The 280,414-nt window shown below is 49.5% G+C and overlaps 7 protein-coding genes and 4 long non-coding RNA genes across 29 annotated transcripts in view; 8 read left to right on the forward strand and 3 right to left on the reverse strand.

The window, feature by feature from the left end:
* Positions 1 to 22,309: 22,309 nt before the first annotated feature.
* On the forward strand, positions 22,310 to 26,770 carry LOC311442390. Its single transcript, XR_014696606.1, has 3 exons — positions 22,310 to 22,464; positions 22,754 to 23,116; positions 23,949 to 26,770. It is a non-coding gene; the product is annotated as an uncharacterized lncRNA (long non-coding RNA).
* A 7,005-nt stretch (positions 26,771 to 33,775) lies between these two features.
* RYBP (RING1 and YY1 binding protein) lies at positions 33,776 to 78,836 on the forward strand. Of its 2 annotated transcripts, none has more exons than XM_084531544.1 (5): positions 33,776 to 34,129; positions 37,224 to 37,349; positions 70,681 to 70,857; positions 70,978 to 71,076; positions 74,798 to 78,836. In XM_084531544.1, the coding sequence occupies exons 1-5, from the start codon at positions 34,011 to 34,013 to the stop codon at positions 75,048 to 75,050; spliced, it is 774 nt and encodes a 257-aa protein (XP_084387670.1). In that variant the 5' UTR covers positions 33,776 to 34,010; the 3' UTR covers positions 75,051 to 78,836. The 2 variants fall into 2 exon arrangements, with proteins under 2 accessions (XP_084387670.1, XP_084387671.1); XM_084531545.1 differs by lacking the exon at positions 33,776 to 34,129 and adding an exon at positions 35,953 to 36,177.
* A 12,534-nt stretch (positions 78,837 to 91,370) lies between these two features.
* On the forward strand, positions 91,371 to 94,757 carry LOC311442374. The gene is made up of 2 exons (XR_014696589.1): positions 91,371 to 91,693; positions 93,045 to 94,757. It is a non-coding gene; the product is annotated as an uncharacterized lncRNA (long non-coding RNA).
* A 2,945-nt stretch (positions 94,758 to 97,702) lies between these two features.
* On the forward strand, positions 97,703 to 184,727 carry LOC311441906 (uncharacterized protein). Of its 9 annotated transcripts, XM_084530537.1 has the most exons (6): positions 111,698 to 111,869; positions 112,638 to 112,774; positions 116,187 to 116,281; positions 173,386 to 173,656; positions 176,599 to 176,723; positions 176,936 to 180,521. In XM_084530537.1, exons 1-6 carry the CDS (start codon positions 111,797 to 111,799, stop codon positions 177,030 to 177,032), a joined length of 798 nt encoding a protein of 265 aa, XP_084386663.1. In that variant the 5' UTR covers positions 111,698 to 111,796; the 3' UTR covers positions 177,033 to 180,521. The 9 variants fall into 9 exon arrangements, 5 of the variants coding, with proteins under 5 accessions (XP_084386663.1, XP_084386667.1, XP_084386665.1 ...); XM_084530541.1 differs by lacking the exons at positions 176,599 to 176,723; positions 176,936 to 180,521 and adding an exon at positions 184,606 to 184,727; XM_084530539.1 differs by lacking the exon at positions 176,599 to 176,723.
* On the reverse strand, positions 109,549 to 111,759 carry LOC311441908. The gene is made up of 3 exons (XR_014696329.1): positions 111,672 to 111,759; positions 111,092 to 111,215; positions 109,549 to 110,888 (listed from the first exon to the last, which is right to left on the reverse strand). It is a non-coding gene; the product is annotated as an uncharacterized lncRNA (long non-coding RNA).
* Positions 184,728 to 186,477: 1,750 nt separating the features above from the next.
* Positions 186,478 to 192,956, forward strand: PROK2 (prokineticin 2). Its single transcript, XM_084530542.1, has 3 exons — positions 186,478 to 186,641; positions 189,886 to 190,011; positions 192,037 to 192,956. Exons 1-3 carry the CDS (start codon positions 186,546 to 186,548, stop codon positions 192,160 to 192,162), a joined length of 348 nt encoding a protein of 115 aa, XP_084386668.1. The 5' UTR covers positions 186,478 to 186,545; the 3' UTR covers positions 192,163 to 192,956.
* Positions 192,957 to 195,475: 2,519 nt separating this feature from the next.
* LOC311441969 (uncharacterized protein) lies at positions 195,476 to 204,211 on the forward strand. The gene is made up of 4 exons (XM_084530658.1): positions 195,476 to 195,825; positions 200,855 to 200,992; positions 201,267 to 201,316; positions 201,424 to 204,211. The coding sequence occupies exons 1-4, from the start codon at positions 195,767 to 195,769 to the stop codon at positions 201,522 to 201,524; spliced, it is 348 nt and encodes a 115-aa protein (XP_084386784.1). The 5' UTR covers positions 195,476 to 195,766; the 3' UTR covers positions 201,525 to 204,211.
* Positions 202,912 to 205,234, reverse strand: GPR27 (G protein-coupled receptor 27). The gene has a single exon (XM_084530657.1). It carries the CDS (start codon positions 205,110 to 205,112, stop codon positions 203,970 to 203,972), a length of 1,143 nt encoding a protein of 380 aa, XP_084386783.1. The 5' UTR covers positions 205,113 to 205,234; the 3' UTR covers positions 202,912 to 203,969.
* An 11,085-nt stretch (positions 205,235 to 216,319) lies between these two features.
* Positions 216,320 to 237,242, forward strand: EIF4E3 (eukaryotic translation initiation factor 4E family member 3). 4 transcript variants are annotated; one of them, XM_084531547.1, is made up of 8 exons: positions 221,908 to 222,022; positions 224,242 to 224,500; positions 226,600 to 226,672; positions 228,540 to 228,634; positions 230,600 to 230,660; positions 233,747 to 233,813; positions 235,177 to 235,332; positions 235,855 to 237,242. In XM_084531547.1, exons 2-8 carry the CDS (start codon positions 224,454 to 224,456, stop codon positions 235,899 to 235,901), a joined length of 546 nt encoding a protein of 181 aa, XP_084387673.1. In that variant the 5' UTR covers positions 221,908 to 222,022; positions 224,242 to 224,453; the 3' UTR covers positions 235,902 to 237,242. The 4 variants fall into 4 exon arrangements, with proteins under 4 accessions (XP_084387674.1, XP_084387672.1, XP_084387675.1 ...); XM_084531548.1 differs by lacking the exons at positions 221,908 to 222,022; positions 224,242 to 224,500 and adding an exon at positions 216,320 to 216,486; XM_084531546.1 differs by lacking the exons at positions 221,908 to 222,022; positions 224,242 to 224,500 and adding an exon at positions 218,777 to 218,937.
* Positions 237,243 to 260,306: 23,064 nt separating this feature from the next.
* LOC311441983 lies at positions 260,307 to 261,566 on the reverse strand. The gene is made up of 2 exons (XR_014696378.1): positions 261,523 to 261,566; positions 260,307 to 260,489 (listed from the first exon to the last, which is right to left on the reverse strand). It is a non-coding gene; the product is annotated as an uncharacterized lncRNA (long non-coding RNA).
* Positions 261,567 to 261,731: 165 nt separating this feature from the next.
* Positions 261,732 to 280,414, forward strand: part of FOXP1 (forkhead box P1) — a 364,335-nt gene continuing 345,652 nt past the window's right edge. For 2 of the 7 annotated variants that reach the window (XM_084530722.1, XM_084530721.1), the window contains exon 1: positions 261,732 to 262,037. The gene's annotated coding sequence lies outside the window, so the exon portion shown is untranslated. Of the gene's footprint in view, positions 262,038 to 264,641; positions 264,734 to 280,414 lie in introns of all 7 variants that reach the window. The other 5 variants (XM_084530713.1, XM_084530712.1, XM_084530716.1 and 2 more) reach the window with 4 other exon arrangements.

The raw sequence follows: 280,414 nt of genomic DNA on the forward strand, positions 1-280,414 counted from the left end.
CTGTGGAAAGGCTCTCCAAGCCACCAGCCCCTATTTGCTCTCCACCCCAGCCCCGAAGTAGCCCCCGGCAGGCTGAGGTTGGCGGGGGCGTCCCCAGCCCGCCGCCAAGTCAGAAGGGGAGTTTCGCTCTGCGTAAGCTGCTGCTGGCAGCAAGTTCTCCTTCTCTTCTGCTGTTGCTTTTCTCCATCGCTACGGCAATTAATTAAGAACAGTTGTGCTGAACCCCATTGATTAATTTGGCACTTGGAAACTTAATGAGGTGTGAACCTGCAGACTGCCGCACCGGCACTGCTGACGTGGTGATTTATAGCGACCGATGCCATCGGCACAGGCCCTGCCTCGCCGTGGTTCCTCCCCACGACCCGTCCCAACAGGGGACCTCGGTGCTGCGGCTCTGTTCTGCTGCCCCTGACGAGGAACGTGCAGCTGGTGCCATTCCTCGAGAGCAGCACCGTGAAGAGCCCACGCGTTTCGCTGTGCGGGCCCAGCGCTGCCCCGTTATGCCCCAGGTGGTGCCAGTGCTTCCCCAGAGCTCTGTATCCTAACAAAAAGGCAGCTCAGAGCTTTGGGAACAGCCTCGTTGGTGAGGTGTGATGAGAAATAGAAGGAAACGCTCCCAGGCAGCCAACAAACACGAAAATGTAAACCAAGAGCTACGTCCTTGCTGCCCAAAAAAGGGTGTTTTGTGGGAAAAGCAGCCCGATTGTGCAGCTTCCATGCAGGCTTTGGTTCAAAAGTCTGTCACCTGTTGCTGTAGCGGCTCTGGGCATCCCTGTAAATGTGGTTTGGTCCTGCCCTGGCCTGGGGCAGGGGCTGGGGGCCACCGGTGGGAGCTGCAGGCAGGGGAGCACCGGGTCCTGGCGTGGAGGCGGCCGCGCAGCTGCTCAGAGCTTAGCAGAGGGCAGTAAATCAGCCCCGTTAGCGCCGAGTGCTTTAAATCAGCTTAATTGAGTTCGTGCAGCTTGCGGGGAGATGGCACTACTTTATTTTTTTGGCCCAATCGATGGAAAGGGAAAAAAAAAAAAAAGACTGAAACAAGAAACATCAGGAATTAAGCTGCACCAGAATAAACCCGTCCTTAAATATTCTTTAAAAATGGAACGAATGGGTTAAATGGATAAATGAAGAAGTCTAAAAAGCACGGTTTTGGTACAGCTGGGAGCATGGATGTGTTGTTACACAAGCACTTGGCAGCAGGGCTGGCCAGCTCTGTTCCCCTCAGTGCTGGCAGCAGTGAGGCGAAGCCCCTTCATGCCCAAGCCCCCCGGTACTGGAGACACACCAGTGGCACCAGTGCTCCCAGAGGGGCCACACCATGGGCAGGGCCTGCGAGTGCCAGCAGCCCGGCTCCGCAGGCAGCGGATGAAGGATTACGGTGATCAATTTGGTGAGAAGGGAGATTTTTCTCCATCTGTCCACCCTCAAGGCTCTATTTCCTCATAAACCATTCCCCGAGACATCAAGAAAATTGAAGCTGTTCAGAAATGGAAAAGATAGTTAGCCCAAAATGAATGAATATCCGATACACTGCCTGGCTTTCAGGAAACATAACGGGAGCAGGCAGCTGAACCAATGGCTCTCCTGCAGCATGCTGATTTTCTAACACAGAAAAGCACTTCTGCAGCCCGGTGTTCCCACCAGCAGCGCTCACCTTGCATCGCACCGCCCAGAGAAAATCCCTGCAGGGGGCTGTGTCCCCCTCCCCAGGCAGCCCTCAGCCTCCTCCTCACCCTGCACAGCCGGTGGATGCTCCAGAGCCCCAGGAAAGGGGCAGTCCGTGATTTTATTTCTGCCTAAAATCGTGTTCCTGCCAGGAAAGCTTTCCCCACGTGTCCTGTGCGGGCAGCCCCGCAGCATCCAGTGCTGTCTCCCACCAAAGTCTGGGCTGTGGCGGGGAGGCCAGAGCTGCACCCCACAACAATTGGGGTCCTTGTAGGATAGAGGCCAGTGAGCTCAGCCCAAGGGGATGAGAACCTCCTGTCCTACAAGTATACCCAGCCGTGAGCTGTAGGTGATGCAGGAAGGTCACAGTACAAGGGACAAGAAGACAAGGAGGTGGTGGTGGCCACAGCTCCTCACCTGGTAGGTGACCCCGTTGTCCTCTGGGCATCACGGGCACCGTCCCCGCCAGCTCCAACCCACGGCAAGTAGCAGGAGCCCACCTGTCAAAGAGTATTATTTAGTCAAATAATACTCAAATAGCTCTCGGGAGCTTTTTGTTGTTGTTTCCTCTAGTTTGGTTCAAAATGTTGTTGAGTGTGAGAAAACAGGAAGCGCTGTTGATAATGCTGCGTTTTTTTTCCTTTTCACAGACACCCTTTGAACTCCCTTTACTCTGCCTCCCCTCCAGTTACATTTACACACCCTATAAATAACCTTCCACTGCTTTGAAATGCTTTTATTAAGGTTAAAAAGTGGGTTTTGTGTAGTTGTTGTTTTTTTTTTCCAAATCCACTGTTATTTTCTACATTATCTGCAGACAACCTCCAGAGCAATTATTATAACTGGCTTTAGGATTTAACCTGTTTCACTCTGTACACCGCACGGGAAGGAGCACGGTGCACAAAGCCACTGGGAGCCCACAAAGGTGATGGCTGGTGTGATGCCTTCCTCCAGCCCGTGTCCCCCTGGCAGCCTCCCCTGGGCCAGCGCCCCTGTGCCAGGCAGGACAAGGGCACAACCTGTCCTACTGGAGTGGGTGTTTCTGGCGTTGAGCTGTTTTTTTAGGCCTTTTTTTTTTTTTTTTAAGGCAGGAACCCTGTTGGCACTCCTGATTTCCTCTGTCTTCACATTGTGCTACCCGTGTTTGCTTTCCTATGGCAGAGGATCAGGCAGTCAGGCTTTGGGACAGCACCCTCACGGTGTCTGTTGGACTGCATTTCTCTTTCCTCAGTTTTTTGTTATCAGACACCACTGAGACTGCGTTTAAAGAAGTGCCTGGAAAAAGTTTTGCCGTGTCCCTGGGAGCTGAGCCACTGGAAACCCAGCCAGGCCCATTAGCGCAGTGCTTAACGATGGCAGATGAAGCTTTCTGGAAGCTTAATGAACCAGGAGGTAAGATCACTCCCACCAGCCTTGCAGCCTAAAGAGGGATTTATCTCTGCCTCTTGTTATCTCATTGAATGATGAAAACCTTGCTCGCCGTCATCTATCTTCAGCCTCCCGTAACAAGACGCTGACTGCAGCCCCCGTGGCGCATCTGGTGGCACCTCGTGTCCTGATGGACGTCCCTTGTAGGCACCTGCCACAGCTTCTGGGAGGTGTGGTGTCACCCTGGGATAAAATGTGGCCGCTCTGCTGGTATCGAGGTGCCAGGCTCTCTGCTTCAACCTTTCACATCTGACTTTTAGTGGAAGATGAAGGTTTGGTGTCAGGACGTTCCTCACAAAGCAGCTGAGCCATTTATCACCTCCATTGACCAGTCTTGTCACCAGCGTGCGCCTGGCAATGCATTCACAGTGGCTGGAGCAATGCAAACCTTTGGCCTTCAGATAAAAAACAACCAACAGCTAATTTATTTTGAGGAAAAGAAATGGCCAAGTGATCGTGCTGGCTTGCAGGTTGCATCGTGTGGTGTTTCAGAATTTGGCTTCACTGGCAAAAATGTGTTTGTTTTGTGGTGTTTTTTTTTTTTTTTTTTTTTTTTTTTGGGGGGGGGGGGGGGGGGCAGGGGGGGAATTTATAAAGAAGCCACTCTTTTCTTTTCACTGATCACCAAGGAGGTAGCCAGATGCTTCTCAGTGATCCAGAGGACCAAAGGAGTTTTCACTCCTCTCCTGCACTCAACTACTGATTGCAGGAGCATAAATAGGCCATGGCAATGTGATGTGAGAGAGCTCTGCTTCTCCAGGGATTTGCTGGAGGCATTTCCTCCTGAGTCTGTGGATGAGGAGTAATGTTTGTAAAGAAGTTTCTTTGCATTACTTCTGACAATAACTTTTTTTTTTTTTCTCAGCTTCCTCCCCTCACCCCCAAATATCTCCATTTCTTTTCTCACTGGCTCCAGCCCTTTCCCTGTGAAACTCATAACTTACCATGTTGACATCAAAGTGGAAGGAGGAGGAATTTAAAACTCATGAGAAGGGGAAAATAATATATATATATTTTTTAATAATTGAATTACTTCTCTCTACAAGCCTTTTCCTTTGCTTTGTTAAGATCTACAGATGTACGGAAAAAAAAAAAAAAAAAAAAAAAAAGAGAGAAACAAACTCAACATATAGTATGAGGCTAGATAGTTAAGTCTTTCTCACAATTTTAAGTAGAATAAAATACTCTCATAGTGGATGGATGTTCCTTAATGCATTGAGATACATTCCTTCACATCTGGTTTAACTATTTTGAGGTGGACACTTCTGGTAAGGTGAATGAAAAAAAAAGATTTGGGGGAAAATGTCATGCATGCCTAAGAATAAACCCAATACTCTTGGAATATTTACAAATGCGTTGTGGTATTACTGGTGATGGTGCATTTTGCAGAAACTGAGTGAAGGAGGAATTGTTTTGACCAGCCTGTTGTGAGCCTGGCAGGTCATTTTCTATTCTGTGTGTGGCTTTCGCAGGAGAGTGCAAGCGATGAAGGGCATTAGCTAAATAAGAGATGATTTAGTGGTGATGGCACTGTTGGTCTGCGTATCCCACAGCTGCTAAATTTCAATATAAACTCCATAACTCTGGATGCAGAAAGAAGCGAACATGCACAAGAGACTGTTTCTGAATATATTTTTCCCCCTCTCGCCAATAAAAGGCGCACATAATGGCATATTTTTCAAAGTGCAAAGCACTTTACATTGCAAATAGTTGCATTAAATTTACATTTCATGGGTGAGCGGCTGGAGCTGCCTCTTGCCACATCCTCGCCGGTGACAGTGCCGCAGTTGTACATGATCTACCGCCCGGCTGGGCCCGGGCTAACTGGGCTGGTGGCTGGGGGCAGAGCCCTGCCAGGGCAGCACAGAGCCTGCCGCAGGTACCGGCTGCTTCCTCTGGAAAGGTCAACGCGCTCGCCGGCCCTGTTTTCTCCAGAGATAATCCATGCACTGCAAACGCTGTGCTGACAGTTATGGCCACCAAGGAAAAGTCATTTTCTGCCTCTCCTCCTTGGGACCTGCAGGAGGGAACGTGACCATGGGAGCGGCTGCCTCCTGCTCTGGACAGCCTTTTGGTTCGGGTTGGTAGAAGTAATTTTAATTAGCTCCTTTGGGAGCTCACATGTTGGCACCACCTTGGCACCCCACCAGCCATGGACAGCCTTTCTGTCCATCTCCAAAAAGCAGAAAGAGGTAAAATTGCAGTGAGCACAGCAAAAAGAGCCGTGAGGGGAAGGGCCAGCTGGCACGCTGCAGGGCGGGTGGCAGCGGCAGCCCAGCGCTCCTTCCCTGCCTCTTGCCGTGATAAGAGCATTTTTTTTCCTTCTCTTATCTGCAACAGCCTTGATGACTTTTCTGGTCAGTCCCTATCGCGACCTTTCCGCTCCGCACATTGTTTTATTTCTTGTCTCAAGGTCCATTGTTTGTCGTTTATCTGTGTTGGTTTTGGCACCTGTTAGCCCGGGGAATGTGCCTGAGTCACTCTTTACCTGGTGGGGATTGCTCCTCGTTAGTTGCTGTGCTGCCGTTTCCCCCCCCCGGCAGCCTCCGAGCCCTGCCCTGTGTGAGAGGCCAGCCTGAGTCTCAGCTGCCTGCTGGAAAATGGAGGTGACATGAGCAGCAGCCCTGAGGCCTGAAGGGCTCAGGGGGGGCAGAGAGATGCCTGCACATCTGCCAGGTTCCTCACCCTGAGATCAGCATTATCAGGGACACCCCTACATAAGAACAGCATTATTCCCTGTGGCATTTATCCTACTGCCACCCCCTGCGCTCACACTCATGGACCAGGCCCTGTCACAGCAGCAGCTGCTGGTGCCAAGACGTGGCTGCAGCCCTGCACACGCCTTTTGCTATTTGCCCTTTCGCACGTGTTTGCAGGCTCCTGGGAGGAGAGATCTCCCGGTTTATGGCTCTTTCTCTCCTCACTGTGCTGTGTGCTGGCTGCTGTGCTCCTGTTCCCCGTGAGCAGCGATGCAGTGGCACCGAGCCATGCCACATCTCGGGGCCTGCCTCCTGCTCTCCGTACCGTGCTTTCCAGAGTGATCCCTCTCTGAAAAACCTCAAATAGCTCCTTCCTAAACTAGTCCAGCACATAAAGCATTTAACTGTTGTGCAATTTCCTGGCGAGCCAGCGGGTCCCCTAATAAACGTGCCAGCGCTGCTCAGGCATCCTCAGGCATCCTCGTGCATTCCCGTAAGCCAGCAGGGAAGGCTCTCGCTGCCTTCACCCCCGGGCAGGGATTTGTGGCACCCAGAGCCCCCAGACCCGTCCCAGGTGGGGCTGGATGACTTCAGCCTCCACCACCCTGAGACAACCAGCTTTTCTCCTCCTTGGAGCCGTTTGCCCACAAGCCTGGTGCTGGTTTGTGGCCTGAAATCAGAACCAAAACCAGCTGGGGACTGAGCTGAACCTTGGGCAGAGCTGATGTGATAAAGCCCACTGGTGCTGTAACCCAGCACCCTGGTTTTGGGGCCAGACTCGGGTACCCAGACGTCTGGCAGATGCACAGATCCTGGCAATTTCTGCATCTCCGCCCCTGCTGCTTTTCCTCCCCTGCCTTCTGCAGCGCCGTCACCTCGGAAAGAAGCAGCACAGAGCCTGGGTTAGCAGGCAGCAGGTACGGCCTGATTTCCTATTTTTTCCCTGTCCCTCACACGTTCCCCTGCTATATTTTTGGGCAGCACTTACTGTGGGATGACCAATAAAAAAGAAAAGAAATAGGGTTTAAGAGCATGTTCCTTCCAGGTGCCGGTGGCGAGGAACACCTTTTGGGGCAGTTCCTTCTGAGGGGAGCAAAAGGGGGGCCCTGTGGCCACAGGTGGGGTCAGGACACTGAGGGAAAACAGCTCCAGGTTCCCTGCGAGAAGCACGAGCCCTGCTGCTGTCCCGTGGGTCGCCCGCCCAATGTGCCGGCCAGCTGATGGAGGCGGCCCGGCCCCGCCGCGTTTGAACCGGGAGGGAGGCAGGGCCGGGATTAAGCTTCAAAGGCTTCGGACCAGTTGCCAAGAATTTCAAAGTGGCAATGCAAGGCTGAAGCGATCCAGATTCGGGCTGTGTGTTAAGGCTTGACGCCGTGTGTTTGGAGCTGTCAGGGCTTCACTGCTGCGGTGGGGAGGCTGGAGCAGGCCTCCGGCCGCTCGGTCGGCTCTCTGGGAAGGGGACAGGGCTGGGGACATTAGCGGGCAGGAGGGGGCTCACAGGGCGTGCTGTGGGGTGGCACCAGGATCCCACAGCCTCTGTGTCCCCCGGTAAATGAGGAGCAAAGGACACGACCTATGTGCATGGGGCCCCGAGCAAAGTCTGCCGAGGCTGAGGGTTTCTGCCGGCTCCTGGACCTTGGACCCTGCCCGCCAGCACACAGCCGGGCACGGTGGGGAGGCACTGTGCCCCATGTGTAACGGGGGGAGCCCGCGGGGTTCTCCCATCCACAGCACCTGGTGTTGTGTCTGTTGTTGTTTATCACTATTGCTTTTTTTTTTGTACTGAAACACTTAATTATGTTAATATGTTTTTATTGGTCAGGCCAGATACAAGTACATGGAGAATCATTGTTTGCATTTCTGAAGGAGAACTGCTCACAGGCCTTTCACAGCCTCTGAAAAGGCATCTTGAATCTGACCAAGACACGCGGTTGTGGCAGGATGGTTTTTGTGTAGTGTAACCTGTACCAAGCCAAGGAAGGAGCATGGCCATTATGCTCCTTTCACAGAACATGCAATGGAAGGATTTTGTTCCCCTGGGACTTCTGGTAATGAACATTTGCTTAGCAGGGGACAGCACTTTGGGATTTGGCAGTTCTTATGCTTAACGCACCAGAAGGTAAAATCTGTTGGCAGACCTTCCCCCAGAAGTGCTCTCAAACCCCAGCTTAATTTATTTCTGCTGGGCACTGAGGTGCATCTCTCAGTCCCATCCATGCTAGTGGGACTTGCATGGGCTCTTCCAGGGAAGTCCGTGCAGAGGAACGTGCCCAGGTACCTGCCCAAATCCTCTGCTGAATCATATCGTTATGTGGCCATAATACCAGCTGGGCTTTTATTCACTGTTTGTGCGAGATCTGCATGCATTTTGTTGCTTTAAATCTGTGTCTTCTCTTCCCAGGCCTGAAAATCAATTCCTTTAGCTTGCCTGTCCTAGAGCCATTTGCTACAAACAGCTTTCAGTGTTGAAGGTTTTGCTGGGACACTCTATCTCATGAAGAAATCAATTGCTTTTTTGTCTGAAATCAGAAGACAACTAGTTAGCCGTACTTCCTTATTTTTGTTTAAGTGGCCATCACATCCTAATTATAGCTTCTCTTTTTTTTTAACTACTGTACTCAATTTACAGTCTAATTGCCCTTACCTTGTTTGTTTAATGAAGCCTGTATAATGATTCCTGTGATCTTCATGAAACATTACACTGGGATTTTATTTTTTACTTTACAAACTGTGTTTTTGTATTAATGTTTTATAACCTCAAGTTTCTAATCATAAAGTCATAAGGAGTTTAATTGATTTGAAACTAGCCATGCCCTGAAGTGTGTACATGTCAGATTGATTCAAATTGATCCAATGTGTTTAAATAAAGCTTGTGCCAAGAGCACGTAGCACCTTATGCTACCAGATACTTGCCCAAAGCCCTCTGGTAACTTAATTATGCTGCCATCTTGGTATAATAAATTATTGACTAGAACACATTTTTCTGTGTGTTTGCTGTACTTTGAGAAGCCAGAGGAATTCCCCAGGTTCCCCAGGACAGCGCAGGCACGGCTGTGCCAGGCTGTGCAGAGCCATTTGGTGCTGCCACCGAGGCTCTGGCCCCCGTTCCCTGTAGGGCACAGCAAGTGCCTGGCTGCACCTGTGGGTTTTCTCACTTTCAGGTTTGCTCTGGCACTCTGTGAAGCTCCTTTTACCACTTAAATAAAAGAATCCGAGGTCGGAGAAGGTGCAGGGCCAGGCCGCAGTGCTGGTGGTTGGTTTCAAACAGAGGGGTCAGCCTGGACGCCCCCGCTTCCGATCCTGCCTGCTGTGGCCTATGTTTTTGTCTTTGAAGAGCTCAGTATTATTGATGGATTTCTATTTATTCCATAGTTGCATTAGATTTCAATAAAATAGTTACACATGTTATTACAGGCAGATGAGTAGGGACAAAACTGCTGAATAGGCTAAAATGCAGCAAAGTTGATCACAGTGACTACTACCGTGCCCACTAAAAATAATGAAGTCGTTATGGTCAGCAGTTTTTTCCTTCAGGATCAGCTCCTGCTTCCCACAGCAGCTCTGACCCTACCGGCTGCATCCTCTGTCCCCTCTGTGGGATGCCACCGGGGTCTGCCCTGCACCAGGGGACTGCAGTGGGGACTGCTCAGGGGCACGATGCTCGGCTCAGATGCTTCACCACGCTCCTCCTGCGGGCCGAAAAACTCCCTGAGATGGAGAAAACATATATCTGGTGATGGACTGATAGAAAAAGCAGGGCAAGTTTTTATTTTTAACCATCTTGGGATTCTTTTTTTAAATAAATTTGTGCCCAACAAATGGCTGACCTGTGATACAAGTTAATGTGAAGAAATTTAAAAAAAATCAGGTGAATGTTGAGGCACGGTAAATATTCCCTTCCCTCTGAGCCCTCGTGGCACAAGGAGCTGAGTGACTTCTCTCCCTCCTGATTGCGGAGGTGAGAGGTTCTGACTTGCAGCCCTCTCTCTGCCCCAGGTAAAAAGCTTGATCCCTGCTGCTCCTGCTGCAGTGAGTGACACGGTGAATCATGCAGGAAAGCATCCTCGGAGTCGCGGGCCTTCGTGATTTGCTTGAGTCAGCAGGACGGGGCTGACAGCAGGGGTGTAGTAAAACACCAGAATGTTATCATTTAAGCACCCGATTTCTAGGGTTCAAGGTAAATTTCCTGTGCTGCTTCAGGTTGGGTTTTGCATGCTCTTTCCTATGTAAACTACACTAATTAAATGAGCAGACCTTCGTCTTCAGAGGCGTGACGGGTGAATTCAAAGAATGCATGAACCAGACCGATGTTGGCTTTCTTAGATCTAAATTTGCAGTCCCCTGAGAGCACGGAGGAGCTGGGTGCCTGCACACACCAAGCGTGGCTGAGGGGCTGCAGAGGCTCTGCTCGAGCATCACCTCTGTGCTGCTGCAGGCACAGCCATGGCTTGCTTGGCTGAAACCTCCCTGAACGCAGCGAGACCAGAGCAGCGAACGTAATTCTGGCTTCAGACAGCGCCCCTTCCATCTGTTTCCCATCAGCAGACCATGACTGATGATCCACGGGGGGCTGCACCAGCGTCCTCTGTCCCACGGGGAAGCCCTGTGATTGATGTCGGTGAGAGCTGCAGCCACGTCGGGGCAGGGACCGGCAGTTTGCTGCTCTCCAGGGAGCTCCTGGGGGTGCTCAGGTGCCGGGGGCCATGCAGGACAGCCCCCACACCACGCAAGGACCGGCAGCAGCCCGGCACCCTGCTCTGCACGAGGCTGAGCATCGCTTGGCGAGCGACGTCTGAGCGGCTCCTCCTGTGCAAGGATCCACGGGGTGCTGCACATCTGGAGGGAAGGTGTGGATGAGCTCATTTCATCTAGATTCCCATCTTCGTTTTGGAGAACACATGGAGTGCCGGAGCAAATTGCTCCACTCTGCTGAAGGTGTTTAAGGCCGTCGTAAGGAAAGATGCAGCAGTGCTGTGCATCTTGTTGGTTTGTTTTTTTTCTTTTTTTTTTTTTCCTTGCAGTGCGTTTTGCGCTGCTTGGGAACATTGCTTTTATAAATGCCTGCCACTTCTTTAACAGCAGAGATCCCCATAAGCCCTGCCTTAGCTCATCCTCTCTGCAGGCCGAGCAGAGAGGTTGTGCATCGACCCCGGGCAGAATTCCCCACAGAGCACTAGCGCTTGTACTGCCCGCGCCTAGGTAGCCCTCTGTTTTCACTGTGTAAATCACACATCCCCGCACTGACTTGCTAGTAAAATACTGGAGCTCTGGAAATAATGTGCATTGCTCTCAGGAGGATATTTTTTATCAATTGGCTCATAAAAGTTCACCAAGGAATTATGCCAGTACAGATATATCTCTAACGTCCTTCCACCGATGGTAGCGTCTCTTTGCTATAGGAGGAATTGAATTTTAATTTGTTCCCTTTCACTCGCACAGTTTTATTTTCCAGGTGTGTATGTGGTGCTTACAGAGAAGAACGAGCCTGCAGGGATTTCGGTTCCGTGCATCTCTGCTCTTCATGTCTCCGTGCTGTTGGCCGACAGCGAATCCCACAGACACTGCGTGTCCGTGCCCAGCCCGCTCCGTTTGCAGCCTCCTTCATTCTCCGCGCCTCGCCGCCACTGCTGAGCCCCGGGGAAGGGACGGGATCCCCGGGGGGCTGCGGGGAGCCGCAGGAAGAGGGGCAGCGAGCGTCCTGCACCCTGCTGCCAGCTCTAGCGCTGCGGTTCCTGGTGCCGGGCTGGGCGTGTGCTTAAGCCACGACCTCAGTGTTTGCAGCTGATGGAGCTGATTCACTCTGTAAACTCAGCGCTCCCTCCTTGCCCACACTGCGGGCAGAGCGCTCGGAGGCTTCAAGCAGGCACGGCCACGCTCGCTCCTGCGGGCTCTGCAGCTAAATCGTGCAGCTGGCAGGGCCAGGCAGAGGTTAGGAGCGACGGCAGAGCGAGGACAGGATGATTTATCCCGCGGCGCTGCCGGGCAGGGGGACAGCTTTATCTCCGCGAAGCCCCGCAGCTGGCTGATGGAGCACAGCTCTCCCTCGCTTGATAAGCAGGCGGGCGGCGTGTATAATTCTTGCGGAGGCTTCCTCCTAGCCTAAACAGAGAGCCTGCAAACTTTATGCGCCTGGAAGATAAAAGGTAATGAGACTCCATACATTTCCTGGCCGCCTCTCCTCACCGACCTTTCAATTGCTTCCCAAATGCCCTCTTGTAACCTCTCCATTAGGAATAGATTGGAGGTCTTAATTCTGCTCTCAGCGCAGGCAGCGCCCTGGGAAGAGCCCTGCAGAGCCCTGAGCTTCCCCCCCCTGCACAGCCCTGTCCTTCCCCCCCTGCACAGCCCTGCCCTTCCCCTCCTGCCCCCATTGGGGTTTGCATCCTGGCCAGGCTGGGACCCAGAGCAGCTCTGGCACCGTGGTGCACGCAGGTGGGAAGCAGCAGGAGTTTGTATTCCATGCAGATGGAGGAATATGGAAGAAGCAGGAGTGCATTGGAAACAGACCCTTGTATTCCTGAGGTCAGGCTATTACATTTTATTTATCATTTTAAAATAATGTGTGTGCTGCCCTTTGAAACCTGCTGAAATCCAGCCATGCCCGTGCCCTCCTTAACGTGCAGGAAAGAACAACTGTTCTTTGTTAAACAAAGATGCCAGCAGCTTTTATTTTTGTGGTTCAAAGCTGCCTAAATCTATTTTAAGTTTCCTGATTGTTTTAAACCAGCTGCTGCTGCTCGGCACCTCCACCTTTCATTTCTCTCTGGCTCTGCGTTTGAGCCTGTGACCAGGACCACGTTGCTGTCATGTCTGGGACTGATCCTGAGATCCTGAGTCACGTCCTGGCTTCTGCCTATTTCTCGACCAGAACTTTGTGATTCCTACTCTGTCTTTCTGTAGGTAAATAGGCTGAGCTAAGCTAAATAAAAGGGTGAATGGCTACCCACTTTTCGTGCCTTGTAGTTGTTATGGAGCGTGTGATGTGCAAGCAGCAGCCAGGAGGAGACCCAAACCTTCCTTGGAGCTGCAGAAACCAGAAACCAGATCTGTGTGCACCGAGCCCGTGCCCTGCGAGCCCTCTGCCCACTTCCCTGATGCTCCAGGCAGCCACACGTGGTGCTGGACGGGACGGGATGCCTGCTGCAGGGTGGCTGCTGCCTCCTGGGGCAAGCACAGGAGGAGGCGTGCTGCCCGTGCTGCTCACACTGCTTCTGCTCGCTCCGCCAGCTCCTCCCAGGGCATTGCAATGCAGCGAGCCAAGTGCCACAACATCACCAAATTGCTATTGATTTCCTAGCAGGGTGTCTGAGTCGCAGGCAGGAGAGCTGCTCTTTAGCCTGGCTGCGTGCTGCGAAGAGGAGAAAGGCAGCAAAGTGCCACCTGAAGACGCCGGGTGCCCGGCTGACCCCGCGTACACCAAAGGGCAAGCAGAGCGGGCACGCTGCCTGGCTTTTCTACAGGTCTGTGCCCACGGGTCCTGGCACAAAGGTAGGCGAGGAGAGCATGCAAGGCAGGCGTGCTACCCCATCCAGAGGGATTGAGCCATGCCCGAGGGGCGTCCTGCCCAGCCCAGCCCGTGGCTCTGGGTTTCTGTCGCCGCCGTGCCGGGGCTGTGCCGCACCAGGGCAGCGCCTGTTGCTATAACTACAGCCCTCGTAAATCCAGCCCGCGCTGCTGCACGCGCCTCTCCCAGGCAGCTCTCCCAGCGTGGCAGGGCGCAGAAGGGTTTATTTGGTTTAATATTTATGATATCAATTATGGCGGAGTTGCGTCTCGAAACCAAGCGCCGGGAGGTTTGCTCCTGCGCTGTGGAGACCTCAGGGAGAGCCTGGCTGTGGGCGGCTCAGGGGGGCCCACGCAGCCACCCCGCCAACATCCCCCCTGTGAGCTGCCAGCAACGGGCAGGTTCACTCCCCATCAGCACCAGCAGGGACACCGAAGGATGCTCCTGCACCTCAAGAGCCCTTTGCATGGCAGCAGGCTTCAGCTCTGCTGCAGAGGTGCTGCCTCAGTTTCCCCTTCGTCTCTCCAGCAATATCTTGCCCTTCCCCACAGTGCAAACCCAGCTCCCCGCGGTGTCCCCGTGGGTTGGGGGAGAGCTGGGCCAGGCCAGGTCGTGGTGGTTCGAAGCCTGTCTGAGCTACTTGATGTCAGCTCCTGCTCCTGGCTCTGGCGGGGCTGTGGTGTTTTCTTTAGGAGACCCGAGGTTTCCGAGGCTAAATTCAGCCTGGGAGTTGGCCGGCTGCACAGCCCGAGGAAATCTGCCTCCTCTCACCATACGGTGGGGAGCTGAGATGGGTGATGGCTTGGTGAACTCAGCCGTGCCTAACTCTAAATAATCAGCAGCCCCTTTAGCTTTGTTCCTGCGTAAGCCTTTAAGTGACTCCTTTGGAAAAAGCTCTGCTCGCCCAAAACATGGAGCCTGTGAACGTCTGAGAGTCTTCCAAGGGTAGCATCAAACGCAGGCAGCCAGCAAACCGGGCTGCAGCACGAGTCAGAGGCTGCTGGCTCTGGTGGAGGGGCAGGGAAGGCACAGAGGGCATCAGCAGCTCCAGGTCCCCCTCCCCTTTGCGCAGTGCCCTCGTACATCTTCAGCTGCACCCTGACCTGTGCCATAAAGCTGCGCTCAGGATTCATTGCAGGTGTCTGGGGCACGTCTCGTGGTGGAGTTTGGGACACAAATCTTCCCACTGAGGGGGCAGCAGGGTGGCCGTGCCCTCCTGCGGGCACCGGGGATGCGGCTGGGTGTGGGTGGCATTAAAGTGAAGGCAATTTGTGCAATTTATGGCAATGAGCAGCTCCCAGATGTGAGATGGGTTCGGTGGTGATGTGATGTGACATGCTGCAAGCGGGGAGAGCGCAGCGGGGTTATCTGGGGAGCAGCAGCCCCCTCCAAACTCACCAGCTGCAGGGTCCGTGTTTTAATTGCCTAATGGACACGTTGCTGGGGAGAGCAAGTGAATTACCTTCTCTCCTCCCTTCTAAAGCATGGATGACGATCTCTCCCCCATTTTAAGAAGGGAAACATCCCCACCAGAAGCTCCTGGGCGGTGTGACACACGGTGCCCATGCTGGAGGGGGAGAAGGAGCATCCCTGTCTTCAGCATCTCCCCAGCTCCGGTGAGGAGGTGTGTGCCAGCGGTGCCGTGATGCGGGGATGTGCCGGGGAGATAAAACAGTCATTTAGTGAGCCACCAGGACTGGAGGCTAACCGGTGTTAAATGGAGCAGCTGTTGGCTCCTATTTTACTCCAGCAGCTTATCAGAGATCATCTCCTCAATCACAGGCACTTAAAAAATCTCTGACAATCAATTCATATTCTGCTCTGCGCCGGGGAGAGAAGAACTACTAATAAAAGACCTCCCCTGATTGCTTCTGTAATTTCCTTTGTACAAGATAAGTTTAGGTCCCAGTTCGTAAAGTACAACACGTAGGACATTAAGTTGTTGTTTTATTCAGAAAAATGCTGCCAGCCCATAAAGGATTCAATTTTGTGATTCATTAAACCTTTATTCCACGTCCCTATATCACACCCTCTGAATGTATAATCCCAGACAGACTCGGTTGGTGGAGAGATAATCCTATTTTTAGCTTGGAAAAACATCCACAAGACAGCAAGGAAAACTTTGGGAGCAGAGCGGGGAAGCAACCCAGGAGCGTGAAACTCCTCCGGCAGCACGGGGTTAGCAGGAGAATGCAGCTCCAGCAGCGAGCAGGTAGCAGCCGAGAGAGGCTCCCCCCATGCTCAGGGTGAGGTTTTTCGGATGTGCTGGCTCACATTTTGCTCTGCCTGCTGATTGCAGGTGATGGACAGGCAGATATGTTTGGGGCAGATGTTTAGGGCCGCGTTCAGGCAGGCAGTGACACAGCTCAGTAGGTGCACACCTCCCCTCCCTGCCTCTTCTCCTCTCCCACACGATGCTCGTTTGGAGACCGAAGGGATGAGCAGGGCAGCAGTGTCTGCCTGGGAGCCTGTCCCTACAGCACCCCTGCCCCAGGAAGGCTCCACCAGCCCCAAACCAGCCCCAAAAACCCCCGGTTATGGGGGCAGGTTTGGGTTCTTGCTCAGGGAGGTGAAATTTGGGTGCGTGGCTGTGAGCAGCACCAGCCTCTGGTCTGGGAGCTGCCGGGCTTTGGGGCTCCTTCTGCTGGGACAGGGGTGCGATCCCTCAATCGTGGGTGCACGGGGGGTGCCCAGCTCTGCCCCCCCGGCCGACCCTCTCAACAACCCCCCCCAGGGTCCCCGTGTGCCCGTTTCTGCCGTGATTTCTGCCGGGAATGGAGCTGTTTGTGTCTCCTGATTGATGGCGAGCATAAAACCCTCCTGCTGAGCCCAGCGCGCTTTATGGCTCCGTAATTCATCCCCCGGGGGAGGCGGCTGCCCTGCACCCTGGCCCTGATGCTGGCTGCGCTGACGGACGGCCTGAAGGCCACCAAAGGCCACCAAGGGCCACCGCGTGCCCCCAGCCGTGCCCCCGGGGGGGTTGGCTCAGGCTGCTCTGCCCGCAGCCCTGCTGTGCACCGCGACAGGGTGTACGTGGATATAGGCACTCGTACGCAGCCGTACATACACACAGACCCCAAAAGATAACCCGAGGAGCCTGCTGAAGGCAGGGACTTGAGGACAAGGGGCAAAATCTGTGCTCTGGTTGCTCCACTGGAGCGCGGAGAGTGTTTTTTTGGAGGATTTTTTTGGCTCGAGATATCAAACCGTGTGCCCCCAGAGGGAGGACAGGGCAGCAGAGGCTCTGTGCCCATCTGAGGAGCCTCTCCCCAGCACCCCCGCTCGAGGCTGGGGGCTCCAAACCCCCCCCGATTAGCTGGGAATTGGCTCCTGGGCACACCAGGAGCAGCAGCACGTGGGCATCCGCAGCCAGCTCGGGGCAACAGGTACCGCAGCGAGCCCCGTGCTGCCAGCTCGTGCCTGACCTTTATCTGCCCGAGGAAGGAGAGCGATAACTCACCGGCTGCGCTGCCACCAGTGACTTAATTGGTCTCATCTCCCGAACGAAGATAAAGGTCGATTCGTAGCTGAGTTCAGCCAATATGTTCTCCATATGGACAAGAAATGCTGCTTTTGTGTTACCCATGTGCTGAAGCAGGGCTTTTTTTTTTTTTTTTTTTATCCACGGGGTTTTAAACTTCAATGTAGCTAAGCACCAGTCATTAAAAAATAGCTCCGGCTCCGAGAAGAAGTTATGGTATTTATAGGCAGTTAAAAGAACTCGCTGCTTCCCATTTAATGCTCCGGTTCAGCAAATCACTTAAGTGCCCGGCTGGCTCGCGGCTCGCGATGAATCCTCCCCGTGCGTGCTCCCCTTTGATATCGGCAGGACCTGCACCGGCTCCGAGGAGGGGAAGAGCAATATTTATAGGCTCGAGCCAGGCGCTGGGTGCTGGGCCGAATCAAGGCCGTTTTATTAGCGCGGAGATCGGGGCTGTTACATCAAAGCGAGCGCTATTTATACGGGGCCGCATTCCTCTGCTGAGGACGAGACAACTGCGGGGAGCGATCAAAGGGTTGGGAGCGAGGTCCCAGGCTCTCCTTGCAGATGGAGGGGGCCGGCACCCGGTGTCCTCGCGGGCAGCTTATCGGCTGTCCCTGCTCGCCAGCCAATATTGACATTAAGCGCCATGCTTAAGGGCACCTCGTGTTTAAACAGCGCCGTTCAACAGAACAGATCGCTAATCCTGTTATCGACGCGCAGTGGCCGGGAGATCCCCGGGAGATCCCCGTGTCCTGGGGAGGCTCCCAGCCCCCGGGAGCGGCCTCGTGTCCCCGCTGCCTCTGGGCGAAGGCACTATCTCACTCTGTGCATCATTAGCAGTGGCTCTGCTAATTACCTGTCCCACAGCAGTGCCCTGTGGGCAGCACTGCTGCGCTCGGGAGCAGTTTTTAGGTGTCTGTGGGGGAGTCGGGTCGCCAGCCCTCTGCAGCCGGGCAGACACAAAGGAGTGTTTCCACTGGCAGCGAGCTCACAGCAGGCTCCGGCTTTCAGCAAACACTTCCATGCCTGAATAATCTCAGCTGATCTCCTCAATCCCCCCTCAGGATGGCCAGCCGGGCTGTGCCCCCATCCTGGCTCCCGAGAGCTCCTGCTTCGCGGTCTGGCCATGCATCCTTGGTAGGGCAGGGACAGGGGGCTCTGTGGCATCGTGGCACCCAGGAGCAGTGTGTCCCCATCCCCACATCCCCATCCCCACGTCCCCATCCTCCCCAGAGACCCCAGGCAGGGCTCGTGGCTCCCCGCTGCCCTCCCGGTGCCACCGACGGCAGCCGTGACCCCCAAAGGCTTGGGAATATCTCCAGTTCCTGAATTCGCTCCCCTTCAAACACCAGATGCCAAAAAAAAAAAAAAAAAAAAAAAAAAAAAAAGAGAGAGAGAGAGAGAATGAAGAAAGAAAAAAAAGTACCTAGATCCAAGATGTTTTGATTTTGCAGCGCTGGTTTTACTCCACCAGCCTGCTGTCTTTTCCTCAGATCCTGCAATCATTTGTGTTTGATGTGGTGAGGGCCGCCCTTCCCCGAACCAGCTGGGTGGCTGGGGGCTGAGGGAGGAGGTTTTTGGAGAAACCAGGCAAAATCCAAAGGTCCAAGGATCCTCCCTGCCCTGCTGCTCTGCTCCTGCGCTGCTCCCCGGGGACTGGGCACTGCAGGGGGCAGCAGGGGATGGGGGGGGACAGCCTTTTTTTGGGGGGAACAGCCTTTTTGGGCTGCGGGAAGGGGCTGCCTGCAGCCAGGGCCACCCCCCCCTTCAGCCATTTGCTAAGGCTTGGAGCACAGGCCCCTTGAAATTAGTTACCAAAACTCTTTGACTTCAGCAAAAGCGGGATTTCTTTCGTCCAGGTTCCGAGCAGGGAAGGGATTTCAGCTGGGGGAGGCTGGGCTGGATGAAGCTTTTGTGCACGGGCTTCGAACATCTTTCAGCTTCGCTTTAGCTTTACCTGTGCTGAACCAGGAAATAAATAATGGATGTGGGAAGGACGGTAATGTGTTGTGGCACCGAAACCCTGGAGAGGGCTGAATAATAAATAAAAGCCTTTCTCCTTTTATCAGTGTCCTTGCTGACTGAGTACCACGCTGGGCAGCCAGAAGAAACGAGTTTGGGTGGACGGGGAGGAGAGGACACGAGGAGCCCCCGGGGCTGGGGCAGGACAGGCCCTGACCCCTCAAAGCAGCCTCCCTCCTCCCAAACCCCACTGCCCAGCCCCATTTCGGGGCCTGCCCAACGAGCACGGGGACTTAACCCAGGGCAGGTGTTTGTGCAAAGGCCGTGCCCTGCTTTGCCTGGCTCAGTGCACGTGCTCATGGAGCTGGGGGGGTCCTCTGAGCCGCGCCGAGCCTGACCAGGGATCCTGGCAGGGGGATGGGGAGGGAAGGGGGCTCCGGACCCCAGGAGGAGGATTTGTGAATGAAGACCCCCAACCTAGATCCGTTTCCATGAAGGCAGGACCTCAGAGCTGCTGCCTAGGGGGTGGCTGCTCCCTGTAAAGCCCTGACCCCCGCCGGGCAGCTCGGGGAGGCCGAACACCAGAAGCACATTTGGAGCGGGTGTCCGTGAGACCTGCCGAAACCCACATCGCTTCCCAACGTCTCCGCGGCCGCCGGAGCTAATCGATGCCGTTTGTTTGCCTTGGGGGCAGAGGGTATCGATCTCCTTTGTCTCTCTGCCTCCTTGCGCGATGCCAGGTGTCTGAAACCCGTCCAAGTTGTGCCGGCGCCAGGCCGCGCGGCAGCTGAGCCATCACCTGGGTCAGCCGGGAGCTGCTGGAAACGCACAATGAGCTCCCGGCCGGGAGCCACAAAACAGCCAGACAAAACCCCCGGGCAGCTGCTGAGCAGCTCGGGCAGGCACGGCAGGAACAATGCCAGCGTGGGGGGAGCGTGTCCGTGCGTCCGTCCGTGCGTCCGTCCGTCCGCACGAGCGCTCGGTCACGCCGGCGGCACCGGGAACAAAAAGCTCCGGGGGTGGCAGGGATCTGCCGGGGGTGCAGGAATTTTGTGAGATGCTAGGGGGGGACTAAAGGAGGGATGGGGATGGGAGCAGCGAGAGAGAGCTAAGAACTGGGATCCTAAAATGATAATTGTTCTGCTGCTGTAGTTCTTTTGCTTTCTGGCCCTTGGGGATACACGTGGAGGGGGCTTCTCTGGGCAGTGCTGAGCAGTAGGAATGGATCCCCAAAATGATGGTGACAATCATGTGACTGACAGAGTTGCAGGTTTAGTGCGGGTTGATTATTGTGGTTTCCCAATCAGTTAATGCTGTTTCTGGAGCCCTTTCAGTGCCAGCAGCGTTGGTAAAAGCCAGCTTGCCTGGGTGCATGCTGCTTCCTCTGCCCAGGGAGCGAGGGCTGGTGGTCACTGATGCCACCGAGTCCTGGGCTGGATGTGACCAGGAGGGCTCAGCCCACGTAACCACAGCTGGATTTTCCCTCCTCGAGCACAGGAAGGACTCAACAGCATCTCAAAGCACCCAGCCCTTGGGTGCTTTGCAAACTGGCAGAGGCAGCTGTGAAGCACTCAGAAGCCCAGCCTCGACCAGGCTGGATTCAGCAGGAGCTGCTCACACACCTCCAGGAGCAGAAACGAGCGCCGGGGTAGCAGAGCGAGTTATTCTCGCAGCACCGAAACCACCAGGGGTGCCCCACTTGAGGCTGCGGAGGCAGGCTGAGCGCCTCCCTGATGCACAGCAGAACCCTGCATAGGAAGCCAGGAGCATTTATCAAGCACCTGGAGCACACGCCTCTGTGGGGCTGATGTGAACCAGCTGTGGGTGTTGATGCTGCTGCCCTTGCCCGAGGAGCAGGGTTCTCATTTCCCCTGTGAGGCATTACCTTTGGACTGGGGCTGCTGGGCTCTGGCCTGTGCCGCTCAGGCTGTGGTGCAACGGGGATTTTGCAACGAGTCGGTGCCGAACTGTGAGTAAATGGACAAAGAAAGCTCAGTGCAGGCCAGTTCCTGAGCCACTGCGAGCAGAGAGCATCTCCCTGCAGGCATTACACCGGGCTGACCCCGTCAGTCCGGGGAGTGAGGGAGATCCCGCACCAGGAGGGAATTTTCCCTGCAGCAGCCAAGCTGCTTGGGCTCATTGCTGTACCCAGCCCTGCGCCTTGCTCACTGCTTTTCATTTTCCTGTGGGAAACAGCACAAAAGGCCCTCCTCCTGCGTCAGGTGGCACTGGGGAGCTCACGATTTCCCCGTGCAGCTGGCAGCGTCTCGGTGCCGCCTGCCATCCCAACCCCCCTGGGTACCCAGGCGATGCGCAGCCCTGGGGAGAAGCCTCTGCAGGTGCCTCCGTACCGAGCTGATCTCTGCTGCCTCTGCCTCGTCTCCCCAGCACCTCTGCTGTAGGAGGAGCACGGGGACGAGCAGCACGGGACCAGCAGCAGCCCCGGGCTCACCCCACAGCCTGGCATCCCGCTGCCCGCTGGGCACGGGCGGCCCCGCTGCTTCGTGGTGCTGGCCTCCTGCCTCCAAATCTGCGGGGAGCCGCGGCCGCTCTCTAGGTGCGATTTAAAATCCCGTGCACACGCTGTTGCCATTCACCAGGAGGTATTTTGACAGGGCTCTGTGATGCACTAATTAGAAACAGTCACTTAAAATCCACATCTGAAACGCGTTGTGGGATTGAGGTTCAAGGAGTGCAGGTTTGCTGCAGACACTGGATTCCTAAAGAACAATTTCCCACACCTAAATAATGATGTTTTCCATCATGTTACATCCATTAGCTGGAGCTTGGCAGTTGCATCCATCATAATATGCTATTTCGGGGAAATAAATGAGCGTATTTTTCTCTCTGAGAACCAAGGCAAAAATACCCAGCTGCTGAAATATTGAGCAGGTTTATACAGAGAGACCGAGCGCAGATCATTGCTCTAATACGTGGATTCAGACATTAACATACAGCATAGACTGGTTTGCTTTCTTACAATCCCGTAACCTAAGAACTAACATTTTCATAGTTGCTACTTATTAAGTTTGCTTTTCAACTCTGCAATTAGCCTCCGAGCGACGTTATTAAATGATATCATGGCTCCGCCAGAACCGGCCCGGCTGTATTTATAGTTGCTCTCAATAGCCTTTTCAGCCTCCTTGTCCTGGGAGGGTGTCTGCTTTCCCTGTGCTTTTTAAAAGCATTTCAATTTAATTTCCCAGGTTCTCGGCAGCGTGCTCGCCTGTCCCCGCTTTGGTTTCCGGACCCGGGGCTCCGCGGGTGCACCCAGTGTCGGGGTTACATCGGGTGGGATGTGCTGCTCTGATGGCCATAGTGGAGGAGGATGAGCAAGGCAGAGGTTTTTTGTCTGTCTTGAATGGTCATTGTGAAGATTAACAAGTAGATTGTGGTGCTTGCAGCACACCAGGTAAATCCTGCATCGTGTCAGCCTGCGGGGGCTCACCCAGCACCTCCAAAGTCGGTGGGACTTGAAGGGAGTCTGCTGGTGAGGTTTTAGCACCCTCTGGAAGGAGGAGCTGGCCCAGCTGGGGCTGATTTAAAGCTGGCCTGCTCTGTGGCCATAAGGCTGCTGGTGTGAAGCTGATCCTTGCCTGGGAAGGGGGAAGAGAGAGGTAGCAGCAGCTATGGGATGCTCCCTGCATCCCCAAAGGCAGCTGGAGCCCCAGTGGGCCCCCATAAAGGTGCAGCAGCTTCCTTGGTGTGCCCAGGCTGTGCTTCAGGTGGGTGGCATTGGATGATAACGAACAATTAAATAGACCACCCCATCCATGCTCTGGCCATGGGATTTGCCAGCTTATTTCCCTGATCATGGGTGAGGAAAAAACACCCCCCTGGTGATGCTGTAGGGAGAGTGTGGGGCTGTAGCTCTGTGGCTGGGATCCGGGTGCTGCTGGATGGACACAGGCGTGCTGGGGGGCTGCAGAGCCGTGGGGTGGTCGATACACATTTTGCCAGCAGTGGAGTCCTGGAAAAAGTGCCAGCTGAAGATTTTTGGGGCTGTTATCACAGGATATTTAAGAAGGCTGATCCTCAACATGGGAAGCACCCAAACCCCAGCTACCGAGCGCTGCCACCACCCAGTGCTGGGCTCAGGGGCTTCGATGCAGTGAGTATGAGAGCAACCGGTGCTGCAGGGACAGGGAATGAGTGGAGGAGAGCTTCACACACCAGAGCTGACCCCATCCACCCGCACGTGTGCCGATGTGGGGCTGCTGCTGGTGCTGGGCAGTGCCAGCTGGGGCTGCTGCCGCCAGCCCTGCTGCTGCTGTTGGCTCCGAAAGCAGCAGAATTGGCCTTCAGCCAGCTGCTGCGAAGTCGCACGAAGCCCCTCTGATGGATTACACCTCTCACAACTCCTAGCGCGAGGAGCAGGTACAATTAGCAGGCTGTGCGCGGGATCTTCTCTGCAATTTTTTCCTTGACATCATCAGCAATTACCCGCAATAAACACGCTGCTGCCGGCCGCGGGCTTGTCAATCACCTGGCAGCGTCATAAATCCTCTGCCACGAGCCTCGCTGCCAGGCGGGGAGAGGAGAGCTGTCAGAAGGGTGCCTGACACCCGTGGGGCTTGGTGTGTGCCCCCTCTGGGCTTTGGGGATGGGGCTGGGGGCTGGAAATGACTGCAGGGCTGCTCCACGTGCCCCAACCCTGGTGCTGCTCCCCAGAAGAGCCATCCCCAATTACCTTGTGCGAGCCTGGCAGTTCCCCCCACTGGAGAGATACAGGGTTATTAAGCAAATATGATTAATGAATTAAAGAACCTCTGGCATGCTGCAATGAGGCTCGCCGGGCGCCGGGAGGATTCGGCGGCTTGCACTTCGGGAACTGTGTCAGGTTTCTGCAGTAATACGATTAACGTGCTGTGCGATGGGCTAACCCCTGCCCGCAGCATCCCTCCGGGCTGCTCCCCGGGGGACACAGGGATGAAGCTGTCCCTTTGTGGTGGATGAGCTCCAGAGCACAGTGAGATGTAATGCTGAGCTGGGAGCCAGGGTAAGGGGCTGATGCTGTGGGCAGAGGGTCAGTAAAAGGGATGTAATGCGGGTGTGTGCTGAGCCTGGGCTGCCCAGGCTCGCTGGCAGGAGGGATGGGGAGGTTTTGGAGTGCCCTGCTCCCTGCCCATGGGTCAGATTGGGAGCAGCTGTGGGCAGACGGATGGAGGGGGGCAGTTTTTCACTGTGGTCCCTCTTGGTTTGGTTTTAGTCTCTTAATTACCGAGCGATCGCAAGGAATCGGCGTGCACAGGGGGACTGCCTACGGAGGGATTAATCTCCGGCAGACCTCTTTACAATCCTGTTGCCACACCAATTCCCCACACTTACAGAACCCGACCACGGTGTGAAAATTGATATTTATGCTGAGGAGCGTCAAGGCATCGCCCGTGCACCGTTCCCTGACTTCTCTCCTCTGGGGTTTGAACTCTGCCTCTGCAGCGAGGAGTGCTGCTGCGTCTCCGAGCCCTAAAAATGAAATAAGTGCCCAGCTGAGCCAAATGCGATGAACACAACTCCCCGAGATCCTGTGGATATCAGCCTCCAGCTTAAAGCGAAGGAGCCTGAGTGCTGGCAGTCCTGGTCCTGCAAACTTGTGGAGCCGAATGGAAGCAGCGGCAGAACGGGCAGGTTTTGTGATAGGGATTAGAAGCCTGCTGCTGGGCATGGCTTAAATTCATTCCTGCCTGCCTGTGGCCTCCCTCCGTCCTGCTGGCTAAGTGGGGTCAGCCGCAGCGTGCTGCTGACGGATTTCCAGGACAGGCAAAAATACCGGGGGGCACTGCTCAGGTGCAGGCACTTCTCGTCCTGCAGAGAAGGAAGCCAAGGCGCTCCCAGGGAGCAGGAGCGAGGGATGCTGACAATCTCAGCGGCTCTGTTCTGGCCGGTAATGGATCTGTTAACGTCTTCCCTGCAACGAGGAGAGACAGGTTTATTTCTGTGCCTCTCAGGAGACAGGCTGGAGCTATTATGAGAGTTATTAAGCTATTATACGCAGGTATTAAGGCTGAAAGAAGTCAGGTGTTATGAGGGCGTATGGAAGAGAAACCTCAGAGGTGCACAGGAGGCAGGCAGAAGAGGGGAAATGATGGTGAGACACCCGTGTGTGCGACCAACCAACGCTGGAGAAGGTAAACCAGAAGTCACCTTCAAGCTCCTGACAAGGTGTTCAAACTTTCCTTCTGCCCTACGGCAGAACCGTACCGATTCCTGCAGGGAGGTGAGCAAGAGAGCTTGGGCTGAGGATGTTTTGCTCACCACATCTTGGCTCTTGTTTTGGACTTCTGCAAAAGTTGTGTCGTAGCTAACAAAGCTCGTGTTTTTGGTGTTGGTGGGAGCAAGCGTGCAGTGTCTGCATCCAAATTAAAATGTCCAGCTGGAGGAAGGAAGCTGAGCAAGGAGGAAGGATGCTAGGTAGAGCTGGTACATGGAGAGGATGCCTCAAAACCCAGTGTGGGCAGCATCTTGGATCCACTCGGCGTGTAAAAGCTCTGAGAGCAGCGGGATACAGCAGCTGGATCTCTTTACGGACATCTGAACATCCACCACAGGGAGCAGAGCCAGCGCCGTGACACACGAGCGCAAAACGCTCGTCGGAGAGGACAAATGGAATGCGAAAAACCAACAGAAACTCCCAAAGTGGGTCAAATTCCTTGATACTTCTAACAATAGATGCAGGACGGGAAGGGCAGGGTCCAGCTGGTTGCACGCCTTCCTGCGCCTCCCCACGCCTGGGCTCGGTCGGGGCAAAATTTGGGGGGGCAGCAGAAGGCTCGGTGGGCAGAGGCTCCGGGTGCCTCCCCTGCCCTGCCTGCCGTGCCTTCAGCTTCACACCTGAGCGAGAAGAGCTGGGTTATCAAACGTGCAGACCTGCCTCACGCCACCCCTTGGGTATTTAGGGCCGTGGGGTCTCTGGGGCAGGATGCTCTGATGCTGCTTTTATGCCGTGCGTGCTGCAACAGGGCTCCGTAATGGGCTTGTGGTTCCCACCAGCACTGCAAGCACGGGGCGAGGGATGGAGAAAAACCCAGCAGCATCGGGGCAGCATTAGCTCACGTGTTGTGCCTCTCACTGAACATACGTGGGCTGGGTAGCCAAAAAGGACTGTGGGGAGAAACCCAAAAAATCCAGCCCCAGGAGCCTGGGGACAGGCACAGTCCTTGTCAGCGTGGCCAGAGCATGGGGCCATGAACTTGCAGTGAAACTTTCTTTTTTTTTTTTTTTTTTTTTTTTTCCCCCCTCTATTTTCAAAAAGCAGCCCCCCTCTTCCCCGCTTTAATCACTTTTAAACAATCCTGGAGGAGCAAGGTGAGGGTAAATAACTGTGGGAAGCAGGGGAATTCTTGAACTGTTAAAGGAATCAATATAAATCTCAAAGTAACCTTGCCCTGATACCTTCCTTATCACCTCTGAGGCTCTACCTGCCTTTGTCTAACAACAATTTCAGTTAATTAGATAATTAATCTAATTATCTAATTAGGTGGAATAGCTAATGGCAATTCCACCTAATTAGGCCAGTCACGGTATCTCGGCAGCAGCGGTTCTCTCTTCCTGGCCAATTCTCCACCTTCTGCCATGACTGAGGCCAGGCAGTGATGCAGCTCATCGCTCTGCCTTTGCTTTAACCAAAACCACCTGGAAACCTTTTTACCTTTTCTCTCAAAGTTCCCGTTTGCACCCAGGCTTCCCTTCCACCTGGCAAGGTGGCCACTTGGAGAGCAGACAGGGAAGCTCTCGGCATAAGATTAATTTTTAGCGAGGAGCGCAGCAACCCCTTCCTTTTGTAATTCCTCCTCCTGGTGTAAGATTAATTTTGCTTCTGAGCACAGCAACCTGTTAGGTTTGAATTGATTCTGGGGAAGCGTATTTCTCCTGGGCTGGGGGAACGTTGTAAACAGTGTTTTTTTTCCCTTTTTTTGGGCAAGTTTGGCGAACTCATGGCTTTGGTGCCAAGCGTGGCCCCTTCTCCTGGAGAGATACATGATGCTCTCCTGCTGCAGCTTTCCTAGGAGCTGCAGGGCACGAGCTGCTGTCCCTGGGCTGGTGCAGCCCCTGGGCTCCTCTCTGCAGGGTGCTGCAGCTGGTGGCACCCTCACACCACCTTTGGAGTGGTGGCCACAGCCCTGCTGCCCTCCCGGGAGCTGCGGGGGAGCCTGTGGGCTTGCAAAGCTGCCATACAGCTCTTGTGGTGATGTTTTTTTTTTTTTTTTTTTTTTTTCTCCCTTAATGCCTAAATTGGATTTAAGGCCATTTTTGTACATTCCAAAACAAATCAGCAGCTGTCTGCCAAGCAGGCAGACGTGGCCCTGAGATAACACTGCCGTGCTCGCACTTTGCACCCACAGCTCCCAGCGCCCCACCTTGCCAGCCCGAGGGCAAGGAAAGCCTGCAACACCTGAGCAGTGAAGGACAACGACTCTTCCCCCTTCGAGGCACATTTTATTGTTAACGCCACCTCCATCAGTTGCTGGAGCCCTCCAGCCATGTCCAGTACCCCTCTGTGCTGAGCTGGGGAAGGAGGCAGCTGGGGGCCAGCGCTGCGTGCCGCAGAGCCCTGGTGAGATGAGATGGGCAGGTGTGCTCTGCAGGCACGTTTCTGCTGCAGGCCACCTCTCTGTCCTGGAAAATCTTCCTTCCCATAGCAGTCCTGGGTTGGCAGCACCCAGACCTGTGACATGGCTTGGCAGAGAGAGCCCTGCTCCCGACTCCATCCTCCTGCACGACGAGCACCAGATCAACCCATGGCTCGTCATTTTGCTCTCCTTGTTTGGTTGGTTTTAATATCTATATGGATATAACAAACACCATAAAATGGCTCCTTGGGGTACTTTGATTTTTTCCTTCTGTTCAAAAAAAAAAAAGAAAGAAAAAGTTATATATTATATTTCTATATATTCTTAACCTCTTGAAGCAAAGTTGTCTCAGCGTTCTCATTGCGAGCCCCTCATATTGAGATGTTTATTACAGTGTGGTGAAAATTTACATTTAGTTGAAACTTGGCACATGCTTTTTGGCTTGAAGCAAGTTTTCTTTTGAAGGAGTTTACTCTTAAATGTTTGAGGTTGTTGATTTTTTTTTTTTTCCCCTTTCTCTTTTCCTTTTCAGAAAGCAGCACCTTTCAGAGCCGAATTCAGAAGCGGTAGGGCAGCTCGGCAGCAAGTGTGAAAGCTGCAAGTCAAACACGGGGCCGCAGCCATTCATGCTTTTTTCTGACATCTGTTGAGGGAATGAGAGGAAGGGAATTCAGCTGTACTCTAGAAGAAAAGAGAGGCTTTTTTTTTTTTTTTTTGTTCTTTTGGTGAGTCCTGTGGAGCTGCACTCCCACCAGATGCTGGTGATCCTAGTGCCAGCTGCACAGAGCACAGCATCGCTGATTCCCCGGCGCTGGACCCTTCAGAGGCCCCAGAGCGAGCCAAATTTGCTGTACCTGTAAGAAAACCGAGGGCACAACAGGCTTGTTGCTGTTCTGTGACTTGGCAGCGTGTTGAATAGCGACATCCCTGGCAGTGCCCGGCGTCGTGCTGCTGCAGTGCCGCTGAAGTGGCGGTGGTTGCTGCCCATCTGGCTGGCACTACGGCCTCCATGCAGGTGACACAGCCTGTGTTTTGCTTTATAATCTCCAGTTTTTCTTCTTTCTCAGGTGGGAAGAGCCAGCGTTTCAGTGTGAGGACACGCAGGTAGATGATGGGTTTCGTACAGATGCTACTCAGGAATAAATAAGGCTTGTACAGGCTTCCCAGCTGCAGGGGCAGACGCCTCCTGCACACAGACTCCTTTTTTTGGCCAAACTTTGCAATGTCTAAGGCCTTAGAGGAATTTTGTGTGGGCCGTGCAAAACTGCTCCTGCCTCCCAGAAGTCTCGTCTGTGCTGTGGAGGTCAGCGGGGCGCCTGCACTACAGAAGCTGTGAGTGCTGCGGGGCCAGGGGATCCCAAACCCTGCAGGAGGTAGCAAAGGGCTGCGGGGGGCTGACGGTGCCTGTGTCTGCAGGGATGCCCTTCCACATCCTGAGCGTGTATATGCTGAGCCTGTAGGCTGTGAAAATGGCTGAGGATGAAGGGAGCAGACAGCCCGGCAGCACACCTGAAGGGGCAGCCTAAACGGCCTGATGTCCCCATACCGAGGTGGGCAAACATCTCTGGGGGAGCCAGGACCTCCCTGCTGGCTGGGACAATTTCCAACCCTGGAACCAAGTGGGATTTCTTCTGAGATTCTGAAATACTGTGGAGAGGGCTCGTTTTTTTTTTTTTTTTTTTAATATATTTTTTCTTTCCCCTGCCACTTCCACTTTCTAGCAGCAGCCACAACTGGAAGTACCAAAAATCTGCAGAGTGAGCCTGCTTTCTCCGGCTCTGTCTTGAAAACCCAGGAAGTTTGAAGAGGTCTGATAATCACCCTGGTTCCTTATCAGCTTTCCCCCACCCAGGGGTCTCCCAGCACCCAGCCGGAGGTGGCTGTGTGGCTCTGCTGGCATCACTGGCACTCAGCTGGCACGCTGGCTGCCGCAGCAGCGCTCACTGCAATGGGAAAAAACGTTAGTGCTTTTGGTCCAGCCTTTGTGCTGGATTTTCTATTTTTGCTCTCCCATTGAGTTTCCACAACAGAGCTGTGCACGTGCTGTGAAGACACCAAACTATTCTCATGATTTTACATCAGAGATATGACAATTTCATGACAATATTTATGATACCTTGCTGGTATACCTGAAATCAAGGAAGAATTGGGCTCTGTTTGTAGTGGGGCTTTTCAGCCCCTTCCATACTTTATTTAGGTGGCTGAATTCCAAGGGTGACTGGTTATTTTCCCCTCCTCTTTCTCCCCTCATGTCATCCTGTTTTATTTTTTGTTTGGTCTGTCTGTTTGTATTTTACTAGTGAGCACTTTTTGGCCCAGCGCTCCCACTGCTATGCAGATGCTGCGCAGGTCTATTTATCATTTCCCACTCGCCGTGTTTCAGAAGTCTGTTCAGCAGCGCCGTGTCTTTCCTTGTTGCAGGCTTCAATGCTCTACAAACTGCGTGGAGCGAGGATATCAAGGTACTTTTTCTTGGCTGCCAGCATCTAACATGAAGGGGGAGGCAGATTTGGAGACGTTGCTTGTTTCTATGGATGATAATCAATAAGGCCCATTAGGGAGACAACTACATACATCACTAAACTTTGACCTCTGCTCTCCAGAGCAGTCCCAAGATGCCTATTCATATGCTGGTGACATCCAGATTGCGCTATTGCAAAAGCCTCTTTGCTCGGGAAGGGATTACAGATTTAAATTGCACAGCCCTCGCTATCTGTACAATACAGCGTGCAGGATGCTTAGCTGGTGCCTCTGCTTTTTGTTGGCTTTCCTTTCCCTCGGCTGAGTTCTGCATTTAACACTGTTGCACACACAGCTTTTTATGCCTCCCCACCTTTTCAGGCTGTTTTCTGCTCCTGCCTGTCTGGCATTTTAAGGGTTTGCAGACCCTGGGATTCTTGGCACCGGCTCTCGCTTGCATATTGCTCCTCATCTTTCAGATCCTTTTTCTACTAAGTTGCTCTTCGGCAGGCTGTTTCTGATAGAAAGTTTTTGGCTTGCTGTTTGAAGTTCCTGATAGTCGGCATTTGATCACTTGCTAATTCAGTTCTAAAACTATTTTCCAAAGAACCCATGAAAGACCATCTATAAATAGATTATATTAAAGGAGAACTTTAAAAAAGACCCTTATTTTGCTGAACAGAGGAAGTTTTAAGTTTTCTGGGATGGCAAAAAAAAAAAAAAAAAAAAACACGTTCCAAATTTAGAGGCAAATTGGAAATCCCTGGGTGTTTGAGAAATCCATTTCCAGAGGCAAAAGCTGGATGAAGAGCTCCCCTCCTTCTGTATCTCTCCCTTGTGAGAGCAGCGGCTGAGGAGGGAGGTGCAGGACCCGATCCCACGGGGATCCCGGGGGCAGGAGGGACCGGGGCAGCGGCTCTGCTGTGCGATTCCTCCTGCAAGCGATCAAGGTCCATATTGACATCGCCTGCCTTTGCTCCTCCCATGGCAAGGCTGTTTCTGTTCCTTGCTCCTCCGAAGGTTAGAAACAGATGTCTGATTTCCAGCCTACATGGCCGGCGTAGCTCAGCTGCGCTCTTGGTTCTCGCCTGTTAGCTCTTCTATTGCCCCAGCGTGCTGCCTCCTTTCCCAGCGTATTTTGAGAGGGTAGCCATACCCCCTCTCAGCCTTTGTTTCTCCAGGCTGAGCATGTTGAACTGGTAGAGACTTCTATAAAACAGGCTTCCCACTACTCTGACCAGCCTAGAAGCTCTCCCCTGTGCTTGCTCCAGCCCATGTGCAAGATTTTGTCAAGAATTGCCTGGAGAATGGCAACTCCAGCAAGATCTTGCCTGCGCACTGCACAGTGCCATTAAATGCTTCCCTGTCTCTGTTTGTTGGGAGCTCTGATATCTGCTGATATCTGATGTTCCCCTTTCCAGGAGCTCAGTCACACCAGTGGTTCTCCTTGCCTCATCCCTTGCCTACTGTGCCATGCCTGTGCTCCCAGCTCGGCTAAAAATACCCCATCTGACAGCGTACCAGAGTCTTTACTGAAGTCTGGAAAATGGCATGCTGTGTGGGAACTCTCTCTCTTATCATTTGCTTTTCTCCCACAATTATCAGTGAAGTCTCTCAGCGTCTCTGTATTAATCCAGCTTCCTCGGTGTGTTTTGCAGGAGCACGCATCAAGCTCAGTGGTGCACCGGGGCCATCCATCAGCGAGTTCTGTGTTTACACAACTCCTAGCACAACGCTTTCCCCAAAAGCTTGCGAACTCAGCCCGGGCCGCATTTTTAAAGGTCCTGTCAAGTGCTAAGTGAGATTTCCAAGAGTAGTTTCCTCCTGACTTCTTGCTGGCGTCGGCACCTGCGAGCCAGTGGCAGCTAACGCTGTGCTTTGAAAGCGGAGGAGGGTGCGGTTAGCTGGCCACCAGCGCCTCTGGCTAACGCGTGCTCTCCGGTTTGGTGTTTTGTTTTGTGGTGAAGACTTCCAGGCTTCTGAGCGCAGTCCTGCTTCCCTTGCCAAGGATGCTCTTACTGCACAGCAAACATTACTCTAGTTTGCGTGGGGGCCACCGGCTTTCACACAGCCTCTTTTCATTCCTCCCCTCGGTGTCTTCTCCCCAGCTCGGAATCCCACTCAGCGGGATGTGCTGGGCACAATGAAGTGAGTGCTGCCGTTTCTCCCTCAATTGCTAATTTCCCTTTTCACCCACTTCTACTAAAAGGCGCTAATCACGCGGTGAGACGCAACTTTCCTGCCCCAGAGCATCACTTCTGAGCCTTTTAGCTCTGGCTAAACTCACAGGGACCCCCGTGTCCCGAGCCCGATTCCAATTCCTGTGTAACAAATTCCCTATTAAACCAACAGAAAGCTCATTTACAAGTGGTTAGAATTCAGCCTGTTGAGGACAGCAGTCACTTCTCAGAAGTTACGCAGCTCTGATGCAAAATCACAAAAATGCATCTTTACCACAGTGACTAACGGGGCCGAGAAGCTCGAGTTAATATTTATATTTGGCATTGAACCCTATGCACAAATACTGACTTTGGCTGGGTGTGTAGCGTCCTGCTTTGTTTTTAAACCCGTGTATATGAGTGGTCCAGGTGCGTGGAAATATCCTTGCGCTCTTGGCACTCCGGGTTTTGGAGCTCTTTCCCCTCTGCAGGGGCTGTTTGTGGGATGCTCAGTTTGGGGTGGGAGAGCTGCCAGCGTGCCCCGAGCATCTCTGGCCAGTTGCAGAGGTGCAGACTGGAGCCTTGGACCGGTGCCTGCTCTCCGAGCTGGAGCTCAGAAGCAGGAGCAGCTGCGGTGCTGCCGGGGCGAGGGAGGTGGCTCTGCGAGGGGCTGCTGCATCTTGGGTCATGCCTGGGAAGTGTCTGCAGCCAGCAGCTCTGTGCAAGACCTTTGTTTTTAAAATTCACGTGATGGGGGAAGGGGAGAGGTGGAAAGATGTGGGTTAACAGGATCCTCTTGCAGTTGGGAGAGCTCTGAAGCAAGGGGTTGAACACGGTACTGCTGAGAAAGTGGCATCTTCTGGATCCAAGGGCACGGAGTCCAAAATATTTGGCTGGAATGAATTTGGTTTTACAACTGGTGCCATGGATTTATGTGTGAGCTTAGAAATTTACTGCATTCACTTTTCAAATCAAGAGTGTTGGAGTTAATGAGAAGAAGTGCTAAATGACTTGCCCAAGGCTGCCTTGCGAGCGTGCGAGAGCCTGAACTCCATTAAAAATCGCCAGATGCTCAGCAGGGTACGCTGCCCACGTCACTGCGGTGACTTCTGAGGCAGGCAGGATAACCCACGGTGCGAGCAACCTGGTGAGAAATAAACACCCCACCAGCATAGCTACAATTTAGTTTGCTTTAATTTCCACAAATGGCTCTTCTCTTGGTGTCTGGAGGGGTTAAGAGGGAAGCGCTTCCCAAGGGATGCAGCAGCTCTGGAGCTTCAGCTGGCCCCGTCCGCAGTCACGGTGCTGCTGCAGGAACCATCCCAGCTTTGCCATCCGGCCTGTGAAGGTAGAGAGACCTAATTGCTACTTGAGGAGTGTTTAATAAACTGGGAATGATTACCTCCTGTTGGACGTACGTGATTAAATGAAGTCACACTGTCCAGAGGTTGCCAAGCTTTTACCATGTGACTGAAAACTTACTTGCTGAGGAAGGAAGGTTTCCAGGGGAATTGATAATAAAGGATGTAGTAGGTTTTTGGAACGAAAACAACTTCTGCTGTGAATACAGCAACCCTGAAATTTTTTGAGGAGATAAACTGCTTTCTAAAAATGTCCCGTAGCTCCTTTGCGTTTCCACAATAACTCGCTCTGTGCTTGCTGTGGCCATTGCTCTGTTTAACGTGGTAACAGAGGGATAGGGAGAATAGCTGCAGCCTCTTCTTGCTGTAGCAGAAATCAGGAGTCAGGCAGTGCTCAGATCTGCTTCTGAGCTGACGTTTCAGGACTTTCTGCCTTTGTGTGCTTCTTCCCAGGTTCTCCGCTGATGTTGTCCCCAAACACGTTGTTGTTGTGCCTGTAAACATCACTGCAGCGAAGTTCTGGTAGCAATTGCACAACGGGACTTTGTGCTCAGCATACCCCTGTGAATGCTGCTGAGTGACTGTTCCCACACAGATTCCTGAAGCAAACATTGCTGCTACGATCTAAAAGAGCAAAAATGTTTGGAAAACAGCAGATGCAATGGGAAAATGACACTTCCTACATGTGATAATTACACAACCTTAACTCTGCCCTTGGAGTATGTCTGCTTCTCGCCGCATTGTTTGGAAACTTGCACGGAGTACGAAAAAGTCATCTGAAGTCTTTGTCTGCACAAGCCACGGTTCAAGAAGTGAGTGGAGGTGCCAGCAAGGGTTAAGGTACCTGCGTGTGGATGTGGGGAGCTGGGCATGGTGAGAGGATTACCTGCAGCCCTTAAATACGGAGAGGTGACAGCACGATGTGGCTGCTCAGTGGGCACTGCTGGAGGGGGATAAAACCTCTGCTGGTGAACAATTCCAGCCCGCTAATGCTTTAAAGCACAGGACATGGTTATGCTTTTGTCCTGTCGTAGTAAGAGCATATCCTGTCTTAAGTCCCTTTACTTTTTGCTTTTTAAGTAGCTTTGTGTTTTTGTTTTTTTTTTTTTTTTTTTTTCTTTCTTTCTCATTTTTTCCCTGTACTCTGCCAGGGGTTAACTTTGTTCAGACCGTCTCCATCCACTCCCTATAGCCCCGCTCCTGCTCTCATCCTCCCTTCGCGGGCTGCAGGCTCCTTCCTGCCTGCGCTGTATTTCTTGTCTGGGGTGAAGTCTGCTCCTCGCTGGCAGGAGCTAACTGGGCTTTGTTGCCACTGAAAAATTGGGAGAATACAGTGGAAAAAAATGCCTGTCCTCTATGGCTTGCACTTGTGCAGCTACAAAGAGCTGAATCAACTTCTGTCTTTATTCTTTGCTCTTTGTAAGTTGAGGGAAGTGGGGAAAAACGTGCTCTGCGCCATGCCTGCTCTTGCTTGGACTGTAACAACGTGAATATTTGGAACCTGCACAAACCAGGAGCCACCCTGGGTCCTTCTTCAGCCGTTCACTCCTGGCCCTTTGGCCCCATCTCCTCTTGCACAGCTGCTGCAGGGGACACTGAGGGGTTGTGCAGTGAGGGTGACAAGGGTTTGTCCTCGACCTGCCACCCTCGGCCACCCCAGGAGCGTTTCCACAGGCCCATGGGGCAGGCATAACACAGGCCTGGGGCCGAGCTTCTGGGCAAGAGCCACTCTTTGCCTCCTCAGGAGTTTCTCAGACCTACGGCTTGTGCTTTCTGGTGAAGCACGCTTATGGATCTGCGAGGGATCGATGAGGATGTTGTTGGAAGGCTAGGGAAACGCTGTCAAAACGCCTTAAATTCAGAGCAGCCTCAGCTCGGCTTGGTGACTTGACCCAAAGGGAGAAGGGACTTGAAGGCAGCTGTTGAGGTGCTGATGAAGGCAGAGGGGGGTCTGTACCCCAGGAACACGAAGCCCTGAGGCGAGCGGTGCCCCCCTGCCCCTCAGGGCTGCCTGGGGGTGCCCTGCGGGCCCCGGCAGGAGGAGGAGGACGAGGACGAGGACGAGGAGGAGGAGGCACGCTCCGGCCTTCCTCCCCTGGCCCCTCTGCCCCTTGAATTTTGGGGAGCGGCCCCAAAACCCCTCCGGGGCCTTCCCCGTCCCTGCTGCGGGCTCTGGGGCGGGGGCGCCTCAGCCCCGAGCCCCTCAGCGGGGGACACGGGCGGGCGGGGAGCGGTCCTGGGGGCAACGAGGGAAAAGGGGAAGGGAAGGGAGACGAAGGGAATGGAAGGGCAGGGAATGGAAGGGCATGGAAGAACAGGGGTCGCCTCCAGCTCAAAGCACCGTCCATGCTTTGGGGTCCCGGCACGGGGGGGTGGTTGTGTGCACTCCCCCCCAAACCCTGAGGGGCACAGCCCCGGCTCTGCACCCCCCACAGGGTGCTCCCCACCGCCTTCTCCCCAGCCCTAGGGGTGGGACCCCGCGGCCAGGGGGGCGCCCCCCGCCCCGCTCCCCTCTCTCCGCTCCGCTCCCCCGGCGGGGCTGGCGGCGGGGCCGCCTCCATTGGCCGCGGCGCGGCAGCGAGCTCCGCCCGCCGGAGCGGCGCGGGGAGGAGGAGGAGGAGGAGGAGGAGGAGGGAGAGAGAAGGAGAGGGAGGGAGGGCGCCGGGCTGCGCTGCTAGTCTGGAGCCGAGCCTGGCAGCGGCAGGAGCGGCGGCGGCGCGGGGGTGAGGAGCAGCCCGGAGCCCGCTGGCCGCAGGCAGCCCCCGTCGCCCTCCCCTCCCTCCCTCCCTCCCTTCCACCCGCCCTCCCTCCCCCTCGCGGCTTTCTTTGTGCGCAGGGCAGGGGCGGCCCCGATCCATGGTCATGGGCGACAAGAAGAGCCCGACCAGGTGAGAGCGAGCGGCGGGGCAGCCGGGGAGGGAGGGAAGGAAGGAAGAAAGGTGGGAGGCAGGGAGAGAGAGAGAGAGAGGGGAGTCCGGGTAGGAGCCCCTAAGATGGAGGTGAGCGCGGGGAGGGGGCGGCTGGGCCGGCGGCTCGGCGCTGTAGGCCCCTGGCTGGCAGCGGTGTGCGTGCGCTCCGCCGCGGGCGGGCGGGCGGCGGCGAGGGGGCGCCTAAGATGGAGGGAGGGCGGGCGGGAGGAGAGGAGGGGGGGCCGCCGCGCCGCCCCGCCAGGTGGGCCAACTCCGCGCCGCCCCGGCCCCGCGGGGTGGCTTGCGGGCTGGGAGGGAGGCTCCTAAGATGGAGGGGAGCGTGGAAGGGCAGCGGGAGAACGAGGAGGAGGTGGTGGAGGAGAAGTGCTCGTGCCTCCCCGCTCGCCGGTGCCAGGGCTGCTGTGGTGTGAGAGCAGCCATGGCGGCGCGGCTCGCACACGCACTCCCGCCCCGCACACTCACTTCTCCCAGACAAAGGGAGATTTAACAAGGTGGAGGCGGCGGGCGGGTGCCGAACACGCCTCCCGGCCTTCAAACTCTTCGCCGCCCGCCCCTCCGAAAAAAAAAAAAAAAAAAAAAAAAAGGAGGGCGAGGGGAGGGGAGGGGAGGGGGGGGGAGATGGCCCCCGCCCCAACGCCGCTGCCCCCGCCCCGACGGCGGCGCCCCTCTGGGGCTGGGGGGCTCGGGGGGGCCCGGCCCGGCTCGGCCCGGCCCGGGCTGGCCCTCGGGGGGGGCCGGGGCACGGAGCCGCCAGCACCGCTGAGGGGCCCCGCGGGGCTCCGGAGCCCCCCGGTGATGAGGAGGGGAGCGGGGAGGGCAGGAGAAGGCGCTGGGCTGGAGGGCTGTGTAATATGGTTTCTAATGTGTGTGTTTTCCTTCTCTCCTCCTCCCCTCTCTCTCTCCTCTCTCTCTCTCTCCTCCTCCTGCTTCTTTTCTCCTCCTCCCCAAACACACACACACACGCACACACACACACACACGCGCTTTCCCTCTCCCTCCTCAAGGCCAAAAAGGCAAGCCAAACCTGCAGCCGACGAAGGCTTTTGGGATTGTAGCGTGTGCACCTTCAGGAACAGCGCCGAAGCCTTCAAATGCAGCATCTGCGATGTCCGGAAAGGCACCTCCACAAGGTAATGCCCGCCTTCAGCCGCGGCTCTCAGCCTCGCTGACTTGTTGATTTCCACCCTTTTCCCCATCCCCCTTCTTCGTGTCCCCCCCCCTGCTCCTTCCCCGAGATGTAGTCCCGGCTGTCCCCGTTGAAAATATTGGGGTTTTTAAAAATTCTCTTTCAAGCGCTTAATTAGAGCTGGAAAATGTGTTTTGTGACTGTGGCGGCGACCTGAATCTTTTTGTTGTGCCGTGCTTCTCTGTTGCTGTTGTGAGAAAGACTTCTTAAAGCTCTGCAGGCAGTCCGAAATGTTCGGGCTGTGTTTTGGGGCCGATGGTTTCCTGTGTTTTGGGGAGAGATCTACCTGTGTTTTCCCCAGGAGTAAAAAAACCAAAAATAACAGGATTAGGGAGTGAGACGGGAAACAGCTGAAACCAAGGATGCCACAAGAACAACAGCTCCCTTCCTGAGATGTTGATCTCTCTGTCTGTTGTCATCTCAAAGGAATCGGCTTTCGTGGGAATAGTGCGGATTGCTGGAAGCTTTAGCTGTCACTTCTCGCTGGTTGCCTTATGGTGAGGACCTGGGAGTCTTTGCGAGGTTGTGCAGCTGGCACACGGTGGCTAATTTAATTCCTAAAACCCCCAAATTGCACTTTTGCCGTTTAATTGGTCCAGAAAGTTGGTTCTGGAAATACCAGTTGGTGCTGAAAGAGGCACGTGGTGGTCTGCTTTTTCTCTTTTCTTCTGATTTGTTCTATGATGTTGTCTTCTGATTTGCTTTTTGTAAATGTTATATGGCCCGAATTCGAGTTCACGTAACTCTTCCGTCAAGGAAGCTGTGTGTAAGAGCTGCGTTGCAAAAAGTGTCATTTTCTTTCTTTGAAAGAAACAGTGTGTTGAGATGCCCTCATGGGCGGGCTGTTCTCGTGATTTGGGTGTCTTGACTTGATTGACAAAGGAGGTTAAAGAGTTTTTGGTTAGTTACTGTTCGCACTGTGCTTTAAGCAATGTGGAGTGCCTGCATTTTTATGGGGAGCATGCTTTAGGGCCATGGAAGCTCTCTGAGTTACAGCCATGGAGTTGTAGCACTTTGCTGTGTGTTTTGCTATGCACATTGATTACAAGTATCCCTACACATTTTACAGAATATGCCGAGGTGTTGAACTTAACTATGCTATTTAAAATTGTTTTACATCATTGAATAAGGTCCGGGCTTTCGGGACAGTGGTGTTCTGTATGCGCGTAGATCTGATTCTTCCCCGGCTTTGTTCAATCTTGTTTTGTCATGCAACTAAACCTTCAAAGCGTGCCTGATTTCTGTGGGTTTCTGTTGTCTTGGCTTCCCCATTGATTCAGGTAAAACACGTTGGTCCTGCAGTTGTCTGGTATTTAGCTGTGCTGCTGCAGCGCAGTGCAGCCTTGCAGGCAGTCGCTGAAAGTTCTCCCAGCATAATGCCGAGCATGTGCACGAGTGTTTGGAGGAGGAGAGTCGTAATGAGATGTAGGAGTCCACATGGATTGTATCTGCTATCATACCAGCTCATTTTCATTTGGCCACCATACTGACATTCATTTTGAGAGCAGAAGGCTTTTTTTTTTTTTCCTCCTTTTTTTTTTTAATGAGAAGTTTCAAAAGGTTTGTTGAGATAGTAAGATGTTTTTCTTTTAAAGGGCCCTTAAAAGGGGATAGCAATTGATTTCAGGTTAAGAACTGTAGCCTTACTTGCCAGATGTGATCCTCGTGTCTAGAACGTTGCACTTCTGCTTAGCTTTTAATAGACTCTTCTGAATGGCTTCTAATTTTAATTCATTTAATTCATCAGCTTTCTATTCATTTTTGCTGCTTTTTAAATTGCTTTTGTTTGTGGAGTTTGAGAGAAAGTATTCTAAATATTCAATGGACCATCATGTCTTCTTGCATATTGATGTGATTTGTGAATAAATCTAACCGAAAGCAGGAGGGGCTGGATGTTGAGTGAACTCGGTGCGTTGAGAAGACCTGGGAGGTCAGAGCTCTTTGTTGTGGTATTGCTCTGAGTGTTACAGGGTGAGAGGTACAAGGCAATGGCTGGGAAATTCATCAGAATTTTTTAATAAGTCACTGGTGGAAGAAAACCTAGTGAGTTATGATTGATAATTTATTACTTAAAATATGAGATGAGCTTGACCTTTAAGTTGTAATTTGACGGGTTGATGACACCTATCCCCCATTTAAAACCACCGTGCTTCATTAAGGCTGGCTTTGGTAACACTTAACAGAAACTAAAAACAACAAAAAACTAACTCAACAGAGTAGTGAAAGAAGGACTTTGTAGATGTGATGAGGCAACTGGTTTTCATCAAATTGTAGTGGGAAATAACAGTATGCTCAGTATTTTAATAAGACCTAGTATGACCCACATCCCACCCCGAAGTCAGTTATTTGCTGTAGAATTTACTTTGGAGCCCAAATATTCTCCAATTTGAGAGCTAGTAAGGCCGTTAGCTAATTCTTACTGTGCGAGTGTTTTTTCAGACTTGATACAATCTTTGTGTGGTGTGTGTGGGAGGGGTGGCTGGCAGCCGGTAGGATTTTTGCTTTCTCAGATCCAGCTATCCCCTTTCCATAGGCTCTCATAAAAGGAGCTTTAGCTACGTGCAGTAACTCTTAGGGTTGATCTACAGTGATTTTTATTTGGTATGTGCTAAATAGTTGAGCTGCATCTGAATGCTTTTTCAAGGGGTTGTTTGTAAATATTTCAGACTTAAAAAAAAAAAAAAAAAAAAGGTCAAATCCATCTCAAGAGAATTGAGAGTTTTCAGGCAAAGATCATATTAAACCTTGAATACTGAATTTATTCCATGTTGCCAGCACACTTTCCCCAACTCGATCCTTGCTTTTTTATGGTTAAACTTCATTTCTCTGTACTTAGGCAGGTATAATGAGTATGGAGCATCTTGAGTTTTCCTTAAGTTTCCCTCTCAGAGGCTAGCAGCAAAGATGCAAGCTGTGTTCAGCACAACATCCAGTTCAGTGAGATGACAATTTAATTGGCTAGCTTGGGAATGAATAATGGTAATGTGCTTGCTGGGGTTTGCAATGATTTTCTTTCCTGGAGGTTTTTTGTATTGGTGTAATGGCTCGGGGAAGTGGTGCTAGTCACTGCTTCCACTTGTGTCCTTTGGCTGTCCTGGCGGCTTGCTCTGCTAGAGCCCCGTCGGGTCCCGAACACAGAGGAAGACTCGAATTAAAACTTCTGCTGGGAATTTCGCTCCGCAAACACACGTTCCCTTCCAATATCCATTACTACTTCAAACATGGAAAGAAAGTTTACTCTGGATTTCCTGAGAATGTCGGGGCAGAATTTGGCCTTGCATTTCCTACTGGGGGGGTTGTAGGTTCCTATGTGAGACCATCTCCCTGTTTCCTTTTTTTTCCTGAGGGTATTCTTGCTCCTCTTCCCTGTTTTTTTTCTCTTCTGCTTCACATGTGTTATGTTCCTATGCACTTGTAGCTTTCTCTCTCCTCCCAGGCGTGGCTGTGCAGAATGTTTCCGTGTGCTTTAAAGCATCGTTATGAAGCAGATTATTCCCCCTTCCCTCTGATTCCTCACAGGTAGTTGTTTTCTGCAGTTTTCCATTTGGTTTAACAGGCGAGCAGTGCGAGGTGGCAGAGCTTCCATGATGGTAGGTTTTGTCTAACTTGAGGATAAGCACTTTGTTAGCTGAATTTCATGTCCTTTATAGTGAAGAAACATGCTGAAAGTAGTCACCAGAAGGTGTGAGGGCAGCAATTAGATACCTGACGTGCAAATTAAGAAGAAAAAAAGGGGACTTCTTAATAGAAAAATAATAAATTGTTTCATACGTGCCCTCTGGAAGGAATACACTTATTACTAGGAATTTCTGTTGTATTTGTTGCTAATATCTGCATACCCAACGTACGTGATATGGAGGCTGCATGGGGAGATGAGCACTCCACAATGAAATACACGTTCAAGGAGCATGCATCTGTAGTGTTTCGCTCTCCTGCCATACTTCCTTTTGAGGGGAGGCCGAGCAGAGTAATTTTAACATGAACTTTGTTTTGCGTGGAGCAGGTGCCTTGGATGCTGGTGCTTTTCCTCTTCAGTTCTTCAGAGAATCCCTTTGCACGTCTGCAGTATCTAAGCTAGCACCTTGAGGGACATCAGCTGCTGTCCATGTCACCAGCGCCAGTACTCTTGTTCTGTACCCAGGCCGGGCTGACCAGAATAGCCCCAGATAGTCCTGCTATTCCTGGAATGAGGAATCAGGCTTCCGAGCCCAGCCTCTGTAGAGCTAAGATGTGCCCTGCTTATTTGCCATCTACTAGCAGGACCCTTCTAAAAATACGTGCTGGTGTGCCGTGGTGGTGTAGATTAGAGGCAAAGTGGTTTTCATTCAGTTCTTTAAGTATCTTTCACCTGCGTTAGGCGGGGTTTTATTTTTGCAGCAGGGCTGTCCTTTCTACAAATATGGAGTATGGGACTTTTAGGAGGAGCTGTTGGAGAAGGGAAGTTGGTTCTCAGTTGGTGATCGATGAGAGCAGCGTAATCGTGCCTTGGTCACTCTGAGAGCTGGGCTTCACAACATGCATTTGCTAAACATTCAACCACGTGTAGGGAGCTCTTCAGCCCCTGGTTTTCCCAAGTCGTGTTTACCAGCACTGCCTAAAACTAACTGGCTCTTACTCTCTGAATTTGTGGATGAAGAGTACTTTCGCTAAGTTTGGCAAGCCCACTGTGGCACGGCAGCTAAGAATAGGAGCCTTCTGCAAATCTTGCATCCAATCAGCCCTTCAGAAGCAGAAAATGCCGATTGTTCCCAGCCAGACCTGAACTCCGGGGCTGTGCTTTGGCGACACACCGCTTGACTTCATGACTTATATTATCAGACCCGAAATGCATCAGCCATGAGCCATTATAAGCTGTCTGCTGGTACAGATTCATGGTGTGCTTTTCTAACCAGCATAGCCTTAGTCTGTAAGGCTTCATCTGAGCGGATGAAGCTATTCAGCTTCGGATCTGGTATTATCTGTCATCCTGGTGCAGGCAGAAAGCTGGCATAGGATCAGTCTCCTGTGCTTTGGCTGCTGGAAGGAGTACGAGTGGTGTCCTGATTTGCTCTTTGCTGGTGTTTGGGTCTGGCATTGATGATCTCATTACCACAAACGTAGTTTTTTCTCTTGGGCCTCAGCACCTCTGGGGAATTGTTCTGAGTGGGGAGGATCCTTTGCATTGATGTGGAGCGTCTCGGGATGGCTCCTGGCTCCACTTTGCAGCTTTGGGTACCTGAAATGCTGTAGGTGTGCTGGCTGCTGGGACTCGCTTCTCTGCTACCACTTTTTGGTCCTGAAGATCGTGGTCAGGCATACTGACTGCATCTATCGTGGCCCTTTGGTATCAGGGGAAGAAAAAAATGCATTTAATAGCACAGTAAAATGCTGAGTGTGGATGAGGTGTATTACAGTTCTCACGGAGGTTACACGTTCGGGTTAAGTGATCGCAGGTGGTAGGATTTAAAGCTCCGTCCCCTGCTTCCACTGAGACAGTCTAAAGGTCTAATTGATAAACCGCGGCGCTGAGTGTGTTAATCTGTCATCGATAGCACGCAGCGTGGATATTATTCATTTTCTCCTTCCTCCATGGACTGCTTTTTTTGGAGACGGGAATCTAAATCAAAGTCTGCATGCGTGCGTGGGAGGAGAGGGCACGCAACTTTCTCCTAGAGCTCAGAGCAGGCGGTGCAGACAGTGGGACGTGGGCCTCACAGGTCCTCGTGCAGGACTCGTGGGCTGAGGAATGCAGCCTGGCTTTCTCTGCCTGCCTGTCTCAAACCCACCGGGTTGTTTTCGTGCTGCTCCGGCTGCAGGATCAGCGCGTGTCCTGTGCCTTGATCCAGGTTTGTTCATCAAATAGCTGGGACCTCGTATGGCCTGGAAATAGGAACTTTTCTGCACAGCATCGCCCCGAGGAGCAGCTGCAAGGAGGGAAGTGGTGGATGCAGTTCTCTGTGGACACCCTTGGCTCACACACGGTCTGACTTACTGTGTGTGCTGCATGCTAACATCCCCCGCCAGCCCCAGTGCTGTGGGGCTGCTTTGGCTGAATTATGAGGTCTCTGAAAACAATGCCTGTGACCCGAGACCCCAGAGGGATGAAAGGTGTCAGGGAACGTGCTGTGGGCCAGATGAATTATTTTGGTTGTCTTCATCCAGGCTTCGTGCTCGGGTACCTCTGCCATAACTCCAGGCCAGTTTGCTGCTGGTTGTGAATCAGGTGTCGCTTGTGCTCTGGCTACTGCAAGGCCCCCTCTGCTTCAGGCCTGAATTACTGACACAGCTTCACTGCTGTAGCTTCTGCTCCTTTCCTCCCTGCCTCGCCAGACCTGAAAGAGCGGGGTAAAAAATAGGATTTGCAGCTTGCTCCTGCCTTCGTTTGGTGAAGGACGCAATCTCAGTGCTCTTTGTTACGTCTGCGTCTTTTTGTCTGTGTAATTCTTCCTACCAGGAAACCCACTGACCTATTTTGTGGGCTTTCAGGTGGTTCTGTAGGTTAGTGGGTTTGAATTCCACAATGTAGGTCACTTGCAAGGTGTGCTGGAGTTTCGTAACACGCAGCGCTGACCTGAAATAAGACTCACACACACTACAGATGTGGCTGCGTCTTGCAGTGGCGCTTTGCATCTCTGTGCACTCTCCTTCTTCCCAAGGCAAAAAGAGAAATTTGGGCATTTCTGCTCAAATCTTCATATCCTGAATATACATCCCTGCCGTAAGCAGATGTCCAAGATTAGATGGTATAACAGAAAAAAGGTGAAAATGCCTGTTTTGCTTATGAAAGTGCCTTTTGCAGGTTACGTCTGCTAACTACAGTGATTTTCCTGTATATCAACCACAGCTCGATTCACACTTTTTCATTATGTCTGGAGGTATGACCGAATCCTCAGTGTTGTTCTTCCCATAAGCCAGCTATTAATTAGGAACGTGTTCTTTGGAGAAGACTGCTAATTGGTACGCCAACAAATTCACTCACTGTTAAGCACTGGGAAGATTGTAATTCTGAGTGGCTCAACTAAAAGGAGAAAAAGCATCACTCCTTGCTGGCCTAGAGCGTTTCATTCGACTGCTCACTAACTTGGGATCTTCAGAGGTGGATCTTAACTCCTTAAAAGAAGCAAAACTGGTTAAAATTGGGCCTTATTTGGTAGAGTTTTGTTGTTGAAAGTGCTGCCTGTGTTTCTTGAAGTGAAGAGTAGACCCACAGTTATTGTTCTGTTAATAAGCGATACTGGAATTACGTGAAGAAAAGGGGTTGTATGGATTTGAGGTTTAGATCCTGAAACCAGGAGGCCTGATTTTGAGAAGCATGGGGTATTCTTGGGGCGCTGGCCTGTGATTGTGGAGTAGCAATCCGTGCTGCGAGCATCAGAATAGCAAGATGTGAAATTAGGTACCAGAGAAGCAGGATTCTTCTGATTTTTAGATGGATTTTAACTTTGGCTGATGCAGTTTGAACCTCCCTTGTTGAGCACATTGCTGAGAGCTGGGCTGTTCCATGTTTAAACCCAGCCTGTGCTTTTTATCAGTTGTGATACGGAGGTGCAGACTTCCAGAAGTCCAACTTAATGCTTGGACATCTCCAGGAGTCCCAGAAACTCTAGCGTGAGGATCTTATCAGACTCGGTGGAGTCCCTTTAGGGGTAAGTGAGGAATAAATATTTAGATGTGTTTTCTGAGGCAGGCTGTTCGTTGGGATTTCAGAGTTGTGATGGATTGCTTGTAGCGTGCAGAGGTGTTAAGTGAGACAAAACGTCTTGCCTGAGATAAAGCTGCCTACTTTGGATTTATATTGTTGGGCAGACAAATGCGAGACTGATTACAATCAGAAATTTTTCCTCAACTAAATTATTTTCGTGCAGGCGGAGCGATGTCTGGGTAATTCATGTGCAATTTGACATAGTCAAATCGCAGAAGTGGACCTACGATGGGGGAGGACTGGATCAGAAAGTCGATCAGGACACTGCTGGATGGGGTTTAGTGCCCGTGTCCTGTTCCTGCTGCAGAATGTGCAGCATTTCTCAAATCACAGGGGTAGTTCCTGACTGAATAGATCCCTCCTTTTCCTTTTTCCACATTATTATCAACGTAGTAGATAAGAAAGATCTGTGTGTGCTCACTTCCATTTGCAGGTGTCAGTGGGGATAACACCGCGTTAGTGTCATTTGAGGCAGTGTGCAAGGAGCTGGAACTCACCTCGTAGCAAACCAGCTGCCTAAATACCCTCAAGGCTCCCTTCTTCAATCTGCATGGCTGTATTTGCCGTTTGTGTTTTAGCTTGACCAGGTAAATTATGCCTAGAGTAGCTGTTTCATTCCTCTTCTTACAAACAAACAAAAAAACCAGCACCACCAGAAGACCTGGATTAGCATAAGGACGTAAATCATTTTTGTCCTGGTTGAACAAAGCGTACGTATGTACATTGGGGTTGCTGGAAATGTGTCTTTCTGCTGAAACATTTGGCTCTAATTGTGTGCCTTGGAGCTCTTATTCTGAAAGCGCTTCCCCTGTTTTCCCGAAGTGGTGCGAGCACTTTTTTCTCTTCCCGAGATGAGATTTCAATAAAGGAGGCAATACATTGATGGACGATGGCCCCGTGATGGAGTCAATCAGGCAGTGCAGTCATTTGTCTCCTGGGGATAGCAGGGTAGAGCACATCATTAGCATCGGCAGGAGAGGCTTTCCTCTGTGATGCTAATCCGGCGAGGGAGCTCGCTCGGTGCCTGTTCGCTGCTATTACTGAGTTATTACAGGTGCCGTATGGAGAAGGGAGGGGAAACAGGGCCATTGGCAGCGTTATCTGCAGCAGGCATGGCTGTGTGGATCAGCTGAACACAAATATTAAATGCGCTCGATGTTTCCAGTTCGGCATGGTATTAGCTAAAGGGAATCCTACAGCAGGTAAAAACTTTGTCATAGAAATTGACTTATTTTGGGGGAATTGTGTGCCTTTTGTTGTTTTTACACACCTATCCTGAAGGAACTATAGGATTGGGGGTTCTGCTTTTGTCTGAGAAGTGAAGTATCGAAGGATCCAAGGACATCTTAAAAAGTTACTGGGTTCGGTGTTTTGCCTCATTGCAGCAGGAAGAGAAAGCAGGACTCATTCACCCACTTAAGATGAGCATCTTCTGTCAGTACGAGCGGTGTTTTACGATTCAGTCAAATGTGGTGTGTGCTGCTTACACGTGAAGTTACGGTGTAAAATTGTAAACACCCCTGACATGGGGCAGCTGAGTGCCCGGAGAGCTTCACCGTGTCACTGAGGAGCTGTGGCCCGCCTAACTCCGGTAATCTGCTCCAGGGAGAAGTGATCATTGGAAAATTGTCAGCAATTTGGGCAGCTGCAACTGGAATGGACTTCTTTGGTGAATAGAGCTGGGCTCCTGAAAGCTGCTTTCCTCGGTTATTTATTTATTTCTACTATATTCCATGGCGCTTTTTCCAGTGGTTGGTTTCAGTCTTTACAAACCCTAAAATGTTTTTGGGAAAAAAAGGAGCTGTGTGGGATTTCTCCCACCCTCGGAAGTGCGAAGAAAACGTCAGAGGAGGAGCGTGGCAGACCTTCAGCGCCGAGCACAGCTGCGAGATGTGCTCTCCTAGGGGCTCCTTCCCTCAACTCCTACAAACCTCATGTGGCTTTACGGCAGGGAGTTGCTCTTTCATGCTTAATCTCCGCTCGGCGTGCTGGTAGTGAACTCCCTGCTTTTGCAGGGGATATCTCTTTGCTTGGATTCAAGGATGGCACATCTTAACTCGGAGGGAAACCACTGGAAACATGGGTGTTTGGGGTAACCGGTGTGATTTCAGGGCTGGGCGTCCTGCGTGAGTAGTGCCTCGTAGTGCCTCGGTGTCCAGAGCTGTTGAATTGCCACGTGATATAAAACAAAACCGAAATTGGCAGGAGTGGTGGCAGCAGGCATGGCTGAGCAGGGTGTTGGGGGGGCGAGGTGCTGCTCCTCTTCCCTTTAGCTCCTGGTCCCATCACAGCTAGGTGATGGCGTGCAGGTCGAGCAGGTGTAATTATAACTCCCCCCCACATACAGCTTACAGGAGGGGAAGTCAATTTTTGGAAAATGCTTCAAAATCCTGAACTGTTCTCTGAAAAACCGCACGTGGGGTCAGACTTCACAAAAGTCTCCTGTTCTCCAAGCGGCACAGAGGTGCTCATCTCAAACAAGAGCAAGTGCAGCAAGAAAGTGAATGGTGATGCAGCTGCAAATTGATTCCTGGAACGAGGTGGGCAGGCTTTGTCCACTGCTTTGCCCTCAAAAATGGTGATATCTTCGCTCCGTGACTCTGGTGAAACCTCACGGCTGCCTTGTGCACGGCACCAGGAGCTGCATAACTTCACGTGCAGGCTAGCAGAGCGAGGAGCGTGCTCAGCTGTGGGTGTAGGAATACAGTGCTCTGGGAGCAATTAAGAGTCATTAACTCCAAGTACTTGTTAGCGGATGTGACGCAAGTTAGCTGCAAGTTGCTTAACTCCTGAGGTCAAGATGAGCTCACACATCTCCGGACAGGCTGCGACACCGGGGCTCAGCCTGCGAAACCCTGAGGTTTGTTACATGATTCAGGTGCAACGGCAGCTTCACAGCACCTCTGCCAGCTGGGACCACGTGTGTGTGCGTTGGGAGGTGCAGACCCGTGGGTTCCCAGCTTGTGTCTCTTGTGTTGAAGGGCTGGGAATTGACACCGCTGTGCTGGGACTCTGTCATTCAACCAGCCTTCAAACTTCGTAATAAGCAACAGCCTGCTTACCTGCGTGAAGAGGATGATGGTTTTTTCCCTATTACAAATGAACCAACTGATACAGAAGTCAACAATGAACAGAGTGGTAGAGCACCATGTCTGCTCTGTAAATGCATAGGAGATGGCACCTTAATATTCAGTGTCTGCATTTATCACGATTTAAACATGAGGACAGTCTCACCTCCTGTGCTTGGGAGACTCATGCTTGTGCCAGATGTCAGTCATGGAAAGCAGCCCATAATAAGGTACACGTGATGTTTCTCTGCCACTTCTCAGATATTTTTTTCTAATGTGTAGGGATAACACCTCGCAGTACCTGGGTTTTGCTTCCATTTCTTTAGTTTTTCTTCCTCCTGCCTTTTTTTTTTGCACTGTAAACCAGGCACTCCAAATTCAAAGTTAGGAGATTGTACAGCTTTGTACTATGCTTGCTTGTTTCTAAAAGCCTGTCGCAAACATGAGAGGCTTTTTTTGTAACGTATGCAGCATGAGGAGCATGCTTACTTAGTCATGGGTGTGGGAATCCACAGTGCTGCTCTGAAATTAGTTTAATAACAGTTGGTGGCTTTATTTCTGAACGTGCTAGCATTTGAAACTCCATCGTGGTTCGGCAGGTAGCTGACACATGCAGAGAACATGACCTTTTGTTGTTCACATGGGGTTTTTCTGATTCATGTCCAGGGGCAGCAGCAGTGAGGGCAGCCCTTGGCTGTCAGTTGCAGGAGCTGGGTCGGGCGTCTGGGACTGACACGCTGAGAAGAATGGGAGTGAGATGACATTCAACTTAAGCAAGATCACAAAAAATAACTGCGTTTTTTCCAGGACTATTTTTTTTTTCTTCTAGAGAGTGTTTTTTAATAGATAAAAAAGAATTGAGAAATGAATTGTATTGTATAAACCCTAAATGAGGCTCTGGGGAGTAGTTCTGTTCCCGTTTGAGCAGAGAACTCCTTCAGATTTCTTGTTGCTGTCCTTGTCCTGGTAGTCTCTGAAGTTAGGGCAGAGCTGAGACTGATAAACTTTCTTTTTTAAATTTAAATGCATGTCATAGGTAGCAATCAAACCCAACCCAGCTGATTTCTTGCTACTAAGTGGAAGGAAACAAAATAAGGCGTGGTCCTGGTTCCTGATGAGTCTCATCTGTCAAAAGTTTCTTCTTTCTACTGCTAAATTCTTGGGTTTTGAACTTAGCATATAACTATAAAGACCATATTCCTTCCCCTGAGCTGTATCCCTGCCTTTGCTCATTTAGGTGGCAGGTGAGCAGTAGGTATGATGAGACGACTACCAGCAGCACGCTGCTTTTCCTTGCTTCTCCTCCCTTCATCTCCAGTAGCTCAAAGCAAAGCTCCTCCTGGAAGAATTTCTGGCTCAAGGCGGGGGGGGAAAAAAAGTTTTGTTACCAGTTCTGAACTGCTGGGGCTATTGTGTTTTTTTGAGATCCTATTCATCTCTTCACAAAAGTTTTACCAAGTACATCTTGAATCATGTGTAGCCTGAAGAATATCCCGGGGGCAGGGTGGCACAAATAGCTGTTTGCTTGGGCTGCTCTGGTGTGTGGCTTGTGTCGTGTTGAGTACATGGACAGGACTGACTTTTATTTAGTGCTGTGCTAAGAGTTGTCCCAGTCTAAAGTGGAGCATTTATCTCACTAAAACTTAGTGTGCTGTTAAGCAAGACCATGCAAATATATTTTGACTTTAGTTTGTGAAAAGGTTGTGGGTCTGTCACCTTTCAAAAACTGGGCAGGTTCACCCACTGGAGTCTTAGAAGTCAAATGAAATCCTATTGTAAGGAAAATACTTTCTGGTTAATAATTACATCAGTTAATATATAATTTTATATCTCACTAGATTTCTGGAAAAAAACAACCCACATCTTGTGTATTCAGTGGTTGTTAGCAGGGAGAGCAGAAATGTGAGCCATGTATCAACATTGTTTTTATTAAAAATAAACTTAGCTTTTCCTACTGCAGGAAAATAAATTCTTGTGCTCAAAACATGCAGCAAAAGCAATCCCATGAAAATCAATTAGAATAATAGAGTACAGCCATTGCAAAATATCATTACAATGGTTAAGTAATTATCCCACTGCATGACTTAGCAAGAGGGATAAATAATGCATGCAGAATTGTGTTGGGGCTTGCGAGGGAGCTTCGTGCTGGAGGAGTGGATGGAAAGGGCACACGGCTTCCAAGGGAGGGGGCTGCTGGGTGCAGTGGGTGCTGGTGATTGAGATCTTGTAGTGCCTGTGATGAGTAAGATGCAAAAGGGACACAATTTTCTATGTTTCTTACTGGTTTTGAGATAACCTTTAGGAGGAAGTCTTTCTTTGCTGTGTTAACGAATGAACTTGTGGTGTGTTAGAGAGAAAAGTGCATTCAAAAAAAAAAATGGAAGCAATATGTAAGTTTCATTTCAGACTAGTTTTAGCTCAGAATATGTTGAGGAGTCGTCTGGTGAGTGTGCTTTGCGGCAGCTCTCTGGCCTGGAAAGCAGGAACGAAGCAGTGCCTGCAGGAGCAGAGCAGAACCTGCGTGGTGCCGCAGCCCTGCACACCGCGGGGATGCGCAGCTGTGGAAGGAGAGCAGGGGAAGGATCAGTGGAGCCAGCAACCCGCAGGAGCCAGCTTTGCTTCTTGAAGGTAGTGAAAAGGTAGAAAGCCCTGTGATGGCACTGCGTTGGGGTGCAGATGGGCACTAAGTGGTCCAGCTCCAGCATCTGGGCGAGCAGTTGCTTTCAGCTGCTACCTTTCCTTTTCTACATTTCGCCTCGTGAAGCTGTGGGGCTGGTCAGCAGGATCACTGTCCATTTTTTCCAGCCTTATTCCAGGGCTGATGAGGGTTTTGATTTCTTTTTCTTCCTTTTGTTTGGAACTGGATACTCCAAATCTGTCAGTGGCTGTTGCGCAATCAGAGGATTGCGCTTTGGGTTGTTAAACTTCTGGAAGCAGTTTGAACCATTGCAGGTGAATTATGCTGAACAACAGTATAATTAATGGTTATATTACATAATGCAATCTGCAAGCTTATAAAAATAGCAGGTAAGGTGAAAAGAAATGTCCTCTTGAGGGAAATTGTCCTTACAGCCCCGTGCAGTTCCCGCACAGCCCAAGGCACACGGTGTATTGAAAGGGCGCCGCGTTTCTTCCTGGGGCTGTTCCGATTTCAGGGCAGGATGTGGTCCCACCTATGTGATCTGCAGCTTCTGCTGTTCCAGGAAAAGGCATGTGAACAAGACCAGCCACCGCACATGGCTTTTTGTGAAGCTGACAAAGACTTTGGTGGTATTGACGGAGGTATTGTGGCTACTCTTCAGGAAACAGAGCTACCTGGACAGATTTTTTTGCTGTTACGTTGGTTCCATCACGGTACAGTGTGGTGGCAGCTTCTTCTGCCTTTCCCCTTCCCCTCCTTGATATCTTTCACATCAGCACAGGATCAAACCAAGAATCCTGCCCACTTTTATACTTGTTGGATCTATTTGTTGCTTTTGTAATTGCAGCAGTCTTCCACTGTTGTGTAATTACAGATAATACATGAAACAAATCTTCAGGTTGAGATTGGTAAGCATTTTTGTGGTTGCGTTTTGAATAGAAATTTCAGGGAAATTGTACAATATCCTTGTGCTGTGCGTTACTAGTAAAGCTGCACCACTTGTGTTTTTGGGGAAGCCAAAATGGTTACTGAGATTTCCAAGGAAGCTGCTGTTCTGTGGTGAGCTCAGACCTGCTGGGGAAAGCTACGTATGGCAGCTGGACAGCAGAGGAGACCGTGTGCCCTGTCAGTGTCAGACTGGGGGTGTGATGCTTTCCAGTTAGCAGCATTTACTTCTGTGGCTGTCCAGGGGACGCAGATCAAAATCCTGAGTTGCTGCTGTAACTCTGGATGAGTTTGATGAACGATTAATGTAATTATTCCACTTGCTAACTTCAGTTGTCTGAACCGTACTCCAACACTTGAAAATACTTTTTTCTTCTTAAAGCAAAAAAGGGGAGACTTATGCTGGCACATAACTTGATAAAAGGTTTCTAAAAATGGCACTTAATCACATGTATTGATTGATTATTCACAAAGTGGTTCCCGTGCCTGAAAAGAGCAACTTTCTATTAAAATGTGCTACTGCTGCTAAGCACGTTTGAGACTGCCTGCCCTCCAGTTCTGCATCTACACGGATTCCCCGGGTGTTAGTTTGTTCAATATTCACTGCCACTGACCTTGGATAATTAAGAAGAAAGTCTGCTGTTCAGAGGAGATAAATGCAGCTTCTGTTTGGAACGTGGCTGATTAGCTCAGCTGGGGAAGCGTAATTTCTGCGGGCCCTGGCAGGACGGGCGCTGCCTCTGCACAACTCGGCGTCCGTCAAGGTGCTGGGGGAAGGCTCCCAGGGCTCCAAAATCTGAGCCGTGCATCGAGCCTCTTCCCTTTAGTTAACACAAGCTGCTTTAATTACCGAACCACTCGGCTGTTCTCAGGGCAAACACAAGGCTGCTGGTGTAGCTGAATCGGGTTTGAGATCGAGATCCTGCAGCGGGGTGGCTGGAGCAGATGCTGGAGCACGTGCACTTCTTCCAAAGCACCACTCCTGGGACACTCCTCAAGGTACAGGCGTGTTTGCAGAGGACTGCAGTGTCCTGAACATCTCCACGATGATCGTTTGCTCGTTCCTGTGGTATTTTGGTGGGCTTTTTTCGTAGGGTGGGATTTTTACTCGAGGTACTGCAGTGGACTTGCAGGGCGCAGTACTCCAGAGGTGGAGGTGGCTGACAAGGTTGTGTTTCAGGGGCGTTTCTGGTCTCTTCTTACTGATTTAATAAAACCATCTTAGCACTAGAAGAAACCAGGCAAACCTTAAAAGCAGCTTCAAAAGTGTAGCTGCATCCGTGCTGGGTTTTTGTAGCTGGTGTCAACCACTCTGCTGTACATTCTCTTTATGTGGGAGACAGAAACGTGGTGGTAAGTTGTGTATTCTCTTGGGTTGTCTTTTGGTTATCCGCAGTGGGACACCGTTCCTGATGGCATCTTTGGGTGCTGATGCAGTGTCAGTAGTTACCAGGAAGATTCGGGGTGGCGTGCAGTTTTTACAGACTCCTGGCTTCTGAAACCAAATCTGTAGCCTTGAAAATCTTTGGGACTTTGTAATCTTCCCTCCTGCGAGGGTATTATTTATTTGGGAAATTGCATAACACTTGTTATGCAAGCAGTCTCTTTTCAGCCACTGTGTAAAGTGTATTATGGAGACAAATGTAATAGATTTAAAAAAAAAATAAATCAGGCATCAAGTGGCACAAACTAAATCCCACAACTGAAATGTTTTAAAGAAGAGGGGCTTTAAGGAAGGTTGTGTTCTGTGTGCTACAGAAGTGAGGCAGGATGGGACGCAGCTCTATCATCCACACCTCTTCCCACAAAGAAGTTCACTTCCCAGCACGCGTCCAGTCCTGAGGAGCGGTGATGAAGTGGACGGGGCTGTGCTGCAGACAAAACCAACACAGGGCTGCTAAACGGATCCATGTTTTTTTCCTGGAATGTTTTTAGTAAACAAAAGTTCGTTAAATACGTGCCTGCCTTACTTGATGGCGTTTCATTTAAGGATTTGCTGCGTGCGGTAATTTCTGGGTCCTCATTCATGTGCCTGTGCGTGTCCTGAAACAACTCATTTTGTAGCCTGGGTACCCGATGTGCAATTCTCCTTTTCCTTTGCAAACTGCGTGGTTTTGTTTTCAAGTTTCCCTGAGAATCTGGATTACAGGCAGCAGCAGCAGCTAACTGTGGGCAGTGACTGCTGCTGGGGTTGCAGGAGGACACTCACATTGTCCCCTGTGTAGCCATTGTCCCCTCAGCGGGGCTTGTGCAAGACTTGGCTGCCTCTGAATTCACCGGGCTGTGGCTGGAGGAGGTTGGCATGTGAGGAGTGGCTCCTGAGGGACGTCTTGGCCAGTACAGGCAGCGCTCTGGAGAAGGTGGCAGCAGATAACACGTGTCGCTGCTTCCCAGCTTACCTTGGTGGCTTACCAGGTGGCTCCGGGCCACCTGCAGGCCTTACAGGTTTTATATTCAATCTGGGTTTTCCTTCAGTGTATCTGCTTAATTCAGAAAGGTTTGTTTCATGTAATATATATGAGTAGAAAGAAGACTTATTGAACAAAGGAGACTTAAAACGAAGCTGCTGTCACGGCCACTGACTCTTTTCTCCCTGCGTGTTGCTGTCTGTTGAGAGCTTTTAAACTTGCCTCCAGCACAGGAGATCCATGCCCCGTGACTTTGTTAGTGGAACCTGTCTCACAAAAGCAGCAGTGGGTGTTTGTGAAACTACCCTGGTGGATTTATTTGTTTATGAAACACTACAAAATAATTTGTCGAAGGCTCTGGTCCTCGTTTTGCAGGGGGCTCTGCACAGGCATGCTGCTGCTGCTGGTGAACAGGCCGGCTTCGTTAGACTTGACGTTTTAATGTTCTTTATATAAACTTACTTTGTCACCACACATCAGTCATTAAAATGATGGCTTTTAAGAGACAACGTCTGTCAACGCTAAAAAGCGACTTTTTTTCCCCCGAAAGCTTTTTATACACGAGAAACACCTTACCTTAATGACTTCTTTCTATTAGAGACTTCGATGGGAGTCCGTGTCTGTTTTGGTAAGATTTTTGTTATAGCTGTAGCTTCAAACACCAAGGTGACCACCAACATCTCCACGTGGAGGGACAGCATCCACGAGTCGTGTCCCCGTCCTTACAGCAGGGTCACCGTGCCAGCCTCCTCGCCAGCAGCTTTACACCAGGCTCACCACCAAGCTGACATTTTCTACTCGCCACCAAGCCCTCGCTGCTCGCTTTGCCCCACGTGATAGTTTCAGCTGTCCCTCGCTGTACAAAACGTGACGGTGAGTTTGAACTCTGGACCGTGGCGCAGGCCTGGCTGCGTGCCTGTGCCCCGCTGTGGGTGCTGACACCGGCGGGCTCTGGGGTGAAGATGTGCCAAATCCCAGCCCTGCAGCTTTTCGCTGCTGCTTTAACCCGTTACAACACCACGAGCAGCACAGGGGTTTTGTATATCCTGCAGCCGTGTTTCTGCCTAGGTGTGCTTGAGATCAGGAGAACTGGACGCCTGGATTCACACCTCGATGCAGGTCTGAGGGGAAGGGGAATGAGACCTGTACTCTGTCAAAAATCTGGTGTTCTGTGGGAGTCCACACAGAAGAGCTGTACCATTAATGTGGAAATGAAGGTATTTGGTAGCCAGGCTTCCTGCTGCAAATGTGTCTGCTTGAAAGGTTGGCCGTGGTACTCCTCCTTCAGTCCTAACCCTGCAGGAGCGCAGTCCCTTTGGAAAAAAAAAAAGGTGTTTGGAAAAAGTCCCTTTGGAAAAAAAAATGTTTTTTTTTTTTTTTAAAGCAACTTGGGAGGTGATTTTCCACCTTCTCATTAAAAGCTGTGACAATCCTTGCCCGATTTGGGCAGGCAGCAGCCCCCGGGGCTCGGAGCAGCGCGGTGCGCGGCGGGGCTGCGGGAGCGGCTGGCCGCAGGGGGAGTTTGTTGGTTTTGGATGAGGCCGCCCGCCCTGCACCGCAGCGCCCAGCGAGGAGCCCGTGCTGCTCGGCCTGCTACCGGGAGAGGGAAGAAGCTGAATAAACAGGGAAGCTGTGAAATAAACAGAAACAAAACCAAACCTAGCCCCTGCGAAGGGGAGCGCGTCCTGGAGGGAGCGAGGCAGCTGTTCCAAAGTCAGGCTTTATTCAAAGTCAGGCTAAAGTGAGGCACGTCAAAGCTTTCTGCTTTTGTTTTTGTGCCATAAAGATAACTTCCATTCATTCTTCTGCGTTACTTCTGGGGTTTCTTCTGAGGAAATTCACCTGCAAAGCGAACAGCTCTCTTTTGCAGTTGTTCCTGCAGTGTTTACTGATGGCTGCTGCAGCCTCTTCTGCTTTGTGCACCCCTGTCATAATTTCTGAGCACTGAATTGAAGCCTATGATGTTTTCTAAGTTACAGCATCTTCATGGAGTCAGTGGTGCGAACTGGGGTTTGGGGTCAGGCTGGAAATCCTCGTGTCAGGGCAGTCCTGTCCTTCAGCAAAAGCCTTGGTTTGAATTCTGTGACTTGCTGCTACTGAGAGTCACCCCGGAGATTAATAAGGGACAAGATAACGAGGAAATACCTTCTGCTTTTCTTCTAGATGGCTTGTCTCAAAATTATGCCAATCCAGTGACTTCTGCTCTTTTTAGGTCCCGCGTGGGGTTACGAACTCCCTAGGAAGCGGCTGCTGCAGTCACTCCACGCCGCTTTCTGCAGCGCATTTGAGTAAAAACACGGTTCTGTTTTTAGCTTGCTTTTACTTGGAAATCCTGATGGTAAGCAATGAGGCGCACAAGTCCAGGAAGAAATCGGAGGAGGAAGCAGTGTAAAATGGTAGCACCTCACTGACTCACTTCTGCAAATCTGTAGCGGCGAGCAGTATCTCTCATCTTGGAGATGTGCATCTCTGATGTGGTGTAATCCCGGCGTTCAGGAAGAGATCTGCTGCCGCTGTAGTCACCCTCGAGCGAGTCACTGTGTGTCACGGCTTCGTCACAGTTAGATGGAAATGAACCGAACCTCGATGAATATCCGTGGGACTGAGGTGCCTGCGTGTTGTGGTGCCGGGTGCTGGTTGTCTGACCCCAGCTGTACGAAGCTCTCGGTGCGTGTGGGCAGCGTGGGGTGTCCGGGGGTGGTGAAGGACGCGCCACGTGCTGCTCTTGGGCTCTCTGATCGTGTCGTGCTGCACAGAGGAAGCGAAACTTCAGATGTATTTTGTCTCCTTTTCTTCCATTTCCAAGGAAGATCTCCCCTGGCATCTGTATTTCGTTCACCTACAAACAGGTTTCGCTTTCCTGACGCTTTTTAGTTGGGCACACCATGAAATGTGCACCCACCTGCTCTTTGCGCCTTGCCTGGTGTTTCCTTTTGCCCCTGGTTGTGTATTCAGCCTGTAAGAGGGAACAGCAGGATTTACGGGGCTGATGCATTGCCCCACACTTGAAAAGGGCTGTGCATGGTCCATATACTGAAGGTACCAATGCTTCATCTCTTCCTGCCATAACCACGTGCCTGGCACAGGAAAAGTTTAGCAGCAACTCCTTAATACAGCGAGCACCGCTTTTTGAGCTCTCCCTACCCCAATTTCATTAGCAGAAGGTGGGCTCCGTGGTGTCAGGAGTCACTCAACCCCAGCACCCTGACTTTGAGGTCCCGAGGCAGCACGAGGTGCGTGCAGGAGCACCCAGTGCCAGCCAGGACTCGGCGACACCGACCCCAAACCCGAAACCCCAGGAGGCTGCGGGATGCTGGCGCTGCCCTTCCCCTGCTGCTCGCCCCTCGGGGGGGGGAACCCGGCATCGTCCTCCCCGGCACCACGGGAGCTTTGGGAAGCCGGCGGCCGCTGCAGATGCCACATTGCATTAGGCTGACGGTCCCACACGCGCTGCGGGTCGGGCGAGCTGCCAAACGCTCGGCCGGCGGGGGGGGGAAGCATCAGGAATCCCAATAATCCCCACGGCGAGCTCCGCGCCGCCCTTGGGCAGCCGAGGCCGAGCGAGCTGTGGAGAGATTGTGGGTATTAAGTGGGACGGGTAATGAAAGGCTATCCCGGCGTCGATGGGAGGCTCTTTAAATGGAAAAATGGCTCGAAATGATGGTGCCAGGGCTGTCGGGGTGATTTGCGGCTGGCACGGGCTCACGGTTTAAGCGGTAGTTTTCAGCGAGGCTGACCGCTTCTTTAGGATGGAGAACCAGGGGAAAAAAAAAAAAAAAAAAAAAAAGACTTTAACTGGATTTGCTTTCTTTCCCTCCTTGGGGCTCAGAAGGAGGGCAGCTCGAGGGTTTTTCTGCCTGTGCGTATACAAACACACGCAGGCTGTGCAAGCATGTGCGAGGCTGCAGCGCCTGTAGGCAGCAGGATGATAAATAACTGATAACGTGCTCAGAACGAGGAGAAAGGCAGTGTTCTAGGCTCAAAACTATCCGAGGGCTTAAATAAAAGGGATAGTTCTGCCTGGACAAGCAGTTATGATTGTTATCTGCGGATCAGAAGTTGACTTGTAGAGGACTCGGAAGCGTTTCTGTTGTTTTAATCAACTGCTCCCAGCTTCTTGTTGTGTTGGCCAGCTCGCTGCCGGCCCCATTTGGAGAGCTGATTGAGTTTCCTTATCCTGCGGGGGGTGTGTTGGATGCATGTGGGCATCAACACCGCTGCTCCGAGCGAGGAATGGGATGTTTATCTCCCTAAAGCTTTCTGGTTAGGGTGAGAAACGGAGCGGAGGTCAGCTCCTTCAGCCCAGGAGCAGTAATTGTGGAAACACGAGGTGTTGGGCTTTGCATCTCACGCAGGTGCTCCAACATCAGCTGCTGATTGCAGCTGAGCGCCTGATTCCTCTCCGGGCTCCCTCTGGCAGAAACACGTGTGCAGGGCAGGGATTGCAGCACCTCACCCCACCTGGCTGGGGCTGCAGCTGAGCTTTGGGACACCAGAAACCTGCCTGCTACATCTGCCCTGCCACCGCGTGCCGGCCAGCCCCGCGCCGATGTCCAAGGACTCTTAAAACGTCACCTAATACGAGAGGAAATCCTGCCATTGATGTTTCTTTACAAAAAGGTCTACCTCGCTGGAAAAGCTCCACGTCCCTCGTTGAGGTGAAGCCTGCGGTTTGTGATGTAGCTGAATTAAAATTTCTGCCTTGCTCAGCTGGCTCTTTTTTTTTTTTTTTTTTTTTTTTTTATTGCATCCCTGGAGATTCAGAGCCTATTGAGACTCTCCGGCATCTGTTGTAGAACAGGTAGTTTCTCATTTTGCTTCTGTGGGGATTTAGGCTGGCTGGTAAGTGAGAGAGAAGCGTTTTCCCCAAGTGTATGCTGTTCCAGTGTCGTGCCAGCGCGGTACAATCTTGTTCTGAGAAACTCGTGCATCCTTGCATTGCTACAGAGCTCTGCAACACAGCTACTGCACAGACGTTTAGTGCTTGTTTTTAAGCAAAGCTCTCACGCTTCTCTGTCGGAAGGATAGGTGTTCAGATTGTCTGCATTTCTCAGATGGTGCTGTGCAAATTTCAGCATTATGCTCCCGACAGTGACTGCAAACCACGTCCCGTAGTTCTTGCTAGTGCCCATTGCTCCCAGATTTGTAGGCTGGCTCAGTCCTGCTGCTGCTTGTCTTAGGACAGCAATTGAAAGGGTGCTGGTGACAGCAAAAAAAAAAAAATAAATCACCCTGCATCAGAGCTGGTTTACAGGATAGGCTCCCAATTTTACAATTCCAGTCCTGAAGTTTATAAATTTCCATCATTTTAGGGTTTGAGGTTTACCCTCCTTTTTCTAATAGAAATTACGGATATGTGAAATGTGTTGTCAAAACTTAAAATCTGCACCAATAATGCTGTGCAACTTGCAAGCCTCAAAATGCTGTTCAGCACTAGCTGTGCAGCAGGTGGGATTTCGGTGGGATTGAAGCGTTGTTTTTTGCAGATTCAGATTAGAGCACGTTAACTTTTCTCCTCCTTTAAAAAATATCATTAGGCATTGTATCTCTGGTATGTACTCAAATTTTGAGGTGCTTGAGGATGTTCAGAGAAAATGCTGTTAGAGCTTGTGTTACTGTCAGAGAAAAACGTGCCTTGGTACTTCTCACCTGGCAGCGTGCTTTTAAGAAGGATGCTCTTGGAAAAGTGTTTTACATACAGACTTTTGGGGATGGGAGCAACTGCAGAACTGGGTGTGTTTGTTGTGGTTTTAGGGAATAGTCCATCACATCTCAGGACTTCAGGCAGGAAATTTGACAGCTGAATCTGTGTTTGTTTATTTATTTAGGGACCTCACTTTACCAGCATTTCTCTTTTTCCTTGCAGCTTTTCAAATTTGGTCTCTTTCCTGCTGCTTTTTTTTTTTTCCCTTATCCACATCCCACGTGGGGAAGCAGCCTGCTGCGTGTAGCTTGGGGTTGGTGTGGTTTTCCTCTCAGTGGATGGGCTGTGGGAGCGGGGACGAGGAGCTGGTGACGTCCGTATGAATCCTGCAGCTGCTGCTGAAGGCAATCCCCGCCCCAGCCTGAAGAACCATCAAGGCTAACCCTGGCTTTCAATTAGCACGAAACAAGAAATGTCTCAAAGCCTCGAGGCAGATGCTCCTGGATGGGACGTGTCAAGCTAAATTAAACGATGATCCATACTTGACAATTTCCACTTCTTCTCAAGGTTTCAGTGTCAGATACTGAAATACGTATTAGCAGCGCTTACAAAACGCTTCTGTAGTACCAAGTCTGGCAGTCCTAGTTTGTGGCTTCAGGTAGAGCTGCTAAAATTGCTGTTTTCCTCAATTTCTCATTGTTTCAATCCATAATGCAATAGACGTGAGTGGTTGTTCTGGGGAACCTGCATGTTAAATTTTCATCCGACTCGTTTATACTTTGCTGCTGCCAAATGCACCTTGGTGCTAAAGTGGAAGCTCGAGACTTTGGCTTTCTGCAGGTTTATCCATAGCTTAATAAAGAGTCAAATGGGAAGAAGTATTCAAGGAATTGTTTTTGTTGTAAACCTGAGTATTTTATCACATGAATTCTGGTTGCTGCCACCTTCATGAGCTGTTTTCAAATTCTTGCTAGTGAGAGCAGCTTATTTTTGACAGGCAAGTGAAATCACTTTAGTTTTATTAGTTTTATCAGTTTTATCATCATTTTGGTGGTGGTAGGCAATAAGCTTTATGCTGGTATCAGCAAATTTTCCATAACAATTTTGTAAGTCCTTGCAAATTGTAGGTTTATAATCGATAGTTTGGTATTGCCATTTTGCAATGAAGTGTGTCTGCAGATGAACATCACCAGAAGCAACTCAGCAACAACAAATTGTGCTGTTTTGGTCTACAACCTGATGCTGGCCGGGGTTTTCGGTGGTGGATTAACAAGTACCTGAAGCTCAGTGCATCAGCACACGGCCTGGTGAGGGGGGCTGCAAACAGCGTCTCTAAATAAAGCTTGTGCAGTGCTTGCAGCGTAAGAGTAAGTGTGTTGGTGACCAAAGAAAACACGTAAGAAACACTAGTGAGTAGTCTCAAGGCCATCTTTTTGAGTTCAGCTTTGGTCTGAGCTTTACATCTGCATCCAACTTCATACAAACTCAGCTGTGGATTTTGTATATATTAGCATGGTTTTTCTTCCCTACAAATACAATAAATGAGTGGAGACAATGATTTTATTTTTTTTTTGAATGCCTTGCCATGGAGCTAGCAGCTAGTGTTGGTAAGCAAATGTTTAAGCGGAGTGAGAATTGTGAGGTTACTCTTGTTCGTCTGGAGCTTCGGGTGGTGGTGCAGTTGGGAATTGATGCTATTTTAATTGATTACATATTGCAAATCTTGCAGGAAAGATTGTGCTCTTTTTTCCTAAATTCATATTTTAAAATCTGCCATTAAAAAAAATTAATCTTAGTAGAAGAAAGCACCTGAGAAGCTGTAGTTCTGATTGTCTGTTGTCGTCTGAGGTTTCTTAAGTGGACACGAATCAGCAGTAGCTTTACAATGTTTGCCAGTGAAGCACGATCCCTTCTTCTGCACCTTGATTGAGTTAGAGATCCTTAAAATCTTTATGTGAGGAGAAGGTCTCCATTAAGACAAAAAGTGTGCTTAAAAGGTAAAATTGGGTGTTTTCCCAAACCTTACTTCATTTCTCAGTAGTCTAGGAGTGCATTCTGATCTTGGTGTTTAGGGAAACATCCTGTATTTTGTCAGGAATGAAGGAGCTTGTCATTCCCCTGCCCCATCCTGAAAAGATGTTCCCAAGGGAAGGAACTTCAAGAAATGAACGTGGCTACTTTTCCACCACAATCTGGTATCAAACAAGCCTAAGGAACAACTTGTGCTCCGCTCTTCCTCCTGGCACATGGCAGTTTGTAGTTTCGTAGCTGCAAGGAAGGAATTTTGCTCTCAGAAGTGCAGTTTTGCAGAAGACCTTGTAAGGCTGACTTGCTGCTCTTGGGACTGCAGGAGGAGCTTGTGTTTGCTGCTCCCACGTGCTCAGTGCTGTGAGCCCTGTCGCTTGTTCTAAGTATGGGAGACTTCGGAGGAAACTGAGGGGGACTCTTCTGAGGCTTTTTGCCATGGCTTATGTGAGATGTTACATGAAGGACTTTAATTCCTTGCCTGTCACTTGTATTCTTTGAGAATACCAGATCTGTCCTGTTTCAGGAGCCAGAGTGTACATGGAGGTGGGTGCAGCGGGTTCAGTAGAAGTGCTCTGCAAGAGGTATATCAGAAACCTTTAAACTTTTTTTTTTTTTTTTTTGGTGTTTGGTACCTAGAGTGTGTCCTGTGGAAAGGACCCAGCACAGCCTTGGTGTTTCATTACAGGTGTTACTGTTCCTTGGTTCTCTGTCACCAGCATTATCCTAGTCAAAATCCTGCAGTCCCAAACATGCACACCATGCACTCTTAGTCACAGTTTTTATTTTTTATTTTTCATAGGGGTGTGCAGTAGAGAAGGAAAAGGGCGCAGGGCAGCAGTGCTGGCAAGCAGAGCCCGTGAGGTTGGGTGAAGATCCAAGTTTATGATTGCTCCCTGGCTCAGTGCATTGTAACCAGAGAGTCTCTTCTGTGATTTATCACTTTCCCTTTAAAGAAGGCAGCTTTGTGCCAGTCCTGTACGCTCACAATAATGCAGAGAGTGGTGCTTCCCCGGTGAAGACTACTCCAAGAAATACCCCATCTGCCTGCTCTCGGGCTGTAACCTTGCAGCTGGTTATTCCTGGGGGCATTGCTGGGTTGGTGATGAGTGCTCCAGAAGTGGCCGAATGAAAAGCCTTGGTCTTCAGACAATGCCGGGCTGCTCTGGGAGGCTTCTACTGAAGAAAACCCACTGCACAAACACATCTGGTGCAGCCGCACGCTCCCATCCTGCACCGACCCAGCAGCTTCGGGAGGGCTCTGGGGTCTGGTGAGCACCGTGCTAGGCTCATTTTATTTAATTTAGTGCGAGGTTAATGCTGCTGCTCTGTTTCCACGTTTGGATTTGTGGTAGTGCCTGTGCAACTGATTACTTGAAATGGTATTTGCAGCTTTCTGCTTTGTCCTGCGCTGCAGTGAGCGCTCTGAGGAATTTGTGACCACTCGTGGCTTCACCACGGCAAAGCTCTGGTCAAACCGCTTCCAAAACCACCTTCTGGCCTTCATTTTAGTCTACTTTGCAATGGGATTCTATGCAATAACGCTATGATTTGTACATACGCCCAAAAAATTAGGAATAAACAGTGTTGAGACTCATGGTAACATGCAAGAATCGGGTATTCTTTCTACAGGCATCACTGAAGGAGCCTCAATAGCACAGAGTGCTAGCGGGGCTGCAGCTGGCTGCTCCCTGCAAATGCTTTCTTCAGCAATACTTGCATTTTATTTAATAACTTTTTATTATTAATTAAAAAGGGAGGTGGGGAATTGGAAAAAAAGCAGCCTTTCCCAGTAAGAGGCAGGGGAGCTAGCAGCTTTGTGAGACAGCTAAGTAATTAAGTACTGCTCGTAATTTCAAACTTCTTGAAGTTTTAAATCCAAACTACTGCAGGAAGCATTCAAACTTTGAGAAATGTCCTGATGTCTAACAACTTCTGGTAGACAACCAGACCACTGAAAATGCTGCTCCTTCGGGAATCTGCCACGCTCAAGGTTTGTTTTCAGAGCTCGTGCAAGTTATCAGGAAACTGAGGCTCCTTTATCTCTGCCTTGCTTATTCTTAACTCCTAAGAGGACGCGGTTGACAGCAGGTGGGATGGTCAAGGAGTCACTGAGCAGTTTGTTGGAGGCTGTCTGGAGGTGGCCATGCATTTTTTAATGCACATAGTGAATGCTGTGGTGAGCAATTGTTTGGGGTTTTATGAATTCATTGTTCAGCATTTTTCTAAAATGTTCAGACTGAACACTAACAGTTTTCAACACTAACAGTTTTAGGAACACTTTGGTGTGTCCTTCTGTATAAGGTCAGCAGCAAATCCTGTTCTTTCAGCTGAAAGATAATTGCCTTGCTCGTGATGCTGTGAAAAACTAAACCTGCAACCCTACAGAGGTGTTCCTTAGGTTAACTTCTGTATGTTTGAACATCTATTTTAGATAAAGTGCAAGATTAGTACATCAGTGCTAAAGGAAAATCCTGTTCTTTCGACAAAATATTGCTCAATCCCGTATTTCTTGCTGTTTGTCCTTCTAATGCTGGCTGTCTTGCGGTCTTGTATTACACAGAGAACTTCAGATAAATGCATATAGCTTCCGTAGTGCTCTGCAGTGGGGCACCCAGGACAGCTTGTCCATTCATCTGTTTTCTTGTTGCTAAAAAGGACAGTGTGGTCATCACAAATGAGCTGGAAAATATGCATATAAGAACGAGTGCTCACCGTCCTGCTTATGGCTTAATTTCTCTAAAGTTTGGGGTCTTCTGGATGTAAAATTCTTTTAAGGAGGTGATTTATTTTTCCGGTTAACGTATTCATGGGTTCGTTTCTAACCTCCCTGTACAGTGTTTCTCAGAAGTAGGCTTATGGTACTGTTGTTCTGGCACTAATGGTTTCATAAATACTCACATAAATACTTCTAGTCTTGGTTTTCCTTTGAGCAAAGACATATTCATGTGTTACTAGGATTATTAAAATAATCATGTACTTCAACTTTACACTGTACTGCATATGAAACAGATTTCCTCAAAGAAACAGAGAGCCTCTCAGAGGTCTGCTGTATCACCACTTGCATCAAAGCTGGAACAGCATGAAATTATCCAAATCCTCAGTACTCCGTGTTACATGAGGCTTTTGACTCTGAAATCCCACTTGATGCTACTTTCATTCTTGTGATAACACCGTTGCAGGAAAGTAAGAGCAATTTTAATTAGATCCACATTTCTGGGGATTGGTGGAGTCCCGCAAGGTCTGCGGGTGTTGCTGTGGGTATGGGGCAGGCTGCGATTTCCGCTCCTCCGATGCTTCTAGGAGATGAGTGGCTTGCATTTGCTCAAGCAGGATCCAAGAAATCTCAAACAGATATAGAAATTAGGGTTACAAAGAAGGAAAAAAAAAAGTGTAACTTATCCTCCTTTATCCTTCTGTAAGTTCAGGTCCATGTAAGCATTAATAGGTTGAAGGTGTGGGGTGGGATCTGTGCGTGCAGATGGCTGCATGTAAAGCAGCAGAATTGCTGACCGTGGGTGTTCTGCACTTAGTCCCAAAGCAGGTTTGTAAAGGCACGCTTCAGGATGTGGAAGAAAATGCACTGGGAGATATTTGCAGAATCTTAGAAATACTTTTTTTTTTTTATTATTATTATTTAATTTTGAGAACACAGCAGCAGATGCAGGGAGCCCTTCACGCAAGGGCTGGTGCTTACTCTGCTTGCCATGAGCCAGCCTTGCCAGTGCCACTTACTGGGACAGTCCCAGATCGGTAGGTGCAGGCACAACACTTCTGGGCAGGTCTGTTGGTTCAGATTTGGTAAGGACCTAAGTGCCAAAATCACGCTCTAAATAGAAAAACGTTTCAGCTTTCGCATGTATCAGTATTTCCTTGCTGCAAGGATCAGGAGGGTTTTGCAAATACCTGCTCCTGTGATGCAAATTGCTGTGCAACACTTCAACTAATGTGAAACAATTTGGCTGAACACACCTTTGAAAGCACGGTTTAATTTAGTTTAATTGCTCTTAGTTTGGGAGTGGGAGAAGACAATCTTTTTCACGTGATGCTGAAGAAGTGGGTAATGTTCATTTGTTTGTCACATCAGGGCTGGATCGTGACAGCTGAGTCTACCCAGGCTGTCGCTTTAATTAGGCTTTGCTTGGACAATTTTCCCTTTACTTAATGTCAGGTAGAAGGAAACTTAGCTCTTTCAGACGCTTGTGCTGAAGAACTGTTGGTTTGAGCCAATCTGGTAAATCCTTGCTTCTGGCTGGGCTCTTGATTAAACCCTGGTGTGTGTGTGTGTGTGGAGCAATAATTGGGAGAACGCATCTTGTCCTGCTCTTGGTGTTTGCAAGACGGAACAGAGCACCGGGGCTCAGCGCTTGGTGGGGATTTGTGCACCCAATGCAGCACCAAGAATGGCAGCTCTTCACATCGCTGCTTTGGGAAGCTGAGGTTTGCTGGCTGTGCTCTGTGTCAGACCTACTGAATGGCACGGTGAGATCACAGAATCACAGAATTGGCTGGGTTAGGTTGGAAGAGACCTCAAGATCTTTGAGTCCAACCTCTGACCTAACACTAACAGGCCGTCCGCTACGTTCATGAAGTGTGAGTGCCGGTTGGAAGGCTTAGAAGAGCCTGAGCTGGGGTTTGGTTTCTGTCACCTAAACGTGTTTGTGGCTTACATGAATTGTTTTAATGTTAGAGAGTAAGCTGACAGGCAGATTTGGGGTAAAAATGGTTAATGCGCATTTCTGAGGCTCTTCAGTCTTACAAAAGATTTGGAAGGGGCTTTGAGTTTCTGTTCAGGTTATTCTGCTCGAATGATACACCATTATTATTTTAATATAAGTTATTTGAGTTGAAGCATTCTCTTTGGAGAGTGCCAAAAAAAAAAAAAGTGCCAGATGGGAACAAAATTAGGGGCAGAGAGACTCAGCCACATAGTACTGCTCAAAAAAAAAAAAAGAGGAGGAAAAAAGCAGTAAAAAGGGATCCTTCTGGTTTTATGACTTCAAATTCTGTGGTATAAGCCAAAGGATGCTAAGTCATTGTAGCCCACATGGGAACGAGGCTTGTTTCTCCACTGTGTTTTTTTATTTTTATTTTTTATTGCTCATACTCTGAAAGGGAAGACGGCGAGTATCCGCGGCAAACCCTGATTGAATTCATACCCGTTCCTGTTTCTGGAAGGCAGCTCAAGCTGGAGGAGAGCTCGCAGCCTCGGGCAAGGGGTGGCAGCGAGGTGGTGAGTGCCACCTGGCTGCCACCAGCCTGCCCAGTGCCACCAGTGCCACCGGGTCGTGCCTGGGGAGCCGTGACCTGTGCTGGGGAGCCGAGGTGACATCGGTGCCAGCCTTCGCCGTGTGGTTTTGGTGGGCAGGGAGACTTGGAGCAAGGCTTGGATATCGCAGATATTTCTCTCGATTGTGGTTACTATGGTTATAGCTCGCGGTGGTGAAATGTGCTGTTGGACTTGCTTTGCTTGGCTTTTTCGTAAAGGGCTTGTAACCAGTGTGTGCTGGCTGTAGCAGGAGTGTGGGCCTGCCTCTGAGGATTTTATGACTCCAATTATTATTATTATTATTATGCCAGTTGCATAGCGGACCTGTTCTTGAGCCTTCCTGAGCTTGCTGCTAGTGTGAGTGAAATGGGGCCAAATCATGAATTGGAAAGCCACTCAGGCAGTTGCATTATTTTTAAACCAAACAAAAACAATAAAAAACCTGTTCCTCGGATCCTGAAACATGTTCACTGGCAGCTTTTTGGCTGGGTGCAGAAGACACCCCCAGTGCTGCCGGGCCCCCTCTCCTTGGGCACGCGCCTCCCACCCGCGGGGCTTTCGCTTTCACGTCTGCTCGTAGCAGCGAGCAGGGGAGAGCGTAAGGAGGAGTATGCAAATGCGTTTTTTGGAGAAGTTGTGCTAGTTGTGTCAGTGGCTGGCCAGAAAATGATAAAACTTAATAAATGGAGTGTGCTGTCAGACCCACAGATAACGAGTGGGAGGTCATGGAGGGAGGTGGCTCTGCAGGAAGCTTTTTTTTTTTTTTTTTTTTTTTTTTTTTTTTAATACGTAACCTTCCCTGGGGAAATACGGTGTGATTATTGTAGTTTTCTTTTAGTTGATAAGTTTCCACTTTAAAATTCACATCTTTATTCAAGCCATGCAGCGCTCCTGCAACGCCAAACGCATGGTGGTAGCCGTTAAGGTTAGAAATAAGGTTTGGAAATAACATCACAACCAGGCACAGCAGAAAGACTTTGAAGGTGCTCTCAGATTCTTGAATTGGGATTTCCCATGAACAGCTCAAGTTTCTGATTTAACTGGCTGTGTAAACAGCAAATAACTGTAAGTCTGGGCAGAGGAGGCAGCTTCAAGCAGTGAGGTTAATCACGTAGGGAGATAGTATCTACCCTTCCTTTGAAGGTTTCTTGATGCTTTTTTTTACTTTATTTTTTTAAGATATGGGAAATGAAGATCAGGAAACAGTGTGTGAACATCCCTTTTTTTTTTTTTTTTTTTTTTTAATAGTATTTGCTGCTGGCAAGGAAAGGTTTCACGGCTCCGCCATTCCTGGAAGAGCAGCAGGTCAACAGGTTGCTTTAGACAAGCTGCTGCAGCTTTTATTGTGCTCGCATCAATCTGAAAATCTCTTCTGTATAACCCAAACGCTTACTCTTATGTGTTTATTCACAGTCACCCAGACAGAAGTTGCTGTATACCAGGGTTTTAAATGCAAGGATGCTAAATACCTTCACTGTTCTGTAAAATATTCGGTGGAACAGGTGACTGCTTGATCTGATCTGCAGAGCTTTTCAGGATCTTCCCAGGATCATAGTTATCTAAGGCTGTAGTCCAAAATCTTCTTTGTTTCATCACTTGGAAATACATGTGGATTGTTGCATAAAATGTATTTTAGTTTCTGTAATGGGTGAAAAATACAAACACCAGTGTTGTTGAGATAGATTAGTGGCCTGATTCCAACCTGTGGACTTGATGATAACCTGTGGTAGTAAAATCAAATATCTAGGTATATACGGCTTCAGTTACGAGCCTCTTCATACTCTTGTACAGAAAAACATCAAGAGAGGTGTATTAGGAATTTGGATTTTTCTGTGACAGGAAGGTAGGACTATAGAGTCCCACTGTCTGCATTTCTCTCTAAACGCAGATGCTACATTTCAGCAATTTGCGTTTTGTATGTTTGTTTAAACACATGAAAACACTGCATAGCTCCTTAAGAAAGGCTCTGAATGTGTAGATAAAGCACGGGAGGTGGTTCTGGAGGGTACCGGTGCTTCTTGCCGGAGCAGGTTTACCAGAGCTCCTTGTCCCCAGGGGCAGCAGCCGCCAGCGCCCAGGGCGTGTGGAGCTGCCGCGGGTTTCGTGCTCGCTAACACTGAGCAGGGCCAAAGGATGACATTTTGGAGAGCCGGGTAATCAGCAGTGCAGCGCTAATGAAGTAGGTGATGATCAGACTAACAGGGTTCAGCGCTTCGGGGTGCGTGTTTCAGCAGCAGTCATGGCAGGCACTGCGGCGTGGTCACACTCGGGCCGCGCGGGCGCCTCAGCGAGGCCTGGTGGTGGTGGCGGCCGAGGCCTTGGCGCTCCCGCTGGTGGCACCAGCAGGGCTGGCATCAGGCCCCATCATTCCCCGATGTTCCTGGTGGTTGTGTGCTGCCCCTCCAGGGCTCTTGTTCACAAGGTGTTAATGTCTGACCTATGCAGGAAACCCAAGTTGTGTTTGTACCCCGTGTAACAGCTGTGGGCAGGTACGGACAACTGCCGCAATTAGCGTGCGGCTCATAATTGAGGATGGATGGAGCTGATAACCCGGCCTTCTTCCCCTCCTAAGCTGTGTGGATGGTGCAGGGGGCGTTAGATCCCTCTGGCAGGTCCATCCATCACCGGCAATCAGAGCGTTTGGAGAATAAACTGCTTTGTGATGTGCCGGGCCACGAGGGTGAGATTTCAAGTTGTTAAGCTGAGAGGAGCTGAAAGTCTGGATGAGGAATGCAGAAGAGACGAAGGCATAAATCTGAGAGACTGCATGAGCACCAGGTTCTCCTTGCATGCTAAGGCATTTTTCTGTATTAATCATAATTTGAAATGCCCTTTGAAAGACAGCTTTGCTTACCTCTTTCCCTTTTCTCTTTGACTCCAACCTCTGAGTTTTATTCTTAGGCATTACTTGGGCCGTGTACTGCCCTTGAACTCCATTATCTCCCTCAAACTGGAGCCTGCTGCTGGGGGTCCCAGCACAAGTCAGTCGCTTCCCTCGCTTTACCTTGGCCTGCCCCATGCTCTGGCAGCAAAAAGCCATGCTGGCATGTTCTCTGGCCCCTTGCTGTGTTAATCGGCCTGTTGGTAATCTCGGTGTGCTCTGCAAGTGCCTGACTCTCTTCTGGTGCTTTTCCAGTCTGAACATACAGCGTGCATAGCACTGAGCACCATTCAGGGACTTCAGACAATTGTATGAGGACAGTGTGTCGGAGGCTGGCACAGCCTTTCTGCCGATGGAGTACTGAATGCCTGTTTGTTTTCTGTGTTCTTTCCAGTGAATTTCAGTCCCAGTGTTTGGAACAAAGTCATCTCAGTTACCTTCTCTTGTTCTTTGTTACATGTGCTGTTCGCTGCGTCAGCAAACTTCGAAACTCATTTGAGAAATTAAGTTGGAAAATACTAAGGAAACCAGTGTTTTAATTTGAAAACTTATGTCTTGTTTGGTAGCAACAGTAGTACTCAACATTAAATAAGTGCGTCCATGTGGTATGTCAGTAGTGAAGTATTCTTCCCCAGTTGCTGAAATAGATGCTTTTTGTGAAGTGGTCTTTGCTGTATGAATTCTGACTACAGATCTCTTTATTGTCATTATAGAAAACCTAGGATAAACTCTCAGTTGGTGGCACAACAAGTTGCCCAGCAATATGCAACCCCACCACCACCTAAGAAGGAGAAGAAGGAAAAGGTGGAAAAACAAGACAAAGAAAAGCCTGACAAAGAGAAGGAAATTAGTCCAAGTGTTACAAAGAAGAACACTAACAAGAAGACTAAGTAAGTTTTAACGATGCTCTATTGCGTGTAGTGTGACTTCATTACTGTGCATTGATTAATTAAGTTAAAAGTTAATTTAACTAACGTCATGATCTCCCCTCTTCCCTCCAATTCTTACAGACCAAAGTCGGATATTGTGAAAGATCCTCCTAGCGAAGCGAATAGTATACAATCTGGGAATACTACAACAAAGACGAGTGACTCAAATCACACTTCAAGGTAACTTTATAGAAAAATTAAGCTCTTAATATTTGAGAATTGTATAAATAGCAGACACTGCTCTTTTTGGTGGACTGGCAGAGTACAGTCTAACTGACAGTATGACGATGCCACCAGTGGCTATGAGCCTTGTATGCATGCAGTAAGCATTCAGCCACCCTTCTGGTGAGGACAGATTCAGGCATTTGAAATGCTCATTCTATTAGCCACTCAGTTCCCGTTTTTCTGCTTAAATAATCATGTGTCAACCGGGCAGTAATGCCTCTTGGCTGTAAAATACACTGGGCAGAATTCACCAGCAATCATAGTGGTCTTTTATCAAATTCGTACCGTCATTTGGTAGCAGTAACGAAGTTTGCTTTTAAAAAAATTCCTTACCTGTAGCTAAATAATTGTAATTGTCAGGATAATCCTCTGAGTATACTGGAGTTAAGACTGGATGAGCAGATTTGTTGGAATCTTGCTATCAACAAAAGGCATGAATGGTTGGCTTTGTATTTGTCTATTTCAAATGAGCAGCTGTTTGTGGAGAGCTGTTTAGTCTACACTGATGCTCCATGCTTGTTTTCTTTAGGGTGGTGTCTTGTGCTTTTTTCATAATTCAAAAATTCAGAGTCAAAGTACAGTCCTTATGTTTTTGAACTTACAGAACTGCAAGAAGCAGAATTCAACTGGGTACTTTCCTAGTGTGGGACACGCAAGAATTGCATCCATTCTGTAATTGCATAATGTTTTATAGGGAAGCTAAGTGAACAGAAGCACAATTTTTGTTAGTTGCAACCAGTCATAAAGTATATGCAAAATATGGCTTCCACTGCTGTGTTAGCATAAAGATGGGCAAGGCATGACTGCAGAAAACTGTCTTGGAAGATTTTAAATAATAACATGAAAGCATTTAGTAATAGCGTCTGCCCTTTACAGAGTAATTCACTGGAATGTAGCGAAGGCATTGTGAGATTTGCTGTGCTTAAACTGGAAGACCGAGCTGTTTGTGGTGACTACTGCCAACTCTTCCTCAATCCCCAAAGATTTAACTGTCCATTCCTGATTCGATTATAGAAATACAGCTTCATTGCAGTGATATTTCTGTCTTGTTTTTTTCAAAACAGTACTTACTTTGAGGGTTAGGATGCAGGGGACTTGATGCACTTGACTAATGAGATAACATTAAATTGATAGATTGCATCAAATAATTGTTTTTACTCCTTAAAGGAGTCACTTTGTCTAGTGCAGAATCATCTAGTCCATCTTTTGCGGCAAGATTTTTGTCATTCCTAATTAGTCCTTAATAATAGTATCAAGACTAGCTGGAGTATTTTTAAGGGATACATCATTTCCTTCAGTTATTAAACTGTCTTTTTAAGTGCTTAGTTTAGTGGAACTTTTCTTGCAGCTCACTGCCCTCAAGAGTGCTCTCAAGAATCTTTTAAAAGAACAGGATTTTTTTTACAGAGTTCCAAGTTATCTATTCAATTATTTTTTGTGCCCAGGTTTCCTAGCTTTTTTGGGTAACTTGTATTCTAAGGGCTGCTGTTTGAACTTCTTGGTTACCATGCCTGTTTCTGAAAAAAATACCTTCTGCATCTTCCTGTGCTCTTTGATTGTTTTGAAACACATTTCTAGCTTAGCCATAAACCTTTTCAGCTGTAAAAGAGGATGTGAAGCATCGGCGTGTTTAAATCAGCAATGGCTTCTGACAAGCAATAGCAGGAATGCACGTTCAGCCCTGCAGAAAGGTGGAGGCAGTAAGGTCTGTTCCGGTATCTGGGCCGGCATTTCTTTGGCTGTTTCATAGTACAAGAGAAAACAAATGACCTAGTCAAATTACAGGAAGAACCGGGTTTCCTAGAGGAACTCAGAGTTTAAGGAGGAAAATACGTACGTGTACTACGCTTCCGGGAATGTTTACTGCTGCCTCCGCTGCCAGTGCTCTGGGGGCAGCGCTGATCTGCTGAGACACTAGCCGAAAGCTGATGGAAACCCCAAAAGTTGCTGAGCTGGCCGGCCTTTCTTGTTACCCACAAACACGGTGACATCATTTCATCTAGTCTGTGGTTATGTGTTAAGTTTGCCAGCTCTCACAAGTGCGTCCGTACAGCGCATACACGTGGGCGTATGTCTCGCTGCTGCAATTCAGTAAGCACCGGTACTGCTTTGGAAAGAGCAGTGTCTGACCCGAGGGGCAGATTCAAGTAGGAAGTTTTATCTGTAGTTGTTATTACATGGTTGCATTTTAATTGTATTTTCTGTGTATTAGAAATGCTGCTCCTCTTGTGCGTGTGATATGTTGAAACAGCCTCCTAGGTTAGACATAAAAACACTGTTTTTGGTGCAGTAAATTCTGTTTTGCTAAGGAAGTTTGCAGAAATACTGTTGTTTATTTCTGAAGCTGTGCATCCATCCTTAATACTTTCTCCTATTCTGTCCAGTTCTGGAATACCACTTGGACAGCTGCTTCTTAAGGGCTTCCCTCTTGTTAACTTAACGCTGCAAGCTAATGAGTATACATGGCAAACACAAAGTCAGCTTGATTTCCTCTGGTTTTGTTTAGGCTGCATTAGCCTAATATTCCATAGACAAAGAGAAGATAGGTTTAAAAGCTGGAGCTTGATCCCCAAGTACGCTACCCTTCCCTCCATCTCTTGAAATAAGGCAGTTCTCAGCAAGCTACTTTTCACTGAAGTATAAAGACTCTCCTTTTTAATTTCCCTACTGGGAATATTCCACTGCTTAAGTCTGACCCTTAATTAGGAGCAAAAGCTGTAAATTGCAGCAGTTGCTGCAGCTGACTTGGAATTGGTTGGTAGTTGGAGGAGTGTCCAAGAGCTTGTTGTTTCAGAGCTTTGGACCAGCCCCTGAAATGCACATGAATGTCAGCTTCCTAGAGTCTAGACCCTTATTAGCTACATTACTAATTGAATGATAGCACAGCATGCAAATTACTGAGATAATCCTGAGCTATAAATATCAGTGTGTTCTCTTCTGTTGTGTTTTTCTTTTTTTTTTCCCCCTAACCAAAAAGAGCTAGCTGCAAGAAATATCATTGCACGTTCTGGATTTTATTTTCAAAAGCCTTGTTTCCAGAGGGAATGCTTTTGAGCGATTTTATCTATAGCCTGATTGGGCATCTGATTTGTATGAGCTCAAAGCAGCTGAAAGAGAAGCCAAGTTGTCCCAGTGCCTGCGTTGTTTGCAGCTGCAGAGTTCCAATATGGGAATGAAAGAACCGTGTTCAAATGCTTTCATGTGGTTTTGTATTGCGGAGTCACAGCCTTGTCTCATAACATCAGGGCACATGATGAGATGGGGAATTTAGATAACAGAATTCTTTCATCTGCCCCTTGGGGAGGAGATCCCTAGGTCTCCCTGGCTCCTGTCTGCTTGGCTCTGTTCTAGTGTCCTCCTTTCTGGCTGAGCTGGATTAAAGATAACCGTCTATAGCACAGCACCTTTTGCTGAGCTCTACAAGACAGGTCCTCCCCTCGGGATCCAACGTGCTGCTGCAGCCCTCACAGGCTGTGCTGCTGCTGGGAGCAGAAGGTCAAACCTTTGTCCTCTGCTGAGCAGCACTTACTGCTACCTAGATGCTCTTCCCGATTGTTGCAGTCTGTGCAGGCGAGTGGAGAAGTCACCAAGTTTGTTGAATGCTGTTTTTTGTAACAAACTCTTCCTTTCTCGTTTATTTTTATCCTGTTTATAAATGTTTTCTCCTTTATTTTAGACCCAGACTGAAAAATGTGGACAGAAGTACTGCGCAGCAGCTGGCAGTCACAGTGGGAAATGTCACAGTAATTATCACAGACTTTAAAGAAAAGACTCGCTCCTCTTCCACGTCGTCTTCTACAGTGACCTCCAGTGCAGGATCAGAACAACAGAATCAGAGCAGCTCGGGCTCTGAGAGCACAGACAAGGGCTCGTCCCGTTCCTCCACGCCAAAGGGGGACATGTCGGCAGTCAATGATGAATCTTTCTGAAAATTGCACATGGAGTTGTGGAAACTATGAATCAGGGTATGAAATTCAAACACTCCACCTGCCCATGCTGTTCAGATCCTGGAGAGCCTCTTTTGTGCTTGAACACACACTTTCTTGGACATCGACCTCTTACTGATGCAACCAGGATAATTTCTGCTTGCCGTGGGCATCTGGCCACCAAGGAATTTCTCACCCTAACGATTACTCTTGACACTTTTATGTATTCCATTGTTTTATATGATTTTCCTAACAATCATTTATAATTGGATGTGCTCCTGAATCTACTTTTTTATAATATCTGCTGTGCACAATTTTCCATGAACATTACAACTTTTTGTTTTGGGATAGGGAGTGGGTGGGGAGGGAAGGGGGCTTTATTTATTGCATTCACAAACTCCATCCTCTCTCAACATATCCTTTTTAAGTTCAGTTCTTCTTCCAGTTATACTGTGTACTATCAGTTTTGATATAAATTATATATAAATATATATATAAATAAATATATATAAAGGGTTATTTGAAACCAATACATGGAAACGCTGGTGCTTGAAACACTGTGAAGTGAAAAAAAAATATTGAACAGTTAAAGATCTGGGACAGTCCCCTTCTGTGAAAGTGCTGAAACTGAAATGGAACTGGTCTTAGGTGAAAAGCGTTCCTGAAGGTTTGAACCTAGATGGGACCCATTCTCTCAATTTGTTCCTTCCCCATTTCTTCCCTAAGCAATGGCTATAAGTGTACTGGACACAGTTTTGATTTTTTTTTATAATACCTTGGGATTTGAAATCAGGAGATTGTTCCAGATAATGTGTATTTCTACTAGGGTAACTCAGCTTGACAGCTTGCAGGTTCGTGTCCAGCTGGAGCGTAAGTGTTTAGAACTAGTCTGGTGCCAGCACGCCACGGATTCACGCGTTTCAGTAACATCAGCACTGCTATGTCGTGCATAGCCAGCCCCCCAGAAGTTCGGTATCCTTAGGTTTAATGACTTTTTTCTCAGTTTTCCAGTCCTGCATCGATGACTGGGGTAACTTTAAAACTGGAGCTGTTTGCTGTGGGTTTTGCAGCGCCCAGCAGTGCGCGGCTCGCTCATCGTCCGCTCCCTCCCGCCTGTCCTGTCCGTGCTGCCGGCATCGCTGTTCTGTTTGAATTCCAGCCCTGTCCCGGGGGTGATCTCTGAGCAGCGTGTCGCCTGGTGAGGACGTTAGGCTTGTCCACACTAGGACACCCTGGGCATGCTGCTGGGGGAGCAGACATAGCGATGAGCTGCCCCGTTGGCGAGCCAGCAGCGCGTGCGACTCCTGCTGGCACCCAGTACCTCTTGGGTTGCGTTCTGAAGCTGTTCAGGCTGTAACTTCTTCTCCTGGCCTGTTAGTGTTGCTTTACAGTTTACCTTCCATGCATTATCCTGCTAAAACACTAGTCTGAAGAGGTGAAACAAACCTTTTTTTTTAAAAAAAAAAAAAAAAAAGCAAAACACCTCTTTGGCTTTTCATCTTCGTTCAGTGGCCCCAGGGTGCCCTGCAGTAATTTCAGGCACAGAGGCTGTGGCTTTATTCGACATCAAATGCATAACTTCTGGGTGTGAGGATAGAGGGCCACTTCTTGGCAACTTTGTGCCAGCTTGTTGTGTTGTGAACTATTTGCTTAGCAAGAGTGATTTCTCTTTGTGGAGGCAACGGATTTGAAATTTCCTTTAAAATCGGTGTGGTTTTGAGTAGCAGACGTAGGTTCCTTTCACACTAGCGACAGAAATCTGTGAGGTACCAATCCATTACCACCTCCGCTCGAAGGCACGTGCGGTGGCAATGCCTTTGTGGTGGCGGTTTTATTCCGGATACGTCGATATGGACACCCCAACTTAATTCTGCTTATATTCACAGTATAGGCTGTCTGTACCTTTTTAAGCATTTTTGAAGTATTTATTAAAGAACCAAAGGAAAACAGATGCTTCCTACGAGCATCAAGACAATTTATTATACATAGTTTTAAATACTATGAATTTCTCAATCCACGTTTTAACATTGGTGGGATATTGCAAAGACATTCCTTTTCCAGTTTTTACTATTCCTTTAAGGGTCTCAGGGAGGGTAAACTGGTCAGCCATATTTATTTATTTTACTGAAATGTATTGGAATAATTTTTTAAGAGAGATTTTTTGAAGATGCCCCTGAACTTGTATATTTTGCACTGCTTTATAAATGATCCATTATCGATTAGGCTTGCGTGCATTTTGGCCGTGATCCAGCAAAGCGTGTAAGCGAGTGGCAAGTCCCTTCGGCGGGGCTCTTTCTGGTGCTTAGTCAAACACGTGCTTGCATTCTTTGTTGAATCTGGGAATTTGTGCAAAAAAAAAAAAAAAAAAAGCATTGTGTGTACCAGGAAATCGCTTCTTTTTAAAGTGAATGGACCTGTAGATTAGTTGAAAAAGCTTTAACGCAGTAACCAGCTACTCATAGGCTACTGATTAAGTCAGTGAAATCTGTTTCTTTGGGTGTGCCTCCTTGATAAAGTAGCTTACTATACATAAGTGGGAAAATTTCTTTGGAACAAGTGACCTGTAATTCTGCATTTCGTAGAAATTGCTAGCTAAGCGTTGAACTTACCCGGCCTCATTCGTAGCTGTTGTGTTGTGGATTTGGAGGATAGCGTTTGCTTTTACACTTGGTTTCTGAAGTTAGCACCCCCAAGGCATGTGTCTGGAAATGGGATTCCCTTCGCACGTTGCGTCCTCTGGTTATCCTGCTGTTGTTGGGGAGCATGTTTAAAGCCAACCAAGCCAACAAAAACACTAGTATAGAGGAAGGACCAGGCTCTTGGTATTCAGTGGCACGGAAAGCAGGTAAGTAAAGCACAGTGTTACGTTCGCTAAGTTTCAACTTTTACACAGACACACACATACACCAACACAGCTTGCCTGACTTGCTCAGTTTGACATAGTTATGCAAAGGAGAAATAAAAAAAAAAAAAAAAAGGCATTTTACACAACCAGGCTATTTATTTTAATTGGAACACTTTGCTCATTTCGAATTGGACAGATCTAAAACATGGCAGTAGCTTCCGCGAGTTTATTTCCACTGAGACGTCTTCACCTGCCTTACCAAGATCATTCTCAGTCTACTTTTTTAAGCTCTACCATAAACTTAAATTATTGAAAATTTATTAATTGCTGACTATATAATAACCTTTGCTTGTATGTAACCGACTGGTTTTAAGAGCCAACATTTAGAGTATGACAATGGAGCTGAACAGTTTTTAATGCGCAAGCAGTTCTGTTCTTGTGTATGACTTGTAACCTTAATTTACTGTGTAAAGATGGTTACATTATTTCCTTAGCTTTGTTTGTTGGAGACAAATATAGAATGCTTGTTTAAGTATGTCAAAACATAATCTTATCTTGTGGATTTTTATGTTAATGTATTATACGAGCTATATTTTTCATTTGCCCAGAAAGACAGCTTGTATAACGCTTTTGAAAGTTTTTCCGCTCTGTAAAGTCTTTAGAGCTGACAGTCCTGTTAGGTTTGTTTTAATCTTCATGCTAAAGTGTCAATGGTGGTTTTGTGAACTGGTCAGAAATTCACAGGTCTTAAATGTTTTCGGGAAATTTATATTGGACACTGCTCTTTGTCTAGCAAATAAAAGATGTTAATATATTCCTGTTACTGGCATGTGCACGACTGTTATTAGAAGCCACTTTATCATTTTCCTGCTTTAAATAGAAATGTCTATTTATGAATTCTGCTTGTAGTTTTTTCACAAATAAAATAGTAAAATTTAATTAAATCTGAAAGCTCTCTTTTTTGGGAGATGCCAGCATTCAGGGCCAGCGGAGTCCTGCTGAAGCACTTTGTCTCTCTGTACGTCTTGCCCGTGAGCCGTCCCCGAGCACCCCAGTTCTGCAGACACGGTTGCACACGTGAAAAGCTTCAGGCATGTCAGTACGTCCGTGTTGTTCCCTGGGACTGCCGGTACAAGGAAAGCTCATGGTGGGTGTCTGCAGAATTTGGGTTCTCTTACCGTGAAGTAATCATTTTTCCCCTTTCTGTGGCTGCAGAAGCGCAGTGCAGATCTTAGTGAGATCCCTTGGGAGTTCCTTCTGGTGTCTTGTGCTAACAAACTCCCACGAGTAAAATTAATAGAACTTAATTGAGGGCCTAATTATATTTTTTGTGACATAAAAATGCAGGTATTTTGTAAGCATTTTTTTTCCTCTGCTAGGAAGCAAGCTGATGGAAATTGCTGTGCTCCCTTCTAGTTGGTGTTTGTTTTTTCCCCACCTGAGAGGGCAGACATTTGGTGTAACTGTGCCAGTCCAAATGTGAAGCTGAAATTCAGAAACCAAGCGATTGGTAAAATGCAAAGAAAAATATCTTAACTGCAGAGGTGTGGGTGCTGTCATTTCTCCCCCCCTCCAGCCCTGAAGGAATAAGAGACAGTTACTAAACCAAAAGCAACCTGGATATTTTTGTGTGTGCTGGGGGAGGTGTCTGTTACAACCAGAGGTCGCTTTAAAAAAAAAAAAAAAAAAAAAAAAAGCACACTATGCAAACACACTCTTAAATGCTTTTAACCTCAGCTGGAAACGAGTCAAAACGCTTGGTGCCAAGAATAAGAAGAAACAGGAAAGGTAGTGCTTGTCGTACAGACCCGAGGAGCGCTGGCTCGCCGTGCCAGGAGTGAGCGGAGAAACGGGCTGGCCGTGAGGAGCAGAGGCTCCTGGCCCCACGGGCTGGCAGCGATGGCATGGGCAAGGCTGGGGCTGAGCCATGGCTCGGGTAAGGCTGGGGATGAGCTGTGCTGGTGCCGCTGGCTTGGGTAGCACGGGTTTGGCCAGCCCATCGTGGGACGACGTCTGCGTAGAGCCGTGGAAAGGCAGCAGGCGGCTGTGGCAGCGAGGGCACCAAGTCCTTAAGGTATGTGCTGAACTTAGTGTCGTGGCCAAAGGCTTATGTCGCTACCTGTAGGGGATGTAAACTTAAATCTGAGCTTACCTCCCTTACATAAGGGAGGAAAAAAAAGTCTGGAGAGCGCTGTGGCAGCGGCGGCAGGCCGGTGCTTGCTCTCGAAGCATCTGATGAGCGGCCCGTGTCCTGCAGCAGCTTTGTTGCTCATCACTGTGGGAGTTTCCAGGGGCCGAAGTGAGAAGTTTCACCACGAAAGCTGTGGCAGAGGTGACAAATGGCTGATCCTCGCCCACTGTGTTGAGGCGTGAGGTTGGGTGGAAGTGCTGAGTGCTGTCAGGCCAGCAAAGAGCCCTAAGACGGGTTGTGCTTGGAGCCTGACTGCTGGCAAGCTCCTTGCTGTCTCACAAAGAGCTGCATCAGAAGAAATCACTCTTGGCACGGTGGAGCTACTGCCCAAATTTCCTTTTTCACATACCCACCAAAAAAAAAAACCCAAATCCTCATTATTTAATACCCACACGCCAGCTGTGAGGATGGGCTGGGGGTGCTGCTGGCAGCAGTGAGGTGCTTGGTGCTGCGGTAGGGCAGGGCAGTGAGGCCGTGCTGTGCTGCTGGCCGGGGCTGTGGTTCCTCCGTGGCTAAATTTGGGCCTTCAGGCAAGTGCCTTGGCTCGCAGAGGGCCTGCTGCCACCCCGCTGGTGTGGTTGGGTAGGTGGAAACCCGAGGCTCCAGTACTTCAAAGGGAGCAGTGTGAGACTTCGCCTGTGATTCACGAACTGGGAGGAAATAAAAAGAAGAAAAAGCTAGTATATAATTTTCATGCAAGAATCCATGTTTTGCAGACCTTTTTTTTTCTTCTTTTGTGCTGTGCTCCTTTCCCATCAACCCCTAAAAAGAAATTGCTCACACCAAAACGGTAGAATTCACATCTAATGCATGTCTTGTTTCAGGTTTTTATTAAATCTCCTTCTTTTTCTTGGCATTCAGGTAAATTCACAGAAGGTTGGGTTGACCATCTTTCACTTTTCTTTCATTTGGGTCTGCTGCTCCATTTGTGGAGGCCTGAAGTGGCCCTGCAGGGGGGACGGACACCCTCCAGCAGCTGGGGTTTCACAGCTGGGATGCCAGGGCTGGCAGACTTCCCTTGTGTGTGATCCGCAATGCTTCAAGTCTATTCGTGGATTTTGTAGCAGCAATAAGGACAGGGAAACCTCAGGTTTCTCTGCCTTTCCTTTTCTCTGTTGTTCCATTCTTCAGTACTCAGGTAGGTGAGCCCTGCTCCTTGTCTTTGCTGCTGGTTGGTGCGGTGAGGGTTTGCTGGGTTTGGTCCTGGTGGAGGGCTGCTTGGTGCTGTAAGCAGCCCTTTTCTAGCCAGGGTTGAGGCCAATGCTGATCCTGTCTGAACCTGTTTAATAGGAAGACTTTAGAAGCGTCTGCAGTGTTTTCTTTTGGCTCGTTTCTGTATCTCGGCAAAGAATAAGATGTGCTCAGCAATCACCAGTAACATCAAACAGCGACCTCAGAAATCCCAAACTCAAAGCATTTCAGGTCACTCCAGCAACTTTCCCACTCGCAAAACTCCTACAGGATAGTGTGGAAGCTTGCAATAGTGCAGAGCAATCTGTATGTAACTCTGGTCTTCATTTAATATGAAGCTAGGAACTAATCGTGTAATTCGTGTACTGCAACCCTTGCACATCTTTTCTGATGTCCTTTGTCACTCCTCAAACAGGGACTGCTGTCCCCGGAGCAGGGAGACCAGCTCCTGGCAGCATGGGAAGCACCGAGGCATGAGATGTGCTCGCCTCTGGGTGAGGAATTGAGAGATAAATACCTCTTTGTCTGCACACCAAAAAACAAGTCTCCACCATGCTGGTTTATTCTTTCCAGGACCCTGAAAATCTCACAATTTCCTTACACCTCCAATTTTTCCCCCAACTACTTCTTACAGCATTTGGAGTTGTCAAAACTGGTCCAGCTTAAGAGGATGTTCCAGCGCCCGGATCACCTCCCTTTACAGCATCATTGTGAGAAGGACTTAACCTGGCACGTAAAATACTAGGAAGTTACGGTGTGAAAATCCGCATTGTTCTGCTCTCCCTGCTTTGGCAGTCCTCCTTTCCTCCCGCCAGCAGGTGAGTCAGGGGCGGTCCAGGCGTGTAATGCTGAGAGTGCTCGCTCAAACACCGTGAAAATCTCGGTGTAACGCACGCTTGATAACAGCACATCAAAAGCTTTTAGGAAGCATTAATTGGCCATGGCCACTGGAGCTGGCCAGAGCAGAGGGAGGAGGTCCGAGGTGTCTCGTGGCTGCTGTAAGCTCCTTGAGACCACTGGGGAAAATGAGCCTGGGAGCTGAATTTGGGCAGAAAATACCTGCAAGGCAAGGAGCAGGCTGGTGTGCTGCAGGAACAGTGCACTGCTGCCCAGGTGAGAGGAACAGGAATGAACAAACTTGTGTCTGGTCATCTCCAAAATGCGGTCCTGGGGCTTGATGTGGACTCTGCAGGAGGAATTTTCAGTGTTTGTGTGTGTATTTTGGGAGAGATTAAAGCTTGGAGCGGTGCATGGAGCCACGGAGGTTTTAATTCTACCTTCCTCTGCACGCTAATAGCTAATGTATATAATCTGTTATGTGTAATCATATACATTAGTTTTCAAATGGGCTGTAGGGATGCTCTGCGTGGCAGGTTAATGGGGTGGTGGGTTTACAAGCACGACCCTCACCAGGCTGTCCCTGATGGGGGTTTCCCACATCCCACCCACCCCGTCTGTCCTTCGGGTAGGTTCAGCAGCAGGCAGGCTGCACCCCGCTCGCCACGTGCCTTGATTCCCAGGGTGGCTTATAAAATCGAGTAAGAAAGACACAGTTCTCGGTTAAATTCGTTTTTTTTCTGATCCAAAAAGGACAAAATTAATGTCACGAGGAACCCCGCGTGCTGCTGAGGGGTGGCACGTGGTGACTGGACACAGCCTGGTCAGGGCTCGATGCTGCTGCTCTTGGGGAGGGTTGATTTATTCACCCATCCTGCATGCCACACATCTGTGGGAACCCTCTGAAATCTCCACATCTCAGCACACAGTGAAAGGTTTTGGCTTTTGCCGAGGGCTAGGACCACATTCAGCCACTGCAGGCTCCGTGATGGCAGCGGGAGGGAGCCGGTGGGGTGCCAGGGCTCGGGGGCAGCCCTCTCAGTGCCCTGTGGTGGCTGCCTCCATTTCCATGCTGCTCCCACCACATTCAGCCCTTCTCCTCGGGGTTCACAGCACAGGATCAGCACTGTGGCATGGGGACAGCCCCGCTGGCCACCCTTGGTGGTCACCGTGCCAGCCCTTGCTCTGTTTTCTTGCCTCGTTTGCCCCCCAGCGCAGCACCGGCCTCAGTCCCCCTAAGGGCCCATCCACCCACTCGCCATCGTCCTGTAATGATGCCAGGCGGCGCTTCCTTCCCATGCCAAGCTATAAATCCTGCAGATTTACATGCCAAGAGGCCTCATAAATCAAAAGCGTCAGCGAAAGGCGGTGAGTTGGAACAACGGGGAGGTGCCCGGAGTTCCCCTGCCCGCGGAGCTGGGAGGGGGCCGGGGCAGGCAGGGGATGTGTGCTGCACAGCACGGGTTTGGAGCTGCTGGGGCATCATTTGTGGGCACTGCTGGCATCCAGAGAGCCCTCTCGTCCAGATCTTGGTGCCCTGAGCAGGGTACGTGGGGCTTGCCAAGCCCTCCAGCCAGCATGGAGAAGTTCCTTGCCTGAAGGGCTGCGGACGAGGGGCCTCTTTCCTCATGATTTTTGGCAAGTGACGGGCCCTGGGGGGGGCCTTGCAGCATGTCCCGAGCTGTTCTGCCCGAGCGGGAGGCAGAGCTCAGCCCAGCAGCTCTGGTGTGTGCGACCCTGCCATTAAATGGATTTAAAAAAAAAAAAATAAATACAATAAACAGTGGTGCTCTTACCTCAGGCGATCCATTAGGAGTGTGATTTAGTGCAGGGAGGGCTATAAAGGCAGTTGGTAAATCTTCTGTGCAGCACAAATAACATTCCTCTTGGGGGAAAAGGGCCCCTGATGATGGAGCAGGGAGGGGGCCCCCAGCTCTAATTGTGGCATCCAAGAGATGGTGATGTAAAATGAAAAACACAGATCCTCTAAACCTTAGGAAGGGCTTCATCCCCTTAAATTATCATCCGAAGACCTCATTCAGCGCTGCTTTGAAGGAAATCAACTGGCAGTGCTATTCACTGCGGCAGAGGGCTCAGCACTGGGCTCCGTGTGATTATGGCACCTTCTGAAGAGCTCTCTTGTGTTTCCATTGAATGCTCCTATTTTTATCCTCCTCCAGTCCCATCGGGTATTTCCAAGCGGGAGGCAGCAGAGAGAACAGAGACCTTAGCTCTGCTCCACATAACAATGTCTGCAAGAAGAAGGGGGCAAGGATCGAGATAGCTCCCAGCTATTTTTGGTGCCGCAGTGCAGCAGGGGGGCACGGGGGTCCCTGGGGGGCTGCCGTGGGTTGGGTGGGAAGTATCCGACCCCACGGGGCAGAACGTGGTGGTGGGATGGGGATGGCCAACGCTGAGGTGCGAAGAGCTTCAAGTCCTCAAGCTTAACGCCCCAAAACACCCTCGCTTCGGTTTGGGAACGTGGCCGTGCAGAGCTGGGTGCTGCAAGGCAGTTTTTGCCTCGTGCTCTTTCCTGCAGCCCTGGGTTGTGCTCTTGTGTGTGCTCACCTTCCCCACAGCTGAGCTTGGTGCTGGCACACACAGCGCGGTCCTGTGCTGGGCAGCAGCAGCCAGCTTTGCTCAAACACGAAATATAAATCAGAGATCAAGTGAGTTACTGTGCCATGCCGCTGCTTGGGCAATGGGGAGTCTTTAAATCAATCAGCCCCCAAATAAATAAAGAAGTGTGCAGCAGACATGCTGAAGTGCGTGTCTGATTCCTATCAGAGGCAGTAATTTAAGTCAGACGGCTTCTTCGCGTTACCTGGGCTGCTGGAGTCACAGGAGAGAGAAAGCAAAATTTTCTCCGAGCGTTCGCTATTGTTGCCAAAGAAACCATTTCATTTGGTTGCCACGTGTGCAGCAAACCTGGCTCCATCCGTCTGGATGCCGAGGGCCGAAGCAAAGGGCGTTGGGGAAGGAAGCCTGCAGAGCACAGCCTGGCACTGAGCACCAGGCTGGAGGAGGAGGAAGGGTTGGAGGGGCTGGGGCAGGCTCTGGAGGGCCTCATCCAGCTCCACGTCCCCACGAGCATCCCCAAAGCTGTGGGGCCACTCAGGGGGGGTGCAAGGATGCTGCTCACCCTCAGGGTGCTGCTCAGGGGAACAGCTACATGTGAATTGCTCCCAAAAAGCCCCGAAGCCGCAGCTTAAAACATCTTATTTCTTCTCCTTTCAGCCCATGCATCTGCTCGGGAGAGAAATGTTGAAAGCTTTCATCTTTCTGGGAGGCTGCTGGCTCCGGAGGGCTGCCCCAGGGCTGAGGAGCTGCTGTGGGCTCTGGGGTATCATCAGCACCGGCCGAGCACCCTGAGGTGCTTACAGGCGAGCTCACAGGGCAGGAAGCAGTCGGTGGGTGCCTGGGATGCTCTCCTGATGTCCAGCTCTGGGGACAGCCATGAATTTGGGAGCTTGTTCTCTTTTCCAGGGCAGCTGTCATTGCTCGCAGATGGGACAGGGCTCCCTGCCCAGCCTCTAAAGCTGGAGGTGTTTGGATTTCAGCAGCGCTCCGAGCTGCCCTGCCCTCGTGTACCTGGTACAAAGCCACCCGTGTGGCCCTGCAGGACTTCCCTTCACTCCATCCGAGCTGTCCGAGGTGGGGCTGGCAGTGTCCTGCCGGGCTGCCCTCAGTGTGCTGCTGACTCAGCCTCCTCTTCCCCGAGATCCCCCAGGAGCTGATGAGGCCGAACCTTGGACCGACAAAGCCAATATTTTCCCAGCACTTTGTGACAGAAGATAAAGCAACTGCAAAGCTGGGAATTCAGCCTGCGTTCCCAAAGCTTTATCCCTGGGCAGCACTGAGCACGGGGAGGTTTCCTCCCAAAGCTCCGCTGTGACCCCAGACAAATAAAGGCCCATCAGCTGCATCCAGTCAGCACCTAACCCCGTGTCCTCCCACCTTAGCAGGGTCCCTATAACCACCGGGGCTGTGGGTACAAACTGTGGGACTGGCTGCCCGGCTGTGCACCCAGGCAGGGTGCAGTGGGGCCACCCCTCAGGCCTGCAGCCCCGCTGCTCTCCTCCTGCTGCCCTGCATCCCTGCCCCGCGCCGCCGTGTAAATCCTGCCTCGCAAATCATTGACCCGAGAGGTCATAAAAGTTCCTTTACGGTCTGTCAAGACAAACTAGATTCTTTACGTGCACCCTAAGTCAGCACAGTAAAACTTTTATGATGTTTTTAATAACAAGAGCTACTGCACATGAACGGCAACTAATTTTTAAGGCCCCGGTATTTCAGCTGAGATGGGTTTTTCCCCCTCTGTGCTGGAAAAACACTTAGGTCAGTGCTTTCAGAAGTCCGTGTCTAAAGCTAACTTCTTGGCCAGAACTTCTGCAAACACCGAGCACCCTCGGAAAGCAACTTCTGAAACCAGGCTGTGCGTCTGGGAGCATCTGTGCAGACAGAGACGTTGAGCTCCGGGTTCCCCTCCCAAAAACATTCGGGGCTTGATCTGTCCTGTGATATTATGGCTTTAAGTCTTTGCAAAAGGAAATCCTCGTGCAGTTGCAAAGTTATTGTAGGGGCTCAGTGTGTGTTTAGTAAGAAGGTCAGTGCAGGTGAACAGCAAACCTTTCTGTTGCGGAATGGGGTGCAGACGGGCAGATCTCCCAGGGGCATGCTGGCCCCTGATGCTGCCAGCCCTGCTGGGGTCGGGATTTGCAAAGCAGGGAGAATTAATCTGGCTGCTCAGGGAGGTGCTGCTTCACTGGCTGGGTTGGCTCTGGGCAGGGCAGAGCCCATGGGATTTGCTGACCTGGCCAGGGGAGTTGTTTGTGCTTTGGGCACTGAAGCCACGCGAGGGCGGCCAGCACGGCCCCCCAGCCTCCAGAGCAGCAGGGGACAGGGGATGCAGCTCGGGTTTCCTTTGCAGCAGTTCCATCACCCATGGATCATCTGCTTATCTTCAGTTTGTTTGTTTTAAAAACCTTTCTGGCAGCAGGTGGGAGGGAAAGCCTCCCCTTGGGTTGTGTCGCTCCCCGTGGGCAGCCAGGGGGGAGCCCTGGGGCTTTGGGGTTTTCTGCACGGTGTCGGGAGGGTTTTTTGCTGCAGCACAATGCCAGCTGCAGCCAAATCCCATGGGCTCAGCCAGCCCCATCGTCACCAGCCCCGTGTGGTTACTGCTCCAGCTCAAATCCCCCTGGGGAGCTCCCTGCACCCTCAACAAACCCATGGGGTGTCTCAGGGATATTGGGGTGCCACACCAGCCCTGCGGCAAAGCCAGGACCCGGGGTACTGGGATGGGGGGGACCCTCCTGGTGCCAACCCCACAGTTTGCTACGAGGAGATGCATTTCTGCTCAGCCAGGTGCAGAAGGGCCCTGGGGGAGCAGCCTGGGGGCTGCAGCACGGAGCTGCCCCGGATCCGTGCAGGATTTGGCCCTGGCTCCGGTGGGAGCAGCCAGGCTGCCGGCGTGGCTCAGCGCTGCGAAAGCCAGCGAAGGCTGCGAATGCTCAGGGGAGCTGCAGGGAGGAACTGTTGCTGTCGATCTGTTAATTAAGATTAATGTGCTAGCTGATAAGGATGACTCTGCGCCAATTGCTATTATAAGCCAAGATCCTGCGAGGCAGCGAGGGGTGCGCTCCTGCTTCCTCAGCAGCGGGAGGCCCCGGCCGCTGCGCATGGGGCTCGCGGCACAAAAAGGGGCCCTTGGCAGCAGAAAGAAGGGGGCTGCAGTAAAAAAGGGGGTGCTGCAGTAAAAAAGGGGGGTGCTGAGCAGCTCTCCCTCTCATTTCAGTGCCTGCTGGCAGGGTGCTCGGGGGCTTGCTGGGGTTCTGTTGTGGCAGAACAATTTTCAGCTTTTTGGATGGTGTCAAGGCAGAGCTTTGTATCCTCCTGTCCCAAAGAGCAGAGGGGGAAAGAGGAATGTCATTTAAGATGTGTGTGTGTGTGTTCCTGCCCTCTGCCTTGTGTCTCTCAGCTGGCTGTGCCCCTGCAGGGAGGCGCCGTGGCTCAGGGTTGTTTGATACTGGCTGCTGGTGCATCCCCGAGCTCTGCCTCTGGGCTTGCCAAGGAGCTCACTCCAGTGCTCCTTACCCACTGCTCTGGCTTAACAGCCCTCCTCGCCTTGTTTTTTGTGTCTGGCACCGGCTGAAATCAGGGCTGGAAGCTTGTCCAGTCCCCAGCCACCCTGAGCCGACGCCAGCACAGTTGTTGGAGCCCCTGACCGATGTTTTTGCACAGCCTCGGTTTATCAACAGAAGGTAAAATTAGAGGAGTGCTGCCTGGGTCCCAGCTGGGTTCCTCCCAGCCCTGCCCTGGTGCTCCCCACAGAAACCCCTGGCACCAGCCCTAATGAGGAAGCACTAATTAACCTGGAGCTGCAAAATTTAAGGGGGTATAAGAAAAAGAGCTATTTTCTTTCTTTCTTTTTTTTTTTTTTGGATTTAGGAACCCGGTCTGCTCCTGGAGCCTTGCTGGAGCCGAGCGCTCCCCCCACCATCCCATAACCAGTTTCCCCATACAGGTGCTGCTGGGCAGCCCCATCCCGGGGCACCACACCACTCCCCAGCTTCAGAGCTGAGCCGAAGCCCTCCCGACCTCCGTGGCCGAAGTCATATTTAGCACAAATTCATCCCAGTCCCACATGCAGAATTAGATAACCTTATCACCGCATCCTGCACAGATCAGTAACTCTGTATGGCTGTCAGCTCCTTTCAGCCAGCCGTAATTGCCTAGCAACGTCGCGCTGTCTCTTTGGAGGCAGCCTAATTCGGTTTCTGGTCATCCATACCAGAGCCCCACGCAGGCATCTGGCAAAGCAGGGGGCAGACGGGCACGGGGAGCAGCCAGAGCAGCGGGCACCACGATGGGCAGGCAGCTCTAAGGTCCTCCTGAGCAGGCTGAGATCCTGGATAGTCTCTATGCCCACCCCTGTGCCACTGTTTATCCATTTATCCCAAGGAATAAAATGGGATTTAGGCAAGGGCAGGCATCTTTTGTCGTGCGTCCCTGCCCAAACCACAGCGAGCGATGCTGGCTGCGAAGGGATTTACCCGTATCTGCTGCTGCGTCTGGGGGAGCCGTACAGCAAGGGCCAGCAGCAGGCTTGGTGCTGGGAGCTGCCAGCGGAAAGTCTGAGTATCGCTGCATTGTGGGGCAGCCTTGGCTCAGGACGGGTTACAAAACCTTCCTTTTGGCATTTACTGACCAGGGAGCGTTTGGCTGCGGGGTCTGAACTCTGTAGAAGCCACACGTAAGAAGCAGCGAGCCTCTTTAAGATAAATTAAATGCTAATGCTGATTTAGAAAGGGTTTCTGGGAGGTAGCCCATAGCTCAGGCTGGCAATGCAGAGGTGGAAAACCGAGGCTGGGTGCAGGAACAGGGGCCAGAACTGCTGTCCTGGCCCCATCCCCGCAGGGGTGGGAAATGGGTGCCTGGTGCTGCAGGGTGCTGAGCTTCTCCTACACTGCTGAGCCCTGCCCAGCTCCCCGGGGATCGGCTGGAGCTGAGCCTGAGTGTCTTATGGTGCTGGGGGTGTTAAAATGTAAATATAGGTAATTTCATAGGTGAGGACCTTGTGCTGCCACAGAAATGCCCCCGTTTGGCTCAATGATTTCCAGCAGGGATGGGCTCATGCCGCAGACTTCTCCAGGTCTGAGACTTCCCCAGAGCTGCAGGTTTGGAGCCAGCCTCCCCCCCAACCCAGCTGTACCTGTGAATTTAAACCCAGACCCAGACGGGAAGTCTTGGGGGGGCAGTGGTGGAGGCTTTTCCTTTGGGCTCATCCCAAACTGAGACCTCCAACCCCATCAACGCAGCTGCCGCGGTTCAGTCTTGTTGCACCGGGCTCCTGCCCTGCCCCGGACCCTCACGGAGCACCCCGGGGGCATGGGGCCGGTTTGAGATCTCACCATCACAGCCTCGCCTTCAAGAATTACTACTACTATTATTTCCAAGGAAACAAGGACTCACGCTCGTATCTTTTATGTGATTTCTCACATCCTGAGGTTTTCACGTGACTTTGCTGCCTATTTTTAGCTCCTCAAATATCTCTGCCAGGATGAAAGCTTTAAAGAAAACCCACCCTCGAAACTGATGAAGCGGGCATTTGCCTTAGTGCTAAATTTGTGACTGCAGCCCCCGGTCCCTAAACAAACGTGCCCGGGGACAGAAAGCATGAAGCAAGGCTGCAGCTGACTCTTGCCTTGTTTGCTCTCACCTCCTCCAGGTCCACCTACGAGACACACACGAGCCTCCTACCCCCATTTCGCAGGTAAAGTGTTAGTCTAACAGGAACAGCAAGGCGGGGTTTCCCCCATAGCCGCTCTCTGATGGGTTTGTGGGAGGAGAAGAGCTGGAGCCCTGCTGGCCGTAGCGCTCCTGCTCTCCCTTCTGCCCCTTCGGGTACCCACGGGCTCGGCTGACGAAGCCCAGATATTTGCATCCTGCAGAAGTGCTTTCTCCCCTGTTCCACGCCATGCAGCTGGCAGGATGCTTCCCTAATCGCCTTGCTGAGCCAGGCCTGCGGGGGCCACGCTCCGGGCCAACAGTCCCCAGATCCGCCTGGCGCAAGCAGTTGTGCCCAGCTATGAGAGCGAGTGGAAAAACCCTTCCCGTTTTCACAGACTTTCACTTCTGCTTTTGCCAAATTCAGCTTTGTTAACGCTTTCTGAGCTGCCTTATCAATTCCAGCAATCGGTAACCCGATGTCGGGACAGCCTTCTGGGTGCGGAAACCTTCCCCATGCCTCTCACCGCCACCAAATGGGACAGGCAGCACTGACACCCTCCCCGCTGCCACACAGCTACACACAGCTGGCTCAGCCCTGCTGCGAATATGGCAAATTTATCCCAGATGAGTCAGGGCTAAATTTGCTCTCCTTTCACAAGCTCATCCCGCAACACGCAGCCTGTGGCTGTGGACAGCTGCCGCTGTGGGGCTTCGTCCCAAAAATCACATCCGTGCCCTGCCCCGGGGTACCCCGGTGCCAGGGGACACGGGGGCATTTTGGCAGCCAGATGGGGGCTGCAGGGATCCAGGGGAGAGGCTGGGGCTGCTGCAGCAGCAGGTGGAGGAATTTATGTGACCTCTCGGTGTCTGCTTTGCTTTTAAACAGCAGTCCCCAGGGCAGAGTGCTTCTGGCAGGCAGCTTTGTGGGCTGGGGCTGAGCATGGCAGCACCCACCTGCCTCCAGCATCTCGTTAGTGGTGCTGCTGATAAAGGTGCTCCAGGCAGTCCCTGCCGAGCCCTATCTCTGTCTTGTTGCCCTTCTGATCAGGCCATCGGGCGGGGAGAGCTGCCTTCACGTGGGGGACCTGGGGCCCCCATCCCTGGTTGGGGCCAGCCCCTCACAGGGAAAGGGCAGCCCTATTATCAGGGCCCCATGGATGGATTTACCTTTTCACCCTGAAGTTACGAAGCTGTGGAGACCCCGTGGCCCCTGGCCACGCGCTGCCCTGCCGAGGTGACGGCTAATTGAGACGTGACAGCCAGCAAAACAAACCCAGCCATGCCTCGATGGAGCTGGGTAACGGCTGGAGTCCTGTGGCTCTGGGAGGCTCTGGGGAGCCGTGTTCGATCCAGGTGAGGCCATATATCCTCTTGAGGCACCTGATCCCCAGGAAGGTGTGCTGAGGGATTGCTGTGTGACTGTCTCTGTCCCCCTGAGTACCATGCATGCAGCAGTCCCTGTGTGTGCTGCTCCCACCCCGCGGCGTGCTGTCACGGTGCCACTGGAGACAAATGAGCCCCATCGTGGCACTTGTCCTCCTGCTGTCCCCAAGGACCCCGTGCTGTGCTGGCAGCTGCTTCAGCCCCGTGAGGCGGTGGCTGAGGTGCACAGTGTGTCTCGCAGCACTTGGTCCTGTGGATGTGTCTGTGCACACGTGTGTCTGTGCAGGTGGTGTCTGCAAGAGCTCTTCACTGGGTCCTGCTCTTAAAATATGTTTCTGTGCCTTGGGAGGGTGCTGAGAGCACACCACAGCGTCCCTGCCAAGAAGAAGCCTGAAGTCGGGGTCTCTGGGGTTGGGAGATGGCATCTTCTGCAGCTGGGCCTCGAGGTCTCCTGCACCGCATCCCTTTTGCCAGGACTGTACCAGATGGGCTGGCCCAGCCTCTGCTTTGATTTTATGGTTGGAAAAGCAGAGATAAGCAGCAAAATACTATGGCAATGAGATGCACACCTGTTGTACCGTTTTAATCCTTCTACCTCCTATTTGACCCATCTTTTCTTCCTGGGGGGGAGCACAAGTGACCCATGGAGAGGAGGTCAGTGAGAAGCAGCAGAAGGCATGCCGGGGTTTGGGGTTATCTCCAGCATCCATCCAGCTGGAAACCTGCCTTGGGGTGAAATCCATGCGGTGCCCAGGTTTCACAAACCTCTGGCAGGGCCCAGGACTGATGTGTGGGACTCATTTCACCCCAGCCCTCTCCTCGTGGGTGCCCTGTCCTGGGGCTGGCAGCTCAGCAGGGTGCTGGAGACAGCCACGGAGATCTTGGTTGTGGGCTCAGCATGGCTGGGAGCTGCCTGCAGCGATGCTGGGCAAAGCGAATGCTCCCACCTCGGGGCCTGGCCCGGCATCTGGAGGATGCTGAGAACTCGGGGATGTACCCAGTCATCTGAGCCGTTTAATTCTATTACTCACAAGCTTTGAATAGCTGGTTTAAACACCCTTGACCTTCTGCTACAGAGCAGATCAAAGCAAATCTCTCTGCAGTGATACGCTTTATCTGATTCAGAAGGGAAGCATCCAATGAACTGCTTGTTTTGAAAACATTATTTTACGTTGTGCCCTATTAAATTGTTGACATGTAGCCCTCCGGCTATTTGGCATTAGTTATACTCAAAAGTTATCTGCAGCATTAATCTAATTTTGCCTTTCCTCATCTTTATTCCTTGTTCACCATATTACATTGTTTAACGAATCTGTTCAAGGCCCAAATTGCTTCAAGACGGAGCTTGATAAGCCAGTGGAGAGGCCTGCAGAGCGGCGTGGGACACGGGCTCCACGTCACCGGCTCCAGGCCGCCTGGTGGGAAAGGGAACCCTGTTTGCCTGAACTTTCCTCTTTCCTCTTATGGGCCCGGGCTTCTCCTTGTCCTGAGCTAGATGACGAGGGATCTGGGGCTTGTACCACTGATGTACATCTGAATTTTGGGGCTGGTTTTCACCTGGATGGGGTATAGTGAGTGCTGGAGCTCTGTGAGTGCCACAGGACAACTCCAGTCCTTCTAAACTTTTCAACACCCCCCCCAGGGCTGTAAGGTTTGGAGTTATTGGTGGTACTTTTCCCCTCATCTGCTCTTTTCCTGCAGTCTTTAAGTGCTGTGGACTTTCTCTACTGGTCTGAGTGTGCTGGAGATGTTTTTGGTGTGTGAGGCATGGACCCCCAGCCTGGGTTACTATTGCCTGGCTGCAATAGCTGCAGGGCTCGGTCAACAGCTGCCCTGAACCCTCCAGTCCTACCCTTCAGTGGCATTTTTTGAGATTTCTTTTGAAGAAACTGTTTCTTAAGCAAGTGCTAAATCCAAATTGGCATCTTTTTTTTTGTGTGTGAACCCATTAAACCATCGACAGGGAGAAAGAAGTGTTGGTGCCCTGCAGCCATCAAAGCACCAGAGGGGAGGGAGGGTCCTTTTCCACCACTCCTCTGAGCTGCTCCAGGCCTTTGAGGGTTTTTGTCATGTACAGAGTCATATTTGTTTTGTGCTCCTGTGTGATCCACTGCAGGATCTGGTGGACAGTTTGGAAGCAGTGAGGCTTGCTGTGCCAGAAGCTCTCATGCTCTCGCTCACTCCCTCGGTGGATGCTCTCACTCTTCGTTTGTGTTGCAATAGTGTCCAGATTGGAACCAGGTGAAAAAACGTGCTCACAAAGCTCTCGGTGAAAAAAAGGCTTGATTTAAAAAGTGTTTCATTTTGAGAAGGGGAAGAAAACCTAAACAATCAGCGTTGTTAAAATTTTCCATCACTATCTTTTTTTATGCAATGCCATTTCTTTCAGTGCGTACCAAACCCCTAGCTTTCAGCAGCAATATGGGGCTCCTGGGAAACGGTTTTCATTAGGAGAGCATGGAAAAGCCCCACAGAAATGGACCAGAGGTTTACAAAATGGAAACAACACTTCTCAAGAAGTTGTTTTTCCAAGTCTGTAGTCTTTTCTAGTGGGATTAGAGTGGATCCACTTTGCTGTTCCCTGCATGAGCAGAACATGCAGCAACGGAGTCGTCATACCCAAAGAGCCACAACCGATAGCATCTGTGCATGCAAGTCCCCGCATGACAACCCGCTGGCTCTGTCAATCCCTTCCAGAGCTTTAGACAAGAATTTGAGCAATTTTCCTAAGACTGAAATACAGATTTGTACCTTCTGTTGCTATTAAATTGTCTCATGCATAAAAAAAATGACCCGTGACAAGATAAGGAGACTCAAGTGTTTCTAAAACCTTTCTGTGAGTTGAAAAACTGAATGAAGCCACGACAAACTGAACGTATTTAACACCCTCTCATCTCCTTCTGACATGCCAGCGGTTGAAAATAGAGATGTAATTAAAAGGATTTGCAAAGCTGGTCTTACGCTACAGAGGCTTTTATATGATTTTTATAACGAACTTGGGTATTTGTAGTATTGCACCAGGAATCCAAATAAATGTTCTTGGTTTGTCTCTTTTCAGCCCCCAGTATTTTGACTTTGGCCAAACATTTTTATCTGTGCAATGCTGGCTATAAAAATGAAAGAAACAAATGAACAAATGTATAGCGAAGCTGAGCAGCCCATGAGGGAGGTGGGTCCATCTACAGTTTGTAATTCTGGACTGGGGTGGGGTGGTAATCCACCTATACTGCACAAAAACAACATCATTTACCAACATGGTCTGGATCTACAAGGGTTTATAACGCCTGAAAGCTACAGATAAGCATTTAGTAGGATTTGCTGAAGAGCTTTAAATGAGACTCTCAGCTCCTCCTGACTTTCAGAAGAACTTAAGTACTTTTTGTGAGTCTTGCTATTTTTTTTTCTGAACTTTCAGAGGTCTAAATACCTTCTGAAAATCTAACAGCCCCTCTCCTATTACCATATACACCAAAATATGATAGCCCAAAGGACGGTGGCAGGATCCCGACTAGCAAAACCAAAAGTGCTTCTTCCCACAGTGTGTCCTCTATGTGTGGGAATCACCGCCGCTAGGCTTTGAGGATGGTAACATTTCAGATGAGTCCTAAAACAATGCCTTTCATTCAGGAGAGAGAACGGCACCAACTTCCAGAAACACCAGAGCGGTGCTCAGAGTGACGGAAAGCTTTGGGCTGCTCAACACCAGGGTTCCCTGGGGAAATCCCCCTGTAAGCTTGCTCCGTGCTCTGCTGCTGGACCCTGCCAGAGATGGGACACTGGGTTACTGGGGTTACTGCTCCTCGTCTGGAGAGGACAGACATTGGGAGGTAACTTGGAACAGATTCCTGGGTGACCCTGTTTCCTCATGGGAAAGAACAGCACAAGGCTGCCTATACATCTGCTTTTTTAAAGATAAAATCCTTCCTCTGAAGTTAAGGGGAAAAAAAAATGATGCAGCAGAGACAAGGAAGAAGATCAGCTCCAAAACTAACACACAAACAAACAATTAAAAACAAATAACCCCCCAACCCAGAAGCTATAGATCATAAGGAGCTGGATCCCCTCGTGGCTATTAAACATGACGGTTCAGATGGGCTCCAGCTCCCCAGGTCTCCGTACACAGCGGAGTGCCAGAAAGCGAGGAGATGCGTGGTGGGGATGGTTCTCCACTCCTCACTCTGTCTGCGTTGAGATGATCCATTGCTCTCCTCGTGAAGTCTGGCAATTCCTCTACCTGTGGGCTTAGAGGGTTTCCTGAAGGGTTTGCTGGAGCACATCCCCATAGCAGGGAGCAGAGCGGAGATCAGGCTCTTAGCAGGCTGTGCAAGCAGCCAGCTGCAGGGCTTTTTGGGGAAAAAAAAAAAAAAAAAAGAAAAGGATTGTGGTAGAGTGGCTGGTTGATTTAGAAGTAAATCTTAGGAAGCAAGAGCAGAGTGCAGCTCCTTACATCTAGCTTTAAAACTAATTGATCGCCTTCCCCGAGCACACAGACCTGTCTTTATTTTGAGTCCGTAAGGAAAAGTTCCCTCAAAGTCACCAGAGACGAATAATCCTTCAGGAGTCACTGCTGACATGGAATTATATTTTCAGTCATTTTTCAGTTGTGTGCGTCTACATCCTGTCACATTAGTTTGCTAACACTTGCAATGTAACAATGAGACAAACAGAGCATTGTGCTGGTCCAAGCCAAACATTCATCTCTGCTTGGCACCGGTTCAACAGGCCTGTCAAAACTCCTTGCGAGCTGGCCAAAGCTCATTAACAGTGGTTGGATGCATATTTAGCATGGAAAAGAGCTTTACCAAGGGCTCTTAGTAACGTGGAGACTGAGTGGGGAGGAAAGAGTGGGGACATACTCCTTGCAAAGTATTTGTACCCAAAGTCGAAATAAAGGGGAAAATGTAAGTATCTGTGGAGGGAACATATTTCAAGGCAGTGCTTTGTGTGGAATAGAAGTGAGTTGCAAAATCCCTGGGCCCAACGCCAATCCTAAAGCTGTCTCAGAAGAGGCATCGATGTTATCACTCCTCGATGTGCACGCACGTAGGAGCTTGGTCTCCCTGGAACGGGAGCGGATCTGCTGACTCCAACTTTCCTTCCCAGACCGCCTGTGGTGGGCTGACAGAGCTTTGGCTGCAGCCATCTCCCACTCCCACTACCCGGGGTTCACCGAAGTCAACGCAAGGATCTGGTTTTTGGGTCTCGCACGAGTTCTGGTGAAACATCCTGGGGTGCTGGCTCGGCACGAGCTCAGCCCCCGGCAGCCTCCTGTACCTGTTGGGGCTGGTGAGGCACTTCACCAGGAGTGAGGTCATTACGGAGCCCAAACGTTTGTGTTGAGCTCAAGTCAAGAAAAGAACGATCAGGGTGTGAGCGACAATTTCCTGCTCGTCCAAGATATTCTTCTGGTTTTACTTTCAGCATCGTCCAGCTTCAGCACATCTTTGCAGCAGATCCTGCAGGAAGGCTGCTGACTTACAAAGACAAAATGTCTAAGGAAATTTACTTCCAAACATACATACATGAGATAGAGAGAAATCCCTTCCTATTTCATGTGCCCATTTTCATACACCAGTGTCTTAATTAGCCTGAGAGCATCTATTCCTAAATTCCTATCTCCTAAAACTCCTAGCATAATTCCAGTAAGTTCACTCTCGGACAAGGAACCATGAGAGACGAAAAGCCTATTGCAGGAGAAAAGCAGAAAAAAAGAGAAAATCTATTGATACTTAAAAAAACTTTTATTTCCTTTGCACCTAGGTGATTCTTTATGAAGGTGAATAATTAAGATGATAGAATTGAGAAGATCTTTGAAAAAAAAGATGATGAAAGAATCTATTCACGGACTAATTAACAGAATGCTAGAAGCAAATGTTAACAGTTAACTGATTGGGTATTTCAAGGTGTGGTTCATTTAAACCTAGCACCTCTGATTGCTTGCTTACTTCAACACTTGTATGCTTGCTTGCAAACAATTGCAGCATTTGCTCTGCTTGTTTTTTTCCTCCCATCTCTCTATGAGCTCTTGAATGCCCTGAGAGGAAGCCCTATAAAAGCCCTATAACTTGCATTTCTGCCCATCCAGAGATGTGCAAGTAATTCAGGGTCATCCAGGAGAGGGGTCTCTGTGTCAGGACTTTTCTGTGCCCAGGTGAGTATCTTCTGAGATCTATTTGGAAGATGCTGAGAAGTTATTGGATTGCTTGTTGTAACTGTTAATCCATTATCAATTGCTGGACTTGAGTGTTTATGATTTTAAAATGGAAACCACTTTAATATTAATACTTAAAGGTGTACAGAACTATCAGAGCTGTTTGAAGTTTGCAAAACCTAAAGAAGCTCATAAGAGTGGAGAAGGCATCCAGAGCAGGGTTTTCCTTATCTCGCTGGCCTTTGGGTGAGAGCAGTTTTCTCTGCATGCATCCCGCCTGTCCCCTGCCCTGGGGCTGGCTCCTCCACAGAGCCTTCTCCCACAGAAGATGCTGTAGCGTACAGCTGTAGGCTCCAGCACATCTGTTAAGAATCTAGTGAGTGTAGCTAACAGGATTTTTCACCTTAAATGAGGTTTCTGTAAACTAATCTGCGTGTTTTTGTTTGTGGGCCTCCAGGTGATGAGGGAAAACTTAGCTGCAAGGCTTTAATGTCTACTGCACCCTTATCCCAAGGCGCTGAGAGGCCTAATTGCGTGAGATGTTACTCTGTTAAAGCAGTGCTTAGATTTTAAGTAGATTTAGATTTGCAGTTAAAATAACAAAGCATAGAGCGTACCAAAAGGGAAGGTTCCAACCACGTTAGCCTGACTGTGTTGCATATCCTGTGTATTTTTTTATGATGTGAACCCTAATACACATTTTTTACCGAACCCCCCTGACTTTAATATTGGGTTGCTTGTAAAAACTCGTTCCATAAAACGTGAGCGAGGCGAGCCTGGCTGGCAGGGGAGCATGGCTCCAGTGGTGCTGAGGTCCCCAGCTTGCACCACAGCTGCTGGGACTCCGGCACCTCGCTTTAGGAAGCCCTGGCACCCACCAGGCTGAGGCACCGGCACCTTCCAGCATGCGGCTCTGCTGCTGCACAGACCTATGGGCAGATACTATCTTGCTCAGGGCTGCTTCCAGCCCCCTGCAGAAGCGTACCAGAGGTGACTGGGTTTGGCACCTCAGTTCCTCATCTGTCCCGTTTCACCACTCGAAAGCACTGCTGGAGCACCGGCCGGTGACATAGGTGGTACTGGTGACAGTCTGATAGTAGTGGGCATTTGCAGGACAAAGCAATGAGGTATGACAGCACAGGAGTAAAGCTTCATCTCTGGCAATAAGATTTGTACTACGGAAAGGGAATAGCAATATTTTTTTTAAGAGTTGCTATGAAACTTTAGAGTTTCTTAAAATAAATTACTTCGCACTTCAAAGAGACTGACTTAATTTTATTTTTACTTTTTTAATAATGCAATAATCAATAATAGATTAAATCTCCATTCCTTTACAAATCCTCTTGCATAGTAACAACAGAGGAAAAAATCTCTGGAGGTACATTAGGAAAAGCAATTTGAACACAAACCTGGATGGAGTGAGTTTCGTTCCAGAGGTAGCAAGAGCATCCACCTGGCCCTTTCCCTTTTACAGGCTGCATGCTTGATGAAGCCCTGCCTGAAAAACTGTAGCCTGTGAATATTACCCAGTCTTTTTTTTTTCCCTACAGTAAGTGTGAGGACACTTCAGTGCCTGTGAATTAATTTTCACAGGCCCTTTAGTCACAGAAACCAACTTAAAGGAGATCTGCTGCCAGCGTGGCATAGCCTGGGGGTGCCCATGTCCTGCAGCAGGGAGGGGACAGACCTACAGCCCTGCTGCAGCCCGTGGCCCCAGGGAACCTGGCGTGTCTTTAAAAAACGATGTGTTTCTCTCTAGTTTCTGGCCATGGCTCATTAAACAGAGAGGTGAGGTACGTGGTCAAGTGAGTTATGGCTGGGAGGTGGGGGTGAGCCTGAAGTGAGCAGAGCTGCGTGGCAGGGTGCTGGGGCTGCTGCTCTGCGCTGTAGGGTTGGTGGAACAGGGAGGGGAGCGGGGGCTTTCTGCTCCACAGGAGGCTCTTCTGGAGCAGTTATCACCGGGACATCTAATGAGCCTGCCTGCTGGGGTGGAACGTGCTATCTCTTCTGGAAGCAGAAAATTTTGCTTCTCGTGCCGTCTGACTTGCATCTCTCCTGAGCATTAAGATTAGCACAGAGAGAAGTGTTTGGGAAGGAAAATTTAAGTGCAAAACTGCTTACTTGGTAAAATGTGTTTTAAAGTGCAGGGGAAGGAGGGAGGGTGTATTTGTGGACCTTGAGCTTCTGACACACGATGATGCTAAAGTACATGTGTGATGTTTCTTCCGTTGACATCTTAAAAGTGCAAAGTCAGCACTGGCCAGGATGTAGATAAGCGTGGAGCTGATGAATGCTTGCATGGGAGAAGCTTAGCTGGAAACCATATGGGCAATAAAAAGGCTGAGAGCACCGCAGGCAGGTACTTCTGCAGCAAGTTCCCCATTAAACCGGGCTTTTCTGCTCAGCCTCAGTGCAGGGGTAGCGCAGCCTGGCCAAACCCAAAGCAGATCGGTTAAGCCTTGGCCGGCTTGGCTTCAAATTGGCATTCAGTGCTCGTGGCATCTCGCATCGATTGTGTAAGATGCACAAATGATCTGCTGTTAGCCTCTGCCTTGCAGAAACCCCGAATGCCCGCTCTGCACCGGAGCAAACGAATAATTGAGAACATCGCCGCTGCTCTCCAGGACACGTGCGCTCTCCTGGATGCAGAGGTTGACAAGTTGCATTAAGTGCAGGATGTTTTATTAATCACCAGAGTAAACTAACACATAAAACCTCCAGAGCTCGCTAGCAGGAAGGCAAGTCACTGCTGCCCCAAGGCTGGAATAATTTATGCTCTTTTCTTTTAATGTACTGCCTCTTCCTGCAACTCCGCAAGATTTAAAGCCCTTTGGAAAAGGGCGTGTGTTTGTGCATGGACTCCCAGCTCAGACAGTTGGAGCAGCTCCTCTGGGGGGTCACAGTGGTGTGTATTTGCTGAAGGAGAAGCTGACATCTGTCCCTGGGACATGCGGGTTTTGTGTAGAAGTGCAGCCAGCTCAGCACGGAGCAGGGCTGGCCGCTGGAGTCAACGAGAGCTTTGCCACTGACCTTGAAGGATCCGGGATTTCACCCCTGACTATACAGTAGCTGATCCAGCCCTTTCGTTCATCAATCTCCTGGAGGAGAGCTTCCCCATAAATCGTGTCTTGAAAGAGAAGAATGGACCTGACCTCAGCGTCCTCCCTGCGCTGGGCCTTGCGAGGCCCGGAGCCTCCTCGGTGCTGAGGGGCTCCTCGTCCTGCTGCCAGAAAGACAGGAATTTATTGGGCAGCTTTTACTGCCCGTTTTGACCAGCAGGCCTGTCCATAAGTCGAGGATCCACTTGACAAAATGAGAAAGTATTTTTAACACATTTGTACGGGGAGGTAATAGGTACAGTAGAGGGGGAGAGGCGCACTGCCTGCGGGCAGCCCCAGAGCTCCTTGTGGGCAGAGGGGACACTTTGGGGTGCTGAGCCCACCAGGCATGGGCTGTTGGGGCTGGGACAGCCGTGCCCAGCCCCTGGGACAGGGCAGCCTCTGCAGAACACCTTACGGACAGCGATCCTCAGTGCCGAGGAGATGGAGAGAGGGCCCCAGCAGCAGGGAAGGCTGCTCCCACTTTGCCGACGGCATTCTCGAGCTCTCACAACATCCTCGGAGTTGCTGGAAGTTTTTCCCCCGTTGGGAGCCCCCCGCTGACTTGTGGGCCTCTCGCTGGCAATTTGGGCAGAATCTTCTTTGTTCAAGGGCCTCCTGCTGCTCTTTTCTTTCCACATTCCCCCCACCCCCTTTCTCTTTTCTTTAAAAGCTTTATGGCGAAGCAATAAGTCGTTTCCCACCTCCGTGCCTCTCCATTCTCAGACCCCTCTCCTAAGTTAAAGGAGTTTTTTTCACCTATACGTTTAGGTCAACCCCAATAACACTGTTCTCAGCTTGTGAAATAACTGGATTGAGAACTGGACAGTAAGGGGAATCTGAAACCAGAACTTTTTTTTAACTTTATAGCAATCCGTACTGGTGGGAGTGGGCTCTGCAGCTGCCCCTCTGGCACCCACTGCAGCATGGGCACTTGCTGCTGCGTGTGATGGGCTCCAGTCCTGGTCACCCCTGTCAAGATGGAGAAAGGGGTCAGACAGAGCTACTTGAAATACATATATATAAAATAAATACAACCTTCCATGTGATATTTTGTCCGCTTCTCCATTGAGCAGCTTAGTTCCATTGGCTGGGTGAGCCCGGCAGCAGTGGGGCTCTCCTGCTCCCAGGTGCTCCAGTCCACAAGTGCCTCATTTTAGGAGCAGCTAATGGGTGAAATTAATGATGAAGCCATGGTTTTCCAAAGGGATGCTTAGTCTGAAAGGAAAAGGCAGCCCCATCAGGCTGTTCTCACCTCTGGGCTTTGCTGTCTGCCTAGGGTTTGGTGCAAAGACATTTATTTCTTAAGGCCCTGGGGGAGAGCCATGCGTGGAGGCTGCAGAGGTGCAGGGATGATGGGAGGTGGGGAAGGAGAGGCATGCTTCCTTCTTTTGCCCCATTTCAGGGCATGAAGCAGTGTGTTGCAATAACAAGGTGGCAAAAGCTGATGGGATGTCAGTGGGGCTGGTCACCATGATGATCCATGGGTCTCTGTGCTGTGGGCAGGGAAGCACCTTGCTGTAATAGAGCTCTGTGTTAATTTGGGTGGAATAGATGGGTTAGTAGAGTCAAAATATGATTGAGTCTCTGCTACAGTGCAGTGCGAAGCAGTTAACTGAGATCCAGGGTATGAAATCCTAAGAGCTTCACTTGCCTTTGTCCAGAGTAACCATTGCCATTACAAATCATTTGCTCCTTTCACTAAAGCTATAGTGAAAAGAAAATAGGCTTCAAAATTTCAGAGGTAAAGCACCTAAATTGGAGACATTAGCTGCAGAAGGTTACAGCAGCACCCTTTTGGGGCAGTCTTATTAAAATCTCACAGTGTGTTGCTTAGCCCCAAGCCATAAAAGCCTCCAAAAGCAAGAGGGAAGAGCTAAGGTAGGCAATGCAGCTTGCACCTATGTAGCAGACCAGAAGCACTGTTATTATTTTTGTCCTTGGTGAGGTCCCATTGCGGACACAGGACTGATGCTCCAGTCCCCTCCAAGCACAGCTCTGGGTGCAGTTCCATCGATGCTGATCTTTCTTCTTGAGCTAGCTCAGGCTCCTTCCCATCTGTATCCTTTAAAGGCAGTTTTCTGCATCAGTCCAAGGTGCACAGATAACCTGCTCAGCGGGAGACGTGGCCCTCCTGGGAAATCTGTGCTGGCTTCAGATAGACCTTAATTTATTTGATAAAGGCAAAAGTGTAAACAACCTAATCTCCCCTTCAGGCCTCACAAGTCCTCCTAATTATTAACATCAGAAGGAAGCTGAGTTAGGTTCCTACTCTACCAACCTTGCAAATTATATCCATTTCCAGGTGTCTCATTTTTATTATTATTATTATTTTTTTTTTATCCACTAGCACGTTTGGGTCTATTTTGGCAATCAATAACAAATCCTTGCTCTTTGCTGTGAGCTCCCAATTTGCTGGGGCTGGGAGCACCACCAATGACTTCTGATGTTTTTCGGAAGTGAGTCCTGGGACCAGGGATTTCTGGCTCACTGCTTACCGGTTTCTGTGCATCTTAGGGAAAATAAAGGATGCAAAGAAGGTATACTGAGATTTTTTTTCTAGTGTCTTTTTATTTCTCTTCTTCATACCTCCTGGGTGAAGACTACTTTTTTTTTTTTTTCTCGCCGGCCTCTTTTTATCTCAGAAGCTTTAATATTCAGAACTAAAAAAAGAAAGTAAATGGAAGAGGTAAATCTCCAAAGTCTGGACACTACAAAGCTGCTGAGTAAGACGGAGCTGTGTGCAAGTAATTGCAGGGGGATAAAGGAAGCCAGCCCTCGTAGCAGGGCACAGCTATTGGACATGTGTTTCCTCTGTCTTGTGGCACTTCATGATACTCACAGTGTTTTGGTAGTCAGCTAGAGCTGTGGGATGTATAGAAACCAGCTGTGTGCATTTAGGAAATTCAGTTATCTGGACCCACAGGCCTACATTTTTACCCCTGATATGAAAGGCTAAAGGTACACATCCTATTGTACCTATGGCCAGGCCCTTTTGTTTCTCTCTGTTTTGTCTCCCAGACTCCTAAAGTCAATGCTGGATCCACATGTCCCATAGTAGAGGCCTTTTTTAAAAGGTGCCTATGGCAAATTGGAGGTTCTTGAGCAACCCTATTGCTCAGGTAGTGATATTCTTACCCTGCTCCTGCGCAAAATACTTCCTCATACAGTACTTGCAAGGATACTTTCCCCTATCCTTCTTTTCTCCTCCCTGCCTGGGCAATTGCCTGCTCTGTTCTCCTCTTTTCTTGTGTGAACCTTCATTGCATTCCTCAGGTTCACTTTGGATTTCTTCCTAAGTAACTTTCTTTTTCTTTATTTTTAATGTCTGTTTTCATCTAAATCTAGCTCTTTATGGAAAACATGAGCAAGTTTCCGCTCTCCATCCTGCTGCAATGCAAAGCTCAGCCCCCAAAGAGAGAAGCTGACAGAAGTCCATGCTTCTCGTGGAGCACAGGGTAGAGCAGCACTCTCTGGAAGGATGAAGGTGGCTGTGCTCCTTCTGTGACTTTCTCCTGGGCATGCTGTAGCCTGGGCACCAGCTGAGCACCCTAGGGGCTTCTCGGGGCCTGGAGGTTCAGCATCTGAGTTACTGTCATCTTCCCCTCCCTGTCCCTTTTCTGCCAAACCCTGCTTCTGAATGTGGAGGAGGTTGAGGCAGGGGAGACTGAAGAGTTCACAGTTTTTAGGCAGGCTGGAAGATAGCAGTGATAGGCACCAGTGCCAAGCCTGGCTTAAGTTTAGTGACACAGCTTGGCTGGGACCAAAAGATCCCATAAAACCCAAAGGAAAGATTTCCATCAGCCTTAATGGGCTTCTGGTTTGACCTGATGTGGAAAGGCTCCCAGTGACTCCAGTGGGATCTGTGTGCTGGTTTCACACATTGATGAAGTTAATCTTTTTTTTTTCAAAACAATAAGAAATATCTCTTAAAGCATTCTTATGTCTGGGCTCAAGGCAACTTGTGGCTGGCTCCTGCTTTGGCAAAAGGGGCTCAAACTGCAGAGCTCCCTTGGGGAATGCGGGTGCTTCAGGTGATGTGAGGTACAGCCCCTTATCCTGTGCTCATCCTGGCTGGTCCCTTCAGGAGCTGCGTTTGTCCAGGGCTGCTGGAAGTGGAGCATTTCCTAATATGTAACTTATTTCAGTGCTGTTCCAGAGGCTGCTGGAATGCAGGAGACTTCCAGAGTATTTTAATAAATACAAAAATTTAAAGCAAGTGCAGACATGCTGGTTCTTGCCAACTCTCCTTCCTTTCTCATTCAGGGTGTGTGTTGCTTTTATTTCATTTTTTTTCATGAAGTACCAGCTGAAGAAAGAGCAAAGCGAGATATAACATGGGTGGAGTGGAAAACTCTCTGTCCTGCTCCTTGTTTCCAGCAAGCTCCCTGAATTGTTGGTACCACATCGTTCTGCCCCACTGCAAGTGACCGGCTGAGCTTTCCCACAAGAAGTGCATGTGGGATTAGAGAGGGGAGATTATGTGCAGAGCATGTTTGTTTCTCTGATCATCCCCAAATATAATGGCTGGGTCAATCACTTGTCAGCAATGCTGGCCATGAGGAGGATGCTCCGGGCCAGGTACCACATCTTTGTGGGCTCTCCCTCCTGGAAGAGGGATGAAGCCACAGCAACATCCCTGAGCCAGAAGCTAATCCATCCCTGCACAACCAGAAATTTATGCTCCAGAACCACAGAAATTAGCTTCCCCCTTACCTTGTCTCGAAGTTAATCCTGCCCAGAGCCGGTTCAGCACAGTCTCGCTTCCCTGGTATCTGTAGGCACGGAGACTCAGCCATTCTGACATTTCTGGCTGCGAATCCTGCCCTTAGCAAACACACTTGATGCTGATACAAGGTCTCTTGGCTGCCTGTGCTCATATCCATCTGTCGCGGTGGCACCGTGCCCGCGAGCAAGATGGTGTGCTATATTTACTGGAGCATAGGTGCCAAGCGGACCAGATGTTTTCAGCAGGAACGTGAAGCGGGGAGGCAGGGTCCCTTTTAAAAGCACTGGCTCTCTTGGCAGCACTGCGGGGCAGCAGCTCCTGGGGGCTCCTCTCCCATCCCTAAGGGCGCTTGCCAGGGGCGAGGCGATGTGGCCCCGGCCATCACAGCCCGATGCTGAGCCAGCCCTGCAGCTGGTGCCTGCAGCAAGCATCCTTGGGCTGCCACAGCCTGAGGCAGGAGGGATCCGTCCTCCTGCTGCCCTTGGGGATGGCTGTGCTGGTAGCGAGGTGAGGAGCCTGTGACGATGCTCGGGGCTGCATTTGGCAGCCGGGAGCGCAGCCCTCAGCGAGGTCTCAGGAGAGGCAGTAAATAAGATGTTATTTTCCTCTCCGTCTGAGTGATGACTTTCTGCCAGCTGTGTGTGAGCCTTGCTGCAGTGCCTGATCAGTGTCCCTTGTCCCCTTGGCTGTGCCACGTCCAGCGTGGGCGATGGCAGCACCGGGGTGGGATGAGGCATGCAGGGTGCTGGGAAGGGCTGCCCGTTCACTGGCTGCTCTTGTTTTTCAAGCAAGCATTAAAAAAAAAAAAAAAAAAAAAAGGCATCAGTATCATTTGTGAGTGTTTTGGGAACCAAGTCTTTGGTATCTGCTCTCACCAGCACAGAAAAATCAGCCCTATAGGATTACTGGCTGCTTAAATTCAGGAATCGAGAGCGTTTGAAGTTCCTCTCTATTAACAAAACCCCTGGAGTTTTTTCTTGATATCATTGTCAGGGAGATGTTGAGGTTTGAGATAGCCATCCTGTAAGTACGCTGGTTCTGCTATCAGATGGGGATCTGAATGAAATTTGTATGCCTTGAGTTTTTTCCTCGTGCTGAAAGAGTTGAATACGACAAATCCCGGGTAACTCAAAGAGCAGCTGCCTGTGGGCACTTCGTGGCAGGAATGCCACTCTGCCTGAGAAGAAATGGGATTCTTCAGGGTTACTTACTGGCAAGAGAGAAAAATACATTTAAAGAATGAGGAGAAAAAAAAAAAAAAAAAGCTAAAAGTTTAAGCAATTTTTGCAAAAATCTGTCAGTTCTATATTTATTGTTCTGATTGACTTAAAAACTGAACTGCATCTGTGTTATTCCAATTAAGCAGCTCGGTGCTTCTGTGGTGTCGTAGCGAGCATCTTGTCATGAAGTCGAACTCTGGAAAATAGTTTTTAAGCTCCTGGGACCAAAACCTGTATTTTTATTGCTGTTGGCTGCTGATGTTTGTGGAAGTTGGAGCAGTGACCTGATAATTTGCCAATCACCACGAAACATGCGCTGCTTAACTTTTGTTCTTGGTGTCCCTTGTGAAATCTGCGCTGCTTGAGATGCTTCATGAAATATAGCAAAGCTTTTTAAATTTATGGGGAGTTGTGATAGACCTGGGAAGCTGACGCTGCTGGCTGTCATACAGATGAAGCTGTCTTTTTGTTCAGTGCAGAAAGCTGAACCTCGTGCCTTTAGTGTTAGCTGGTGCCGTGACTTACGAGGACAAAGCAAATACACCGAGCCAACCTCAGAGCTTGCAGCATTTGTTTGTTTTTAAGTAGAGCTGGCCAGAAAACAAAGACTTGGTAATACTACTGTAGTGAGGGCTTGTTTTCTTACCTTAAATTTTGAAAGCTTAGGATTTATTATTATTATTATTATTTTTAATAAAAACTGTTGAGAAACAGAGACCCGTCTCCTCCAGACAGCAACCAGCCGCAGAAGCAGAGGTGCTGTGGTGGGAGAGCTGTGACCAGAGCCGGGGTGAGGGTGAGCATCTGAGCAGTGACAGGTCTTTGGGCATCTCAGCAGCTCTGCTCTGAGCCACCACTTCATGACGGCTCTGGGAAATCCTCGCCAGAGATGCTGCTAATCTGAGCTGATGCATTCCCCCCAAAATCCCCAGTTTCAAGAGATAAAGACATCACCCGCACGCATGACTCATCTTTTTTTTTTTTTTTTTTTCCCTTTTCAAATTGATCGTGGAGCCTGTGTGTACTGCTACAGAGGGAAAACACCCCAGGCAGCCAAATGGAGGGTTTTTTTGGGGGAAGGAAGGGGAAAATGTCCTCGGTGAGTGAGGAGGCTGATGGGCATTGCTGGCTGGGGGCAGGCAGACCCTGCTCGCTGCATGGGATCAAAGTGTGACTGGCAAGGGGAGAGCTTGGGCAGGTTGGGAGGGCTCAGGAAGGCTTCTGACCACCCCAAATAGATGAGGAAACCACCCCATGAGGCTCGCCCCTGCTGGGGGGAGGCTGGAGCGAGGCTAAGGGTGAGAGGGGCTCCTCCTGGCCAAACTACTGACAACCAGGTACAGCTACTCAGAGCCTTGAGGTGTATTTAACGAGATTAAAGTTCCCTGCTCGCTCTCCCTTGCTCTCTTCCAGTCCTAATTAACTCCCACTTAAGCTCCCCATTCCCAGCCATTGACCTCTGCAGGGGCTTGGGGTCCCACGGGTCGGTTCCTGTGGGGTGCCCCCATCCCGGGATGGGGTACGGCAGCACCACAGCACCTGCTCCCTTGTCTGCTGCTGCTTCCATCAGAAGGCAGCATTTTGGAGCAGAGGGAATGCACACGTATATAATATATATGTATATTTTTCCTCTCCCCACCCCTCTGTCTTCAGTTCCTCCCCTCCTTGGGGACTGGGCTCCTCGCTGTGATGAGCACACCGGCTCCTTTCCGGGTACTTTCCTCTTGTGGTACGGCTGTGGGGGAAGATCTCTGGCAGCAGAGAGATGATTTGTGCTGTCACCTTGTGCGGTGTGAGCACACGGGGTTGTGGTGTGGGCACACGGGGCCCCTGGTTATCCATCAGGGTGTGGAGCAGCTGCCAGCACCAGCGTCCCTGGAGTGGGTGGGAAAGCAGTGGTGTCCTCAGGTTGGTGGCAGATGGAGGAGATGAGGCGATGGAAGAGAAATCACTCAGCTGTCCGTGCCCCCTGCAGCCCTCCCTCCCTCCCAGCTGCTGCTCATCCTCCCTGGCTGGGACGTCCTGGGCTCTGCTGAAGGAGAAGCCACCTTCGAAGGGTATTTTTAACATCACCTTCCTAAAATGTAAGGGCTAAAATCTCCTGGCAGACAGAGCGCTATTCTTCTCTCTGATGAAGAAACTATTTCCTTGTACATCTGGTTCATATTTTTCTTTAGGTTTCTGCCAGAAACAATTCTGAAAACAAAACGCAGAGCAGAGTGAATGTATACATTCCTGAAGGATTCCTTCACCGCTCCTCTCTGACCCAAACCTACAGCCCTCCTTACCAACCTTTTTCATTTCTTTTTAATTAGTTTTCCTTTCAAAATGTGAAAACATATGGCCTGATTAGCTCTGGAACACTGCTGCCTGCATCATATAAAATGATCTACGTTTAGAAAATAATTACAGTGAATACAACAAGAAAAATATTCTGGTGCAGAAACTGTTTTTTTTTTTTTTTTTTCCTACTTGTTTAAGCCCATTATCTCTCCAGTCAGATTTGTCTGGAAATCCTTATTAATGGCTGCATTACATGATTCTTGCTGCTCTGAAATGTTGCATTTTTTCTCAGAAATCCAGGTTTTAGCCCCCAGAAGGGGAAGTGGTGCTGTTTGGAGATGTGGTTAGGCTCGGTGTGCAGCCCTGCGGCACCTTTCCTGTGCTGGTCGGTGCCGCTGCAGCGCTGTGGACGCGGTGCCAGGGCAGCATCGGGGTGTGCAGAAAGCTGAGTAGGGGGGCCAAAAACCATAAGTAAACCAAAAAAAAAAAAGCAATGGGAGAGAGGTATCCTAGTTCTGCTGTACCTAAACCACAATAATTGAGAGGGACAGGATGGGAAATGGGTGGGTTGGCACATCCAAGTGCTGCCAGCACCTGTGCATGAGATGAGCCCCACGGTGCTGTCACAACACCAAACTGCTGCCCCCGTCCCTGCTGTTGGGAAGGGAAAGCCTTTGACAGCCATTGGCCTTCCCTAATTGGGAACAGAGGCTGTGCATTAAGAAAGAAATGTGTAGTCCCAAATTATTTATGTTCCTAGCGGGAGCAGCGCGGTTGCTGCTTTGCAGTCAGCCTCTGCTCGTGTGTTTTGCCAAGGCATCCAGAAAATGTCTGAGCTCACACCACTCATCCTGCAGGCAACCCAACAGCAATGTTTGCAAACATCTTATTGAGGGGAGCTTGAGTTGTTGCTGATACAGAGAAAAAAGTCTGGGTGGGGAGTAGGATCCCCCCTTTGTCCCCCCTGAAGAGCTCTCTAATTTCTATCGGGGAAGAAATTCTGATGTCTTTAATTTCTAGCTTAGTTTCTTTGCAAAAAGAACGAGTGCAAAACGTCTGTGGGCTTTGTGAAGACGGTCTGGGCTGATCGCTTTACTGGGAGCAATCTGGTCCTGTTCTAACTCGACCTGAGGAGGGAAGGGTTGGCTCACACGTGGCTTGCAGGCAGCACGGCAGCTCCAGCTCCATCCACAGAGCTCGGCGATGCTGCGTGGTGCTGAGCCCAGCCCTGCGAGGACCGGGGACTGCTCCTGCCTCTCTGCAACTGAGAATCAACTGGTCTGGGCAGTGGGAAAAGAGCTAATTTGCTGTTTTGTGTAGTAGCTGGATCTCATTAGGCTCAGCTGGGTGGACGAGAGGTCAGGGCTCCCCTTGAGGACCTGATCTGCCATCAGCGGGGCTGCGGTTTCAGGTGGGGATGGAGGAGGGCAAGTGGTGGCGGCTGGAGTATGACCCCACCAGCATGTTTCTGGTCACTTTTTAACCCAATATAGTTGTTTATTCAAACGTGCAAGTGCAGGGAGCTGTGCTCACAGCAGGAGCAGGGCAGTCCTGGCTCGGACACGGTGTGGGGGCTGTGGGAGGGGGACGGGGCTGCCCTCTGCCACGGTGCTGAGCCAGAGCCTGCTGCCCTCCTGCAGAAGGCTGCTGCTTTCACGCTCCTCATTGCTGCTCCCTCGTCCTGCTAAAAAAAAGAAATGACTGATTGCAAAAATGGGAAAGGATTAAAATCACTAAAAACAATGCAAAGGGAAGAAAATAGATGAGCTAGCAAGGGAACGGGCTTATCACTTCTTGAGCAAACAAACAAGTGAAAGCTAATTTTCCAAGCCAGCAATTGAATGATTAATGAACCACCTCGTGATTAACCCTTCATCACAAGCTCACCTCCTCCAGATAGCTGCTCTGCACGGCTCTTGCTCTGTTTCACATTGGAATAAAGATGCAGTTTGATGGTCGTAAATCTGCAGCTCAGGTTGTATTTCAAAGGACTTTGACATAGCAGGGATATCTGGGGAAGGAAGAAAACATGTTGTAAAGATGTTCCAGATGTACGACGTACAGCTTTGTCTCAAGCACCACCCGTTTGTGTGTTTTTCCCAGCATGCCATCAAAATAACCTCTTTGACGCAGGAACAACATTTTTTAAAATATGAACTTGTCTTTTTTACTACATTTTGTTAAATGATTAATTTGCCTTATATTAACTTAAAATGAGCTCATTAAAAGATTTCTTTTTTTTTCTTTGAAAGCACTGCTCATTATACTATCATTTTAAGTAATTAAATCAGAATAAATGGCTCTGTGAAGCTATTTTAATGTAACATCTAATTATATCTGACCTAGACGCTGAACTATAATCATTAACTACATGAACTGTGTAATGTTCTGCAGACTCTTTAATAATTTATACAGGCAGGATTCAGCTGCGTGGCGTTGTAAGCTGAAGTCATTAGATACCACGCACCTGTAGTCTGCTGGGGGCTGCTGGTCAGAGGTTGCTTTTGGGGCTGTTTTTCCCCAGTGCAGCATCAGGCCCCTGGAGCTGCCAGCTCGGTTTGGCCAGGCTGGGTGGCTTCTCCTTTATTTTGCATGCAGGGATGGAGCACATGTGTCCTGGGCACGTGTGTCTTGATGTTTCCTTCTGTTGGACTCTCTAATCAAGGTAATACATTTACACCACGTGTATTTGAGCTACATTAAACTATAACTTAGACATTTTTCCATGTATGGCCGCAGCACACAGTTACAAGAAGCGTTGGCTTTTGCTGTGCTAACAGCACCATTGCTGTTTCCCTTCCACTGAGGCTCAGGCTGTGCCTCCATTTTAAACAAAATTTTCTGATCTGTTTGCATCCAGACTTCTGTTCCCTGAAAGACGCACTCATGTAAGATGTACTCCTTAAAATAAGTGTGTGGGGAAGAAAGATAGGCTTGTGGGGCTCTGAATCTCTCCCTGACCCAAGCAGAAAGAGGGGTTGGGTGCCGCGGATGGCCCACCCATGCTCCCATTATCGCCGCTGGGCTGGGTGCCTGGTGGAAGGGGACCACGAGCACCATGTTGCAGCCCATCCAAAAATTGCTGGTGCCACCTATTGGTGGAAAGCTGCCGGTTATTACATGATTAATGCATGTGGTCGTGCCCTCTGCGCCTGGTTTCCCAGCGGGCAGGTGGGTCGAGCCAGTTCTGCTGTTGGTTTTGATACTGGTTGCTGGTGGCAAACATTGCTCGTGTTCCTCGTGCTTCTCAGGTGTGATTCTCATGGCAGCGAGGTGGGTTGTGGCCGTGGCCTTGTGTGGCCCTGGGGGTGTGAGCAGAGAGCTGGGGAGGGCACACCAAGCAGCCAGGCTTGGAGAAATGGGTGCTTTTGTATGTGTCCGTGAGGCTGCTTGGCTTAGAGATGGTGGGTGTTCCTCTGCCTGTGACCATCAGGACATGGAGAGAAGGCGGTGTGTTATCATGTGGAGGTGGAGATGCTCGTGTGGGGCTCAGAGGTGGGAAATATCACCCCAAGATATCACCTGGAGAGGGATGTGGAGCCTGGGGGATTCTCCAGCCTCACAATGGAGGTGAGCAAGAGCTGGGTCCCTGCCTAGAGCCCTGCTTGCCGCTGCCTTGGTGCATGAGATCTTTAGCCAAGCCCTGACAGGCAACAGAAAGCCATGCTGGCCTCCTGCCTGGTATGCTTCAGGAGTTTTATAGCTGTCATACAGCACAGACCTATATTAGCATCAGGTTTAATACTCCCGGGAAACATCCAGCCACAGCACTGACATCATGGACTAAAGGCTCCAAAGGTTCACTTGCTTAAGTGGCTATTTGTAACAGAGTCTTTTAATAAAAGCTCATTAAAGGGGAGCTCCTGCCTGAGCCTGGTTTCTGAGACAGCTGGACCGGAGCACCGAGGGCCAGCCTCGCCAGACATTTTGGGAGTGTGGGGGAGCAAGCAGCCCCTGCAGGGACGCGTTTGGGGCTGGAGAGAAGCGTTGGTATTGTATGGGAGCTAATTCCTATTGCTGGTGTTGGAAGGGCTGGTGGGAGGGAGACCAGAAGGGCTCAGGCTCATCCCTGGTTCCTCCTCCCCACCTTAATTGCTGATTATTTTAGCCCCCAAGCAAGGGGCAGAGGGTGCAGGGTGCTCCTGAGTTAAGCTGCAGGGATGTTGGTGCTCCCCCTACACCGTGTCCCTGAGCTTGCAAGGACCAGCCCTCTGCCACCACCACGGTGCTCTTGTTCCAGGCTGAACCCGAAGCACAGACTGCACTCAGGGCTTTCTTATTTTCTGTTGCAATTTGGCTGAGCCTTTTTTTACCTTGTGCTTCAAGAATAATCTGAATTCTAGGGAAGAGGTTTTTTTTAAACGCCTGTCTCCTCTGTAATTTTTCTGTCATGCCATGGAGAGGAGCTGCTTGAAAGATTTCAGCAAAGAAATTATTCTCTACTTCAATCCTAGTTTTTTGTTGTTTTTTTAAATACCTAAAAAATTACTCTTTGATGTGAAAATTATATGCACTTAGAGATATGCTAATATGAAAATGATTGGAGAAATGTTGAGCATGGAGAACAGCTCATTTCCAGGCACTCTCCTTCCCCACCTGCATCTCAGACAACCTCGGTCTCATCCTTCCCCACGCAGGTCTTTGTCTAAAGCCACATTATTTACGTTGTACAAGTTACTCCTCTTTTAAATATGTTCAAAAGCAGATGCTTTGTGTTTGTGTTAGGGGATTTTTTCCTTTTTCCAAGTGGAGTATGCCAGTTTGGTGACTTCAGCATGTGGCTTTGCCGGACAGATGGTGCTGAGGTTCCTGCTCAGGTGATGCTTAAGGAGCAGCTGCAATTTCTGGGGGCTGCACACCCCTCCTGAAGCTCTCATCGGTCAGAGCAGAGCTAAAGCTCCTCTGTCTCTGTTTTTTGGGCACCAAGCAAGTTCAGAGTCGTCCCAAGCTCCCTCTGCTTTTCATTTTGCATGGATAAAAGCCTGCTGCTGACTGAGCTAACTCTGCTGGCCTCGGCTGCTGGTTTTGAGGGGCTGCAGCCTGGTCTGGTGCCTGTCTGCTTTCAGAGATGTTCTGCTTGTAGTTCTTCACATATGCAAAATGTGATAAGCTGGGGAGAATGGGATGATGGTAGAGCAGTAGCTGGGATCGTATCTTCATGTCTTCTTCCCTTGCTGGCTTCAAAAGCAGGATTTGGAGTCCGCAAAAGCAAGGCTGGTATCATCACAGCAAAGGAGGACTTTGTTTGCAGCAGGTGCCCTGCTGGGTGCCCGGTGTGGCAGCTGAGATAGGAAGAGCTTCGCAGGAAGCCTGAGAAGTGGGAGATGTGTTTTGCCTGTGAAGGCTCAACACGCCTCTGCTGGTGTTGCTCCCGTCCTTTAATGCCCCTGCTGCATGGGGCCCGTTCCTTGCGGCTGCTGTCCTGGCAGCCACTCAGCTCCAGCAAGTCGTGCTGGGGAGAAAACCCCCCAAAGCCAGCCCAATATATCGATTTCCCAACTGTTGTGCTGAGCGGCTCCAAATCCATTGGTCACGGTGATGAACTCAAGGCTCCCCAGAGGCCATACCCGCATTCCACCGAAACTTGCAAACCACGCCGTGTTACAGCTGCGTCGCCTTGGTGTATTATGTGGTTCCAGATCTGCTCTGAGAGACATTAAAAACCCACAGGAAATTTAAAATATCCATTTCAATAAGTGCAGTGCCTTCCCACGGGGATGGCACCTGAGAAGTGTCCCCAAAAATCAGAGCAGATGACGCAGGCAAGCAGGGTTTCCATTGAACAGGTGTTAAGGGTACATGATACAGAGCCTCGTGGGGCTGGCAGCTTCTGCTCGGAGTTGTGTTGTGTCCATCTGAGTCCAACAAAAGCTGGAATCCAGCAGCTGGGGGTGGAGCTGCTCTTCACGCCTGGTTTCTGCTGGAACCTGGCTGCAGGTTGGCTGTGTTTCTGGCACGCATCGCGGGCTCTCAGCTTGCCCCGATCCTGCAGCGTGGCTCCGATCCCCAGGCTGGAGCTTACCCTTTGCTTTGCATTAAACAAATTGTTTAATCTAAAACTCACGTGCAAATCTGAGAGCTTGGGTATAGGCGAAGCTTTTCTGCTTTCTGTCCTAAACTTAAATAACTTGGAGACATGTGGGCAGCGTTTTAGTCCTGCCAAGGGGAGGACAAACATGAAATTTTCCTCCAGCAAGGCCAGTTCTGAACAGGCTTGGTTTATTCCAGGGGGGGAATAATGCCCTAGGGTAAGGCACTGGAGAAACTGGCCCTATCTATGAAGCCTTATGGTAAATAAATCAATTGTAACAAGCTTTGACTTTCCCATAAACGTGCCAAAGTATGAAGCATGCTTGCACGGGGTTGTGTGAGTGGTTTTGAAAGCTTAGTGTTAGCTGTTGTGTGTAAGCAGTTCTGATCCTAGAACGCCTGGGTTTCACACGGGAATGAAGATATCCTGGCTCTTGGGAGACCATTAGAGGGAAGAGATTTTAAGTGTCTAAGATGTGTGTGCTGTGAGTGTATGTAAAACTGCAGGTACTTGGAGCCTGTTACCAGTGCAGCAATGAATCAAAATAAATAAATGCAAATGTCCAGGAGAACAAAAGGAACATTAAACAGGCACTGCCTTCTTTGCTGGGAAACAGCAAAGTTTCAGAGTCCATAAATAAAAACCTTCTCCTAATCTAATAAATGTTCCTGAGGTAACTGGTAGAAATACCGAAGTGGTCACTGGGTTGTAAGGGAGCATATTTCACTCGTGCCCAGCAGAAGGACCTGAAGCCTGTGCAGCCGAGTTGATTCATGGCCCTTTGTAATGTCCCGGTTATCCCCAGTCGCAGCAGGTTTTGTGCAGCAAGCACTCCACTATGTCAATGTCTTGTTAATATTTTAGGGGGAACAGAGAACAAACAGATCATAGTTCGCTGATGTTTTTTTTTCTTTCTTTCTTTTTTTTTTTTTTTTTTTTTCTGGGGAACAGGCTACTGATAACACTGGAAGCCCACACAGAAGTGACTGCTTGATGTGCTCATCAGTGGAGGAGACAAAACTTCCTTTGAACTCGAGAGCACCCAGGTGGGTCACTGCCCGCAGCGCACCGGGATGGATGCAGGCACCACCAGCTCCTGCGGGGCTGAGTTGGATATGCTGGGACAGCCTCCCAGCTGGTGTAAGCTGTGTTTTGCTGTGATCTGTGCAGAAAAATCAGAAAGGTTTGGTTTGAGCATCCCTGTTATGTCGGGCACTTCTTCTCATCTTCCTGCCTGTGACAAACACAGCCTGCGTGACTGCACTTCACAAAAAAATACATCAGAGAATCCTTGCAGTGTGTCAGGACAGGCAATAATAGCCCATTTCCTCAGGGTGTGCTGGGAGGGACTGCTCCTTTTGCAGATTGTCCCTTGCTCAGCATCCTTTCCAGTAGCGGGTAGCCTCATCTGATGCTCCTCAGCCTGGAGGCGGTGCGTGGCTGTGGGCAACGTGGGTGCTGCTCCTGGGCTTTCATCCGAAACCTGTCAGAGGCCCTGCGGGCTGGGTGCTGCTGGGGAGGAAGGGTGTGAGAGGGCTTTTGTTTGGTTTGGGTTCTCTTTATGCTGACCTGAGGGAAAGAAGGCTAAATGTGGTGCAGTCTGTGCTATCACTCATGAGGATATCCTCCCAGAAATCCGTATCTACACCCGCCCCGGTATTTTTCCAGGGCAGGATAGTTTCTGGAGTCTCCTTAGATGTGTTTCAGCTGTAGCATTTTAGAAAGCCATTGGTGACGTTGGGTTTTTCATATATACACAGACGAGAAAAGCCTCTTTACCTGAAAGAACCCAAGCGCACAAACAAAACGATGTGATTTCTGAGCAGCCCTGCTTTTCAAGGACTTAAAGTCAAATTGTGCTCCGGTGTTGGTGGTTTGTGCTCTGAGAGCTGGGCACCTGGAAAAGGCATTGGCGTGGCGACCGGCTGCGCGAGGTGTCGGTTTTGGCAGGGGGACCTGGTGCTCTGTGGGGCTCCTCAGGGCCTGCATTTTCATTTTATTTGGGGGGAAACTCAGTAAATGCCTTAAATCTGAAGACACTGTTGTGTGCGCAGCCTGTTCTAAGGGCTGCGAAGAATGGCAGGCCTGTGAGCATGAAATTTTGATCACACAACCAGAGGGTTTAGGAGCAGTGACAGCTCTGTGCTCCGTGCCTGTCTGCAGCGCAGCGTGAGCATCCCATGAATGTTTCTCACCCAGATGCAGCCCCTCTGTGCCACAAATGTTCCCCAGAGCCCTGGGGAGGAGAGGCACGGATCTGCATCGTCGGCTTGGGGAGAATGGGTGCTGACAGCCTGATTTCTGCATCCGGCCAACGGCCCCTTCTCACGCCGTGCCAAGCCTTGGCTCTCTGCTTTCTCAGCCCTTCAGCACAGAAGTGGTGACATCCAGAGAAGCTCTAATGGGGAACAGCATTTGTAGGAGATCGTCAGGGAAAAGATGAAACTCCAGGACTGAGCAGGAGTCTAATTCCCTTATTGCAAAAGGTATTTTCTGATTTAGGTGATTATCAGTAGGCCTTCACCATTTAATTAAAGGGCTTTGTGAGGCAAATGGTGCAGAGAACGTGCAGCCTGGGAGAGGAGTGGGTAAGGGATGCTTGGTGGTGTCCGTGTGGTTTTAACATCCGACTTAACATGTCTTCCTTCGTGGGAGTAAGTGAGGCAGGAAGGTGCAGTCCTGGGAGCAAACTGGGCTCTTTCTGTAGCTCCTCTGCGGTTGGGAAGGTTTGGAAGGGGAGGAGTGGGTGGGAAGCAGCATCGCCAGCCAGCTGGAGAAGCCAACGGCGGTCGTGCTGCTCCTACCGGTGCAGCGGTAAGCGCAGGCGAGGCTGTGTTGTCTTCAAATATTGATGTGTGACCTCCAGACAGTGCTTCAGAAGTGTACACTGATGCTCTTCATGTTTCATTAAAATCCCGGGGAGCTTTGTCACTGCCTTCTATAGGAAAGACGATACACCAAGATTGGTGCTTGAAGAACTTTTCAGTAGCAGCGCTACAAAACAAATGCTTGTCTGTGTATATACGTATATATATTTAAAACTCCAACTATTGCAATAATCAGTCTTGTTTTAGAGGAGGTTTCTTTGGTGATCTTATCTTTCCACATTCGAAAAACGTAACTTAGTGCAGATTAATTCTGAGTTTACTTTTCATAGTGCCTGCTATAATTTCTGTAGTTCTCCAAAGAAACTTGGCCCCTTGGATTACACGCCTTCTTAGGTATAAGTTTAATTCTTCAAACTTCTAAGATTGCTGCTAACTTTTTCTGGTAAATGGTTTTGGTCCAGATGTGAGACTGAGAAAAGGAGAGCCTACATACAGGAAGATAAACCCTCATAAGAGCTTTGTCCCAAAGCTGAACCAGATTATCTGGCTTCCATTTTCAGCCCGTGTTTGGGACCTAGGTGAATATAGTAATGCGGGTAATTAGTGTGTACTAGGCAAGGAGGATCATTTGACACTAAGCTTTTACATTAAGATTGCAGGAAGCGTGCCTGGACTCTCAGCATGAATGTGATCAGATCCATATGAGGACAGGGATATCAAATTCCCCAGCTTCCCGCAAAAATGTTGTGATTAATCATGCTGAGAGTTGCAATTAGACCAAATAAAAGCAGCATGTTAAAGGAGCAAAGAAGGAGGTGATGTGAGTGTTATTAATGAGCAGGAGTTTTTGGCTTTGTAGTGTTTTTCAGCAGCGCTTGCCTGAAATGTGTCAAACAAATAGAAGCGAGATAAATGTAGAATCAGCTGGCTGCCCGTTACCCACGAGGATTTAAAATGAGGGTTGGGGAGAGGAAGAAAGATCATAATTACCCAAAGGAAAAGGGCTAAATCCATGGAGTGAAATAGTTATTACCGTTAATTGTGGCCATCATTGCACAGATGTGGGAGGCAGTGCCATGTGAAGCTTCACATGAACACTGTACTGGAGAACTGGTTGATGGGGATGAGCATTTAAGACCAGCTAAAAAGGAGATAGGTCCATCAGGTTCCCTCTGAGCGCTTGTCCCTGGTAGTGGTATGGACCTGTGGGAGGTGAGGAGACCGGAGAACCTCCATTAATTGGAAGAACCACACTGGCAAAAAAATATCCCGTGCTGAGCTTGGCCATTATTCATCTACCCTTGGAGCTCTTCCATCAGCAGAATGATGCATTGCTGATTGTGATCTACTGTAAGCTTAATTAAGCTATCATACAACACCTTTTCTGAGGCTTGTCTGAACTTTGACGGGAACACTTAATCTGGCTTTCTCTTCCTCTTCTTCCGTTGGTTATAATCTTTGCAGTGGGTGGGTTTTACGTTGGTCCTTTGCAGTAAGTTTTTTTTATGGCTATACAGCTTTCCTTATCTGTTTTTGTGCTGTGTGCTTGAAGAGATTTATGGGCTGAAGTATTAGATGCAGAGCAGGAAAAGGGGAAATGGAGCTAAAGGTATTAAAATCCTGGAATTCAGGCACTGAAGGAATTAAGTCTTTTAAAGAAACGTGAGGAAAACCTGAACTAGAACCAGTAAGTGAAATCCCTGAGCTCTGGCCTCTGAAAAAGAACAGGCTGGGACTGCAGTTCAGGCCCTGCAGCTCATGCTGAGGAAATAAAGAGACTGACAGGGAGCTATGAGAGATCTGCGTGCTGTTTGCTGACAGCTACAGCTCTACCTGTGCTTATAGATTTGGGTTTTGAAGGGTGCAGTGATAGCTGTGGGACCCGGTGATACACACAGAGCCTGGCACGTTCCCTGGTGCTACTGGCAGTGCTGTGTCAGCAGGCCGTGCCTCTGCTCCATGGCTTTAGGCCACAAAGTCCTGTAATTGCTTCTGGCTCTGGGCACTTGCAAAGAAACAAGGCTGGTCTTTTGGGATGAGCTGTGCTCCCACCTCAGCTGCGGTTCAGGGCTGGCTCTGGGAAGCGCCTGGCCTGCTTTTACATCCCCGCTGCATCAGCTGGGTGAGCAGCTTCCTCCTGCTTCCCTGGCCTCAAGGTCAGGTTGGCTGTTCTCGGTCTAATGGGGTTTTTGTCATATTTATTAGGTGTTTGTGGATATCTTGCCAGTCAGCCTTTGAAGCTGTCCTCTCCCGTACCTCTGTCTTGTTCATTCATCTGCCCAGTTATTGGCTGTATTTGGGTATTATGTGGATCAGAATGGTGTAGTTATTAATTTAGGCTTTGGGCTTTTTCACAGGGCTTTAAAAATAAACTTGGATAGTGCAGAACACTGAAGGAAGCAAGGCCTGGGCGCGCTGGCTCGTGGCCCCTTCCCAGCCAGGCTGAGTTGACAGAAGTCTTTTAGCTACAGAGACCAAATCTGTGTGCTCATCTCCTGCCACGAATGTGGGGCTCTGAGCTGTAAAGCCTGGCCTTCAGCTCTTAGCTGAAGTAGGCCAACAGCTGTCATCCTCTTCATTTCAGTTATTCAAAGCTCTCCCAAGTCCTCACTATTTGGCGTTTTGTTGCAGCGATCCTATCCCGTGCTATCTGAGCCATTGCTGATCCTCCCATCCCCTGGCATAGCCCACGACATGCTCTGCTGGTTACCTCTGGGGCCAAGTTACCTCTCTTATCAAGTCCTGCGTGTCTGCCTATTAATGACTCTTCCTTCTGCTTAGGTGCAGCCACTTACCTGCTTAAAAGCCTCCAAAACGCTCATTTCAACCAAAACAATGTTAATCCGGAGCAGATGCCTAAGTGCATCGTAGAGAAAATTGCTCATGACTATAGACCTGTCATCGCTCCGCTCACAGGCACATTTTCGCTTGCTCATGTGGTGACCACCTGCTGCTGGTGGTAACGTGCTGAGGGCCTCACGGCCGGAGCCCAACCTCTGCCTTTGTTCCCCACCAGGGAAGATTTCTTCCCATTACTGGAGCCTTGCTTGTTTGTAGAGGCTGTACAAGCCCATCTCCAGTCTTTGTCTGAATGTTGATGTAGGCCCAAAGCACTCCTTGCTGCTGAATCACAGAATTGTCTAGGTTGGAAGAGACCTCAAGATCATCAAGTCCCACCTAATGGTGGATTAGGGTGAGGTTTTGTCAGCTCTGTGCCCAGCAATGCTCGCTGGCTGCCCTACAGCCTCATCTAAGGAGAGGCAGTCGGCAGCACCTTGGCTGGCCTGACTCCCGGCCCCGAAGGAGCTGGCAGTTCTTGTGCAGAGCTGGGGACCACACATCTCCCTTCACGTTCAGCCTCTGACACGGGCCTTCCTCGTGGGCACAGCTCCCAGGATTTCACCCGGTGTCAAGGAACAGCCTCCAAGGCAGGTGGGACAGTGCAGTGCCCAATGTAACAGCATGGAAACAGCTCTCGAAAGGTGCACGCAGTCCTCCAGGGCTGGGAACAGATGAGACGTTGAGAGCTGCTTTTTACAAAAGGAGTTAGCTTTTTTGTTCTCGTAAGTCAAGGGAAAGGCCCTGAGTTTTTAATCAATATATTGGTTTTCAGTGCAGGCCCCTCAGGAAAGTGGTACACGCTGTCCCCAGGCACTGCTTGGCTCTCTGTACTAACGGGGTTGCCGTCTCAGTGCTGATTTGGTTTTGATTCTTTCAGAGAAGAAAAAAATATAAAAGATAAAAAACAGAAAATAAAGGCTCTAGATAAAAACTCCCTTTTCCTGGTATCTTGTCAATATTTGTTGAATTCAGGGAGAAAACTGAGTACAAAAGTCATTCTGGGACCATAAGAGACCATTCCGCTGGAGGCTCCATGTTGGAGTTACTGCAGCCAAAGTTTTGCCACCCTGTGGCTTTAGTCCTGGAGGGGCTCTGTCTGTCCTTGGCAGGTGTATGCAACCCTGAGAAGGTAGGGAGCAGGGTTTGGCTGGTCGCATCTGGTTTAATTTACCTCTGCTGGACCAGCCCATACATCTGGTATGAGCCATCCCACCTCGTGCCACTCCTCAGTGGGCTCTTAGCCTGGCTCCTGGTGCTGTGCCAGCAGGAACCCAGTGCTTTGCTTGGGTCCGTGACCTCCTGCTTCCTCTGGGAAGCTGTGGGCTGCTTCAGGGAGCCATGAGAGGCAGTGTGGTGACGGAAGCCTATTGCTGGGAAATTCAGCAGCCTCTGCTGGAAAAACTGTCAGTGCCCACAAAATTACAAAGAAGTCAAAACCCACCTCTAAGCGTAACTTCATTCTTAATTCACCAGTGATAAATTTGGCTCCCTCGGACAAGCCAGTGTGGATCTGGAGTATGTTCAGTCATCTTTGTTTTTTAAAACAAATAAAAAAACACTTTATGCTCATCTGGGGCAGAATCTTATTACGCCATCCTCTGCAGTTTTCCGATACAGCATGCCTGGGACCCCAGGTGCATCTCCCAGACAAGTGCAGCCCCTCTGTTGGGAAATGGCAGATGGTATTTGAATGCAGGATAGAAAAAAATGCAATTGTGAAAGTAATCAGGCATGTTTCTTACCTGGGCAGCAGGCTCTGCTGTGGTTCTCTGCTCCTGGGTTTTCTCCCCAGCTCTGAGCTTGGTCAGCATCACTCTCCAGCCCTCTCCTTTGCACGAATTTCCAGCCCTGTTGGCTCCATTTCTGCCCGTACAGTTTCAAATGATCAGAGGTTTCTACTTGCAGCAGCCTTGATTTTCTGTCCCATCGTATGGGAGAAATTTAAGACATCTCTAGTGGACTTTGTTTATTTATTCTGCACTTTGGCCAGCAGGGAAACTGCCTGTGCTGTGGTGTGAATTACAGTAAAATAAATAAATGCACTAATTGCTGCTTCTTTACGTTGGAAAGGATTCTCACTTATGAAAACATCCCCGTAGGTGTAGAAAAAAGATGCATAAGGGCCAGAGCAGGCAAATCGGCTGTCTGTCCTAATGAGCCATTAGCCAAGGCTGGTTTTAAAACAATAAATTACTGAGCCCCAGTGAAGTTCTCGTGTTGGCTTCAGCATGCTTTAGGGTAAAGCTCGTGATGTTCATCTTTGTACAAGCACAGGAGTGGCGGTGAAATTGTGTGCAGAGAAATGGAGGAGCAGCAAAGCGAGGCCGAGGTAAATGAAGTTGATGCTGTGAAGGAATTCGCGCCCGCCAGAGCTGCGTGCAGGGCTGCAGCCACGTTCTGCCGCACCGCCCGAGCCAGGAAATCGACACAAAAAGAAATGATGGTGTGTGTGGGGGGGAATGCTAATCGCCATCTTTCATATAAATGTGTTAATGGTTTAGTGTTTCCAAAAATGTGGGGGGGGCGGATTAAAATAGAAACCACAGCCAAGTTTAAAACGAGCTCTTGGCTGGGGAACAGACAGTAGTGCCTGTCCTTGTGCTGCGCCGGGGGGAAGGTGCGGATGTGCCGCTGGGGCAGCGGGATGGGGATGGGTGTAGGGTTTGTGCAAGGGGTGTTCTGCTGGCTGTTTGGGGACCTCGGCCCTCCTGCTTTGTGGGAACAGCGCCCTGCATAAGCAAAAAGTAACACGTACCGAAGCATGCGGGTGTTGCCATGGAAATTGGGAGTTGTTAGTGAGAGCAGGAAAAACATGAATGATCTGAAAAACCATGGGTTGTTACAGCTTCCTACCCTCTGCTATGCATAAAAAACCCCACTGAGATAGTTTAATGACTGGCTGGCAATCAGCTGTGCATGCATGCTGCGGCTGGAGCTGTGCAGGGAAGCAGGTACCTGCTCGCATCATGCCAGTGGGACGAGTGTCACCCACGCTCTCCATCACGCGCTGGTCCTCAGCCACCAGCTGGGGAAACTTTGGGCTGGGAATGGGGTGCCCAGAATCCGCGTGCTGGGCATGGACATCTCAGTAGAGGAGTCAGAGCAGCGTGAGACCACCCCCAGCAGCAGGGTGCCCAAGGCGCTCACCTGTAACTCACCCCAATGGCTTTCTCAGCCCCGTGCTGGAGGCAGGGAGCAGGATGCAGCTGGAGCTCTGGGGGAACCCCTCCTGGTCCCAGCACCTGGGGGGACCCAGGGTGAGCAGGAAAGTCTGAGAAATCTGCTCCAAAACTGATCAGATGGGAGCTGAGCTTAAATGGGCGCGACGATGTATGGAAGTAAAATGGTATTTTGGAACCGTGAGTTTAAATATATATACGGGTAAGGAAGGCAGGAGGCCTGCAGTGGAAATGCCAGCACGCTTACTGCTTCCAAAGGTTTATTTTAAAGTCAAGATGCTGGAAACGCTGCTCAGCATGTTTCCCAGGAGCTGGAGAGCTTCCTGGAAGCGCTATGGCCGTGTTTACTGAGACGGGTCCCGCTGGAGGCTGTTTGGGAGCTGCTGGCAGCTCCAGGGGTTTTATCTCCAGTAGCTTGGTGACCGACTGTGCCAAGTGCCCCAGAAGGACCAGGCCTGCAGCTTGGACAGAGCCTGTGACTCCGCAGAGACGTGCTGTGCTGCGGGGAAGGAAATTGAATTTTCTTCTAAGGACGCTTCTGCGTTCTGTGATCCCGCTGTAGGTTTCAGTGGGCTCTTGGAAACAAACCAACCGGCCCCCAGCCACCGAGGCGTTGTTCTTCCTGGTAAAAAGGGAAAGGTGAGGATGTGATCAGGGGATTTGGCACAGGATGACCCAGTAGGGTGAGCAGGGCAGGGCTGACCCTGCTGCAGGCTCTGTGAGGCTCTGGCTGCGGGGCCAGCAGTGGCCTCGCGTGTCGCACGGAGGCTCTGCGGGTTGGACACGGCTGTGGGGAGGGAGCTGATCCTCCCCCCGTGCTGCTGGGATATTTTTGGTATTGCTGTGATTAACTTTCTACTGTTGGCCTCCACCTGTGAGCGTATAAACTAGAGCTGTCCATTTATGAGAGGTCTCAGAGCATCGTCTTACAAGGAGGGGAAGAATTTTCATTTATAATCCGTGCGCCCTATTCAGCGATGGGCTGTCTCCCCCCTCCCACTGCCCATAGACCTCTAAGTGAACAAACAAATGTCTGGAAATACAGGCAATTTAGCTCGGAAGAGATATCATCAGTGTGGTTCAGAGGTTAATGGGCATGGAGGATTTATAACAAACCAGGCCTATAAAAAAAAAAAAAAAAGAAAAGAAAAAGAAAAAAAGGGGGGGGGGAGAGTAATCTAGTTGACATCTATTGTTCTTTGTGTAGCAGCTCATCTGTATTCTATCTGGTGGAGGGCATTACAAAGGGAATTTAAAAACGTGTGCACACATGCACACACATCTCCCTCTGTACATACATGTGCACACATAAACTGAAATATAACGAGGGAAAAAGCCCCTGTAAGTTTGAACCAACAACAGCAATCCATATATCTTTACTCGCTGCCAACATCCAAGCACTGAACTCTCAAGGAGCCTGGATCCCTGCCATCATCTGTCCGTGTCTGATCTCTTTGGTAAATACGACGGCTGCCAAGAATGAGGCAAACGAAAAGCGCTCGCAGATTAGAAAGAAACACATGGCAGCCACTGACCTGCTGAAATCATAAAATACATCATGAAGTAAGAAAAGAGGGGAAACAAATCATCCTCTCAGGGACTGCCCATCTGCTCGCATAAAGCCGCAATCATTATTGCAAATAAATACATTCAGACTGGAGAAGTCTGGGAATAATTTAGGGGGGGCTATTTCTTTCTTTTTTTTTTTTTTTTTTTTTTTTGGAACCCTCTGGAAATTTTCCTACATAAACACAGTGATATCATGATATCATCAGCCAAAAATAGATATCTATCAACTGTACCCTTTTTAATTATGTAAGGAGCGAGTCTTTATTTTATAGGTGTAATTAAGGAAAGAAATTACTTCCAAGGCAGGATGGGGCCGTGGCGTTGGAAACGAAGCCCTGTGAAAATGGAAGGTCCATGTTTTTTCAATGAAGGCTGGATGTAGCAGTATTTACTTCATCCGAAAAGCTCTGCAGAGTGAATAGTGTCTGTGTTTTTGCTGCGAAATGAAGGGATAAGGGGGAATGGCTTATATTAGATAACTTCATACACAGCACGCTTTGCTTTTTTTTTTGCTTGGTGTCCCATAGGGATTTATCCAGGTATTAAATTCAGTGCAAAGACCCAAGTTGGGTTGGATTTTTTTCAATTTCAGGCTTACCGGATTAAATTTGACTCTTCAGAGCCTGCTAAGAGGCCTGAGTAGTACCAAGCCTTCCTAAAGCCCGGAATTAAGAGGTGAAGGAGGGAGGGCTGGTTCATGCGCGGGAGGAGAGGGCTGACAGCAGGAGCTACTTTAAGAAGTTTATCGTCTCCTTTTCTTCATTGTTTTCTTTTCCCTCGCTCTTTTCCACCAAACTGTGCTGGAAACCCTTCGCAGCAGGGGTTATCCTGTATTTTATAGCCCTCGGCTTCTCCGGGAGACAAAGGTGCAGTTGTGAGGCGCTTGGTAACTCGCTCTGCTGGGGAGATTTGCTGTAATACATGGGAGCGAAACTCCAGCACACGGTGCATGTCGGACAGGGCTGTGGCTGTGCTCAGCCTGCCAAGGGGCACACGCAGCACCGAGCTGCCTTCTTGGGGTGAGAGGAAGGCCCTCGGGTGCAGGACTGCCTGTAAAGTCCCACTGGGGAAAGTGCCCCGTGCCTCCCATCTCCCATGAGAGGTATCCCCGCAGAGCTCGTCAAAATCAGAGAAATGTCTTTTGTGTGTAATGGGTCATGCACGTTGCTTATGAAGTGGGTCGAAGTGTTTCTGAAGGAGCAAAGCAGGTTTTCAAACACATCAAAATGAGCAGGAAAAGGTGATTGTATGGATTTATTCCCTCTCATTTGGGTGTGCAGATGAGTTTGCTGCCTGGGTACCTCTCAGCTCTCAGACCCATGGGTGCATCCATCTGTATATAGTCGCAAAATCAAGGGGTCTGATGCTGGACTTGGGGCACGTGGAAGCTCTTGTGTCACGGCTGATTGTCCCTGGTTATCTCGGATCAGCTCTCTGCCTGGTGCTCACAGGCACTGTGTGAGTCCTGCCCTGTCGGAGTGGATCTGTTGCAGTCAGGAGCAGCCTGCAGCCACGTGTCTGTCGTGGTGTGCAGCCACCTCCTAGCTGCAAACCAAGCTATTTGTGGTGCCTTCCTTTCGGTAAGGGATCACTTGCCTGGAGTTGTTTAATCTAGGAGAAAAGAAACCAACAAACCAGCCTGAACAGGCATTTGGGTGACGCAGCACAAACCTCCGTGCTCAGCACCAGACCTGTGCACTTTTAACCCTCTGTTCAATGTAGTGTTTTGCCATAAATGATCAAAACTGCCAGTTCTGAGTGTGTTTTACCATCCAGTGATATTAAAAACTAAGATTTTAAGAGGTTATGTTGCTGGCTCTTCGGCAACGTCACTGGAAAGCCACAGGAAAGCTGTGCCACTGTCTCTGGGGCAGGATCTGTCTAGATGCACCCATCCATCCTTTCCTCTGCAGCAGGGATGGGATGGAGCCGGAGACGTATCTGAAGCCTCAGGGACCAAAAACCACCACAAACTCATAGCCTTCATTTTGGGGCTTTGAGAGTTAACCAAGGAAGGCTTTGCTAATTTAGCAGAGTCAGGAAGAAAATAAGGAAAAATCCCCCAGCTCGGAAGGCAGGCAGGCTGGCTGCGTGACCCCTATTTTCTGGGAAAGCCAGCAGGGTAGTTGGATCTTGTCACGATGTGTTAATATATAGGTTCCTCCCCTATATCTCAAACTGAAGATTTCATGCCTGGTGCCAAGCAGCTCTAAAAGCAGAGGGTTTTCCTGTCCCTGTGTGCTGCTGCTCTTGTTATGTTGCCATGCCTCTAAAACTGCATCAGATTCCTGGCTTTCTGGCTTCTCTGAATTTATTTTTAATATTGCTTGTCTTTTTGCTCCTCTGCTTTGTACATAGATTCCTCAGGGAGTCATTTCTGTGGATAAATCCCAACACAGACTGCGGTGTCCTAGGCTGCAGCGTGGTACCTGCTTGATTATAAACACAGACAGCATTTTGAGCAATCCCCTGAGCATTTATTAGCACGTATTATTTCCCTTGGATTTATGAGTACCTTTACACACTTTGCAGTGGTTTTTTGATCTTTTAATTCTCAGCTTTTCTCAAGCTTTAAGTTAACACAAGAAATTGGACCTTTGCTTAACCCTTTGCCTCCCACTGGCAAAGAAAGCTGGTGCTCCTGTGCTCTCCTCCTGTCCTGCAGGGCTGGGATTTCTGGCTGGGGTTTTTAGTAGATGGCTCCCTACCAGTGCTTATTGGTTTGTGGTGTGGCAGAAATTTCAGTTTTCTCCTTTACTTACTTCATGCCAAAATTTCTATCCTTAGTGACAATAGGAATCCAGATATATAACACGGGCTGCAACATGTCATCTTCAGAAAATACTGATCCAGCCTATTTATCATATTTTTAGTTTCCTCTTTATGGATCCCAGGGGGTGCTCTGTTTTGTTTTCTTTTGCTTTTTTGTCTCCGTTCCAAGAACAGTGATGAAATGACATAACTTATCTTTCTTATTCCCTCAAGATACCGTGTTTGCATGCTTGCTGTGCTACAAAAGCTGAAGCTCCTCGTTCCCTCGGGGAACGTTGTCTCCCACTTGCTCGAGCCTTTGCGGGACCGCGTGCCAAACGGCACTGCCTGAAACGCTCAGCTCGTGTGCAGGCACACGGGGGCTGTGCTCCTGCTGATGTTTCCCCCACGAGCCTGTACCTCCTTGTAGGAAACCCCATGGCAGATTTCCCTCTTTTGCCTCCCAAGGCATCATCTGGTGCTAATGACGGGGTGCGGGTGTGTGTAAGGACTGCAGCAGATCACCAATTTCATTTACCATGTGGGCTCTGCAGCAAACTGGGAGCAGCAAGCTTTGGTCCAAGCTTTGGCAGCACGGTTGGAAGCACCACCATTGCCCATTTTCCCTACTGTGTGTAAGGATGCTGGCTTTGGGGTGTTTTTTTTCCCCCCTAAAATGATGATGAAGTTACTTAAGGCTGCTAACCTGAATTTTCAGGTGATGCTAGGCAGTTATTTAACTGGCGTTGCTGAAATGGTTGCTAGGATGGCTGTGCCTGGGGAGAGGCTTCTTGCTGATAATGAACCAAACAGTCACTCCAGGGCTCCCTGGCTTGTTGCAGCGGTGCCCTCACCCCGTGACACTGCGGGCAGAGCTGAGGTGAGCTGATATTGCACAGTTTTGGCCCAAAGTGGGGGCCATGGCCAGGTTTCAGAGCAGCACACCACAGGTGTGAACCCGTGGGGACAGAAACGCGCCAAGGCAGGGTGCAAGAATTTGTTGAAAACCAAACCAGATCCTGTGTCTGTTTTCTCCCTCACCTCTTGCAGCCCGTCCGGATGGCTGAAAGGAAAGCTGATCACATGCCAGATCACATGCTGATGAACCATGTTGGGCTGTTAGGGAAATTATTGCATTATAAAGCATAACATTGGCAAGGCTTTTCTTCTTTAATAGTGCGTCCTGGGGAAACGATGCGTCTCTCCTCAATCGAAAGCGACTGCTTGCCTCGAGCCCCCGGCTATGGAGGCACGTTCCCGTTCCCATATGGTTGTGATTGGGGATGAGCACGAGCCAGAAACGCAGAGCTGCGTTGTCCTCCCGTCTCCATGTGGGGCTGGAGCCGGGCCCTTCCCTCCTCTCTGTGGGAAAGGAGGCGACCTCGCTCTGCTCAGGAATTGCGCTGACGTTGAGCCCAGGCGGTGGGTTCGTGAGGACGTGATGAAGCAGCCCGGGTTATTGGGAGAGGACAGTTTGCACGTGGACGCACGGGTGTCCCATGGCACCCGGGGCTGCAGGAGAAGTCTGAAACTTCTTTTAGGGGAAGTTTGTCACTCCGAAAAGAAAGTCAGGCTCTGCTGGGGCCATGCCTGTGCCATTTCCAGCCAAGTGGAGCACAGGACCAATGCCACCTACTGCAGTGGCTTTAGCAGATGCCCACAAAAGCAGGATCCAGCCCCAGCTCCTGCTGCAGCACAAGACAAGCCCCAGGGAGACAAGGAGATGGGAACGGGCTGCCCCACCGCCTGCACCTGGGACAGAGCTTGGATCTGGCCCTCTGGGGACATGAGCTTTGCAGTGCTGTAAAAGGCCATTTTTAAAACATCCCATCCCATCCGCATTAGGGCTTTGGGCAGGTGTGAAGACCCCTAGCACAGACCTGGAGCATCTGCATAGCGCTCCTGGGTCTGCCGGCACGGACCACCTGTCCCTTTCCATTGAACTTTATTCTTTGCTTACATTTTCCTAAACGCCTTGGGCAAACAAATGTAATTCTCGTAATGAAAAATGCATATATTGTTGTTAAATGGCTCCCGCTGTCACTGCGTGGCTGCCTTCCCCTCGGTCAGGGCTCGCTAACAGCCCGGGCGCCGCACATGTGCCGCATCCATCATCTGTCAGCAGCATGCACCGAGGCGTGCGAGGAGCCCAGCACTAACTCTATTTCCTAGCAACTGGAGGAAACCATTACACACCACTATTTTTCCTCTGTCAGCAGGATTGCTCCAATTTATGTAACCCACCAAATGTGTGTTATCACCACAACAAACCGTATATTCCGAGGTGTTATTTACAGCCCGGTAATCGCCGAGCTGCAGCCCCGGTGCCTAACGCCGCCTCGCTTGGGACCGCAGTTGGTCGGAAACCTGCTACAAGTGTAGTGAAGTGCTTCTTTGACAGTGGCACCGACTGCTTAATTATTGAGGAAGATGGCAGGCGGCGTGTCGCATGCTGAAGTCTGGAAAAAATAACAAAACCCGAGTGCTGCTGAAGCCGTCTCAGTTTGCAGGTGAGGAGGGAGCTGTACCTGTGAGTAGCTGGGTGGGCCGTGCTGAAAGGGACTGCTGGCAGTAATCAGCTCTCACAAATGACAAAGCTGGAAGCATGGCGGGGGAAATTCATCATGGGGAACGTCTGATGGGAGCAAAACCACTGTGTGATGCCATGGGATGGACTGTGCCTTGATGGAGCAGTGAGGCTGGCATCGCCACGGGGCCTTCTTGAAGTTCCTGAGACGTTGCCGAGTTCCCTCCCTGCAGGAGGCAGCTCCTGGGCTCTGTCCCCAGGCTCTGTCCCCTGGTCACCCTGGTCCTGCCAGGCAGCCCCTCTGCAGGGCTGGAGTTCACCTGGGTGCCAGCTGCCAGCGAGGAGCTCTGATCCAATTAACTTTTCGGGAAGAAAAAGGGCTTCTGGCTCTTTGGCGCATCTGCAAATCGCAAGAAGCAAATGATTCAATCAGCAGCTGAATATCAAGCAACCTCAGTGAGTGGCTTCTGCATCACCAGCCCGTTTAACAGCAGATTGAGCTGCAGATTAGTGAGACATTAGAGCACAGTGTGATGCATCACGGCGTAAATGGGAAGGCTGAAATCAGCACAAGTTTCCTGGAGAGCTGCTTTATTTTCCTGTAATGCCAAGCCCATTATAGTCCAAAGGTTCTTAAATAACTCTTCTTACAATAGATAATAATACAGACTATGGCAGAAAATTAAAGAATACAAAAGAAGGCAGAGCTGCGATGAGGGAAACACCATTTGCAGAGGCTTCAATAGACTTAGGAGAGCGGTGCAGCATGAGAGCCCTCACAAATCCATACGGGCTCATTACAGGGGTGCTGCAGTGGTCGAATCCAGAGCCGGGTGCCCACGGGACCCCTGCTCAGACCAAACACCCTCGTTGTGCCCTACCCCTCCTGCCCAGTGCGGGGACGTGCACCTCGTGTGGCTGAAACCATCCCCACAGAGCCTGCACGGTGACTGCGATGGCGATGATGTAGCAGGAGCAAATACCACATCAGTTTTAGGTCTGAGCCCACAGACGAGGGCTTGTGTCAGCCTGACCACAGCCCCGTGCTCGCCGCCTGCCGCCAGCCCCTGCGCTTTGGGGTTTTGGCAGCGATGCAGAAGCCTCTGGGGCTCAGCGTGATGGATGTGTCACCTTCGGGATGCATAAAGGCATCCGTTGCGTCAGTTAAACAGGAGCGTGGAGGGCTGCGGAGTTTTTGTTTGCTCATTTGTTAGCTATTCAACTCAAAATAGTGGAGCCTATTTACACATGTAGCTTATTATTTGCAAGTAGGCAGCATGATGCATAATGCAGCCTCCCGGTTAGAGCAGAGCATCGTGACAATGATAAACAAGCCTGGGAATGGAAGGTAGTGCTTATTTTTCTTGGCTGAAGCTGCTCCCGATTGAGGCAGTGGCTCTGCCAGCTGAAAGAGAGGCGAAGTGCCGAAACCACCGGAATAGGTGTTTGCTGCTGGGGCTTCAAAGGGCTGCTTACCCAGCTCTGCCAGTGCTGTGGGTTTATCCCGTGCTGGCTGTGACAAGCTGGTGTGCACGGGTGGCTGTGCTGGATTCAGGCAGCTGACCCCACAGGCTGGGGTACGGCAGCTGGAGCCTGAGCTCCTCGCTCGGTGCCGAGCAGCCCTCGCCCTTACAGTGCTCGCTTCACTGGTGTCGGGTCCCGGGCTGGCAAAGCCAGCAGCTTAAAAATATCTCGGCAGGACAAAAACAGCCAGGGGTTATTTTTAGCCCGCAGCATTTCCCTGTGTGATTCACCATGTGGCCTGTGTGCGGCTGAATCAGCCCTGGCGAGGATGTGACGCGGGGAGAGGACGGGATGGGGATGGTGCGGGGGCTGCTCCCTTCCCCCATCAGGAAGCCCTGGTGCAATGAGCCCTTTTAGCCCCAGCAGTGAGGCTGGTGTAAGAAAGCCCTTTATTCTCTGTTTTTCTCACCCGTGAGCCCTGGCCGCTGATGCCAGGGCCAGGAGTGAGGAGGGGTGAGTGGTTGCAGCAGAGCCCCGTGCTGCAGGTCCCTCCGCATCTCCCCGTGCCTCTGCAGGAGGCCTGGCATAAAGAGCACAGTGGATTAACTGGCAGAAGGAGCAGCACGGATTAACTGGCTGAAGCAGCAGGTCTGAGCTCTCCGGGGTCTCCAGGAGGCAGGGAACAAGTGTGTGAGCAGTGCAGCCTTGGGCATAGTGCAGAGCTCTGGGCTGGCACCTCCTCGGGAGCTGGGTGCATGGCCATCGCTTTGGGTGATGGAAATTAAGCCTTAAGCCCACGCAGACGGGGGAATCGCAGCCTGTCCAGCCAAAACACAGTCATATGTTATTGTAGCTAAAGGCGAAACTCAGCTGGGCTGCAGCTGAGCCTTGGTGGCTTTGTGATGTGGCATCGGGGTTTTGCTCGGGGGCTGCTGTTGAAGCGGGGAATTGAATTGCTTTGGTGGCTGTCAGGAGGCTGGGCCTCTGGATTTGCATTGGTTTCCTCCAGGGAGTTTCAGCCCCTGCAGGAATTTCCTACACTCATGTTTGGAGCTAGCACTGGTCCAGCCAGGGATGAATCACCCTCACGGCTTAGCAAAGCATCACACCGCCAGCGTTAGGATCCCTCGTACCCTCTTGAAACTGCAGGGAATCTTCTCTAGTCGGAGCAAGGCAGAAGGCATGAGGCAAGCTGGGCAATTTCAGGGCTCTGGCAGGAACCTTGAACAGGACACTCAGACCCTTCTGTCGAATGGGACGGCCATGACAAGAAGTGCCTGGTGTTCTTACACAGACTTTGAATTAAAAACACGTTCAGCATCAGCTCTGCACTGAGCTCAGTCCTTCAGGCACACATCAGGACTTGAGGAGTTTTTGCATCTCCTCTAACCCCCAGTACTAAATCAGACTGCTTTGGCAAAACACATTTTGTAAGCTCTCTGGGGTGTTTTGGTGTTTTTTGGAGGCTTTTTTAACTTCTCCTTACAAAGTCCAGGTGCCAGGAGCAGACTGGGTGCTGAAGAAACGAGGGGGCTCTTCCACGCCCGCAGTGTTTTCCGCTCAGTGTTGTTTTACACCGAGCAATTTCAGCGTGTAACAGCATTACCAGGGCTCGGGGTTTGTTGAAACAGTTGCAGCAAATTAAACCTGCTCGGGGCTGTGCGAGCGTGTGCGTGCTTGGAGCGAGCGCAGGACCTGCCACCCTCTCGGGCTGCGCTCCAGCCCCTGGGAGTTGGCGGCTGTTGGACGTGTTCCCTGCAGGATTTGTTTCCCTCTATTTACAGCTCAGCCACCCTCTGGCTCCCCCCAGTTTTTGCGGGCACGGCTCGCTTGCTGGCAGCGTGATGGCAGGCGTGGGCAGGGGGGTGCTCTCCCACCTGTTCTGCTTTGCATCCCCCTCCAGCGAGGGATTTGCGCGCAGCGGTTCTGGGAACAATCGCGTTTTAAATGAGGGTAATCAGGCTGGCTCGCTGCGAGAGCCAGAAAATAAAGCAGGAACTGCAGAGCGTGCTGCAATTCCACCTGTGGTCGGTCGTGCTTGTGTTTCTGGGGCAAAGATTTGCAGAAACAGGACAGCCCGTTCCTTACAGGAGATGGGCGTTAATCGCATCCTTTCTCCTCCCACAAGCTCAGAACGACCTGGAGTCCCCCCAAGGACTTTCACGAGCTTTTCCAAGGAGGAAAGGATAAGTGAGACAAAGTTTGCTGCAAGTAGCACACATATTTTGAAGTGTTTCCATCTTGCACCGATACCCATCTGTGTATTTCTGTGTAAGCATCTTCAGTTCTAAGCTCTGATGTGCTAAAATATGTCCTAGACAGTTTTGATGAGACATCACTCCTAGATATGCATGTTAATGATAGGCTGGCTGCCCAAACTGCTTCAGCATGCCCCAAAGTGAGCAGTGAAGAGGGTGCACAACCAGGATGTAGAAAAGCGTCTCCCCAAGGGCCGTCAGTATGGAGCTGCACTCTGCAGCTGAGCTGCTCTTCCCATCTGTGCAGGACACTAATGCAAAAACTGCTCTCTTTACTGCACTTTTCCCCAATACGACCTTTTTCAAAGAAATCCTGCGTTATTATCTTTCTTTCTGGATATTTGTTTTACTAGTTTCAGGTGGCCAGCGCACATGAGAGTGGTTCCCTTAAAACAAAGCACTCGTGTGCTGTCTGTGTGGTTCTGTGATGTACCCATCCCTGCAGCCAGGGCTGCTCCTGCTGCCCCTTCCCTGCCAGGCTTGCAGGAGAGCAGCAGGCAGGATGTAGGCAATAAGGACCAGACCTCCACCTTTGACAGCTACTTCATCAGGAAAAGCTTTGCCCAACATCCCAAATGATCCAGAAACAGCAGTAAAAACATTCCGATTCAATCTGTTTCCGTGCAGGTATGATGGGCAAGAGCCCAGATCTCTGAGGATATTGAGGGTCCTGAACACACTGGGGAGGATCTGGGTCCATATATCTGACCCAGAGCACTTTTTAGGAAAAAACAGACCACCACAGCAGCTAGTTGTTAAAAATGAATTTCCATGCAACCCATGGTCTCTGCTGTGCCTGCATCCCTCACAGTGCCTCTGCCTTTAAATGTCACGCAGGTGCCATGCAGACTTTCTGCAGCCGAGCATCTGTCGAAGCTGTTGATCAGTAGGTGCATATTGCTGGTGCTGTCTGTCCTCTGCCAATTGAAGGTGTTTTGTTGGTATTTTACTATGGTGCTCGTTCTGTGCTGTAAGGGAGGGGTGGAGCACGGTGCAGGATGAGCTGATGGGGTTTGGCTGTGAAAGGCTGCAGCTGATGCTGTGCAAAGTGTTAAGGGTGTATCCAGGATGCTCGCACGTGTGCTTATTGTCAGTGAATAATTTCCATCATCTTCCTCGTTTGGGTGTTTTCCTCTGTTCTGTTGCTCCCCACTACTTTCAGAAATGAGTTGTTTATGAACAGCAATGCTTGTATCCCTGCCTTGCAGAGGAGATGTAATGTAACCAGCTGGTACGGTCCTGGCTGGGCTGTAAGCTGGCTGGGAGCGAGGCAGCCCTTGTAGGGACGGCTGGCATGGGCTGGGGGCAGGATCAGGCCCCCGTGCATCCCAGTGTGATGGGGACGTGAGAGGAGGGAGCGGGCACAGCAAGGGAAACGGGCACTGAAAAGTCCTGGGCTCCTCCTGGGCACCAGCGATGGCTCCAGCAGATAATTCCTGTCCAAACCCGAGTTAGCCTTGCCACGGCATCTCTCAGCCTCTGCTGGTGTCGCTGCTGTTATCAATTAATAAATGGCCTGCAAAGCACAGGGAGCCAGTCAGTGTTTTGGTGGAGTTGGGCTGCGAAACTCTTCTTTATTTCCATGGAAACCACTCCCAGTGCTTGGAGAGGCTCCGTTCCCAGAGAGCGGGGCTGAGGGGACGAGAGGGCAGCGCAAGACAGCGCCGCGGGGCGAGCAGGGTCCCTGCAGGCAGTGTCCCCCCGGCCCTGTGGGTCCCACACAGCACCTGGGGAGATCTCTGCTGCCGAAGGGTTTTTGCAGCAGCTTGAGCTGAAACGACACGAGCAGGGCTTGGGGAGCCTCCCGGCTGACAGGGGCAGGCTCGGGGAGGACGCACATTGTCGTCGTGGTGCTTTGTGCCCTTCCCTCTGAAGGCTCACCGAAGCACATGCATTTACACGGGCTCCATACGCAATTTGCTGCCAAATGAAGTGCAGCCACCTCTTGGGTGGACCTGAACGCCTCAGAGCTGGGAGCAAAAAAATAATGATGTTGGCACGTGGGAGTGCAGGCAAGCTGGAGGTGGAAGCGAGCCAAACTGCAGGGCAGGAACATCTCGCTGCAGAGAGCAGCACAGCTCCCCCAGCTGCTGCCACCCTTGTATTTAAGGGGAAACAAGGGATTTTCTTCTTGAATCCTGTGTTTCCCTCGATTGCTGCTCCTTTCTATTTACCTCTCCACCTTCAGGAAATCTCCTGGTGGACGGGAGGACCTTTCTCCCCACCCAGACCTTCTCTCACCCCAACTCGCAGCCTAGGGACCCTGCTGAGCTGTGGGTTTTCAGAGAGTCACCCACAGCCCTGCTCACAGCCTGTGTGTGTGCAAGAGCCTTGCTAGCACTGGTTGGCTCTGTGCTGAGCTACCGATCATCATTCATACGGAAACGTCCGGAGTTAGAGGCTGTGGAGTACGTGGGTACAGCACTTCAGCTGTAATTAAACAAGGGAGCCACAGCCTTGTGTCCTCACATCAGTGTGACAGGCTGAGGATGCCCAGCCCGCTAATGGCAGTGGTGAACGAGCCTCAGACTAGAGGAGAAGAGAGGGGAAGGAGCCTCGAAGCTGGCAGAGCCCAAGCCACAAAGCTTTGCTGCTCCTCCTTGCCCCAGCTGAAGGGCCCAGAGGGGCTGAAGGAAAGGAGCCCCGAGCCTGGGGGCTGCTGGTGGGCCACAGAGATGTCCCGGGTCCCCTCTGGGCACACCACTGCCATTCAAAGGTCCTTGATAAATGTAGAAAAACAGGATTAGCTTGATGAAATCATCATGGAGGTTTTTTTTTTTTTTTTTCCACTGAGAATAAAAAAAATGAGTCTTGTATCAGATCAAAAGTGACATTTGACCCAAAACAAAGTTTTTTCGTAATTTTCTTCTTAATTTACCTTTCCATTAAAGGCTTTTAAAATTCAGTTTCATCATAAAATGCAATTTGACTTAAAAATAAGCAATTTAGGTTTAAAAAAATCCTGATTGTGTGTCTGTTTCCACAATCAGCTATTCCACGACTTAGCGAGGGCATTTCAGCAGTCTGGACTGAATGCAAATTTGCGAATAGCTTCAGCTCCTCTCCCTCCCTGAACGCACCATTTAGTGCTACCATGTCTCAGCCCTCCCTAACGAGACCGAGACTATGAGAAATTTCAGATCTCGTTGTCCAGGGCTCAGTCACAAGGGAGGGTTTTCTATTTTTTGTGCTTTGCCATACTCGCAGCCCAGCCTGGCACCATGATGCCAGCCATGAGAAGGTTTGGAGGTGGAGCTGGGGGTGGTTGTGGCAGCGTGCAGCCCCAAGGTGCTCGCTCCTGCCCTTGGGGACCACTTCTTGCCCACGAGGACCTTTGGTGATGAGCATGGGGTGGCTGCGGTGAGGCTGTGCTGGTGTTGCAGCTGGCTGCACACTCAGCTTGTAATCATGGGTGTAACACGTCGGAGCAGAGCTTCACCCGGGCCCACTCTGCTGCCCTGGATCTGAAGAGCAGATCAGATTACTGCCAGACTCGTGAGCAGAAAGGGGAATTATCCACACGTTTCTGTGGGAAAAATCTGTGCCGGGTCTTTACCCCGTGAGTCCCAGCCTACTGCTATCGGCGAGCCAACGAGTGAATGCAGGAAGCCAGGGGCTCGTGCTTGTGCGCATACCAACATCCGCATGATGTTTTAATAATGCATAGATGGGAGCGTTCTGTTTTTAATAACAAAAAAGCTGTGAGTCACTCGTCCATGACAGAGACTAGTGATTTGCAAAATTGCACACAGCCTCTTGAAGCGTGTGACCCCATACAAGCGTCCCAGGCCAAAGTCAGTTGGGCTGGGTTTGTGCAGGGAAGTTACGCTAGGTGTTTGTTACTACTCTGGGCCTTTGAAGGAGAGCCTTAAACTTTAATGTTCATGTGGTCTGCTCTCATAGAGGAGATAGTGTTGATTAAGGGTTCAAGGAGTGAGCTCATTGAATGCTTCTGGGCAGTATCAGCATGGTAGCCCAGCTATCCACCTGCCCGAGGAGCAGCATCCCATTTTGGGATGCTTCGCTCAGGATCTCCAGCTCTCTCATGGGCGGCTTTAATTAGATGAGATTGAAATCAAGGAATGTGATAAGGGAACATTATCTTCCCTTCTCCCCTCGTAGCCCACACTCTTGCCCTGAAGTGCCCCGAGGACTTTGCACCTGCCTCCACATGGCAAGGGACAGCCAGACGAAGCCACGGGACGGGCTGTGACACCGCGTTTGATCTGCAGGGGAGGCTTTCTGTTTGCACAGGGAAAATCTGTCCGTCATCGCTTCCTGCCAGTGGGGAAACCGCGCCTGTCAGACCTCATTAGGGAAAAGGCTGCTCCCGGAGGTGGCTGTGCAGTATTTGTGCGCTGCCACCCAAAAGGGAGCCCACAGCCCTTGCTGAGTGCCGTCACACTTGGGCTTCAATTTCCAGGCTGTGCCCTGTGAATCGCTCCTCATTCATAAAAGGCAAAGATGACGAGGCTAAAGGCAGTCAGCCCGGCTGTACGGTGGGGTTATTTTACTCTGCTTTGATTGCTCTCAGCCAAGGTCAGGTCCTCAGCTGGTTACACTCAGCTGTGGCAGACCAGGGCTCTCCAGAAGTGCCAGGGAGGATGTGGCTCTGGCACGCCTGCTCCACGCGAGTGCTGGTGCAGTGATGTGCTGGCTAACGTGGGATGGCACAGAACCTGCTCCTGAGGGTTGGAGGCAATAGATCTGCTGGAAAGTTGTGATTAAAAAAAGGCAATTCCTGTAAAAAGTTACTGGAACAGCCGGCTGGGCACCCGGAGCAGAGCAGCACCACTTGTGTCAGTTGGGGGGTGTTATGGGACCACTGGGAAAAGACTAAATATGTTTATGAATAAGGTTCCCTGTGCTGTAAGGGATCAGTAGCTCATAGAGATGGCAAGGCCCTGTTAAACAAATACCCAATGTTTTGTGAAAGCTGACAACAGGAGAGCTTGTGTTTTCAAATGTGATCAACCCTCATCCTTCTTAGCCCCCCTGCCAGCAGGAAGCCTTCACAGCTCGTTTGGCATGAGAGAGCATTTTCCTTTGGCCACTTCCATGCAGCTGCCAGTGTCTTAAATTGTCCAGAAACAGCGGCTTCAAAGGAAACTTTGGAGTTTGCAGGCAGGGTTTGCAGCATGCTGCACTGCTCAGCTTGGTGCTGGTGTCCTCAGGGCTCCTGTAAGAGGCACTCAGCAGCACACCCCGACGGTGCCTTCCCCGAGACCACTGCTGCCTGGTTAGGCCAGAGCAATGTGCTTTTATCAGCCGGGTATCGTCTTTCCAGGTTTGCTCCATTAATTGATATAATTAATGCTTATTTTATTCCAAGTGTCAAATTGCTTTGCTATGAAGCAGAGGAAAGCTCTTCACTCCAGAAAACAAGACAGTATATTTAATTGGTATTGAGCTGCAACCACTGCTAATGGATTTTAAAAATACAATAATCGAAAGGAATCGGCCTGACATGACACGGAGTTAAAATGTTCTGACATGTTATTATCCGGTGACCTGACCTGACATACTGTGCTGCTACGACTGCTTGTGTCATGAAATAATATGGAAACAAAATTAATAATTTTCAAGCAAACTAGCCACAGAGCAAGAATAATCATTTTGGAAAGGAATTCTCTAGCTCTCCTGGTTTCAGTTGTCAAAAGCCATTTTAGTTCTCGGCTCAGCAGCAACAGCTGGGGTCAGCCCAGCAGAAGCTGTCCCCTGGCTGTTTCTGGTCTCGTGCTTCACACCAGGTCCTCTCCCCACTTCACGTGGCGTTGTCGTGACTTGTTGTGCCTTGTCATGACTCGCTGGGCTGCGTCATCTTCGTGTGCCACCCCTGAACCTCGCAGGGAGCTGTTGCATTGCTGGGGGCATCGCCCCATGCTTGGAAAGTGTGGCTGGCAGCAAGTTGGGCTGACATCCAGCCCTGGGATCAAGGAAGCCACGTTTCCAGCTGTGTTTTTGGCCATCTATTAATTTGGGGAATGCCAAGCTCGGTTTAGTCTAGTGGTAGAAACAGAAGCGATTAACAAAATCCTCTTGCTGCTTGCATGTCAGCGTGCCCTGGCGTCCTCTCCTCTGAGCCTGGCATCATTATCCCAAGTTCAATGTTTACAATCACTTATTTTGCTAACCTGGAGTAAGAAAAATGAATATTTTCCAGCTGGCTTTAACCCTTTGTTTCACTTTACCCCACCAGCACAAGGTCCCAGTGGATGCGGGGAGTTTGATCGCATTTGCTTGCCCTTCTCAGCAGAGGAAAGGACCTCAGAGCAGTGCTGGAAGCCAGAGGCTGCAGAGCTAATTTCCTCTTGGTGATTAGCCTCCTCAAGGCTTACTTTTATTTTTTATTTTTTGCAGCCCTCTTTATTGGATTAAATATCACTCCCCAGCTACGTGTTACGAACCCTGTCGGTTTTTCTCCAAAGGTTTTCTCGAGGTTTTCCCAAGTCCCCTGCTGCCATCAGAAATGCCCCTCATTGGGAGCAGGAGCTGAGCCCTGTCTTTGCAGGCAGCGGGATGAAAAGCCACGGAGGCAGCCTTGCAGTTGGTCTCCGATTTAGCAGGCAAGAGCCGTCAGCCTGGGAGCAGTGGCACTGCCTGTGCCGAGCTTCGGCTCATGCTTGAACACTTCACTGAATCTGATGGACTTAAACATGTGCTAAGTGCTTTGCTGAGCCAGGTCTTTCTCCTGATTTATGCCAGGGTAGATTAAAGTAGAATCAGCCCCTTAAGTGGTCTGTGCCGTGTTGTCAGCAGGCCGGGGCACCGCATCTGCACTTGTGCTTTAATTTAAGGTCCCACCTACCTGCGTGGAGCCGATCAATCTCTGCACAAAAACGTCTTTGCCGCTGCTTAGCACTGTGCTACAGATAAATGGCATTAAGCACAAATGGCTTTTTGGAGAAGTAATTTATCCACATGGAAATGAAAAACACCATGATTTTAACCGATGCTGCTCTGCGATCAATCACTCTGGGCACAGGACATTGGCTCTGCACGGAGAGGCAGGCAGGGCAGGTTTTGTTGCAGTGGCAGTGCCAGCAGTGATGTGGTGGGTGCTGGGGGGCCCCCAGCGCATCCCAAAACCACCCGGGTCTGCCCAGGTCAGGCTTTCAGAGCCAGGGCTGGTGCTAGAGCCCCTGTGGCCGTGTTCATTAGCTCACATGTAGAGCAGAAATGAGCAGAACATAGCTTCACTGATAAATTTTTAGTGGGCTGAAGGCTAATGGGTGCTTTAATGGGAAAGTGCAGCATTCCAGCGTGTTGGAACAGCAATAAGGGAGTCTATGGGCCATCAGTAATACTCCTGGTGATTAGAATTACTCTTCTCCCAGACCCACGTCTCTCAACACACTCAAGGCACTTATTAGCGGTCCATTATATGCCCACTTCTATCTTACTGCTTAATTTGAACACTAATTAACATCATCATGCTTTCTAAAACACAAATGGCACTTGGTAGTATTTCATTAACTCCAGGCTGTCTGTGGGCAGTAAGAGCCCAGCTTCACCTTAAAAACCCCCTTGGTGGGCTCCCGGGGCTGCCGGTGGAGAGGAACCTGTTGTGTGCATGGTCCAATCCTCCAGCTCTCGCAGCTGTGGGAAGCAAAACCAGGACTTCATTTCTCAAAATACCCGGGCAGCAGCTAGCAGGGTTGCCTGTATGTCTAAATACTCAATTATCTTGTTGAAATGGGTCCCAGAGCTTGGCTTTGGACTACTCCAAGTTCTGCTTGCATCAGCCAGGCAGCCTGGAGCAGGGGAGGGCAGAGCTCGCCCCAGACACCTTGAACACCATGCGCTCCTGAAGCAGCTTTTTATGGACCTGGGGGCTTTCACAGGCTCTCCGCTAAGACTTATTCTTTCTCTGAACAGGATAAACCTGATTTGCCCCTGCACGTCCCCAAAAGGCAAGCCCTGACCTCCTCTGGTGCCCCCCTTCCTCTCACCCCTTCCTGCTCTGGGCACAGTGGGGTCCTTACTGGTGTCACCCCAGCACTGGGTGCTGTAGGGATAAACGGCTTTATATTTTGCAAAACCAAGGCACCTCTGCCCCATGCTGTAATTCCCACCTCCTCTTCTGCAGGGCTGCTGCCTAAGTGCTCATTTTGCATCTTGTCCTTGCACAGCCAGATACTCAGAGCAACAGCTTCTCTTGCTGCTCGACTGCTGCCTGCTGTCTTTATCCTGCCTCTCCACTTCTCCTACTGAACCCATCTTAGAGATCGCTTAAACCTCTCTACGTCTAATCACCTCTGTTTGTAGTGCTTCTTTTGACGCAGCAATAGAAGACAGTCATTTCAATGGAGTCCCCAAAAGTCTGGACACTGAACAGGAGCCTTAGGAGCCCAGTCCCAGCACCAGGGCTCTGACCTCCCTGCAAACATTTTGGGCACACAAAGCACTCTTTGACTTTTCGTCATGATTTTAATACGATAGTTCCTGAGGGGAGGGAAAACCGTTCTTTCTCCCACTCCCAGCCTCGCAGGAGCCAGTTCTCAGTCTCAGAAATGCTTTTGTCGCCACCTCCTTGGCGTTGCTTTAAGCAAGAAGCCGGGGGGCCGGGGAGGGAGGCCGGGGACGCGGCCTGCTCCCACCATGGCCTGCTCCCACCATGGCCTGCTCTCAGGGCAGCTGTACTTAACGAGGATCCCTGTCGAAATTGGCTTAGCGAGCAAGTGGCAGGCAGAGCTTCAGGATGTTGTTTTCCCCTCTGGGCCTGCTGGTTGTTGGCCTTTGGCTCGGGCCGAGAGTGGCGTTGTTGGTTCAGTGTCTGACACATCCTCTGTCAGGAGAGCGCCCGGTGCTTCTGTGAGGGATTTCACACTGGATATATTTCTCCCACTGCCAGCTTGTCATGATCCTGCCCTGTCATGATCTGTATTTTTTTTTTTTCCCTTCTCAGCTAATGTATAGACTGGCAGAATGGAGCAGTAGAAAAATTAAGTCCTGTTTCTCAGTAGAGATAAGCAACAGAGTGAGTGGGGGAGCAACACAAGGCTCGCCGGCGAGCAAAGCTCTCCTGGAACGGCGCAGACAGGCAGGGCGCTGGCATGAATAAAAACTGGGTGCTGAGGAGAGGCTGTCAGTGACATTACTACCTGTCACACGTGTGTAAAGTCATCAAACAGCAGGTGGGCGGCCGTGACAGCCCCGGGAGAGACGTCTCTATTAGCACGCTCAGTGCTGCGCCGGTACGAGGCTGGAGCGTGTTAAGGCAAGGCAGGCTGTTCCACTTAAGGTGGAAAATGCTATATTCGGCAATCAGAGTAATTTGATTTGGCTGAGGCTCATGGCGCTTTGGAATCTGATGTGAATCTCCCTGCTATTGGATCCTGCCCCAGATTCCCAGCGCCACAGCATATTGCATCTCCCTTTTGGGCTGCACCGAGTAAATGAGCTTCTGAGCATGGTGGTGAGGATTTTGTACCCAGATGGGTGACTTCGCTCATCTTCTGCTATAAAATGGGTTTCAAAATTGCAAGAAAATATAGCAAGAGTGGTTTTCCTGCACTCTCTGACTTACAAAAGCAATCAGTGATTGCATCTAGCCAGGCTTTTTCTCTCCCAAAAGTCTCCTACCCATCTCAGATTAGACCTGCTTTCTAGAAGCAGCCTTAGTCAGGCACAAAAGTGCTGGAGAGGCGTCCAGGAGTGGGATTTTTTGGTGCCCTGTGCTGGGTACAGGCAAGGAAAGCTGGAGGTTGTACGGGAGGTGGTGATACTGGCTGCAGGTGGCTGTGCTGGTGCAACCACCAGACACCAAACCTGCCCAATGGAGGGGCATCCAGGCTGCCTGCACCCAGGCATCTGTGCGCCGCCATGAATGCTCTCAGATTTTGTGCCAATTTTTAATTGCATGAATTTAATTATAGGGATTTTCTGGATGTAGCGAGGCCTGTGGGCATCCCCCCTGCAGCTGGGCGTGCAAAGCCTCACTGCAGCTGAAGCAGTACCAGAGCACAGGGAGCTCAGCACAAGGAGAGGAGCAGCCACAGCCCAGCAGTCATAGCATGCTCTGGTGATTCCCTTCTGTCTGGGACCTTGTGCATCTTTCTGGACTGGAGCAGCTTCAGCAGGGGACTGGCAGTCCTGCTTTTCTCCTGAGAGGGTTTTCTCCTGACGGTGGAGAGCTGGGGTTCACCAGTGGACCCCTCTGCCCAGTGATAGTGATAGGGCCATTAGTGCTCTGGTCACTCTGCCATAGCCGTTTTCACCATGGCCTGTGCCTTTCTTGGGTCTACAAGGTTTTTTAAAATCATTCCAGCTCTCCCAGGCTGAGCACGGCTGCAAGAAGAGAGATGGCAAGCTGGGAGGATGCTCACGAGGAGTAGCACCAATTTCTACTGCGTCACCAGGGATGAACACTTTATTGAGCTGTAGGCAATTTTAGTAATTCCTTAGCTCCTTTAAAGTTTCACACATCGCTGGGAACTTTGGCTCTTGTGCCTTGAGGCAGAGAGATGCAGTTTGGGGTTTTCGCTTGTTGAACTCCTCCCCGTTCCCCACGGTGCTGTGCTCTGCTACCACTTGACCCCCATTTCCCTGCAGCAGGAAGGTCAGCGCGCTGAGCAGCGCTGCCTGCCTCCCCCCAGCCCTCCCGCTGCGTCGCTCCCTGGAGCTTTCGCTGCTTATTCCTTCCATTTTTCCACTTTGCACTGTTTAAAAACAAGCAAGCAAGAGCTCCCTGGAGCCAACCGCTCATTTGCTGGCAAGGACTGCCTGTTAATCAATTAAAGCTCTGCGAATGTATTTGCAGCAGGGTGGATGATTAAGATGCTCCTCTCTCTAATGCATGCCTGTTGGAGGCTGCCTGCTTGGGAAGGGCAGGTGTGTTGGTCTCTGCTTCAGCCTGCAGCTCCTGTGCTTCTGGGGGACCTTCTTTGACCCCAGCTCCTGGGCACTTGCTTTAGGGAGGTGCTTCTTGCAGTATTTCTGGGCTGTTCCAAACCCGTGCCCTGCAGTGTTTCTTTCTTGCACAGCTGGGTTTCAAATCTGAGCTGGAATTGGAGGTTTGTGGTGGGTACAGGCTCCAAGGCGCTCCTGCCTGTGAGGACTGGCAATGCCATCCTCATGAAAGGGCCTGGAGGGTGAGGAGGTCCCCTGGTCCCAGCAAACAGAAGCACCTTAACTAAGTGGGGCTGCTTTTTGAAGGTGGCAGACATCTGTTCTGGTGTAAAGGAGCCAGAGGTTATCAGAGAGGGACTAAGGATGGGTGAGCAGCAAATGCCAGCCTTTGCTGGGCAGGGCTTATCACCTGGGCATGTTCCCCAGGGCCAGGTCTCCCTGAGTGGCTCAGAAGCACCCTTGGGGAGCATCTCCCCAGGGACCCCTGCAGATGGGCTCCTTGCCGTGTCACTGTGTGCTGGGAACAGGCTGGCACTGGGGAATTCCACATCCCTTCGATTTCCCTCATTGCTCTGCATTTCCAGGCAGGAACTTGGTTTGTTTCAGGGCCATACGCAGGGCAATCAGTGACTACAAAGCAGTTCCCGTGCTTGGCTGAGGGCAGGGTGCACCTCGCTGCCATGACTGCGGGCTGCAGGGTGCACGGTGCCTGTGTTGGCTCCAGGTGACACCCTGGGGATGGCAACGGAGCCATCCTTTCATAACACTGGTGTGCCAGGAACTTCAGTGCAGTCTTCATGAAATGAAATCTGCATTTATACCTGCAGTGATGGAAGTAAGGTGGCCAAGCCTGAGCCGGTCACTAGTCTGAAATCCATCTAGCCAAAACAAGTCTTTGAAGCAGCACCATTTACCTAACTGTGATTCTGTAAAAGGTCTTTCAGTGCTTTTTAAAGGGACGAGAATGACAGGAGATGAGCGAACTGAGAGAAGGTTTTCAGGGGGGCAGATCCGCATGTCCCAGCTGTGCTTGGATCAGAGTGGCACAGCCCCAAGGGGAAAGCCCTACAAGCAAATCAAATCAAGACAACTAATGATTAATATATATATAATTTCCTACTTTAATACTCAGAAAGCACACTGCTACTCGCTCCCTAACAGAAACTGGCAGCACAGCAGCTGGGAGCAGAGCCCTGCGCACAGAGACAGGCAGCTACCACCAGAGAGCAACCTTGTATACTTTTTCTGGGGAATCAGCCCTGAGCTGGGAAGGAGCACATCTTTCACGAGTCTGTCTCTTTTTTAAGTGCTTCCCAGTCAGTTGAAGATACAATAATTGAAACTTGTCCATCAATCATGTTAGCAGACAAAACAACATTGTTTCTCTTCTCTTTTTCTCCGAAGTGCTCTAGCTTGATCGGCTTAACAACAAGAACAAAGGCACTAAGTCAAAAATCCCACTTAAATGTTTTCAGGTATAAAAGCACATCATCTGCGGGGAGGGGAGGTGCAGAATTCATTGTTTAGAGGCGTTCTAGGGGAATACTCGACAGGCAAAGAGAATACCAAGAACACAATGCGTGCGCGCAAAATAACTTTGGGATGAGCAAAAAAAATGCCGAGACATTTGCATAACGTCTGCACATCCGCAGCCCTCTCATCCGAAGCGGCTGAGGTATGTGTCCAGTGAAACATATAAAGGGATTTAGCGGTGACTCCTGTTTGTGCTTTCGTCCTAAAAGCGGGCTTTGTGCTTTGTCATTCACTGTGAATGCGGGGGCAGGAGGGCAAGGATGGTCTGCGCTCTGCAGCACCAGGTGAATGATTTTGTTGCTGTTTTCTGGAGCAGATTTTCTCTTTTGTCACCCTCTTACATGTGCTGTGTTGTCCACCACCCTCCAGGCCCCCCAAAGGTGCAGAGCTGCCCCCGAGCGGCTCCCAGCTCTCGAGGTGCACTTTGCTGTTCCCACAAACACGTTTTTCTCCAGAAATCCCTGCCAGGACCATGGCAGGTGCTGATGTACGTGGGTGAGAACTGGGGCAGCACGGCCCCAGGATTCATGCTTCTGGGTTCTTCTGCTTGTTTGTGCAGTAGCATTGCACCGGGTCTGAATTTTTATGCATACATTTATACAGACTGATTTAGCAGAGGATTCTGGAAAGGGTCTAAGTTTACCCAGTGGCAGAGCAGAAGACAAATCTCTCTATGCAAATCTTTTCCCTTCCTATGTCCCTTGGGGAAAAATGACTATAAAAAAACCTGAAATAACCAGTGGGAGGCACCGGCAAGTCCATAGCTGCTTGAGCAAGAGGGGGACCAGCACGCCCTGAGTAACAGCGGTGCTGCTGCTTCCCGCGTGCCATTGACGCTCCCATCTGCAAGCACCGACCGGTGGTTTTAGTGAGGCTTAGAATTAGTGGGCTGTTGGTTACTGCATGTACTGCTGTCCCCGCGATGACTTATGCTTTCGGCTCTGGATGAGTATGGTTCAATTAACTAAGACGTGGACATTAACATAAACGTGGTGTTGACGTCCTCCGTACCTCGTGCCTGTGATGCTTGCTGCCGCCTCCAGGTGCTGTGCGGCTGCACCTGGGACTCTGCTGAATGCCTCCTGGGGTGGGAGGGGATCTTCAGGCTGCTCTTTCCTGTGTGTGGTGCAAACATTGAAAATGCTTCTGTTAAAGTTAGCCCAAAAACTGGATTTTCCTTCAGCTAAAATCCTTGAAAGGTAAACAAAAGTCCAACAGGAACCAAGCACATTTCCAGAAATTCTCATCATGCATAGTTCTGGTCAGATGGGCAACAAGATTCAACCTGTGGTTGCTCCATTTTAGTGGTTCTTTTCTTTTCTTTCTTTTTTTTTTTTTTTTTTCTTTCTTTTTTTTTGTCCTTCCATAGGTTTTATTTTTAGATAATTTTCCAAGTTAATTCCGATCCTGTTGCAAGAAACTCATAAAGCTGTTATTGCTCAGTCACTCCTGGCCTCCTCGTTAAGATAATTCAATGATAAGCAAAGTTCACGGAAGCTGCCTACACGGGAGGAATGGAACAAGAAGGCATTTCTGAACACCGAGGGGTTTTAAAAGCTTCTTTGTTCAGAGCTAGGGAAAACAACCTGTTAAACTTCATCCTAACAAAGGGAGCTGCAGATTTAAGGCTAGTGAAAAGAGTCATCTCTCCAGATGTAGGTTGGCATGTGGGTTCACAATCACAAATATGACTTATGATTCATCCCCAGCACACTGGTGATGTGGGGAGCGAGTCTAAATTAGGACTCCTGCTGAATGGAGAGGGACAGCTCACAACCTGAAGAACGCGAGAATGAGGTCATGCAAGATGAAATGTTTCAGTATTGCCAAGCAAACATTCATTTGCTGAAAGGGAAGACATTTCAAGTGGTTTTCATAGGGGCCAATGCTCATTTGCCAGCAGACGAGCATCTTTAAGGTTGTTTGAGGCTCGAGCAGCGTCCTACCAGGCCATCAGGTGCCGCTCCAGAGCACACGGCTGCTTCTGCAGCCTTGGTGCCCTCAGAGGCACCAGGAAACCGTGTCTGGAAAAAACTGCTCCTGCCCGAGAGACGGCTCATGACAAGTGCATGGTAGTTTTCAGAAACAGGGGAAAAAGCTACAAGGTTCCTGAAAAAATGCTTGTGGTGTAAATGCTAACCTTTGTGGTTCAATGAGTACAACGTCCTCTAATTATTTGGGGCATAGGAAGATTTTTCTCTGACACTCTTTTTGCTCTGACTTGAATCTAGAAGGCTGTTGCCTTGCACAGGAGTGCCATTTCAGGCTACAGGGTGAGGAGAACCACTGGCTTGACCATTTTGTCATTTCCAGGGGTGCAGCACTGTGTGCTCACAAGCAGCAGAGATGCTGAGAGCACTATCCTTTGCCTTTTGCTTGAGCTGACAGTCTGATAGTGGTTTTTTGTTTCTTTGTGGCTGCCCCCTGCCACCCTGGGACTGTGCCGCTCGGATCTCCTCTGCACCGAACCGAGGAATTGCGGCGCCTTTGAACACGCTTATGCAAAGCAGACAGTTAAACCCCAACTTCCATATGCTCATAACAAGACATCTTCACTGGCTGAATTTGACTAATTTAGTGATTACTATCAGGAGAGAACAGTCTCTCCAAGCCCTCCAGCTGTTCCAGCATGGAAAGCCGCCTGCCTCCCTCTAAAGGGCTGCAATCATTTCCTCTGTGCTTTTTATCTAATTTTGTTGCAATAATTCAGCTAGTCCACTCTGACCAGCTGTTCTTCAGGCCTCCTGGCCTGCGTTGCTTATACAAGGCTGCTGGTGATGATGTTAAATCAATCCTTCCAACAATTTTGCATCTGTCCTCGGCTCTTGGAGTTGTTCCAGCTGTTCTCAATATGCAGCTGATAATTTAACAACCCCCCCCCAGTGGCTCACCAGCTTCTGAAACCTCCCAACTGTGCTCCAGTTTCACGCTCCTCAGCCTGACAATCATCATCGATAATACGTACAAGTGACACTTTCAATAAATTAGCAATAATTTAAGCTCTCGGTAGGAATTTGCAGACAAGACAGCCTCTCCTCGTGCTCCAGGATGGGATCTCTTCAAGCTCAGATGTGGCGTTACTCTGAAGGGCATCTTCACAGAAAGCTGGGGGACTTCTGGTGGCGAGGGAGACTCCTCAGGGCGGGCAGGAGTCCCAGCAGTGGTCCTTAGGGTGTCTGCGGGGGTACAGGATAGACCAAGGGGTCCTGGCTCCCTTTTGCTCACACCTGGCTCCTCTCCTGGGGCCACTTAATGCAAGCAAGGAGAGCTCACGTGCTCTGTTCACAATCCCTTTGATCCCACAGATTTTCTCCTTTCTCTTCACTGTGTCAGGCCCCAGAGCAGTCCCTGAGCTCCTGGCCTGCTCCGATACTGGCTGTGTTTTCTGCTGTCGGTGTCCTTTTGTGCATATCCCCCTTCTCCTTCTTCTCTGCATTTGGGCTCCGCTTCACAGAGGCATTTGGCAGCCAGAGCAGCAAGGAAGCTCTGGCTTTGCTCTCCTTTTTATTGCCAGATAGACAACTTCTGTGCTTTCCGTGCCTGAATATTCTCTTCTCGTTGATTGGAAAAATCTGGCTATGGCTTTCTGGATGCTGCACTGTCCCTCAAATCCTCCCAGAGATGCCGAGGCACTGGTCTGCACTGTAATCACTGAAGGATTACAACCAGTGTCATTCCACATTAGTGGGATTATGAAGTAAAATTGGCTTATAGGCTCCGGCGTGCTGGCAGCTTACCCCAGCTGAACAATAGCTGCCGTCCCTTCCACGCACCCGCCCCTCTGCTGCCTCCCTGCCAGCCTTCCCATTGATTTTAAATTTTACTATTGACTTTTAAAGCACTCAGGGGCTTGGGGTTTTCCCGTGTCATTGATTTATTGCTTTCCTGGGAGCTGGGACAAGCTTCAAGATCTTCATCCATCAGCCCGCTGTCACTGCCAGGGTTTCGCCCTCGGATTGCAGCAATGACATGCTCTGGATCTGGCACTAGTGGCGCTCGCTGCGAATTTGAAGCCCATTTGTTCGTGACAAGGCGGTTGTTATAAACTGTCCTTAATGCACAGCAGGCTGAGATGGTTGCTGCAGCGTGTCCAGGTCCCTGCTGCGGCCGGCACCAGGGTCACGCAGAGGCACAGGACAGGTTATGGGAAGATGCTGCCCAGCAGGTGTCGAGTTTTGGAGAACTCGTTAGAGGCTGTTTGGCCCCTCAGTCTGCAGAGCAGTGTGCCGAGTAGCGTGGAGAGAGCCTTTTCTGAGCTCATTACTCTCATTTTTCAGACCTTTAGGAGGGAGAGGAAAAGCATCATTTTTTTCCAGCCCTCCAGTCACTGGATGAAAGAGCCTTTAAAGCTTCCATCAGAGGGTGGTGCTGTCAGGGATGGCTGGCTGAGGATGTGTGAGGCTCGGTGCTGCAGGCAAGTGCTGTGCTGTGCTGGGGACGGAGGCAGATTGGGAAAAGCTTCCTTACTGCAGCAAAGAAAGGGGCTTGCTGTGCCAGCTCGAGCTTACCTTTAATGAACTTCCTATTTTCATTTTCACGTCACTGGGATGCCTAACATTGTTTTTTTTATTAATGACGAAGTAATTGGTTACAGCACAGGCTCTGTGCCCATTAGCACAGTTGCTCCAAGACAGTTACGCTTCCTGGTGCACCCTCTGCGTACAGGCAACGTGTTTGTTCCCTGAGTACACACGTTGTTTAATATTGCACGTCTCCCTTTTGAATTTTAAAGAGAAAACTAATAAAGAAGATCATTGCATCATGACAGTAATGATGCTAATTTCTCACTGGTACAGCAATATCTTGGGGATGTTTCTGGAAGGTGCCTTGGTGAATTCTTAACCAAGTTAGTGAGGGCTCTCTGTTTGAATTGAGTTCTGTCTCGGATAAAGACCCCCTTAACTTGACCCAGCTTTGTTTCATCTTCAGTATTAGACCAAAAATTGTTAGGTTTAAGCGTAGCCCACGTTTATTCTGACTTGCCATACCCCTGTGTAGCCCTGGCTCTGTGCCTGTGCCCCAAAGCCAGACGCGGTGCCCATCCGAGCCCTGACCCATGGCCCATTCTCGTTCCCATTCAGCCCCAAGTGCCCCCAGGATGAGCACAGGAAACACGTGAGAGCTATAACTCTTGGTTCTGAAAATCAGAGAGCACACTTAAAATTAATATGCTACACGAGGGGACGGGGATGACTCAGGCCTTGCCTAAAGAATTTAATTTAAAACTAACTTTGAGAAGGGTTTTGTTCTGGGCTTGTGCAAGCAGCCAGCATGAGGATTTCTGCAAGCACAAGGCTGTGCGAGGTCAGAGATGCAGAAGCCTCCTCAGTTGGGCTGGGGAGCTTCACCGAGCTGCCTGACACCTTCTTGGGTAGAGAGGTGGCTCCATGCAGTGCTGATGAGTTGCTCGAGGCTGAGGACATCCCCTGGGCAAGGCTGGGTGTGGTGGGGATGGCAGTGTGTCCCGCAGCTCTGTGGCTGCACCTGAGGGTTGCAGCAAGTGCCAGAGGGGCAAAAGTGCCCAAGGCGATGCTCCCAGCACCAGGGCTCTCTGGAAAAATTTTCTGAGCAAGAACAGTGTCCATTAGGGTCTGTTTCTGCTCTGGTGTCCTTTTGGTGTAAATGGGGTGAAGTGATGCATTTTCCAGATTTCTCTCTTCTCCTAGCAGCACTACAAACAAAGAGTAGTTATTGCAGTCCAAGGGGAGAAAGCATTGCAAGACTTCCTTCATGTCGTAGTATTTCTCAGCAGTCCATCAAGAAAATCCCAGGAAAATCCTGAATTTCATCACAGAGATGATTGTTGTGCTTTCCTTTCCCTTGCCTGACTCTCTCCTGCTTCTCTCCAGCCCTGGGGTGCTGCTCCCTGAGGACGCCCCTTCTCTGCTTTGCCCTCTGCCAATTTTTGATATGTCTTGTAGATCTTGTGGTCTTGGTGCTTGCCTGGGAGCAACTGTAGGTAAGGAGGTGCCATCCGTCACCTGCTGCTGTGCTCCCCAAAACCCACAGTGCACGTAGCTGCAGCAAGACTCTGCTGTGCTTGCCCTCGGAGTTACAGCCCGTATGCAAAGCGTGGAATAAATGGATGAATAAATCATTGGCATTGTAACACTGCAGACAACTGGAAACATGATACAACTACTAAAGGCTGGATCTGTGCTTCCCAGCAGTGTTTGATGTGGGACACGGAAACTTTACCCCAAGGGACTTCTGGTCCCTGGGGACCTGGTTTACGCCAGCGCTGGAGATCAAAAGCCAGGATGTGGTGTTGCACAGCTATAATAACTGCTGTCCAAATTGTGCTCAGCTCCAGGTCTGGTGAGACAATGCTAAAATGCAGCCATTGGCAGCCCAGGAATTAAACGATTTGTGTTGGCTGGCTCAGAGAGGGGATTCACTGTTTTCATCACATGCCAGTACTGGTTCAGCTGCGTATGGAGGAAAAGAAGAGGCTTTCTAAGGCTTTGCGAATTGGCTGGACACCAGAACCTGAGCCCCTCTAGATGTAGATTTTATCCTCACAAAACTCATCTTCCACTTGTGGAAATGAGCAGGGCTGGGTTCCCGTCACGCAGCCGGGGGTTGCTGTAACTGCTGCTGAGAGCTCTGCATCCTCCGAGAGTAAAAGCACTGCACGAAGCACCGAAATGCCAGATGTGCTGCTAAAGATTCCTATCATGACTTTTTAATACCTGCCTATGCCAACCATTAAACCCAGTCCGGGCACTCACTGGGACAGGGTGAACCTGCTTCTTCCCAGACAGGAGCATTTGGTATTTGATGTTGAACCAGAGCAGTCCCAGCTCTAAGGGGACCAAACCGTGGGCTCCTCCTGGAAGCCCACGTGATGTTTCTGTGCTCAAGACCCCCACCAGGGCCCCTCTTCATGGGGTATCTTAATGTGGGAGAATCTAGGGAGATTTCTTCCACCCGAAAACGTGTATCCTTACACAGTCTGGATTGCACCCTCAGGGAAACCACATCTCATCTGTAGATCACTGTGTATTAGTCTACGGCTCCTACAAATATGAATTTAAGTAGTCCATTATCTCAAAGTGCTGCTAATGTTATTATTCCCACTTGTTGGTTGCGTGCTCTATACAGAATATGCTCCAAATTCATTACCTTCCATTTTAAGTTGCATAAATTTGTAGTCTGCCCTTTCTAAAGAGACGAAACCTGACTGTAAAATTTATTGAACAGTTGCTCCAATGTAGCTTAATTAGTAACTTTCAAGGATTTAGCAAGCCTCTGAGATGGCTTGAAATGCTTGAGTTATTTTATTATGGGATTTGGGGTTAATATTCCAGATTAATAATACATATGAGCATTTATTAAACTCTAGACAACACTTACAAAAAAAATAAAAAATAGTTTATCATATCTGTAACAGCCTCAAGGGAAAGAAATTTGTAACTGGCTCAGGCTCTGCTCTCATTTCTTCTGTGCTGTGTGGTGGCTGAAGCTGGGGGAAGGCTGAGCTCCCTGGAGCAGAACAGGCTTCATCTCATGGGCTGCTCTGTTGCTCCTGAGTTTTCTTCTGGGAACAAACAGATGACAGCCTTTAAATTGGGGTGCTCAGCTCAGGACGTAGAGAGGGGGTTTGATGTTTGGAAGGCAGCTGCTTTGTTCCTTAGAAAATGCAAATTCCTACCGATAGGCTCAAGCTGGGCCCTAAGCTTGCAGGCAGCAAGGAACACCCTCTGCTGAAGAAACCATCAAGCATCATTTGACGTGTTTTGGAGTGACGATGGTCTCAGCAGGCCTGCTCTTGACGCATCCCAGAGCCCCTGTCTGAGGGCTTTTCTGGGGCTGGGCAGGAAGGGCTGCAGGAAAAACAGGGCACGGCAGCACTGCATGTGCTTTGTCTTATTTCATTTTTGCTGTTCACAGCCCTTCTGGCTCTGTACATTAAGACTCAGGTATATTGAGACTACCCCATCTCTTGCTCTGTCTCCTATGTAGTCCTTGAAGGCCATCAGAGCCATCTCTGATGGCTTTCACCGAGTGAAGTGGGGACTGTGACCTGCTGAGCCAGAGCTTTAGGAGAAGGCATGGGTAAATCAGTGCTTTTATTCTGTGGAAGAAGGATCAAACATCTCAGCCAGCAAGAGGAGGGTTGCACCAGTAACCTCTGCAATGTTAACTGGCTAAGGCAAGCATGTGGCTCGTGACAATGTGGTGTCACAGCAGCATTTCTTGGTGTTTGAGGCTTCATCCAAGGCACAAAACTCATGATCATCCAAGTCCAATGAGCAAATCTGGTTTAGGTTGAAGGCTATGTTGCATGAAGGACTTCCCTCTGCTCCTGCCCGTTCGGTATCGCCAAGACAAACAGCCTCCTGCAGCCATCCAAATCAATCTAATTGTAAGCAACACAAAGTGGTGCTTTAAATATATCTCATTTGCATACTGAGAAAAATGTCTCAGCTTACTGAATATGGAAATTACCAGTGGAAAATTATTTATCATCTCAGTATCAAAATATCAGAGGTTGCCTGGTGCCTTTGGGAAAATCAATTGTGATATAGCAATATTTCTCACTTCCCCATATATAATGTGATCTGCCAAATTTAATCCAATTTTGCATTTGATGGTCCCTGGTAGGATGAAAAGGTGATGCTAATGTCATATAAACAATGCCAAGCATCATCCCCCATGAAATTCTGTGCGACAGTTGAAAGGTGCCGAATTATCCCAAAATAGTCTGGGGACTTCACAGTTCAGGCAAGCTGGCAGTTTGCAACAATGCAAATATTTTGTTCTTCACTTTGCTTCTGTTCTCTCTTTTTAATTGTAAATTGTATGTCAGTATCTGAAGCTAGAGGGTGAGGGGATGAAGGGGCTGCAGTGCTCTACACCCTTCCCAGTAACCAAATGACGTATAGCAAGAATGTAGGCGCAGAAACAAGGATTTTCTAGGGCCAAATCCTTGCATCTTTGCTCACTGTTGATCAATCTAAAACTCATCTGCTGCCAATATAGGGTAATTTTCCCTACGTGTAGCCAAAATGAGAGATTTTTCCAAGGACATATAACGAGCCAAACTGCACTCTGCTATTCCCCTGTGTTCCCAGCTCCTAAGACACATTTTCTATTACGTGGACACATCATCACTAAGGGAACTCCTTGTTTTTCTTGTCTGCAAGAGAAATCTGATGTATATGTAGGATGTTAAAAATGTGTACGTTTATGGAAAACTGCCTGAGTAAAATGAACTTCTGGTGAGGGTTTTTGAGTGCATCATCTGAAATGCTGCTAGTTTCAGACCAAGGAAAGGACTAGATGTGTTTTTGTGTTTTCTCCAGTTTGTCTTGGACAGCCTTGATAACTGCCACTCACTTTTGAGAGCTGGGGTCTATCTGTTTCGCTGTGAAAGGTCCCTTTTTGCTTATATCCATGTGGGAGCTGGCCAGTTAATTTTGGTGAAGGATGGTGGCATCAGTGTTGTCTAACTTCAGATTTGTCAGCTCCTGCATACCTGCAGCACTCAGTGCATATTTTAGTGGACTGAAGAGCTTCCAAGTTGCCTGTAATGAGGCTAATTATCAAATAAACCATAAGCTGGTCTCTATCACATATGCCATGGGACCAAGGGACAGAAGAAATGGGACTTTGCATGTACACAAAGATCTCCTTATGTTTGGAGTAAATTGGTGTCGGCACTGCATGAACACGAGACAAAAAGTTTATCTTAGGTGTTGCCCAATGCTTATAAACATCTTCTTAGTGCATTTTTCTAAGGAAGGATAATGAATTTTCATAAGATCTCAGTTACCTTCTCATGGGCTTGAGTGGAGGGCAGCTTTTCTCTGAGCTGCTTGCAGTCAGGGTGGGCGTATTGGGTGCATTGCTTTGGGTGCAAAATTAGTGTAAAGGTAAAACCTTGTTACAGACATGAGTAATGTCTGTAATGAGTAATGAAGTTACCACAACACTTAGAGGGGGTGAAACTGGTGAGCTTCTAAACCTGTAACATGCTGGATGCCAGTTCTTCACTGCCAGATTACTGGCATTCAGCTTCAGAGCTGCCAACAAGCTGATGGAAGAGTTTCCTGTGGATTCGTTGTCCTGGAAAATATTGTGAGTTTATCTTGAAAGCAGTCCTGTACTTTGAGTTCCTTTGCAAACTGTTCATTGACAATACTCCTACACTTGTGCTTTCTTTGCTTTCTTTCAAAATTGCAAAGTGCTTTTTCTAGCCTTTCACAGTTGGCAAGGGGATGGAAGGAGGGCCGAGAGCTTGGACACCCCACCTACCTGTTGGGACCCTCCCGTGGCACCATGCTCAGGCTCCACAAGGCCTAGCAGCAGGAGCTAAATGCAGGAGTCTGCTCCAGCTGCAGCACAAGGTGTGCTCGCCTGCAGGGACTGGAGCCTGCTTGGGACTGGGATGGTGAGAGCAATGGGCCCTGCGGCGGGGAGCACTTTGTAGAGCTGTGATCTTCGCAGGTTGCCTTGCTCAAAAGCCACAAGTTCCCTTATAGCTGTAATCTCTTCTCTCTGGTTAATTCATCAGCTCTCCATGTGCGTGGAAGCTGCAGTACAATTACAGCAGAAACAGGGACGTCCCCTGTGTGGGAGCAGCGTGTCCCTCAGGCCTCCAGGGCTGGGAAATAGCAGCATGGGGAGTTTTGTTTTTCACAAAGCCGAATATGTGTTTGTCATTTCAAACACCATTCTCCATCACTCTGTTTGTTCTTCTCATCTTGGCCTCAGGAGATGACTCCCACCTTGGGCTTAAAACTCTGGTGAAAGAGGGGAATTGTTAGTTATAAAATAATTCCCATCCTTTTCTTGCATGGCAGCACCTGCCCTGCTCTTTGACAGCACCAAAGACACCATGGCAGTGCCTTGAGGAGAAGTTTGGTTTGGTTTTCCTCCAGTAGGGGTGGGTGCCCAGTCCCCTGTGCCCTGGCATGTGAGGGGACGTGGCTGAGACCCCGGATGATTCATCTTATTGGGATTTATGTGGCAGAGTCATACCGCAGGGGGGCAGCCACCAAAAATAAAGCGTCTTCTCTCCCTTTAATTGTGAACATCAGACAGAAAATCCTAAAGGCAAAGTTAGCGTTAGACAATTATGAGACATCTTCAGCTAAGCGAGCCAAGGATCTGTTCAGATGCAGATCTCTCATATTTTCAACGTGAAATGGGAATTGCTGCATTATATGAAACATAACGAGAAGAGAAAAGCATATTACTGTTTTAACCCAACCTTTCCAAACAAATCTGTATTCACCCCGTACTGTAACAGGGAGGAAGGAAGCAGACAGAAATTTATCTTCTCCAGAGAGTGATACATCAGTGCCTGGTTCACAGGAACATTTTTCAGACATCTCAAGAGCACCATGCACAAAAATATACATACCATGAATTTCCCGAGCAGACAAGGGCTAGCTGGGATGACGACAGCAGTAGGAAGAGCACGGACCAGTAGCAGAAGCCTGGGAGGAGAAATGAAGATTATTCCACTGGAAACCCAGTGAAAACAGCTAGCAAAAAGTTTGTCCACTCATTAGGCAAATGATTTGTGTTTCTGCCACCTGTCCCCAGCAGGACCCGCACTGCTGCAGCCTGGTTGTGGGACCTGTGGAGCTGGGTTTGCCCCAGTGCCACCTTCAAAAAGTTTTATTGAGGCAAAATCAGCCAATATTGCATGTCTAAAGGTGCCTGAGACCTCCTGAGAGACAAGTAATGGAGCGAGTAAGTAGAGTCAGGTCTGGAAAAGTCGACAGGGAAGGGGAAGCACTCCACAAATATGATGACTTTCCACTTTGCCTTTGGCTAAGTGGAGCCTGATTACACTGATGGGGTCTAGGTCTGAAAAATGTTAATAGGGCCTTAGAAAGACCCTAGCCAAACATTTAACGTTTTTTTTTTTTTTTTTTTTTTTTTTTTTTTTTTTTTTTTTTTTTGCCAGTCTGCAGAAGCAGCTGGCTCCCCAGTTATTTCTCAAGAGGACTCTCAAATTATTTCTCTTGAGGGCAGGGGAAGCTCTCCAGCAGCACAATGCCTGAGGAGCCAGCCCTGGGCACTTCTGGGGTTAACCTGTGGTGGAGGAGAGGACACCCATGTGCACAATTCCCCCATGTTACTTTATGGGCAGAGCATCCCAAATCGGTGCCTGCTTGCCACCACGTTGTGCCTGCTCATCACAGCAGCCATGTCTGCAGGCTGTAAAAAAAAAGAGGTTTTACAGAAGAGCGATGACTCTGTGGAAAGAGTGGCCTGGGCTGGAGAGGAGGGAGCAGGGAGGAGAGTGTTCAGTCTCTTCTGGATCCCTGCGAGCAGCCAGGAGCCTGCATTTCCTCCTGGCCAGAGCTTGCCCTGGTGTGGGAGCTGCTTCCTTCCCACATGCCTCCTTGGCAATTTGGGCTGTGTTGGCTGCTGCAACGTGACGAGAGGCACAGTTTGAGTCGGCTGGAGCACGCTGAGGCTCCTGCAGGCTCATCTGATCAGCGGCGGCTCAGCGGGGATGCTGTGATAACAAGGATGCTGTGATTTGTCGCTCCCGCTGCTCTGTGTCAGCATATTTCTCGTGCCTCGAGGACAGCGTTTGATTAGTGAGAGAATTCCAGAAATGGCAGATTGCACTCAATTGGTGATGTAATTAGTCACGTAATTACAAATTACCTAATGCTGGAAGTATATTGTGGCTAATAACTGTCTGAGCCATGAGAACACTGTTGGATCCTGGCTCTGGCCGGCTAGCCGGACCCGTGTTAGCGTGAGGACGCGTGGCAAAGGTGTGACTGCCTGCCTTGGAGGTGCCTGGGGCAGGCAGGGAGGCAGCAAGGAGTGGGAACTGTAGCACAAAGGGGTTGCTTAGGCCTTTTTCAGCACTAGGATTTTATGGCAGGAGATTTATGCTTGTACGGGAGCCCAGTGACATGAACGAGCCTGGCCACATGCCTCCCGTGGCAGGATTGTGATCTCGGTTTAAAACTCTGGCACGGAAAACATGCCTGTTTTATGGAGCTCTAAAAAAGAGAATATTTTTGGCCTTATGAGGAGAGATTATGTGAGTGAAGATGGCAATTCTTTGCATAATTATTAAATGATCATTATCTCATAAGTATAAGCTTCTAAATAGCTTATTTGGTGTCTTTTTAAAGCAAACGTTTGCTATAACTTACTCCAGAGTTCCCGGCACATGGCTTTAGATTTCCGTAGCTTCATATTCCTCCAGCAGTCAGCTGAATAATTAAATAGCTAGGCTGGAGATTTTATTATCCAGAAAATCTGCAATTGAGCATTTGTTGCACAGAAAATGGACACATTTCTTTTCCGGGTACGTTTGGACAGAGTAGGAAACTGAATCTCCAGTGATTTCATTTATAGAAGTTTTCCAGGTGTTAAGTGATTTTAAATTAAGTGAAATGAAACACTTTCAGTCTAAATATTTCACATCTCTCTATAAATGGCTGCTTCTATTATTGAAGGCTATGAGTTGCAGGCTCGCCCCTACATTTCCAGCATGATGAGTGAGGATTTAGCCCTGGGACAGCTATTAAAGGTGATGAGTGTCAGAGTGCCCATGTGCTCCTTTTCCATCTGTGCAAAGTAAAATGCAGGCAAAGAGCCTTTTCACTTCCTCATCTGAGCAAAATGCCTCGCAGCTTGTTTTCTCCTGGCCTATCTGGAGCTCTGTGTTGTTGACACCGTAGGATAATTTTTCTTTCAGGACTGATTTGTGTTACAGGGCCTGGCAGCACATCTTCAATAAGCCAGCGAGTTACACACAGTGTTAGGAGCTGATCGCCCAGAAAGGATTTGACACAGCCCAGCTGCCTTTGGCTTTGGAAGTGGACGTGCAGCGATAGCAGGGCAGGGAATAAGTGCTGCCTGGGACAGGGATGGATGTAAGGAGCTGGTCTCACCCAAGCTTTGCCCCAGGACGTGGCATATGTTGAATGCCACAGCTCCAGCCCACCTATATTGCACACGAAGCCCAGTACCAGACATCTATTTGGAGCTATCAGTGCTTTTGTGCTGTGGGAGCCTTTTGGGAGCCTCTCCCAAAAGCTGGGGCTGCTCAGGGGTGGTGGGGAGCAGGCAAGTGCCAGACCCAGCTCCTGTCCCCGCGGTGCCACCACCAGCTCAGCAGTGAGAGGCGAGCCCAGCTTTGTCCCCGTGCTTCTGTCACAGCGCCTGCCGGCACGCTGTGTTGTGCTCGAAATTATCGTAGTTTGCATAAAGAATGCTGGCTGCACGGATATTTTTAGGGTGATAAAATTACAGAGATGAACTGGGACAATGAATTGTATCAACAGGGCTTTCGGCTCCTGTTCCCCCGCGAGCAGCTCGTGCGTTATTTATAGCTGCGTGCATGTGCATGCGTGGCTGTGTTCACCTCTTCCCAAAAGCAGCCCAAATCGTCCTGGCACACACGATACCCAGTCTATGTTTCCTTGTTCATCAAAGGACCGTTGCGTCATGCTCCATGTCTAAGTCATACCTAGAAATGTATGAAGCAGAGCTTTTTTTGAGCTGAATTAAGATCAAATGAGTGGGCGGTGAAGCTACGAGCCTTTGATGTAGACAAACCAGGAAAGCTCTCTCCATGGCGAGGAGCTCGGAGCTACCTCTCCTTCCCAGCACAGCTCCCTATTCTTCCTACAAATTGCTTAAATAACTAATAGCTTCAAAAGGTGCTCCCATGAGTGCTCACCTGCTTTCTGCTCAGCCAGAGCCAACATTCAACTTGTAACAAAGATTTTTGTGCTCTGCCTCCGTGATGCTGTGAAAGGAGTTGTAATAATAATTAAAAACAGGACAACCAGCCATGTTTCATGACCAATGCTAAGGCTAGGGACGAATTTATGTTTGGATTTTGTCCCACTTGTTTTAATCAGGCTTCCAAAGCTCTTGTGTTTAAATACCTGCAAGTCTTCACCTAAAGTAATTGTTTCTATCAGTTAGTAGGAGGCATTGCAGTTGTTGATCTTCAGTGCAAGCGGTATGGCTGGGGAAATGGGCCATAAATACCCACACCGTGGTGGTCAGCAATGAGCCCTGGAGGGCTCAAGACTGCCTGTAACATTTTGGTGTGTTTTAGAGAGAAACGGGAAAGGAAAAGAGAAGCTCGGAGTGGCAGAGATGGAGAGGAGCAGCTCGGGGGTGCTTTGCTTGCAGGGTTTGGGGTCAGGGCTGGCCTGCAAGAGGGGCAGGGAACAGCGCCGTGAGGTTGGTCAGGCACAAGGCTCTCCTGCTCCTAAGCAATGCAGGCATGTTGAAATGAAATGCTAAATGCTGCCCGTGCAGCTGCTTGCTTGACTATCATGTTGAAAAGCTTCATCTGCCCATGTGCAAATGCAGCAGATAAGCAGCGTCCCGCTCTTTGGGCTCCTCCAGAAGTTTTTATTATTATTATTATTAAAAAAAAAAAAAAAAAGACAACCAGCAACAGTAAAAAACCCACAATGTGCTCTGACCTGCAAAAAGGTTATTTTGCTGTTTATCTCCTTCCTGGAAGAGGTGTCCTTGCCCGTCCCAGCACTCCCTGAAGCCCGCAGGCTCTGCCTTCCTGCCCGCCATGCACAGCCTGCTTCGCCTCTCTCTTTTTTGCTCATCTCGTAAAGCAAATGGGACTGGGTAAACGCTAGCAGGGAGGCGAGGCAGCCTTATTTATATGCTGCTTCTCTGTCTCAGTTGCCCAGAGCGCTGTGCAATTATAGAACTCAGACACTTAAAATAACATCTGGGTAAGGAAACAAAACAAAGTGTAACTCACGGTTCACAACCAGTTCCCCCAAAAAAGAAAGAAGATTAGCAGGTAATGGCTTGTCTGAAGAAATCCATCTGTTTAATTGCTTTGAGACCTCAAAAAGGCGAGCCTAAGCGAATGCTCTGAGATGACCTCTTCTGCCAGAGGTGCTGCAGTTCTGATGTATGTTGAATTATTTATTTTTTTTTAATTTCTATTTATTTATTTATTATAATCATGAAAGTAAGAGCTCTCTTTAGTCTATCCTTTTGGTCCAGTGGAACTTTTCTAAAGGACTGGCTTTTGTTTTCAGGCTGGCTGTCAGAGCTAGGTTTGGAAAGGAAAAATCTGGGAGAATGTTGAAGAGGCAGATCCTCTACTTAAAACTGAAGGCCCATTGCCCAGAGTCTGTCCTCTGCTTGACTTCCCTGGGGCTGAGGGGACAACAGCAGGAGAATAAACATTATGGGAACAGAAAGCAAGGTTTCCAGTCCCACCTATGGGCTATCATTACCCTATGCCAAACACCTGCTTGGTGACTGGTTGCAAAGAAACTGGGGAGATGGAGGCCAGGAGGAGCACAAAGGGTCTGGCCACTCTGCTGGGAATTGTGTGCTGGGCTCAGCAAGCGTTGCCCATAATGGTCTGATTTTGGCTTAATCCCTGCCACGCCACAGGGCAGGGAGAGTGGTGACGTGTCGGGCACCTGAACTGGCCCAAATCTCTGTGGTTTTAGCTTGCCCGCAGGGTGTCTGTGCCAGGCAGAGCGGGAAGGCTGCGGCTGGAAGCGCTGACAGCACCTGGTCTGTCGGGAAGCACAGGGCTGTAAGGAAACAGCCCCGGAGGGTGAATGTTAAAGGGTGAGAACCGAGAGTCTGCACGGGGCTCCCAGAAGTCAGCAGGTACTGGGAAGCTGAGAGCAAAAGAGTTTTAGGCTGAAAGGAGTTTCAGGAAGGTAAATGTGATGGCAGAGACTGCAGGTCAGTGTTCTTTGGACAGGAACTAAACTGAGATCCCTAACTAGGCAGACACTCTGCAAGCAACCCACTGTGTGGAAGGGATGTCAGCTCCACGGAGGTGAAGGTCTGGTGGGCAGCTCACAGACCTGGGGCTCAGTTTCAGAAGTTTAATATATTTCAGTTAATGGCAAGTCAGTGGGTTTTCTATCTTAAATTTTTAGAATAAGCCAAAGCCTATTTAGCTCTCTCACCCTGTCATCTCTGTTTCCTACTATCAAGATTTTGCAATAATTTTAACCAAATGGATAGAAGATGTAAAAAAAATACACCAGATTTTAAAAATGGCCCCCATTTAATTTCCGTAGAAGTGCAAATATCTGTCACATTATCAGGGCAGCAGCACAGCAATCTGAGAAGCATCATCTTTTCACATTCTTTGATAAAAGAGCTTTTCTGGGGGTAGGATGCGTTGCTAAAGGAAGTGTGAAGCTAATTTTGATATAACTCCCTGTTGTTTGTTATTGAGCAGAAGATAAGCCCAGGCAACAATGCTGAAATCTCAGGGCAGTGTTTCTGATGGCTCAGGGTTGCACTGCCACTGGTCCAAGCCTGCCACACGAGGTGGATCTCGTACTTCCCTGTACCATTTGCATTCACCTGCATTTCTAAGCTCTGGCTTCTCCAGCCCTACCACAGAGGAGGATGCTCAAATCCAAGCTGCCGACGCAAATGCCTCTCTGTACCTCTCTATCAGCAGAAAGTTTCCTTGATCTCCGTGTTCCTGCTATTTCTCAGGCTCTGATGTTGGCGGCGTGAGCTGCCTGCAAAGTGGCACGAGGCAGGGCAGCGCCGCAGCATCCCTGCTCCTCCGAGCAGCCCTCCCAGGCTCCTCGCCCTCGTTGCCAGGAGGAGCTCAGTGATCTTTTGCAGCACCGCTTGAAATGACAAATTAAAAATGAGTCAATTTTTCAAACTTTAGATGCTGCAACGATTCAACACAAACAAATGCAATGAAGATAATTAAAGGTCAAATGGAAACTCGATATCGTTAAAGATCTGCCATCATATCCACGCAGACCCCTAGTAATTATGATGCATGCACAGTAATAGAAGCCTAATGGTTGCAAAATGTTCTTAGGATTAATTGGCTTTGGCAGCTTACACACTCACATGATTTTCTACATTTTTGCCCATCCTGACAATCATTCTGTGCTCTAGGCAATCTTTGCCTGAGCTGTCTGTCTTTATAACCATCACATTATTCTGGTTTTTTGAACATCATAGTGCAGTAGTTTGCCTCTCAGCACCCAGTATGGTTTAATCATGTTCTTATTTGTGCACTATTGTGTGGCGGATAGCTGTTTCTTTCCTTTACAGGGAAGGCAGTTTGCCCAGGGAAGGCAAGGCTGACCCTGGAGCCATGAAAAGTGAGTTGATGGGACCCGTGGGACTGCAGGCAGCGACTATGAGGGGGCCAGCGCATGGGGATCACTACGGGAATAACAGGGGATCTCAGCATGGGTTAGGGAATGAATGCCACACCACAAATATTTCTGTGGGAATATTTAACGCAAATAATCACGGAGCAAGAGCTGGGAGAGTGGCCTCCAAACCCACTTCACTTTGATAGACACATTCCAGAGTCTGCAGAAACATGGTCACAGCTCGGCAGCATCCGTCCCCCACTCCTCAGAAACCCAATGTGCTCAGAAGATGGCCCCAAATCAGCGAGACCATGACCCAGTGACAGCACCTTCCCCTGGAGGGGACACCACGCCACGTCCAGTCCTGTCCACATGGCAGCAGGAGGATTTTACAGCTTTGCAACCCTGACTCAGCAAATGCTACAGCAATGCATTCATGAGATGATACTGAAGCATATGCTGAAGTGTCTTGCTTGCAATAAAGAAAGATAACGTGCAACAGGCAGGCCACGGTACGGCAGATAATGCCTGTCTTCCAAAGGTAAAGCTATTTAAATAAATTGGCAGCAGTGTCAGCACTGAAGTAAGCCTTCAGTAGGATGAAGTGTTTCAAGAGACTGGTGAAAGGGGTGCTTTTTGAAGCTGTTGGCTGTGAGTTTCTCAAATGCTGCAGTAAGTCCTACCAGTAAGACGCTATCGTGTCAGACAAGAACCACAGTATTGCTGGTGTCTTGCAACACATCTTGAGAGAAACGAGCAAAATGTCCCCAAACCCATGTTCAGGTGAGTCTTCGCCAGCCCTGCTGTAGGGAAACTCTTTGCCCTGCATGGTCTGCATGCTCACAAAGCGTGCTGATGGAGCCAGCTAAACTTTGAAAGCTGGGCTTGATTGAAGGGGAAATTTGAAAGCAAACCTCCAGGGAGGAACTGAGGCAAACTCTTACACTTTCCTTTTTTTTTTTTTTTTTAATTGAAAACTCTGCTGACTCAATGCACTGTGTGCTCACAGCTCTAGATGAAGCCTACTAGATGGGAAAATCTCAGAAAAGTCCCTTCAATGAGCATTAGTTCACTCGTCTGGGTGCCCTCCTGCACACAAGCACAGGGTACGACTGGAGCTGCATCTTCCCTCTGTGGGGCAGAGCAGCATTGCTTCCAGCATTGCTAATCATGGAATCAGAGAACTATTTAGGCTGGAAAAGATCTTCATCAAGTACAACAATAAAGTCTGTGGAAACTTTAACATTTTAAAATGCAAATTAAAGTCTATTCCATCTAAAATCTAGGCTGGCATGCCCCAGAATACCCCACCCTGTGCTGTCTGAGCTTCTCCCAGCTACAGTCCCTAGCCCAGCACAGACAGCTTTGGGAAGGTGATGCCCATCGGCGTGCACCCTGCAGGCACCATCACGGGCGTGAGGGGAGCTCTGTAACCAGTGCTGTCTGGGTTGTGAGTAGCTCAGTGGGGCCCTGCTACCTGGGAACCTCCAGGCCATGACCCAAATACCTAACCCAGCTGCCTTGAGAAATGAAGATGCCTTCTAAGAAGCACATTCCTCTTCAAACAGCAGAGCTGAAGGCAAGGTCATGTTTCTGACGCGCCTGTGCAGCGCGGCCTGCCGCCTGTTTGCGACAGCCCTTTAAGGAATGATTAACCAAACCGAACAGGCAGGCACGGGTACAGAGGCCCCATCTGTCTGAGGAAGAGTCAGAAGTTAATTTAAGTGACTTCTACAACATGTCGCCTAATTCCAGTGGCAGCAAAGCTAATTAGGATGGAGCTGGTCCAAGAGCACGGTGGTGTGGCAGGGGCACGGAGGAAGCGCTGCCACAAAGGCGCAATCAGAGCGCGGTGACGCTAACGAGCAAGCCGGGCGCTGGGCACTGGGAGCCTGCGAGGAGGTGCTGAGCAGCATAATTAACCGGGTATCTCGGTGCCATTGATAACTTCATGAATATTTCATGCTCTTTTCCCACCAATCTGTACTGACAACTTGTGACACGGAACTAGCTGGGGTAAAACGCACTTAATATGCGGTTGCTGTAGCTGTAAATTTATCCTCAGACGTTGTTTTCTTAAAGATGCTCCTCCAGGAGCCTGGCCGGCTGCTCAGCAACTCATCCAAGCTCCGTAGGCCAAAGAGCAAATGGAGCCCTTCTCTAATGAGTGCTTTAATGGTCTGATAACATCAAGCAAGTCAGCCCTGTGGGGCTGTGGCCCTCGTTAGGGAATGCTAAATTAGTGGGTCTGGGAGGATGGTGCTGCAGCTTGAAGGGGTCACTCCTGGAGAGTGGATGCAGCTGTACCTCCTCTTGCTCTGATAAGTATTAGCAATTTTGTGCAAAATTTGCTTGGTTTTGTAGGGGTGACGGAGGGAGGATACGTGTAGGATTTGGGATTGATGCGTTTTCTTTTCCTAACACCTCGTTTACCGAAACTCCCCTCTTCAAACCACCCCATTTGGGAAGGACATGCGTTAGCAAGCAGGGCAGCAGGGGCTCAGCTGCAGCAGTCTCTCTGAGCAATAAAACTGCCCCTGGGGCTTTTGTGGGCTGCCCCAGGGGAAAACAGCAGGGGAATGCTGAGGTCTGGGTGAGATGTGTGGGATGGCACAGCGGCTGTGGGTGCTGTGGCTACACCACCTGTGGCTGTGCCAGGCAGCACGTCCAATGCGGGCCTGCTTCCCCAGGAATGACTAACAGGGTGGTATTTTCCTCTGGTTTGTTTTCATGAGTCAAAGGTAGGACTGAGACTTGCTTCAGTGAGTCTATCCCACATGCCCGGGCCCCCCAGCAGCCGGGGATCCTGAGGGGCTGCTGCAGTGGGTGCCATTGGGCATCCCTGGGAGTATGGGGCACCAGCCACAACCAGGTTTGCCTGGAGAAACACTAGAGCTGTGGAACCCACGCAAGCATGGTTACAGACAGGACAGACGATTTCAGCACCAGCCACAAAATAAGGAATTTTTGCTTGGTCCCCTGTAAATGCCGCCCTAAGGACTGGCTGTCTGGAACGGCAGGCTCCGGGTCTGTGAGTTGCATGGAAAAAAAACAAAACAGCTTTTAGTAGAGGAAGGAATTGTGCACTTTGAATGGAAAGCAAGCTATATGTTTACATAAACCTCCTGTTCGTAAGCCAAGGCTGTGATTCAAGGGGAGGGTTTGGGTTAGCAGGAGTGAAAGCGGATGCTTTCCTGTCGCGTCTGAGCGCCTGGCTTCCTCCGTGTCCAGCAAACGTGCTCCCTCCCCACACCCCAGTGCACCCGTCCCAGGCATTGCTGCTGGGGCTTCCCACGTCTGCTGTGCCCTGAAAAGATGGAGTGAGAGCAGGGGGTGGTGGAGGGAGAAGAGTTGTCCTGTTGTGCATGCAGGGTGGATGGAGTGAGCTGCCTCAAAGGCTCTGTGCATCTGGGTGTGCCACAGCCCTCCTCCTCGGGATGTTTTGGGTAGAGGGTCAGTGATTCAGGCAGATGGAGGGATGTGGAGGCTGAGAGCAGCAGGTTGGGGACCCAAGGAGGTGTGCCTGGGGACGTGGATGGTGAGGATGCTCCCTCTTTGAAGACAAGCTTGAGCCTTCCTGGCTGGCGATCGATTTAAAACTCGATGCGTGTTTAAGCAGCACTTAATCAGAAGGGCCAAACGCTAGTACTACATAATTCGTTTTGTCTTAGTTAACTTTCAGGAGCCATGCTGAGAGATTAATTTTGCATCTCTCTGTATCATCCGTGCAGTAGGAGCAGCAGCAGCAGCCTTGCCTCAGATATTGCAAGTATGCTCCTACATTTTATTCAGCTGAGTTCATTTTTATCTCTTTAATCGTAAAACTATAAAAACAAGATGATATTGGCAGTGGTAATTATGTAACAAGCCATTGGGCAAGAAAGAGCACATTTGAAGTTGTGATATAAGCAAAGGATATCTGGGGGTATTAACGACCTTGAGTATTGAAGCCGAGAGAGTGAAACAAATGTATGGGGTTACAATGCATTTAAAATACAGGAGGGAAATAATAAATCAGATGAATAGTTGTGAGGAAATTGAAAATTGTGGAGAGAGAGTAGCAAAACTACGTAGAGATTGAAGGACTTATGCCTCTTGCTAAGAATGGTAATGAGAGTATGCGATTTGAATAGGTCTAAACTGCCCTTGAAATATCATTATAACTTCTTTGAAAAGGCATTTACCGTTTGTATGATTTTCCCAAATGTAATATATTTCCTTGCATCTTTGTTCATTGAAAGCTTCTGAAATATGTCTGAAATAAACCCGTATTGGAGTAGAAAATAACATAATGTTCCAGGAAGTCAAATCAAAAGCATTTTCTAATCAGTAGGGCTTCCACAGGAAAGTATCACTGTGCAGAGAGCAGAAGCATCCAGGTTAATTTTCTTTTCTCTTCTTTTCTTCCCCCTATAAATAAATGACCGAACGGAACGAGAGGCTTTACAAAGTGAACCATCACAGCGGAATGCCACTAACATCAAGATGCCACGTATTAACTTCGTTAGTACTACTTATTTCTCTCTTTCTTGCAGTTATCTGTGACCGAATGCCTGGAAACACGCACTGTTGTGTCTGCTGCCGTAACACGAGGGCTGTCAGCATGGAGCCTGCGAGTGCTGGGCAGGCAGCAGGGAAGCCAGAGCGGTGCAGGGCTCAACCCAGAGGTTATCCAAGTAATCAGGAAGCATCACGTTGGCTCCTGCAGCCTTTGGTGAAGACACGACTCCTTTCACTGTAACCACATCTGAGCCCGTGCAACAGGCATTACTTAATAACCCCAAGTAGAGAAACAGAAGAAATTTTCTTTGAAAGTATGTGCCAATCTCCTAAATAGTATTTCCAGCAAAAAGGCCCCTTAACAGCTGCTGCTGCTGCAGACAGTAAAGGAAAACGAGGCCTTCCTCACCTCTCCAGAGCCACAGTGCAACTAGTGCCAGGAAATGGCTCTGAAATTGAGGCTCAGGCTTTCACCACTGCTTGTTCCACCTATAAAGAATGTCTGCATTTCGGTGAGCTCTGAACTGGTGTTGTAAGCATCTTCCAAACGGGGTTGGCTGTCTTAGAGGTTATTGCAAGGCCCTTGCAATACAGGCAGGGTGGGGAATTTGTTTTACAAGGTGGCTGCAAACACCATTTGTAAATAAAACTCACTTAGAGCTTTAGTGTTTTAATGCAGCCTCCCTAACAAGGCCCCGTATGGGCTGGGACTGTACTCAAAGATGTTGCTTCTTCCAAAGAAGACACGAGTTGCTTCCTTTTAACAACTATCCCTCTTTGTGCATGCAAATCCATAGTTTTACTGGGGTCTGCAGAGGGCAAGAAGAGAAAGTGGGAATAAAGGCAAATGGAGAGAGACATTCGCTACCACCCAAACAGGTGGCTTTTTCCCTTTCTTAAAGATTCAGTGCACCAAAGTCAGGAAAATCAAAATTATGGTTCCCCCAGCAGCCATAACTCAGCCCCTGGCAGAGAAGGAGCGAGGCATAAATATGAGCTCGTACCCAGCAGTACATGCTACATATGTGCAGGGAGCTAAGTTATGGGTGCTGCGGGAGCCATGATTTTGAATGTCCTGACTTGTGAGTTTAAATTCTCCAGTCCAATATTCTGGGTAGTTTCTTTCTCTCCTTTTTGCACTTTGTAGTTATAATTTATATTACAGCTCTTGGTCTCCTTTATGCTGGCACAGCAATTTGGATGATGTGACTGGCTGAAGACTCTCTTCTTCACAAGAAAGTGATTGCAGTTATTATTTGTAGATTTTTCAAGGCTGTATTCCATCTTTCTTTGTGTCACAAACCCTTAAGTTGATCTGTGTCGCCCACCACTAGCATTAAAGGTGAGACAGGGAACAACATGCCATGAGTAGTCTGCACGGGATGCTCTGATGGCCTTCAACACACTGCCTAGATGCACCTCCAGTGGGGCAGGGCTGGGTTTTGTTGTCCCACCAATTTGCTCTGTTGTCCTTGTGACAGTAAATTTCATATCTCTCTTGAACTCCTACTTTGTAGTCCAAGATGAGGCTTTCTGACATTGGTAAGATATTCATGAGGAGGGTGAAATCAGAGCAGAAGTTGCACAGCTCCTTGGGCAGTGCCTGGGAGGTAAGGAAGGACTTTGCAGACCTGTTTTGGCACCCCCTTGGTACACGGGAGGTAATTCTGACTGCTCAGTAGGTATGTGAAGGTGATATATGTACGTGTATATGGATGTATGAAGTGGACTTAGGAAGGCAGAATACCACCTGAAATGCCTCAGTCATTTCCTTTTGCTGTTGTTCAGACTGCCAGGTAAGTCCCCCCTGTAGGTACCTGGGTGTGGCGGCAAAACCCAAGCCCATGCTGCATCTAAGAAAACATCTTTATTCTGTCAGTTCAAAGCTGGTCTTCTCGAGTCTCTTTGTGGTTCCAGGACCGTGTCAACCACCTTTCTGTTGCGTGATGGCTTCTAGTCAGAGCCAGTTTGTGCAAGCAGAGGTTAGGAAACTTTGGGGTTAATGTTAAAAATAAGTTTCAGTTGAAGTTCAAAGCTCTTTAATTATTTTTTTTAAAGTCCATCCCTAAGAAGGACAGTGCCTCAGATTCACATTTAAGTGCTTTGATAAATAGAGATAGGTCCAGATATGCTTTTTGTTGATTTGTAATCGTGGTTTGTAAGGTTGAGCTGGTGATGTATCACTGCCTTAAAAACACGTCCAAATGGCAAACCACCATCCATATATCCTGGCTGACTGCAAATCTTCAGTGTTGAACTCTGCGAACATTTTGCTGTACCAGACTCTGCGAAGGCCTACGTAAGAAGGAATAATGTGGTATAAATAAACTCCATCTGACTTCTTTTATAATGCTTCGTGCAAACTTAACATGCAAGTCAGGTGTCACAGTAGCTGTTGGAAATATGTAATGCTGACAGTATTTGGTAATAAAATAATAATCGCTGCATGTATCTCTGATGGAAAGAGATTCACATCCTTTTGAATCCCTAATTGTGTGCCACACTACATTAGAGACAGATAGCTCCATTGTCTCCACCTTTCAGAGATGGGAAATTCAGAGCAACAGCAAGATGTTCTAGAAATAAGCCGGTTTAATGAAGCAGCAAATTAGACCCTTCTATCTCTTTATTTAACATGTAGTCCCTTGAATTTATCAGAGTTCATTACAGAGGTGCAAAATAGAAAAGAAGCTGCAAAATTCATTTGCGATTAGAGCTAATGATTTTGAAAATGGCTTTTCATATTTTTATAGATAACGGCTATTATTCATTATTAAATTTATGTCACGTTTACTCTAATGAAATTACATTCTCTCTCTTCCCCTGTTTCTATTGTTTATGGTCTGGGTTTTGTAAAAGGAAGAATCATAAAGATGCTATATGTTTCTTGCCAGCTACAGTGCCTTTGACACGGCTCCTGATAGCTTACTCCTGTGACTCATATTAGAAGAATGGTTTTAAAATTTCCTTCCCAATTTAATATTTGACACATAATGATTCCAAGTAAATGCACTGATCCATTTTTCTCCATAATTCCAATTTCATAGGAGGAGTAATGGACTCAGGGCTGTAAAGTTAAGGGAGGAAAAAACATTCCAACAACAAAATACAAACAGTTCGAGCTGCTGCCCCTCTCCAAGGTCTGCTCTCCACCCAGGCCGACAGCCCCTTGCTGCTCAGCTGTTTGCAAAGGGCTGTTACCTCCCCTCCTCCTATCTTCACCCTGTTGTTCTTTGGCTGACTTTCTTTTGGATGATTTAAAATTTATTTTGGCAGCTATTGAATCAGGGATGGGCAGGCAAAACAGAGCAGTGGCTGAATTTGAAACAAGAGAGGGAGTTTGAAATGTGAGGGGGTCTCTCAGAAATTGTGGCCAGCCCTGCACAGCATTTCTGCCCACTGCCCCTGAGCAAAATTGGTTTTTGTCATAGGTACAATCACAGCTTGCTGCAGGAGGGCTTGTCCTGGCACAAGCCTGACAAAGCACACTTTAAATGCCTAACAGTAATCAAATTTGCTTAAGATAATGTACTGTCAGTCCTTTAGCTCCCTTGCTCATGTGATATCTTTCCTCTGCTTTCTTTGATATCTGTGTATTATTAACAGCTCATAGTCCTTGCTCTAGAATAACAGATACGGAATCGCCCTTTCTGACGTAGGAGGTTAAGTGAGCTGCTTGTTATTTTTGAAAAGGATCTCCTGAAGTGTTATTTCTAATGACTAATGTTACTTTGCTCCGCTCTTTGTTTCTTTCCAGCCCCTCTCCAGTTCCAGCGTTTCTTCTGTTTCTTCTCAATGTGACGAAACCTGAGCATGAATGGGAAGAGTTCACTCGTAATGCGGCCAGCCCCTGTGGTGCCGAGCTGAGAAAGTCTGCGGTTGTTATTTCCTCCTGCGGGGTGTTTGTGGATGACCATCGCTGTCCCGAGAGCACCAGCCTGCGCAGCAGACAGCACGGTGCGGCCAGGCAGACGGCGGGCAGCGTCTGGGCAAACGTCGTGGTGTGTCCTGCTCATGGCCATGCCCAGGTGAGGAGGGCTCAGGGCACGTTTCCTGCCAGCACCGTCTGCCAGGGTGGGTTTTAGGGCAGGGACGGGTGCTCGTGACAAGAGTGGGTCTCCCTCAGCTGATGTGCACCAAGGGGCCTCGCTCGTGAGTCTGTCAGACACACAGCAAGGAATCAGCTGTAGCAATCCACCCACACAACTCAAGCAACATGAGGAAAAACTCATTATTCAATACCTTATTTCATGCCCTGGAAACAAAAGCAACAACCCCAGCACTTCCTCCCCTTACAGCGGTGTGGTTTCCGTCAGTCTTTTCAACTCCTAATGAGATTTAGCACTGGGGGGAGAGGTTTGTGCCAGGAGGGACCAGGGTGGGAGCTTTCTGACCAAAAGCTTTGCAGAAAGGCTCCTACAAGCTTTGGACCAAGCCCTATGTCTGTATGGAACAACAGAGCAAATGTCACCTTTTTGAAGGTTTTAGGAGTTGTCTCCCGACTCCTGCTATGTCAGGAATTTGTTTGTGGAAAGTCTGCGAGATCTTACCGAGCAAACTTGTCAGAGATCTGCAGTTTGCCAAAAGAAACGTCACCCCGTGGTGCTTGCACCGGCTGCAGCCGGCGAGAAGGGCAGCACGCAGCCCCGCTGCTCCTGCTGCTGGAGCAGAGGCTCGGTTGAGCACTCAGCATCATGTCACAAAGCAGAAAGAGCAAAAGCCTCCCTGGCTGCACTCCTCCTGCAGGAGATTCGAGCTGAAGGCGTGCAGTGAAGGTATGCTTCCTGCTAATAAACTGAGCAGAAGTGACAGGGACGTTGGGCTGCGACGCACACAGCATGCACCTTGCCTTTTGCCAATTTCCTGATGATCTAGTCTTACCGGAGGCGTTTTGCCGTTGAGTGCAGTTACCTCTTATTCCCGGTAAGGATGCAACATGAAATGCAAATACCTGAAAGGTTAGGCTGCTGCAAAGCTATAATTACTCACGGGCTTTGCATCTATGCAGGAATAGAACAGTAATAAATCTTTGATTTTATTATACAGCGGTCTTAAAAATACCCCGGCTGAAATCAAATATTTTATATGTGAATCATTTTCCCCCAGCTGCGACTAGATAATGCGTCAGGAAGGGCCCACGTGTGCCTCAGGGCACTTTCTGTGTCCCACGTGCAGCATCCCGCAGCCCGGACCCAGACCCGCCCCGTGCCCAAGGCAGCGCCTGCCACTGTCCAGCTTGCAAAGGGATCAGCAGCCTCCAGATTTTTTGACAGCTGACCAGGCCAGTGAATCATATCCACTCCCCCAACAATCCCATCCTGGCCATTACAGAGAAGCACCAGCTGTGGGGAGAATGCCCACAAGTGAGATTACAGCTGCAGTAGCAGTGGTTCAGTGCTTTCCTTGTAATTAATCTGCTTCAGTCGCTATTAAAACAGCCCAAGGGCTGCAGAGGGGATAACACGAGCACCTCGGGGCTTGCTGCAGGCTGGCGTGGCTGGGAGCTGGGCACCAGCTTTTTCTTGGTGTGCCCTGAGGGCCAGTCTGTGTGGCCGCATGGGAGCCACCATCAAAGCCCAGCCCTGCTCCTCCAGATGATTAATTTCTGTACTAGCACAGCCTTCACAAACACACCCGGGGCTCTGATCTTAATGAATCACCTCAAATGTTATGCCCTTTGGAAAGGCAATACAACCAAAGTAATTACAAGCTGCTTTCTTTTTGTGTGTGTGTTTCTCGACACCCAGCTTTGCTTGTTTGATGTGCTGTCCCTACATGCATGTTTCCTTAATGGCCCTTTACCTCTGGAGCTGCAGCGGGCCATGGAGCAAGCTGTGATGCCAGGGCCACCCTCTGCACCCCGACCAGCAGTGGGTGCAGAAGCAGATGCTGGAGGGGCAAAGCCGTGACAGCAATCCCTCTCTTCCTGGAGGAGCAGAGAGGTGGTCCTGACCCACACCCAGTGCTGCTGAGTGCACCCCGAGGGGAGCAGTGTGGCTGGGATGGGGGACAAGGCTGGGTGCTGGGGCAGCCCTGTGCTCACATCTGGTTCCTCGGTGGCACAGCCTGGCCTTTGAAGCCGCTGAAGCTGGTCCCACCCAGGGGAATGGCTGAGGATGGGATTTGTTCTTTTTCAAAGGCTTTGTTCCCCTGACAGCCGAGCTGGAGTCCAACCTGACTGTCCGCTGAATCCAGCCCTTTCATTTTCCCCTCTTTAAGTTTCAAGCTCGCACTTCACATGCAGCGAGGGCAGGCTTAAGCTTGACTGTCAGAATAAAAGCCTTTTCTTTCTGTATCGCTTCCCCTCTGCAGCTCAAACCAGCTCCAACCCCGGCAATGTCAACTTCAAAGGCTTCCCCACGCTGCAGCCACACGTCTGCCTGCGGAGACAATTTCGGACTCTCCTGAAGGCACAAGGATGTTGGGGCTTTGGTGGCTCCAAGGGGAGAGAGCAGGACTCCAGGCACTGCTGTGCTGGCAGCAAGAGGGGTGCTGAGCTTGCCCTTGTGCACGGAAACCCTCCAGAGCTCCCCCGGCTGACATTGGATCAGAGACAAACATAAACAAGCGCAGCCCTCCCAAGGCCAAAGGAAAGCCCCAGCTCCCCGGGGAGGCAGAGTTAATTCCAGGATGCTGCTGGACGAGCTCTAGTGAGAGCTTGGCTGTGGCAAAGCTCTCGCTTCCTGTCTTCGTTTTGGGCAACTTTTCTGGTAGGGGAAGTTGTCTGAGATGCCAATAAAGATAATAATGTATGAAGTGATTTCTTTAAGTTCCTGATTTATTGAAATGTACGCTTGTGTTTCCCTGGGTTAGTGTTTAAGCAAGCAAACAGCACCATTTAGTTGGAGAAAATTACGTGCACGATTGGCTATGTGGCTCCATTTCGCTGTATTTTGAACAGAATATCCTGTTTACGCAGCTAAGGAAAAGCAAAATCCACATCTATGAGAACTTCTGGTGCTTCTTCCAGGCCCATGCAAACCGTTGGCCATGTCGTAGCGGGATGCGCTCAGGAAGGGCGGAACAAGGAGCAGACGGGGGGAAGTTTCAGCTAATAACATCCATTCTCATATGGGAAGGAAGCAGCAGGAAAAGGTCAGTGCAGGCCGGCAGTTATGCATTTTGTTCAATGGAAGATGCACAATGGAAGATCTTTTCTCCCAGGCAATTACCGTAATTATGTGCACAAGCCGTGTAGCAGGTTTCTGACTGAACAAGCAATCGGCATGGGCGATGAGAGGTAAGTTGTTTGACGTGGTGCCAGGTAAACGCAAAGCACTTTCAGCTTAAAATGTCATCTCCGACAGGGTAACAAAACGAGCTGGAAGCGTCCCAGAGCTGACTGCTCCCCTTGGCGAGACGAAGCGTGCAAGGACTGTGATGGCAGATGCCAACGGGGGCTGAAATAGGCAGAAGAGAAAAGGTTTCACAGGGGGATCTGAACGTCGCAGCGGCCCATTGGGGACCCAGGCCTCCTGTTCGTCGCAGCATCCAGCAGTGCAAAAACGAAGGGAATTGCTGCTTACAGCACTGCCTGGGATTTAGGGTAAACTGAAGGAAATATTTCTTCATCTGCAGTGTGGTCACCCTTCGTTGCTGCAGGAAGTTGAGTAACGGGGTTTAGAAAGAGCTGGTTTTAGAAAGAGCCGGGGCACTGCCTGCCCGCTGCACCCTGTGCATCCGCGGGTCTGGAGGCAACTGCAGGGTGAGGGGCCACGAGCAGATGTCCCAATGCCTCTCAGGAAAGGACTCGTGAACCTCCAGTCCCGCACAAAAAGCCTGGCTGAGCAATGGTCCTCTCGTGACACTCTTAAGAAAACCCATTTCTGATTTATCTACTGCTTGCGCCTGCCATGGGAAGAGCAGCTTTAGGAAATGAGGCTGTCCCCAGGGGCAGCGCAGTGGCGTGAGTTTAGGAACCTGCGAGGGGCTGGTTCCGTGCTGCCGCATGTGACCGTCAGGGTACTGAAATGTATTGGTCACCAAGGGATTCCCAAATTAGATGGGCCATGATCTGAGCTAATAGTACTGTAAAGGAAACACCCCTGGCAAGATGTGACTTACAGCCCTCTGCTAGCAGCAACCTGCTGGTTGCTCGTGCTGCACCCGGGGAAGTCAGCTGCAGGCCGCCTTTGGACTCAGCAGATTTTGCATGAAGCTCTATTTAAAGAACGTGAGCATCTTGAATGTTTTGGATTATTTTTGTATATTCAAAACATATTTAAAAGAAAAACAGAAAAAAGGCAGTGTACAAGGAAGGGATTTGCTATGCAATGTTTGAAAATCCATCCTTTAGAGCGAGAGTGCAGACGTTTCCTGGCACACACCCAGCCCCTCTCCTGGGGCAAAAGGCCGCTTACCCTAACGATGCTACCGCATGTGTGAAAACTTGTTTTTGCAAGTATAGTGGCTTGCCTGGTTTCCAGCAGTGTTTCATCAGCTGGTATTACCCCAGCACAGGGTTAAAATAGAGCTCCAGAGTGCAAGTATATTGTCAAGGCAACAACAAAGAACGTTGTGGTCTCATTCAGCCATTGCCCACAACCACTTTGCCCTTGGGCAGAGCTCTTTCTGTGGGACACGGGTCACAGGAGTGAGTGTCCTTCAGTGATAGGAGATGTTGGCTTTTGGTGAGCAGGGCAGCATGGAAAACCTCATGGCCATGGGCCCCTGAGCTTACTTTGCTCTTTGGGCATAGCCAGTAAAAGGGGAAAATGCACTGAGTGAACCTGGGCAGCGAAATGGGTCTGTCTGTGGCTGAATGACCCTCATCCCCTGCTCCCTGTGTTCCTGCCCATCTGTGGCACAGCCCCAGCTCCCCAGACAGCGAGCTGTTCGGGGCACAAAGCGCGTCTTCCCAGCACGGCACTCGTCACTGCGGCAGGGAGCCAACGCCAGCCCGCATTGCTGGGGTTTTCTTTTTGTTTGATCTTCACCATAAAAGCAACCCATACGAATTCCTGCAACAATGAACTGCCCTTTGCACTAGTGGCTGTGGAAATGTGAGCTGGCAGAAGATCAGAGCCGGGAGCGGGAGGGCGAGCTGGGTAATTTGTCCTTTGTAGCATCTTGCCCAGAGAAGGTGATGCTGGAGGTCACACTCTTCCCTCGAAAGCCAGGCAGGTGCGCAGAGCTGTGCTCACAGATGGGGTTTCCCCAATGCCACCTTCTCTCACCCAGACCTGGTGTCCCCCAGAGCCTCTGGGCCCCAGCATCACCAGCAGGAGCACGTCTGAAGGGGGACAGCCCAGCAGAGCCCACCTTCTCTCTGCAGTGCGTGCTCCAGCACTGCTGCTTGCCCTGCAATTTGGCTGAGAGAAGAGAGCAGGATGCTGACCTCTTGGTGGTGAGGAAGACACTGTAGCCTTCCCTCAGGATAGCAACAGTACTCCCAGAACATCTAAGCTCCATGTTAATGGTTTATTTTCTGCATCCTAACAGCAACAACAGAAAGGAAACAACCAAGAACCAACCACCACCAAGCCAAGGGAAGATGATTTTTTTTTTTCATCCAAAGCTGTTCTTTGCTGTGGGCCTGGGAAGTGACACAGGTGCCAGTTGTCACCCCAGCCACAGCTGAAGTAATTCAGGAGAATGCAATTTACCCCAATTTGAGGGCTCTGGGGTTCTCAGAGAGGTGTATTATGAGAGGGAGGTGAACATTTCTGAAGTTCATGTTAGGAGAACAGGGAGTGGAGTTTCCACATTGGAGATGGCTTTGGTGAGGTGAAGCAGTTTGCAGCAATCCCCACAGGACCTTTAATGCTGACTGCTTTTTGCTAACATGCCATTTCACTGGAATTCTCACTTCTCATAGCGATCTGGCTTGTGGATGAAAAGGAGAGAAAAGGATTCGTGGTGCTGGAGGGCCTGGAGGCCCCTCAGCTGTGCCGAGCTGGGAATCACGGACTTTTAGTGGTGGTGGCAGTGAAAGACAAAGCAGCACAAGGTGCAGGGGAGAGAGAAAAAGGACAGAAATGAGAAAAATTAGAGAAACAGTGCGTGGAAAACAAACAAAGAAAACCCTTGTGGTGGAGGTAAAGGGAGAAACAGAGCTGTGGGCCCAGCAGCGCTGCTGCCTCTGCCCTTGCTGCGGGTGACACCACTGCCTGAGGCCTGCTGTAACCATCCCAAATAACAGGAGAAAAGCTACAGCCATAAGGAGCTTCACAAAGACAGAAGAACACCACAGGGGTGCTGGACAACTGGTGAAATGTCAGGTTGTTGGGTCCTGCCCGAGGTGCCTGCGAGCAGAGCTGGCCGGGGGGCCGGGCCCACACAAGGTTGGTGCGAACAGGGCCAGCAGCACGACCCACGCCGTGCCCTGGCAGAGACCACGCTCCAGCAGCGCCCTGCGAAATCAAAGCAGCAGAACCCAAACAGAAACTAAGCTGTGTGCTAAGGAGAAAAAACGTTTCTGCTTGCTCCCTGCAGGCAATCGGAGGAAGCCATGCCGCCTGAGTTAAGTACAGTAAATAAAACGTGAACAAGTGACCTCTTCTTGGTCCCCTCGGAGATGGGGGGCAGCCAGGTGCTAGCAGCATTCCTAGCGCTGCAGCCAGCTCACACGGTGAGGGCACAGAGCACGCTTGTGCAGGGCAGCAGGCAGGGGCCTGCACGTTGCTGCAGCCCTGTGATACACAGCCCGTCCTCGGCATCCACAGCAATGCCCTCCTGGACAGCCTGCCCACAGCTCTCGCCTTCGATACAGCTTTCTGGCTACAGAAGCGTTCCCAGCACGTTCCCCAACAGTCCCATGCATCCATCACAGCCAGCAAGGGCTCTCCATGCATGATGAGGCCGCGTGGCTCCATCAGTCGGGTCCCTGCCTGCAGTTCCCAGCACCAAGCCCGCACTGGCGTGCGTTCAGAGGAGAGAAGTTTCCTACCAAAAGCAATCAATAGGAAGAACAGAGGCTGAAAGAATGTTTCCCCGAAGCCCAGCAAACTCCCCAAACCAACACTGCATCTTCTTGGCAAAAATTCGACATTTTTTTTAAAGACGTATCTGAAAATTACGGAAAGACATTGAGTCCCTGCCCGTCATATAAATCCAGAGTTCCCGCTGAATCATTCGGAGTTGTGCTGCCCTGGAATGTGCAAATGCAGTCACAAAAACATGTAAAAGTCTAAAGAAAATCTGGGTATAACTCAAAGGAGTAATATTTCATGAGAAACTAGAAATTGTTAGTTTTGTTTGTATGATTGCAGCTTTTTTTTTTTTTTTTTTTTTTTTTTTTTTTTTTTTGGTCTACTGATGCCATGGTTTCATGAGTAGACTCTGTAATATTCCACTTTAATCTCTCCGAGCTGATGAGGGAATGTGTACTTTGCAATCAAAATGATTCATGTGGTTACATGGTCCAGTGCAGAGTGAGGGAGCAAGAATCCCTAATCTAGAACATTAGCACTTATCTGATAAATGCTCTTTTTTAACATTGTGCAGAACCATCATCTTATTTCTTACATAAGGTTCTTTGTAGACTACTATGACAACGGCACTGAAAAGCAGCATAATGAGACACGAGGAGCACTAGGAACACGCTGCTAGAACAGCGGCTCGTTGCAACTATTCTTACCTGACCTCAGAAATGAAAACGCTTTTAGGTGCTTCTTTGTTGCTAATGATTTTTTCAACTCTCATTTCACTCGTGTATCCACAAGGCCGTTTCTGTTTATATGCTCAGTTTGCTTTGTCTGCAAGAATATATAACTAAGAATAGAGCTGTGTGGCACGGAGTGAGGAGATTCCTGACATAATGCCAGGAACTTTAGAAAGTTTGTGGATGTATTGGGAAGGATTCAGAGATGAGCTATCAGAATAATCTAATGGTGACAAAAATGTGGCTTCAAAACGAGAGAAAAGAGAGGCCTCAATACCAGTACTCAGGCATTGTGGAGTTTCTTCCCACCTTAGACTTACTTGCAGAAGGTGGAATTCCCAAATATTCAAGGGCATGATACCATCCACTGGTCCAAATCAGTGAAATTCAACCAGGATAAAACCAATGAGGTTTTAAGAGTTGGAGCAGTTTGCCAAAGGACGTGGTGAATTCTTCGTTGTTTTAAGTCAAGGCTTGATTTCTCTCAAGATATGTTCCAGTTCAAAAAACAAGTTCTGTCTCTATATTTAGGCCTCACTAATGAAATTTATGGCTTGCTTTAGTAGGAATTGAGACTACAGTGCCCCTTCTAATCCTAAAATTTGCAAGTCTCTTAAGACTTTTTTGGTAATCAGTTAGTTCATTCGATATCAGAAGAGGCCAGAAGTGAGCCTGTGGGGCAGCAATCACAAAAAACATGGTTGTGGCTCACGCTGACCTGCGGATGGCAAGCTGTCCCATTCCTGGAAACCAGTTTCTCATTCCCGGTAAACTGGTGGACGTGCTGCTGCCCTCCACCCCTGCTCTCACCTATGGCCCATACCCCGTATGGGCAGCGAGGCGCTGACCGCGCAGACCTGCACGCAAGTTCCTGCAGGCAGCAGCCTTTGTGGATGCATCCAAAGGCAACTCCAATGCAGATGCAAGACGGTCTCCCTGCGTCACAGCAGGTTGCGTATAGGAGCCTAAATTGCCTTTCATTCTCTTTATGTTGCACCATTACGCAAATGGCTGTGTATATAATCTAAAATCACACCTGTGGGTGCCCAGACTTGCTAAGCAGTTTACGGCAGATCCAGATCCAGCTGGGTTTTAGAGCCTCAGTGAGAGCTGCAGGCATGAAGCCTCCGTTTAGTGCCCATACCAGCAAGAGGGGCTACTTCCACCCTCTGTGCAGTCCCCAGGTCTGAGGACCAAAGACTGAGAAGGGTCTTGGGCAGTTGCCTGTGAAGGGGACAAGCAGGGCGAGCCCCTGCTCCACAGGACATTACTTATTGACATTAGGCAGAAATGTTAGGTGAGAGGAGGGTGGCATCTCAACCTGGTTTACAGCTTAGAAATGAGGTTCTTGAATGAAGCATGTGTTCAGGTCATCCCAGGAACTGGAGACAAGTGACTTGAGGTCTTCCATGCCCTGGGTGTATGCATTAAGCCCTAAGTTACAGAGAAACAAGGAGGACTTATCAGCTTCACAGCCCATTGTTTTCTCTATCTTAAAAGATTTTTTGCTTCATTTTGTTTTAACACATGTTTTTCAATTTTCTAGTTTGCTAAGAAAAAATCTCTGGCAGAGGGGAGTCATTTTGTCTCAATTAATTGTGACAGCACTGCCTATTCATGGGGCTCTATTTAAATGAAACCAAGGATGGGCTGAAAAATTCATGGTAACAAAAGTGCAGCTGCACCTCTCAGCAGCAGTGTGCCCCGCTGGAGTGTCTTTCTCTGGAAAAAAAAAATAAAAACAAAAACTGAGCATGTAGTTATAGGGAATGCTGGTCATAGCCCTGTGCCGATCCATGGAATCTGTGATACAAATGATGATATTCATCTCGTACCAGAGTCAGCAAACTCGCACCGCTTTGCTGACTTCAGACCGTTGTTTGATACATAGCGGGGAAGATTAAACAAATTAGATACTGTTGTTATTAAGAGAGTTTTTTAGGACAAGTTAATTCTCCTGTCGCACATTATATGCTTTTTCTCATTTCTTTTATGAGAAAATTGTCTTTTTAGATAGCTGATTTATTCACATTTCTAGTCTTCAAAAATCTGTAAACTCTGTAGTGCATTATCACTTGAATAGGCCAAATAATTATTTGAATGCCTACTCACAGACAGTTAGCTTTCAGGAAAATTGAGGCTCCAAGAAGAATTAGAGAGAGCTACCAACCTCATTGAAAGCTATAAATAGGCATTTCACTCCGGGTTCTTTCAGCAATGAGGACTTTTACGTGATTGTTAACTTACTGTGTCAAACCCAAGTGTCGTGGTTAATTTAGAATGATATTTCCTGATTTTGATGTTTGAGTTTTTACAGTAGAAGATGTTCGGTGGGTTTGTGAAGGCGATCTGAAAGTGGGACTTCTGAGAGGAACCTCACTGAGCACAGCCGGAGGTGTAGCTCCCCTGAATCCCTGCACCCTGCAGGGATGGAGCATGTGGAGGGAAATGTATTTATGGGGTAGATTTACTTACCCTGGGATAACATCGCAGACACCAATTGGACAAGTACCTGCACAGAGGAATGGGGAAGACGGCTGTGTTAATTGCAGTAATGTTGTCAGAGAGGCTGGAAAGCTGCTTCTGCACTACTCCAGGTTACACCCTGCCCGGTCTGTCATGAGTGTCCCTCTGGGGAATTTTTGGTGCTGTTCCAGCAAAGTTAGAAGGAAATATTGGGAGAAATGTTACACATTTCAGAATGAAGTGGTTCAGTAAAATACAGCTATACAAAACTTTGACACTAAGAAAACTAATATGAGGTTATCCTTCAAAGCAGATCAAAAGAAATTAAATTAGTTCTGAACTTCTGGTGCATTTGTGAGATGGACAATGTAAAGTTTTACAGTTAAGATTTTTTTTGTGTGTATTTTCATTGCTTTTGTAATTGGACAGCTATCGTAGGAAGGAATGACACTGAAATTTGGAGATTTACCTCCTAGGCCTTGATTTTTTTTTAGAACATCAACCTTTTAATTGGACTTAATTTATTTTTCATTACAATTTTATAATCAACTAAAGGCCATATAAATGTGTGAGAACTTTTCTAATAGCAGACTGGCTCTGGTTGGTGGTAGAAAACACTGGTATTAGGGTGGATGTTAGTAAGACCTTCTGGGCTGACAACTGGCAACCTTTCATAAGTCATACCTTTCATGTAAAATGGCTTTTACAAGAACTGATGGCCTCCATGTAAAACTGCACAAAATCCTTCACATCTCCCTTTTCAACTCACCTTAATTCTGCAGTGTTTTGGAAGGATCGGGAGGTTTAGAGCTGGAAATGATTATTTGTTTGTTGTTGTTTAAGTTCTGGGCACCTGGGGATTATGAAAGTAATAATTCATGTTTTATGTTTAATTTTTTTTGTTTCTAGGATACAAATAAGAATTAAAACATGCTAGTCCCTTCAGCTGGCTTAAGCTGGCGAGGGTTCAAGCCAGCCATGCAGGTTTACAACAGCTAAGGATCCGGCCCAGTTATTTTTAATACTCATGCGTCAAAATTGTCCCATCCCAATTTGCTTTTAAGGCATCCTTGGAGTAAGACACTATTTACTCAGGCTGTATTTGTCTTGAGTGCACTTTTACGGAATAGCCACGAGTACCAAAAAGGCCACGTCTGTAATGAGAACCGTGCCAGACAGACCGACCCCCTCGGGGGATGCCGTCCAACAAATCGATCCGACAGCTCCCGACTGGAGTGGAGCGGGGTTTCGCGGAGACAATACGTGCGTTATATGCTCCCCTTCAGCTGCGCTCAGCCTCACTTCAGCCAAAGAATGAGACTGTTTCAGGAGTCGTGTAAATACGGGCTCTGCAAAGACTCAGCCTTCCTGTTTGGAAAAAAAAAAAGAGAATTTGAAATATCTGAGAAAACAGGGACCTACGTGTGAGAACGGGGCAAACCGGAGCGGGGGGTTGGCAGGGAGGAATGGAGAAGATGGAGCAAGGTGGTGGCACAACGGCAGAAAAAGGGACAGAAATGGAGTTCTGGGAGAGGAAAGGTGAAAGGAAATAAGTACAGAGAGCTGGAAAAGTAAGAAGGAAATGGAGACAAAACCCAGGCAGGGAAGGGGACTCTGATGTTTCAGTGATTCTGGAGGTTTTACTGAAACCTCACTGGGCTCTGATGCCCTCTCTCCAGCAGGGACAGAGGTTCCCAAAGGTGGCACCATCAGTCCTTAAACTTTGGGAGCCCACTGTGCTGCTCAGACCACAGCCTGGTGCTAGGGCTGGAAGGAGCAAATGGTGTATGAGGGTCCCAGCTGGGATCCACTGGGATCTGGTCCTGCAGGGGGAAGCTGTCCCCTCCTCATGTCCTTGGGGCTGTGGCAGCCAGGAGGGCTGGGAAGGGGCAGGGGCTCCAAGGGGAAGCACAGGCAGGAGGGGTGCAGGACTTTGAGGGGATTTGGGCTGCAGAGCGCCCTGATGCTTACACAGGTCCACAAAGAGCTAAGGCAAAGTGCACAGAAGCACTTCTTTTCTTCTCAGCATTGGCACTTGTTGGGCTGGCTGCTGTTGGTTCTGTTCCTAGAGGGCCAGTGGGGTGAATTTGGGTCAATGTTCCTCTTCCTCAGCCAAAGTGAGGTGCAGCCTGTGCATCCCCCCAAAACAGGCATGCCCATCGCATTGCCGGGGCTCAGCAGAGGCTGGCTTGGGGGCTGCAGCTCCTGTTCATGGAGGGAAACAGGGAGAGTTTGGGGTTGGGGCTGGCAGGAGAACTGCAGAGACTGCTGTGGGACAGGGACAGAGCCGTGGGACAGGGACAGAGCCCCCAGGACATGGACAGAGCTCTGGGACAGGGACAGAGCCCCAGGCTGGCACCAGCCGTTGCAGGCTGCCCCCGATACGCTTTGGGATGTGCCCCCACCTGCTGCAGGGTGCCCCCACCTGCTTGCGATGCCCCCAGCCCCTGCAGGACATCACCCCAGACGTGCTGTGGGACACCCCCTCCATTTACCAGCCCGCTCCCGGAGGCTCCCCCAACAACCCCCTTGGGCGCTGCCCCCGGCACTTTGTGGGATGCCCTCCGCCAGCCCTGGGACACCTCCCAGCCCCTCCTCGGGCTGTCCCCCGAGCCGTGCCGAGCCCCCCGTTGCCTCGGGTGTCCCCCCCCCCCGGGCTCCACCAAGCCCCGTGGCTCGGAGGGGTGCGCGCAGCATCCCGCTGCCGGGGCGGGGGTGACTCACGGCGCGGCGCACGGCAGCCCCCAGCTTTATAACGGCCGGGGCGGCACCGAGCACCGAGCCCGGCTCCTCTGCGCCTCTCCGAGCCCGAGGGGGAGAGCGGGGGGCCGCGGCCGAGGGTCGGCACCATGCGGAGCCTGCGCGGAGCCCCGCCGCCCCTGCCCGTGCTGCTGCTGCTGCTGGGGCTGGGGCTGGCGGCGGGGCGCGGAGCCGTCATCACCGGGGTGAGGGGCTCGGCACGGCTCGGCATGGCACGGCACGGCACGGCACGGCATGGCACGGCTCCGACGGCACCGACGGGACGGGCCGGTGCCGCTGCGGGGCTCTGCCGGGGAGCGGGGGCGGCCGGGGAAGGGGTGCGGGGATGGAGGGGGTCTCCCCGCCGGAGGGATGCTCCCAGCGCCGGGGGATCCCCGGGATGAACGCGACGGGGGTGGAGAGGCTCTGATGTGCCGGGGGGGGACACACACACTGAGGGTGTCCCTGCGGCACGGGGTGTCTGGAGATGGGGGGTCCTTGGGGTGGGGGACAGGAGAGCTGGGGGGGTTCTTTGGGGTGGCTGGTGCCACCGTAAGGGGTCTCCGTGCGGCGGGTGATGCTGGGGCTGGCGGCTTCCTGGGGCTGTGGGGTCTGTCCCGGGGGTATGGGGTCTGTCCCAGGGCACCCGTCTGCCCCTTGCACACCCCAGCCCCAGCTGCCCCCCCCGGGCCGGTCTCGGGGTCCCCCCCTGCCCGCAGCCCCGCTCCTGCAGCCCTGCCTGCTCGCAAGGCAGGCGCCGGTATTGCAAGCACCACAAAACGCTGCTCTTTCGCCTCTTTTCTTGTTATTTCTCCCCCCCAAGTATGACCGTGCTGCTTCTTCCCCTCAGTAGCCGCCCGTCGCAGATGAGCCCTCTGTTGTTGTTGTTGTTGTCGGGCTCGAGATTTACTTTGCTTGTGAAAATATTTTTTTTCCAAAGACGTTATTTAACCCGAAGCGTTGCATCACTCTTAAGTAAAATGATTTTTTTTTTTTTCTTTTGTGTTTGCTTTGGATTAATAACCCGGCGCTTGCATTCTTGTGAGAGCTCACATGTCTTTTGTAACCCTCCGAAGTTGTACTCGCAGCAGCGGGAACTCCCTGGCGGTCCAGGCTCCCAGTGCCGAGCTCCCCGAAGCTGGTGGAAGAGCTCGTAGACACTTCTCTGGCTGGCAGATCAGCTCCCAGACTGGCAGGGTTTGCAGAGGAGAGAGTGTGAAGGGATCTTTTAAAATTTGAGAATCGGAGGTTCCTTTTATATGGAAATATTTCGAGCAACGGAGGAGCGGTTTATATAAGTCTTGTTAAAGTTGTGGCTTCGCCTTTAAAACATAATTAATAAATTAAATGAAGTAACTGCGAAGCTCTGAATAAAAGATTAGAGACAGAATGTGTTGAAAAAGTAAAAATAGATTAGAAATAGCAAATGTTACTTTATTAACTGCTGCAGTGTATTTCTGCCTAAACCACCGGGATGCGTGTTTGGCTCCTGAACGAGCAGGCAGATCTCAGGTGAGAGCTGATGTAGGTGTTCCTGTCCGCATTCCCCGAGCCTGAAAGTGCTTTTCCTTTGCAATTGAAGGACTCGATTCAAACCTTCCTTACTCCTGTGGCTGTCCATGTTCTGACTTCAGCTGGCTTTGGAGCCAGCATTTCACCAGGGACTTTTTCCTCGAGCAGCATTTTCCACAGAGCCGTGCTAAATGGGGTGCTGAGGAGGAATGTCCTTCGTGTTGTGTCCTGTGCAGATTAGGAGGCTCAGTGTGAGTTACACATTGGAGTTAAGGTGTGGGCAGCAGCGTTTGGGCTGAATATTTTACTAGCCTGTCATACGTTTTTGGAAGGGGAACCTGAAAACTCCTGCCAGATGTGTATATGTGCGTGGTGAGTGTGAGCTTTAACACGAAACATCGCCCAGTGCAGGGCTTTAGGTCCCCTGGGGGTGCTGCTCACTGCTTGCCTCTCTCCCTGATGGTTTTGACCTCCAAGCCCCAAATGACCAACCTGCAGCTTTTGTGACCAAGGCAAAAATTAGAACATCAGAAGGATTTATTTTTTTTTAAGAGGTTGCAAAGTAAATACTATCTACATGGAAGGCTGCACGGGCAGTTTTGCTGACATATTACTCTTTTAAGTAAATACTCGGTGTGTTTGGGCTCACTTGTAGCACAGAGCTCTTCGCTTTGCTAAATGTGTGTCCAGGAGGAGTGCTGGCCCTTTGGGTTACACGCACTATTAGTGGCTTGACACTAATGCAACAGCTTTTTCCTAAATTACTAGCTGCTCTGTAAATACATATTTTGGTCTGGTGTTGCTGTTTGAAATAGTGTAATATTTACCCAGCAGAGTACAGTCTAGTGGCATTTATTATGTAAATCCCAAGGTAAGACCTGTAAGCATTTTTCCTCAAGTGGATATTTGTTCTGATACGCAGCCTTCCCCAGAGCCCTTATCATCTGTTATGTACGTTTTCAGAAATTGCCTGTTTATGTACCGCTGACCAGAGCCTTTGGTCCACCAGCTCTGCTGCCAGCCATGAGGAGGGCAGCAAGTTAACTAAACTCACTTTTGGGGTGTAATCAGAGCCTTTAACTAACAGGATTTCTCACTGAAGAAAGACCAGCTTTAGCACTAAACCCATATAATAACAAGTCTGGTAATCTTTTGGTTAAAAAAATAAGCAAAAGGTGTGCAAGAACCTTTTCCAATTCCTAATACATCAATTGCTCTTCATGGTTTCTGAAATATCCCTAATAGTTTGTGTTTTGGTTGGTGCTTAACGAAGCCACGAAGCGTATTGGATAAGTGGCTGAAATTTTTATTTCCTTCTTGCAGGGAAATTTTTATTTCCCTCTTGCAGGGTGAGTGCCTCCACTGTAGCATTTTCCTGGGTGTGGACGCTTACACAAAGCTTTTTCTGCTACACGTTTGAGACCTCACGTAATTCCAAATAACCACAAAATCCTTATTTAAACTTTTATTTTGTCTACCTCCACTGGGAGGTTGCTGATGAAACTATCGAGCATTCTTGCATTTGAAAGGCACTCAGCCACAAGATATTATTGTAAGAAGGTAGATGGAATAGTTACCTAAAAATCCTTAAATTTGCAGATAATTTTGTTTCTTAGCTTCTCTGCAAGACTTCTTTGCAACTGGTGCCCTCGGTCCTCGCTCCCATCGGGGAAAGCTTGGTGGCACGGGCCATGATCACTGCAAATCAGTGACAGTCTTGGGGCTGATCCTGTCTCTGGGGTCTGGGCTTTAAACACAGCTTTAAACACCCTGCAAGGTGCCAGGAGCCCACACGTCCTCTTCAGACCTTGTTGTCCTGCCTTAAGGAGCTGCAATAACTCGTGGGGTGTCGAGGTAGCTGTTAGGCACCTGAGCTGTCCTATTTGTGGAAGGCATTAATTATTAATTTTGTCTGCATAACTCTTTGTCAAACTGCAGGCCTGCGACAGAGATCAGCAGTGCGGAGGAGGGATGTGCTGTGCGGTCAGCCTGTGGATCCGCAGCCTGCGAATGTGCACGCCGATGGGGAATTTGGGAGAGGAGTGCCATCCTTTGAGTCACCGGGTGAGTACGTCCCGGGGCTGCGGCAGGGACAAATACAGATACACTGCCCTGGGAGTCGCATCGCATGAAGGTTATACGTGGTGGAAACGTGGGGAAGCATCACGTGCATTGCAATCCAGCCATTCGCATCTTTATGGAAATAGTGCTGATACATACCTAAGAAAATGTCTTCAGAATAATTCTGACAGTAATACAATACTACACGCCGTTCAGTTTGTTTTCCTATTAGTTAGTTCTTGCTGATTTGCTCTGTTACATGACCTGAAACATCCCAGGCAGCTCCTGAGCCCAGCCCTGCTCTCGCACACGAGCTGCTGAGCTCAGTGGATCCAAACGAGATCCTATCACAGCCACAGACATGTCACCAGGAGCTGTTGGGACACCCAGCACAGCACTGCAGCGCTGTCCCTGCCATTGAGCAGCGATGGCACGCTGTGCTCCGGGGGCCAAGAGCCGCTGGTGCCTTCCAAGGTGGTAGGGAAGGTGCTGAGACCAAGAGAAGAAGAGCACGGCCCAAGAGCCATCATGATGAGGGATACCAAGGCAATGCATTTAGTTTAGAACTGTAGTCAGCTGCCTCTTTCACACTTTCCTTCAGTGCCTGGCTTCTCAGCTCTGTCTCTCTAGTTAATTTTCTCAGTTTTAGGAAGTGCAAAGCTCTGTTCTATTACAATTATTATTTTTTTTAAATCTTCTACTGTGGCATTGGGGACCAAATTCTCATTCTTACTGTGAAATGTAGGAATCTCAGGACAAAAGAAACTGTCCTCTATTATTTATTTTTTAAATGGGCTCATTGCTATTGCAAGATAATTTATACTGTCTGATATATTTTAGGCTAATTACAATCAGGGAAGATGCCTGCCACCCCGGGCTAATGGTCGCAGTCATGGGTGTTGTGAGCTTTATGAGGTTAATTTCAGATGCAGATCCCTCATCCCACTGCTCATGACAATCACAAAGCAAACTGATTTCCTGTAGCATGTGAAATCACGTATATTTAGGGTGGAGAGCTCACTCAACAGTTTCTCTCCCCTAAATACCTGGGAGGGGGCTGCTGGGGACCAGTCGCCCTGACCACCAGCGGCTTCCTTGGCCTGCAGGCCACGCATGGAGCAGCAGCATGGGGTCGGTCTCTGCATGTGTTGCTGTGCCACTGTGTTTGCACTCCCCTGTTGAAGGCTGTGTATATGGAATTAGTGCTGCTGGGAGACCACCTAGGTGCTCCCCCGTCACCGCTGTCCCACCGCTGGTGGCCCCCACGGCCACACCACCGCCTGGGGGACCTCCCGAGAGGTGCCCGGAGGAGATGGCTGGTGGATGGCTTTCCACCTCCTGGTTTTCTTCTCAGCAACTAGATGGCGTTGGCTCGATGCTGTTAGCAGCCTCTCCTGGCACCGCAGAGGCAGGCTTTGCAGCAGGTGAGGGTTGGCAGGACCGCAGGCAGAGCTGGCAGCACCGGGGGGGCTTTGCTGCCATTGTGCACCTCGCACACGGCCTCCGTGTCCCTCCCTTGCCACCTCCAGGCTCCTGTCACCCCCTTGCTCATCAAAATCTGGGGCTGGGCTTGTGATGGGGCAACACTCCCCATCCCCATAGCGCTGCCACCCGCCCCCTGTCCCTAGCCAGGTGTGTCCCCCCCCCAGCTCCAGCGTGGGCGTCCTCCTGAAAGAGCTGTTTCCTTGCTGAGCGTAAGGCTTTGAATAAACCCCTTCAGCTGTCGGAGGCACCTCTGAGTCAGCCGTGCCAGCACGAGAAGCTGAGATTTTAGGTTTTTCTGCAGCGCTGTGCGTGGGCACCCGTAAGGTGTGATTCCTGCGGGGAGCTCCCAGCTCTGTGCCTGGTGACCTCTGTGCTCGTGTGGAGGCACCGGGGTGGGGGGCAGGGGGAAGCCCATGGCATCCCTCATGCTGGGCTCCTCTCCAGGGGGTGCTGAGCACCGGCTGGTGCTGGCCTGAGGACCTCGATGTGATAAACAGGTCCTCAGCAGGTGATAAACCTGACACCCACTCTCCCTGTGCCCAGGTGCCCTTCCCGGGGCGGAGGATGCACCACACCTGCCCGTGCCTCCCCAGCCTGGCGTGCGCACGGACTTCTCCCAGCAAGTTCAGGTGTTTGCCAGACTTCAGGAAAGAGGACGTCTTCTTCTAGCAGGAGCTGCTCGGCGCGAGGAAGGGCCGCTCGATGTGTTCCTGTTCTTGTTGTCGTGGTGAACAAGGTACTTACCGGGGAACCCCCTCTCACACACTGTCCTGCCTCGCCACCACCCAAACCGACGATGCGATGCTGTGCTGTAGTGGCCAAGGTTTTCTGAGGGGCTGGCGGTGATGGGGTGGGCGAAGTGAGATGTGCTAACATGACGCTGCTTTCTGAGGACAGGAGCCCACGGTCCTGTTGTCCCCGTGGTTCCAGCATAGCCCCAGAGCGAGAACATCCAAGGTTATTGTCACCTTTGGAAAATTTTGGCCATGTTTTTACACTTTGGGATGCCTGAATCGAACTGAGATTTGAGTAATTCTATGGTGTGAAGCATACGATGATTGCCAAAAACCTGTATTTACATTTCATTTCTTTATTAATATAACTGTCCTTGTAAGTTAGGCACATCTCTACATTAAAAGATTAACCAATAGATGTAGATTTTACACTTTTAAAAAGTGGGAGATGGAACCAAAGCATTTCAGTATTCAAAGCATTAAATATTTTGTTATTTTAGTATTTTAAGATGAGGAAAAGTTGTTGTTACTTGAGTTGGTGTAAAACTACCTGATCATCTCAAACTCTGTATTAAGATGTAGTTTATATTAAAAAAGGAACCCTGAAGTTTCTTGTAATGGGCTGCCTGACTTCTTGTATATGTATGGATTTGCTGTGTAAAAATTCTGTATCAGAATAATGGCAGTATGTTATTTGATTTATTTTAATATTATAACATTATTTTGTCACTGTGGCTTTCAATTTTTATTTGGTGTAATCTGTTATCACGTAACTCGATTCACCCAAGCTAGCAGAGCTCCTTAAAGGTGGCTTAGGAGAAGATGGTGTGCCTCTGCCTGCTGTTAGGGAAGCTCAGCAGTTAACAAGGCACGAACGCCTCAGCCGAGCTGCACTCTTGGATGGAGATGAGGGGGAATATTGGTGGAGCTCACATGAGAGGTTTTTCTTGGCACATGCCTCAAAGGATCAACTTTAGCCTGTCGAACATGTAATTTGTGGGTTTTCTATGAAATACCGTGCGACTTCATGTTTACTCGCCAGTCCCTGTAGCTGGAATCCTAATAGTTTGTGTGAGCTTCGCACATTTTTTGCTCTCAGACATGCAAACATATGCTGAAGCTGGAAAAGTGAAGTCATTCATCCTCCAACAATCAGTGCTTTTGCTGCTGGTGGCAGTGGGGGATTGAGGAGTTAGCACGCCTGTATGAAAGCAAACACCTGCAGTACTCAGAGAAGATGAGAAACGTCCCAGCGAGTTTACCAGGCACCTGACACTGGGCTCCAGAGACAGAGAGGAACCACTGGAGCAGCTGTTTTGCCAGATCCTTGTTCATCTTGCACGCATTAGAAAGGGAGGTGTCTAGAGAGATAGGATTGCATCTTCCTGACTCAAAGTGGCCCAAGCCCAGAGCTCCTCTTCTGAAGCTTATGCATTTTGCTGTACCCTTTGCACTGGTGATAGAGCAGCTGCGCAGGGGGCAGCAGGCTTCAGTCCTGTAAATAAATAAATTAAAAAAAGATGGTTTGCATTCGCGTGGTCACGAATGGAAACTCTGGAAAGCTGCCCTGCCCTGACCTGGAGATCACAGACACTGCTGTGAGGAGATGATTAGGAGGGGCGGGGGTTGCTCTTAACCCAAAGGGTTGGGCTTGTCAATGAAAAAACAGCTTGTTCTAATCCTAATGCAGAAACCCGGGAGCACTGCAAAGAGCCTTCACCTGGATTTAAAATCAAAACTAAAACCTGGTCCTACCACCGTCACTCAGTGGGCTCCCCAGAGAGTGAGTCTGCAGAGGAGGAACCCAGCAGGAGCCTGGTGTTGCTTTCCTGTCCTCTTCTAGCAGCACAAAGCTTGCTTAGTATCATCACGGGCTTCAGTTCGCACCCAAGGGAAAATCAGGAATGAAAACAGAAGCAGCCCAAATGCGTGTGTCCCATCTCTTATTCCATTCATCTCCACCAAAGCACACCGTCCTGGTGTTCGAAACAATGAGACACAGCAGGAACCACCAGCCCTGCTCCTCGTCTTCCACGGGTGTAAATCACCAGTGACCCCAGTGAAGGTAATCATCCTGGTTTATATCAGCACGAGCGAGCAGGCAATTACATCTGATGACTGCCTTAGACCTGCCAAGCAGGGCTGCTAGGAGAGTTTATCACACAAGAGCAGAGCAACTTTGTAGTTGTAATTCATGCCAATTAACTTGTGGGATCAGGCATTTATCTGGGTAATGAGAAGAGCCCCTGTTACGCTAGAGAAAAATTCACTCCCTGGTCAGGAGGGTGGAGTGCTCGTGCCTGGCAGCCTGTGCTGCTGAGGGCATTAGGAAGGGGTTTTTTTGAGAGATGCCACCACCTTGCTGTCCTCGAGGGGCTTCTCCCACCCTCCCTGCCTTGGCTGCCCTGCCTGCAGCTGCTGAGCAGAAGAGCTAAAGGCAAAACCTGCCTGTCCTTTATTTTATTATTTTTTTTCTGCAGTGGAGTGAGAAAAAAAAAATAATTTAACTTTGCTTTACAGTGATAAACCGGTGACCACCAGAGTTATTTCAGAACATAAATGGCTGTGTGTGTCCCTCTGCTTTTCCCTTGAGCAAGCTTTTACCTCAAGGGGCACTTTGCCCATGGTGATGGGTGGAAAAGGTGGCCAGCCCCAAGCCAGCCCTGCCATTAGAGGTTTTTTTCTGGGAGTTGTGCTACTCAGTTTGCCTCAACATCACCCCAGCGCTGCCTCCAGGCCAGGAGCAGCCTCCTCATATGTCTGCAAGGAAGGGAAGGGGGCAGGCCCTTGCAGCAGAAATCAGACAAGAAAAGAGTGCAAAACTCCCACAGTCCTAGAAACACCTTTGAAGAAGGGAGAAGTCTCATTCTCAGCACACACAGCTTGCCAGGTGCTGGAGAGCCTGCTGTTAATGCCTGGCTTTATTCACTCTGCTTAGGAGATCTGTGCTAATGCTCAGCTTAATTTGATTAATACTGGAGCAATATTATTAATTATTAATACAAACATGTGTATTAATTTTTAATGTTATATTAATATTGATATTACAGATATGTTACAGAATAATGATGATATCACACCAAATGGGAGGAATTTCCATGTTTTTCACTAGGTTTTGGCTCAGCGGAAAGCCATCGCAGGAAGGGACACCACCATACACAACAGGCTGCTGCCTTCGTTTGGTTACGTGCTTATTAGGAAGGGTGAAGCGAGGTGCTTTGGTCTGTGGGTGCACAGGTGGGAGGGCAGGTGTGCACCTGTAAGCCTGGGGGCTGAGGAGCAGGAGAAAACCCAGCTGAGGCTCAGCCTCATCTACATCCTCCTGCCCACAATTCCCCCCCGGGGAAAGGTTGTCACTGCTTAAAAAAGGTTGCAAAGTCTTTGAGTGTAGGGGTGGCACAAAATAAATCTTCCTGGTTCCTTGGCAAGTGGGATTCAGCTCTGAGCAGGTCTATAGCGTGGACACAGATAACCCTAACTGCACTGGCTGTACAGGAGGGGTAAGTGAAGGGAGAAGAGTCAATTTAAGGATAGAGATCATGCTGCAGGTTTGGAAAGCTCCAAAGAAGAGCGTGTATCTGTGTGGGGCAACTCTAAGGTAAGTGGAATGTACGGTTGTGGTTTTGTTCCTGTGTCTGTGTAGGTAACCTGGAAATCCTGCATTTCCCATTATATTGTAGCTCTAGCACGTAGGGTGATCTCATTATGTACCTCATAAAAAGGCCCTTTGCTGGCCTGCCTTGTCAGCATAACGAGCCGTAATGATATACAGCACCAGCGAGCGGGACTGCAGCCTGAGGGCCTCGCGGGTGCCCTCCCACCCCAGTAGCTCTCTGATTTGTTATTACTGCACAGATGGAAACTCAAAAGAAACAGAAGGTGCTAAGAGTCCCTTGATTTAAACAAGATGTCTCAGGAATTTGATCTTGACAATGTGTAACATGTTTTCCAGAAGGAATTAGAAAATTGCAGGAAGAGAAAAGACTGTGCAAATACAGGAGGATTTTGATAATAGCAAAATCAATGTGCCTCTCTCTATTAGATAGAAACGAAATGCCAAACCAGCAGGGGTGCAGCTGTTAGACTGATCAATGCTCTGAGCACGGGAAGGGAGATGAGTTTAACGCACATCAAACTTACAGCAGATCATCTGCCGCTTGTCAGGGAGAGCCACGGCTGCATGTGGAGCCAGCCCAGGGCAGGAGGCTGCTTTTTGCTGGTTTGGTGGGGAGGAATTCCCCGTGATCCAGCTGCCTGCAAGGACGGACAGCAGCCTTTGGGTCCCCCGAGGCTGTGGGGAGCCTCCAGGTGCAGGAGGCTGGAGCCGAGCGAGCCCAGCCTGCATGGAGGGAGGGCGGCGTGCTTTGCTTCACGGTGCAGGCCTCCGAGGCCTCCCCGCCGCTGAGCCTCCACCACCAGCTCGCAACACGTGGAAGGGATTAGATGTGGCTTTAAACGCAAGACAGCTCTGTAAACCCCACGGCTGTAAGGCTGCTCAGCGGCAGACTGGAAGTGTGGCCGGGTTCCAGCGACGCGAGCAGGACCCAGCCCTCCTTATGTACTCTTGCCCTCACACACGTGAGCGTGCTGCGTGCTGCTTCGTGTGGGTGGACACAGTCTTGCTGTGAGGAGCTCACGGCTGGGCAGAGCTGCTGTTTACTTCAGAGTGTGCCTGCTGGGGCCTCTCTCCATTTATTCCTCTGTTAGGGTACGGCAGAGCCCATCTCTGGAACGGCCAGCCTGAGGGGAGGCTCTGGTGAGGCAGCTGCAAGCGTGCTTGGCCTCTCCAAAAATTTCTCTGCATCCTGTCAAGTCAGCAGATTTTTCCCCAAAAATTTCTTCTCTCACGTGGCTGAAACTTTAACAGGAAGGCACATATTCCCTGCTCCTTTCAATTCCATGGCAAAGCTTCCTGGCTGCTGAGTTGTCATAACTTCACCTCCACCTTGGTCTCATTGAACTCTTCAGCATTGCTAACAAACCTTTCACGTATTGCCACAGAGCCCTCCATTACCTGGGTGTGGTTTCCAGCAGCACTTACACTCAGATACTGCACAAACAGAGCAAGGGGAAGCCCTCCTGGCTGAGTGTTTGGGATCTACTGGGAAGAATCACTGGGACATCCATGCCCGGCTGTGTGCAGGTCTTGCGGGGCCTGGTTTCTGCTGTCACCACCATCTTGGTGCAGGGAGGCAGCGGTGGTGTCGGCCTGGCCATGCCCTCCTCCCTGCCATGTCGTGGCTCCAAGCTGTGTCCCTACGTGCGGCACTGCCAGCTCCTTGGCTCGGGTGCCTGCCTTCTCCCCCTTGAGTCACCACGAACAGATTGCATGGCCGTCCACCTTCCTCCACACCCAGATGTCTCCTGCAGGGCCCGCTGCCGTGGCAGCTCGCCCCACGGGGATATCCCCTCTGCACCCTCCTTGGTTCTGGTGCTGGTGTGCGAGGCCTGAGGAGAGGGGGAAGGAGCAGAAAGAGCTCGGCTGATTTACTCGGCTATCGAGCTCGTCAACTGCTTCCTTTCCATCACCCTTCTTCAAGCGCTCGGGTGACAGATGGGAACAGATTGAGCGGTTCGACGGAGGGAGGTAATATTCCACTAAATCATTCCCCGCTCTCTCACTGTCTGAAAGCACCCAGACCTCAGCCCTGGCTTCTGAGCCATGTGTGTTTCCCCCCCTCTGGATTTTTTTCATGACAAAGCCATTTGAGCTCTACCTCTGCTAAAATTTCCAAGAGAAGCCGGTGCTGGTATTTATAAGACAAAACGGGTGTTGTAACACAGCGAAAGGAAGGAATGAATCACCCTGAGACAGAAAGGACGCTGATGCTGTTTGCTGGCATCCCTGAATTTTGCCACCCCTTGTGCCCAGCTGAGCCCCGGGCACAGCCCCGGCTCCCGGGCAGGCTGGCCGTGGGCTGGCACGCAGGCTCCTGCTGCACAGCTCACAGATGGAGCATCCATTGCTTCCCTGGATGACTTGTTCCAACGGTTAATCATTCTCACACAAACACAGGGTTTTGTTTTTTAATGACACATCAGTCAGTAACATTGAGAGGCTTTAGGAAGGGGTTTCTCTTCACCGGGTGATCTCTTTTTTTTTTTTTTTTCTTTTTCTTTTTTTTCTCTTCTTCCTACTTCATTAGCGCTGTGATGACTGCCTAAAATTAGCCGGGACTTCACAGCTTCCCCTTGCCCTTACAAGACTAGCTTTGAACTTGAAAGCCTCCTACACGAAGTGCTCTCTGGTATCAACCTGGTCACAGCAGAGGTGAAAAATGTGGCACTGAAGAAAGTGGCTTTCCAATAAATACATCCACAGTAAAACCATGCATGACTCACAAGATCAAAGATGCAGTGCAAGTACCGAGGTCATTAAACATGAATAGAAATACAGAAATGCAACAGCTTGCATTAAAGGCTTAGCTTGACTTTAAAGTGAAGTGATGAAAGCTTATGTAGTCAGTGATTGTTCACCCCTGATAATGCTCTGCTTTTGCCACCGGTAGTTCTGGGCTTTACAGAGGTGAGTAGGAATAATTAATCATTTGTCGGATAAAGCACCGAGGCATGGGGCAATCAATGATTTGTACCAAGTGAAGACAGGCTCAGGGCTGCTCAGCATCATCAGCCCTAGGGAAAACCCAGAGTGGTGCAGACATCAGGCCCGTCTGAAATTCAGCCTGAGGCTTCCAGCTCGACAGCTGACAGGTGAGTAAGGATTTAATCCACACAAGGTGCTCTGAATGACATGGTGCTGGGGGTCACTGGCAGGGAAAGGGATTTGGGGTAAGGCTTCCATCAGCATGGCCTCAGCCCAACGTGACTCTATGCCAGCTTTTACGAGCCCATCTGCACTGCTGGTCTTTGGCTCCATTCCTTGGGTTGCTGTACGTGTTATCATACTCTGAAGCCCACCAACCCCACCGCATGGGAGATGTTTCCTGGTTCATGTCACAGCAGAGTTAATTGTAGCCTGGGCAGTGTTTTGAGCAACTCTAAAAGAAGCTGTGCTAAAGTTGGAGATTTTAGCAGACCCCTGTCAGAAAACAGCACCCTGCTGTGTTTCTGGTAATGCTTTGATTTGAGGCATGGCTAATTAATAAGGTTTCTGGGGTATTCTGCTATCACAGAATCACCTAATCTGCAGCCTAAATTGGTGCAGTGCCTTGAGATGCCATCCCCTTCTGCCAATACTTGTGTGTCACTGTCCGAGCCTCTGCTCTGCTGGGGTGGTTTGCTGGCAACTCTGAGCAAGTGCAGGCGCTGCACTGAGCAAGGTAACTGTGTGCAACCGTGTGGGCAGGTGGCAGAGATCCAGCCAAGCCCTGCGCATCCTTTGCTGGGAAGGGAGGGACGATGCCAGCTCTGCTCTCCTCTGAGCTCAGCACAACGTGTCCTAGGGCAGCCCCGCAGCATATGGCAGAGCAGCCTTCTGGAGGTGTAGCTGTATCACATCCAGGTAGAGCCCTAGGAAAGAATTGTTGCTACCGGAATAAGCCAAAATCCTGCCCTTTTTCTTAAGGCTACTGATCTCACACCATTCTGGGAAGCAGCTTTGTCTCCCCTGGTGCAGACCTGGCACTGGCAAAGCAAACAGAGAGAGCTCATGGGCTACGCATCCCTGCTCATCCTCCAACGCTGAATATGTGACATTTACCCAACATCATAATTTGGCTGGGGTCAAATATTTCAGCCCCTTTCCCAGCAAACTTTCCAAATCTGACCAGCAGAGACAGAGACACCCCGCAGTACTTCAAGCTTCAAGTGTTGCAAAGCAGAGATCGCCATAGCCAGTACTTGCTGAGATTTCAGATCAGTGTCATTTTTTACGCTGGTCTGACATGTAAGTTTATGCTAAAACCTCCACTGACTTCAGCACAGCAAGATTTCTACTGGGAATATTTGCAAGGAATGTGTTAAATACCTGGTGAGTGAGTGAAGATGCCAGCAGCGATCAAGATTTTCCAGTGCGGCACAGCTCACGGAGCAACTGCAATTCTTCACCACAGATATGCAAAAGCAAGCGTGCTGTGACCTCTGAGCCAGACAGTGGAAAGTCTCCAGGGGAGATGATGATGGTATTTCCCGTGATACTGAGCACTCTTGTTGCCCAGAAGACGGAAAACTATCATATATATGTCCTGTACAGGAGGCGTACAGAGAGGATGTGATCTACATCAACCACAGGCAGGTGGAGGAGGTGGGAGCCCTGCAGCTCATCAAGCCCCCAAGGACTTTGTGTTTCGGTCAGAGGGGCTGGGGATGGGTTCAGAGCATCTGAGTTTTTGCAGATGAGCTCAGCACTTGCACAACAGGCTGCAATAGCTTCCCATGTGGATGTGGGAAGTAATTGTTAACACCCAGCTCCTGCTGAGTCTCATCCATTAGCACTTTGAGCCAGACCAGCAGCACTCGTGTTTTGGTGGGCAGCTGAGGACACGGAGGCTTGCAGCCGCTCCTCAGAAGTCCCAGCAGCATCAGGGAGGGCTCCCCGTGCTCAGCCCATTCTCCTTCACTTTATTTCTCTACTGCTGTTATTCAGAGCAGGTTTGCATCCCCTCTGACACCCCTTCTCCGATCTTGGCCAAAGCAGTTAATCTCTGACCCACTTTCCCCACATGCAGATGCTGCGAGAACGTGTCGGCGCTGTGCTTTGGAAACGCTGCCTTTTTCCACAACTCCCTTATCTCTTCTCAGATTCCAGAAGGAATAGCTAGCCTCTGGTGTCCCTCCAGCCCTCCCCTGCTTGGCGTGCTCTCTCGGTGAGTGCTCAGCCAGCAGGCTAGACTAGCAGTGGTGTTTGGTGGTGTGCCTGTGCCGAGCACTGTTTCATTTTCCACCATCTATCTGTCCTTGGTATTTAGTTTCAAATTTTCTGGAGCGCAGCTCTATTGTACAACGCCTGCCCGAGCCTTGAATTAAAGCTACTGGAGTTCCTTCTTGTTTGTACTAGCATAGCCAGGATCACAACCTGCTTTATATTAAGAGTACCTAACATATCAAATTAACCTCAAACAGCACCAATTCTGCCTTCAGGGTACATCAGAAGGCCTGGGACAGCCCAGAATGCTACATGCAAGAAAAAGGTACGGTAGAGATACCCATCCTAAACTTCTTGGCATCCTGTCACTGCAGCAAGGCCAGGTCTGGTTGCCCCTGATGGTGACAGCAAAGCATCTCTTCTTTTCGGCAGGTAAGAACCAGCCTCACCCCCCTGTGATGGCACTGCCGAGGTGCCCACGTGCACAGGCAGCCAGTCCATTCAGCAGCATGGCTTCGGTTCCCCGAGTCTAAATACACCCAGCAGGTCACCCGAAGGCGACTTGTCATCCCGCATCTAGGACTGACTGTACGACTTGTGCCTAATCTTTCTAGAAGTGAAAATCATGCAGCTTTTAAGGATGTTTTAAAATAACTATTCTCCCATCTCTGTGGTTTAAATAGAATCATAACCATACTACTTATAGCTCGAATGCCAAAACATCTGACACTTTTAATAGACTAAGAGGGAAAAAAAAAACGTGGACTGTTTCCTAATCCTGCTGGTACCAGAAGGCAAGACTTTACATGGAGATCACAGTTCTAGCCCTCTGATAGATGCTTTTATCTGCATAAGAAGTTTCTTAAGTTTTAAGAAAATACAACTCTGTAAAAGTTGGAATTCCACTGAAAAGACCAAAATCAGGCATGAAAGGGATACTTGGAATACAATTCCCAGCAACAGCACTGATGCCTTGCATGTACATCTCCATAATGCGACTCTACCTGATTACTCATCAAGATTTACTAAGCTGTGATCCAGCTTCTCAGGATGAAAATTTAATTAGCACTGAGAGCCAGCTTCTGCTGTGATCTGAAGGTATTGACAGCTTTCCTTCGATACCCAGATGCATTTTCACTAACAGCTTTGGAAATTATCATTAAGACTGCTGCTCCTGGCCCCTGCCCACCTTCTTTGTGGTTACACCAAAAGCTCAAACTGCAAACTTCTCCTTCAAGAAAGGTTGCCTCTGTGGTGTTCAAATCTGAGTTACAGGAGGTAAGGAGAAAAGGCAGGACAGCAAACCACAGGCTGTGCCTGGCTTTATTCCCTGCAGCTGCCACCTTGCCCCCTCTTGCTCCAGCTGTCACACACATCTCTGCTGCGCTCACGCCACAGTCACTACAGTGATGTCCCCGCTGACGTCTAACGACTTTGGACTACTCTCTGCAGAAATGCTCTCAGCACAGACGCAATTTCTTCATGGAAATTGAGCTCATCTCTGTCATTTTGTGTGCGACTGGCTACAGAGCTGCGATGATCAATGTTTGTTAAATGTTACATGATACATCTGAAAGCAAGCACGGCTTCCTCCGAGACGGCTAAAAAAGTTGTGTCAGGATCCTGCCATCAGGCTGCCAGTTAAAGTACTTTCAAAGAAGTCTTTCTAGAACGATGAAGCAAGTCAACATGCCACGCTTATTAAACTTAAATGACCCGTTAAGAGTTGACAAATGAATACAGCATTAACCAAGCCACCATGTTACGGAACTGCTTTGCCGACTAAAATTAGTGATCCACAATTATCTGCTCTCCTCTATCGTTATCAGAGGAGCAGTTACCTAAAACAGAAGTTTGCTTTCAGTAGACAGAGAGAATTGCGCTATTTAAACCTGTTGCCCATCATGAACTTAAGTCTCCTTAAAAATAGCATCAGTCACTTTTATTGGTATAAACACCTAAATTGAGATCTAACAGCAAATAAGGATTGTGCTTGTCCATAATAACTTCGGCTGTGAAATCTACTCAGACACAAGACATACAACCTTCCATATACATAAGTTATTTGTCAGCAAAAGCAGAATGCTGCCATTCTGAAACAATTACATACAGTAAAAGTTTTCAATATTTTATTAAAGAAAACAGTCAAAATGTACAAGTATTACCCAGGTTTGTAGATAACTTCCTATAAAGGCAGTAAAATATGAATTTCAATCTAGGTTTTAAAAACTGCTATAGTTGATTATTTTTAAAGTTGGTATTTTAAAATCACATTTCACAAATAGTTCTGAAATATTACCAAATGAATAGTGCAACAAGAAAATTTAAATTAGTTCTACACTGTTTGCATGTCAAGCAAAAGTTATAAGTAACTGCTTCAAATACTCAAACCGTTTGAGAATGAATGAACCCACAGCTCCCACCAAAAACTGACTTCTGACCACATTAGGAATGTCCTCTTCTTGTTCTTCACTGGAAATCAAATAATAATAAAACAACACCTCTTGAGGTCATCAAAAATAACTTTAGTATAAAATTGTCTTGGCCTTTATCAAATATTACATGAGTAAAATTGTTAAGCCTTTATCAAAACAGACAGGAATAGGAAAAAAAAATGTCATGGCCTTAATCCGTATCTGTTGGAATCATGTCTAGAAACGTTAGAAGCAAGACCAGAAACTTGGAGCCCTGTTTTGTTTTTAAAAACCACACAATCACAAAGAAAAACAGCTTCTTACAGCCTAAGGTTTGGGGGTGTTCTGCTCGAGTACCTGTTCCCATAGACAGCAATCTTTTATGTTCTGAAGAGAGCATACGCAAAATATAGAAAAATAAATAAAATAGCTTCTTACAGCCTAAGGTTTGGGTGCTGGGTGGTGGTTTAGTACGTCCCCCACAGGTCACACTCTCTCGAGACCGTATGCAGAAACATGGAAAACGATGTCCACCTTTCTTTTTTTAGACTGAGAAAAGCCCCCCTACATCCCAAAGCTCTTGAGATCGCAAAGGATGGTGCCCTGGGTGCTCTGGATGCTTTGGCAGCAGGGGAAGTGGGCTCGGAGACAGACCCTGAGCTCCTTGTTGAAGATGAAGCAAAGGATGGGGTTGACCCCAGCCTGGGCAAACGTCATCCAGACGGAGGTGGTCAGGTAGACCTGGGGGATGGAGCTGGCCTTAATGAAGACCCGCAGGTAGCAGGCCACGATGTAGGGGGACCAGAGGAGCAGGAAGAGCAAGGTGATCATGTAGAACATCTTGCAGAGCCTTTTCTCCATCTTGAACTCCTCCAGCACCAGCAGCCTCTTGATCTGGCTGTGGGTGGCCTGCCTTATGCCCACGAGGGTGGGCGGCGTGGGCCCCCTGCCGAAGCCAGCCGTCCAGTTCGCAGCCGCTTGGCCCGTGGCCCCCGGCCCGTGGAAGGTCCAGTTTTGGCTGATGGCCGGTACCAGCTGGGCCGGCTTCATCTTGCGGTGGCCGTGGATGAAGAAGAGCAGCTTGATGTAGACCAGGTGGGTGGCGGCGATGACGGCCGCCAGCATGAGCATGAAGCCCAGCGTGTCGTTGGCCTTGACGTAGCGGTGCTCGAAGATGCACTGCTCCTCCTCCCGGATGAACTTGTAGGTGCCCACGTCGAAGACGGGCGGGAAGGCCATGGCCATGGAGAGAGTCCACACCATGCACACCACGGCCAGGCAGGTCCAGCCCGTCATGCGCTTGGCGTAGAAGCGGTGGTGGGCGATGGCCATGTAGCGCGTCACCCCCACGCAGAAGAGCAGGAAGGCGGCGTGGAAGCAGAAGAGCACGGCCAGGAAGGCCAGCACCTTGCAGCTGAGCGGCCCGTGGGGCCAGGCGGCCCCGCTGCGCACCGACAGCATGACGAAGGGGAAGCAGGCCAGCGAGCGGAGCCCGTCGGCCAGGCAGAGGTCCAGCAGCAGGTAGTACGGGGCGCGGTGCAGGTGCCGGTCCTTGAGGATGAGCCAAGCGAAGAGCACGTTGCCCGCCAGGCTCACGCACAGGATCAAGCCCAGCGTGGCCAGCTTCAGCCCGGAGGCGCTCAGCAGGCCGCCAGCGCTGGGCAGGTGCGGGCTGCTGCTGCTCCCCAGCTCGCTGCTGTTCGCCATCGGGTCCTTCCTCCTCCTCCTCCTCTTCCTCCTCCTCCTCCTCGCAGCAGGGCCGGGGGCTCAGCGCCTCGGCAGCGCACCGAGACCCCCCCCGCCGCCCGGCACCCCCATGCCCGCCGCCGCCGGCCTCCTCCCCGGCCTCCCTCCTCCTCCTCCTCCTCCTCCTCCTCTTCCTCCTCTTCCTCCTCCGCCGCCCCCCGGGCGAGGAGCGGCGCTGCGGCCGGGCTCCCCCCGGGCCATGCGGCTCCGCCGCCCCCTCAGGGCCGCGCCCCGCGCCGCCGCCGCCGCCCCATGCAGGGGGCCGGGAGCGGTGCGGTGCGGAGCCCCCCGCCCCTTACCGCCGCCCTGCAGCTGCTGCGGGGCCGGCGAGGACAATGGGGTAAAGCCCCGTCCGTCTGTCTGTCTGCCTGTCCGCCCGTCTGTCCGCCCGTCCCTCCCTCCTCTTCCCTCCGCCTTCCCTCCGCCTCCCCCCCCCCCCCCCCAGCGCAGCCCGGCCCCTGCGCAGCGCGGGGCTCCGGCGGGCGCGCAGCGGCGCGGAGCGGTGCGGAGGTCCCGCTGCTGCGGCGGGGATGGGGAGGGACAAAATAGGATCCGATGGGATGAATGGGATGGCACGGGACGCCGTGGGGTCTACGGGATGGGGATGTGCCGGCACCGCCCCCAGGGTGGTCCCCAGGAGCCGCCCAGGGGTGAAGGGATGGGGATGGGTAGGGGCGCGGTCCAGGTGGGTGCGCACCCACGGATGTGCCCGCTGGGACCTGTTGTAGGGCAGGGGGGTGCACGCCTTGCCCGTGCTGCAGCCACAGGTGTGTTTTGGATGGATTCAGGCGGCCCCGAGGGTGGTGCGCAGGGGAAGCGAACCCAGCAGTGCCTGTTGCTGCTGAGTGCCCAGGGATGCTGTGCTGGGGGGCTGAAGGGGACAGAGCTCTGCAGCGAGCTCCCCTGCAGACATCTCAGCATGCACGACAAGAAAAAGCTGCCTCTGCGAGTCAGAACGCTGACATTTGGGGTCTGACACAGGTTCCTGAAAAGAAAGGGAGGGGAGGTGGCAAAGGGAGGGGAGACAGCAAAATGTCGCTAAGCCACACTGATGCTTTCTGTGTTTCTGCGCTGTGCAGGGGCTCGCCCAGCTCCCAGGCTGAGTTTTATGATTGCACAGTTTTGTACGGGGCATGGGGAGAGCTGGGGGTGGGTTCTGTGCCTTTGGTGTGACTCACACAGCGCTGGTGCCCCTGCACTCTTGGTGTGGGTTCACAGTGAGCAGTTTAATTAGCACAGGCCGGTGAGGTGCAGGTGCTTGTCCTCTCTCTCCCACTTTGCCATCCGTGTGTATTTAGGGCAAGGCCTCTCCGTGCGCCCTGCAAGGCACACACCGCCCCGCGGCCCTGGGTGCTGGAGATGCTAATGCAATTATTGCACTGCTTCTGAATTTCCTTCATGGCCTGCTGTGAAGGGCAAGTCTGAAATGCTTTCACGCGTTCTATTAAAAGCCCTCAGTAAATTAAGCATTATTCCAGAAACGATAGCAATTAAATCATCTGCATCAGCCCCAAAAGCTGCATCAGCCCCAGAGCTTGCTGGCTGGTTGCAGAAAGTCTCCGTAGAGCCTGCCAAGGGCCAGGTCCTGGCCTCAGGTGTGCCACCAGCTGCCCAGAGCTCAGCTCGGCATCCAGATGCTGGTGGGACCAACTGCAGAGTTTGGCCCAAAGTTTGGCTGAGATCTCCATCACACGCAGGACATCGCTCGCCCGTGGGTCAGGTTTTTATCTGCTCTTTATTGCTAGCATTCAGAGAGCAAAAAAATCCTGAAAGGGGGAAAAAAAATAAAAAAGGCAGATAATTGAGGCTGCTTTTTGCTTCCTACCAGCACATCTGAGCTGTTCTCAGTTGTTAGGTTTCTCATTTGCACCGAGGTTGTACTGTGACAGGGAATTGCCCACGGGTTGTTCAGTGCTCTGTACGATTTCCCAGGCGTTTCTCACATCACTGCGGCAGGCAGTGACGAGCATCGGGTGCGTGGTGTCCCCTCGGCAGCTGGCACCAGGAGCAGCCTTTCTGGAGGACACGGGGAACCTCGAGCCTGGGCTGTCCCCAGCACGAGGCAGGGCCTGGTTACAGGATGCCCTCACATCAGGGTGCCGGCAGCCTGAGCACTTTGCCAAGCCCAAGCACCAGGATTAATTGTCCTTGGGGTGTGTGGCTTTTCGGAGGAGCAGAGGAGACCTTATGGCCTCTGTGAGCTTTGCCATCTCTGAGATCAAGCGAGCAAAAGGGCCCAGCACACCTGCTTCCCTCCTCCGTGCCTGCAGGAGGGCTTCTCCTCTCGCTGAACGCCCGCCAGCGCAGCTGAGCTGGCTCGGGAGCTGCCGTAATTCGCTGCTATCCTGCCAGGTCGGCAGCAAATTGCTAGCTCATCTTTCTCCCACCTGTAGCAAGGGGAGGGCTGGTAGGGATCGGTGGTTCAGCCATCTCCCCCGGCTCCTGTGATGGGGCCGCTGTACGGTGCTATAGGGTGCGAGGCAGGGATGTGGGGTTTCCTCGTGCAGCCTGTGGAGAGATGCAGTGCTGTAGGGACAGCTAAGAGGAACGGGAAAATACGGGGCAGTTGGGGGGCTAGCAGTCCTCACAGGAGCAGGTTCCTCACCTCCCCAAGGGGCTGAGGTGGGGCAGAGCAGCCACAATAACCACCCATTACACCCCAGAGCCCAGCCAGGTGCTCGGTGCTGATATGAAAAGGACAGCCCTGTGCCCTTGGGCGCCCCACATCCTCTGTGTCAGACCCTCTGGGCTCCAGCAAGCACCTCACCCAGACTCTGTCTCCATTCAGATGTTTGGGCAGTGTCACATTTACAGCACCTGCAGATCAGAATTGGCTCCGTGGCCCAAAAATGAGAGCTGGGATATTCAGTGACCCCTTCACAAAGTTGCCTGCAGAGCTCTTCCAGCAGGCACTGGGATACCTGGGGAGGTGTGAGGAGTTGGCATGGCCTGGACACGGCACGGGACCAAAACCCCGGCTCTCACCTCCCTGTGCCCAGGCAGGGATGGAAAAATGAGGTGTATATTGATTTGGGCACAGCCAGACACGAGCCAAATCCATCGCAGCAGTCATGGGGAACAGTTAATTTCCAGAGATTGTAATGAGCGCGTTCAGCTATTTCCCTTTCTCACTCCAATCACTTCCACAAAACGAGCTTAATGAAGAGCTATTCTCTGCCCACAAAATGGTGCTGCACGATCTAGATGGGTTCCTCTGACCTTTCTATGTGCTTTGCTTGAATTGGCTGCCTCTTCACGTTCTGCGCTCCCTGCCTCCAGTGAGAAAGGCAGCTGAAATGCAGAACCTGAAAGAAAACACTGTGGCGTGTTGCCTTTTTCCACCAGTCCCCGGTCTTCTTTGCTATTTATTATTGTTGGTGTTACTTGTGTTCTTGCGCCTGGGAGCTCTGCATAATGCTTCTGGAAAGAGCAACGCCCTGTGTCCCCTGGTACCACTGTGCCAGGAATCAAAATGCTACCAAAATGCTAGTGGTGTCAGGGAAGCAGCAGGAAATGTTGGGGTATGCCCAAAGGTTGGAAACAAGCCCCTGCCGTGGCAGAGACACCTCTGGGACGTGGGGCAGGTAGGAGCAGGCAGCACAGACAATTTTGCCGTCACGTACAGTTCAGGCAAGGAGAAGTTTCCAGGCAGAGCAACCAAGGAGATGCAAAGGCCCGTCTGTAGCAGCAAAAGAGAACAGGGACCTGAGTCTGAGAGTGCACAGGAGAGCTCCAGACCCTCCTTACCAACTTGCTGCGAGCCCCAAACAACTCTTCTGACACTCATTATTCGTGTTATGTGAGTCAGGGGCAGGATGCTACAGCAGCAAAACAAAAAGCTCTCCCCTTTCCAGGGGAACTTAAAATCTGATTGCGAGATGAGAGAGAGCAGAGCCCTGGAGAGAGAAGGGGGAGTGGGAACGGCATCGGCATCGCCACGGCCATCGCTCATCGCTGCCGAGGGAGGAGGGAGCGCGAGAAGATAATGAGGCAGTTTTGTGGGTGTTTACAAGGATCATGATAATGCCTGGTGACAGCGGCAGAGCAGAGAAATGACACATTAAGGTAATGTTTGAGCACTGGTTAATGCGAAAATAGTGCGAGAAGTTTTAAGCCTGCAAAATTTGCACTACTACCTAAAATAACTGCTTTGCACGGCAGTCATGCTTACCCTCTGTAAAAGCAGGGCACAGCCACGTTACATGCCACCAAAGAATGAGGGCAGCTTTGAAACAAGAGTGAAAACCTCCGGTCCTACTCCTTGCCTGCGGAGGGTCCAGATGTCAGGCCAGGGATGGGTCCTGGGGACTGCCATCAGGCTGAGGGAGTGCAGCTCGGTGGTCAGCAGAGCAACCACAAAGGGCTTGGGATGTGGTTATGTTCACAGAAGTGTTTGTGCAAAATGCCCTGATGACACCAAGGCGGGCAGAGGTATCGATGTCCCCGCTGAATCCAGACCTGCTGCATGGCAGCACCAACTCTGCGGGTGAGCAGTCCCCGAGCTGCGTGCGGCTGGAAGAGCAGTACCTGGCAGCTCGCTATCACACCGTGCTGGGGCTCCTTCCCGGCTGTCTAATACTTCACACGCTCTCTTGGGGAGGGAGGAGAGAGGAGTGGAGGAGTATATTTGGCACAGCAGGGAAGTGGACTCGGGTCTTTTCCATCCCTGAGCGCTGTGCTGCTGCGGGGAGAGCCAGCCTACTTCCACGCCGGCACTAATCCTCCTCCACAGCGAGCTGAACGTTTTGAACTCCAACAACTCCTCTCATTTCTCCCCCATGTGATTGTGAGTCAGGCTGCGATTCTCTATTCTTCTCCATAATTGAGTAGGAGATTATTTTGACTGGAAATAACCAGACACAGGTATCATGGCTGTGAATGCCTCCATGCGTGCCACTTGCTGGAAGTTCAGAGCGTTCTGCAGAGGGAGCTGGTCTTGAAAGAGTTTGCTCAATGGAGAGGGAAGAAAAGCAGAGGGGAAGAATAGCTCCTTGTGCTCGCTTCCCTTGCTGCCTCTTCGAAAGGTAACCCTCTGCGTGTCGGTGACACGCTGTTCTTCAGAAGCGGCCCTTTTGTGGAAGAGCTCCCCGGTGACATGAGGCACAGCCGCAGTGAGACAGGCGATGCCACCAGCATCACGGCTTTCCACGGGCGCTTTTAGCTGCTGCTCCAGGCCCACAGTTACAGAAAATTACAGAAAGCCGTTCCTCAAAAATTCTGGGGGGAATCTCCCCATGCCCCCTGTTTCTTCTCTTCCTTTTCCCTTGGCTACAGGCATCTGCCTGGGTTGCACTTCACACCTTTGTCCTGGGGCCACCCAGTGACTGGGTGGGGTGCTGGGTGAGACACGCAGATGTGATGCATCTGACTTCTCCTCCGCCTTTTATGCATTAGCTGGGTATAAATTAGCCCTGCAGTGCTCTTGCAAGGTATAACTAGGAGCAAAAACTCTGTATGCATCTCTAAACTTTTTGTTTGGTTGCTTGACTTTGAGCAGTGCTGGCATTAATGTAACCATCACAGAGGGTTACTGGAGGTGCTAGTACTGGGATCCTGTCCTGTTGGCATCATCAGTTCAACAGGGGGCTTACCAGTAAAAATCTTTCAATATAACCTCTAGTGAGATCACATGAAATAATGACTTAAGTTGCAATTATACAGTGTTGGTTTTGTTTTCTTTCTTTTTTATTTTTCTTCATAGCTCTATAGAAAGTGCTCAGGCAAGCATTTTGCACTGTTAGTTGCACAGATAATATTTTTCTAACATTTTCTAACATTTTCTAATATGCTTGTTGCCCAAAGGTTTTTCCATACTGACATTAGGTGCTGGCATTGGTTCACTTTGCTCCTACTTCCAGTGTCCAGTTATTGTTCAGAGTCTGCCTCAACTCTCATTTTCCCTTTTTTTTTATGTGATAAATTTTGTTTGTGCTTTTTTCTAACGTTATGCTCTTCCCATACAGACACTTCTGATACCATCTTTTAACTTGAGGAAATACAATCTGAGATCGGATGTCTTTGCTGCTGTATTGTCCTTATACATCACCTTTCCTCTTGATTTATACCCGGTGCACAGCTTAGGCTGAAGCCAGAAGGACTTTCTCCTAGCTCAGCACAGTGCAAACGGACATCCCCTCCTTTCCTGCTGCCTTCCCCACACACCGGTGGTTGAAATGAAAGGAAAGGCAATGCAAAAACTTTCTGTGTGACTAAAACTGTAAGATTTAACAGCATAAATGAGCCCATGAGCACTGCTTCAGTGTTAAGTTCTTAGGTAAACTGCTGCTGTTTGTTTAGAGGAAGCCTTTGCCGGGGTGTAGGAGTGGGATGCAATTAGCACGGTGTATTACCGTGACCCTAAGCGGAGCAGAACAGGTGCTCGGATGTCAGTTCAACTCCTTCCCAAACTGCTTCTGAAGCAGTAAAACCAATTCAGCTCGATGTCTGGAATTAAAATCAAGCTGTCATTGGATTCATGTTCAAGGACTGGGAGTCGCTAACTAACCCTTCTGTGTTTAAATTGCTGCTTCAACAAAGGCGTTCGCTCTTCGTTTAATTGTAAACTGTAGAAATAGCACGTAAAAGGGATTTGCAATTTGGAAGCATTTGTGGGTCTCAAACAACTTTGTGGGCTAAGTAAAGTGTGAGAAACATTTTCTACCATGCTATTCTATCAACTGAGCTTTTAAGGCAGCCTAATGAAAAGGAATTTAATATTTTAATAGCATTTTCTCTCTGGAAAAAAAAAAAGGTCTTGCTAACTTATTGAAGCAGGGCTTGAAATAACAGACATAAACTGTCAGCAAAGCTGTGATGTAGTCTGGAGCTAAGTGAAAATTGTGACCAAAATCCAAGCCTACCCAAGCCCTGAGTTAAATGCCAAAATGCCCCAGGATTCCTCGGATCATCATGCAAGCTGTTAAGGATAACAAGCAGCTTATTTGTTTGACGTTCTACCCCCAGCCCCCCACCATTATTTTTTTTTTTTGGTTGTTCCTTTTGTGCTAAGTTTTTTATTTTGGGAGGATTAGGTACCTGGCAGGAGGAGGGTACAGCCTTTTGGGAAGACCCAGCAGGATTTCAGATTTTCTGTGGTCTTGAAAAAAATTGTGGTTAAATAAAAGCAAAGCTTAGGAAAAGTAAAAAAGAAAAAAAGAAAAAAAAAAAAAAAGGCATTGGTTATGTGCATAGTACAAAGCCTCTGTACAGCATTTAAATGCAATTTTTACCTTTACAGAAAGGACGTGGTGATTGGAAGGGCCATGGAGAGCTGTGTGGATTTCATCCACGCAATGCGTGGGTCCAGCCTTGGGAAATAAACCCCATTTGCCATGTTCTTTGAGGCCATTTGCAGCTTTTCTTCCCCGAGGAGGGACCGGGCTCTGTTACCGATAAATAAAGTGGAAATTTTGACACCAATTTCAAAGGGAGCTAAACTGAGCTCCATGAAAAGGGAGTGCTAGCATGCAATGCTCCTTTTCTTTTTGCTTATTAATGCAACTAATTAAATGTTTGTATTTTTTAAGCACTAACTGGTTTTTGATGGTTGTTTAGAGACTTTGAGAAAGTCAATAATTTTGATGAAATAAGACTGTAGGCTCCAGAACAAAGTCCACAAGGAATCCGTGATGTTGCTAGGATACAGCTATTAGTATTTTCAGTGGCTGGGATATTTTTTGGTGGGTTTTGTTTGTTTGTTTGTTGTTGTTTAATAGACTGGTCCTCACTTCTCCTACAAACAATAAAATATGCGATTGCCTGATCTCATTTACATGGCCTTGTCTCAGTCACAGCAACTCAGCTGAATTTGACCCATGAGTTTCTTTTATTTCAGAAGAAGCAACACAAGGAGTAATTTTGACCTGAGCTATACAGAGCACTTTTTATCTGGAGCTGGATGTCTTGGAGGTGCAGGATCAATGTCACAGTATGAAGTCAGTCTCCCTCTAGTGGTTCATTTCCAGAGGGGCCCTTGGTTTTACTGGCTTCAGTGAGAACAGAATTTGCTGGAGTGTGATGCAGACCCCCTATGAGCAGCGTCGAACTAATAATGTACAAGAGGTGAGTATAAAACCTGCTAAAACAAAACCAAAAACACTGCATTTTCTCTGTTTTTCTATTTTACAATCTTTATATTTCTTGCAATATCAGTACAAGATGAAGCTTTCCATCCCTGGCTTACTCTGCAGTCCAGGCTAACATGCTTGCTCGGTGTGTAGGATGAGACCCTTGCACATTGTTTCCTTCAGCTGTGCACCAGGCTGCCTGTAAAAAAAAAGATCAGTATTTAATCTCATGTTCCACATCAAAGCAGCTGCCAGATGTGGTGCCAATAACATTCTTTTTGATTTAATATAACACAGAATAGCATGGTGGATGATGCTATTTTGGGATTGCCGTGTTTGGGGAAGCAATATCTAAGTGAAACACTGCAGATATTTTACTGGGAAATAAGGAAAGGAAAGCTGCTTGGAGCTTGTTTCCAATGTATAATTCAGCTCAGATTTGAGGTCTGTCAGGTTTCTCTCATTTCTGCCTGTAATCTCATCTTTGTTAGGCATTTGTTTCTTTAACACCTAAGATAGATCCAGTGCCTTAAAAATGTAGGCAATGGAGAGGTGGAGGGATGAAAGCAGAAGCTTACAATCCAAAGCTAAGTTAGAAATTCAGGTCTAACACCTGATGTGTGGGTTTTGATGCTGAGTTGAGCCCGTTCAGCTCCCCAAAAATGGATGGGTCAAGAATAAAGATCTAATGTAAAGCATACTTAGTTCAATAAATGACTTTACTTAACTGTAAAGGGCTTTGGACAAGGCTGAACCCTCCTTCATGAGCAATGGTAACCAACAGGGCTGTGACTGCAATGCATCAAATTGCCTGGAAAGACTGATGTCTTGAGCTAGCACACTGATCTGAGGCAGGTAGAGAGCTGGTGCTGCTTTCTTTGTGAGCGTATTCACTTCTGGCAAAAATCCTCCTGGATTTTCCTTGCTTTTTCACATACCAGGGATGCTATTTGGCCTGGCTTTTTGCTTTATAAACTGTAACAGAGAGAAAGCTTGGAGAAATTTAGGATTACGTGCCTCAGAGGTGAGCAAGCTCCCATTCAGTTTTCATAGGCCCCTGGAACTGGAGGTTATAAGATGCCAGCATCTCTCTGTGCCGCACTGTACAGTTATGCAACAGCTTTAAGGGGCAGGTTTTACTTTTGTTTGACTTTTACTTAATGGCCAGCTTCTATTGGGCAATCAGGACTTCCCCATCCCTTAGGAGATTGTTTAAAACACTTTCCTTCATACTCTGCTGTGTAAAAGTGGCACAGTGGTTCCTACATGTATTAGAGTGGTTTTGGGGCTTTTTTTTTTTTTTGACCTTCATTTTTGTTTTCACTTTTCAGGCTGAAGTTTCCACATATAATGTCTGGGCCAAAGGTGATTTGGTTTTGCTTTTTAACTTGAGCAACTGCTTTTGTTTATGTAAAAAATAGGCCTTTACTCCTTTTTCACAGCTCCACAGCTAAAAAAGTGGATGTAGAAATTCAGTACACACATACTCCTGCCTGAGATTTGTTCTAGCGTCACTCAGAGACAGAAAGTTAATAGTAGCCCTATGTTTGTGAGGAGGTTATGGACATTTACAGGATGTCCACAGATGTAGGTTCATGCCCCTGAAGGAAGCCTTCGGTGGCAGGCAGCTTGCAGCAGTCGGAGGGGTGAGCAGCCCGTCCCGAGGAGCAGTGCTCGGTGCTTGCTGTCCCAGGCAGGACCGGGCTCAAGGCTGCCAGAAAAACTGGGGCAGCGAGACAGTTTGTTTTGAACAAAACAAAGTTATGCAATACCATTTAGTTCTGACATGTTCCCAATAAGCAGCAAATGAAGAACTCACTAAATACAGTATATCTCTGGCCATATCATTTGAATATAACTTGTTTCCATGACAACCTCCGCTTAACAGCTTGGCTGATATGAAATCATTCCTAGATGGGGGAGCTTTTGCCAAAAGCATTTGGATTCAACACTTTAATATCATGCTTTAGGTTTTAAAAAACATTTATTTAAGCCTTTGGAAGCAAATATCAAATCAAATCCCTTCCTCACCTCTGCTTTGGCTTTCGGTTGATCAGTTTATCTTCCTGGGAAGCTATCAGAAGCAGCTCCCGTGTTACTTAATATGCTTCTGAAGTCACAGGCAGTGTTTCAAGAGCCAGCGATCGTGACACCAGCGTTTGGTACAGAAATTACATTTCATGGCTGTTGGCTCAGTCTGCGAGCCGGCGGGGCACTGGCAGCAGCAGCTGGGCACAGCAGCCAGGGCTTGTGCGCCAGCCAGCTCCCAAGTCCATGAAGGTTTTATGCTGCAGCTGGCTCCGGCTCGAAGTAAAAGACCAGCTTCGGCTAGGCAGAGGTCTTCCCCAACATTTCACACGGTTATTTTTTTATTAGGAGCACCGAATAAACAAAAGCAGGTTATCTGCTGGGTGTTTGCTGAGGTGCCATACCTATCGCCTCGGAAATAGCCGTGGGAGGCTTCCAGCGTGGAAGCGCAACACGACTGCTCATATGGCGCTTGTTCCCTTCCTCGCTCGCAGGTGCTAAACTGTGTTAAAACGCAGCTAAAATAAGCCTAATGCTTTGCTAATATTTCTCATGCATGCAGGCATTGTAGTTGCCACAGCGATGTTATACAACTGCCAGCAAGGGAAGGGATGGTCCTGAATGTTTGAGGAGGCTGCCTGCCCCTCCAGCCACGGCCACGTTACGCTGCAGGGATCCTCCCCTCGAGCTGGGAGCAGGGGCTGTGCAAAGAGCCACCCGAGCAGGCAAATAGCAGCTCAAGCACGTGTGATACAGCCGGTGCTGCCAAGGCTCTGGGATCAGCACAGATGATAAGGGCAGGGTGTTAAATGTCAAGTAAGACCATGGAAAGAGTTATGTTCAGTGTTCCAGCTATAGTGTGCTTGCTTCAACTTTAAATAGCCCCAGCAAAAAAGTACTTGGACCCTTGGGGCAAAGAGGTTCACGTGCTTAAAACTGAGTTCAGGAAAGCAGTGGCCCACTCAGAATGGGCCAAAATGGTATTACCCACACCACTGTTTTTCCCTATTATTTTTTTTTCCTCTTATTATTTTTTTCTTTTTTTTTTTTTTTTCTTTCCCACCAACGGTTACCTGGGAATGTTTCAGCTGTTACCCATCTGCAATCAGCTGATCTGATCTGCCTGCTGACTCCTGCTCTTGGCTGCCTGGTTCTGCTTTATAAGACCTTTCATGGCAGACAATCCCCTCTTTGCACAGAGATTCTGCAAGCAAAGTGAGGACGTAGCTGGAATGGGACAAGTAAGTAAGGGACAGAGACAGGCAGTCCTGCTGTGGTGGTGAGCTGTGGTCACCTCGTCTCTGTGCTGCCTTGGAGCACGGAGTTGCACTATAACACAATTTGTGTATTGTAGGTCTGCTTGAGAAGGTGCAAAAGCACAGGAGATGGTATCAGCAGGGTTTCTTTAAAAATGAACGTTCTAGATATGAGGCAAATATCAGTAAAATACATTTTTAATTAAAGCTCATAAATCTGTCTAAAAGTGCTACTAATTTCCTGGGACTCAATCTCCAAAATGTTTTTGTTCAAGGCATGCTGGCAACACGGGGAGGCTGAGCAGGATCAGGATGTTGTTCTCACCACGGTTTCTCCTTGTGAGAGCCACCTCAGGAGACTCGTTCTTGCCTCTGTGTCACGACTTCTTAGAAATGTCTGTAGGCAAGGGCTGCATGTGCTAATTCAATGCATCCTGTGATTGCCCTTCCTCCACAGCCAGATTAATTTACTGTTATCTGAGATTCCCATGATGTACCTTGTGCCGCTGTGAGGCCTGGTGTTTACTGCTGTAAACAAGAAACAAATAGAGGCTTTACATGTCTCATTTGGAGTAATGATACAGGCTCTGCTGCCTGGTATTCACTCAGTGTCTTGGAGGTGTGGGGGCTGTACTTTGATATTGTTCCTTACAGCTCAGGTTGTTTGTAACATGGTAATTTGTTTTCAACCTGAGCTATAATGTTTTAAATGATGAACCGCTTGCTGATGGTGGAATCTGGAGGCTTTCGCTGGAGCGTGTGGCTCCTGACAGAGGCAGGCGGTGGATTCAAGGGAGTTAGCTGTGTAGTACCTGCTCGTGGTCTTGGCCTTATTTCCAGTGAGATTGGCTGCATAGACAAAAATAGGCACTGCACTGGCAACCTCAGCAGGACACCAGAAATGCCACTGGCATGGAGGCTGTCTGCCACAGGCCCAGAGGTGAAGTGTGCCCTTCAGGAAACCTCCACCCTCCTACCTTCTCTTCTTCTCCAGCTCTCCTGTGAAAACCCAGGCCTGCTGTGCCTAGATACAACCATTTATTGTAGTACTTTGTTCAGGATGAACGTTTTTGGTGGGCACACCATTAACACAGCGGGAGAAAGCTTGGAGTGGGCATACCAATGAATTTCAGACTCCAAGCTTTCCCAAGCAGTCATTATCTTGTCTTCTATTTAAAGAGCAGTAAATTAAATTGCAAGAGATGGTGCAACTGGTTTTCCAGATCTTATTTAATTTGGCTAAGTAGTTAGCATTTTCCATCTGCACAACATAATCATTAACTTTTTTTGTTTCTTCACTGTCACTGTACAGACTGCTTTTTATGGGTGATCTCTGGCCTTACTTACTGTTAGATTTCATTTTTTAAAGGAGTGTGGCTTCACTGATTTTTCTTTTAGGAAGAAGTGCATATAAAATTATTCATCCTACTAAATGTGTTTGCAAGGAATCCTATGTGATTCATGGTCTTTGATCCTGCTATCGCTTATGTGGGTGTTTAACTTTACTATTGTGCATAGTCCCACCGGGGAGAATCTTAAATTAAGAAATACTATTACAAAAATAATGTGAGATTTTTAAAGCACGCATCCATGCTGGATTATGGGAAACGTCTCCCTTTAAAAGAAGCATGTAAATTAAATAGGAGGGGGAGAAGATGAGAAGACAGATAAGTATCGCCCTGTCCAAGTCAGCTGTGTGCTCAAGTCACATCTATCGCTGCCTGTCACCACCTCTCTGTCCCTATGTCTCTCTGGTCCCTGTGTGCAGTTTGGGGCAGTGGAATGGAAGAAAGACATAAAACTGTGTCCAAGGGAGGTTTATGAAGATGGGGAAGGTGTGTGGGAGTGCTGAGGTCTCTGAGTTGAGCCCCAAGCAGAGCAGGCCGAGGGGAGGCCTCATGGCGGCCTGCAGCTCCCTCACAGGGAGCGGAGGGGCAGGCGCTGAGCTCTGCTCTCTGGGGACAGTGACAGGACCCGAGGGAATGGCATGGAGCTGGGACAGGGGAGGGTCAGGCTGGGGGTTAGGGACAGGGTCTGCACCCAGAGGTGGTCAGGAACAGGGACAGGCTGCCCAGGGACATGGTCACAGCCCCGAGCCCTGAGTTCACGAGGCGTTAGGGCACGGCTCCCAGCCACGGGGTCTGCTTTTTGGGCTGCCCCCCTCCACCAGCCGGCTCGTCCCCTCCCGTCCTTCCTCCCTTCCCCTCCTCCTCCTCCTCCCCGCGTCCCTTGTCCCCTCCCCGCGCCCTCTCCCGTCCCGCCCCCCCGATGCGGGCGGCGCTGCGGGGCCGGCCGGGGCAGGGACATGGCGCTCAGCCCCCCCGCCGGCCCCCCGGGCCCGGAGCCCCCCAGCTCCCCGGAGGGGCTGCCAGGAGGGCCGGGGGAGCCGGGGCTGCCGCTGCCCCTGCACTCGCCCTGGACCTTCTGGCTCGATAAGTGAGTGGGGGAGCCGGGGGTGGTGGTTATCGGGGGGCTGGCTTCGGGGGGGAGAACTTTTGGATGTAACATTCATTTGCTGGGTGTCCCCTCCCCTTACGCTTTCAGCCCGCTGTTAATAAAAGCACTTTCCGAGCCAGTTTTGCTTTTGTGGTTCCCGATGCCGGCGCCCCGGGTGTTGCTTTAAGCCCTAAATTTAGCCGTGACGCGAGGGAGGGGGCCCTGGGCTGCCCGGGGGTTTGGGGTCACGGTGCCGAGCCCAGCCCGAAATTGAAGCTGAAATCCCGGCCTGCTCGCCTGTCTGCTCCCAGACTGTGCTTTTTGTCTCGTTATTAACCTTCTGTATCGCCCCTTCCACCTTCTGGTTTGTTTCTCCTCTCCCTCAACCAGGAGGAGAAGTTCTCTCCCCGCGAGCCTTGCTGCATGCTGACAGTCTTCCTCGCCCTGTCCTGAGCTTCTCCTCCCCTCTTCTGTCCCTTTTTTTTATTTCCTGATGGAGAAATAGCATGACATTGACGAAAGCAGGCAAATGGTCTCAGGTCCGGCAAACCAAACCTTGTGAGTGACCCCGCAAATCATGCCTGGTTCGCCCCTTTGAACCCTGACTTCGTTGTTGTGAGGCTCAGGGTCTGAATCGTGTTTTCTGTTTGTTTGATTACTTCTAAAAAAACAGTGTTTGGACCACTTCCGAAGCAAGCTATCACAAAGATCTGCTTGTTTACACGAGCACGGGGAGATAAGCATGTCCAGCTTGTATAATTTATGCCAGAAGTTAAAATCCATTTCAAGTTACTGACCTGTATCATGAGCCCCTCACCCCCAAGTCCTGGTTCAGCTGCATTTCAGGCTTTAAAACTCAGTTACTCTGTTTGCTTTTCTTTCTCCCTCCTTCTGATGCCTTCTAAGTATTTAATTAGGTAGTGTTGTTCTTCCTTACTTTACAAAACCAAAAGTGAATGTATGTTTTAAAAAAAATTGTCACCAGGCGTCAGCATGTCTTTAGCCGTACCTACACTCAGCACAGTTTTGTTTACCAGCAACAGTAGCAGAATAATGACAGGGAACAATATTACTATTTTTTTTTTAATGTAAGTCATTAAAAAGCGCACAAGAGAGCTCTTAATGGACGACTAGGAGCTTAGATTACTGCAGTGTGTGGAGGTTTGTGTGTCCACAGAGTCCCACTGAAGCATCTGTACTGTTTATTGGTACACCCACACGGTTTGCTGGGGGACTGGTGCTAAGGTTTGCATGGGATGAACTTTCTGTAGAATACAGCTGAGCATTTTTAACTTACTTCAGTAATACCTAGTGTGGAGCAGTGGTGTTGTGTCATGCAATGGTCTTGCTTCTGAGTGCCTCTACGTATTACAGTGGTTTGGGGCTGAAATGCAAGAGGAAGTGAAATTTGAGGGTAAGTAGATGTTGAGATGGATATGTAGAGGTAGGCATCTTTCTGTCCCTCTATGGTGAAAGATCCATGGCATACATCCTAAGATCTCCAGCATGTGTCTTTTCATTAAGTCACACTCTTAAAGTAAATATCCAGGAAGCAGCACTTCCTCTAGCAGCTTGTGACATGCTTCCAAGTGATTCACTTGGGTTTAATGGCCTCATTTTTACCTTAGTGTCCCGGATTCATCTCCCACCTCAGAAGTAAATGCCTTTGTTTTATCCACATTAGCACTTGTTTCTCTAAATGCCTTGGCGTAGGTTTAAGATTTGAGGTCTGCGATCCTGTGACCAGGTTCTGGTTCACTGTCATTATCACACGCATGTCATGGGCCAGTTGCATTTCCTGGAAGTGCTAAGCCTTCTTTCTTGGTACATGTCTAAAATATTTACAGTCGGATTTCACTTTCTTATATCTGACCCTATATATGCTTTAGGAAAGTGAGAATGATGAAAGTGTTTGGGAAAATATTATTCACTAGTTTGACAAGTAAGATCCCATGAATGATCTTCAAATGCTCACAGGCCAGCCGTTTCACATACAGAGACAGAAGCTGTCATTTTTTCCTGTTAAAATAAATGAGATTTTTTGTAAAAGTTAATGTTTTAAGGTGATGTACCAAGTGTTCTAAAACAAAGGCTTTAGATCTGCTGTTTTATGTGTCCATTCTGCAGGTTTCCAAGTTGATACCTGTATGTCTTATTCGTAGTGCTTTGCGTGCCATACCCTGGTGATGTTACAAGGTCTGGAGAATTTCAGCAGGTCTTGGGGATGCCTTTGGTACCACCTTGGGAAGCTGATTCCTGCTGGTGGCTCTTCACACTCCTGCTCGTCTCAGTGTAGCTGTGAATTACTGCATAGTTGTCTCTGGCTTTTAAACGAAAGATTGCATTTCTAGTTTTTGCAATACACTTTATTGCAAAAAAATAAAAATAAATAAAAAATAGATGATACACGTACTGTGATAATACCTCAGTGAATGTAATAATTTTAAAATGAACCAGGTTAGGCACTTGAAATTTTCCCTTATAGGGATTTGGGATTGTAGATCTAGATACAATATTTGTGTAAATATGAAGATGGTGAAACTGATTTGGCTTTTTGATGCGTATGTTTGGGCACAATGCAAGTAATCCTACCTGGCGTTGTGTGCCCTCTCATGATTAAAGCTGCACTAAGTAAGCCTTTCCCTGCTAAAATAATAGAAGATACCAGTACTAATAGCTGTCTGCTTTTTTCAGCCTCTCAATGAGAAGCCAGAGGCTTTGTCAGTGGTTACAGTTCGTGGTCCAGAGTGTGTGTATGCACTTGCAGTGATGAAGATGTCACACGTCCTTGCAGAAAGACGTCTTTTGAAGATCTAAGTGCGTCTGAGCTGACAGTTCTGCTGACATGCCACTTTCAGTCAACAGTGAGGAAAATACGGGTACCCTTCTTTACAAATCGCTGCTATCAGAAACTGAACGCAGATCACAAAAGCCTGGTACAGAAGTCTCGTTTCCAGATAAGCGCTGTCACAGATGCGTTCATGTCAGTGGAAGTGTGTGTGAGTGTATGCACATAACAGTGCTGGTTTCATTGTAGGGGCCTGTCTGCCTTTTCTTCTTGCCTCGCTTCAACAGTGCTTTTTAGGTAATTTTGTTTATGGTTCAACTCTTCTGTAGCTTTGAGAGGAAGAATACGCTAATGAATGTTGTCAAATGTAATGCAATGTTAATAGACAACTCCAGGAAAGTGAAAACATTCTCACATAAATACACCCCTATATGCTGATTTTTCTCTCCCCAGTTTATAGCGATGAGATCTATATAAATAATGCTTAGTAGACAACTGAGCTGTTTTCATAATAATTGTGAATCATTATAACTGAACACATCAAATATTGGAAACTAAACTTAATAATTTCCCTTCTTCCCTATAGCAAAATCCTATTTATCTGGAATCATCTATTTCATCTATTAAAGCTCATGAGTAGGTGGCTTACAATGAAAAATGATGGTTAATATTATAAAAACGTTCAACCTGGTAAATGCATTTTGACAGGCTTTGATGGCTTGAAATCAGTCTTTGTCTGCATTCAGGATGGATTGCCAGATTTATTTAGTTGCCACAGCATGTTTTTGAGTTTAAGCTTTGCAAGTAAATATTTTGCTTATTCGTACCCAAACCAGTGTGTCTCAGCACTGACAGTGGTATCTTCAAAAGTGCTCGGCAGCTTTTAAAGCTCCCGCTAAAGCCGTGGAGCGATTCCCGCTGGGAAACAAAGGCCAGTGTGAGTATGTATGAAAAAAAACTTCTATCCTTGGCTCTTCGCAGGGAAACAGAAGAGCTACAGTTCAGCGTCACATTAACATAAGCACAACCACCTGGAGGTTTATTCATGCATAAAACAATGGAATTTATCTTTGTCTCTTGTTCTTTATTCGTGCTGGAATAATAAAGGAGTAGCTAAGCAAGCTGGCAGTAGGATTCAGTTTGGGTAGGTTATTTCTGTTTCCATGCCCCACCTCTTCCTAATGCTCCTGCAGTTTACAGGGGTGGGCCTGACCTCGTTAGGCAGCTCAGTTCTTCCAGAAGTTGCACTGAAACTTCTCCCATAAATATTCTGAAGGTGCAGGAAGGTGCTGGGAGTCGCAGGGCACGGAGCAGGAGAGCTGCTGAATATTTCATGTGCAGGCTCCGTGGGGAAGCTGGGTGTGCATTAATGGGTTGGTGGCCCAGGGGCTGACATGCCCACCTCCAAAAAAGCCTTCTGTGTCCAGCTGCCTTCTGACACAGCCTTTTCCCTCCTGCTCCTTAGAGTTTGCAGTGCTTGTTGAGATGATTCAAAACAGCACCATGGCAATAATTCAAAATTCATTGTGGCGCATCAGCTTGATGTTACTGTTGATGGCAGTAAAACTATCCCAAGTGGAGGAGCCCCACAGTGACCTGCAAATGCAGACCCTTAAACAAAGCTTTCTGTTTTGTAGTAGAATATGTATTGAGTTTTTTTCAGCAAGGTACACAAACATCTTATTACTCCTAGCTTACATTGCAAGTGTTTGTTGCAATACATACAGAAATAGGAATATCTACAGGTTTCTTCATTAGAAACTCATCTAACACTTGTGCTAGTTGAATCTAAACTTATTCTGTGTACTTGGTTAAAAAGAAATCATTTCCTGGGTTTCGAGGCACAAAACCCGCTCAGTTGTCATCTGTATTATCTGCTGAGTTCCTGGGAGGCTGTGGCAGAACAGCTGCAGTTCATTGCTGTCAGCAATCTGCCATTTTGAATGAAATGCACTTTTTCCTTCTCTGGCTGTCTGTGATTTAAAATACCGTTTCTGTCCTATACTCACGCGTTCAACCCAATTTGTGCAGGTGTAACTTCTGCAGCAAATGGTCCTGAAACTTTTAAATTGCTGCATGCTGTCATTTTATCATTTACAGCGCCTTCTGTAGTATTTGCTTAATAAGGTTTAGGGGTTCATGCTCAGACCCATAAATCAGTGGCACTTCACAGAGCTGGGTGAGAGGCTGACATAATGCAGTGTAATCTTGTGGGCACAAAGTGCTTGCCAGGCAGGTTACTAAGAATAAATGAGTAGTCAGGCACCTTAACTTTTAAAACAAATGATTTGCTGTTTGATTGGTGTTTTCTGCCAGCTGATAATGGTTTTTTTTCCAGACAAACCATGATCTGCAGCTATCAAAATGAACCATTTGATGACCTTGGAGTGGAATATTGTCTTTCATTCTTAGCTGATCTTTAAAATGGCGTTAAAGTAACTACATGGCTACCATGATTATCTAGATAACCTTTGAAAGCTATCATTACAGGCTGGATTTCTCTTTCATTTGAATAGACCTTACCATGGCAGCATCTCGGGAGCAGTATCAGTGTGAGCGTGCAGAGAGGATGCCACACGTTGTACAGCAGAGTTAACCCCGTAGGTGTTGGTGATCTGCAGTCAGCAAACTGGCAGTAGTATGTAAGAGAAGAAATTCTTTGAACGGTGGTATGAAACAAGAAGAGGCAAAACTTACTCATGTTTTGCCTATTTAAGGTCAATAGTACATGACACACAGTGAGATGTGCTACTTCTGGTCAGCAGCAAGGAAAAAGTAAGTGATAGCTTGCAAATCCACAATTCCTCATTGACAAAAACACCTGCTGAGTTTCCATCTCCTTTAACTTACTACTTTCATTGTTTTGTGTGTTTGAAAGCTGGCTTTGGTTTTGTTAAATACTGTGGATTTTTCTTTTTGCTCTTTAGTGGTGAGTGCAGAGCACGAAGATGCCACCAGTCACTATAATAATTCCTTCTGAGCACACTGAAAGCTTTGTTTGTTGTTATTTTCACATTATCAGTCTTTCCCGTGGGAGTTTCTGTAGTTCATGAACCACAGGACTCAGACCTGCACTATATTGATTTCTTGTCTGTTTTTTTATAACCTCTAGTTAAATTAATTACTGAAATTGGGGCATCAAATGCCCTGTTTTCTTGTTGAGTCCATTACAGTGATGTAGTCTTGTATCCAGTGATCATTAGCTAGGCTGTCCTATGCTGGAAAAGACGGAGGAGTTTCTCTGCTGCTTTTGTGTGCATTTTAAAGTCATTTTGCTTTGATAGGAGCCCCCCGAGAAACCTGGGGGCCAGCATTAAAGTTTTGTTGATCTGGTGCTGCTTCAGCAGTTTTGCTTGTTTAATTATTTCATTTCTTCTGTGTGGATTCCCCTCCTGCCCCAGAGCCTGAATTACATCTGTAACAACTGAGAGTTGTTGTAGTGCTTTACATGCCCATCAGATGTACTGGGACAAGCAGCTGCAGAGACAGGAGGGTGACTGGGATCTGGTTTGCCCTTATCCTGGGATCTTTCTCCAGAAGGTACCCCAGCATCAGCTGGATTCCCATGTTGTCTCCTCTGCTTCTGTTTTGGGGTTCAGTCTTCTGAATGCCATCCTTCCTATGCAATGGGAGGTTGTTCTGTGATCTTCATTCTGCTTTACAAATCCTGTGTCAACTTCTGAGGAAGAAAATGCTTCTGGCTTTAACAAATAGAATGAGCCCTGGAAATGTTGACCGCGTTCCCACTAAGTGTGCTGGAGGGTGTGTGCTGGGATTGTCAGGTTGGTGGTGATGGAGCGAGGACACCTGGGGATGTGGTGGATGTGCTGCCCTGCATTGCACACACCCGAGAGATGGCACAAAGGCTGAAAAGGATGCAGTGCTTCAGTGCCTGAAGGCAGCAGCCCTGGTTGGGATGGGAACTTGGGAATGGTCGGTGTGAGGGTGACCCGGAGAAGCTCACCCTGTCTGGTGTACAGCAGCGTAGCCCTGCGCCCTGGGTGTGAAACAAGCCCAAGCACCTCCTGGCTTTGTGGCAAGTGCCAGCAGCAGACACAGCTTGAAGAATGAATTATTGCTGGTGGAAGGACTGCCTGAAATCCCAAATTTGCCGTGTGGGTTGCGTTAGGTGGCTCACAGCACTGAAACCAGGAGCTGTCCTTTGGCACTCCGTATTCCCACAGCCCGTACGCGTCTCCCATAAAGCACTGAAGTGCTCTGCGGTGAGATCAGCTCAGTGTAACAGCAGTACACCAGTGAGCCCTGCATCTTTTTCTCCTTCCATCCATCTGAGGGATGCAGGAGCAGGGCCGGGGGCTCCTGGTGCTGCGCTGGGCTGGAGCCCGCTGCCACCTGGCGGCCGCTGCCCCCCCTGCGGCACGCCGGGGGTCTCGGGGTGCCCCTGGCTCTTGGCAATCACTGGCAAACAACCTGGGGATGCGAGCTTGGGTCTGCAGGTTCCAGACAAATAACTTTTTTTTTTTTTTTTTTTTTCTAACAGCTGAGAAGTGTGGCGTGGCAGTTAGCAGCATCGATGTTTTTGGTTTAAAATCTGAATTTTATCTGCTTACTGAAAGTGATTTCATAAAACAGCAGCTGGGGTTGGTCTTTATAGGTTCCTTCCAACCAAATGACTCTCTTCAATTCTATTCTAAAATCCCAATTTACCTGGCAAATCTCTGTTTACTCAAAAGTATAAAAACAATGGAATTCCTCTCTTTAAATGATTAATTATGATTAAATTGAAGTTTACTGAATAACTTTGATTTGTGGATATTTTATCTTCACACTCGTGTGATTCACTTCTCCCTGTCTCCCTTCTTCCCCCTTGTTAAAATACATTTTTATTAATCCCTACTTTTCCCCCCCCCAAGGTCACTACCTGGTACTACAGCAGCCGAATGTGCCTCCAACTTGAAGAAGATTTATACAGTACAAACAGTGCAGGTAAGGCTGGCTTGGCTCTAGCGACTGCCACACAAGAAGAGCAAAACTTAAGGTGTGAAGCAGGATTAACACCCATCTGGGTGAGTCACGCTCATGGCTTTGCTCACCTGTGGTAGGAAGTGTAAGCATTATTGTGCGTGATCGTGTGTGGTATCACAGTCATTGTTTGAATTTCATTTGGCTTTCCAGACCAGAAAAGGAGGAAATATTGGCTTGATCAGGCAAGCCCACCCATAAACTTTCCAAAGTTTCCACTTGTGCCTGTGCTGCATTGTTATACTTGATGTGTTTTCAAGTATTTTTCCTGACTTTTCTAAGTTTTAATACAGAAAATCATTGCATGAGGACTAAATGTTACAGCCTGTGTTTTTTCTTCTTTCTGCCCTGGAGCATGACTTTTTTCTTAAAAAAAAAAAAAAAAAAAAAAAAAAGAATCTAATCTATCAAACTGACACATCAAAAGGCTTTTGCATGTACATCATGCAACAATGAGAAATTCTGCATGTTTGTGTCATCTGCCAGTGCCCATCAGCGGGCATCTCCTGCAAGTACATTGCATTTCTGTTTTATACCAGAGTTACCATGCCTGTGTTAGCAGGAATGGTTGCATCAACCGTGCAGCAGAACATCTCTGTCAAGTTTGAGCTGACAGCACCAGTGGGTTTGTTTCAAAACCAGCTACTCTGGCTCTTGTTTGAACTGTTGGAAAAAAGGTCAGCATAAGACCACAAAACAGTGTACGCAGTATCTGGTAATGGCCATTTTCCCACTCTGAATCCAGCCTTTATTCATTAAATTATTGGGCTTTATTGTTCAAAAAGCTTAAGATTTTCTTTTCATGAATTTGGGGCTGAAAACACAAAGAATCCCTCTGGGAAGACCCAGGCACGAGGCCAGGTAAGCTCAAGAGGGAAAGCTGGAGCTAGTGCTTGGTGTTGGCTCTCCCGTGGGAGCCCCTGTTTATGCCTCTTTTTCCATCTTCATTGGTGAGAGGAGCAGCACTGCACGATGGCCCAGAACTTAATATAAATGTTCCTAGTTCTCTCCAATTTTTCATACCCATTTTTATATTTTTAATAGTTTTTCTTCTTTTGTGACTGGATGTTGGTAATGGCTGTTAAATGGAATTGCCAAGGGCTACAAAATCTTATCGCATAATGTTGCAGTCTTTGTTTCTAAGTCGTGCTAATGATTAAGTATTAGATGAACTAATACTTAATTAGTTGTACTAATGCTTAATGTTGCATCACTACATGTTGATGCAACATAAGTCTTTAAAATCCTTTTTTCTTCCTGGCTGTTGGATGAAGAAGAAAGGGAATTGGGATCCCTTCAATCATCCCTCCCTGTTGCTCACCACCCTTTCTAGGTGCCTTTTATCCACCCCAAGCACATGTGACAGCTGCTGCTCTTACTACCAGAATAGCTGGGATGTATTCTGATGGATCCTGCATCTTTTCATTTCTCCCCCATTCCTGTATTAACGTGCATCTTAAGTTCTTTGTCTCATGAAAATTTGAGAGCTAGTTAGGGATTTAGTTCAACGGAATTATTGCTGTTTCTTTGTAGTTCAAGATGATCCCAGTGAAGTTTTAGACTAGTTGGTAGTGACACAAGGTGGAGATTTTATGTAAGTATTTAACTTCAGTATGTTAAGGAAGTTTAGTGTACTGGTTTGTTCTGACATACTTCAGTATAAACACACAAAGTGAAATTGCAGTAAGTTTCATTTTCTTATAATGCAGAAGGTGACAGGTCTCTAGGAGTAAGATATGTGATGGTTTTAGAGAATATGACCAAGGAAGTAAATTCATTTGAAATGTATTTTCTTGTGTTAATGCAACTAGTGTTTTTTTGTTTTATAAAGAATTTCTGGAGTGTCTACAACAACATTCCTCCTGTGACAAGCTTGCCCCTGAGATGTAGTTACCACTTAATGCGGGGAGAAAGACGGCCACTTTGGTAAGTGTGTTATCATCAGACACTGCTGGGAGTGGGCACTGGGAAAACGTGACATGGGGAAAGGAGGCAGGGAAAGGAGGTGTGGGCCAGGAGCATCACCTTTCTGCTGCCCGCAAATGCCTGACCTTGAGACCTGCAAAAAGTGTCCTAGGGGTTATGTTAAGCTTAAAAGTGACTTGTACTAAATAGAGTCATTATTAAAAGTGCAGGCTGTAATTTAATTGTCCACCTTTGAACATAAATGTCAGAAATTAAATCATGGATTAACAATTAAGAAATTAAAATGTGCCTTTGAAATCTGGTTCAAGACTGCGCAGAACGTTACTTGTCTTTGAAACACGCTATTACCTTGCAAATTTTTCTTTGCAGTGAAGGTAGCGTAATAATGATGCAAATAACTGGTGTGTCCTTAACTGTACTTCACCTGTACAAAATTATGGAGTGTGCATTAAAATCTACTTACAGGCTTGGGTTAAAACCAACGTAAGGCATTATGAAGTGGTGCATTGCAGCAAGTCCCTACTTGATTGTGGGATAGTAATGAAATAAAGTATAAATCACTGATGTTTTCCTTTCAGAAATTGAGTTTAGCATACCTTCTTCCTGATCCAGTTCCTTCACATCTTAATTATCTTAAACATTTACTGAAGAGATTTGATCTTTTTGACATCATTTGCACTAGATTGTAATTGGATTAGGGTTCTCTAACTGGATCATCGTGTCTCTAACTGGATGTTGAGTTACTACAGGAGGTTTCTGTCCTAATCTACTGAAGAGGCAAATACTTCTTTAAAGTGAAACACATCTGAAGATCTGTGTTAGTTTTCTAAAAAATACTGTGACTGGCCAGAATAACTAAATTGGGTTTGAACAAAATGTTGGTGTCTGTATAAATCAGCTGGGCCAATATGTGCAGTTCCTTGGTATTTTTGAATGGATTTTTTCCTTCTAGTCTAAATTCTATTTTGATAAATCACTGTTAAAGGTGTAAAATGCAAGGGCTTTTCCTGAAAAAGATACATCTGTTTTAAGACTAGGTGTGTGTGCTGCCTCTTAGGGACGGGATTGTAAGAGGTTGGTACCATTGGTACCCCCCTGACTTAACAGTAATTACTGCAGAGAAGCTTTTCTCAGATTGCAGTTATGCTATACTGGCTAACTACAGCATTGTTTTTTAGAGGAAAAACAAACTCAGGAGAACGAATTAGGGACTTGCAGAGGTTTCCCTCCTTCTGCCACAGGTGTTTGTGTGGACCAGTGGGACATCACTGACCTGAAGAGTCTCTGTGGCTTTCATAATGGCTTTACGCTGCTCCAAAAGTGACTTTTAGGTTGTGCCTATAACTTTGCTTTTACAGAGCCTTAACAGAATACTAGAAACCCTAAAATTTAAAATCTTACTTAAAGAATTGTAACAGAAAACTTGAAAAGTTCAGAAGTTTATGTTGTACCTTTGTCTTTAAAAGACAGTTTACAGGTTGTCCTGGCCCCAGACAACTTCAGTCTTTTTAAACAAAGACAATTTCTAGTTGTCACAAAACTGAAATGAAGTATGCTCATGTTTTTGTATTGAAATGGATAAATTTGAGACTAATAAGTTGCTTTTGTGAAAATATGTGCCGGAGTTCTTCCAAAATAAAAGGTTACCATAGTAAAACATAAAATTGCTTTGTGGCTTGTTCCCATATCGTATGCAGCCACTTCAAAGCTAGTCTGTAGCCAGGGAAAATGTATATATTTTCCAACACACAAAACTTGGGAGAGGGATTAGGTGTTGAGAGATGCAGTTCATATGAACAATGGAAGAATTATGTCTGATGTCAGAAGTCATAATTTGAGTCATGCTACCCGGGGTTAGTAATTGCATTTCCAATGGGATTTTTCTGGGAAAATTAACCCCTGAACGTAGGTTTATCTTGATGTGGATCTGAATGCTTATTTTACTGATCTATTTCCCATAACCAGGGAAGAGGAAAGCAATGCCAAGGGAGGTATATGGAAAATGAAGGTCCCTAAAGAAAGTACGGTATGTAACACTGACTCTTTCCTTTTGATTTTTTTTTTTTTTGTAAGGGGGTTCCTTTAAATTCCATGTGATAAAGCTGTTGTAAGACTTCCTAGTTTTGACATCACCCGATGCAACAACCAAACACCATTTTAAAGTCTGTAATCTTTTGCTTTAAGACGGTGAGCAAAAGTTTTATTTTCAGCTAATTTAGTATCTCTTGGTTTTGATCACATTTGTCAAGGTATTATAAATCAATTGAAAGCTGCAGCGTTGTATTCCATTTGACAAAGATGGTATTCTATAAACACCTTTGTTTTCAAAACTCAGTTTGATTATAGGCATGCAAAGCAAAACATAGAAACCTCCTCCTGTTAGTATTACAGCCAGAACCTCAGTAATGCTCTTCAACAATCCACACGCGTGGTTCAGCACAACTTCCAGAGTTTCACAAAGTGCTAAATGCTCCCAAGTTTTGTGTCAAACTCAGTAGGACTGCTTGTGCTTGGCACTGCTTGTATGTGCTGCGTGTGGGAGTGAGGAGCACTGTGCCTTCCTCAGGACAAATGAGGACTAAGGCTTTCTCTCCACAGGTAGCGAGACCCATCTAATGTCTTTCTTCCCTTGAAAGAGGGAAGGTTTTGTTTGTTCTCTTTTCCTCATCCCCCTTGTGAAGGCTCTGGTGCTCACCAAACTGTTTTGTGAGCCAATTTAGCACACTATGATTCAGGGGAAAAAAAAAGCTTATTTTTAATTTGAGTGTATAGCTAGGAGAGTTTATTTTAATGAGTATATAGGGTAAAGGGGAGAAGAATCATCCCCTTTGGCAAGATTGAGTTTGAGGTTGTCAGTCACCTCACTTGTACATCTTGTGAAAATAGTGCTGCTTAGTTTTCTCTTTTCAGAATTTAGAAATGCAAAAGATAAAATGTACAGGCATGTTGTCGTTCTAGCCCTGCTGAAACAAATGACTTTCTGTATGCTGAGTGTCACAGCGCTGTCAGATGCATGCAAGTGACTTCAAATGCCTTTTCCTGTGACCTGCCACAGGGAAGAGGCCTGACCTATTCACATGTTGTGTGTGTGCAGGTGGGGTCTGGATCAGGCCTTTAAATGCTAAACATGAACTGTAAGAAAAATCTGACAGCCTTGCAGAAGGCATTAAATGCTGAAAGATGGTACTTGAAACTTCAGCCAAAAGCTAATTGGTTTTGCCTGTGGGCTCTTTTCCATATGTGAATTGCAGCTTTCCTGCCTTCAGTCCCCAGTGATCACAAAAGACGCTGAAATTGTGTTTTTCCTATTATAACCCAAGGTGTGAAGATTGTCAGCAGTGACGAGAGGTTTTGGGAGCCTGCATTATTGTGTGGTGCATTTAGGGACCCCAAAGAAGCCTTGTTTTTCATAGAATGATCACCACTTTCAGACATGAGGTTATTTTCTGATATCTCAAACTAAGTACCACATGTCCCTGATCACCTCTGAAAGGTTTAATGGGAGATGAACCTGAGTCAGCTTTTAGTACCTTTGTAAATGGCATAAAATATTATTTATGCCTATTTCTCAGTCTTGGCTTCGTGCTTCTAATCACCACACACCCAGACCGCATCTCCTTGGCCAAGAAGAGCCATCTTGTACAGCCCTCAGTAGAAGATAATACGTTAGAGCGGTGCTTGCAGGGGGTGTGGAGGGAGGGAAACGTAGTTATTTCTGAAGACACCAGTCTTAGAAGTGGTATGAAAAACTGACCGACAAAATACTGACACTTCAATGTTGTTGCATGTGTACGGTGACCCTTCTGTATGCTGGTTTTTAATACAATAACTAATACTTTTTAGATCCTTATAAGCCTGATCCTGCAACTGCTTACTACTGGATGAAGTGCTTCCTACCCATGAGGCCGTGAGGACAGCTCACGGTAGCGAGCACTGCGCCCGGTAATGACTGTGCATGGTCATCTCACCTTAATGTACGGACTGGACGCTGGCAGGCAAGGGCATCATCTCGCAGGCTCACTCTGACATCCCCAAGCTGCCTCGTGAGGCATGGCAGCAGTTCTTCCCATAGCATAGCTTCATGTTATGGATAGGATGAGGTGGTAATGAGTCACAGCAACGTCTGGTCCTTTGTAGTCCAGAAGATGGCTTAGGAGTACTTGGAAGCTCCATTAAAGCAGTTTATTGGTTTGTCATCCCCATAGCTGCTTGCTTTTTGTTTTAACCCTGGTGCGTTTAATTGCTATTCCTTCTGCTTTTGTTTTAACCGTGGTGCATTTAATTGCTTTTTCTTTTTAATAGTACTAAAATTCAAGTTAATTTCAAAGAGCAGAAAGGCATTCCTTAAAAGAAGTGTATTAATAAAATCTTTATGGTGATATAGCAAAATATGTATATTACAGAATACATCGATGTCTATATTTTCCGTCCCTGTAAATGCACACCTTGGAGCATATTACTGAACGTGTTGATCCAGAAGCATTCCAGGATTTGTATGGTCTTTTGCTTAGGTAATAAATGCCAAAAGCAAATAACAGTGTAATTGGTCTAACAGAGCCAAAGAAAACTGGCAGATAGTTGTTGTTCCCCCCCGTTTTAACTCTCTAGTGTGCATCTGAATCTGTTGAAAGACAGGCTTATTTCGTAGTCAAGGCAAATCAGACTTGATGTTTAAATAATAAATCCATTTAACTTGTTGGTAGGGATTTCTGGTGCTTTTTGTAGCATGGTTGGTAATGCTTTTTCATAGTAAGGCTCTACTTGTGATCATTTGTTTCTGTCTTTTATCATGGGAAATTCTTGGGAATTCTACTTTCATGCTGTACGTTGATTAGTGCGTTCAGGGTAGGTCATGGACACAGACAAAGTAAATAGAGTTAAATATTAAATATCTATTTTAACAATTCTTCGTAACAGTATTTATTTCCAGGGTCTAAACTCTTGCTCTGACTATATTGAAGAAATTATTAATATAACACAGCGTGTAATTGCAACAAACACTTTTTTGTTTAGACAACCTCAGAAAGCTCAGTTTTGAGTACATCCTCTAGCAAACCAAACTTTTAAATTAAGAGATAGTAAAGCAAAAGTAACTTTTCTTCTTCTTCTTAGGCAGCAGTATGGAAAGAGCTCCTGTTAGCAACTATTGGAGAACAGTTCATGGATTGTTGTGCAGCAGGTAACTTTCAAAAATGATATTGATATCGTATTCGTACCTACCCTCAGGAAGAGGAGGATGAGGTATTTCAGCTGTTCCAGTGCAGAGCTACCTATGAACTCCAGCTGAACAGCCTGTGTTCCTGGGAAGCCAGCGGATTATCAAGGTTTTAAATGTCTATCTCTGCCAGCATTTAAGTGATTAATATTAAATTCTACAATGCCAGAATTCTGGAACACCAAATAACATTTCTATACCAGATTGTTTGTACTGTCACAGTTGGAAGCAACTGAATTAGATGCCCATTAGCTATCGTGGTGTATTCTGGTTATGGGCTGTTTGGGGAAGCACCAGAGCAGACCTGAAGCACAGAGAAGCTGTGTGGTTTGACTGTGGTGGTGTTAAAAACCCATAACAGAGCTGTAATGGAAACCTGGGTCTTCTGAACCCCAGCTTAGCACTCTAGCCAGAGGTGATGCTTTCATTATCACTTAAAAGCATTGCTTAGGTCAAAGTAGTCTTTAGTGTGATTTAATTTACGTAAAATTCTTGAAATACCTTGCTGGCTTACCGGAAAACAGTCATTAATTATCCAGAAGTTCATCTGTGGTTTTTGTTCAGATGTAATGATTTAATGCAATCACTTTCAGAATAAATGTCTCTTCTGTGCTTACACATTTCATTTGGAAATGAACTCCAGGAAGGTGCTGGGAATACCAGCATGCTTAAGGTGCATCAGCAAGTGCTGCCCCTCAGACACAGGCAGCAAGTATGAGCCTGTGACCATCTCATGCGTCTGGGCTCAGTTACAGAGCTGCCTCTTCTGTCTGGGTGATGTGAATGGTTCTTTTGCATCATCTCTTGTGACGCTGTTTGCCTCTCCTAAACACAAATATCAGATTAAATTAGCTGTTACAATGATACTGAACAACCAGTTAGGAAGTGTTCCTTCACTGCTTTATCACAAAGGAGAAAAAGCCAGTTTCTGAGGAAAAATACAAGACAGCTAATCTGCCTCTGCAGGCTTTTGCTTGCGGTATTATTTAAGGTAGATTTCCCTTAGTAGTTTATATTGCTAAACAATCTGAAGAATCACAAGATTACCTCCTGGTCAAGGGTAAGTGTTAATAAAGATAAATTTTCTCGAGGCACTTCATTAAAACCATTGTGAGGTAATATTTGCAATAGTTACTATAAATAGTGTTTGTTTCTTTCTGGTAACTGTTTTGTCTGCTTTGAACACTTGTATTCCCTGCATTGGAGAATGTTCTTTTGTTGCTTCAGTTTGTTCAACTTCTGGACACTTGCACAGCACATAAGTATCGAATTAGACATGTCTCACTTTTCAAGTATTTTTTTTAATGATGCTTCCTCTTCCATGCAGATGATGAAGTAATAGGGGTTAGCGTCAGCGTTCGTGACCGTGAAGATGTTATACAAGTCTGGAATGGGAACGCTTCCTTAGCGAGTGAAGCAAAAGTTTTAGAAAAGATATATAAACTTCTGCCACACACCTCCTTTAAAGCAGTGTTCTATAAACGTAAGTATTTTTACTAGTTCATTTCCACCGCTGTTTGAGAAGCGAGATGCTGGTGGGATATTTCCATGGGAATAACCTCTCTGGTTCCTCATTAGCCATTTAGAAACACAGCATCTCCCCTTGCATTGAAATTTTCGCTTAAGAATTACAGATGGTCCTGTGCCTTCAATGAGAGTTAGCTACCATTCAAAGCATAGAATATTTTAGATTTAATTTTAGAATGTTTTTAGCTTTATGCTTAATACACCTGATTCCTAAAGTTATTGAGAGACATCTTGATAGCTGCCAAGACTGCATGCTTCTTAATGTGTGTATTGATTTAGTGGAACCAGTTACAGATGGGATTTTCAGGGGTCCCTTTCTTTAGACTCTCTATAAATGTGTAATCGGAACAGTGTATTCCCAAAGATCACTCCTTGGCACATTGTCTTCCTCAACTGCTTGTGCATCACTGTCTTTCCTCTTCATCTTTTCAACCCCCTGTCAAAACTTACATGTTTTCTTTTTATTTCTCTCCCTTAGCGCACAGAGAGCACCATGCTTTTGAAGGCAGACGTGGAAAACATTAAGCGCAGTCTTGTGCTCGACACTTAGTGTTTGGAGGTGGTCTGAACGAGCAGAAGGATGGCTGGAAGTCCTGCAGAACCACTATGTGCAGTGGCCCTCTTGAGTTTCTAACACTTCAGATTGGGCTATTGCTGCTGAAAATGAGGAAACATGGTTACCCTGCCTGCCAAATGTGCCATTCATTACTTTTTGTTTGGTTGTGTTTTCAATTCTTCATTGTTTCTTTAAAAAGTTATTTTGGCCACTATTTTTTTTTTTAATCAGATCATATTTATTCCGATTTCATTAAGATAGAATGCTTTGTTTTTCTGTACTGTACTTAGTTAGATGCAAATGTGCACAAACATGATATGCTGCTTTCTCTAGATGTGCTGTGCATAGAGGAATACTGGCTTGGTGAAATGTGTTTTCAATTTTCATTTTGAGACATTCCTATCATGCGAAGATTTACTCACTGTCTTTGTCCCAAGAGATGAAGGAGTTGCACTGCATTATCCTAATGGACTATGTAATCTGGTCTTGCACTGACAACAGCACACATGCTGTAAGAGTAAAGAGTGAAGAATTCACTGAATGAACAACTAAAGAGACACGTTTATATTGGAACTGACCCTCTGTGAGATAACATTAACAAGTGTTTAAAGTGTGATGACTTCAAAAAAACTCTGTTCAGGCTCGTATTGAGAGATCTTTAGGTAAGAAACCCTGCAAACTCTACATCTGCTATTTAAGAAGGGTTTGTGTCTTTATTTTTTTAGTGTGTGATATTTTTCTGTACACTATTGGAAAAAGTCATGAATCATTTCTAATGCATTTGACTAACTGGATCCCCATCCCTCAGACTTCTGCAGTTATTTTAGTCAACAGAATTGCTGTTGACTTCAGTGCAAAGGAAGAAAACCTATCACACAGTTTTTAAGATATCAGGGCTCCTTCGGTCTTTTTTTTTTTTTTAATTTAAAGAAAATAAGTGGATTTTGTTTTACAGCATGAATGTGAACATTAACTGTGCTACTCTTTAAATGTTTGTCTATATTAATTATGAGGTGTCAGTTTGCTTTACTATACTACCAAAGATTTAGTTCCTTTTGCGAGAAGAGGCTGCAGCGTAGAGAGGAACGTGTGCTCCGCTCAGCATTACTTCATTGGTAAGAGTTCTTGTTTGGCAACTGTTCAAATTGCACTGATTTCCACATGTTTGGAGTATTAAGAAGCAGCCATTAGAATCAAATTTAAAAGTAAGGATTGCACATGAGGTTTTTTTACAACTTTGTATTTATGAATTAAAACTGCAGTTAATGAGATTATTAATTAAAGAAATAAAGAAGTTTTCTTAGATCAAATGTCTTGCTTCTGTGATTGATTTGAGACAAAATGTTACCAGACCTGCCTTTTTAAACCTGTGTTTTTCAGTGAAACTTCTCTTAGAAGCTATCTACATTTTGTTTACAGATTAAAAAAATATATATTTAAAATAAATAAATTATATACATATATTTTAAAATGTTTTTTGTTCTTAAACCAGAAAGGCGTGAAGTCCACTAGTAGTATCTCTTGTATATATTCAGTTAATACTCAAGGTCTTTTTTTTTTTTTTTTTTTTTTTAAACCAAGGTTTCAAAATAAATAAGACCATTAGTGTGAATGTAAAATGTCAAACTTCTCAGAATAAGTGAGAGAACGCAAGCAGGTGCTTTACCTCCATGGTGAAGTGGAGTCGTTACTGCAGCACTGAGTGGAGCTTCAGTTAATACAGTTATTACTGGATGGGTTTTAGTGCAAGTGCGCACTTGGAGGCCCTCATTTCTATGGGCAATGAGTGGGTTCCTCGGGACAAGACAAACTGCATTTGGGGATTTTGCAAGCACTGAATGTAAAAACAGAAGAACTTTTGCAGTGGCTGCCCTCACCTCCCTGGAGCTCAGTGTTACCCCCGTGCGCTGCCTTGCAGCCTCCCTGGCTGCGGCACAACTGCGGGGATTAGTTGGGAATTTCACTTAACGGGGATGAAGGGCTGCCTTCTGGGGCAAGCTAATTAACAGGATTCCGTGCTGGTAATTAAATAGCAGTTTGTTGAACATAACTTGTTTGAGATCTTGGTGAGGCATAACAATTAGTAGGCAAGGGAAAGGCAGCTTTGCCCCAAAGCTTGTACCCAATCAGTTGCTGCTCCAGCTTAAATCTTTCATTCTCCAGCAAAGATATGTTTGAGTCAGTTTGTTTTTTGCTGCTGTCCTTTAGCAGCAACTTCTCTCTCTGCTGTAGCAGCTGCTGGTCCCTCCAGGGGCTGTCTCAGCCCTGGGATCTTGAGATCTCCTGCCTCACCTGCTGCTTCTGCAGCTGCTGAAATCTTGCTCTTCTATTTTTTGTCTTCATGACTGACTATAAAATATCTGCTCTAAGAGATTGCAAAGCTTTGGGAGTTCTGTTTTTGTTTTTAATTTCCCTGTGAATTAAGTAATCTCTGGCACACTCAGTGTTTGTGTTGTCTTCCCCAAATGCTTTTCTCTCCCTGACCTGGTGGTGGTGTCCCCATGGGGTGGTTGTTACACCTTGGGGATGCCCGGGTGACAAATGAGTGTTGGCAGAGCTGGGAGCTGCTGCCCTGTCTGGTGGGAAGCCCTCCCTCCATGTCACTGTCCCACCAGTGTCCCTCCTGCTGCTCCTGCACACAGCACAAGGAGCTTCCTCAGCAGGAGCCGCTGCGTTTGCGTGCGCCAAAACGGGCTGCGGGTGTGTGCTGGTGTTGTGATGTCTCACTCCTGGGCTCTCTCACTTAGTGCTGTTTTTTTTTTTTTTAAACAAAACTTGGTTCAGGAAATGTGAGATGTATCAGGATTAATGATTCTGCTCTGCAGCCTATTCGCCCCCCGGAGGTGCTGGTGGTGTTTTAGTTTGGAGAGGAGCGGTGAAAAATGGCACGGTGGGAGCAGGCGCGAGTGGCAGGAGCATTTTTGTGTTGCGCAGTGTGCCCGGGTGATGCTGCCTGATCACTGTGCAGGAACACATCAGGGCATCTTCAATGAAAGCCACTCCGTGCTGTGGGCTTTGCTCAGCCTCCTGTGAGCTTCTGTTTTAGCGTGGCAGGCTGGCACGCTCTCCTCAATAATAATTAAGGAACTCCATACATCAGAGCGAGGAGCAAAAGGCTCTGCAGGGCAGGATGGGTGCAGTCAGTGCTCTGCTTTCGCCAGGTGATGGGAGCACAAAAGAAATCACTTTTTATGTTTTGCCTATGCCAGGCTTGGCTGCGGGGGATGAAGCTTAAAAGCTAAAACTGGGCAAGAAGGGTTTCCACTGGTGCTGCTGCCACGGAGGCTCCATAAATAAGCAAATCTGAGCAGGCTGAAAGCGAGGCCTGAAGTAGGCATCATTCATCATGCGAGGGGGCCTGGAGTTTGTTCCAGCTCGTAATGCGTAAGGGAGAGCAGTGTTATGAATAGGCACGGGATGAATCCCCTTCTTTTTGGATCGGGATTCTGTGCAATAAACATGCAAGACAATTTGTATAAAATAGTGAGGATTCTTTCCTAGAGAAGTCATTTAAAGCTGTATTTGCACATCAGGGAGTAGTCTGAAGGAACTCCGCACAGTTAAATTTCTGTACAAGTGTGCAAGGGGAAAGCAAGGTGCTCAACAAGGCAGGGCGTGCAAACCTGTGCCACGCTGGGCTGGGATTTGCATTGGGATTGCCACGATGGGGGAGAGAAAGCATCGTGCCACGCAGAGCGGTGCTGGTTCTGGGGCAGCACGGGGGGAAAGAGGCTGGTGCTGAGGCACTAATAGGGAATAGTAAGGTGGTGGCACCACGGGCACAGGGACAAGGCTCTCTGGAGTGGTGATGGTCACCCAGGAGGGAGGGATGTGTCTCAAAAGCTTCGTGGCACTGCATGGCTCCAAACTGCACCGAGTGCTTTCAGCGTGTCCTGAATGCCAGCTGGGGGAGGAAGGAATATTCTTGAATGTCTTCTGGCCACAGAACATGAGGTTTGGAGCAAGAAAATCCTGATCCAAAATGCAACAGCACTGCTGGCCCTTAGCAATACTTGAAAATAATATTTGCTGGTCAGAGGAGAGGGTGGTTTACCAGGTAAAATGTGAAATGATCCCGTGATGGGCAGCGCCCACGAGTTCTGCACGCAAAGCCTGCTGGCTTGCTTATTTTTTGGGGACTCCTGTTTTGTTTTGCCTTCGGTATTTCCCAACCAGCTGTTAGTCACCCTCCCCTCCCCGCCCCGCAGCAGCTGCGCCACGGCTTCGCCCATCAGCTCCCACGCCCTGTGGCTGTGGTGGGGACACTGGGTGGCATCGCCTGGTACCCGTGTCCCTCCCCTAATTTCTCACGGCGGGACACCCATGCCACGACCCCTCGGAGACCCAAATCCACCCCCAAACCCTCAGCTGGGTGCTGAGAGGGGCCAACCTGAGCCTGTCCTCTGCGGAGTGGAAGATACCTGGTGGGGAGCAAGGGCAGTGCTCGGCCCCAGGGCAGGGTGCTGAGCCGCAAGGCCATGGCAGTGACCACAGGACCTGAGATGTCCTCAAATGTTTGGATAAAAAAAAAATAATTCTGTTTTTTTCTGGGTTTTGCCTGCTCCAGCAGAGTCCCCCCTGCAGTGGCGAGGAGCAGAAACCTTCCTTCCGCCAGCATCCAGGCCTTCATCTCCGGGATTAGGCCTCCTCTGATCCTCCTGCAGGCACGGGATGAGCCGAAGCCTGGAAGAAAAGCTCTTCTGGCAGCGTGGCTTGGCCAACACACCCCATCGGCCTGCCGGCACGCCATGGGACAGGGAGAGGCATCTTGTTTGGGTGTCTGCTACTGCTGGTTCTCCCTCTCCTCTGGGCAGGGGGTGCTGGGGGCTCTGCCGTGCACCCATGGGTGCTGGGTGGCTGTCAGCATTTGGTGCCCATGGACAGGGGGTAGCACTGGAAACATCTCCAAGCTGCAAGGAGGTGGGAGTGGAAGTTCAACATTTGCAATAGTTTTACAGTTCGAAGCCTGCAATGGCTTCCAGATTTAAGTATGGGTTTTTATCTCTCTCTCTCTCTTTTTTTTTTTTTTTTTCTTTTTCCTTTTTTTCCCCCCTCTCTCTCTCTTGAAATAAAGGAGCCATTAGAGATGGTCCGTAATGTGGAAGACACATGTTTGTATAGTGTTACCATTTATATAGCAGCAGTCTGGACAGGAAGGCCGCTCGTCTTCGAGGAAGATAAATGATCTCTGCCTTGTGCTCCAGCCTGGAGCTGCCTTTGAAGGCTCTTAGGTTCTGGACACGGAGCGTTCGGTAATTAAAAACTTATTTAATCTCTGGATTTCGTTTGGCTTGATAGATCTGAAACCTTTGCAGCTCAGCAAGAAAATACCTGCGGAGCTGAAAGCCAAAGGAGCTGCTCAAGCTGGCAGCGAGGCTGCCATGAGATGGCAGTGCAAGACAAAGGATGGAGCGAGCAGCCCGGGGCTGCAGGGACCAGCTCGGCTGCTCTCGTCCTGCCAGGCTGCAGAGAAGCACCCTTCCTGCTGAAAAAAAAAGTGCCAAGGAAGAGAAAGGACTTATGTAAGGATAATTCTGCTATTAGTCAGGGGAGCCTGTCACGGAGCTTTGTCTGGACTGGACTTTTCCTGCTTACACAAAGCACATAATGCTGGAGGAATTCACGTATAAACAGTGCGAAGAAGGGGGGAGGCTATCCGAGTCGGGAGCAGCCGTAAGGAAATGGATTTTCTCGAACTGTTGCTGGCAAATTCAGAGGGTCTTTGATTTCTGGGGGGTTTCGGAGCTTAAGTGCATGTCAAAAATAGTCACAGCTTGTGCGTTTCTCCCCTTCTCTGAGCACCCACGAAGCTCAAACCCAGCCTGGAAGAGCAGGAGAGAAGCTCCCGTGGCCTCTCCCCAGGTCTGCGCTCCTGCTCACGCCCTGTAAAGGCACTTTTTGTCCTGGGGGTGTGATGCAACCCTCCCCAAGTCACCTCTGAGGCCTCCGTCACATTCGTGACCTCCCTGACACCGTAAAGAAGCAAAACGCTCTTGAAAACAACTTTTACCACCAGTTTTGCCCAAAGCCACGTGGGAAGCAAAGCTACAGCTATGACTCCTAATTAACTGCAATTAGAAAGCACAAACCACGGAGGACTCCTTGTTATATATAGCAAGGGGCTTGCTTCTAGAGCTGGACTGAATCGCTGCCTTCCCCCCTCCTCCTCCCCTGCCCAGAAAGAAGCATTCGCAGTACTCAGACAGGGCCTTGGCTCTGCAGCTCTCCCAAAGTAAACAGCGGCACATCAAATAGCTCTGTGCCGGCAGGAGGAAAGAGGGGGATGCGTCTCCCTGCCTGTCCTGCGGCACCGGCAAGGTCAGGAGCAATTCTGGCAGCAAGCAGCACAGAGCAGGCGGTGCAGCAGCCTTCCCCGCCAGCACACAGAGCAGGGCTGTGCCGGAGCCTGCCCCACGGCACAGGGGTTTTGGGGGGGCAGCAGTGGGGCTTGTCCTGCTGGTGTGGCTGGGCAAGGGCATGGGGCAGTGCTGGGGGAGTTGGACGTGTTGTAGGAATGTTTTTATGGAGTGCAAACCTGCTGCTTGCACCCCCAGCCACTGCCTGCCCAGTGCAGGGCAGAGCCTGCTGCCTGGCATGGTGTGGTGAGGTGCGCCCCGAAACCCCAGCCAAGGGGGCGTTCTCCTGGGCTGGCAATGGGAAAAGGGCTTTGGTAAAGGGCAGCCTGGTGCCAGGACCCAGCCTGTCAGTGCAGAAGCTATTTCGTGGCTGTGGCAGGCTGCCTGAGCTCAGAGACTTCGTTGCTGCTGCTGGAGGGCTGCCTTTTGGGAGCACCACGTTGTGAGCAGGACCCCTGCACATTACATAAAATGCACCAAGTAAAAGTAGCCCTTTGTACCCGACCCACGCTTTTTCAAGGTCCCTGGCTTACATTCCTTTTTTTTTTTTTTTCTTTTTTTTTCCTTTTCTTTCCCCTGCCCCATCAAAGTTGTTTTCATGCGTGCTGGCCATGCAAAAGCTCAGCTCTAACCCCAGCCTGGAGAAATCTTCTCTCCTCCCCTTCTCCATGCTCAGCACCGCTCGGGCACTCTGCATCTGGGCAGCTCTGCCGTGGCCTTGGGAAAGGCAGCACAGCGTCAGGCTCAGCCCAGACACCACCCAGCAGCCAAGGCTTGGTATGCCTCGTGCTGCCCTGCCTCTCCGTGCCTGCTAGGAAAATCCTCGGGCTTCAGCATCCCGTGAGTGCCATGAACTTTGACTGATGGTGCTGGGCGCAAATGGGCCAGCGGTCATGTGGCTGAGCCTCCTGATGCCACTCGGGGTATTTTTGCACCAATTGCAGCCTATTCATCAAAATAAAATGCCAATAAGTAAAGCATTACGATGCTTTCAGAGGGGAGCGTGCAGAGGAAAGTAGGTGAATCCTGCCCCCAAATGGATATTCAATCTTATAACAAGCACTGTGTATTAACAGAGAGGGAGCCTGGCTCCTCGCCACGCTGTGCTCGCGGGGCTCATGCTTTATCCCCATCAGCTCGTGGCTGTGCTTCTGCCTCGGTTGCACGTGGATGTTGAAACAAAGCGACCTGCAGAGAGCTAATTGGGATCTGTTTCATTAGCCAGCCCTCCGAAAATGGCAGCAAGGAGAGGAGCTGCAGGGCTGAGGGGACCCTGGGGCAGGCGGCTGTGCCCCTGCGGGGACACCTGGGGAGCCTTCACGGGGGGATCAGGCAGGGCAGTGGGGGGAGAAGGGGAATGTGCACAGGGAGCATCTCTCACCCATGGGGCTGTGAGCGAAATGTCACCAGCTCGGGGCCCTGGGAGGTGTCCCCCAGCCCAGCCAGGGCTTGCAGCCATCTGTCCCTGTGGTGCCCCCTGAGACGCGTGGTGGGGCTACCTGGCACTGCGGGGAGCTGAGGGTGTCAGCTCAGGGGGACAGGACACTGCACTCCAACCTGTTACAGCCAATCCCCGTGGTAAATGGTTTTTAAGAGTGTTTTATTTTGTCTTTTTAATTTTTTTTCCATCTGTGCCCTGAGCTCCCAAGTTCGTGTTCTCCAGCTTTTTCTCCACAACACTGAGGATGCAGCAGATGCCTTTCCTATCAGCATCACCCCTCCTCAGCCTTTTTAAGGGGCTGCTGAGAGGCTGCCTGCCCTCGGGACATGGTGCTTGTCTCAAACAGCAGCATGGGCATTTCTGGGCACCATAGGCATGGCATGTTGGGGCTGACACCCCCTGAGGGACAGCAGAAGGACAGGTCTGGCAGAGGGTTCCTATAGGTGCTGAGGGCAGGGAGCTGCTGCTCAGCCGATATCTTTGGGATGCTCTGGGGACACCAAAACCAAACCCTGTGAGGCTTTTGGATGGGAGGGCAGCAGCGACCATCCCTGTCACATCCCTGTTGGTCCTGACCCCCACCGCAGCGCAGCGAGGACCCAGCTCATCACACCCACACCAGCAGGTGTTTTTTTGGTTAAACCATTATGAATGTAAATGATCCTGCTCAATTACAAAAGCCTGCGTGAACTGGCATCTTTAAAGGAAACTCTGAAAGATCTCCTGGCACGGTGCTTCTTCAAATAGTTGGAGGCTTCGCTGAGTCTTCTGAAACAAAGGCAGGCGCCGCCGCCCGCGAAGAGAGCAGGGGTGGCCAAGAGCAGCCCCCTGCACTGGGGTGGCCACCAGCACGCACCCAGCACTGGTCGCTGCTGGGATGGCAACTGGGTGGCACGAAGGGCAAGGAGGGACAGAGAAGCCACCTGCCCTGCTGTGCCAAACCTGTGGCTGGTGTCCTGGCTGCCTGCTTGGAAGACGTGCTAAGCATCTTCCTTGCTTCAGTGTATGTTTTCCTCCTGATATTCATGCTTTCACCCTGCTGTGCTAAACTGAATTTATAATTTTTGCTTCTTTTGGGAAGCTAATTCTGCAATAAGGTGCCCGGTGCAAGGAGACACAGCTGTGCTGCTGCCCTCTGCCCGGTCTGTGCCTGTGGCCGATGGGTGCTCGTGCCAAAATGCCACTTGTGTGTGGTTTGGGCAGCGCGATGCCCGGCCAGGCAGGGCCAGGTGGAAGTGAAATGAATGGTTAAATGTGTGGGGTGGCCGCCTTAACACACTGCGACAGCGCTTCCAAAACAGCGAACCGCTTTATTTCAGGTTTGATATCTGCTATCAATTGAGATTGAAAGTATTGATCCGGGCTGATTGCTGGGGACAATCAGAAAGCGGGAGGGTAATTGGCTGTCATGTCCCTCATCGATCGGGCCCCGCAGTTCGCAGCCGCTAACGTTATTTCGAGTACTTTGCAGCGTCTGCTCTCACAAGGAAGCGCAGCATTTAGCTAACAAAGTGGCTCGCGTGCTCTGCCGGCCAGAGGGTGGGTGAGGCCACTGCTAGCCAACACAGCACCGCCGTAGCCAAACAGAAAGGTGGCAAACGGGAGAGTGAGAGGGAAGGAAAGCGTGGATTTGTGCTTGTACCATTGAGATGCTGCAGGACCAGCCCGCTCGCCTTGCTGTTCGGCTGCAGCAGATATTAAAGAAGACAAAGAAGGCGCTGCATGCAGGCCATGTGCCAGGAGAGTGTGACCTTGTCTGTCTAGGTTGTTTGAAATGTTAAAGCAACAAATACTTTATACCATGTGTTCCACCAGGGCTCGCTAGCAGCTGATCCAGAAAAACTATCCTGGGAGAGGAACAAATTGGGAAACATCCCAAGTTGCTGCAATCAAATCCACAAAAAGCTCATATAAAATTTTTACATATAATCAGAAGGATGGAAAAATTACCTTATTCCCTGCTGTGCACTTCAGATTAATATAGCCAAACATTATTCAGTCCTAATACTTACGGTGACCATGAAACCTCTTCCAGTACTTACTAGCAACAGGCAGATAAAATGGCTTTCTCCTAGAGGACACGTATCTGCTGCTGGCTTGTAATAGTCTGCGGTGTGTGCTGTTGGATTTTAATAATCCTGACTGCCTGACATTCCTGCTCCTCACCTGTGAGCTCTTTTTGGTGGGGACTGCTCCCTGTGATCAGAGGTGCAGTGCAATCACATGGGATTTAGTTGATCCGTGAGATTCCTGTTCACAAACACTCTGAAGAACCTGAGTGGGTGCAGGGACGGAAGGTCCTAATTTTGACTATGCCAAACCCCAAGCTTGCTGCTCCTCATCCATGATGGGGGATAGCTTAGGTGCTCCTCGCCCCGCTGGGCTGTGCTGCTTTCCCAGTAAGGACACTGGCTGCTCACAGAGAGCAGCTTCAGGGATGCTCTTGCCTAAAACCCAAGCCCGCAACAAGCTCTGAAGCAGGACTTGGCAAGCTCACTGGGTGCTGCCAGCCCAGCTCCCAGCACCACAGGTGTCAAAGCCCATCCCAGAACAGGTTGCATTTCAGTCATGGCTAAAGCAAAGCAGAGGGTTACCATGTATGCAACTTTCCCCAGACATTCTCCACCTGAAAGTTGTGTACAGGCAGATCTGGAGGATTTTGTGTGTTTGTCTCAGATTTCCCAATGTCTGGCAGCCTGTTGGGAGCTGCCAGATGTCCACAAACGCTGACCTCGCCCCCTAGGCATGCACGAGCTCTTTCACCGCAGTCTCAAAGCAAGTCCAGTGCCTCCAGCACCCCGGGGTCACCGTGTGTGTGCTGCTTGGTGCCTTTCAGAGCCTGCAGGAAGCCCAGGAGATACCAGGGCTCCTGCCTGCACCCTGCCAGCGGTACAGCTGGCTATCCATTCATGTGATGCACTCCTGGCGTGCAGCACTCTTTGTTCAACATTTTGCAGTGCTTCAGGGGCAATGTTCTGGTGAGAAACCATACGCAGGAAGAAGCCAATGGATCTTGTGCACAAAGTGTTGACTGAGCTATACCTGTCTCAGCCTCGTCTCTGCTTCTGGAGCACTTGTGCTAAGCCCCAAAGCTGTCTTCTTGCTTATAAGTGAGCTGCCCTTGGCTGTTCCCAGACTTACTATTTCCTTCAGATGGCCAAACCCCATTGAGGTGGGCGTTGGACCCTTCCCACCCCCAAAATCACCCCACTGCCTTGCTTCGCCTCAGCTGCTTGGTGCCGCTGGCGGAGCGGAGCAGCCGGTGGTGGTGAAGTGCTCGCACCTCAGGGTGCAGCCCCTGCGGCGGGCAGCAGGGCTCGTGACTCAGCCGCGTGTGTGGGATGGTTTCTCATCCCACCCGAAGTTTCCCTTCCTGGGAAGCGGGGTGGCTGCGCCGGGACGCGTGGGCTGCGCTGGCCCCGGGGAGTAAAAGCCAGAGTGTGCCGGCGGAACGGCTGTGGTGTGGGGCAGCCCGAGCACGGAGCTGCTGTGGTGGAGGCCTCAGGCACCGGGTGAGGGTCACAGTCGAGGTGCTGGCTCAGGCTGCGGTTACACGTGCAGGAGAAACAGGAAAGTTGTTGCACTAGGTCGGGTCAACAGCTCGGCTGAGCTGAGGCAGTCGGTTCAGAGAGGGGGAAGTCCTACCAACAGCACCCGTGCGCTGCCATCCTCCCCCATTTTGCTGCTAATCCCAAACTGGTGTAAAAATGGAGGTGGAGGAGTGGGGTCCCCTCTTCAAAATTGCTTCCCTGAGGGTTGCATGCACACTCCTGAGTAAGGAGCACATCTCTTCCCACTAGATCGCCTGGAGGAAGGGAAGGAGGAAGAGAAATGCTGGCTGAACCAGCAGCTAGCGCTTAGGGGCAGAAAAATAAAAAATAAAATGTCACAGCATTCATTTACACAAGATAAGAAGCATTTCTCCTTAGCGAGTGGATATATTGCAGGAATATATTGCAGAACAAGCAGGGCAAATGCATGCCACAGCTTAGCGAAACAAGAGTTAAACAACATCAAATCATTCCCCGTGATGGATCATTAAGGATGTGGAGTCTAAATGTGCAGTAAGATTACAGCATCGTGCAGATGTTCCTATACTGGCAGCTTATTTTGCATATTGCAAAGTATATAGATAATTCCTGGTAGCAAGCACACGCAAAGTCTAGCCCGTCCTATGGTGAATGCACATTTGGATTGTTCTACAAGGTGAATTTTGTGGGGTGGAAAGGACTGATCTAAACTGCTCACTTGGATTACAGCTGCCTTCATCTGGCGGCAGGACTTCCCTGCCTACGACCTCGCCACCTTTGCCCAGACAGAGTTTACAGGAGGGACAGACGGACGGTGAGTGAGATGGGTTAAGTAAACAAGAGAGGGGGACGAAGTAAGTGAAGGCTGAGGATTTCTATTTTTTTTTCCCCGTGTATGATATTGTAACAAAATTTAAGGCAACATTCCTCCTGCTAATTAGTGTTTCCACGGCACTGCAAAAACTACAGCTGTAGGAAGAATTCAGGAAAAGTAATCAGCAGCACAATTAAGCAATCTGCCATAATGACAGAACACAACATTAGGGTAGAATAATCAGAAACATATATATTTTTCCTCCTTGATTTTCACATCCCACCCAATGATTTGCTTTTGCAGGGTGTATATAAAGCGATGCCCGATAGAAATGCCCATATTTATCTGCCACAGCTCGCAGACTGTGCTCCAGTGAAGATGCCCATGTTAATTCTTGCCAATCACTTATAAGTGGCATTGCTTTTAATATACATTTCTTTGAAAATCCAGTGTTTGACGCCCTGTTTGATGTTGAGAAGGGCCCAGCTCCTGTAACGGGAAGGTGTTAGTCCTGACAAGGAAGCCTGGCACTGAGGCCCCTGTGTTTCTGCCAGCCTTCCCCCTCTCAGAAGCGGATCAGGGAGGTGGTGTGGTTCACACAGTGTTTCTGCAGCCTCGATCTCCTGTTCATGAGAGGAAAATGCCACCACCTGTGTGCAGATGGTGAGGGGACAGCCTGACCCGCTTCACCTGCGCTGTTTGCCCAGAGCTCCCCAGGCCTGGGGAGCCCAAGAGGCAGGTAGGCCCTGCCTTGTGTGAGGGGGGCTTGAAGGGGATAAAGTACAGCTTCTTGAACATGGAGGTTCAAGCATCTTGGTTTTCTGCTAGCTGAGATCAAGGCTCGTTAGCCTCAAGCCAAGGAAAGGATCCTGTGTTGCTGTGGGAGGTAGGTCTTCCTGGGCTCTGCTCACAGGGCTTGCTGGCCGCTGGGGGGAAGCGGCTGTGGAAGGGCTGGGGGCGATCTGCATGTCCTGGGGGGCTGAGGGGTTTGTGGTGGTGCTTCTGGAGAAGCTTGGTGGCTTTTTGTTGAGGTAATGGTGCTGTGTGGTGGTGTCGTGGGGCTCCAGAGGTCTGCTCTATGGGTGCCAGGGGCTGTGGTTAGGAGAGGGGGCACAGAGCAGCGGGCTGGTGAAGCACACGGGGCTGCTGCTGAAGGTGGCATGGTTCGGGTGGCTGTGCTGGTGCTTCCTGCCTCTTGTTCACAGCCAAGTTCTTGCTTCTTGTTGGTGCTCCTTATGGAAATAGCTGGATGGTTCTAGAAGTTCTTGGGAGGAGCAGCCCAACTTTGTAACCTCTGGTGCAAGGGCAGGTCTGAGGTGTTTGAGTTCGTGTCTGGTTTATAAAAAATATCTGTCAGAAGTAAGCTGGAAAATGTAAATATGTTTCACCAATGAATCTCCTTGCTTTGCGGCCTGTATAACCTAATGAAATGGCAATTATAAAATTCTGTATTTTGATAATGAAAATCTCCTGATAATGTCATAAGATCAGCTGGAAGCATGGTATCTTTATAACGTAAGATTTGTATTTTGGGCTTCAGAAGAAAATTCAGAGTAAGAGCTACCGAAGTCACATAAGACTGAAGATGGCTCCTTCAGGCCCTGCTGAAGATCTCAGTTCCACTTTGTTCAGTTTTCATTATTTGCTTTTGCACAGCTGGTGCAGGTCAGGTATCTGGTGGCCAGATTCTGCCATCACTCAAGCTGGCGCACGGTCCCGTTACCATTACTGCTTCCAGAAAAGCTCTTCGGAGTTCAGAGCTGCTGTTGTTCTGCATGGTCCCGTTTCATCTGGGAGACCATCCCTACCAACACGCACGGAGCTGTGCCTCCCTTTCCTGTGTGCTCGTGCAAGTGGAAACCAAGAGCACCATGTCCAGAGATGTGCCTGCAAAATTTGTTCATGAAATCTGAAGCCATGGAGGAATGCTGGGTTAATTTTTCATCTGAGTATCAACTGAGAGTAATGTATACCCCAAATTAATGCAGACAATGCCTAGTCTGGTCGGCAGGCTCTCTGTATTTTTGAATTCTTTTCTACTAAAACTCAATAAAAACATGGGGGTGGAAGGTGCTGCTGGGAATTTGCTTTTTGTTCTGCTTAAGTGCTGTATTTCTCAGCAGTCTTCAAGTTTCTCAGCATGAAGATATTGTTACCTCAGAACTACCGTGGGTTTAACACAATTCTCAATTTGCAGGCAAATGGATGTATTGTGTTGGGGCTTATCCACAGAGGACTGTGAAACTACAAATTACAATCCAGCTGCATTTTCTTATCTGGATTTTTTCCCCATGTGCCTGTGAGTCCTCCCCATTACACAAGTAGAAGGTGCAAAGAGAAAGTTGAGTGAGAAAGCAGAGATGTAAGTCCAAAGGGACCCTGACGGCACAGAAGATCCTGCCTGTGTCTGTGGGTGCTGTGTTTCGATGGGATGGTGTGGCTGGTGCCTCTCTGGGACTGGATGGAGCTACCATGTTTTACATTCACAGTGGATGTGATGTCTCTGGATTTATTTATTTTTTTTTCCTCTTTTTCTTTTGTGACTGCCTGGAGACTTTGTTTCTGTAACTGTCCTTAATAAAAATAAATCAAGGCAGCCAGAGGTAACAGTCAATACATCTGCTGCAAGTCTCTCCACCCAGGAGGAAGGGAAAGAAGAGGGCTACCCTTTCTCTTGCTAATTATGGCAGTGAAATAGGGGATCCACCCACTCAACTTCCTCAGCTGTTCTCCATCCTCACCCCCCTTCCTTGAAGGGAGTATGCCACCAGCAGGTCCCCAGGGGCGAGGCAGCACTCAGCAGGGGTTTGAGACAAAGCTTTCCCACCTCTTGCTGGGCCCCAGCCAGATCTCAGAGCCTCACCTACCTTGTCACAGCTACGTGGTGGGGGCCAGGTTGGGTACCAGAGCCCTGTGCCTGCCAGGGGACCCCTGGCTCGGATGCAGTGCTGGAGGGAAGGAAGCCTGACCGGGGCTGCTGACAGCCAGGGCAAGCTCTCAGCCTGGGTTCTTCAAAGCACGGGGCTGTGTTACCTGATTCTGGTGACGTTTGGGACACCTGCTAAGCAGTAACAGTGAAACCTCAATGACTTCATGGTAACACTAGGTTTATTTGCTTCCTTTAAATGGCTGTGGATGTACAGGATGCTGACAAATGGGAGGTGAACTCATCATTTAGTTGGCCAGGAAATAAATGTATCAGAGTGGCAGTACTTCTTTTGGGGCTCTTTTCACCATTTGAGGGTTGCTGGCCACTCTGTGTGCTGGCTCAGCTGAGGCAGCAGCAATGTCCATGTGTTCTGTCAAAGCACTTTACTTGTGACAGGCAAAGTGCTGCCCTGAACTGGAAAACCATTCAGAGCAAATAAATGCATTAGTTCAATGCAGAGTATCTTATATTTGATACACACCACTTCCTAATCACTTTACTGAACATCTGGATTGCCTTGAAATGAAACCAGTGCTGGCGTCATCTTCAATTTGGACATGGGATCCATTTCTGGAGCCTTTTTCCAGGAGAGGGCCTCTTGGATCTCAGTGTCATTTAGGTTGGGTCCTACAGGTCTAATCTATAGCAAATAAAATTAATGATTGCTTCAGTATTAAAGGAGAACAGAAAGTAGCAGGCAGGAGCCAGCTGAGCCCTTTGGTACTCGTAGTTGAAATCGTAGAATCGCATTAAAAAGTGTGGATGTTACTGAGGAGGGGGCATTTTCCTGCCCCTTTGAAACCGGGTCTTAGGGAAGTACCCAGTACAGGTGTTTTCTGGCAGAATAAATGCTTAATAACTAATTGCAATTGTTAACGCGGCATACAGGAGACCGTAATTAAACTCACTGTGCTGGTAAAAGATGTGAAAGAGCACGCAGCACGCGAAGGCACTGGGCTGCTCGGGGTGTGCTGAAAAGGCAGAGCGAAGGGGATGACACAACGGCGCAGAGATGCACTCGTATCGCTGCGGGCTGGGCTCGGCTGAGCAGCAAAAACTGTTTGCAACATCTTTTTGTCAACATCTGTTTGTCTTCGAGTTCACGAAAGTGGAACAAATCTCATTAATTTTTTTTGCTTGCCCTGGAATTTTGCACGATTGTTTCTGTTATCTTGGCAGCCAAAACGATGCTGGAATGTTTCACCTTTTTCCAAGTTTTGGAGCCGAGTTGTTCAGTTGAGGTTTGTCACATAAATCATGAGGTTTTACTTCTGCTGCTAGCCAAATCATAATCCTTATATCATAAGCCTTTTGTTGTTTATTGTTTCTTTTTCCTTAAAGCTCCAGCTTCTGGAATCATGAGAATGCATGAAAATCTCTACTTCTGCTTTCTGTCATGTGTTTGTTTTTCCTTGAGTTTCTAGCACCGCGAGCTGTGGAGAAACTTTTGGGTGTCATCTGAAATACGAAAAGACAGAATTCATTAAATTTCTTCTTTTTTTTTTTTTTTTTTTTCTCTTTTATACCAGTTAGATAATTTTTGGAAACTGTGACTCATGACTTTGAACGCGTCGATCTGGCACCGCTGCAGCTCCCACGTGACGGGGAGCGCTGGAAGGAGCCGCGCGGGGCCCGGCTGCGCGGACAAGTCGCGGCACAGCGAGCCGGGTGTGGGGCTGCGGTGCCCTCCTTGCTCAGATTCCCCGCGTGGATGCACCGAGCGCGGTGCCTGCCCCGTGGAAGCGGTCTCAGGACGTGTTTCTATGCGAGGAACAGACGGCGTGAGGTTCAGAGCCCCTCTAGGTGACAGCCACACGCTTGTGAGCCGGAGGTAGCTTGAGAGTTTCGTGCTTCAGAGTGATTTTGTTAGCAAGGGCACGGCTCCGAGCTGCTGCTGCCGTGACATGATGCTGTGTCCCCACCTCGGGTGGCAGGGGCTGGCTTCTTGTAGCTCCCATCCCCTTCATCTCAGCGGCTCATTTGTGCATCCTCTGAGCCTGTTGGAGGGGACAGGGGTGAGGACCTTTGTTTTTTCTGCCTCAGCACAGGCAGGCGTGCTCTGCGGTACCCCAGGGCCATGTGTGGGAAGGTGGTGACACCCGTGTGACCTCTGGGGGACTTCCTGAAGCCTGGGTGACTGCACTTACCATGGAAACTCTCCTGCGGGCTCCCCACCTCCAGCAGCTGGCTGCCACGGGGGCGGTGTGGCTCTGGGGGAGCATCAGGGGGATGGGGACAGCCCTAAACACCAGCGGGGATCCCTTTGGATGAGCTTGGGGCAGCCTCGAGGGAGCAGTTCCAGCTCCCTTCTGGGTGTTCACATCAAAAGGAGACGTCAAGGCAGACCTGGCAAGGGGAGACCAGGGGAGAAAAGCCTCTCTGGGTGTAATTCAGCCCGTGAGCAGGGCAGAGCTCTGTGCTGACCGCATCAGGGCCTGGTCTGAGCAGGGGGCATGGGGCTGGGAGGGGAGCTCAGCCTGGGTGCCGGCCGGGCCGAGGTCTCTGCCCCTCAGGAAGCTGCCAGGGATTTGTGTGTTTTCCATGCAGCACAGACAGGATGCTGAGGGGTGGGAGAGAGACAGATTTCCTTCTGCTGTGAATAGGCTGGGGGTGGGGTACGGCGGCTGGGATTTAACCCTTTGCCTGCTCCTTTCATCTCCAGAAGGAAGCAACGTCTTAGGAAGCCGTGCCAAGAAATGGCAGGAATTGGAGGCACAAGAAGTACGAGGCTGTTGGCACAGGGGTGATGCTGTGAGTTTTATTACCCTAGTTCTCTTCCCCCCCCAGGCGCGTCTCCCTGGCTCTGGCATTGCTTTTTGCTTTGAAGTTTGTTTGCTCAGTGGCATCGCTAGGACCCAAAGGAGTGCTGGAGGTGCCAAGGGAGAGGCTTATAAAACGGGACGTTGCTTTGCATCAGGTTGTGGGAGACAGCTGTGGACTGGGGGGCTGGGACGAATTGCCCTCAGAAGCCTGGGAAAGATGGGATTTCATTCCTCTCTTAAAGGGAGGAAAAAAAAACAACTGGGGAGTAACTCCTGAGATGGTCCCGGTGTTCAGAGTGAGGTCTCCTCTGCATCTGTGGCAGTCGCTAACAGGATGACCTGGAGGAACAGCAGCCACCCATGGCCACCCCCAAACCTGAGCCCCCAGAAGTGTTGCAGGCACAGGACCTGAGTGCAGGAATCCCTTTAGGGTGCGAGTACCTACAGACATTTGGGAGAGGTGCCTGCTACGAGGGAAGCCAGGGCAAACGATGTTGTTTACCGCAGCAGAGCAGTGGAGAGTCCACATGGCTGAAAGTTGGCAGCCGGGCTGCAGGTGTGGTGAAAGAGCCGTGTTTTCTAAACACATTAAATACTTATTGCTCTGGCCTTTTGTAGATAAGGATCAGCTTCGACTTTAAAAGAAATTATAGCAAAAGTGCTTGTAGATGGGAGGATGAATGCCTGCTTCCAGGTTGGGCTTTGTAGAATAGGACTTCATAAACAAAATATTTGATGCGATTAACCAAGTCAGAGGGTTGGTGGAAATGTGCCTCAGACTCTCACAGTATCGGGGTGGAAGCTGTAATGTGTCTGCCAGAGAATTACCCTGAGCAGGAATAAACAGCCAGAAGGTTCTTGGGTGTGAGGATTCCCATTTAAATAATGCCTTCTCTCTGAAAAAACCCGCAGCAGAAATAATAACCTCCTGAAAGTCAGAAATTTCGGTGAGATTCAAAACACTCTCTTTGCTCTGCGGACGTTTGATGTGCAAAGATGGCAAAGAGCACTTGTGCACCACCGAGAGCCAAAGAGTTTGTAGGAAAACATCTGGTCCTAGGCTGAGCAGATAAAGAAAGCTTTCGGTAGCTCTGATAATGCCTCTGCCTCTATGGCTGTGCTAATTTCACCGGGAAAAACGGTCCCTCTGCTGACCTCGCTCAGTTTTATGGAGCTGGGAGGTTGGATACAGAGATAGCAGCCTGCTCATCCCTGTGGTAAGCGTGACTTACAAACAAATTTAAAAATAAAGCCCCAGAAAAAGGCTGGACAATCCACTTCACCTCCACTGGGCTCACGTGCTGCTGAGGACGGGATGCGAGTCCCACCACAGCTCTGGTGGGTGAGGGTCGAGTGAAAAACTCGCTCGTGGTGGCTGGAAATTGCCTAATGGGGTGGGCTTGTATGCTCCAGGGGGAGATCTCCATCCACAGAAGCCGGCCAGCGAGGTGCTGAGCTCTTGGCAGAGGCCAGGCTGGGGGAGGTGGGACACGGGGCTGGGGCTGGCGGGTGCTTGGGGCATCCCTGCGGGTGCCATCCGTCCTCAGGTGAGGCCAGGCTGTCCCATCCGCTCGAGCCGAAGCTCCTGCCCCGTCCAATTGCTCCAATTAGCGCTGTGGTTTGTTTTTCTTTCTTAAGAAGGGTGCTTGAGACCTGCCTGTTTTTGAGCCCGGCTCTCTTTAATCTGTCCCTGCCATCATTGAGGTTAAGTGAGCTCCTTGCCCAGCAGCTCCTTCGGCAAATTAGAGAGAACCGTGGAGACACTGCCAATGAGCTTTCCGCCGTGCAGATCTTGCCCAGCAGAGCCGGAATTAATTAGGTCATGCTGCCATATGCAATCCCTGCACCTGAGGTTTGACCTAGCTCCTGTGAAAGCCGGCGGGGCAGGGCCGTGTCTGGGAGCTGGACAGGAGCTGTGGCTGGGGATTTGGGCAGGCCAGGGCGGAGCTGTGCCCTTCATTTTTGTGGACCAGTTTCATTTGCCCGGGAAGATTGATGTCTTCCTGCGGGAGCTCTGTCTGTGCCGAAGCGTCTGGAACAACATTGCCAACGTACCTTGGGGCTGGGCAAGGTGATTATTGTGAGATCAGGTGCTGAAATCAAATAAATAAGTTAATCATTTTACAAGCTCAGAAGAAAATCCATTTATTTCATCCGAGACTTCTTCGCGGCAGCTGTGTGTAACTCTGTCATCTTCTGCGCAACGTTGGGCTAAAATCTGACAGTTTTCACCCGATGACTCTGGCTTCCCGTGGGCCTGGCCACCCTAAGGTATCTGTCAGGGGAGGCAGGATTGTTCTGCTCGGCCCTCGTGGGCGTTTGGATGTCCGCCTGCGAGCGGTGGTGGTGGCCCACGCGGACCCCTCCACATCCCAACCCGCACTAACAGTGCAGAAAAGATCAGCACGCTACAAGGGGAGACTCCTCTTTTGAAAAGAGGCTTTAAATGATGTCAAGAACCACCACAATGATATGGTTTTTACATAAATAATAATTAATTACATGTAAATCAGCCTTTTCCCCACCCCTTCCATTAGTATCGTCTTTGCGGAGCTCTCTGTCTTGTTGCTGTCCGCTCACTTTGACTAGTTGAATGGCAGCAGACATCATTTGCAATGCTAACGTCAGATACGGGTCAAAATGGACAAGGAAAACACAACCCGGGGTTTTATCAATGCAATAACAACCAATTCTGTCTAGAGATGGCAGCGTACTGGGGCTTAACCTCTTCACTGCCACGCCGCGAGAACCACCAGGAATTCACTTCTCCGGTCTCTTCTGCTGTTCCTAACTCGATTTCATCTCTCCTTCTCCCGACCACTGTGTTTTTCCCCCTCTCTCCCCTTTCCGCTGTTTACTAGAGCATCTGGTAGTGTTTATCTCCCAGGACACAGGAGACTGCTGTTTTCAGAGATATGTAACCAGAGTAAAAGCTTTAATCTTTGTTGATGTTGGACCTTTGGATTAAGAAAGTCATAATAGTGGAAAAGTTGGGATGGAATAAGACTTAGCCAAGTACACTTCTGAGACGGCATCAACAGAAAACCCTTCGTGGGAGAAGCTGCATCCCCTTCCCAGCTCAGCTCTGGGGAAGGATTGGTGAGGGAGGCCGGGCAGGGAGATGATTTGTGCTGGGATGGGGCTGGGTTGGCCTGCTGGGGGCCGGAGGAGCACCGCAACCCCACAGGGACTTGTGTGCACCACAGCAGGAGTTAGAGCAGCCCCAGAAATGGCAAGGTGATGCGAGAAACACGTCTCCATCTCAGCTCGCTTCTCCGGGCAGGGTGAGGAAGGAGCAGCTCTGGCCTTTGGCAGATGCAGCCGGTGCGTGGCTGGAGGGTTGGAGCCCCTGGGGAGCCGAGGCTCTGCTGGCAGCTGGAGGAGGAGAGGAGGAGATGGTGGTGTGAATTTCTCTCTTGCTCTAGAGAAGCACTGGAGCTTTCTGCAGAAGCTGTAAAGACGCTGAGCCTGGCTGAACGAGAAGCTGTCTAGGTGCAGCGAGAAGCAGAGGTGCAGGAATCAGGCGGCACAAGGCAGGCAGGTATCTGCTACCAGCACTGTGGTGCTCGCAGTGAGGGAATTTTGTTGCTCTCCATGGGGACAAGGCGCTGTCCCAGACCTGCAGCAAGGTGAGCCGTGCTGGAAGCAGGCAGGTAAAACCCAGCTGGCCGCTGGTTTCATGGAGAGAATAAGTTCAGTCACTAATATTGGTGCTTCACAAATTTGTTAGGAATTTTTTTTTTACAGCAGTAGCATTTCACGTAATCCAGGTTTTAAACTCGATGCCCTGTTTCAGGTGCTCCTATTTCCACTCCTGCCAGGTAAGTTGTAAACCTGGCTGGAACTTGGCAGGAGGAAACCCCGCTGGAAAAGCATCACTTTGGGTGATGAAGCTGGGGAAACGGAGCTTAGCCCGCAACTTTGTTCCTGCAAAGGCTGTAATGAACCAGGCTAATGAGTTACCTGAAGTCATCCCGGGCTAGGTACGTGGCAGGCTGTCACCCAGCAGCGCGTCAAGCCGGAGACGTGCAGTCAGGCTGTCCTAACCTTTGCACCTTCTCCCGCTAACTAGTGAACTAGTTCTGAAAAAGCCCAGGCCTGCGGAGTCCTGCAAACCCAATGGTAAAATATTAATAAGCCAAAGAGGAGATGACAGGTGTCACCGGGGCTCTGCGGCAGCGCAGGCGTCGCGGGAGGCTGCCGCTGGCCTCCTACGCCTCCAAACAAAGGGAGCTGCACAGGGGCCTTGTGCTCAGAAAATTTCACCCAACCTCTTTTCTTTTTTTTTTTTCTTTTTTTTTTTTTTTTTTTTTGCATGCAAAAATGCAGATTCAGCAGCACCAAAACGGTTTGTGCACACATGCCAAACTTGTCATTTATAAAAACTCAAAAAAGCTCTGACAAATGCTGAAGCTGTTAGTTTTGACACTTCTGACATGAAACACTTTGATTTTTCATTTTGAAACTACTTTGTGTTCAAAATGTCCTTTAATTTTATTTTCAAGCAAGGGGGTGTGTGTCTTTTTTTTTTTTTTTTTTTTTTTTTTATTCCCCTAAAACTCAAAATTGAAATCTTTGGATTGACTCAAAATGAAATTGTTCTTGGATTTTGGTTTCACCAGCTTTTTTTTTTCTTAGATGTTTGAGTTTGGCTTTGAGTAACTTTTTTTTTTTTTTTTTTTTTTCAACCCCCCAAAATTGCCAGTTGGTTTATCAAGGGCTGCAGGGAATGTCGGCCCTCCTTGAGGGCCACGGCCTGCACACCAGAATATACACATATATATATATTTTTTGGTGGCTGTCAGTTGCAAGAGGGGGAGCCTCACTTTCTCTTTCCAGGAGACGGAGTTCATTGTGTGTCTAGCTGGGATAAATAAGGACCTGTAGCTCTTCTCGCTGCAGCGGGTTTTGTTACGTTATCTGCTGCAACATTCCGCTCTGTGTTAGCAATGTGAATAATGATTATTCCCTGCTTCTGAGCTCTCCCTCTTGGCTCGGGAGCTGGGGGTTCAGGAGACACCTGGCACTGTTGACAGAGTGCTGAACTCGAGCGCCGCGCGCTGTGACAGGGCAAGCCCAAATATTTTGGGAAGAGTCCTTGTTATGTTACGCCAGGGGTTGGTAGCGCGGCTGCTGGGACTGCTCTGCTCGAAGAGCGAGCCGCTTGCTGCTTTGTTGTCAGAGGAGCAGCGTGAGCTCCGGCGTGTGGTCCCTCTGAGGAGGGTTGGACTTGGGCATTTCTTTTCCTAGGAGGTGCCAAGGACCTCCCAAAAGGTGCTGGGTCGCGAAAGAGGCCAGGAGGAGGAGGAGACCCTGAAAGGTTTTATTCTAGGAGCTGGAACTGGAGAAAACCGAAGCAAAACTGAAGCTCTTCTGTAAGAGAGTAAGAAGTGCGGTCCCTAACTGTAAATGAAATACCTGAGGAAGAAGAGCTTGTATTGCAGTACCTTTTTAAGCATATTTTCCACTCTGCCAGGTGCTGCTTGCTGCCTGCCCCTTCCCTCGGCTCCCTGTGCACCCCCAGTGCCGCAGGTGCCCGGGGGTTGGCGTTTCCCATTAAGGGGCTGGTGGGTCAGAGACTTCCAGCAGGACAGGACATCTGCTGCTGTTTGCCAATCCACGTGTCGCACATAACCGTGTTCAGGAAGTAATAAGAGTTAAATGACATTAATTCCCATGAATATTCAGTTCAGGGTCTCTACCAAATTCAGGCAGATTAATAGCCCAATGCGAATACAGCAGCCGCTCACGGCCCCCACAGGAAAAGGCAACAGGCAGGGCCTGGCAGCTCAGGGCAAATGGAAACTACAGGAAAGTTAGCTCGGGGTGGCTCCTGATACTTGGAGGGACACCTCGAGGAGCAGAGGACAAGCTGCTGCGGGGCAGGACAGCAATTTCTGTCTGCTGCTTGGCTCTGAGCAGCGGTGTGAGGCCAGAGGGTGGTTATAGGGTGTCCTCTTGGACGTGATTCCCACCACAGCCAGGGCAATGAAGGGCTTCTGGTGCAGATCCTGCCTTCCCATGCCTGGTGCAGAAGGCAGGACAACATCCCAGTGCCTCCACGGGCCCTGCTGGAGCACCAGGAGCTCCAAGCAGCCCTGAAAGCAGCCGCGCAGCCCGGCGAGGCGTTCTGCAAACCTCGTAAACCAGTGACTAAAAGGGGAAGGACTGGGAGGCCTGGCTGCGGGGCCACCGGAGGTGTGGCGTGACAGTAGCTTGGAAAACATTCCGACTTTAAAACAAGTAACACCTATAATTACGGAGGCGTCATCACCTTCATCATTTTTTTTTTAGCAAACAAGCTGTAGCCGTAGCCTGCGCGCACCCTTGCCAAAATCTGCTCTGGGGATGGCTGTGGGGGAACAGCGAGCAGCTCTCTCTAGGCACAGCAATAGGGCCCTGAGCAGCTCCAGCACCACCAGCAGTAGTGGTGGAGGGGGAGCCGACCCCATGCCCGTATCCTTAGGGGATTAATTGAGGTTTTCCGGGGCTGATGTGCCGCGTTGGATGGGCGAAGCTGACAACAGGAGACTGGAGGGATTTCCAACAACCACTGTTTATTCCAGGATGAACACAAAGCAACCCGAAGAGCAGGAAGGGGGTGCTTTAGGAAAGTTATCTGAGGCTGTTCCTCACTTCTTGCTGCAGACAGGTGCCGAAACACCTCCGCACCGCGGCGCTCCCAGCGCTTAAAGCCCCTGCTCCAACCGGGGCTCGCCGGCGTCCTGGCAAATATTTATGAAATATTTATTTGCAGCTCTTTTTTCCCCTTTTAATGACGGAAAACACAATGAATGAGGCCTAAAGTGCCTTGCCCTCGCAAGGCATTTCAGGTGTGAGTGCTCCCGGCCGGGCTCCCCGCGCTGCTGCCGAAAGGTGGCGCCGCGGCCCCGGCCCTGCCCGGCCGAGCCCCGCTGGGGGGGGGGGGGGGGGGGGGGGGGCGCGCTCCGGGGGCTTTTGGGGGGTCCTGTGGGGGTCGGGGGGGTCCGTGCATGGGAATAGGGGTCGGGTCCTGCCCCGCGGTGCGGGTGCTTGTGGTGTTTTCAGGGAGCCAACCCTTAAAAGGGCTGGGGAGCTTTGTTTGGGACCCGCTGGAAACCCCAAAGTTGCAAAAAAAAAAAAAAAAATTAAAAAAAAAAATTAAAAAAAAGGAAAAAAGGAAAAAAAAAAAGGAAAAAAATGAAAGAAAGGGGGGAAAAAAGGAATTAAAAAAAAAAAGGAGTGGGGGAAGAAGCTCCGTCCCGGTGGGGGGGCCCCAGCCCTGGCCCGCAGCCCCCTGCGCTGCCCGCGATTTTCAACTTTGCGGAGCTGCTCCCGGCCGGGCGGCACCGGCAGCTCCCCGCACACAGCCCCCCCCCTCCTCGGGACCCCCCCAGGAGACCCCTCCGGGCCCCCCCCACTCCTCCTACACCCCCCCACGACCCCCGTCTCGCCCAGCCCCCGCTGCGCACCCGCGCAGTGCTTGCGCGCCCGGCGCAGGGGGGGGGGGGGGGTGCGGGCGGTGCGGGGCCGCCTGGATGCGGGTGGGGGGGGGCAGAAAAGTTGCGGAGGGGCCTTGGGGACGGGGGGGGGGGGCGCAGCGCTGAACCGGCGCAAACCCCGCGCAGAACCCGCGCAGAACCCGCGCAGGGGCGCGCAGCGAGCCCGGCTCTGCTCCCGCACCCCCCTAAATCCCTCCCTTTTTTTTTTTTTTTCCTCTTTTTTCCCCATTATTCCGATTTCCCCCCCCCCCTCCTCCTCGCACCCAGCCTTGTTTACCCAGCAGGTGGATGTGACGTCAGGGACTGACAACAGCAAAAAATAACAACATCTCCCTCCGCGGGGGCGGGCCACCCCCCCCCCTCCCCAAAACGGCCCCCTCCGCGCTCACCTCCCCCCCCTCCCCCCCCCCCCCCCCCCCTTTCTCCATCCCCCATCCCCTGTAGGGCCGCGGCCGGGCTGCGCCGCGCGGGGCTGCGCGGGGCGGGCGCGGGGCGGGGGCGGCGGCGGCGGCAGCGGCAGCGTGCGGGGCCCGGCGCCGAGCGGAGCCGGGAGCTGGGAGCTGGGAGCGGAGCCGAGGGGCGGCTCTATTGTTATTTACCGAGCGGCGGAGCACGCCGCCGCGCCGCCCGGGCTCGGCGTGCCCGGAGAAACAGAGAGAGAGAGAGAGAGAGAGGAGAGAGAGAGAGAGGAGGGACGGGAGAGGGGACAGGGACGGGACGGAGCCAGGCGGCCCCCAGCCCAGCCCAGCCCAGCCCAGCCGAGCCGGGCAGCGGCAGGGCCGAGTCGTGCGGGTGAGTCCGCCCCCCCCCCTCCCCTCTCCCCGTGCCACCCCCCCCATCCCATCCCATCCCATCCCATCCCATCCCATCCCCCGGCACTTTCCCTCTCGCACTTCTCCCCCCACGTGTGCCCGCCGCGACCCCTTTCCCCTTTTTCCCCACCCCCCTTTTATTTTTCTCTCCCCCCCCCCCACCGCCACCCCGGCTGCGCAGCCCCCCCCCTGCCCACTTTGCAAACTTCCCCCCCCGCGGGGAGGGATGCGGCGCCCCCCCCCCTCCCCTTTACCCCTCTCTCCCCTTTATCCCTTCATCCACCCCCCCCCTTTCCCCTGTACCCCCCTCCCCACCCCCCTATTTTCAGCGCTCTCCGCCGGCTCCCCCCGCGCAAGGGGCGCGCAAGCCCCAACTTCAGCGCTCGGGGCAAGAAGTTGCGGCGGGGCCGCGCCCCCCCCCCGCACCCCCCCGTGCCCCCCCCAGCGGCCGGCGGGGCCGCCCCCTGCCCTGCGCACCTGTTGCGCCCCCCCCCGCGCTGCCCTTTGCGCGGCCGCGCATCTTTGCGCACCCCCCCCTCCGCGTCCCGCTGCGCCCATCCCCCTCCTCATTTATTTTTTTTCCCTTTTTTCCCTTTTTTTCTTCATTTTTCCACCCCCCCCGGAGTGTTTAACCCAACACCCGCGCCTCCCCAACCCGGCGCTGCGCACCCGCGCATCCCTCTGCCCCCCCTTTCCCCTTCCCTCCGCGCAACCCCCGCGGTGCGGAGCCCCATAGGGACGGCTCCGAGGAGCCGGGGGGGTGCCGGGGAAGGGGTGAGGAGGGATGGGGGGGGGGGGCCACATCCGCGAAGCCCCGCGCAGCGCCTCCCGCACCTGCAGCCCGCCTCCGCCGGGCACCGGGAGGGTGCGCGCTGCAGGCGGCGTCCGAGCGGCGTGTCCGCGCCTCCCTCCTCCTCCTCCTCCTCCTCCTCCCCCCTCTCGCTTCTTTTTTTCTCCGAAAAAAAATTAAAAAAATAAAAAAAAAACAAACCCGAAGCGGTGTGGGGCAGCGGGCTGGGCTGCGCAGGGCGCAGCGGGTCCCCCCCCCCGCGCAACTGTGCCTTAATTCCCCGGCCCCTGCGCGCAGAGCATCGCTGGGCTGGCTGCGGAGCGCATCGATTTTCGCGAGCCCTCCTCCTGCCGCTTCGCTGTAATGATTTTAATTGCGTGGTTTTGCTTTGAGTGAACCCAACCGAGCGAGATTCCTCCTTCTTTTTTTTTTTTTTTTTTTTTCTTTTTTCCTTTTTTTTTTCCTCCCCATCTCCCTCTGTCCCCCCCCCCCCCCCCACCTCCCCAGGCTGCGCAGCCCTAGCGCACCGCCCGAGGTCCCGCCGCCTGCCCGCGCCCGGCCGCCGCTCCTCTAGGGAAGCTGGAGCCCAACTTCTGGGCTCCGAAGTTTAAGGTTTCATTTTTAGTAACTGCTCTTTGAGTGAGTAATGTCTGTATGCTGCTCGTAGCGTGTCGTCTACACAATGTAGCCTGCTGATTTCTAGGGGGCTGAGCGGTTATAAATATTAAAGCGATTCTCGAAGCCGTGTTTCCTTTTTCCATGCAGTTTTTCCTAACGTTGCGTTTTACCTGCTTTAACATAATGTTGCTGTCACTAATGACAGGCTCTTAATTAGGCAAACTTTAAAGCGTGTCGTCAAAGAAACTTGCTGCTTGCGCTGGTAGTCCACGGTTTGCTTTAATTTAGGCGGAGGGAAAGCAGGCATCTCGCTGGGTTGTTATTTTTTGCAGCTTGTGCCGCTGCTGAGAAGCTCTTACTTTTTCTAAGTTTGAGAGATCCTGAAGGAATTCGAGTTCTCAGAGCAGCGAGCGTAGGCAAGGAGCTACGCTGCATCTTTGCGAGTAAATTTGGGGGAAGAAGGGGGGAATCAGGGCTCCTGGTTTCAATTTCTCTGCTCCGAATCTTTCCCCCCCACACGCTCGATTTGCACTATCTCACAACCAGATTGAATGGACCAGGGCACTGGGGGAGGAAGCTCTTCACTAGTTACCATTCAAAAGGTGTCGGCTAAAATCTCATTGCAAAAAGGTATTGTAGCTTTAACATCTTGCATTGGCAGCATTCTTCCCCCTTAGTCTTTGGATTAGTCATTGTATGAGAGACAGAAAAAAAAAATCACTTTTTTTTTTTTTTTTTTTTTTTTTTTTTTTGGAAAAAGTAAAGTAAACAGCCTCCAACAAGTGAACCTTGACAACCCAGATTAAGGAAGGCAGGAGAGATCAAACAAAGCTGCTGCTGGGCTGTTGTCAGGAGCTGCCTCACTGAAAGCTCTGGACTATTCGATCAGGCAGCAAGGCTATATGTTCACTTATGCAGAAATGGACCATTACAAATGCTGATCTTTGTTGTGAAACCAAAGGATAACTTTGAGAAAAATAACTGCTATTTCAAACAAGGCTTTCTGGTGCTTGTGATTTCGCTTGCAAAGTTAGGTTTTGTGCATGGGCTGGGCTGGTGTTTCTTTTTTTTCCTTTTTTTTTTTTTTTTTTTTTTTTTGTGAGTGATAGTGCTTTGGAGTGCATTGTATATACTTCCCGAGTGACTTAGGATTTGATTTTTATTTTCGCTGTCTAGAGCTGCGGAGAAGGTGGCGTCTCAGTAGTGCAATGTTGAAAGCAGCGTAAAAGTTCAGTGGAATTCAGCTCTTATTTCTGGATCTCTGAATTGTAAGGAAACGTGGATTATTTATTTTATTTTTTTTGTTCTGTGTGTGTGTAAGTGCTGTGCTGGTGCATAATAGAGGAGTTTGGCTGTGATTAAGCATTGTACATTGTCTGTCTGCGTTCCTAGAGTTCAGAAAACTTGTGGTGTCTTTCTTTCAAAGCCTATTACCCGGGTGGCACCTTATTCTTGATATGCCAAGGTTTTTGCAAAACTGTGTGTAACTTGGCTTCGTGACTGTGTTGGAGAGACTCAATTACTGTGTAGTTTTGAGAGAAAATTGTAGCGAGGGGTATTAAGTGATAATTGATTTTTACTTCAATAAATATTTTGGGTTTAAGTCTTAACCAACCTTAACCAGTGCGAGTTAGTGATATTTTTGTTGCTTTACACTTTGATGTTTGCATTTGTACACCTCACTGTAAACTCTACAAATAAGCCACCCATTTAATTTCTTTAAAGCATTCAAAAACAATAGGAACATCTATTAAAAAATCTGAGGAAAAGGCTGTTACCTGAATGTGTGTTAACCAGGAGGCAGACCAAGTGCACATCTACTGAAGAATTAAGAAATGCAAAACGTTTTCACATAAGTATTTCTTTAATTAACAGTGCAGATCACACAATAAGTACTTTATACTTTTTATAAGGTAAGGTTTCATAACCATCCTGCATAACTTAGCATAAAGCCTGTAGTTTTTTTATGGCACATACTTTAATTAGACAATAAAAAGTACGTGTGTTAAACATGCACATGTATGCTATTAAGCCGTTTTGGGTAATGTGTAATGTTTTTTAACAACTATAAACATTTTCTGCTTAAATCGGTTCCACCGGTGATAGCAAGGCAGCCGGTTTCTGTGCTGGTGAGGGAAGGAGCAGGAAAGTTGAGCAGAGAATTGTGCACCGGGCGTTACTGCACAGCATACGCTGCAATATGCTTTCCTGCTGGAGGGGATCACCTTTTTTTTTAAGAGCTTCAATTTGCATTATCATCCGTGGTATGATGCAGCCTAAACAGTTTAGCTCTGGAATTATCCTTGTTTCGTGGTATTGTAAAAATTAGGAAAAAGGGGGGTAGTAAAAATGTGGATTTATGGAGCGCAGCTTAGCATGTCGTATGCTTACTGCTTGTGGTCATTTATAGAGAGAGATTGAAGCTGATAATGTAATTCATTTTGTGAAGTGTCTTTTGAGCATGTATTTGTGTATCAAATGAAATACCACATGCACACACATATGTAGGATTTGTATGTAAAATACAGTTATTTTTGCAAGGCTGTCCAGTTATTTATAGGACATAATGATACTTCTGTCATCTTAAATTTTCTCAGAGAAGCTTTAATAAATTTAAATAGATTATATGCTGTCAGAAAATAGTATAAATTTTGTTTACGATTCGCTTGCTTTAAGGTACTTACACTAAAGAAGCTCATTTAACCCCCAAGACTGAGCAGCATTAAGTGGCGAGAGGAGTCTGCCGAAGAGCCGCTGCTGCCCTTTGCTCTCGTGATAATCTTAAATTACTGCAATTTAATTGCAACTTCGAGGCACCGAGCTGAAACCTCTTCCCGCAGTGGAGGCAGGTAGCAGGGTGGCTGCGGGCAGGCAGGCCGTGCTCCATCGGGCCTTCTGTGGCCACAACGTGTGCCCGAGGGGAGCCAGGGGAGAGGGAGCCTCAGCTCCCCGGGGGTGGGATCGGGATCAGGCCCTCAGGAGCCACGCAGCTCGGGCTCGCTGTTGGCTCACGGTGTTTTAGGGGACGTTGGAGTCCTGCCTGGGCGCTGTGCTGGCTGCCAGGCATGGCACGGGCCCCGTGGCCCCGAGGGCGAGGTCAGGGTAGGCAGCTCGGCTGCGTGGGGCCTGATCCGGAGCAGGCTGACATCAAACGGCGCTGCTGCCGCTGCTGCCCTCGGGTCTGTGTCCCTGACTCACACAACTGCGACTTCGCTCCCCTCCCGGCCCCCCTCGTGTTTTCACGGTGGCAGTCGGAGCCCGGCGGCGCTTGCCGAGGGGAGCTGATAACCGTGGTGCGCTAGAGATCAGCAGCCTGTCTGCGGCTGCTCCGAGAGGTCCTGGCAACAAAACTTTGCTCACATGCTTAGCGAGGTACGGAGGGACTCGGGGCCCTGACTTCTTGCCACCGAAGGCACGCCTAAAGTGCTTGGCTGCGCTTTAAGTCGCGATTCGGATTGCTTCTCTGTTGGCCAAAGCCTTACGAAATGCCTTCTTGCAGTCAGAGCCGACCAAGATCTCGTGTGTGTGCTGGGAGTGCTCGCTGACAAAAACGCTGCTCGCAGCCGGCTGCTCTCACAGTACCGTGCCGCCGGATTCCCGCAGCTATCGCTGCGCTGGGAACCGCAGCGAGGTGATGCCAGGGTATGCACAGGGAAAAAAGTAGGCTGGAATAAATCCTGCAGTCGTTAGAGGGAAAACTTAATTGTGGGAGCTCTGTAGCCTTTTAATTAAAAAAAAATACCTGTTTGGGGCTGAAGAGGGAATGCAAGCCGGTCTATTTTTAGGAGCTCGGATATTTGTTGATTGGGGTGTCTGCAGTGTTTTATTTAACGTGTGCTCTTTTTTCTTGCTCCAGCGTTGGACCTACCAAGTCAGAGAAACCGCTGGCTCCGTTCGTGTGCAGCCTTCTTTGCAAATATGCTCTAGGGTTTTGTCTTTCTATTCTCCTGGCACCGATCTCTTCCATGCATGCAAGCGAACAGGCTTATGTGTAATGGCTGTTTGTATGTGGCAAGTATCCAGAATAATCTTGATAACTTTTTGTTTGGTGCCATTCTGGAAATGAGGATAGGGCTCCGTGGAAAATGAGAGAAGAGGAGGCACAATCAACTCTTCTCTCTGAGAAGCATCTGGTACCTGAGGAGGACTAAATAATTTTTCTCCTCTCAGTGACCCTCCCTTTGCTGTTTTTAAGACATCCCCATTTTAGTGCCTTGAAATTGCAATTAAGTTGTAGTAATTTAAGATTATTGCGAGAGTGCAAAGGGCAGTGGAAGCTCTTTAGAAGTCTCATCTCAACACTTAATGCTACTCAGTCAGGGGGTTAAATGAGTTTCCTCAATGTAAGTACTTAAAGTAACTAAATCGTAAACAAAATTTATACTATATTCTGACAACTAATAATCTATTTAAATTACATTAAAGTATGTGTGTGAAAATTTAATTAAAGACAGGAATACTGTCAAGCCCTGTAAATATCTTGACAGATCTACCGAGATGGAGCCCATACCATAAAATACGTACATCTGATACGTTCTGGTGTTTCTGGGAGTGCCGTTTGGAAACTAACTGGGGGCCTTTTCCCTCCCAGTTTGCCTCTTGGTTGCAGTGGTCTCGGCAAGCGACGCGAGTACTGGGCCGTGTTACTGGGATGATCCTGCACTGTGTTGTTTACCGCTAAGCGGTCTCTGTGTGTGGTACTTGTCACTGCTGTGTTTTTATTAGAAGTGCCTGCTTCCTCAATAAGTTAGTTCGGAGCTGCTGCTAATTCAGACGTGGTGCTCCTGAAGGCACAGGCCCTCACGGAGCGCCGGGCGTGTTGCACCTCGGCCCTCTCCCATGTGTTGGGTAACAAATGAAACCCACACTTGGCTGGGGGTCCCTAGAGCTACAGGGGGTCAGGAGGAGGACCAGGATCTGGAGAGAAGGCCGTGATGGGAATGCGGTGTCTGGGCTGGGCACTGGGAGCACAGAGCCTGACGGGAGGTGGGCCTGTGGCGCCTGTAACAGCATCGTTAGTTTTCCCCTCTTCGCCAGACATTTCCTTTCAGGTTGGATCTGAGCTGTAGCCACACTTCCCGATCGGTCCTGTCACGTTGTTGCTAACAATTAGGGTCAAGTGTCTTTCCTTGGGCTCCGCGCAGCCTTCGTCTTGGTGTCCCTCCCCCAGCTCCTAGCCTGATCTGGTTGTTCGTTAATTAGTAGATGAGGCGCATTAACACATCAGTAAACTGGAGTAGTCAGACTTCCCAAGGCATCTCGGGAAACCCTCTCCAGTTTTCTGTGACCGGACATGCACTATTGCTGATTTAGATAGCGGAGCCGGCGATGCCAAAGTGTTGTTAAGAGAGAGATAAATAGAGAGAGCCCAGCAGTGAGCAGAATGTCATGTCTCTATTAAAAAGATGGTGATAAAGGAAGATAAAACGGTGAGGGGGATTGGATGCGTGTTCAGAGCAGCGGCTCAGCATCTGATCACAAAAATCGATTCAGAATCCCCCTTCCTGCAAAGCCCTTGCCCGCAGAATTAAGAGGGAAGCGTGCGTTTGATGACAGTGAACGCTGGCACCCTGCACATACTTGTGTTCCTTCCACAAAGCCTCTGGAGGCTTCTCGGGGTCTCAGGAGCTGCCTGCCTTGGAGCATCCCTCCCCGTGCCCTTCAAAGTGTTTCCCCCTGCCCGGCAGAGGTGCCCATGGGATGGGTGCTGGGTGCTCCATGCTGCTGCTCGCCCCCATTTCGGCGGCGCCGAGCCGGGCTGCGCGGCCACCTTTGCTGCTGACGGAAAGTTGGTTCCCGTCTGGAAGTCGGTCCTTGGCTTCACAACAGAATAACAACGATGCAGATTTTTGTATGTTGGAGTCTTTTTCTTGGCCCGGCTGCCGGGTGCAGAGGCTGCTCTGCAGAAGTGAAAAATGTAACTGATTATAAAGAAATGAGTGGTTGCAGCAGAGGAGAGGGGAGCAGTATTAATTTTACCGGTTCTGTAATGAAACATGCAGTATAACGTTAAATCATCGCCGCCTTGTTTGCTGAAAGGATGTTAATCATTCCATTAAGAAGGATTAAGTAATTAACTGATATTTCTGTAGGAACCAGTGTCAGTTTTAAGAAGCATCTTCCCAGCGCCACACAGCGAACGCGAGGTTTGCGTTTCTCTCGCTGCCAGCAGAGAGCTCGGGGCTGAGCACAGGCGGGAGAGGTCTTCCCAGGGAAGTTCTGGGAACGCCGGGGCAGCAGAGATTGGTTTCCTTGCAAGTAAAATGTGCTGTTCTAATGGCCTTTCAATTACAAGGTTGTCTGGTATGACTTTTGTCAGCTGGGTCCGTTGCAAACCTCATTTCATGAGTGGTCTATTTGGGATTAAGAAGTTAAAACCTTCTTGAAGTGTTCATCCGGGTGCTTGTTTTTTTTTTTTAATGATAGCTTTTATGTTGTAATGGCAAGCTTGCTGACAGTGAGTCACGAACTCTATCTCCCATGAACCTCATGACAAATTTTCGTTAGCTGGTCAGGCAGCTTGCTTAGCTCATCCAGCCTGTTCCCACATTCTGTCCTCGTACCGGGAAGAAAAACCCCATTGAGCCGGGTGGTGCGACTCCTGCCTCCCTCCGCCTGCCGAAATCTGCCTCCAGACAGCAGCGCAGGGACATCCCGGAGCCACTCCTGGTCTGGGGCAGGTTTTGAGGACATCGAAGCCGGATTTGGCTGGGAGCGGCCAGGCACGGGGCAGGATGCGGCCCCCAAGGCTCTTGATGTTGGGTGTTACTCAGTAAGGTCAAAAGTGCGTTTTGGAGAGGGTGCACGTGCAGAGGGAGGAGCGGCGGGGCGCGGGAGAACAATGACAATATTTTTCACAATTTGGTTTGTGAAGGCTCCAATTCCAGCCCTCTGACCGTGAGAGGTGCGGGAGTCGGGGAAGCATCTGTGTTAGCGTGCCTGCATCCTGTGCTCCTGGGCTTGCTGCCTTTCTTCTAGGACTCGATCCATTTTTTTTTTAAATTTTTTTTGCCTTGACGGAGAATGCAGAATTTGGCATTAACCTTGTCAGATTGCTGCCCTTTCTCGTCTAATGGCCCCTCTTTCTAATACTGCAGTTAGCGATACTGAAACTTAACCCAAACTGATATTTCTGTGAGCGATAGGAATTCTGCCTGGCAAATAGCATAACACAGGGGCAACAATTGCATTAGTATTGATACCTTCTGCTTTCATAACTGCTCTACTTCTCAAATAGGGCCCCTTCAGACAATACCTTGCAAACCCTGTTGATCAGTGTACTGTAAATTATTCCTCCCCCTCGGGTGAATTTCTTAAATAGGTGTATTTCCATGCGTCTCTCATAAGCCAGCCAGATTTCGCTTCAGTTATGCGGCCTAACCACAAACGTATCTGTTGAAATCTCAGGAGCTTCCTTGGGTGGACCGAGTTTAAAATACGTGTGTATATATATATATCGATTTGGCTCAGAGAATAAAATCTATGAATATTCACGCACGTACCGTATAATAAGGATGCACATACAATAATCTGGATGTTTGTACAGCACATCACAGGCTGTATCCAACTTAGCAGATTCAGAGGAGAGATTTTATTCTCATTAAGTTTCGCAATAGTAATAACACGTTAACAACTTCGGTGATTTTTTTCTGATCAGAGAGTTATGGCAGGGGCCTGATCCTGCTCTGGTTGAATTAAAACGAGAGGGAGTCTCTGAAATAGCTCACAGTAAAATGGTTTTGTTAGTTTTAAATGCTATGCCATGCATCTTTGTTCAGATAATGTCTTACTTGGTTTTCAAAGCTCCCGAATTGTATGTTTAGAAAAGTGAAAATGTATTTCTCAGTGATAAATTACTTGATACTTCAAAGGCTTTGAAGGCGGAATGTCAAAACTATGCGATATAATTACAGTTTGTCCAAGTATTTTAAAGTTCCTCCCTGGCTAACCCATTCCAGTTTTCTGAAGGCCAGCAGCGTAAAGAATGAAACCTATTCAGAAACCTCTCTAATCCATCTTTGCACTTGCAGGATTTAACTGAGAAGGGGAGAGAGAAACTCATCCTGGTGTATTTCAGCTGGCGGTGTGCGGTGTTCTCTTCTGCTGTGCTGTTTTTTTCTTCGCTGCTATAAAAACAACGTGTACAGCCCTCGAAAGCAGTGTTTCACAGGAGCTGAAATGCAACATTACCTGTGAATTAAGCTAAATTATTTTAAGCCTATGCAGCATATTCTGGGTGATAAGCAAGCGGAGAAGGCTGGATATTTCCTATTTATTTTTCAGATTGGCTGGGATGTGCTCTTTCCAGAAAAGGGTCCTTGGCTGGGTGAAGCAGAGGACTGACTTCCCAGCAAGGGCTTTGTATTTGCCTTGGAGTTGTTATCGTGCAGAGGCACGTCGTATGGAAATGGACATTTATTAACTAGGATTTTTAGGGATTGTAATAAATGCCATTAGGTAGAGACACGCTCGTAGAGAGGTAAACCAGTAAATCTGAACAAACTGGAAAATAGTAGCTATAGGCTTCTGGCTCTGTTATCAAACTTGCTGCATAAGCCAGAGTTTATGCACTGTGATAATGCTAATGACCAGCAGAGCCAATGATGCATGACTGGAGGAAATCAGTGGGATAATCGGAGAAAGTTATCAGGTTTTTGTCATTAAATATTAGTGATAAATAATACACTTCATTTTGAGTAGATGGGACATATTTAATTCTGATGTGGAGAGTTCCAATTTAATAAGGGGCATTGCTGAGTGAAATGATAATCTTTTGTAATTTAAAGAGAAAAATAAAAATGCATTTGTTTCAGCATAATGTCCTGGTGGCGGCCCTCCAGTGCTGTCTGTCTTGACCAGGCTTTGGTAGCGAGGGCTGTCCTTGCAGCTTTTGGAGAGGGCTGTTTATGGCAGGGTGCTTTATTTAAGTTATTAGCTCGGGCGATACACAGCTAATTACTTGGGGCCAGAATCACAGGGGATCTGTTCGGTATAAACTAGGCATCGCCTTAAATTTTCTGCTGAAAAATGTTAATATTTTAGCAAATCTAAGCTCCATGCAGTGGTTCCCAATAGAAAGCAAGGTGCCTGTCAAGACAGTGGCAGGAGGAGAGGAACGAGGACAAAAGAAGGGGATAAATTAGATCTCGTCTTGCAAGTTATCTGTTAAGTTAGTGGCGAACAAGGAAGAGAAGTGTAGCTTAAGCTGAAGTAAGGAGGATATTAATAGTCTCTATAAAGGACAGTTTGCACCAGGAAAAAAAAAAAAAAAGTCTGCTTGGCTTTTTTTAGCGAAGCAGGCTAACACCCAGTGTAAATCTGTGTCATTAGCTGAAGCAGCGCGTGGTACGTAGAGCATCGCTTCTCCTCCCGGGAGTCTCAGCCTGCGAAGGCTCCTGCCTTGGCCGGAGGCCGGGCTGGTGGAGCATCGCCCGAGGTGCTCAGGAGCTGCAGGACCTCGGGCAGGAGCTCAGGAGCTGCTGGTTTTGCCCAGCCGGCCACGATCTTCCCACCACCCTCGGGCATCATGCTCAGTGCAGGGGCTCAGCTCCGGCTTCCCGAATTAGATGGCACAGTGAGTAAACACAGCTGACTTGCCAGCTCTCACATCCTCTTTTGCAGCGGGTATTGCAGAAAATCCTGCAGGTTTGACTCATTTCAGAAGTTCTGCACTGATTTGAAGCGAATCTCGCCCGAGTTTTGAGAAAGAGCTGGAAGCCTGGCCGTGGCTCCGGAGCGCGCAGCCTCCTGTGCGTGAACGCGCGGTGCTTGGTTTGGCCTCCGCGTAAACGTGGGCAGCTCTGAGTAACTTCAGCTAGAGTTATGTGCCTGTGCTGAGGGTAAAATTTGGCCTGCAGTCATCCTTTGTTGAAAGCTTTATGGAAATACTTTCTTCTCGCTATGCACAAATATTTACTTTCTGGTGGGAAGAAATACTCTTTTTTTTCTTACATCTATTTTTTTTTTCCAACTTTATTCTATAAGCATAAGGAGGGGGTGGCAGATATTACTCTTAATGCCCTGTCAGTTAAAAAAAATAATAATTTGCAGGTTTTCAACTAGTACTTTTTGTAGGTCCAAGCAAAAAATGAATACATTTGCTTATGCTGGAAGCAATGACTACTTGTGTGAGTCCAGGTAGGATGGGGATTCTGCTTAACGCTGTAGGAGAAGGGCACGCAGAGCAGAAAACTTTCCTGGGTAAATAAATCCCACGTCAGATGCAGCCCCCGTTTTAAGAGCAGCACGTCTTCATGTTTCTGTTCATCGGTGTTGAATCACCTCTGCGTGTCAACCTCTGCCTGCTGGATGCTCTCAGCAGGTTGAGGAGGAGGAGGAGGACACATTGCTCTGTGAGTGCATTGAGGAGGTCCACACGTGTGCCGTGACTCAGGCGTGCTCACACCTTCATGGCGTGTATTAAACAAGCGTTGTTTCCTTGGGCAGCCTCTGTCTTTGTTCATTTTTGGAGGGAGGATGCTGCTGCTTTCTCAGGTTATTTGGCAGCGTGCGTGGGGCTGTGTGGAAGGAGGGCTCGGCTCACCTTGCAGCCTGGTGGAGTTAGGAGCAGACCCGTCTGCTGGTCCCTTGTGCCGTGGCTGGCTGCAGGGGGTGAGACCATGCAGGCAGCTCAGCTCGACCAGCAGAAAACAAGCTGGGCAAAGTGTGTTCTGCTGCTTGAGCATCCTCGTTGTGCTCTGGAGGTCGGTGGTGCCCATGGACTGCACAAAGCAGCACCACGCGTCCCTCTGCCCCTGGCAGCAGGCAGTGAGCTGCTCCAGAGGCTGGAAATTTGGGTAGGGGCACCGACAGGTAGCCAGGTTGTTAGCTGCTGCTCTCTGCTCTTTTTTAGTAACTTATCTGTGCGATAAGCAAATACAGCTGCACATAAAACTGAACTAAAAGCTTCTCCAGCCTGTTAGCTAACTTGTGAGTTAAAGACCGGGAGCTGATAAGGGAATACGTGGCCGGAGCTCGACGATATCACGGGTTTACTCCGAGGGAGGGTCCGACCTGCAGCCTGTGGTCACGCAGCCCGTGCTTCCAGGGCACAGCAATGCAGCATTTGCTCCTCCGTGCTTGGAAGGCAGATCATGAGCACGGCTCCAGCGTCGTGCCACAGCCCTGGCTGAAAGCAGCAGGTGTTTGGTGCCTGGTGTGGCTGGTCGTTAACCATGGGGGTGTGCTGGGGGGGCCGAGCAAGGCTTCCAACACGCTTCGTGCTTTCAGGGCTCCCTGGCTTGGCACAGGTGCACGTTAGCAGGAAGAGAAACTGGAGGAGCCCTGGGGGAGCTGTGCTCGAGCCGTGCCAAGCAGGTACCGTGTGCGGGCGTTATCACCTGGTGATAACCTGGCGTGGGGCTGCTGCCTGCACGCGTCGCGGCGAGCTCAGGGGTGAAGTCGTGCCATGGGCTGGCACCGACCCCATCCCTGCCAGGCGCTGTGGGCACGTTCCTCCCGCACCTCAGTGGCTTTGGGGGCTGTGTGGACAGGGGGCATGGCCTGGCTGGGCAAATAAACCTTCTTACCCAGCTTTTTGTCCTCCTTGGTTTGTGCCTGACTCGGGTCAGGCACCAGCACCGTCTCCTCGCGGTGCTGCTCAGCCCAGGATCTCACACAGCCACACGCACCCCTCAGTAGCGCTCGTCGTGCTTTAGGGTCATTTCTTTTCGTTCTTAGGTGTCAAATCCATACCTGATTGGCACCTTAGGTGCTTGCAGTGCCCCTGTCTTTTTCCTGCTCCCTTTTAGGAGGGGTTGGTGGAGGGAGAGCCCAGGCCAGCAAGCACAGTGAGTGTCTGGAAACGTGCCCCTCCGCGTCACTGCGAATTAAGTGTCGCAGACAGAAGCAGAGCTGAAGCTCTGCGAGAAGACCTCTGGCTTGATCCAATGATCCAAGAATGATGCGATGTGCAAAGATGGAGAGAAAAGCAAACTTCTCATCCAAGACCTGGAGCCTGTGGTGCTCTGCTCGTGCCCCAGCCAGCACCTGCTGCTCCGGTGCCAGAGCCAGGAGAGCTCTGATTTTAGTTGGTGAGGTGGCCTCTGGTTGTTAGCAGCTGCGTCGGGCTGTAAAAGCTGTAAATTTCCCAGTAACTAGCAGGAAAATATTGTAGATGTGCCTTTATTCCCCACATCTGGATACGCCATGTTCCCGTTAAGGTAGGTGCAATAAAAAGCCTTTTTCCTCGAGTGTGGCAGCACAGGGGTGAGCTCGGCTTCGCTCTGTTCTCAGAGCAAGCCAGCAGCAGGAGCTCCGACCGCGTGGCTGGGATGGCAGCTCCTGCTGCAAAGCGCTGCGGAGCTGCTGGCCCCGAGGCTTTCTGCTGGGTGGTTTGGGGCTGTGCTGAGCAGTGCTGGCCCCGTGCACGCTGCTGCGTGCGGGCATTGCCTTGGGGATGCTTCGTGGTGTGCTCAGCGGGGTCTGGAGACCCCGAGCATCCTGGCTGTCCTCGTGGGGGCTCAGTGCAACGTGAGCGAGCGTGGGCAGGGGGAGCCAGGTGCTTCGGAGTGGCAAAAATGTGCCTTGGTAGAAGGCAAAAGCAGAAATCTTGCGTGCGCGTGTTGTCTGAACCTGCCAAATCTGGGTGGGAATGGGGTACACTTACAGCAGAAGCCAGGACGTCCCACGCTAACAGCACAGGGAGCTCCTGCTGGTCTGCAAGGAGGTGAAAACCAAATCCGGGCGGTGGGTGATGGCCTCGTGGTGCCAGGGCAGTGTGGCAGCGAGCTGAAATGAGAAGCAACCTCAAAACCCCGCAGATCCCTAAAACCGTGTGCTGGGATTTTTTTTTTTAAATTACCTCCATTGGAATCCTGGAAGCATCTGATACATAATTAATGCTCTTAAAAATATACTCCATTTCTGATTAATCCAGGGCTGCGGTGTGTGCTAGTTAAATGTCTGGATCCCAGGGTGCAGCGCGAGGAGAGCTGCGGCTGTAATCTGTTTGACGGTTATAGGAGAGGACGTTTGCAACAAATAAATACATTTCCCGTAGTCTTTTTATTTGTCGGGGCCAAGCTTACGTCTGTTGTGCTGAGTTTGTTGACTGCTAAGTGTTTGGAGATTTATGCTGATATTTTGTAGATCTCCTGGAAAAAAAACAGCTCAGGACTAATTAGGGAGATGGGCCGTGCGGGAACGTGCCGCGCGGGTGACAGCGTGACCGGGCTGATCATCTCGGGTAGGGCAGCTGCAATTAAAAGCACCAAGGCTCAGTGCTGGGGAGCTCCTCAGACACTCTCCCACATGCACAAGCGCTTTGGGGGATGCACATTTCCCACAGGACAACTTGCCAAAGCTGCTGGGTGCCTTCGGTCTCCCCTCCAGAGGTGTTTGTGGCTGGGCACCGCGAGCACGAGTGCGGCTGGGCAAACCTCAGCCCGCCCAGGGCTTTACCAGGACGGTTTGGGGGCTCTGTAGCTTTACTTTCTTGGAGGCTCTTGCTTTGGCATCTTAAAGCAGCCTCGGGCATTGCATTTCCTGTGACAGATTTTCCTGTCTGCCCTCTGTTTCTGTTCCTTTTTTTTTGTTTTCCTCCCTTCTTCAGCTACCCGCTGCCCTGTCGGCTGGCTGTGTGATCCTGCCATCTAAAACCTTTTTCTTCCTCCATCGTACTTTCATTACTGTTTTGTAACCAGCCCGCCAGCTGCTGCCATTGGTTTTGGGGTGGCAGCCCTGCGTTGCAGCAGCCGTGGGTGGCCACGTGTCCCCTATTTCCCTGCCCAAGCATCGCGCCTGCAGCGGCCAGAGCTGTGCAGGGCCAGGAAAATAGTGATTTCCCCCTTTTTTTGGGCTTTTGTGGTCTCCAGGTGCCGTGCATGGTGCGGATGCTGAGCCGTGCAGTCCTGGTGCTGCTGGGTGCACCTTAATAATGAACTCAGCTTTCCACTCACCGCCCCTTGCCTTCTGTTATTTCTGCACTTCAGAGTCCTGCCCCAAATCGTGGTAAGGGGGAATGAGGCTGGTTTGGTGAAAGCCTCTCACCCACAGCTGGCTTTTGGCTTCCCTCCCCATCAGTCAGGCTGGAGGGGCTGCTGCTGCCTTGTCCCGCTGTGTAGGGCACCCCTTGTTGTCTCCAGGATGCGAGAGTGTGCTTGGCGTGGGTTTTGCTTTGCCTTTAGGTCCTGAAGAGAGAGAAACGTGGAGATAGGCATGGGCCAGGCTGTCTGTGATCCTAGCAAATTGGGGCAAAAAAAAAATTGATTACTATTAGTAACAATTTTCTGCAAAAACAACTTTCTTTAAACACAGGGTATGTTCTAGGTGTATTTTTGCTCAGTTTAGGATTTGAGCCACTTGCTTTGATACTGATTTGTGTGAAAGCACTTGTGTTGGGCAGAAGGAAATGATAAAAATCTACAAATTAAGGCAAAGGAGGAGAAGGGCAGCGGGCAGCAAGACATCCAAACCCATTGGCCCTAAGGAGCGTTGCTGCAGGCGCAGCCCAGCTCCTCTGCTCGCCGTGGCCAGGCCGGTGATGTTTGGCAAGTGTAGTGACGAAAACAAAGAGTGAGATTTTGGGGAAAAGCAGAATCTGGTGACTACAGCAGCGCAAGTTTATTTTTAGAGCCCGATGGCATTAGAATCGCTAGCATTAGGAGAACTTCTTAGCTCGCGTTATCCTCCGAATTTCTTTAATTTATTTTTAAAGTGGAAATTTTGCAAGCTGACGTTTTGCAGCGTGCGTCGCGCGATTTGGCTGACAGCATTGTCTGGCAAAAGAAATAACCAAATTATTATTCAGTCATGGGTTTTTAACAGCCGCAAAGCAAGTGGATGTTAACTAAATGATGCAATTTATTCCCTTCCTGCTTATTGCCAGCTTGCCTATTACAGAGAGACTGCCAGCTTTAAATAAGTGGTACCCAGATGGTAGTCGCATGACGCCCACTTGGTTACAGAGCCTAAGCAGGGAATAACTCGGCAGCCACTACAAGCTGTGGGTCAATTGAGGGGGAATGCCTGTTGCTTCACAGTTTTGCATATGTAAATCTGTTAATGTTATGTCAGTATTGTGCGGTCTAAACACAAGCACTGCCTTTCTCTGGGGCCCAGATGAACTTGGATCGCCGCCCGGCTAATGAGGAGCTGCGAGCGCAGCGTCAGGCGCGGGCTGCCGCCGCCGCTCGCTTCCTCGCCGTGAACTCGCCCGTGCCCCGGCACTCAGCGCCTCTCCATCCGCTATTTTTATCCCCGCCGGGGAAGCCGCCGAGCTTTGGGCCCCGGCTGCCTCTCCCGTGGCCTCGCTGCCTTGCCACGCTCCCCTCTCGCCTTCACCAAGCGCAGATGCGGCACGCGGCTGCCTCCGAGGAGTCCTGACCTGCCTCATCCTCAGCGCCCAGCACCAGCATTTGCAGCAGGGAAACAATTTTGGGGAAAGCACCTCCATGCTCCAGCCCTGCCTCTCCTTGGGCCCTACACACAGGGACCTCCAACTGCACGGAGACGGTCACTGTAAAAGCTGGGTCTGACCCCCCCCCCCTTCTTCTTTCTTTACTTTTAAAAGTAGTAGTTAAAATTGTTTTGACATGGGAATGCTTTTTATTGATGATCGTTTCTGGTTCTGAAAAGTTTACGACGATGGGTGAAAACAACAACCAAAAAAAAAAAACAAAACCCAACCATAAAAAGCCGGGACTGTAATACGCTGAGAGGCTAAAAAAGGACCAATCGTGTTGATTTAACCAAAGAAAATGTTCCTGGAGGTATTGTAAATTTTATGTGCCAGATGAAAAGCATTAAGTGTGTTATTTTTCACGAAGGGAAAACATTCAGATTTGAACCATTTTGTAAATTATATTAATGCCGTAATGCTGCTTAAAAAGCTCGGGGGCAGCTCCGTGAGCACTCCCCCCATCCCACCGGGACAGCTCGGGGGGCTGGGGGCGCGGGATCCCAGCACTGCAGCAAAACTCTGCCTTTTGGGGCAATGTGCTCTGGAGCTGCTTTCCACCTCCCCCCCCCCATCGTCTTTTTTTGGAAGTTGCAAGTGAGTTTCGAATGCAGTCAGAATAAAATTAGAGGAGGAAATAAGCCGCTCTGGAATGTAGCGGAAAGCTGAGATGTTTGAGTATTTTATCTTTATTTTGCTAATTATTTGTCATGGAGATCTGCGTTGATTCCCTGAGATTTCTCCTAAGCCTCTTAGGAGGAATTTTTTTGGCTGGCAGTGATTTTCCTGCGCTCCCCGGCTGGAGCTGCGGAGCCCACAGAGCCCAGGCACCGGCTCCTCGCCTCCCCTGGCTCCAGGAGGAGCCCTGCAGGTTGCTCCTCATCCTCTCCACGCTGTGCCCAAACCAGACCTTCAGTGCCACCTGCAGCCACCTTGCCCAAATTGTGGCGTGGAAACGAGAACAGGCTCAGAACAGCGATGGTGATTTGTCCAGCAGTTGTCCTTTTCGATGGAAGGTGACTTAGCAGTTGTGGCAGAGCCTGTAGCAAATTCTGGTACAATCAAGGTAAATCAAGCCAGGCGTTGGTTTATCTGTGATTTTCCAGTTCCTTGTATTGGTGCAGGAGCTGCAGCTTACCCTACTGAAAACTTAATTAGGCAAACAGAATGCTATGTTAGCAGACACTTACGGACCCGATGTGCTCAGGACCAAGTTAATAAGTTAATAAGGGTTATATTAGGTGTTTCTAATGGGACTTGCCATTTTTTAAAAAATAAATGCTGTCTTTGGCAATAACTTTCCCCTGCTTTTGGGGTTAATAGTTTAATTGAAAGGCTTGACTGTGCCCGTTTAGTCACAGAGGATCCCTTCTGCCGTGCAGGGCGTTAGTGCAAGTCTCTTCCAATCCTTTGTTTGGTGCTCGATGCCCCTCACAGGAGAAGAGCAGAGTGAGAGAAGGAAACAATCTGTTGTGGCGTGCACTCGGGAGAGCCCGCAGACAGGAGCAGAACAAATCTGCAGAGTTGGAGTGGGTGTAGGGGTGCGTGCATG

The sequence above is a fragment of the Aythya ferina genome (assembly GCF_964211825.1).
Source record: "Aythya ferina genome assembly, chromosome: 10".
Lineage (NCBI taxonomy): Eukaryota > Metazoa > Chordata > Aves > Anseriformes > Anatidae > Aythya > Aythya ferina.

Bases quoted from the DNA above. Each gene is read 5' to 3' on its own strand.
- GPR27 (XM_084530657.1), bottom strand. From the start codon at position 205,112: ATGGCGAACAGCAGCGAGCTGGGGAGCAGCAGCAGCCCGCACCTGCCC.
- PROK2 (XM_084530542.1), top strand. From the start codon at position 186,546: ATGCGGAGCCTGCGCGGAGCCCCGCCGCCCCTGCCCGTGCTGCTGCTG. The intron at 186,642-189,885 runs GTGAGGGGCTCG...GTCAAACTGCAG, and splicing joins GCGGAGCCGTCATCACCGGG to GCCTGCGACAGAGATCAGCA. The intron at 190,012-192,036 runs GTGAGTACGTCC...CCCTGTGCCCAG, and splicing joins GCCATCCTTTGAGTCACCGG to GTGCCCTTCCCGGGGCGGAG.
- RYBP (XM_084531544.1), top strand. From the start codon at position 34,011: ATGTCTGCTTCTCGCCGCATTGTTTGGAAACTTGCACGGAGTACGAAA. The intron at 34,130-37,223 runs GTACCTGCGTGT...TCCCTCCTCAAG, and splicing joins AGGTGCCAGCAAGGGTTAAG to GCCAAAAAGGCAAGCCAAAC. The intron at 37,350-70,680 runs GTAATGCCCGCC...TTGTCATTATAG, and splicing joins CGGAAAGGCACCTCCACAAG to AAAACCTAGGATAAACTCTC.
- LOC311441906 (XM_084530537.1), top strand. From the start codon at position 111,797: ATGCAGGGATGGAGCACATGTGTCCTGGGCACGTGTGTCTTGATGTTT. The intron at 111,870-112,637 runs GTAATACATTTA...TGTGACCATCAG, and splicing joins TGTTGGACTCTCTAATCAAG to GACATGGAGAGAAGGCGGTG. The intron at 116,282-173,385 runs GTGGGTCACTGC...GTTTCTTTCCAG, and splicing joins TTGAACTCGAGAGCACCCAG to CCCCTCTCCAGTTCCAGCGT.
- LOC311441969 (XM_084530658.1), top strand. From the start codon at position 195,767: ATGCTGCAGGTTTGGAAAGCTCCAAAGAAGAGCGTGTATCTGTGTGGG. The intron at 195,826-200,854 runs GTAAGTGGAATG...CCCCACATGCAG, and splicing joins CTGTGTGGGGCAACTCTAAG to ATGCTGCGAGAACGTGTCGG. The intron at 201,317-201,423 runs GTACGGTAGAGA...TCTTTTCGGCAG, and splicing joins ATGCTACATGCAAGAAAAAG to GTAAGAACCAGCCTCACCCC.
- EIF4E3 (XM_084531546.1), top strand. From the start codon at position 218,807: ATGGCGCTCAGCCCCCCCGCCGGCCCCCCGGGCCCGGAGCCCCCCAGC. The intron at 230,661-233,746 runs GTATGTAACACT...TCTTCTTCTTAG, and splicing joins AGGTCCCTAAAGAAAGTACG to GCAGCAGTATGGAAAGAGCT. The intron at 233,814-235,176 runs GTAACTTTCAAA...TCTTCCATGCAG, and splicing joins CATGGATTGTTGTGCAGCAG to ATGATGAAGTAATAGGGGTT.